The 268,026-nt window shown below is 38.2% G+C and overlaps 3 protein-coding genes and 1 non-coding gene across 5 annotated transcripts; 2 read left to right on the top strand and 2 right to left on the bottom strand.

Annotated features, from left to right (window-relative positions):
- Positions 1 to 7,005: 7,005 nt before the first annotated feature.
- LOC122735442 (RING finger protein 151-like) lies at positions 7,006 to 53,134 on the bottom strand. 2 transcript variants are annotated; one of them, XM_043976989.1, is made up of 8 exons: positions 53,013 to 53,134; positions 48,083 to 48,340; positions 36,470 to 36,695; positions 28,234 to 28,373; positions 24,869 to 25,031; positions 22,271 to 22,388; positions 17,846 to 18,089; positions 7,006 to 7,541 (listed from the first exon to the last, which is right to left on the bottom strand). In XM_043976989.1, the coding sequence occupies exons 3-7, from the start codon at positions 36,673 to 36,675 to the stop codon at positions 17,862 to 17,864; spliced, it is 855 nt and encodes a 284-aa protein (XP_043832924.1). In that variant the 5' UTR covers positions 36,676 to 36,695; positions 48,083 to 48,340; positions 53,013 to 53,134; the 3' UTR covers positions 7,006 to 7,541; positions 17,846 to 17,861. The 2 variants fall into 2 exon arrangements, with proteins under 2 accessions (XP_043832924.1, XP_043832925.1); XM_043976990.1 differs by lacking the exon at positions 48,083 to 48,340 and having other exon boundaries at positions 53,013 to 53,120.
- LOC122737568 lies at positions 50,151 to 50,262 on the bottom strand. The gene has a single exon (XR_006354394.1). It is a non-coding gene; the product is annotated as a U6 spliceosomal RNA (small nuclear RNA).
- Positions 53,135 to 65,341: 12,207 nt separating the features above from the next.
- On the top strand, positions 65,342 to 163,140 carry RAD54B (RAD54 homolog B). The gene is made up of 14 exons (XM_043995406.1): positions 65,342 to 65,486; positions 70,641 to 70,794; positions 120,482 to 120,676; positions 126,352 to 126,630; positions 131,199 to 131,361; positions 134,997 to 135,222; positions 143,367 to 143,574; positions 151,784 to 151,923; positions 152,952 to 153,242; positions 156,541 to 156,716; positions 158,074 to 158,335; positions 159,314 to 159,380; positions 159,606 to 159,806; positions 162,758 to 163,140. Exons 1-14 carry the CDS (start codon positions 65,349 to 65,351, stop codon positions 162,973 to 162,975), a joined length of 2,718 nt encoding a protein of 905 aa, XP_043851341.1. The 5' UTR covers positions 65,342 to 65,348; the 3' UTR covers positions 162,976 to 163,140.
- Positions 94,110 to 102,365, top strand: LOC122749078 (fibrinogen silencer binding protein). Its single transcript, XM_043995290.1, has 2 exons — positions 94,110 to 94,547; positions 100,957 to 102,365. The coding sequence occupies exons 1-2, from the start codon at positions 94,174 to 94,176 to the stop codon at positions 101,477 to 101,479; spliced, it is 897 nt and encodes a 298-aa protein (XP_043851225.1). The 5' UTR covers positions 94,110 to 94,173; the 3' UTR covers positions 101,480 to 102,365.
- Positions 163,141 to 268,026: the final 104,886 nt, after the last annotated feature.

Raw genomic sequence — 268,026 nt, forward strand, 5'->3', positions numbered from 1 at the left:
TCAGCAGTACCTGAGTTCAAATCCGGCCTCAGACACTTAACACTTACTGGCTGTGTGACCCTGGGCAAGTCACTTAACCCCAATTGCCTCACAAAAAAAACAAAAAAATAAAATAAAATAAACAAAGTACATAAATTTCAGTACAATAGCTACATTTTCCCCAAGGAGAGTTGTGTCACACTGAATATTTCCATTAATACTGTGGAGTATTGTTATCACAAATGCAGTATATCTTTCTTTGTCAGCTTAATACTTTAAATTTTTATATTGTTTATTTGTGACGTGATGGATGGAAGGAAAGGTTCTATTTGATAAGAAAATGACTGAAGGAAACAATATCACACCTTTTAGTTGTTACTGAGTTAGATGTCTTTCATGTTACAAAAAGGTGAGTGGAAAAATGTTAACACTTAGAATCCAAACTACCATACATAATGCTTAACATAAATTAATCTTGTTTGTATGAGGTGCAATACTGTGCAGTGTTAAAGATTGGATTTTGTGGTTTACAATTCTATGTAACATAGCACATGTCTCTTAAGTAGTTGTATTTCTTATGAGATTATCAGATGAGACAAAAGAATCTGAGAAAGGGCTAAGAAGGAAGTTAACATGAGATTCAGTAGAATGAGATACAGAATCACTGATTTGTCTTTTGGCCACGAGTCCTTCTGTTATGTGACCACTGAGTAATACTATGCTGTAATTGTATCCATAGCTATTTCAGTTTTATAATTAAATGTGCTTTCAGCTATTATGAAGACATCATAGATAATAAATTGTTAATGTAGAAGTTGCTCTTAAAATGCAGTAAGTCATTAAGGGAAATTGAAGAGTAACTTGTTGGCTGACAGTTTTGACTGGAGAGAGAAAGTCCAATTGAGTGGGTAGTAAGGGAATGTAGGGCACTAGAAAGATACATAGTGTGGTCATTTAGGACATGATTATAGGGGTACTTGAAGGTCTACAGAAAGAACCTCTTAATTCTGTTTTCACTCATTGAATCCCATTGACATATCTGGAGGAGGCCTCTTTTAAGTTCATTCCTTGTCCATGTAGGATGTTAATCTATTCCAAAGGTAGATTTTGTCTTTGGCAAAAGTACTCTGAATAGGAAGGCAGCCATTTACAAGGATTCTTTTATGTATTTAAAGGACTAGAATATTTCTGGAATAGGTCACCTTTTAGAAATTAGTGAGTAATATGAAGCAATGCCAGGTGTTAATGAAGATATGAAAGAGGAATAGGTAGATTTTTGAAAATTTGGTTTTGCTGATTATAAAAAACTATTTGATTTGGTAGAGCAAAATGCTATCTTAAAGGTTCTTTAACAAATAGGTCTTTTTTGTTTTTGTGTTTTGTCTGTTGTTTTTTTTGCAGGCCAGTGAGAATTAAGTAACTTGCCCAGGGTCACACAGCTAGTAAGTGTCAAGTGTCTGAGGCTGGATCTGAAATCAGGTACTCCTGAATCCAGGGCCAGTGCTTTATCTACTGCACTACCTAGCTGCGTTTAACAAATGTATCTTAAGAGTACATTAAAATTGAGTCTTGGAAAATAGAACAGAGATAATTGCGTTCTGTCCTCTGAGTGATTATAAATAGAAAACAAGGTATAAAACAAAGATCTGGGCTCACCAAAGATGGTTGCCATGCCATCTTTGTAAATGATAAGGATGTCCAGCATAGGGTCCAAGTGGAGGGGGGGTGGGGCTTGGTTATAGATGGTGAGGCACTCCATATGTTCCCTGTTTGCAGATGGCATTGTAATGATTGTATCCAGCTCCGTAATATTTTTGAGCCTCCTAATCACTTAAGAGACTTTGGTCTGTCCACATAGGAAGAAATCAAGAAAATGAATAATGCCTATTGTCTAGACTATTATATTAAACTGGAGAGAAGGGCCATAAAACAGGCTCATCAGTACATACATCTTGGACAGATACTGCAGGCTAACAATGAATTGTGCCTAGAATGGAATAGAAGGAAGTGAGTAAGCTGGGTTACCTATAGAAAACTCTACTGTTACTGGAATGGTATCCAGTTTTATCCTGAAACAAAGATCTGTCTTTTAAACGCCAATATTGTTCTATTGATACTGTTTTTAAAGCATCAAAGTGCCACTGTCACTGAGAAATTAAAGTTTTAGGTCCCTCAAAGCACAATGGAAAGATATTTGGTGGCTCTAAAAGGTGGTAATATACTACCAGTGTAACGATCAGAAAAGAAGCCACAGGCCAGGATCATAGAAAACTGAGGGGATAGTCCATGTTGAGGGGTTCTTGTTCTTTCCTCACACTGAGCTCTAGAGGAAGGCCCTTACTCAGCAAGGATAAGAATTGTGTATGGGTTGAAATCTTCTCCATTGGAAGAAGTATCCACATTAATGAGATCACAGATCATCAAAGTAAGTAATAAAAAATGCGTCAAACACTTTCTGGAAACACTTATGCTTTTGTTAGACTTGTAGCTAAAGTTGAGGCTCATTTAATCTCTTAAGAATATGGCAGGGGCAGCTAGGTGGAGCAGTGGATAAAGCACTGGCCCTGGAGTCAGGAGGACCTGAGTTCAAATCTGGCCTCAGACACTTAACACTTACTAGCTGTGTGACCCTGGGCAAGTCACTTAACCCCAATTGCCTCACTTAAAAAAAAAAAAAAGAAGAATATAGCAGCTCTGAAACTGTCATACCAGAAAGTGCTACTTGCTAATCACTGTATTTATGTCCTGTGTCAGATGATTTCTTGTTTTTAGTCAGTAGCCTTTGCCAAACATAGAGAATAAAGAAAAGGCAAAAGGTGCTCCATAGGGAAATATGATAAAGTTTCATATTTAAGAGTTGAGTTCCTAAGGATACAAGAACATTTAAGAAATCCATGAGGGAATCAGACTAAGTTTAGTTTTAGTTTATGAAGAAGTTAATTCAAAAGGAGGGATGAGAAATTTTGGATGTTGCTGTATTAAACAGTAGCTTATTTCTTTTGGATTTACTTGGTTTAAAAAAAAAAAGCTAACAATTATCTTCCTAAATAAGCCTAACACAGTTGTAGACTAAAGTGAAGTGGAAAGCCCTCCTTTGAAAGAGCCCTGCAAATACAGGTTTCTTATGGCAAGGAGAGTTTGGTATTTTCTCAGTGAGCATATTTTGTCAATGGAGTTTCCTTTTATAAAGATCATATATGAAGAAGGCTAAGATTCTAGCTGGTTTGATTTAGTTAATCTGTCACTTATTTCAGAACTTCATTTTTGTGGGTATTCCCTACAATAACAGGTCACAACCCACTCTAGCCCTTAGTAATCATTTTTTGGGGGGAGCAGGGCAATGGGGGTTGACTTGCCCAGGGTCACACAGCTAGTAAGTGTCAAGTGTCTGAGGCCGGATTTGAACTCAGGTCCTCCTGAATTCAAGGCCGGTGCTTTATCCACTGCACCACCTAGCTGCCCCAGTAATCATTTTTAATGAAGTATCCCCTAGAACAGGGGTTCTTAACCTTTATGGTGTTCCTCTTCCTGGATTCCTCTGGCAGTCTGGTGAATCCTACAGAACACTCCAAATAATGCTTTTAAATGCATAACTTAGATACGTGGGAATATAAAAGAAGCAGTTATACTGAAATTGTTATCAAATATAAAAACAAACAAGTTCATAGATTCAGGGTTAAAAAACTGACCTAGCAGATAGCCTTTTTATGCTGACCATCTTCAGTTCTAACTAAGCTGGTCAGCATAGCAGATTGGCAATTAAACTTTCCAGCTTGATTGATAGGACTGCTCTAGCCTGCAAAATCCAGGGTTACCTTTTGACATCATGTTGAGGCACCAGAGGTAGGATCTATATCAACACAGTAAAGTTTTCAGAAATTTTATTTTTAAAATTTGAAATTAAATTAAAAACCTTTTATTTTAAAAATCCAGATGAAGAGATTAAGGCCTACCTGAGAAATAAATTGAGTCTGCTCAGGTTTAGCCAAATGCTATATGAGGACTAGTGGAAGGGTCTGGGGATGCTAAATCTGGAAAAGATAAGACTTAGGAGAAATACTACATATGTGCTAAAATATTTGGATATTATCATATGGAGGGAGGTATTAGATTTATCTTGTTTGGCACCAAAGGGTAAAACAGAATGAACAGTAGAAGTTGTAGAGTCAGATTTTTGCTCAATACAGGGAAAACCTTCTGAATGACAATAGATTCTCTCTTTACTGGAATTCTAAAAGCAATACATCCTTGGGTGTACTGTAAAGGTTATTATTTTTAAGATAAAAGTTACACTAGATAGTCTCTGAGGTGCCTTCCAATAATGAGATTCTATAAAGCAATTAGTCATGAATCTAGTCTTAACAATTTTGTAATTTTTTGCCAAGTGATTTTCAGGGGAATCTTCATTTTTTAAAAATTATTTGTTCATGGTTATATACCTATGACTGTAAATGAGAGCAGTTCCTTTTCGGTCTGGATCAGGTGAAATGTTAGCATTTTTGTAAGATTTTCACCTGTATATTGTACTTTCAAGTTTTTGCTCCATATGGAATATGGATTATTGCTTTACAATATAAAAGTCTTAGCAGAAGACTGACTAGAAGACCAATTTTTGATAACAAAGCTTTAGGTATGATAGGTTTCTTTAATTTCTGTACATAAAATATTTTTGATTTGTGTTTTTATTCCATTTGCAGCAATGGGAAGAATGTTTTTGTTTTGTGGGGAGTGATGGGGTGGGTGGGTTGTGGGAAGACCTCTGTGTCTTAAGGTTTCTAAAGTGGAGTTTTAGTCAGTCAAGAGGCATTTATTATGTGCCAGGCACTGCTTTGAGTTTGCTTTTGATGGCTATATTCAAGCTATGACTGGTATTTCATGTTTTGTAGGAGCTTAGCTGTTGTGATTCATGTTAACATGGTGTTCTGGAAGTGTTATTTCTGTTTACTCTGCTTGTGGTTACTCTAGCTCACCATACGAAAACATATATATATATAAACTTTTAGGTGTTGAACTGAAAAGTATTTTCCTTCTAAGACAGAAAGACTGAGGTTGGTAAAACTGAATTAGGTGAGAGTAAGAGGGCCATTTCTTTTTTGTATGATTTAAAAAGTTTATAAGTAGTTATTGAATTAATAGACTGTATTTGCCAAGTATTAAGTGGCTTCCTTGCTTTTCCTTATGTACTGAAAAGAAGCTTTGGGAGTTGTCAGGGTATAGCTTTCTATTAAGATAGATATAGGGCACTTATTTCATTCTGGGGTTTGGCAAGATACTAGGAAGCCTAATTACTCTAGGGTTCATTTCTAGGATCTACCCCAACAATTTAAAAAATGATCTTGGGGCAAACTTATGACAGAATTATATTCTCTGAGTCCTTTCTAAAGCAGGGTGAACTTAGATGGGAAAAAATATTATTTCAGCATAATAGGTTTCTTTTATAATCCTATATACTTTATGCATTTAAAAATATTCTGAGAAGGGTCTGTGTGACAGAAAAGGTTAAGAATAACCCCTTTTCTAGAGTAAATCTTTAGAACCATGATCCCCCTTAGGATGCGTAAGCAAGGATTCACTAACAAGAAGCTACTGTAAGCCATAATCTTTTATAAATAATTCATAAATTCTGAAGGTTTTAATGCATTTTGGAATTAATGATCTTATTTTTAAAAATTCAATTAGATTAAAAAAAGAACCTTTTGTGAATTAACTAAGCATGCAGAAAAAGTAAGACAATAATGAAACTTGTTCCAATGCTTATTGACATTCATAACTTGGCATTCATAAAAAGAACTGATTATGATTTGTGCCTGTATTTTGAAATTAAAGATACATAAAGACCACTGAAATAATCAGTTTAGATTATATGCCCATTCTCTGTACACTGGAGCCTGAGAAGTTCTTTGTTACCAGTATAGATGAAAAGAGATCATTCTGGTATTTTAAAAAAACCCCTATTTTAGGTGAAGTCCAGAGTGACCCTACCTTAGAGCAAATTCCGTGTGTTAACTAGAGTTAGGCTGTGTTGCTGTTAACGAGGCCAAGACAGTTTGCCAACAGATGTATTACTTCAGTACTGGTGTGTTTTTTTAGACATGGAATTATGGGATCAGATTTAGAGACATTAGAGGCCATCTAGTCCAAGTGATCTGACTTGCTCAAGGTTATTCAGGTAGTAAGTAGCCAAGTTGGGATTTGAATCCAGGTCCTCTGACTCCAAATCTGTTTTCTTTCCACTGTACCATGCTGCCTCCTGATTGATTGTTAATGTATTTTAAATACATAATGTGACTTGAGTGTAAACGATTTCATATAATTTCATATGATCTTTTGTAACTAGTTATGATGCTATTAAAGACATCAAATGTTAATTCTCTGACTCTAGTTACTGTATGAAAGGAAGTGTCATCTGGGTGTGCTGGCACATGCCTGTAATCCCAGGCCCTGGGGAGGCAGGCAGAGGCTCCGGAGTTCTGAACCACACTGGACAAAGACAACTGGGTGTCTGCACTTAACCCAGCATCAAGGTGGTGAGCCTGTGGGATTTAAGGAGCATGGACCAATCAGTCCAAGGTAGAAGTGGAGCAGGTGAAAGATCCTGTGCTGATGAGGGTGGAATGAAGCTAGGGAAGAGTCCAGCCTCTGAGCTTCCGGCATGGGAACTGCAGTAAGTCCGTGAGTAAAGTTTGACACTTAAAAGTAAAAAGGTAAGTGTGTATGTCTGATTTCTTTAATAGTAAGAAACAGTTGTGAGTTATTATTTTTATTTTTTATGGAAAAAATGAAAATCATTAGTTCACTTTTCCCCACATACCTTCCCCCCCAAATAAGTCCCTAGCTTTCAATAACTACAAAATTTAACTGATAACCTTGAATCTAAGTTTTTTCTTAGATAAAATATTCCAAATTAATATTTTCTATCTCTAGCTTTCACTTTTACAGAGGCCTATTTCTTCCATTTTATCATAAGTTTTTTCTCAATGTAGAATAAACTTTTTGAAAAAGGAAAAAATGATTTTAGACAATTAATTTATAAAGAAAGATTTATTTGGAAGACTATTATAAAGGCAAATTAATCATAGCAATGCAGCATATTCAAAGATGATAAGTATCATTAGTTTCATAAAGCCCTATTTTGTTAATCAAATAGTGAATATTTTCCTATTAAGTTTACCTAGTTAAGTGTAACTGATTATGCAAGTGATATAGAAACTTGCCTGACAAATCCATATGTTAAAAGGCACATATTCTATGGCATAGTACATGTCTTTAAAACAGTGATGTAGACAGTTTTTTAAATATAATTTCCATTTGGGATAAAAGTACTTAAAATGTAAATCTAAACATGAAAATATAGAGAATAATTTAATGCAGTAAAGTGTCTGAAGTAACTCTATTTCTAAGTAGCAGCACAGTTCAAAAATTTTTAGAGTTAATGACTCAATATAGCATAGCAATTACGATTAAGTGCTACATTTAGAAGCAAATGATTACAAAGTCCATATGACTGCAATAAGGTGACAGATCCATTATGGATGTTCCTAGGTTGAAGAATTGTGCAGCACCTGTCCAGAAACAAAATATAAAAGTATGGGGTAACTGTATAGATAGAAGCAGATTTTATTTTTGCCCAGAAGATTCAGAATAGTTTAAAAAAAAATCTATACTAAGGCTGAGTTCAGAATGGATCTATTCTAACGTAAAACAGCCAAGTACACAGTGAGCTTGTGTAGCATTCCAGGAGGTGATAATTTGCTCTAAAAGTTTTAACCAGGTATTTAATAAAGAGGAGTAAACACCCACAAGTAGTTAAAAAAAGAATGCTGCAAATATAGATCTTTATGAAGAGATGGGAAAATTGTACAGTTACTGAGTATGAATGTCTATTTCTGCAATAGTTAGTGGACTATCTGTGTTTTATGTGTAGACCAATTTCTTTCCTGGAGAAAAAAGATCTCGAAGAATGCTTCTTTAAGCTCTAGGTAGTCAGAGGATGATGAAATGTTCTAAAGGAAATAGAAGCAAGCTTTTGTGAGGGAAAAAGTGGTCTGAAGTAGGAAACGGGAAACTTGACCCTTGTCAGGATTGTGGAAAAGGAAGGAGTGTGACACAAAGGGAAGGATAAAGAGAGCTGTACTATATAGAGATGGACATATTCAAGGTTGTTGCTGAAGAGGACAGAGCTAGATGCTGCTCATTTTCCCAAAGATGTAGTAGAGCCATAGAAGCTATCAGGGTGAACTCATCCAGTAAGGGTTAGTAGAAGAATCAAAGAGGAGTTAGTGTACTCCTTGCACAAGGGTATTGAAACAGACTGTTGTCAACCTGATAACTAAAATAGGGAAGTCACAGGTGTTTTGCAGCCTTGTGTCCGAGACACAAGAGAAAACTTCCTAAGACATATAGAAAGAGATGACAACTATTTCTGATGCATTTAAGTGGACAGAAATGACACTGCAAGAAGTAACCTAAAAAAACTATTGCCAATGATTATGAAGTCTTAAGCAAGTCAACTTTAGACTACTGGGACACAAGGAATACAGAAAACACAAGTTGATCTGGGAAGTGAACAGCTGCTTAAGAAGATAAATGTGGAGCAGCTAGGTGATGCAGTGGATAAAGCACTGGCCCTGGATTCAGGAGGACCTGAGTTCAAATCTGGCCTCAGTCACTTGACACTTACTAGCTGTGTGACTGGGCAAGTTACTTAACCCCATATTGCCTCACCAAAAAAAAGAAAGAAAGAAAGAAGAAAGAAAAAGAAGATAAGTGTTAGAGAATGAGACTTGGATTTCCACATCTTGGCTTAAAGTATAGAGGACACATTCCTGACCAGAGATGGACTGCATCTAATAAGTGGTGATAAGAATGTATTTACTGATTGTTTTGCAAATTTAATCAAAAAGGCTTTAAATTATAAGAACTGGGGAAAACGATTCTATTCCCCATCCCTATTCTCCAAGCAGATATCCTAAAGAATATCTACAGTCAAAGAGGAATAGCATGTGAGGCATCTAGAAGCAAATAGGGGACAAAACTCAAGGATTCACCTCTCCTCAAAACTCCCTTAGCATTCCCCTCCTCCCTCAGGTGAAAACCTTATCTTATTTCACTGAAAAAAAATTGAGGCCATTTGCTCAGAGCTTTCTCTTCTTTTTTTTTTGGTGAGGTAATTGGGGTTAAGTGACTTGCCCAGGGTCACACAACTAGTAAGTGTCAAGTGTCTGAGGCTGGATTTGAACTCAGGTACTCCTGATTTCAGGCCCGGTGCTCTATCCACTGTGCCACCTAGCTGCCCCCAAGAGCTTCCTCTTCTTATGAACACTCCATCTCACATCAGTCAGATGTTTTTGACCATTATCTCCTTTTTCATCTGTCTCATAAAAAGATGTCCCTTTTCCTTGCTAAGGCAAACCTCTCTACATGGACAAGTGACCCCATTCCACCCCATCTTCTCCAGCACATTACCCTATCATCTCCACTTCTTCAATCTCATTCTTCCTACTGTCTTGCAATCATGTCCATGTCTCCACCATCAAAAAACTTCATCAGTCCATCCATCCCCGCTAGCTATTGTTCCATATCTCTTATCCCTTTTGTGGATAAACTTGAGAAATCCACTTACAATTAATGTCTCTACTTCCTTTCCTCTTTCCTTGTAACTCTTCAGTCTGTGTTCTGATCTCATTCAAAGTTATTAATGACTTCTTAATGGCCTTTTCTCAGTCCTTATTCTTGATTTCTCTGCAGTCTCTTTCCGTGATACTTTGTCTAGGGTTTTGTGACATTACTTTATCCTGATTCTTTTCCGTCTGCCCAGCTCTCAGCTGCTAACTGTGGATGTCCTCCAGGGCTCTGTCCTGGACTGTTTTGTCCTCTCTCTTCCCTTTATAATATTCCATTTGGTAATCAACAGGTCTTATCCTTTTATCATTTCCATGCTAGTGATTCTCAAATCTATTTGTCTTATCTTTAATTTCTTTTCTTTATCTCTGATTTAACATCTTCAACTGTCTATTGGACAGCTCTAACTGAAAATCTTATAGACATCTTGGACTCAACATATCCAAAGTTGAACTCATCTCCCCCTCCTCCCCTTCCCCAACCTTCTCTCTTCTTAACTTTCCTATTACTTTTAAGGGAGCCAACATCCAGTCACCCAGCCTTGCAATTTAGGTGAACTCCCTCACAACTCACTTTCTTACCCCTCCTCCATTATATTGCCAAGGCCTGTCAGTTTTACCATCAAAACACCTCTCTCATATTCTCTCTTCTTTCCTCTCACACTGCCACCACACTGTTAAAAGGCCCTCATCAATTTATGTCCGCACTATGGCAATTGCCTGCTGGTTGGTCGGCCTGCCATAAGTCTCTTCCCCAGTACAATTCATCCTCCATTCTTACTAGCTGTCTCTATTACCTGGAAGTCTCTCCCTTCTCGTCTTTACCTCCAGGCTTCTTTCAAGTCCCAGTTAAAACCCCCTCTAATCCAAGAAACCTGTTCTGATCCCCTTCAATGCTAGTGCCTTCCCTCTATTGACTACCTCCACTTGATCCTGTTATATAGCTTATCTGTACATAGCTGTTTGTATACTGTCTCTCCCACTATGCCATGAGCTCCCTTACAGCAGGAATCTTCTTTTGCCTTTCTTTGTAAACCCAGAGTTTAGAAGAGTGCCTGCACATAATAGGTGTTTAATGCTTATTGACTAATTGACTATACATACAAGTACTGTCAGTTTAGATAACAAGAACTAGAGGTTCTCATACAAAAAGGCAAATTTAATCTCAGAAATCACTGAGACTTATTGGGATAAAAACTATGACTAAAATGTCTTTGGATGGGTACACTTCATTCAAAGAAAATACAAAAGGCAATATTAAAGAGGTACAAATAAATGAGGAAATCCTGGAATTAGAAGAAAAAAGTATGGAACCTTTTAAGTGAAGATGAGTGAAGGAATAAAGAAGAGATTTTATCAGTGGAGTGTAGATCACCAGAGAGGAAACAGATGAGCCTGGGAAGCAGATCACAAGCCACACACAAAGGCATGATAAAGTAGAAGCGAGAGATATCAATTATCCAGACATTTGCTGGATTAAAATTCTATAGTAGATATTATCTCAAGAGAAACAGTAGTGTTTCAAGAAATTCTGAAAACACAAAGAAATATATCCAGATAAAAAAAACTTGTCTGAAGAGTCTGATGGGCTCCCATTTACAAATTTAGTTTAAAAAATAATTATACAGAAGATGCAAGCAAGGCTATATAACTGCAGGTGGATATAAGAAAAGCATGGCATGGTCCTGTAAAAACAAGAATGTTAAAGCTCAGAGTGAGCTGGTGCTGGCAAGAGGAACTGAGGACAATGCAAAGGATTTGGGTATAGTGGGAGAAAAGGAAGACTAAAGAAGAGATTGGGTTTGAGTCAAAAGCGGGGGGCGGGGGGGGTGATAACTAACAAATGAGCTTCGTTTGCTTTTTGACAGGATTACTAAAAGAGCAGATGATGGGAATAATGTGGATTTAGCTTAACCTAGGTTTTTTGATGAAATATCTACCATTTTTGTGGAGAAAAGAGAGAAATGTAGGCCAGGCAGTAACAATAATTAGTGGATTCAGAACTGGTTGGATAGCCAAATTCAAGGAGTAGCTGTTAATGGTTCAATGTTCACATGACAGTAAGTTGCTATTGCAGTACCTCCAAAATCTGTGCTTAGCGTTGAAGTATTTTTATCAATAACTTCAATAAAAGCAAAGATGTATTTACTTGGAGCCCTACAAATCATACTAAAAGGACTTTAAACTGAAAAAGAAGGAAGATGGGTAAAATATGCCTAAATATATCCACCAACTTAGAAACAGCATTACCACCACATCAGGATCTTGAGACCTTTTCATGGGATCCTCAACATCAGAACTATTTTTCATAATAATGTTCAGACATCTTAATAACTAATATAGTAAATATCAAGATATAATTAATTTTGCTTAACCCCAATTGCCTCACCAAAAAAAAAAAGGATATAATTCATATAAAAAAAGCTTTTTGGAGGGATCCTAAATAATTTTTAAGAGTATAAAGAGGTTCTGAGATCAAAAAGTTTGAGAAGCATGAATAGGAAGAAAAATATCAGTAGAGCTATCCAGAAATTCGTAGGAAATGAAATCAAAGGGAAAAAAAATCTAGTCTTGGATTTCTACATAGAAAATTACAAAATAATGGGTAACATATTTTGAATGAATTAGAGATCCTAATGGAAGAAAGCAAATTTCACATCACAAGTATCACTGAAACTTGGTGGGGGGGGACCCATGACTGTAATGTGATTCTGAAAGGGTATACTTTATATTAAAAAACAGGACAAGTAAAATTTTTCTTGGGGGCAGGGGAAGAGGGAAGAGGTAAAAGGGAGGAGAGTAGAAGAGCCTACTGCAAAAACAGACTCATTGAATAAATCCAGGAGCCAAAGAGGGAAGGATGGTGGAGATCAGTAAAGAGAGACAGTATTTTCACCGTAGCACACTACAGACCATGTGAACATATGCACAGAACCACAGAAATAACCATGGAAAACATCAAAATCCTGGCAAAGAAGTATGATTTAGATGATAGTGCTGCTCAACTCTTAATTTCCTTCTGTTTTCTCTGGGAAGGAAAATGATCTTTGAATTGAAAAACAGAGAACAAAAATGGCTAACAGGGATCCCAATATCATTAGTGATCTGTCCTAAAAAGAGCTGTCTTTGGTAAGATCAAATCACCAGGTTCAGATCAACAACTCAGGTCAACAGACAACCTGGTGGATGTGATTGCTGTACCACTCCCAATGAACACTGCAAGGTCATGGTAAACAGGAAAGATGCCTCAGGCCTAGAAAAGTAAAAATGTTCTGATTTTCAGAAAATGGAGAAGAGGATACCTTCAAAGTAGAATTCAAAAAGCTTGACTTGGATTCCTGGAAATATTTTACAACATATTATTAAAAGGATAGTTAACTAAGGACAACTAAGAAAGGAAAAAGTGATCGCAAAGTGCCTACTTCTTCAACTATAGTTAATGGCAGGTAAATTCTTCCCATTTTTGACAGTTACCAGATCAGGGGAGTGTTGTAGTTCTATTTTGGCCATATCGTGGCAAATCACTTGAACAATATGCTTTATACTATTCTTGTGGACGTGATGCCTCTAGGCTAGATGTTAGTATGATTTAGGTGGGTTTGAACCCATTAATGTGGACATCTAGGCAGTGTGCTCCAAAGGCCTGTACTCAGCCTTCCTCTGCTATTTAAACCTATTTTATCAACAATGTGCATAAAGGTACAGTTAACAATGTTATCAAATCTAATAAGTTGGATAAATGCAATCACCCTGTTTCACCAGTATGGTATGGGGTTAGGAATGGAAGTGTGTTTATAGACAGCATGTATAGACCTAATAAAGATCTGGAGGGTTTTATGGATTGCAAGCTCAATGAGGCCGCAGTATGATTAAAAAAAAAAATTTGGACCTGTGGTTTAACTGGTAGAGGTAAATCCTTGTGAGGAAATACTTGCTTTGCAACTTAAGTCTTAGATACGGTCTCATCTACTGAGAGATTAAGTAATTTGCCCAGGATCATAAAGCCAGCATGGGCTGTAGGTGGAAGTTTAACTCAGATATTCCTGATTCCCAGGCCAGCTCTCTATTCACTATAACATATGGAGTCTTCAACAATTTGATATGACAGCCAGAATAACTGAATCCTATTTTTACTGAAGGGTCACAATCTGGAATTTCATCAATGTGTGGAATTCCTAGTGTAGAAATTCCCACCAATGCAGATAAAAGCTTTTTAGGCTTATAGTGAACTGGTAGTTAACAGCTAACATTAATGTAATACTCTGAAGATTGCAAAAATATTTACATATATTTAATCTTATTCTAATTCTCACTACAATTCTGGGAGGTAGTAGGTGTTGTTATTATGCTATCCAACATGACACTTGGGTGCTTCTAGGTGCAAGCTCAGGTTTGTGGTCACACACAGCCAGTATATGCTGGAGACGTACTATGTCTTAGACTACAATAATGAAAACTAGTGTCCAGTATAATGACTCCGCCTTGGTCTGACCACATCGTTTTCAGGTCTAGGCATCAAATTTATGAAGGACAGTAAGTAGCTATAGAGTATCTGGAGAGGTGCAACCAAAATGTTGATGGACCTCTAACCTATAGCACATATAGAGAAAGTAAAGGAACTGGGGCTGTTTAATTTGGAAAAGAAAAGACAGGGTAGACAGTTTGCTTGTTTTCAAGTATCTTAAGTACTATCATGTGGAGGATGGATTAGACTTGCTTTGTTTGTTTGGGTGGGGTTTTTTTGTTTTGTTTTTTTTTGGCAGGGCAATGGGGGGTTAAGTGACTAGCCCAGGGTCACACAGCTAGTAAGTGTCAAGTGTCTGAGGCTGGCTTTGAACTCAAGTCCTTCTGAATCCAGGGCCAGTGCTTTATCCACTGCACCACCTAGCTGCCCCTGACTTGCTTTGTTTGGACCTAAAGGATAAAACTATGAGCAAAAGCAGAGGGAGATCATAGGCTTGATATACAGTGGAGAACTTCGTATTAATCAGAGCTATCCCAAAGGGGATGGGCTGCTCTAAATGCAAGTGGGTTCCTCTTCACTAGAAAGCAATCAATGGCCGAGTACTTCCTTGTCAGGTGGACTGTGGAGAAAATTCTTACCTAGGTCTGTTAGGCTACATGTACCCTGAGTTTCTGTGTTTCTATGATTCAAAATGAACGGCCATCAAACTGAAATAATATCTATTTCCTATTTTACCTTTTCCCTAGTTTCATTACATAGAATACCCAGGGAACAGAGGAATTCTTTGTAATCTCTCCATTTCATTGTGTCCTGCAATAAGAATTAAAAAATAAACAACAAAAACAAAAGTAACCCTGCAAAATTTAATATGCTATGAGTACAGTTAAATCTCCCCCCCCCCCAACAAAATCAGACCTGTGAATATGTTTTAGACAGCATGCTCTCTATACAGGCATCCCTCTACTAGTTGTATTAGATGATCTATAAAGGCCACTCCTATTCTCAAATCCAACAATTTTTTAGTGGATCCTTGTTTTTGACAGCATAACGACATATAAGAAGTTAAGTAAAGTTCAGTTTATTTCTAAACATACAAATGAGAGGCCATTAAATGGCACTTTACTTTGGGTACATTTGATTGGCTAGATTTAAAATATATTCTTCACTAGCAAATGCTTCTTAAGTTCAAAATATACTTATGTGTATTTTACACACATAATACTTCACACATCTATAATACTGTTGGCAGGGGCACTCCCTTCACTGATACAAACTACAGATCTAGGTGGCAGAAGCTTTTGGAGTTGCTATAGTCACCATTTTTAACATACTGTGGCAACCCTGGCCATGAGCCTTTCCCAATTTAGCTCCCCTATACTCAAAGCCTTTTCAGACTGGCAGGACCTGACAGGCCTTGTCCTTCCTTAGTGCACTCTCTAAGAATTCAGTGAAACCTTCATACCAAGAATCAATGATTTAAATTTCCCACCTGTAATGATAACAAAAGAGGAAAATAAAAACTTTTGTAAAAGTTTCAAATTATCTTAACAAATCTCTATTAAGTGCCTAATGTGTACAAGGCCCTAGCCTTGTATTAATGAAGACTAAAATCAAAGAGTCCCTGTCCTCTAAGAAGCTTACATTCTATGAACAGCATATGCCTTGTACACAAATAATTAAATATAAGGACTACAAAATAATTTAATTTTAAAAGGGAGAGAATAGTAATAAATGATGGGATGATTAAAGGCCTCCTGTAGGAGGACCACCTCAGCTGGGCTTTAAGGGAATCCAGGGGTTTTAGGAAGTAGAGGTGAGAAAAGAGTATTCTAGACATGATAAAGGCCACCTGCACAAAAGAAGAGAGATGGAAGATGGAAGATGGAAGGTTGTGTATAGGAAAGAACTAACAGGCTAATTTGCCTAATATGGAGTTTATGAAGGAGATATGAAATAAAGCTGGAAAGGATGATGGGAACCAGCGTGTGGAAGGCTTTAGATGACAAATTAAGAATATTGTGTTTTATCCTATAGGCAACAGGAAATTTTCAGTAAAACTTTTCAGGAGGGGATGCTATGGTCAGATTTTTATTTTATTTTAGTAATATCTATTTGATAGCTGTGTAAAGGAAGGATGGAAGAAGGGTGAGAGAGGCAGGGATGGGCTTAGGGGAAAGTATGAATTCCATTTTGTTTATGTTGAATTTGAAATGCTTATTAGACATTTAGGTAGAGATGTCCAACAGGTAGTTATAGTAAGTAGCATGAGAACTGGAGTTCATCAGAGAGGTTAGGGTTTGAAATAGAAATGTGGGAGACATCAGCATTGGAGATGATAATTAAAGCCACTGGATCTGATGAGATCATCAATAGAGGGTATCTAGAGAAGAGAAGATGGCACAGGCTAGAACCTGGATATACTTAGGGGGTGGGAGCATGATGATAATCTAGCAAAGGTTACTGAAGAATGGTCAGAGGTAAAGAGACCTAAGAGAAATCATGGAAGCAAAGAGAAAGAAAGTAAACAGGTGGTTGACAATGTCAAAAGCTACTAAGAGGCCTAGAAGACGGGGGATTGATAAAAGGGCAATGGAATCAGGATTGAGAGATCACTGCTAACTTAGGAAAGAAAAAATAGTCAAGTAGAGGGGACAATAGAATAACATGGATTAAGAACTAAATGAGAAATAAGTAAAGGCACTGAGTATAGGCAATATTTTTTAGGGGTTCATGAAAGGAAAAAGAGGTGTAGAATAATAACTAGAGGGAATAACAGGGTCAAATAAAGGTTTTTGAAGGATGGGAAATGCTTGGTAGGAAGGAACCAGTGGATAAAGAGAAACTGAAACTTAGAGGGGCCTAGACATGAGAAGAAAGGATGAAGAGCAAAAGTAGAAGGGTTAGCCTTGTTAAGAGAATGCCTACCTTTTTATCAGAGATTGGGGCAAGAGAGAACAGGGGATGAAGAGGAAGAATTCTTAGACATATTAAGGGAGAAGTGAGGTGCTCTGTTCAGGTAAAGGAGGATGTGGTGGTATAGGAGGTTTGCGAGAAGAGAAGGAGAAACAGCCATTGTGCTATTTGATATCCAGGGAAGAATAAAAGCATTGTTGTGTGATAGTAAAGGTCCACATGAGGTGATAGAAAACAATCATATAGTGAATCTCATAAGCATAGTTCCCCTTAATCTTTTTCAAGGGATTTTCAGTAGCATACAAATAATTGCAAAAGCAGGGTTAGAGTCTGAAAAGATAATGGGGAAAGAAATTCAAGGGTAGCTAATAGTGGATTGTCAAAAAGATCAGATATAGATGGAGGGAAAGGAGGCCAGAGTAGGAGTGATAAGCTAGAAGAACAGGGAGGGGTTGAGGGACTGGAGGTCATGGTGCAGGCCAAGCATAGGTTTAGTGCAGTGAGGCAAAGAAAATATTGAAGGTTAAGAGGTCGTGGCTGGAGAGTAGAATTTCAGACATCTGGTTCATAGAATTTAAATATTTAAAAGATGATGATCAGAAGAAAGGTCTGATCATCCTTGAATGTGGTTTACGTGAGGGCGAAGATGAATGTGATGATAGATGTGTAGCAGGCTGGGGAAACATAAACATGTATTGAGGGCAAAGATTGGGGTAGAAAGGAAGACTCTTTTTAGAAAGCAGTTTAATGTTATTTTTTCCTTATTATAGGCTAAAAAGTCTAGATTTGATATCAAGGTCTTCCACTAAATTTGAGATAGGTAAAGGGAAGGAAAATTGGAGTCAAGGCTCTAATCAAGAAGCAATACCTTCTTTAGATGATTGTCACCTCCCTGTTTTTTGTTTTTTTTTCATACTTTCCAGTCGTGTCAAAGAGTGGAAGCTGGTTGATCTCTCATTTCCATCTGCAGTTGTTAACCTACAGACCTGTAGGCTCTTCAGAAGTTCCATTAACTCCTGTCTTTTCAGCTCTGTCTGTTCTATCTCCTGACGGAGCTCTCTCTCAGTTCCTATGAGAGACTGCACACTGGACATCATTTGGGATATCTGACTCTTAATGAATAGAACAAAAAAATATCAACAGAAATCTTGGTATTAAATTTAGGGAATGGCAGATTTATATTTATAGTTACAACACACTGAATGTTAAGAATCAATTCATTTTGTCCTGACTCTAATGATACAAATAAGTCTTTCCTAACTTTAAGAGATTATTTTGATTAATCTATTTTATTGTTTAAGAAAAGCATTGTTGGGGGGCAGCTAGATGGCGCAGTGGATAGAGCACCGGCCCTGGAGTCAGGAGTACCTGAGTTCAAATCCGGCCTCAGACACTTAACACTTACTAGCTGTGTGACCCTGGGCAAGTCACTTAACCCCAATTGTCTCACTAAAAAAAACAAAAAACAAAAAGAAAAGCATTGTTGGGGGGCAGCTAGGTGGTGCAGTGGATAAAGCACCAGCCCTGGATTCAGGAGTACCTGAGTTCAAATCCGGCCTCAGACACTTAACACTTATTAGCTGTGTGACCTTGGGCAAGTCACTTAACCCTCATTGCCCCACAAAAAAAAAAAAAAAAGAAAAAAAAAAAGAAAAGCATTGTTTAATGTAATTCTCACACCAACATATATTCAGGGTCTTGGCAAAACTCCTGGATATAATTTGCTCATAGGATTCTAGCCAAACTCATTTTTAGCATTGGAAAAGGAATTTTCATACATGGATGAACCCAAACTTAACACATATCTTTAAATTTATATCATTTGCAAATAATCTGTCAACATGTTAGCTAAAACTAAACTTTCCACAAAATATAGGCAGTTAAGAGAAAAGGCACTAATTGCTAATTTTTCATAAATGAAATGTAAAATCACTTTTAGTGTTAGTAAACCTAAGGAAAAATGGAATTTAGGGGAGAAATAAAACAAATGTGAACTGATAGTTCTCAGACTCACAGAATGCTAGCTTGCTTTGCTGGTTAACTAGTCCTGCACATATTTTTACAGCTAAGACACTGGGAGAATATATTTTTTGAAGAGAATCAATCAACAAGCATTTATAAACTAGTTACTGTGGAGATATAAAGACAAAAATGAAGTCATTCTTGTTCTCAAGAGGGTTATATTTTATCTGGGGAAATACTATGAACAAATAAATGTATATACACACAAAATTTGCAAAAAAAAAAAATACAAGGTGATTTTGGGGGGGTGGGGAGGAAGGCACTAAGCAATGAGGGAGATCAAGAAAAGCTTCATGTGGGAGGTACAATCTGAGTTAAGGACAGAGAGTGAGGACAAAAGGAATACATTCCAGGTATGGAGACAGTGGGTTGTGTGTGAAGAGGAGCAGGAAGTCATCTTGGCTGGAATACACGCAGAAAGGGGAGAATTGCCTATAACAAAACCAGAAAGGCAGGCTGCTAAAGGATTAAAACACCCAACAAAGGATTCTGTATTTGATCTTATATGGATGATAGGGAAACACTGGAGATAGCTCCAGTTATCCTGTGTGTATCCTGGGTGCACATGGTTGTTTACATGCTGAAAACAGCAGGTCTCTTCCATTAGGCTGTGAGCTCCCTCAGAGCAGGGACTGTCTTCTAAGTTTCTCTTTGTACCCCTGGTGCTTACCACAGAGAAGGAAGAGCTTAAATAAATAAATGTTTCTTAATTTTAACTGAAAAGGGGAGTAACATGGTTAGACCCACACTTTAGTAAAATCACTTTGGCAGCCATGTGGACAGTGGACCGGAGAGAGGAAAGACTTGCAGGAAGATGAATTAGTTAAACCTGAGGTGATGAGTTGTGGAGAGACAACAGTCATTCAGAAAGAGTCCTATAAGAAGCTCGTGCTTGGTAGGAAACGTGAAGGTACAATTGTAGGAAGAGTTGTGGGACTCCTGCTATCACAACAGATTTTAGGATTGTCTGTCAGATTCATACTTAAAGAGTTCAAAAGGACACCAAGTGGTATCTAGTCCAATCCCTACCAAATCATAAATCTTTTCTATGCCATCACCTAAAGCATTACTACATAAAAACAAAATCCTGAACAACATTATTTGATGTTTGAATCTAATTCATTTTAAGTGTAATTTGGGGAAATTTTGCTCTATTTTTGCTGCCTTTGAATCTTTCCATGGACTATTTCCTTTAGCAGGAGGAACATAATTTGAGACCCTATGCTAGAAATGAGATAGCCATTAGGGTTCTACTAATCTCCTTGTGACAAAAGATAGAAGAGACTGGTTTATGACTTCTTCTCATTGCTGGAGCCAAGAGACAAGGTGCTTGCTCCCAGTGGAAGTTGTGAGCAGGGAATGGGACACCAGAGCAGTGGGCACTCCATGCCCAGAGCAGGCTCTGGGTCTGCAAACTACTATGAATTCTTTTACCTATCAAATTAGTGAGCAAGAGCAACACTGGCTCTCTCTGCATCTGTGGGAGAGAAAGAACAAAAGTCCTTCCCATCACAGACTATCCTTTATGGGCTTACACAGTGTGCTTGGACTTTCCTTAATGGCACAGATCAAAAAAGCAAAGAAGAATGAATGGGAGAGATAGCTATGACTCTCTCTGCATTGGAGAGAGTTTGTTTATTTTCCTTTTCATTTTAATTCTATGTACACATTAAGCTGTATTATACGTCTACATCATCAACGGGCATCTCTAGCCAGTATTACTGTGCATAATTTCTCACATCAGTTGCTTCACTGTGTAGATTTTTTTTTAAGGTTCCAAAAGATTTCACAATCCTTCATGTGTAAACAAGACAGGGGAAGGATGAGTTTTGAAAGAGTCATTCTTCAAAGGCTATTGAAATTCAATTAGGATTTCCTACTTTATATAGTACAATAAATATTCCCCATACTTTCTAGACTTGCAAGATTCTTATCATTGGTTTGATTTCAAAATAAATGGACTTCTCCCTCTCATTCTTTCTACAAACAAAGTACTTTAGGACATCTGGTTTACAGTATTATTATTATCATTATTAGAAATAAAATTTAAATAAATTCTTCAATGAATACAAAGGGAGGAGAACCGAGAGAATAAATTACTTCCAAGAGAGATTTATTCCTCTATGAAGTAGGGAGGCTATAGCTTGCTGAAAGCTCAACAATACTTATCAGTGTGTCCTACAAAGGGGGAGCTGCTCTGAATATCACCTGGTAGATAGCTCAGATATTACCCTCTGAGCTACTTTAAAACTTTTGACTGGATTTTTATAGATGAGCCAAAACAAAACAATGAAAGTGAAGCAGTTGTGATTTGTCTAGAAATACAAATTGTTTGAAACTTAAACCATAGCAGTTTTACTGTTTCAAATCAAACCTTCCATATACTAAAAAAACAGTAGCAGAGAACTCAATCTCTGGATGAATTGCAGTATTATGTCTCAAATATGGACCAGAAATTCAGTTTTTTAATTTCATTGTAATGTAGAAGGCTATGAGGTATTATGGCTCAGACAAAATCAGCTAACTAAATTCAGTAAGACAAATGAAAGACAATTTAATGCTTAATGCTACCTCTCCTTACCCTCTGTCCTCCTCAAGCTATAAGTTATTAATAAAGCACAAAGACATACTACCACCTTGTTGATCAGGTTTTTCTTGAGTGGACTAGAAGGGGGAAGGCCACTGGCTGGAGGACTGGCTATGCCTCTGGTGGCTCTTAAAAGACTGAGCCTACCAGCTCTGGGATAAGTATATGTGGGGAACAGGTTGGTAGAGGAGACCTTTGCACCTAACCCAGAGGAAGGGAGAATCGAGGAAGGAAAGGTCCCCCAGCCCCAACTTCCTTCAGACATGGCCCTTTGTATCAGAGTCTGTATCCAACAGGGAGCCAACTCTCATTCTGTAGACAGACATGGACACAAAGAGGCAGTGACTAGGCACTGGAAACAGAAACATACACTTTTCAGAGAAACACACAGAGAGGCAGCAAGGAAGCAGTTTCAAGGAACTGACCAAGAACAAAAAGGAGTGCTAGTCCGGGCATCTGAAAGTAGAGCACTGCCAAGCAGTGTGCTCAGCAGAGGCAGGACATTCAGGAGCGGCTGTGATTGGGTGTAGGGAGGGAAAGAAAAGGATGAGAGGGAGAGAGAGGGAAAAAAAATGTATATGTGTGTGCGCACGTGTGCACACACACACACAGAGGTATGCATTTGGCACTGATTGTGGCACATGAGAGGGGCTTAATGAATTCTGGAGTAGGGATGGCAGTTACCTTTAGTTCTCCAATTTCATTTTTCAGAAGACTTTCTTTTTGTACCATGTGCTGCCTCTGTGAATCCAATCTAGACTCCATCTCGTGCTTTGCCTCTTCCGCACTGTATATCTCTGATCTAAAAAAGTTACTCATTTTAATAGTGTTATTTTCCACTTACAACACAATATATTAGATGTGCTCTTACTTTACATACAGATTGCCCATATTCATCTTTTATGAAAAGAAAAAACAATATGTATACAATGAAAAATAACAGCAGTCTGGGTGAGTGGGGGTAGAAGGGAAATAATGCTTATATTCAGGCAAACAATGAACATTTCCATTTAGAGAAATTAAGTTCAGATAAGTGGTCTCAAATTAGGCAGACCACTATAGCATCCTTTTAATTTATAAACAACGGCTAACATGTCTCTGCAAACAAGGACAAGTCTTCTATAAGCTGATCTTGATAAAATGGTTAATTTGTATCATCAATCTGCTATATTTGTTAATGTTATACTTGTGCCTATAAGTCTGCTCTTTTTAGGGTATAAAACCTAAGAAAATCAAATCTTAAGTGCTTTTGTTTCATCAGAGCTAACTATTATTTTTGGGGGGACCATGAGACTATGGCTTCAAAAATAGAGGTAACAATGAGCTATAGCTGGTGACAAATAAAAAGAGCTAAATTGATAACGACAAAAAAGGACAATTGCATGAGATAGAAAGACATTACCATTGTTGAGCTGTTAAATACATTTAGAACTAAAACTTATTATTTACTTTCTTTTTTGGAAGGGCAATTATTATTTACTTTTTGATGATTCTTTGAAGGAGAGTGAAAATAGATGGTGTAGTAGCATCAGAAGGCAAGTTAACTCACCTCTTGCTGTATTTACTAGGGTTTAGCTTTGATTCCCAATTGAATAGAAGAGGGAGCAGGTTTGCTTAAGAGAGTCTGCACCACCACTTACGGGAAAAGGGAAGGGAGTAGTAAAGAAAGTAAATGGGAAACAAATCCAATGGTGAAAAGTCAGGTTTGGTGGAAGAGACTAAGTTAAATATGGTTTGGAGAGCAAGACCCTTGTCAGGTTAGGAAAATTTCATCTGGGAAGGATGTGATTCCTAAATTTAAAAAAAGAAGCAGGTATCAGATGGAGAAATGACTGAGAAAAGACATTCAATTACTTAGAATAGATTAAGTATGGGAAAGAGCATCTTATGGACAAAACAGGGAAAATAACTATGACATGTCTATGGGCTTTCCTCCTCAAACACAAACAAAACAATCAGGGATACATGAAGAAAAAGAAAAAAGGTACATTCTTACTAAATATAAAAAAGCATGACTCACTGGCTGACCAAAACTGGAAACTCAGAAGGCTAGAAGTTTTAAACACTATTTTGTTATCAACATTGTGTGGCATTAGACAGCTAATGTAACATCCTGGGGATATAATCTTCAAAAATGTAGCAGTAGAAATACCACAATGCTCTACAGGGTTGCTTTTCAGATTGAGGAAAAAATGATTTAAATGCATTTTGCAAATGACTCTTTTTTATGTAGTGCCTTAACATTGGAGCTTACATTCTTATATGAGTGGGTAGGGAGTGGGGAACAGAACATGCAAACATGTATAAACAAGACAAATAGGATATAACTAGGAGGCAATCTTAGAAGGCATTAATAGGGACCAGGAAAGGCTTCTTGCAGAAGGCAGGATTGAGCTGACACTTGAACAGAAAACTGGGGTTCCCTCACCCAGAACAGATTTGTTAAGTAGGGATTCTAGGTATTATCCCCATTTTACAGATGAGGAAATTGAGGATCAGAGAGGCGAATGGTCAAACCACTAGTAAGTGTCAGAGGTAGAATTTGAACCTTGGCCTACTACAATACTTTGCTACAGAAATGCTTGATAGGTTCCTATGTTGTTGAAGTCTGAGAACAGTTACAAATTTTAGATACATATTAATTTCTTCCAGTGGTTCTTTTCCACATCAAATGAATATATAGTTTGCAATTTTAAAAGTAAAACCAAGGGTTTGTCTCTTGGACTGGAAGCTGTGAAAATAATTTCTACAAAACATAAGTCTTTGCAGCAGAGACAAATTTGCTATTGTCAGAATCAGCAAACTAGAAATAAAAGGAAAGCAGTTGGAAAGAAGCTTGAAAATAAATTTCTTGATATACTTTTAATAGCCTGAAAATCCCAATTCACAAGTGTTGGGACTACCCTGGAAAAAATGATGAATTCTTGGCTCAGCTAAAGTTGATGAGATAGTGCCAATGTTGACTAGCAGGCTTGTAGGGTGGTTCTATTCTTTCTTTACCTGAATTAAGGCATCTTGGAGAGGGGAAAGATGGGTACTGTGCTCTTAAAAACTGACATCTGTCTTGGTAGTTTTATCAAAGCAGTATTTATTATTCAAGGCAAACAGTGCATAAGAATTTTTTTCAAATGTATGATGTTTTACATTTTTGACCCTGTAGCAGCTTAAATAATATCAAGACTATGTAACATGAATCACAAGGGATTTCAGTATTTAGGCCCTGAAAAATACAAAAATACAAAAATTAATATTTCAGAATTATGTTTAAAACAAATATCTTACCTAAGCAGCTCTACTTCTGATCTCAGCTCCGCTATGCAGTTATGCTGCATGTCTTCTAAGTTGAAGACAGTGTAACCACAGCCTTTGGGACATTCCTGGCTTCGGTATTCACATGCTACTAAATGACCATTTAAGTTATGCCGTTCAACTTGAACTGGACAACCTGATTGGAGAATAACCTGAAAGTCACTAACTCCACAATTACTATATTCCCATGTTAGGAAAGAGAAACCAAAACCCCAAATGCATAGTGAATACAAGTAAAATGAATGAATATTCTGTCTCCAGACATTTCTCACCTTTGACCCTTCCTCTCTACTTCCATAGGTACCACCTCAGTTTAGGCCTTCATTGCTTCTTTTCCAGATTATTAAAATGGCTTCTTTGTGCCAGTCCACTCACACAGCTGACAAAGTGATTTTCCTTCAGCAGATCTGCTCATGCTGCCCCCCTAATTCAATAAACTCCAGTAACTTTGTACTGCTTCCAGGATTATAATAGAAGCTTCTCCATTGAGCTCTTAAAACCCTTTACTGGCTGTCCCCAACCAATCTTTCCAGTATCACTGTGCATTATTCTTCCTTCTCCACTCTGCCAAACTGTCCTTCCCTCTCTATTCCTCACAAGGGCACCTCTTTCTCCCCTATCTGTGCCTCTGTGCTGGTCATCCCCTCCACCTAGAATGTACTCCCTGCTCAGCTCAGTCTCAGAGATTCCATCTCTCCCTTCAAGATTCAGCTTAAGCATCCTCTTCTCCATGAAGCCTTAACCCTCACAAATACTAGAAACTACCTTGTATTAATTTGTATCTCTTCTCTAAATACAATGGAGAGCATCTAGAATGTACTTCCCCTGGGTCTTCTGCTCTGAATTCACCCAGAAAAGGCAGATATACACTGTTATTATCTCCTTATTTATCTTGGGTGTCAATTACTTATTGACCATTTTTTCTGTTCTTTCTAGTCCAATGTTAGTTTTCCTTGTTAGAGAAAACAGAAACTCAGTAAAAGTCCAGCCTCCTTGTGCCTCAATGCCCCTGATGCCCCTCATGTCAAACTGGCCTTCTTTCTGTTTCTCACACATGATGTGGATCTTTGGTTTTTCATTTTACCTATATTTCTACCTACATTCCTTCTACCCCTTCCCAGAAAGGCATCCCTAATAATAAAGAAGGAAAGAAAAAAACTTGCACAAAACTGAACAACTAGAAAAATGGTCTGACATTTCTGGAAAAAAAGGATAACTTCTCATCTTTTGATTTGCTTTTTCCCCACAGTGATTTGGAGCAGTTTATCATATTGTTATTAATAATTACAGTTCTTCTTTTGAGAAATTTTTCTTCATAATCATGGGCTAAATATAAATATCTATTAGTAAATGGCTTTTGGCCATATTTTTCTGTTAGTTTTTCATATATCATGGATATTAAACCATTATCAGAGACAAAGGATAAAAAAAAAGTTTTTCCAATTTTTTCTTATCCTAGTTGCATTTTATTCATGCCAAAGCATTTCAATTTCACGTAATGAAAATGATAAATTCAATCTTTTATAACTGCCTGTCCCTTTTTTGGTTAAGAATTCACTCTCCCTTCCCACTCCCAACCTCAGGTGTGAAGGCATATGAACTGCTTTTTTTCTTATTTTTTATGGTATGATCTAATAATCAAATGACCCTTGCCCAGGGTCACAAAGCCACTATATGTCTGAAAGGGGATTTGAACACATCTTCCTGACTCTGGGTCCAGCACTTTTGCTCACTGAGTTACCCAAGCTCCATCAAATGCAGGTATCAATTCAAAGATGACATAAAGCTAGGATAGCCAGCATATCAGATGAAAGATTTATGATCTAAAAGATCTCAACAGGCTAGAACTTGGGGTCAAATTTAATAAGATTAAATTTAATAGGGATAAACGTAGTCTCATGTACTTGTATTAAAAAATTATTTCACAAGCACGAGTTGGCAGAGGCCTACCTACACAGCTCATCTGGAAAAGATCTTTTGGGGGCTTTTCATGGAGTCAACAGTGCCCTCAAAATTTAAGTGATTTTGGATTGTATTAAGAGAGATATGGTGTCCAGTACCAGGGAGGTGACAATTCCATTGTATTCTACTCTTTTCAGAGTACATCTGGAGTACTGTGTTCAGTACTATGAAACACATTTTAGGAAGGACTTAGATATAAACTGGAGAGCATCTGGAGAAGTGCGGACAGAACTGGAAGCAAAGGCTCCTTATTTGTAAAGAGCAAATTTAGGATCAAGACAAGGAAACATCTGATATTGATTAAAGCTATCCCAAATTGGGACAGACTACCCTTGGAAGCTGTTGGATTTCTTCTCGCTAGGTCTTCAAACCTAGGTTGGATGAATACTTGTCTGGTTTGTTGTAAAGGGGATTCTTCTTTAGGTATTGGTTGGACTTGATGGTCTCTGAACTACTTTCCGTCTCTAAGGTTCTATGATACTGCTCATGAAGCAGGATACCACCTGGGTGGGGCCTGCCTCCCAAGGCTTAATGAATGACCAGCAGACTACTACTTGTTCCTGTGATTCTTGTCAGTAGCATAGCATTCCTGAGAATTCCCAGGTTAGACATGATGGGCCCTGGTCCAGCAGTTCTACTCCTAAATGTCCTTAGGCATATTGGTTTTAGATGAATGGTTCTGATTTTAAGTAGATGATAAAGGGGGGAAAAGATCCATGATGTTTCAAGTTTTGAATCCTATTATGGAGCAATAGTATATCTTGGCTTGATTCACAAGTCCTAGTTTTCATTTGTGTGTCCTGATGTAAGTTTTTATAAGAATCCATTTGCTCATGTCATTAAGAGCTATGAAATATTAGCATTGCTTGCTTTCCCAAAAGTAGTATTTTCATTTCTAAAATGTTTTCATCACACCAATCCTGATATCTGTTTGAATTCTAAAAACTCACAATGCTTTCTAAATTCCTTGAGGACAGTTTTATATATCAAGTCTCAGCCTTTCCTAGAGCAGGACTTAAACTTTTTCTACTTGTGACCCCATTTCGCCCAAGAAACTTTTACAGAGCTCTGAGTATATAGGTATATAAAATAGGTATACATAACCTTTTACTGCTGCCAAACCATCCCCACCCCCATTTAGTTAGGCAACTCCACGTGGGGACACACAGTTTAGGAAGCTTTGCCCTAGACTGCTTTAACAAATAGTATTGCACAGAATTGATAACAACCATTATTTACTGAATGAACAGATCTTAACTTAACAGAACTTAACTTAAATAAAAGACAAATAGCCCGAGTCTAGTAATAAATTGTGTGGCAGTAACTTGATTTTCTAAAAAGTTAGGGGATGTTAATTTTATTTGGCCTATATTTACCTGTATTTGTGCAGGATATCCAACCATATTCACATTCCCTTTCATGCCGCTCCACTAATTCTAATGAACAGACCATTTCACAGCCACGTTCTCCATTTCTGCAGTGAAGCTGGAGTCGATTTAGATCATTTCGCATATATCTGTAGTATATTCACAAATAAATTACCACTTTGGTTCTAAATGACATTTCACTGTGAACCTAAATATATAAAGTACACATAAGTATTAAAGTTTCCTTTATGGTGAGCAAATGGCCATGAAATTCAACTTGCTTAAAAAAAAATCATTTGGAAATACTGTAATCATGAAGTGTTAAGATTCTGAATTAATCTAAAAATATTGAGGTGATTCTCTTTTAGTCAACTACAAAGCTTCTTCTAACTCTAAATCTATAATCCTAAATTTTATTTGGAAATACTATGATCAGAGAATAATAAGATGCTGAATTTACCCAAAAAGTGTAGAGATGTTTCTTTTTTAGGTTAACACAAGATCCTTTCCACTCTAATTCTGTGATTAAATGGATAAATAAGCTCTCCTAAAAGTTAACTAGCAGAGATGGCATAAATAAATGGTGATTATTAATGCAAGTTTCTGCTTTTGACCACATGGGAATTAGTGCCTAAAAAACCCCAACAAAATCATGTTTGCTGTATTTTGCCTAAGACTGATTCATGTTTCCTTACTAAGCACTCCTATGCTTATGGGAAAAAGACACTGAGGAGTGTCTAGGGCACAGAAACACATGTAGAGAAGCATAGAACCAAAGATGGGTCAGAGAGGTACATATAAGGACACATAGGATACTTTCTTTATCAACAATATACAACATATTACCAAACACCTGCTGAGTGTAGGATACTGTGTTTTGTTTCCTCAAAATCAGGATAGTCTCATGAGTTGTGAATCAACATATATGTGGGGAGTGCAACAAAGTTGTTTTGGCAAGGAAATAGGACAAAGATCATTTGCCCATCCTAGTTCCTTTCAGATTTTCTCTAGGTGTGAGATCTGAATGGATTACAATTAGCATGATTGGGAGTGGAAGGAAATCGAAGTGTTTTGAATGTTTTAAATATATATTCAGTTTTTTAGTCCTTTCCTTTTCTATTTTATTAATGAATGTTTCTAGGGTCATAATTTTCCCCTAAGGCCCATGTTAGCTGTATCTCAGAGGTTTTGTTATGTTATTTCAAAATTATCACTGTATTTCACATAAACAATTCATTATTTCTAAGATTTTTTGGATGTACTCATTCAGGATTTCATTATAAAATCTCTATTTGGGGCTGTGTTGTTTTTGTTCATGTTCTCTGTATTATTTACTGTTTTTGTTGCATTATGATCTGTGAAGGATATTTACCTTTCTGCCTTCTTATATTTATTGGCAGTATCTTTAGGCCCACGGCCAGTTTTTGTGAAAGTTCCATTTGGTGCTAAAAATATGTATATTCCTAAGCAATCCTATTTTGAAAATGCTGCAAGTCTTTAGCTCTAGTTTCTCCAGCAATTTGTACAATTCTATATTTTTCCTTCTGTTTTCCTTTATGTAGATTCATCTAAATATGAAGATGACTTTTTTTTTTCTTTCTTTCTTTTTTGTGCAGGGCAATGAGGGTTGTGACTTGCCCAGGGTTACACAGCTAATAAGTGTCAAGTGTATTTGAGGCTGTATTTGAACTCAGTTCCTCCTGAATCAAGGGCTGGTGCTTTATCCACTTTACCACCTACCGGCCCGATGACCCTTGAAGGTAATTAAACACACAATAATGTGCCTACCATTGGTTACCATGAAATAGTAAGGTTGTGTGATGGAAAACCAGAGAAACAACAGCTGCTAAGACTTCATTTGCCACAGGATCTTCTGGCAGCTCTCTTCATTAATGTACCAGATTCTTGTTCCAGTTCTATAAGAGGGCTTTAATTGGGAGGTGAGTATTGTGATGGGCACCATCACACCAGAATGCTATTTTGACTCCTGGGGCTGGTATTGTTTATAATGTTCTTTGTAGTTACTACTTTTCCTTTGCTATGGCAAGCAGGTGTGTTATACTCTTCTACTCTTTGTGATTCTGGACTGCCATTGGCTGCAGCAAAAATCTCTGCTCCTCCCATTACTCTCATCTCTATTTCTCCATGGTCTCTAGCATTTTCTGCCCAAGTTCCATTTTGTCCACTGGAACCGTCAATCTATTGTTAATCTAGCTTTTAATAACTCACCAACAAGCTTCTACTAAGTCTGCTATGGGCCAGGCATTGAGAATACTCCCTAAATATCATCCTTACATTATTTATATAAATTGGTACCCAAAGAAATCTGGTTCTATACCCAAGTTCTTATCATCCTATGCAGTATTGGCCACTTCTTTTATGCCTTCCAATAAATAGGGCCATACTCTATAATCCCTATTGCCATGGTCCAGACGTTCTGTCTTCCCACCATTACTCCACCTAGTGCCTCTGTATAGTAGTTTGAATCTGGAAAAATACTTTCCTCACAATTATGTTGGGAGGTGAATAGTGCAAATACCATTATCTATACTTTACATAAGAGATGGATCATCAACTACTTCCCACCAAGAAACATTGGTGCTCCTCCTAGGTGATGTAGTTTATAGAGCACTGGGCCTGGAGTCAGGAAGACTAGAATTCAAATTTGGCCTCAGATACTAACTAGTTGTGTGGGGGTAAATCACTTAACCTTTGTCTGCCTTAGTTTAAAAAATGAGAATAATAATAGCACTTGCTCCCAAAAACTGTTGTATGAGACTTAAGATAATATTTTATTATATTTATATTTTATATTGCTCCCAAAAACTGTTTTGGGTCCCCCATTCTCTTCTCTACTTTCTCCTTCATGGTGATTTCATCTACTCTCATGAGTCTTATTATCACTTTTACATAAATGAGACCCAAACCTATATTTATTTAGCTTTAATTTCTCTTTGGAATTCTAGTCCTACATCTCCATCTGCCTTCTGGATATCTTTACCTAGGTGTTTCACAGTGACCCCAAATTTCCAAAATATAACTCATCATCTTTATCCCTAAATCTTCCTCTAAACTTTCCTCTTTCTGTTGATGGCATCCTCATCCTCCAATTCATCTATCATGAGTTCTCTTTTTTTTTCCTTCTTTTCTCAACATTCATTTTCATAAGATTTAGAGTTCCAAATTTTTCTCCCTCCCTGCCTCCCTTTCCTCCCCCCTCCACAGGAGCACAACCAGGTTATATATGTACAATCCACAAGTGTTCTTTTTATCAGTTCTTTCTATGGGGGTGGATAGTAAGCTTCCTCATTAGTTTCTTGGGATTGTCTTGGATCATTGCACTGCTGAGAGTAGTTAAGTCATTCACAATTGCTCATTGAACAATACTGCTGTCACTATGCACAATGTCCTCCCAGCTCTGCTCACTTCACTATACATCCATGTTCATTAGTCTTTCCAGGTTTTTCTGGGATCATCCTGTTTGTCATTTCCTGTGGCACAAGACCATTCCACTACAATCATATAACACAGCTTCTTCCATCATTCCTCAATTGATGGACATTCCCTTGATTCTCAATTCTTAGCCTCCACCAAGAGTTGCTATAAATATTTTTTGTACAATTTTCCCCCTTTTCTCTTTTTCATGATTACTATCGTTAACTATTTCCCTTCCATCCTATTCCCTTCCCCATGATATTTATTCTATTATCCATCTTCTTTCATCCTATCACTCTTCAAAAGGGATTTGCTTCTGTCTGTCCCCTCCCCTACTCTGCCCTTCCTTTTTTTTCTTTTTAAGTGAGGCAATTGGGGTTAAGTGACTTGCCCAGGGTCACACAGCTAGTAAGTGTTAAGTGTCTGAGGCCAGATTTAAACTCAAGTACTCCTGACTCCAGGGCCAGTGCTCTATCCACTGTGCCACCTAGCTGCCCCTCTGCCCTTTCTTCTTTTGCCCCTCTCTATCTCCCTCCCCTCCTATTTTCCTGCAGGGTTAGAGAGATTACTCCACCTAATTGAGTGTGTACATTATTCCCTCCTTGAGCCAATTCTGATGAGTGTTAGGCTCATTTACTGCCCAGATTACATTCCCCTCACCCTTCAATTTAACCCTAAGGATGTCATCAGGGGGCAGCTAAGTGACACAGTGGATGAAGCATCACCCCTGGACCCAGGAAGATCCCAGCCAAAACCCGGGCTCAGACACAAGACAGTCACTCACTGTATGACCCCAGGTATGTCCCCCAACTCTAATTTTTTATAGTTCTCTAGGGTCTTGTATTTGAAAGTCAAATTTGCCATTCAGTTCAGGTCTTTTCACCATGAATACCTGAAAATCCTCTTTTTCATTAAAGTCCCATTTTTTCCTCTGAAAGATTATGATGAGTTTTGCTGGGTAGGTTATTCTTGGCTATAATCTCAATTTCTCTGCCCTCTGGAATATTATATTCCATGCTCCCTGGTCCTTTAATGTACAAACTGCTAGATCTTGTGCTATCCTGACTGGGGCTCCACAGGACTTGAATTCTTTCTTTTTGGCAGCTTGCAATATTTTCTCCTTGACCTAAATGCTCTGGAATTTGGCTATAATATTCCTAGGAGTTTTCCTTTTGGGATCTCTTTCTGGAGGTGATCTGTGAATTCTTTCCATTTCTATTTTAGCTTCTGCTTCTAGAATTTCAGGGCAATTTTCCCTGATAACATCTTGGAAGATGATATCTAAGCTCTTTCCTTGATCATGGTTTTCAGGTAGACCAATCATTTTCAAATCATCTCTCCTGGACCTATTTTCCAGGTCCATTTTTTCCCAGAAGATATTTCACATTGCCCTCTATTTCTTATTCATTTGGATTTGCTTTATTGTGTCTTGGTTTCTCATAAAGTCACTAGCTTCCATTTGTTCAATCCTAATTCTTAGGCTATTATTTTCATCAGAGAGCTTTTCCATTTGGCTTTTCAAGCTGTTGACTTTTCTCTCATGTCTTTCCTGCATTACCCTCATTTCTCTTTCCATTTTTTTCCTCTACCTCTCTAACTTTATCTTCAAAGTCCTTTTTGAGCACCTCTATGGCCTGAGACCAATTCATATTTTTCTTGGAAGCTTTAGATATAGGGGCCCTGATGTTGACATCTTCCTCTGAGGGTGCCCCATGGTCTTCCTTGTTACTGAAGAAACTTTCTATGGTACTCACCTTTCTCTGTCTGCTCATCTTGCCTTTCTTTTACTTGACTTTTAGCTCCTTAAAGTGGGGCACTGTTTCCAGGCTGTAGTATCCCAAGCTTAAGAAGTCCCAGTTGGTATGATTTAAGGAGGATCAGATTCTTCCCTCGCCCAGCCTGTTTTATGGTCCTAGATGACCCCAGACCAACTTGCTAATCAACCAGCTTTGTGTGTTGTGGTTGTTAGGTCCAATGAGCCTGTGCCCCTCCCCCACCTGGGCCACTGCTACTCGAGCCTGCCTCCTGGTTCCCAGCAGGGGTGAAAAACCCAAGTTCTGCCTCAGCACCAGCATATACCCCTGTAGTCTCCCCCCTGCCCAGGGCTCAGCCCACTCACCAGACTGAGCTTAGTTCCAGACAACACTGGTGCTTCAGCTGATTCAGAGGCTCTGGGGGTCTCCTTCTCTGGTGAGGCCTTCCTGGGACTGGATCTGTGTCAGGGTGACTGTGGGGTTGGGCTCCACTCCTGTATCAGCACAGCAGCTCCCTCCTTCTGACCTTCCAAGCTGTTCTTGGTTAGATGATTTCAGCACATTCTTCTGTGAGTTTTGCTGCTCTGGGCATTTTCCTGTGGCATTATTTGGATGTTTTTTGGAGAGATTGTGTCATGAGTCGAGAGCTCACTGTCTCTCCTCTGCCATCTTGGCTCCACCCGGAAGTCTCAATCATGCGTTATTCTTGACTTTTCCCTTGTCTCACCTGCTATATCAAATCAATTCCAAGTAGTTTTGGTTCTACTTTCATGACATCTATGACCTTCTCTTCACTCACACAACATCCTGCAGTTCCTCATTACTTTTCCCCTAATTACGGTAACAGTCTTCTAGATAGTCTCCATACTGTTCAGCTTTTCTTTTTTCCAATATACACTTGAACAGCTAGGCCCACTGTACTCTTTCTCAATATTAACATGCCAGCTCCTGCCTCCATGCATTTGTACAGGATATTCTGCTATTCCTGAAATGCACCCCTGACTTAACTCTACCTTTCAGAACACTTATTTTCCTTTGAGAGTCAATTCATTTTCCACATTCTTCATGTAGTATTCCTGATTCCACAGTTCTGTACCTCCTCAAATATTTCCAGAGTACTTTTGTCAGGCTCTCTGTTTTGCCCCCATAATTTCTAATTTTATATTTTGCTTATTTGTGTACTTGTTACATTTTATCCCCTTTACCTTTTCCTATCCATTAGTAAAGTCAAATCTTTGAAAGTAGGCACAGTGTCTTATATACAGTAGGTGCTTAATATAACTTGGCTCCATTGCCGATCTTTAACCCAGTGGGCTTATTAGACAATATACTAAGAATGCATGTGGGCTAGATTTGCTATTTTGATCTCATTCCCAACGTTGTAATAAATTATGATGAAGATACAATTAGGTAAAAATACCTGTATCTTTTTGTGATTTTCAGTTTTGCTGGGTACGTGATTCTTGGCTATAGTCCCAGTTCTTTTGCCCTCTGGAATATCATATTCCATGCCCTCTGGTCCTTTAATGTAGATGCTGCTAGATCTTGTTTTATCCTCATTGGAGCTGTATAGTATTTGAATTCCTTTTTTCTAGCTGCTTGCACTATTTTCTCCTTGACCTGGGAGCTCTGGAATTTGGCTATAATATTCCTGGAAGTTTTCCTTTTGGCATCTCTTTCTGGAGGTGATCGGTGGATTCTTTCAATGTCTATTTTGCCTTCTGCTTCTAGAATCTCAGGGCAATTTTCCCATACAATTTCTTGGAAGATGATGTGTAGGCTCTTATTTTGGTCCTGGTTTTCAGGTAGTCCAATGATTTTCAAATGATCTCTCCTGGATTTATTTTCCAGGTCAGCTGTTTCTCCAAGGAGATATTTCACATTGCCCTCTATTTTTTCATTCAATTGGATTTGCTTTACTGTGTCTTGGTTTCTCATAAGTCACTAGCTTCCATTTGTTCAATCCTAATTCTTAGGCAATTATTTTCTTCAGACAGCTTTTTTATCTCCTTTTCCATTTGACTTTTCAAACTGTTGACTTTTTTCTTATGACTCTCCTGCATTGCTCTCATTTCTCTTTCCATTCTTTCCTCCCTCTCTCTAAATCTTCCTTCTATCTCTCCTACTTTCTCTTCAAAGTCCCTTTTGAGCGCTTCCATGGCCTGAGACCATTTCATATTTTTCTTGGAAGCTTTGGATGTAGGGGCCCTGAGGTTGTTATCCTCTTCTGAGGGTGCACCTTGATCTTCCTTGTCAATGAAGGAACTTTCTGTAGTTCTCAACTTTCTTTGCTTGCTCATCTTGCAGTCTTTTACTTGACTTTTAACTCCCCCCTGGGGCTACACTGTCTCAAGCTTCATAGAGTCCCAGGTATTTCGGTTTAAAGGAGGGCAGGTTTTTCTTTTGCCTGGCCTGTTCTCTGGTCCAAAGATAACCTCAAGCCAACTTACTAATTAAACAAACAGCAAAGCTTTCTATGCTGTGATTTTTAGCCTCCCCTACCTGGGCCTCCCGTTGCTTTGAATTTCTTCCTGCTTCCCTACTGGGGTGGGACAGCCGAATTCCTTCCTAGGTCCCACTGACACCCCTGTACTTCCCCTCCCCCTACCCCCCTCTAGGCGTTCAGCCCTCTCACCCAACAGCAAGCTCAGTTTCAGAAGTTGCTGGTACTGCAGCTGATTCAGAGGCTTGAGGGTAAATTCCTCTAGTGTGGCATGCCTGGGGTCTCTGTCAGCACGATCGCAGGGTTGGACTTCACTGGCAGCCCAGCATGGCCCCCTTTAATCTGTCTATGGCTGGAAAATCTCAGCCCATATTTTTGTGGGGTTTTCTGCTCCAGGGGTTCTTTTATTGCTGTTTTTGGGGTAATTCTGGTAGGAGCTCTGTGCATTTAATGTCTTTCCTCAGCCATCTTGGCTCTGCCCCCTCTTTTTGTGATTTTCATTGCCACTTAAATCAACAGTTGAACAATTCATTAACAATAAATACTCTTACTTTTACAACTGTAAAAAAACATACATTAGAGCAAATGTTATTTTTATAAACTCATCAATTACCTGTAAAGAGGTCCAAGCATTGACATATGAAGTGCTTGCCTATCTTCAGGGCAGTTGCTGTGATGCACTAACCATCCATGAATACAGGAAGCACAGAAAGCATGTTCACAAGGAGCTTGTAAAGGGTCTTCCAAAACATCTTGGCAGATGCAGCACAACAGTCCTTTGTTGACGTACCCAACAAAACGCTCAATGTCATAACCCATTTTTCTTATTATGTTTCAACCTATTAAGATAAAACCAAACTAAGTAGTAGAAACTAAATACCACTGACAACAATGTGCATGGAGAGCATTCATAAAAAGTTCTGAATATTAATACTTATCGTTATTAAAGTCCTCATTATGCCATTTTTTTTTCTCCTCAAGGCCTTGAGAGGCAGTATAATCTTATGGAAAAAGCATTGGACTATGGTGTTAGAATGAAGTATGGTTAAATCCCAGTTCAGACATTTAAACAATATAAATGACCTTTAGTAAGCATATCTCTGAACTCCATTTTCCTCACCTGTAAATGGGGATGTATTATACTAGAAATGCTAGCTATAGAATAAAACAAATAAAATAAAAAACTGAAGGAATTAGTAACAGGCGGTGAGCAAAGAAAACCCACTCTTTGCAGATAATATGGTGGTATACTTACAAAATCTTAGAAAATCAACTGAAAAACTAGTTGGAAACAACTTTAGCAAAGTTGTAGGATGTAAAATAAATCCACATAAATCATCAGCATTTCTATAGATGACCAACAAAATCCAGCAAGGAGATTATAGAAAGAGAAATTCCATTTAAAATAACTGCATACATTATAACCTACCAAGATAAACCCAAGAACAATATGAATACAATTACAAAATACACGGTATCTATAAATTTTTGCCAGGTATCAGTCTTGCTAGCACAGGACTCCATTGCCTTTAACAATGTTTCCCTTGCTTCCTGCAGCTTATCAAAATGCTCAGGGATATTGGGGTCCTAGTTAGGGTCTACTAAAGGCCATCGAAGAGTAACTTTTCCTGATGTTTCTAAAGAGTTCACAGCAGCAATTAGATCAGCTCTTTTCCCTGGGGATAAATATTGTTTCCATGAGATCAGTTAACATCACTCCAAGTGGGCTGATATCCTCTGAAAACTGCCCTAAACTGGCTGATAACTGCTGTGGGATCCTCATCAAATTTAGGAATATTTCATTTCCATAAACTCAGATCTTTGGCCCCAAAGGGTGTGTATTGTCTGAGCCTTACTATGGCACCCTTCCAAACATGGGTGAGGATCTCTTGAAGGGCAAGAATTTTGGGCTTTTCTCTCTCCTTTAAAGGTGAATTTTCTTTTACTGTTGGCATAGGAGAAATAGAGGGAGAGGGGATAGGAGTTGGGTCTTTTGGCGTTTTAGCCTGAGAAACAGGCTAAACAGATTCAAACTTGGGCTTGGATCCCTCTTCTCTTGTATCCCCTTGTGTCAGTTCCTTGTTTGCTTTGCTCCAGACTTTCCAATAAAGTAAATATCTGGGTGGCCAGTGGCATAGGATTGTTTACAAATGCCTCAGTGTTTGGGGATCAAATGACCCATGTTCTGGGCCATTCTTCCTCCAATATGCTATGCCACATAAAACACAATTCAGTAAGCTTTCCCCTGGTCATGTTTGATTTTACTGTAAATTTCCCTCATCCCAATCCATAAGTAGCTTTCCTAATGGATAGTCCTGGGGAATATTGCAGGGTATGCTATTTCTAATTCCCTCCTTGTATTATTTACATACTGCATGTGCCCACGTAACTGCAGCTTTGGATGCAGACAAGGACTTGACATTGAGGGATTTCTGGAAGTCCTGTAATATTTATCATGCAAATATGGAATATTTCTAAGGGATAGGAAGGGGTAATCGAAAAACGTATGAAGAGAGTATGGAAAAAAAGTATGCCTGTAGTTCCTGATTTTTGTGGATTTGGCAAAGATGAAATGTCAGAAGAATTAACAAGAATGTAAAATCAGCACAAGGATTTTAGTTAGATGTGGATGAGAATGATGTGGAGGAGTTGACAGTATCTCTTGGAGAAGAATTGTAGAAAGGATCTGATGGAGCTGCTAGCTATAAAAAACTGTCAAAGAAGAAAGGGAAGCTTTGTAACCTGAAGGTGAACCAAAAAGGTTTACAAGGAAACAGTTGGCAGAAGCATTTCATCATTTGAGTCAATTTTTTTTCTTCTATCAAAAAGATGGATCCAAATACTTCAAGATTTTTAAATGTTCAAAGACTAAGCTGAGGACAGTATTTCTTGCTATCTAAAGATACACGAAGAGAAAAAAGAAAAGAGCCATGGTTTAAACATCTCTCAAAACCTTCATAAAAAAAAAAAATTACCCAGTCAGCCACCAGTGTTAAAGGCTAGATACAATGGGTGGGAAGGGGGAACACACCTATGTTAATTTTATTGTGTGCATATCTTTAAGTTTACTTTTCATTTCATAATTCTGTTTATTATCATGGTAAAGTATTTAATGTCTGAAGGGGAACAATATAAAGGTGGTTGGGGGGTAGAGGTGGAAACGGAATAGACTAGGTGACTGCCCTCTTCTCTCCCACCCTGCCCAGTGGCAACTACAGGGAGGAAAAGAAACAGTAGATAAACGTACAATGGGAGGTGTGCGGCTGGGAATAACCTGAGTGTAATGTTAATAAAATCCACATGATAAAGGGTAAAGTAAAACGGAATTCATGCTTCTGTCACTTTCAAACTAGCCACTGTCAATCCTTCCTATTTTATTCTTATGCCTTTGTAGGTGCTAACAACTCTATGGCTTTCTTTTAGGCTTTAGACACGTGGGAGTATTGCCTGTTTGCAATATAATGCTTCGTCTTATTTTTCTTATTTTCACTAATATTTTGTATATTTAGGCAACCCTGGTTTATAAAAGGTTTTACTCAAATACTGTATTGTGTATGCAAAGTGATAAATGTGAAGTGAGTTACTGCTCAGAGTTCTGTGCCAATTGAATGAATTTAATGCTAGACCTCAGGGAGATATTAGACTTGTGAGATTTAAAATTGGATATATGAGCATTAAACTCCCCCTTTGACTTTTCCCTTATATATCTCCCAGACCACTAAGAAAAAGAAGCCTCTGAGCTTTAATCAGCTTTTATTGTTTGGGAATTAATTAGACAACAAACAGGTGATACCGATTAGGGAAATAGGAAAGTAGAAATACAAATGAATAATCTTAGATCTAGGCTTAGTCTATATTCTTTTACAAAATTCACCAAATTCCAAACTGCCTGCCAGGCCGAGAACCAGAGCCAATCACCAAAGCGTGTGCTGTCACCACTAAGCTAAGAAGCCAGAGTCAGCGAGACAGAGAGCCAACTTCCGTTCCACTCTCAGTTTTAAGTTGGCGTCCTGGAAGTATGGCGAGCTTGGTCACGCTCTCCAGGCAGCAGCAGGTGCACCACTGTTTGTGGCGGTCTCCTCCCCAAAAGGGTGGTCCTTCAAAAGCCACTTCAGTAGCATGCGCTCAACTCTCAAATGATTAAGCTAAAACTTCCATTTTTTACCACATTCTCCCCTTTGTTTCATTTGAAAAAACGAATGAGTTTGCTCAATGAAACAGCCAAAAATAATATCCTATGCTAGCTAATAATATGTTAATATCAATGTAGAAAAGGAGAGAGAAAAGTTTTGTCTAGAGGGGGGAGTCCTTCATGAACGTGACGCCTTGACATTGGCCTTGCAGAGGGAGTGCCTCTGCAGAGAGTACATGTTACAGATGGTATATAATAACAGAAGGAGATAACAAAAAATAACAAAACAACAAAACTGTTCATATAAAGTCTCTGAGTTCTCTTGTCTTCTTGAAATGGTAAGATGTCATCAGGATGAAGCTGCATTCTGGTCTGGAAAAACTGGGCTCTGGACTCTGATCTGGAAAACTGGATTCTGGACTCTGGTCTGGAAAGCTGGATTCTCTTCTTTAACTGTCTGAATTGCTGGATTTTTACTAAATCTTAGCACAGCATTGTCAATGATCAAATTAATAAATTCCATTACATTCCCTCCTTTATATTATAGAAGGTTGAGATAGTTATGCAATCTATAACACTTCTTACCACCATGTGTCTGGATCAAAGCCAAATTTAGTATGTGTTTATGACACCTGAAAAATGTTATTATGGAAAGATTATCATACCATATCTCATGGTTTCGAGACAGCCAGTGATTGTGCTAGGCCACAGGTGATTAGACTGAGACAAAAAGAAAACATATTCAGTTAAGTTAGGTTATATTAGGAGGGAGAGAGGACGAAACTGGACTGTGTCAAGCAATTTTGCTCTACATAGTTGCCATCATAAGCAAACCATGGACTTACGTATACCTGTCTCTCCTTTTGTTGCACATATATTCTCTCCAGGGCCTGCATTAAAGTTCACAGTAAGTTAGTCTCTGAAATGATAAGTTTCCATAATTCCTAAATCTCATATCAATTTCACCAAAGACAGTATGATGGTAAAAATGTGTGCTATGCTGCATAACTGAGGATATACTAGTGACATATACAATAATTCCAAACCATACCCAGAGTATAATGACATATAAATGATAAATGAATGTAAATAATTGATTATATTAGACATTATTACATAATCTTCTTTTAGCAAGTAAACCACATCATCTTATACATGAATTCTCTAGTATAACAGTAGCAGATACTTAAAGTGGTGATCAATTTATCAAAAAGGAATAAAGCTGGGGGCGGCTAGGTGGTGCAGTGGATAAAGCACCAGCCCTGGATTCAGGAGTACCTGAGTTTAAATCCAGCCTCAGACACTTGACACTTACTAGCTGTGTGACCCTGGGCAAGTTACTTAACCCCCATTGCCCCGCAAAAACAAAAACAAAAGGAATAAGGCTTCAATCAGCAAGATTCAATATTCAATATGTTCATCGATAGATCAAGCAAGAGGGTTCAATAACACTGTTTTTTAAACAGAATTCCATAAAAGAGAAAAAAACTCGTTAGAACTCATGGTTCTCTCAAAAAAAAAAGAGAAAAAAAGAATTCTGGTAGCTTCTGAGGCCCAATGGCCCCACCCACATCACATACTTAAAATGTCTTTGAAAAGTCACTTAGTTTACAAAATTGAGTTAAAAAAAAAACAAAACAAATGAAACAAAAGTCAAAAAACAAAGAAAAGCCAAAACCAAAACCAAAAAGCAAAAGATTTGCTAAGCACTCTTTTGTGCTAAAGCCAAAACAAAAAAAACAAAAAGGATTAAAGGATAGGTACAGGTAGGGGAAAGGGTTGGGGAGATTGAGGTGGGCCAGAAAACCAGGCCATGTGTTTCAGTGGTTTGCCTGTAGAAGGAAATGCTTGTTAAATTTTAAGGTATTTAAGCTGCTAGAATTTGGGGTATGCCACATTGTTTTAACTGGTTCCCCAATTCTCTGCATGCCAAAGTGGCAGGGGTTTCTGAATTGTCACTGATCTTTCTAATGCTGTCATAATGTTCTTTATGGTAGAAAATGTGGAGTTCTCTAGTATCAGCTTTGTCTGTGCCACTGATTTTCAATAGGGGCCGATTCAACTGATGAACTATAACATTCAGCTGATACTGTCTAGCAAACGCTACAATCATATTTCCTCCCCACTTTCTAAGTTTCTTTAATTCATCAACATATTCTTCAAAGGGGGAGTCATTTATTCCAAAAGACTCAAACTCAGTTCTATGGTTAATCATATAAGAAACAGATTCTTGTCTGTGTCTGAGATGATTCCTACAGTGACCTTCTAGCTGATCTGCTAAGGCCCTAAAGAGGCAATTTTCATCTCCCAATACTTTATGAAGACTGAGTCCCAAAGCATGTAACTGATCAGTGAGACTATCAGATGGGAACTGCCTATTGCCCCTGGGCTCTCTTTGCTCTTTAACAGTTGCTATCATTAGGGTTTTTTGCTCTTTAGCATCTACTTGAGTTTTATCTGAAATCTCTTTACCTATGAATGGTGCAGGCTTTACATGAGAGCAATGAATCCAAGAGTCTTTTTCACCAATCTTAATGGCAGTGTTGTCAATAATACCTGAAAAGGTCCCTCCCAAGCAGGCTCGGTTCCACTGGTTCTCTGAAAATTCTTTACATATATTTTATCTCCTGGATTTAAGTTATGCAATGAAAAGTCTAAGGGTCCTGCCTGGACCACAGTTCCTGCCTTATGGAGTTCACGTAGCCTAGTTTGTAATTCCTCTATATAGGAGGCAATAGAAGCATCACCTCCCACCAGTGATGTATAAACTGGGGAAAAAATTTTAGCTTGACTAGGAGGGTGACCAAAAAGCATTTCATAAGGAGATATAAAGTTCTCCTTTTGGTCTACTGCGTAGATAGAATAATGCCAATGGTAGAACATCAGGCCATTTCAAATGGGTTTCAGTACATAATTTGCAAATCATACTCTTAAGCTCTTTATTCATCCGTTCAACCTGGCTTGAACTTTGTGGGTGGTAGGGTGTGTGGAATTTTGGAGTTACTCCCAAGAGTAGATTTGGGATAAAATCGAATCAGTAAAATGTGTGCCTTTGTCAGAATCAGTGCAGGCTGGTGGGCCAAAGCGAGGAACAATCTCTTTAAGAAGAATTTTGGCAACAAAGGCAGCTGTGGCTCCGGGACTGGGAAATGCCTCCACCCACTGAGTGAGTTAATCAACTATAACAAGGCAAAATTTATTATGTTCTGCTTTTGGCATTGTAATATAGTCAATATGCAAGTGCTCAAAGGGTGTATATGCTAGAGGACGCCCTCCATAAGCTTTGGCCTTGGAAGCATGCTGATTATAAGATTGACATGTGGAGCAACCCGAGCAGATTCGAGATGCTGTTGGTCACACCTGGTGCTATCCAGGTTCTCTTAATAGAGTCTACAATGCCTTGTGTACCAAAATGGCCTTTTCTGTGAACAGAGAGGCATACCTGGTGGTAGAATTTCTGGGGAAGAAGTGGCTTACCTTCCGGAGACACCCAGACACCATTGATCTGTTTCACCTTAAATCTCTTTTTCCACTTTTCTACTTCAGAATCATTACAGGTTAGGTTGGAAGGAATATCCTCAGAAGGTGAAAGGTTAAATACATGTTCAGGAGCTTCTAATGCAGCAAGCTTGGCTGCAGAATCAGTTCGTGCATTCCCCTTTGAAACAGGATCACTATTCTCCGTGTGGGCAGGGCAATGTACAACGGCTAGGGCAGAAGGCAGTTTTAGGGCATCTAGGAGGTCCTTAATAAAGTCCCCATTAGCAATAACCTTGCCCGAGGATGTTTTTTTTTTGTTTTTTGGCAGGGCAATGGGGCTTAAGTGACTTGCCCAAGGTCACATAGCTAGTAAGTGTCAAGTGTCTGAGCCCGGATTTGAACTCAGGAACTCCTGAATCCAGGGCCGGTGCTTTATCCACTGCGCCACCTAGCTGCCCCTCCCGAGGATGTTAAAAAGCCTCGTTGTAACCAAAGCATGCCAATTGAGTGACATATACTGAAGCCATATTTCGAGTCAGTAAAAATGGTGGCACTCTTCCCTTTAGCTATATTACAGGCTTGTGTAAGAGCCACAAGTTCAGCAGCCTGCGCACTAAAATGGGAAGGCAGAGAAGCTGCCCAGACAGTGTCATAATCAGAAACTACAGCAGCTCCAGTGAAACGGGTCCCCTCTCTCATAAATGAAGAACCATCTGTATAGAGGACAAGATAGGGTTTTCTAAAGGTGTATCAAAAAGATTATCACAGGGTTTCTCAGCCATATCAACTAAAGAAGCACAGTCATGCAATGGTTGCCCTGAGAGTGGTAAGTTAGGGAGTAGTGTTGCTGGGTTAAGGACTGTGCAATGTTTTAGAGTGATATTCTTGTTGCCTAACAGGGTTATTTCATACTTAGCCAGCCTTTGATCTGAAAAGGCTTGTGTCCTGTGATGTAGTAAGAGAGCCTCTACTTCATGAGGGCATTGCACAGTTAGAGGATTACCTAGGACCAAATCAGAGGCTTTTTCTACCAAAAGGGCTGTGGTCGCCACTGCCCTAAGGCAAGGTGGCGCTCCAGACTCTACAGGGTCCAGCTGGGTTGAATAGTAGGCTATGGGGCATTGGTTTGGCCCCAGTGATTAAGTCATAACTCCAGAAACCACCCCCCTTTGTTCATGCACAAAGAGAGCGAAGGGCTTACTATAATTTGGGAGTCCTAGGGCAGGTGCTGATAACAAGGCCTGTTTTAATTCTGTTATGGCTGAGAGATGCTGGGGATCCAACTATAAAGTGTCTGGGACAGAATTTTTTGTTAGAGCTATGAGAGGTTTAGTAATTTCACCAAAAGAGGGTATCCATTGTCTGCAGTACCCAGCTGCTCCCAGAATGGCTCTTAGCTGCCTCTTCGTAGTGGTAGCAGAGAGTTGTTGACTGGCCTGGACTCGCTTAGAAGAGACAGAGCAAGTTCCAGCAGCCAGAATAAATCCTAAGTATTCTACCTGGGGCAAACACCATTGTACTTTTGACTAGGATACCTTGTGGCCTCTCTTGTGCAGCTCTAGTAGTAAGTGACGGCTATCTTCCTGACAAACTTCAGCATTAGGGGAGGCCAAAAGTAAGTCATCAACATATTGTACTAGCATGGAGGCTTTAAAGGTAATGGAGGCCAGATCCTGCTGTAAAATTTGGGAAAATAATGTGGGACCGTCTACAAATCCCTGTGGGAGTCTAGTCCAGGTCCACTGTGTATTTTTCCAGGTGAAAGCAAATAAATATTAAAAGTCCTCACGTACTGGTATGGAGAAAAAGGCAGAGCAGAGGTCTACCACTGTGAAGTATGTCGCCTCACACGGAATGGAAGACACTATTGTGGCCGGATTTAGGACTATAGAGTGTCTAGGAATAACATGATTGTTAATATCTCTAAGATCTTGCACAAAACGATAAACAGGTTTACCATTTGGCCCAGGCTTGGGTTTTTTTAACTGGCAAAATGGGAGTATTGCATGGAGAGTGATGACACGGAATAATAATACACTGGCTTTTCAAAGCCTCAATTATAGGGGTGATCCCTTCTATTGCTTCCCTAGACAATGGATACTGTGGAATGGAGGGGGGTGGTCCCCCCTTAACTTTAAAGGTAACAGGCATAGCAGACTTTAGGAGCCCCACCTCATTAGGGGATGAGGCCCATTAAGACTCAGGAATGTCCGAGGGAATTTTGGATACCTCCCCTACTGTTCCTTGAGCTTCTGTAAGTAAAATTGGTAATAAATGAACAGTATCCTCTGGCAATTGTAGGGAGACAGCCCCATCTGGAACACAAGATATGGTTACTCTAAGCTTGCAAAGGAGATCACGACCTAATAAATTTACAGGGGCATCAGGCATGAGTAAGAATGAATGTTCCACTGTTAAGAGCCCCATAGATACCATGCGAGGGTTCAATTTTGCCACTCTCTGGGTTTCTTCCTGAGACTCCTACTACATTAAAAAATCCTACAGGTCTACACCCAGGTTCTGGTTTGCTTACTAATACTGATTTAGAAGCTCCCGTGTCTAGCAGACAATCGTAATAAGTCTTCCCCACTTTTAGGGTGACATGTGGTTCTTTACTCTGGGGAGGTGAATGGACTGGTACAAGGGCATTAAAAAAATCTGGATCTGGGAATATATGGCTTTCATTATCTATGTTCCATTCCTCCCCAAGACCCCATCATTCCTGTGCCCTCCTCTGAGGGGGACCTTGGTTACCATTATTCTAGTACTGCCTTTCTGTATTCCTCTGATAGGGTCTATTACTGGTATTCTGATACTCTCCCTCTGTATTCCTCCGAAAAGATCTATTTTTATTTTGATTTCGCTTGTAATTTAAATTTCTTCTCCAAGTCCTACATTCCCTCAATGTATGCCCCTCCTTATGACAGTAACAACACACCTTAGTGTCCTTGTTCCAGTGTTCACATGGCTGACAGGAACAACACACCTTAGTGCCCTTATTCCAGTGTTCAGATGGCTGACTAGGAACTGCAGGTGCCAGAATGCTCTGTTTAGGGCCATCTGGACTTTCCTCACGTGAGTCAAAGACATAATTCGCAAGGTCCTTAATCCTATCAGCTGTGAGGGTCCTCCAATCTGGGCATTGCATCAGAAAATATTTGTGTATTTCTGGCAGTGAATTATAAATAAACATGCTGAGAACAATATAAGAATCCCTTAAATCAAATGGATCCAATCTGGTATATTGCCTGGCGGCCTCACAAAGCCTATCGTAAAATCTGCTTGGTCTTTCGTTAGCCTCCTGAAATACGCTTATAAATTTCATCCAGTTTTCGGGTTTTCTAGAGTAAGATTCCATTCCCTTCAGAAGTGTTTCCCTAGCGTCTTTTAATTCTTGGAATTGCCTGTCATTATTATAATTCCACTCCGGATCCTTTAGAGGCCATGCCATAACGGCCTGACCCTTTGCAACAAGAGCATTTCCTGCTGAGATAATATCTGTAATCTCAGTTGGGGATAGTAAAGTTTCCATAAGGCAAGTAACATCAGCCCAAGTGGGTTGATATGTATTAAATATAGTCCTAAACTGTGAAATTACAATGTTTGGATATTTCTCAAAACTAGGGAAGATTGTTTTCCATGCGCTCAAGTCACTTGGTTTAAAGGGGCTATATTTTCTAACTTGAATTGGCACTCCTTTTTTACTATGTTCTATAGCTTCCTGCCGGGGGAGTAGTTTCTGCTGATCTGATTCTAAAGACTGGTCAATATCTGTTTCTGAAGTTGGGTTATCTCCAGCAGAGGGAGCTATCTTAGTGTCTCTCTCACCACGTGGCATCCCTTTAATCTCTTTACATATTATAACAATAATAATAGCGATAATGAGAAGTGTAGTTATTTGAACTATCATGAGTATGGTATTAGAATTTATTTCAACTGCAGACATAAAATTTCTACTAATATTAAACACATTCTCAGTGGAGATGGTCACACCCATGCCATTATACCAAAAATTGTTTGCTATGTGAATGAGGAGGAAACCGATAACACAATGAAGGAATATTAAGTAAGTTAGATGTTTAAGTTGGGACATTATGCTACCCCAATACGTTCCAATGAAAAAAAATCAAAGGGAAAACAAAATATTCGAGCACGAGCACATTGCCCTTTAAACTGGACCGGCTTTTTTTCCTCTTTAAAGCAAGGCTTCTAGAAGCTTAAAGGCTTTAAGGGAGATTAGGCAAATGGGGGAAAGTCAGTGTGGGGGGGGGGGGTGGTGGGGAGGTAGTTTGGTAAATCCACCAAATTAGCTGGCTTGTGGCCAAACTAGGGAGCGTGGGAGGGTCCTTAAAATCCCTTTGTGGTTGCCAAAACTGTGAGGTTTAAAACTGGATATACGAGCATTAAACTCCCCCTTTGACTTTTCCCTTATACATCTCCCAGACCACTAAGAAAAAGAAGCCTCTGAGCTTTAATCAGTGAGGGATTAGCTTTTATTGTTTGGGAATTAATTAGACAACAAACAGGTGATACTGATTAGGGAAATAGGAAAGTAGAAATACAAATGAATAATCTTAGATCTAAGCTTAGTCTATATTCTTTTATAAAACTCACCAAATCCCAAACTGCCTGCCAGGCCGAGAACCAGAGCCAATCACCAAAGCCTGCGCCGTCACCACTAAACTAAGAAGCCAGAGTCAGCGAGACAGAGAGCCAACTTCTGTTCCCACTCTGTTTGTGGTGGTCTCCTCCCCAAAAGGGTGGTCCTTCAAAAGCCACTTCAGTAGCATGCGCTCAACTCTCAAATGATTAAGCTAAAACTTCCGTTTTTTACCACAGACTTCAGGGTATTATAAGGCAGGACATTGGTATCTGTCAAAAAGAAGAGAATAGGATTGCTGTAAGTAGTTCAGAAAAATTACTTGGACTCACCTAAAGGGTTTAAAATAGTATCATTATAGGCTATATAGCTAAGCCCTGGACAAATTTCAGGAGTGTGAGAATGGAAGAGATTGGGAGTTGCCTGGGGAAGAAACCCCTGAAGCAGGGAAGGTTTCTTTCTCTCAAATACTGGCCACAAAGTTAATGGGTAGCTCCACTTTGAAGGGAGCTACTGGACCAAGAAGAGAAATTGCATGTTATCAGGGAACACTGGGGCAGCTAGGTGACACAGTGGATAGAGTGCTGGGCCTGAAGTCAGGAAAACTTCTTCCTGAGTTCAACTCTGGCCTCAGACACTTACTAGCTACTGTGTGACCCCTGGGAAAGTCACTTAACCCCATCTGCCTCAGTTTTCTCACCTGTAAAATATCAAACCACTCCAGTCTCTTTGTCAAGAAAACAAAGGGAAAAAACCCACATTGAACCACAAAAGGGAACCCCAATACACACTCCAAATCGACATGTATACACAAAGATAATCACCCACAGGTGGAGGTAATTCAAGGATTATGGTTCTTGGAAGCAGAGGGGAGACAAGACCCTAGTAATCTAGCTGAACAAACAGCCTAGTACAGTTATTAAACCCAAGGGGATCTTCCTGAGGGACTCTGTGAAGAAAGGCTTCCAGGCCCTGTAGTATCAGGAACTGTTAGTGGCCTTTGCCACAGCTGTACCCTATATATGTGCCTCACTGCTCCAGGAGTTGAAATCTGAGCCCATTTGGACAATGTGAGCACTTGTGGTAGAGTGCTCCAGTTATAGGGGGACTGTTGGTAACTACTGTTCTTTCTGTGCCATCTTAATAAATGCCCTTACTAAGGGTTAATTGTGTCTACTGGATATTCATTAGCAAGAAGCACAAAGGGGGGGGGGGGTTGTAATGGTAGAAGTATTTGTTCCCCCCACTATCCCCTATTGCAAGCCAAGAACCCAAGGTAGTGGATGCTTTCTGACACCCAATCTGTGAACATAAGTGCAAACTGGAGGAATGAACAAAATGAATATTAACAGATGGCATTTTATGACATTAATATCAGTACTGGAACATGGGTGAACAATCCCACTCAGCCATAATTCTTCACATTTCTACAGTGTTTTAAGGTTTATAAAACTTTCCCCATGTTAAGGGCTAAAATTCTAGCTAGTCTGTCTAAAATATCTAATGAGTGGTCGCCAATAAATTATAAGCTTTAGCAAGAGTTAGACTTTTAAGCATTTATTAAGGAGAATAAGAATTTGGTAAAGAGAGAGAAAAAGGCCTAGATTCCTATCTATTAAAGGGAGAGCACATTTCTAGCTCCCTTCTCCGCCAGAGTCCAGAGGCAAGAGAGCGAGACTGAGCGCCAGTCTCTTCCTTCCTCCTCCCACTAGTCCGCGTCACTTCCTGACTCCTGAAGAAAAGACTCCTGGTCTTGCCCTCAAAGACCTTCCCTTCATGGGCAGAACTCTTCTACAGTAAGTATCCAGCAGGTGGCATTATTCCAATCGTTACACCCACAACAATCCTAAGAAACAGGTAGTATAACTATCCACTTAACAGATAAAGAAATTGAGCTTCACAGAAATTAAGTTGTTTGCCCATGGTCACACACCTAGGTGAGATCTGAACTCAGGACTTCCAACACCAAGCTTTCTACTATACAATAGTTGCCCCATTTCCCACATGAAATCTATCATTAAACATTTCAAAGGAGGAACATCAAATTTTAAAAATGTTTTAAAGTTAATGATTATATTTCAAAAAAAATTCTGATTATAATCTTCACGAATTTGCGCGTCATCCTTGTGCAGGGGCCATGCCAATCTTCTCTGTATCATTCCAATTTTAGTATATGTGCTGCTGAAGTAAGCATTCTGATTATAATCAAATAATGGTTTCAAATAATTAATAGAAGAAAATAAGAACATAGATTAAAATAGATTTTTGTTTTTAGTCTCAAACACTGGAGTTGTAGGTATACAAAGTGCTAGGCACTGGGGATTTGACAGAACATAAAACATGGTCTCTTCTTTTGAGGAGATTACTACTAGTCAGAGGTTATGGTAAAAGGACAAATTCATAAAGATACAGATAACATTATTTGACAGCATTGTGTCAAAGAGCCCAGGCAGATTAAATAACTTTCTTGCTCGAATAAGTGCCCAAGTCAGGATCTGAACCCAGGTTCTCTGGCTCTAAAGTCAAGGCTCTTTCAGAATCCTTCAATTCTACAAGTCCCTGCCCTCAAGGATTATACAGTTTAACAGTGAGACTATGACAAGTAAACAAATAAGTTTATGGGGGGGGGGGGGGAACTTCAGGGACCAGGGAGGATTTTATTGAAGAGACAAAAATCTGGAAAGAGGCGTTCTGGATTATGAGGAAAATTCTCTGTGGAAAGTCAAGTCATTTAATAAACATTTATTAAGTGCCTACTCTGTGCCAGGCACTGTGCTAAGGACTGGGTATACAAAGAAAGATAAAAGACAGGCCTATCTTAAGGAGTTCATATTCTAATTGGGGAAGACATGCAAACAACTATGTTCAAATAAGTCATGTATAGAGTAAACTGAGTTAAGGAGGAATCAAGAAAGGCTTCCTCTAAGTTCAGGGAATAGCTAATAGACCAATTTGTCTAGAATATAGAATATGTGAAGGGAAATAGAATGACAGTGTCCTGGAAAGGGAGTTAGTAGTCTGATTATGAAAGGTTTTAAGGGCCATAAGGAGTTTGTACTTAGTACAGTGTGATCTCTAAATAAATGCTTTATTTTATCTTATCTTATCTAATCTACTTTAATCCTAAAGGCAACAGGGTCCCAAGGGACATAGTAGATCTCAAAAAACTGACTTCTGAGTCAGGGAGACCTGGGTTCAAATTCCACCTTTGTTATGAACTAGCTGTGTGGCTCTGGGCCACTCTGCTCCAAGTAAAGCTCTAAAACTATAATTTACAGATTGGTTTATTTCTCAACCTGGCTGCACTTCTAACTTCTCCACCAGGGCCCAACAAGGAACCTTATAATCCTGAAAAATGACACAAGCCCCGGAAGTCACACATCTCCCGTATTCTTACTATGCTCCCTAGGCCCCTTTGATTTAAAAAGAGCTCCTTTTGAAAAGAGTAATGATACATGGGTCAGTGGATAAAGAACCAGGTCAGGAGTCAGGAAGACTCATCTTCTTGAGTTCAAATCCAGTCTCAGACACTTACTAGTTGTATGACCCAGGGCAAGTCACTTAGCTCTCTTTGCCTCAGTTTCCTCATCTGGGGCAAACCACTACAAGTATCTTCACCAAGAAAACCCCAAATGCGGTCACAAAGAGTTGGACATGACTGAACAACAACAACAACAAATGGTCAGATCAGGCTACATAGAACTGATATGGTTTGGCATCTTACTGGAAGCTATCATGGTGGGTCTCACTTAATGAAATTTCTCCAGCTGATTCAGAAAAAGTAACAGAGACAGGAAAGACTGGCAACTGGGAACAACAGTTTCAATATGGTTCCAAGTTCTTCCTGTCAGAACCCTCCCTCCCATTCACATTTTGAAAACTTGATTCACTTTCACAAGGTGTCTATTCATTCTGAATTAAAATGAATGCCAACCTTAGGTTCCACTTTACAGAGCAAGAACATAAACTGTATATGAATTTTAGCACGAACAAAATAAATAGCTTTGAATTTGATTTCCCCCAACCCTGTCAGATTCCAGCATGAATTAATATGAAATTAAAATACCACGAGAAGAACAAATGGGGAAACCTACGGGAAGTGGTGAAGTTAAAGAATAGTATACAGATCCTGGAAAAAAGGCCGGCTTATAAACCGAATAGATGAACCGATTAAAAAAAAAAAAAGGAAAAAAAGCAAGTGCTGGGGCAGCTAGATGGCGCAGTGGATAAAGCACCGGCCCTGGATTCAGGAGTACCTGAGTTCAAATCCGGCCTCAGACACTTACTAGCTGTGTGACCCTGGGTAAATCACTTAACTCCCATTGCCCTGCTAAAATTAAAAAAAAAAAAGCAAATGCTAAAAGTTAGACTTAGGGATAAGGCAAAAGAGCTACGAAGATAGGATTTTGGGGAGATTGGTGGGGGGAAAGGAGAAAGGAAAGCACAGCACCAGAAAAAAGGTAGACATCTTGGAATGGAAACGCTGGTCTCAGGCAAAGTGTTCCAGGCGAAAAAAAGTCTTAGGATTGGGAGGGGAGGGACGTGAACTTGACCTAGCACCTTCCTCATCTGGAAGCCTACTCAGCGCCGCCAAGGCTGGATATTAAACAACTTCGAGGGCAATCCGGCCATCGAGGCCTTCCTGAACGCCCCCACCCCTATTAGACTGTAAGCTCCTCGAGGGTAGGAACTCCTGCCTCTGGGTGAATTTCCATTACTTAGCACAGTGCCTGGCACATAGTGGGCGCTTAATAACGACTGATAGATTCCCCCTCCTCTTCCCGCCCCTTACCCTGAACCTGCCCAGTTATCCTCCCTCTCTCACCCCAAGGGTCCGGAAAGGAGTTCGCCCCCCAATCCAGAGACAGACAGACAGAGACAGGGGAGGGAGAGAGAGGCTGATTTCGCCATCGCTCTCCCTTGTAAGCATGACGCGTCACTTACCTCGTTCCTTCCCACACCTGCGCCCAGACGCTCCCTCTGGAAGAGGAAAAAGCTACTTCTCTGCAGGCGCATCCGCCGAGAAGCGCACTGACGCGGGCCGAATTGGTTTCAGGCTATTGTCGCAAAACGGCCACATCGGTTCTCCCGCGTTGGCCGTTTTGCGACAGTCCTTGACGACAGCTCCTACAGCCCCGCCCCACTCCTTCTCAGTCATTTCTCCTGGTTCAGGGCTCATTCAACACCTTCCACGCTATCCACCCCCCCCTACTCCCCCCCCCCCCGCCCCCCGCAAGTCCCCTGCATCAACTACTTGGGAGGTTGCGTCGTTGCCAATCGAGCCTGAATGCGAGATGGAGACAGTCTTAGGTAGAGGTTGCCAAGTAGCCCCTTCTTAGGATGATGCTTTTCAATGCATAAAATACTTAGCATTACAAAGAAAACCAATTATATATTGAAATACAATTGGCAAGATATTTGTTAAAACTCTAGGAAAGCGGGGCAGCTAGGTGGCGCAGTGGATAGAGCACCGGTCCCGGAGTCAGGAGGACCTGAGTTCAAATACGGCCTCAGACACTTAACACTTCTTAGCTGTGTGACCCTGGGCAAGTCACTTAACCCCCAATTGCCTCACTAAAAAAAAAAAAAACAAACAAACCTCTAGGAAAGCCCCTAGAGTTTAAGTGACTGTAGAGTTTAAAATGAGGAAAGGAAGTTTCTTTCTTTCTTTAATAATTTTTTTTTTTGCGGGGCAATGGGGGTTAAGTGACTTGCCCAGGGTCACACAGCTAGTAAGTGTCAAGTGTCTGAGTCTGAATTTGAACTCAGGTCTTCCCGACTCCAGGGCCGGCGCTTTATCCACTGCGCCAGCTAGCTGCCCCAGGAAGTTTCTTAAAAAGAGAACAACATGAAATAAAACCCCTTTCTCCCCTCCTCCTCTCCACCCCTCCTTCTCCCCGTCCCCCTCCTCTCCTCCTCCAAGTGACTCTCGTATGCGCAGTAAACATGCCAGAGCCAAGCAGTAGAAAATGAAAACAGAACACCCTTCAGATGCTACCCAAGGCGCATGCGCCACAGGCTGGCCGTCTCTTCTACCGGGAGGTAGCATTACACATGCGTAATACGAGTCTGGTCAGTGATTGGCTGAGAGCTGAGCGTGCGGCCTTGTCGGCGGGACACTTGAGCCTCCGCAGGGCTGAGGGGAGGGTATGCTGCCTTCGCTGTTTCTGTTTGACTACTCCCTGGTGGGTTCCTAATGCGTGAGGGTGGTGGGAAGGCCCCGGAGGCCTAGATGGAGGGATAGAGGAACGCCAGGTTTGGAATTCTACGGAAGAAAGGGAAGACGGTAGGGTTGGGGGCGGGGGGGGGGGCGGGTAGGGGTGGGCAGGTCCAGCCTACGGAGTTTGAGCCTTGGCTCCCCCTCACAGCCGGGTGCCTTTGGGGCAAGTCTGCAGCACACTTATATTTGTATCCCTCTGGCCGCCTGAGCCGGTCCGCTGTCTGGTTGTCTCCATCTATTCATTCATCTCTATCCATTTATCTGTTCATGGTTATACATCCTATTTATCTTTCTATTTGTATCTATCCACGTGTCTGTCTATTCATCTATTTCCATATCTATCCATTCTTTATCCATCCATTTATCTATATCCATTTGTCTGTCAATCTACCTACTCATTCTTCTTTCCATTCATATCTATTTATATCCATTTATCTACCTATCCACTCCTATCTGTCCTTCCATTCAGCTGTCTAGTTATTTGTCCATACATTCATTCATCTATCCATTCATATCTGTTCATGTGTCTGTCCATCCGTTTGTCTCTCTATTCATATCTATCTCTCCATTCATTTATCTATTTTTCCACATCTACTTATCTGTCTGCCTATCTAGTATGATTATTTTTATGTTGTCTCCATTATATCATAAGCTTTTTGAGGGCAGGGACTGTGTTTGCCATTTTTTTTGTATCCTTAATGCTTAGCACAGTATGAGGGACATGATGAATGCTTAATAAATAGGTGGAGGGACCTTTGAAGTTGGAGGCACTGAGTTCAATTCCTTACTAGCCTAGTGACAATATACAAGTAAATTAAACTGTTTTAGGCTCAATTCCCTCATTTTTACAATAAGGATAATAATAGCACCTACCTCACAGAGTTTTGAGGATCAAATGAGATAATACATATAAAGCAGTTTGCAAACCTTAAAAAGATATAGCTGTTGTTATAAGGCTTGTGGACTGATGGTTCTGCCCATCACTAAAATCACTGAACCATCATGGTGAGGTATAGAAAGAAGAGTGACTTTGTCCTTTTATTTTATTAGTACAGGGAACTCCCAGATAAGAATTCTCACCGTAACAGTGTAGGTCTGTGCCTAAACTAGAGCAGTGTCTAGAGTAGTGGTGTCAAAGTCAAATAGAAATGGCAGGCTGCATATTGATTTAGAAAATCACAAATTAACGTGTTGTATTTTTATTTTGTTAAATATTTTTCAATTACATTTTAATGTAGTTGAGGAGGAGTTTGGCAGGCAGAGAATTTGATACCTCTGGCCTAGAGTATTGAGAAGTTAAGTGACTTACCCAGGGTTGCACAGTCACTGTGTCAGAACCAGCACTTGAACTTAGGTCTTCCTGGCTCCTAGTCAAGTCAAAAGGCATTTATTAAATGCCTACTATGTCAATTAATAAACATTTTAAAAGCATCTACTTAGAGCCAGGTGCTTTGCTAAGTGCTCTTGGCTCATTTCTTATTATGCCACTGTAGTGAAAAGAGCATTACATTTGTAGTCAGGTCATAGTTGGAATCTTAGCCATGCAATTTACTAATCTTGTAACTGGGCAAATTTCTTAACAACATGTGCTGAGTAAATGCAATAAAGGTAGACTGAGGTACAGAATCCAAGCTAAATCAGTTTATTAACAGTGATGGACATAACTATTAACAACAATGGGTTATTTTGGGAACCCCAACAAAGCCAGCAACCCCCAGAGAAGGTGAGGATCCTTTTTATTAACACAACAAAGAAGGGGTCCTGCTTCATGTGGAGAAAAGGTTGTGGGATTGGGGCAGGAACATTATGTTTGGTTATACTAAGAAAGGTGGGCTGGCATTTAGGTAAGAATAATTACACCCTTCTCTAACAATTAAAGAATGTAATTTCTAGAGCACCATGCCTTCAGTTAGGAGACCCTGAGTTCAAATTTAGCCGTAGACACTTATTAGTTGTGTGATGCTGGGCAAGTCACAACCCTGTTTGCCTGTTTCCTCATCTATAAAATGAGCTGGAGTGGAGATTCTCCAGTGTTTTTGCTAAGAAAACCCCATAGATAGTATTGGCATCCTGTGGTCCATGGAGTCATGAAGAGTCAGACACGACTGAACAACAGTCATTTTATGGGGCCCATATGTATCATGTAATCTTTTGCTAGGGGGTCACAACTAACAGACTTGCCATCTCCCTCATAGAGATAAAAACTCCCTTAACTACACAAAAACAACAAAGAACAGATGACACATCCTTTGGGAATGGTAATTTTTTGGGGTCTAAATAAATGGAAATCCATAGAGTATCCTAGGGAATACCAGCATGAGAGATGACAGCCTTTCTTTTAAACTAAACTAACTTTAAGCTAGCTCATATGGATTCCTGAGCTCAACTTAAGCCAGGTGGATTCAGATCCAGTTATAAAATTAATACAGTATAAATTCAGTTGCATTATAGAATCAATACAGAAGAAATCAGAAGTAATAATAATTTTGATCTTTTCAAAAATAAACAAGCACTTACTAAGTACCAGGTAATGTGCTAGGCAAAAATGAAATGATCTGTACTCTCAAGGAGCTAATAATTAATTGGGAATGACATGATGTATACAAAAAGGTGTATACAAAATTTATACTGAACAAATAGAAGCTAATTTTGTGAGGGAACTGGGGCTAATCAGGAAAGGACTGATTTAGAGGTTTGGGATTGGTGAGTCTAGTTCTTAAATATTCCTCAGTAAAGAATTATATTCTCACACATAGTCCAATCAGAATTGAAGCAAACATTATTTGGTGCTAGGGGATGTTAACCTGGAAATTAAGGAAACAATCAATATAGGAGAAATAAGGTCTTTAATTAGGGCACAAGCTGTAGTTCCTTTGCCCCAATTAAAGGCCTTATTTCTCTTATATTGATTGCTTCCTTCCTGAGGAATATTTAAGAACCAGACTCACCATCCACCCATGTCATGCTGAGATCTTTAATGCTTAATGCTTCCTTATGTATAGAATAAAGTAAAGTAAAGTAGGTTTGGCTGGATTAAGATTTACCATCTTGAGAAGTATCCCATCATACCATGGGATCACGTTTTTCCAGGTATTTCTTTAAGGATTGCAAAATTTTCATTTTATTTAAATACTTTTTTAAAACTTAAACACAAAAAGCCCCCAAATCATGAGCATGTGCATGTGTGCGTGTGCGTGCACACATACACACACACACACACACACACACACACACACATACATACATATACACATGCAAAGTAGAACACAAGAGGATTGTGTATGGAACCATGAATCTCTATATTCTTTACCTCTTTTAAAAGAGTATATAATAAATTCAACCCATTATTTTAAAAATAATCCTGCTTGTCAGTACTTCTTTCTAAAGTACTTTCTGTACTCATTTGCGCACTTTTAAAATGTTGTAGTGTCTCTCTTATTTTTTGTTTTGCCTCACTGTTGCTATCCCTTTGCCATTCTCCCCCAATTAAAAACAGAAAAAAATACTGAAATCCAACCCTTTAAACAAATAAGCACTGTTAAAACATATCTACATATTTATGCAGTGGCCATTTCCAAAAATGTATGTCTCCTTTGTATCTTGAATCCATTACCCTTCTGTTAGGAAGTGGATAATATGTGTCTAGAGATGTGGTTGGTTGTAGCTTTGATCAGTGTTCTTAAGCCTTTTGAAGAAATTTTTTTATAACTATGTTATAGTAATTGTATAAATTGTTTCTAAGCTTAGGGAGGCTTACCTTGCTTTATCAGTTACTATTTTCCAGTAGTCTTTTAAATTGTCATTTTAGTAATTTCTTATGCGTTTTATTGCATTCATCTTGTTAAGCTATTAACCAATTAATGGACACCCCCTTGGTTTCTAGTACTTGTCTTTCTTTTTTTCCTTACCTTTTTTTTTTTTTTGTGGGGCAGTGGGGGTTAAGTGACTTGTCCAGGGTCACACAGCTAGTAAGTGCCAAGTGTCTGAGGCCGGATTTGAACTCAGGTACTCCTGAATCCAGGGCTGGTGCTTTATCCACTGCGCCACCTAGCTGCCCCCTCTCCTTACCTTTTTTTTTAACATATCTGCTTCAACATTAAGAAGTTTGTTTTGCTTGCAACTCTTTTTTTTTTTTTGCAGGGCAATGAGGGTTAAGTGACTTGCCTAGGGTCACACAGCTAGTAAGTGCCAAAGTGTCTGAGGCCAGATTTGAACTCAGGTCCTCCTGAATCCAGGGCCGGTGCTTTATCCACTGTGCCACCTAGCTGCCCCCATTTGCAACTCTTTTATTTATTTGTTTGTTTTATTTATATGTATTTTTTATAATAAAGTATTTTATTTTTTTCCTGTTACATGTAAAGATAGTTCTCAACTTTTGTTTATACAAGCTTTCCAATTTCAGATTTTTCTCCCTCCCTCCCCCCTCCCCTAGACAGCAGGCAATCTGATATAGGTTATATATATATACATACACACATAATAACATTAAACGTATTTCTGCATTAGTCACGTTATAAGAGAAAAATCAGAGCAATGACGAAAAACCTCAAAATAGAAAAACAGCAGCACCAAAAACAAAAGAAATAGTATGGTTCATTCAGCATCTATACTCCACAGTTCTTTTTTTTTTTTTTCCTGGATTTGGAGATCCTCTTCTATCGTGAGTTCCCTGGAACTCTTCTGTACCATTGCATTGGTGAGAAGAATATAGTCCATCATAGTAGATCAACACACAATGTTGATGATACTATGTACAATGTTCTGGTTCTGCTGTTATCACTCATCATCAGCCCATGCAATACCCTCCAGGTTTCTCTGAACTCCTCCTGCTCATCATTTCTTACAGCACAATAGTATTCCATTGCATTCATATACCACAACTTGTCCAGCCATTCCCCAATTGATGGGCATCCCCATAACTTCCAATAACTTGCCACCACGTACAGAGCAACTATAAATATTTTTGTACATTTGGGTCCCTCTCCCCTTTCCATGATCTCTTTGGGGAAAAGACCCAAAAGTGGTATTGCTGGGTCAAAGGGTATGCACAGCTTTATAGCCCTTTGGGCATAATTCCAAATTGTTCTCCGGAATGGTTGGATCAGTTTACAGCTCCACCAACAATGCATTAGTGTTCCAATTTTTCCACAGCTTCTCCAACATTTATTATTTTCCTTTTTTGTCATTTTAGTCAATCTGATAGGTGTCAGGTGGTACCTCAGAGTTGTTTTAATTTGCATCTCTCTAATCATTAGAGATTTAGAGCATTTTTTCATATGGGAATAGATAGCTTTGGTTTCTTCATCAGAAAACTGCCTGTTCATATCCTTTGACCATTTCTCAATTGGGGAATGACTTGGATTCTTATAAATTTGATTTCATTCCCTATATATTTTAGAAATGAGGCCTTTATCAGAAGTACTGGCCATAAAAATTGTTTCCCAGCTTCCTGCCTCCCTTCTAATTTTGGATGCATTGCTTCTGTTTGTACAAAAATTTTTTAATTTAATGTAATCAAAATTGTCCATTTTGCATTTTATAATATTCTCTATCTCTTGTTTGGTCATAAACTGTTTTCCTTTCCAAAGATCTGGAAGGTAGACTATTCCTTTCTCTCCTAATTTACCTATGGTATTGTCTCTTATGTCTAAATCATGTATCCATTTTGACCTTATTTTAGTATAAGGTATAAGATGTTGGTCTGTGCCTAATTTCTGCCATACTATCTTCCAATTTTCCCAGCAGTTTTTGTCAAATACTGAGTTCCTATCCCAGAAGCTGGAGTCTTTGGGTTTATCAAATACTACATTACTAGTGTCATTTACTACTGTGTTTTCTGTGCCTAGCCTATTTCATTGATCCTCCACTCTATTTCTTAGCCAGTACCAGATAGTTTTGATGACTGCTGCTTTATAGTAAAGCGCCAGATTTGGTACAGCTAACCCACCTTCCTGTGCATTTTTTTTCATTATTTCCCTGGATATTCTTGATTTTTTGTTTTTCCAGATGAATTTTTTTATTATTTTTTCTAGCTCTATAAAGTAATCTTTAGGTAGTCTGATTGGTATGGCACTGAATAAGTAAATTAATTTAGGTAGTATTGTCATTTTTACTATATTAGCTCTGCCTATCCATGAGCAATTGATATCTTTCAAATTATTTAGATCTGATTTGATTTGTGTGAAGAATGTTTGGTAGTTGTGTTCATAGAGTTCCTGGATTTGTCTTGGCAAGTAGACTCCCAAGTATTTTATATTATCTACCGTTACTTTAAATGGAATTTCTCTTTCTATCTCTTGCTGCTGGACTTTGTTGGTCATGTATAGAAACGCTGATGATTTATGTGGATTTATTTTATATCCTGCTACTTTGCTAAAGTTGTTAATTGTTTCAAGTAATTTTTGAGTTGATTCTCTAGGATTCTTTAAGTAAACCATCATATCATCTGCAGAGTGATAGTTTTGTTTCCTCCTTGCCTCTTCTAATTCCTTTAATTCCCTTTTCTTCTCTGATTGCTAAAGCTAACATTTGTAGTACAATATTAAATAATGGGGTGATAATGGACATTCCTGTTTCACCCCTGATCTTATTGGGAAGGCCTTTAATTTATCTCCATTGCATATAATGCTTGCTGATGGTTTTAGGTAGATACTGTTTATTATTTTAAGGAAAGCTCCCCCTATTCCTAAACTCTCTAGTGTTTTTATTAGGAATGGGTGCTGTATTTTGTCAAAAGCTTTCTCTGCATCTATTGAGATAATCATATGATTTTGGTTAGTTTTCTTATTGATGTGGTTGATTATGTTAATAGTTTTCCTAATGTTGAACCAGCCCTGCATTCCTGGTATAAATCCCACCTGGTCATAGTCCTGGTGATCACTTGCTGTAATCTCCTTGCTAATATCTTATTTAAGATTTTAGCATCAATATTCATTAGGGAAATTGGTCTATAATTTTCTTTCTCTGTTTTTGCTTTGCTTGGTTTTGGTATCACCACCATATTTGTGTCATAAAACGAATTTGGTAGAACTCCTTCACCTATTTTTCCAAATAATTTGTATAATATTGGAATTAATTGTTCTTTAAATGTTTGGTAAAATTCACCTGTAAACTCATCTGACCCTGGGGATTTTTTCTTAGGGAGTTCATTAATGGCTTGTTCAATTTCTTTTTCTAATATGGGTTTATTTAAGGATTTTATTTCCTCTTCAGTTAACCTGGGCAGTTTGTATTTTTGTAAATATTCATCCATTTCATTTAGATTGTCAAACTTATTGGCATACAGTTGGGCAAAATAATTCCTAATTATTGATTTAATTTCCACTTCATTGGTGGTAACATCACCCTTTTCATTTTTGATACTGGTAATTTGATTTTCTTCTTTCTTTTTTTTAATCAAATTAACCAATATTTTATTGGTTTTTTCATAAAACCAGCTCTTAGTTTTATTTATTAATTCTATAGTTTTTTGTTTGCAACTCTTTTAACAACATTATCCTTTCTTCTTAAGTTTGATGTACTTTTATACCAAATGCTGTGTGTGTGTGTGTGTGGGGGGTATTCAGCCCTCCTTGTCTGGTTCAGATAAGAGATTCTTTGATGTTCTCCACTCCTGACATCCCTGTCCCCATTTCCCCACCCAACCCTTCCTGCATGCTTGTGTACTGTTCTCATGTACTCCAGTTAGAAGTAGTAAATTCTACCCCATATTCCCTTTTTTCTATACTAGAGAATTTCTACACTACTGAATCCTTTTATATTACCTTCTCTTTCCCCTCTTTCTTTATTTTCTTTTTTTTTTTTTTGTGCGTGTGGGGCAGTGGGGGTTAAGTGACTTGCCCTTGGTCACACAGCTATTGTGTCAAGTGTCTGAGGTCAGATTTGAACTCAGGTCCTCCTGAATCCAGGGCCAGTGCTTTTACCCACTTCGCCACCTAGCTGCCCCTCTTTCCCCTCTTAATAGAAACCATCTACCCCCAGGATCTCTGCTTTCTGGTCTAACTTCCTCAATATCCATTAGGGATAGCTATGTGGTACAGTGGATAAAACACTGGCCCTGAAGTTGGGAGGACCTAAGTTCAGATCTCACCTCAGACACTTATTAGCTCTGTCACCCTGGGCAAGTCACTTAACCCCAATTGCCTTGAAAACATCTGGGGCCATCTCCACTCATCCTGATGTATATCTTGCCACTGGACCCAGATGGCTCTGGAGGAGAGAATGAGGTTGATGGCCTTACATACCCCTCCTTCACTTAACTCCAATTCCCTGCCAGTCAGGACATCACCCCAATGTCATGGTCCTCTTCAAGAACTAAGGACAACCAATAACAACCCTCAATATTCTTTAAAAACATTAAGGTTCTGAAGGGGCACTTATTTCTTCACCCTCACTGAGCTGTTAGCCCTTTATCAGACAGCCTCTTCCAATAGTTCAAAATAAATTTACTTTTCTAGGTTTCTTTTGACTCATATTTTCATTTCAGAGTTCTTACTGAACTTCTAGTCTCTTCATTAGGAATACTTGAAAGTCTTGTATTCCACAAACAGTCCATTTCCCCCTTGTAGGATTTATATGCAGCTTTTAAGGGTAACTTATTTTTGGTGGTAAATCCTTTTTTTTCTTTTTGAACTATTACGTTCTAAACTCTCTTCTGGCTAATACAAGATGTCAGGTTTTATGTAATCCTAATTTTGGTTCCTTGGTACTTGGTACCAAGGCCTTGCTACTCCTTTTGTTTCTTCATGCTTGAAATTTTTTTTTCATTGATGTGGAAATTCTGGGTTTTGGTGCTGGCATTTCTGGGACTTTTCCTTTTGGGGTTTCTTTTAGGAAGTGATTGGTAAATTTTTTTCTCTTTTCATTTTGCTTTCTGGTTCTGATAGATCTGAACAGTTTTAATTTATGATTTCTTGAAGTATAGTGTCCAAGCTTTTTTTAAAAAGTAATGGTTTTCAGGGAGTTTGATTTTTACCTGAACTCTTTCTTTGACCTGACTTCCAAGTCACTTTTTCTTGTTTGTTTGTTTTTGGGGTGGGGCAGTGAGGGTTAAGTGACTTGCCCAGGGTCACACAGCTAGTAAGTGTCAAGTGTCTGAGGTTGGATTTGAACTCAGGTCCTCCTGAATCCAGGGCTCTGGTGCCTCATCCACTGTGCTACCTAGCTGCCTCTGAAGAAGCACTTATTAAACACTTAGTATGTACCTTGGCACTGGGAATATAAGTACAAAAACCTAGACAGTCCCTGCCCTCAAGAAATTTAAATTCAAATTGGAGAAGACCACACATATTGGGAAATGCTGTTCCAGGAGGTAGGTTTTGGTCTGGGAAATCAAGAGGATGGTGAGTAGAGAATGATAGTCTTGATTTTTTGATTATAATTCCCAGAATAAAGACAATGAGAGAGGGTTGGGAGGGGAATAGAATGCAGAAGCATAGCAGGACTAGGGCCAGAGAATGTCCAGGGAAAGTAATTATAAAAGATAAGGCGGGTGGATGGTGAGGAGGAGCTGGCATTGGAGCCAAAAGGGGCCTAGGGAGTTTGGGAACTAGTATCAACTGAATGAAGTGGGACGGTAAATGTGAGGAAATTGATGGAAGAGGAATAAAACTCCACATGGGATTAGGTGTGAGGAAATTCGGAGGTAGAAGTTGGGGAAGGAAGTCAGGGTAGCACCAGTTAGCCACTGGATTTACCTGCCCTTGACAATGGACTTTTTATATATAGTTATTCTTGCTGAAGACTCTTTAGTGGGGGCCATTAGCTCTGATGGATTTCTACTTCACAGAATATGATACCCCTTGATCCCCCCCCCTCAACTTTTCCTGGCTCCTTTTGTGTGTTGGGGCTCTCCACCCCCCACCTCCCTTCCCCATTATATTGTAAGCTCCTAGAGGACAGGGACTATCTTTCCTTTTATTATTTATGTGCCCAGTGCTTAGTACAGTGTCTTGCACATAGTATTTGTTACTGAATGTTTATTGGATTGGTGTTGGCAGTTGGGTGGTGCCATGTATAGAGAGTCCTGAGCCTTGAGTCAATAATACCTGAGTTAAAATTCAGCCACCTGTACTAACTGTGTGACCTTAAGCAAATCACTTAACCTCTGCCTCAGTTTCCTCAACTGTAAAAAAATTGGAGATATTAATAACATCTACTTCCTAGAGATGTTATGAGGGTCAAATGACATAATATATGTAAAGTGCTTAATACAGTGCCTGATAATTACTAGGCACTTAACAAGTACTTGTTTCCTTCCTTCCTTTTTTTTTTTTTCAGGGCAATGGGGGTTAAGTGACTTGCCCAGGCTCACACAGCTAGTAAGTGTCAAGTGTCCGAGGCCAGATTTGAACTCAGGTACTCCTGAATCCAGGGCCGGTGCTTTATCTACTGTGCCACCTAGCTGCCCTTTCCTTCTTTACTTTAATAGTGACATTGGCCTCAGAATGAAGAATTGTGTTTAAGTTCTGCTTTTGATGGAACTAGATACCTGACTATGAGCATTTAACCTCCTATTTCTGTAGTTTAGTGGTATCAAATTGAAATACAAACAAAGGCCACTAAACTATAATTTAAAGGGATAAGGATCTCTGTGGGCTGCATATTAATGTAGAATAAACCATATATTAATATTAGCTGTGTTTTATTGCATTTTTATTTATCATATTAAATACTTCCCAGTTACATTTTTTGGGGGTGGGGCAGTGAAGGTTAAGTGACTTGCCCAAGGTCACACAGCCAGTAAGTGCCAAGTGTCTGAGGCCAGATTTGTACTCGGGTCCTCCTGAATCCAGGGCCGGTGCTTTGTCCACTGTGCCACCTAGCCGCCCCACCCAGTTACATTTTAATGTAGTTCAGGCTATATTCAAGAATGTTGTGGGCTGAATGAAGCTATGGGGCCATGTTTTTGACACCTCTGTTATAGGCAACTCTCTTAAGTCTAGAGCTACATATTGACAATCCTTTTTTCACGTGGAAAAAATAAGAGGTCTGGATCAAAAAGAAAAAAAGACTCATGTATAATTTCTTAATTTGCTTTCCTCTACAGATCATTATTGAATATGAGAAGATCTGCAGCACCAAGTCAATTACAGGGGAGTCTAGCAAAAAAACCAAGATTTAGACCTCCAGGAAATATTAACACATCAAATCTGAATGAGAAGGTTAATAAGTTGGATCCAAATGTTACATTTACTGAGGTAAAGGAAAAGTGAAGAAAGCATATTATATGTACTATATATATATTTGATTGTATTTTAAGATAAAAAATGTTATTTTTAGATTAACAGTAGTTTGCTGAAACATTTCAAAATCCCCATTGAAATATTTTCCAACAAACATTTTTGGAAGTTAAGATTTAGGAATTTAATTCTAATACTTTTTCAAAATTTTGGGAAAGAATTAAAAGAACTCCCTTTCTTAAAACTTAGCATCTTTATTCCTTCCTTCTTGTCATTTTATTAAAGCCAATCATTCTCCCTGTGCCCTTGAACCCATTCTCTTCCCTCCTTTATGACTGTGCTTTAGCCATCATTCCATCTTTCTCATGCTAAGGATCTCTCTCTTTCCACTGGTTCTTCATCTGTCTTCAGGACCTTTAAAAAAAAAAAATCTTCCTTTGATCTTTATACCCTGTTTAGTTACTGTGCTCTTTTTCCAAGATCATCTGGACTTGAGGCCATCATTTCCTCATTACTTTTTCTCCTCGGCCTCTTGCAATTTGGACTCTATTTCCATTATTGTTTTAAAACTTCTCTCTCTTTTTTTTTGGGAGGGGGGGTGAAGCAATGAGGGTTAAGTGACTTGTCCCAAGGTCACACTGCTAGTGAGTGTCAAATGTCTGAGGCTGGATTTGAACTCAGGTCTTCCTGAATCCAGAGCTGCCCTTAATAAGTTCATTCTTTTTTTTGTTTTGTTTTTTTGTTTGTTTGTGGCGCAACAAGGGTTAAGTGACTTGCCCAGGGTCACACAGCTAGTAAGTGTTAAGCGTCTGAGGCCGGATTTGAACTCAGCTACCCCTGACTACAGGGCCGGTGCTCTATCCACTGTGCCACCTAGCTGTCCCTCTGAGGTCAGATTTGAACTCAGGTCCTCCTGAATCCAGGGCAGTGCTTTATCCACTGTGCCACCTAGCTGTCCCAGGAAACACTTTTAGTGCAAAAAGATATGACTAGGTTACAGTTGAGTGATGGGTTCAAAATATACACCTGAAAGTTTAAGAAAATCAAGGATTATAGAAATGATAGTTGATAAATTAGAGAAAAGAGCCAAAGCTGCTGCTAAAGTAAAAAAGGCAGGGGTAGCTATCATGATCCCAGATAAAGCAAAAGCAAAAATAGACTTAATTAAAAGAGATAATCAGGGAAACTATAGTTTACTAAAAGGTACCATAAACAATGATGTAATGTTAAAATATTTATAATAGTAAGTTTCTCATAAAGGCCTCAATTCTCAAATATATACTGAGTCTAGAAATGAGGAATTACAGTAGTAAGAGTCAACCCCCAATCACTCTCCCCAGTGGAGAGGCTTTTTACAGGCAGTTTTCAGAAGAAATAGAAGCTATCAATAGTCATGAAAAATGCTCTAAATCACTATTGATTAGAAAAATGCAAATTAAAACAACTCTGAGCTACTACCATACACCTGTTAGAAATGACAAATGCTGGAAGGGAGGAGGGGAACATAGATACATTTACAAATGAATTGTTGGGTAAGTAGAAGAAAAACCATTCTGGTCCAACCATTCTGGAAAACAGTTTGGAACTGTACTCAAAGAACTATAAAATTGTGCATAGCCTTTGACCATACCACTACTAGATCTATATCCCAAAGAGATTAAATAAAAGGAAAAGGACCTATACGTACAAAAATATTTATAGCAACTCTTTTTTGTGGTGTCAAAGAATTAGAAATTGAGGGGATGCTCATCATTTGGGAAATGGCTGAACAAGTTGTGGCATATAATTCTGATGGAGTACTATTGTGCTATAAGAGATGACAAGGGGGGGTGGTTTAAAAAAAACATGACGATGGGGGCAGCTAGGTGGCGCAGTGTATAGAGCACCAGCCCTGGATTCAGGAGGACCTGAGTTCAAATCCGGCCTCAGACATTTGACATTAGCTGTGTGACCCTGGGCAAGTCACTTAATCCCAATTGCCTCACTCCCAAATAAGAGAAAAAGCTAAAAAAACCAAAGACATATGAACTCATGCAAAGTGAAGTGAAAAGAACTGGGAGATCATTGTGCATAGTAATAGCATCTTGTAATGATGATCAACTGTGGAAGACTTTACTACTCTGATCAATAGAATGATTCAAGACAATTCCAAAGGACTCTTGATGAAAAAAATGCTCTCCACCTCTAGAGAGAGAACTGATAAACTTTGAGTGCAAATTGAAGTATAATTTTCTCACTTTTTCTTTTTTGAAATATGGTTAATATGGAAAAATGCTTTGCATGATTTTATATATATAATTGACATGTTGCTTTGCCTTCTTAGAGGGAGGGACAGAATTTGAAATTCTAAAAAGGAAAATGCTAAAAAAAAATTTAAAAGAAATTAAATGTAAAGAGTTGCTAAGCAAATTTAGTTGATTGTATTGATATTCAATACTGAATTTTATACAAAATATTTAAGGAAAAATATCAGAGGTATAAAATAGTGTTCTGTGAGGTTACAAAGAAAACCTTGGAGGAGGTGGAATTTGAGCATATATACATATACACACATATATGTGTATATATATATGTGTGTGGTGTGTGTGTGTGTGTGTATACATACACACACACACACAATTACTTCAAACACAACATGCTTAAAATAGAACTTCTCATCTTTCTGGTAAAGCCCTGTTTCTTCTAACTTCCCTATTTTTGCTATTGGCACTACCACTCATTTGCCCATGTCATAGTCTTTGATCCTTCCCTTTCTCTCCCTTCACATCTGATCATTTATCACTTCCTTTCATATCTGCCTCCTTAGTCTCTCTCATCACTCTTGTACTCTCTATTGCCTCTTTCTTAGTACTGGCTTTCATTATCACCCACTTGGACAATTGGAGTTGTTTCCTACTGGGTTTTCCCATCTCTGCTTTCCCCCTTCCAGTTTATACTTTCATCATTCCTGTTCAAAATCCTGATAAGTCCTTATTGTCTAGACCCTAGTTTTGTAAACTGTGGGTCACGATGGAGCTATATAACTGAATGTGGGGGTTGTGAAAAATTTGGCAACAGTAAAAGATTATTTATACCTATTTTATATACCATATGCCCAGGGTTACATAAAAATTTCTCAGGTGAAAAGGAGTCACAAGTGGAAAAAGTTTAAGAAGTCCTGCTCTAGAGAATTAAGCTCCTTATTCTGGCTTTTAAGTCCTTTTACTTTTCTGCCTTTCCAGTCTTCTCATTCTACTTCCCATCTACAGTGTATTCTCTATTCAGAAAATAGACAGTAGTCTGCTGTCAAAATGTACTACTAAATCTTCTCCCATTCCCCAGCTTTTCTTCAGGTGTTTGCTCACATCTGGCGTGTTCCTTTTACCTAAAATGTCCTTCTCTTTCCCCTGCCCCCCAAAATGACATATATTATTACCATTGCCTCCTGAATTCCAATCTATCCTTTGAAGTTTAACTTAAATTCTATTGGCCTAATTAATTTTTAATTGAATATGTTAAATAATTATGTTGCTCAGATAAAATTTAATATGCCTTTGTTTTATTTTAAAAAAAACAATGGAAACTGGTGCTTCTGAGGGAAGAGATTAATAGTAATTAGTATTTAAAGTAATAGTAATCAGTATTTAAAGATATGAAAAATTTTCTTTTTGCCAAAATTTTTTAAACTGCTAGAATTATAGAGCAAGATGAATTTTACTTAAAATATGATTCATGTAACTTTGTCAATTTAAAATCTTACTTCCCATAAAAAATACTGATACAATCATAATACATATTGTTAATTAAGCAATATAGAAGGTAAACACTGCCCATAAGCCTTCCTTTTTCACTACCTCTTATTTTAATCATCTGTAAATATGACAGTGCTTACAAAATACTGATCTTGTCATTTTTTGTTCATCTGCTCATTTTTCAGCTCTTTTTTTTTTTTTAGTGAGGCAATGAGGGGTTAAATGACTTACCCAGGGTCACATAGCTAGTAAGTATAAGTGTCTGAGGCCGGATTTGAACTCAGGTACTCCTGATTCCAGGGCCGGTGCTCTATCCACTGCGCCACCTAGCTGCCCCTCATTTTTCAGTTCTACACCAGAGTAAGCAATTTGCACAGATACTAAGTAGATTTTGTTAGTACATTGTATAAACTACACAGTATATACTTTGTATAACACATAAATGTCATTGGGTAACTAGATTATATGGTATATAGCAAAAAGAAAATTTCCCCTACTACTCTCTGATGTAGTTTCTAGAATAATCATATTATAGGAAAAATATATATTAACCAGAATACATTTGAAAGAGGTGATTTATTTAGATATATTTTAAATGTCATAGTTATATCAGGAAACTGGTTATTTTACTCATCAAACCTAACAATCATTATTTAAAATTGTTTTAATTTTATAATAGTAATTTTAATATTATATTTAAAATATTTTAAAAATATTAAAATATTATGCTATGTAATTAATTCAGCCTTTCCTTTTGTGTATTAATTTATAGACTTGAAAAAAAAAGTTTTACATTCCTAATTGGGAATAAATTACTGCTCTTAAAGATGACTGTTTTGTTTGAAACATATGTATATATGTGTGTTGAGAGAGGGATGGGGGAGGGAGAGAAAGAAAGGAATGATGTTCATAAATTTGGGGGTGCAGTTTTGCCTCTTCAGCAACACTTTCCCCTGTCCTCTCCTCCCAAACAAACCTTGAATGACTCATCCTTAGCTTTGAAATTTATTATAATTGGTATTATGGGGGTATGACGTTGGATGCTCATGTCATAATCAGATTTTTTTTTTAAAGCAATTGAGCTGTCTCAAGAATTTGGTATTGAGAAATCAGGTAAGGATTTGATCTGCCGATAGTACTTGACCTGTTATTGTAACCTGTTTACAAACTTGTCTTTGTATCTTAAACTATAGTTAGGGTTATAATCCTGATTCTGTGGTTAAATTTGAAAATATCTGATAAAAATGTAATTATTTTAGAATATTTTAACTAAAAGTTTTGGTTCTAAAAATTCTCAATTTTTATCTCCTACTTTATGGATTAGATGTACATAAAAGTGGCAGTATCCATATTTTACATCACAAAATATGTGTAATAGTGAAACAATACAATTTGAGAAGTTAAAAATAATATTTATATTGAGATACATTTTTATTTTTAGGCCAGTACAACTAAAAATCCCCTGCTACATTTGCAAACGGAGTCTAGAATTTGTAATTCACTTTTAAGTGCTGCGACTTCTGAGGATTCTGCTAGAGAAATAAATGATGTGGGTAAGGCAACTGGAAAGGTGTCAGTGGCTACAACTAATACAGGTAAGGTAGTCTATGTATTTTATATAATGACTATGTGTATACTAGGCCTGTAAGACCATATTGGCCTTTGGAGTAATTTTTTGTTTTTTTTAAAAAAAGAGTTTTGATAATTTTGTTGGTAGTTTATTATTGATATCTCAATTTAATTTCTAGTGATTGGATTAACAGCCATGCAGTTTCCCTTATAATAAACTAGAGTGTTCTCTATGAAGTAAAAAAGGTCAAACAATATTCATGACTGAATATTTAAAGGTTTGATATCCTCCTTATTTATTCAGTTTTTGTGGAAAGTATGTTAATTGGACTTGTTTCCCAGCAAACATTGTTTTTGTCTTTTTGGCAATAGGGAGTTACTGAGGGTTTCTGAATTTATAGCTGTGTATTTGGGATATTATTTTGATAGCTCCGTGATGGATGAATTGGTGAGAGGAGTGATTTGGGCCAAGAAGTCCAGTTAAGAGGTGACTGCAATAGAATAGATGGAAAGAACAAAAGTCATGATTGAGAGTAGTTGCAGTGGGAATTAAAAGGATAGTATGGAGGCAAATCAATAAGATTTGCCATCTTGTTGGAGTTAGAGAATTATGGAGACACGAGTCATGATTTTGATGTTTCAGTTCAGGGATACTGGAAGGGGTTAGTATTGCTATTTGCTGAAATAGAGAAATTTACGTGGGCAAGTTTGGGGGGGCAGTTCTAGACATTTGTAGTTTGAAGCACACGCATGCCATCTAGGTATAGTTTTCCAGCTTGTTTGGAAATGTGGAGGTTAGGCCAAGAGTTCAGGATTGGCTATGTAGATTTGGGTGTCATAATAATGATAACCCATATTTTTATAGCATTCTAAAATCTGCAAGGTTTCTGTATAACTGTATGACTTATAAGTAGTATAATCATTATCCTAATTTTACAGATGAGGAAACTGAAGATCTGATTGGTTAAATGCTCAGGGCCTTTCAGCTGGAAGTGTTTTGAGACAGAATATAACCACTGCTGGGTTTTTATCCCAAAGACATCTCCCAAGAGAGAAAAAGACCTATTTGTATAAAAATATTTATAGCAGCTATTTTTGTGGTGGCTAAGAATTGTAAATCAGAGGAATGTCCATCAGTTGGGGAATGTCTAAACAAGCTGTAGTATGTGATGGTGATGAAATATTATTGTGCTATAAGAAATGACAAACAGGATGATTTCAGAAAGGCCTGGAAAGACTTAGATGAACTGATATATAGTGAAGTGAGCAGAACCAGTAGAGCGTTGTTCACAGTGACAACAATGTTGTTTGATGAATAATTGAAAATAATTTAACTACTCTCAGCAATACAATGATCCAAGACAATGCCAAAGAACTATTGATGAAGCATACTATCCACCTCCAAAGAAAGAACTGATATTGATTGAATACAGACTGAAGCATGCTATTTTTCATTTTTTCTTTTATTCAAGTTTTCTTATACAAAATGACTAATATGGTAATGTTGTGCATAATTGCACATGTATAACCTATATCTGATTGTTTACCACCTCAGGTAAGGGGGAGCAGAGAGAGAAGAAAGGAGGGATTGAATTTAGAACTCAAAACTTTAAATAAAAATGTTTATTATTATTTAAAAAAAGAAACAGAATACAGGCATACTTGTTTTGAGTTTCAAGCCTGGAACTTCTGATTCTGAAATTTTGCTATTTGAAGTTGAGCACTATCAAAGGAAGAATTGTGATTTGTTTTGTGATAGAAAAGATTAACAAAATTACCGTATCATCTTTTGTGTGTATGTGTGTGTGTGTGGGCAATGAAGGTTAAGTGACTTGCCCAGGGTCACACAGCCAGTAAGTGTCAAGTGTCTGAGGCTGGATTTGAACTCAGGTCCTCCTGAATCCAGTGCTGGTGCTTTATCCACTGAACCGCCTAGCTGCCCCACCTTATTATCTTTTGACAAGTAATTAGATTAGTTTAAGATGTTTGGAGTTTGTGATGTATTTAATAAATAAAACAAAGCTTTCTCAAATTAAATAATTCAAAATTATATCTTATCCTTTTGGTTGCATAAATAGATATAATTTAAAAATCTACCTAGACTGGATAGATATTGGCTAGGGAATATAGTTCCTGAGATGTAGATACACATGAATATAGCTTGAAAATTTCCTCAAATTACTTCATTTGGTATTTTTTTGAAGTCTTTTAGTACGTTAGAGTATTGTGGGAGCATACAGTCTGAATTCAACAATGAAATCTTTATTATCTTTATTATCTCATAAGCTATCAGAATCCTTCCTTACTATGTATACTGCTCTGGGTTCCTAGTCTAGAGGTGTGCTGAAACCAGTTCATACTGCCTTGCTAGAGCTGTTTGTTAAATTTTTGGTATTTATACCTTTCAGCATTTATATCTTGGAAATCTGCAAATGTTACAAATTAAGGTTTAATTTGTTGATTGTCTAGATTTAAGAAGGTAAAGAAGATGTTAATGATGCAGATTCAAGTTAAATGTATGTTATGTGGCTATATATCCCTTCCCCCCACTGGGAAGCTGGCTGATAAACATTTATCAGAACATTTTGCTAGTAACTACAATCACAGGATTTAAAAGATTTAAGTTTAGAATTTCCGTGATATTTACTATTTCCTTTTTCCTAATATGTGGATACCTTTTATTCCCCAAACCCAACTCCCTAAAATGTAGATTAATCTCCACTAATGTAATTTTATTTTATAAAATTGCAGTTTATTTTTTTGTCCATTTTGTGTTTCAGCCATGTTCTATTTTTGGTTCTACCCATTTTCCTTTCTTTGGTCTCAAAAAGAGTTGTTAATTTTTTTTTTTTTGGGTGAGGTAGTTGGGGTTAAGTGACTTGCCCAGGGTCACACAGGTAGTAAGTGTCAAGTGTCTGAGATCGGATTTGAACTCAGGTCCTCTTGACTCCAGGGCTGGTGCTTTATGCACTGCACCACCTAGTTGCCCCCCAATCCCCTTTTTTTCTTTTCTTTTTTTTTTTTGGTGAGGCAATTGGGGTTAAGTGACTTGCCCAAGGTCACACAGCTAGTAAGTGTTAAGTGTCTGAGGCCGGATTTGAACTCAGGTACTCCTGACTCCAGGGCCGGTGCTCTATCCACTGTGCCATCTAGCTTCCCCCACCTTTTTTTCTTAATAGGTGCTTCTCCTGCTCCCACCCAGTAAGCCATCCATTGTCATAAAGGATAAAAAAGGAAAAGAAAATAGTTTAACAAAACTAACCAACCCATTAACCAAGTCTAACAATTTACACGTCAAATTTACAGTGTTATATATCCATAGTTCTCCCCTCCTCTAATGTAGGAAGGGAGGTGAATTTTCTTATTTCTTTTTTGAAGAGGAGCTTGGTCATTATTACTTAGCACCTTTCTTTTGTCTTTTATCTCCTTGGAGTATATGCCTAGCACTGACATTTTAATCACTATATGTCATGTAATTCTAAATTACTTTTCAGAAAAATGCTATCTACATCTAGAGAGAGAACTGATGAACTCTGAGTGTAGATTGAAGCATACTTTTTTCACTTCCTTTATTTTTTTTAACATGGCTAATTTGGAATAATAATTTGGAAATATGTTTTGCATGACTTCACAAGTATAATTAATATATTGTTTGCCTTCTCAATGAGTGGTGGGGGGAGCTGGAGGACGGGAGAGAATTGGGAACTCAAAAATTTTTTAAAAAGAATGCTGGGGCAGCTAGGTGGCACAGTGGATAGAGCACCAGCCCTGGAATCAGGAGGACCTGAATTCAAATGCGGCCTCAGACACTTGACACGTACTAGCTGTGTGACCCTGGGCAAGTCACTTAACCCTTATTGCCCTGGCCAAAAAAAAAAAAAGAAAAGAATACTAAAAATAAAATATAATTAAAATTTTTTTCAAAATGGTGGTGCTAATTCCCATCTCCAACAATATATTAATGTGCTTTCAACAATTATGATACAGACCCACTATTACCACTAGGAAGCTATCCTATTTGGGAAAGAAAGTAGAGGGTAGATGATGGGTTGACTAAGTCTGAAAGACATTAAAGTCAAATAAATTTTTTTTTTTTTTTAGTGAGGCAATTGGGGTTAAGTGACTTGCCCAGGGTCACACAGCTAGTAAGTGTTAAGTGTCTGAGGCCGGATTTGAACTCAGGTATTCCTGACTCCAGGGCCGGTGCTCTATCCACTGTGCCATCTAGCTGCCCCTAAAGTCAAATAAATTGTAGGACCTATCCACAGAACACCTTGGAAGAGTCTTTGTATTAAAAACAAACAAACAAACAAGCCTTTATTAGATTCTACCATCCCCTTAAGCTATCATTTTATATATCTTTTCCTTTTCTCAGCCCAAGGCCTTAAAAAAACTTTCTTCCCTTGTTGCCTCTATTTGCTCTCCTTTTATTCCTTAACCTTTTGCATCTTGGCTGCTACTTTTTCAACTCAATTGAAACTTCCATAGTTGCTATGGTCTCTTTAAAAATTTTTGAGTTGATATATTTTGGTTTTATATCACCCACATTTCCTTCACTTGTTTTCTTCTCTCTTCATGCTCTCTTGGTAACCTTATTAGTTCTTTTGGACTTAGCCATCATTTTTATGCAGAAGTTCACATATATAGATAGAGAGAAAGTGGAACTCCTTCCCCAAGGATTGTACTCTCACATTCTCTTCATATATACACTTTTACACATGCACACACACACACATCTATCTCAAAGTTTAAAACAGAACTAGGACCCTGTAAACATGCAAGTACACAGGCATACATGTAACACACATGTACACATGCAAACATGTAGGAACACATGTAGACGTAGACCTATGTCTGTATACATAACATAACCAGTCCCAGTCTCTACCCTGAGTTTCAATCTATCACTACAGAATGATTTCAGATATTTGCATGATTTTACTAGTAACCTCATTTTCACTTTTGCCTTGGCAAAAATATGAGATATGGGCTTGGACTGAGGCTAGTATTCAGCCTGAGGCATGTGCTTTTCACAGAGAACAGTTCAATCATGGAGCCAAAAGGGAGATTAAGAGGGCAGGTTACTCCTTTCCCTTTTTTACCTTGGAGTTATTCTGATATCACCACACCTCTTCCTCCTTGTCCAGTCCAGCTTTTCATCTCCTCTTCCTTGTGTTTTATGGATTTGTGTTATAAAAAGTGCATATTATCAAAATTAATGTTTTGTTATAAAGAATTATATGCAGAAAAGTATTTTCAGAAATTTCTAGTGAAATATTCGTTTTTGGTGGTTGTAGGAACCTAACCTCCTATTTCCCATAGGTTCATGTATGAAAGATTAATGTTTTTTACTTTTGTGTTGTTTTCTAGGAATGTTACCTCAAGAATTAACTGTATAATACTAGATTGCTTTTCGTTATATATAGTTGAATTTATTTACAGCTCCACCAACAGTGTATTCGTGTGCTTGTCTTTCTACAACCATTTCATGTTGTTTATTTCCATCCTTTTTCATCTTTGTTAACTTGCTGGTATGAAGCGAAAACTCAGAGTTATTTTTACAATTCTCTAGTGATCTGGAGCAATCTTGTACATGGCTGTTAATACTTTGACATTCTTCCTTTGAGAACTGTTGCTGTTCTTTAACCATTATTGGGGAATTTTGCTTGGTCTTATGTGTTTGTCTTAGATCTTTATATCTTTTGGATATCAGATATTTATATCAAATATTAGATATTTGATATAAAGCATTTTTAAATTGACATCTCCCTTTTTTATATGCTAGTTGCATTGATTTTGATTTTGCAAAAGCTCTTCAATATTATAATTCAGACAACACATTTTCATGAGTTCACTTTCAACTCTTGATTGAAATACTGTATAATAGTTGTTACTTCTAGAGTTTTTTAAATGTGTGATTTCTGTGGGTAGTTTAGAAAATTTAGTAAGTCTCATTTTTGCTTAAATTCAACTTTTATGTTTTAAATCAGTGATTTTTTTTAATAAGTGAGATCTTTTAGTTGATTTTTAATGGTACATCAGTCATGACAATAGTTAATGTTTACAGACAATTAAAAAGTTGAGTGATGGGGAATCATATGGTATTGAATGTCATTTTGTATTCTTGTTTCATGGGTTGCTATCATAAAGTAATTTATTATTGAGTTATCAGTCAACTGGTAATGAGCATTTTTCAACTTAGCTAGTTTGGTCTTTAGAAAGAAGATGCAGTGGATAAAGCACCGGCCCTGGATTCAGGAGGACCTGAGTTCAAATCCGGTCTCAGACACTTGACACTTACTAGCTGTGTGACCCTGGGCAAGTCACTTGGCCCCCATTGCCCCGCAAAAAAGAAAAAGAAGAAGAAGAGTAGACTCTGCCATGCTCTTTAAAAAAAAAGAAGATGCATTATGTCACTGATAGAACTGTCCCAGGGCATATGTTCCACTAACAATAGCTTTGGACCATCTGCAATTACCTCTATACCATGATGAGCCATTGTTTTTGTATACCTACTTTGTGTGTATTCTTATTCTGTATATATATATATATATATACTTGTGTATGTATATATGTGTTTAATCTCTTTGCTCTTTCCTCCATTAGAATATACGCTCTGTGTGAATGAGGATTGTTTCATTCATTATCTTTTTATGCCCAGTGCCTTGGACAGTGTCTGGCACATAGTAGGAGTTTACTAAATACTTGTTGATTGATTCATTTTGTTCTTGATATTGTCTTTATCTGAAGTTCTGCCTGATTGTGCAGATACCTGATTTCTCTGGCTTCCTGTCAGGTTGTAGAGAGTTTCTGTAAACTAAATGATACCTTTGATGCTAGTTTGTCTGATGCTCTGTTTGACTCATTTCAAGAATTCCCAAGTATCTGAACCTAATCAATCTTCTGGTGACATAAGATATGTCAGCAAATCTTAAAGTACCATAATCTCCAAGGATTCAAGTTGCTTTTCACCCAAAGAACAATTAAAAGACTCATTAGACATAAATAGGCTATGAATATTACAAATGATAAATTACATATATAAAGTGGCATAAACATAATCAAAGAACTATATGATTAGAAAAGGATGTGAGCTGGTTATGTAATGAGAATGAGGAATAATGGATAGCTAACCTTATTGCATTGATACCCATGTAATGTCAAGAGGTCAAGAATAATACCCCTATCATTGGGTACAAAGCCTATGAAAGCCTGTGAATTTATGGGGATAACTAGAATTACCCAGCATAGGAAGGAATGGATGGGTTGCAATCTGTACCATTAGTGGGTTGTGAAACTTTTTGATATATTCTTTCATACTGTTGAAATCATTTTTTGAGGTATAAGTATATTAGTCATGCTCCAGTATTTCTGAGCTAAATATATTCTTGAGTTATAAAACTGGTGCAACTGGTTATTAATAAGTTGTAGCAGTGTTGCATGAGATGAGCAACATAAATAGGCATTATTTTGAATTATTATTTCATTTAAAGTAGGCAAAGTGATACAGTGAATAGAGAGCTGGCCTTAGAATAAGGAATACATGGGTTGAAGTATCCCCTGGCAAGGATACTGACTGTGAAACTCTGGGCAAGTCACTTAATCTCATAGTGCCCAGGCCATTTCTAAGACTACAAGTTGCAGAACATGTTGATCTGAATTGGTATTGAGAGTTTCCTCACTGACAGTTCACTACCAGTGAAATTCATTCATTGACCAAAAAAATTCATTTAATGAATGTCTTTGTAATTTTTAGAAAAAAAATGTTGTTTTGTTAACTTTTTCTTAAATTTTAGCATGACCTGTTCTAATAATCAAGGTTTATTTAAAGTACTTGATAAAAATAAAAATGGATTGAAGGACAAAATTAGTGACAACGTCTTTGCAGATTACTCTTAAGCAAATTGGGGCTGCACTGGTTTTTAATTATTGTGTACAATTCTTTCCTAAAATAAGCTCTTTTACAGAACCGTAGGAAGAATTTAAAGGATTTTCAAAATTAGGGAAATGTATTAATCAAAGTAAAAGTACTACAGACATTTATACTGCTCCTTTGTGCTGTTCTCCTAAAAACAATAATCAACAACAAAAAAATACAAATACTTGTTCCATAAAAACAAAGCTGAAGGGGGCAGCTAGGTGGCGCAGTGGATGGAGCACCGGCCCTGGATTCAGGAGTACCTGAGTTCAAATCCAGCCCCAGACACTTGACACTTACTAGCTGTGTGACCCTGGGCAAGTCACTTAACCCCCATTGTCCTGGAAAAACAAAAAACAAAAAACCAAAGCTGAAGTAGGAAGGTACTATTCTGGAAGGAAGATCTAAATATATAAAGACTTAATCTCCATTGGAAATGTTTGGAAGATTGCTTCCTTTGGAAAGAGATAGTTTTGTTTTTTAAAAAATAATTTTTATTATTTAAAATTTTTAGCATCACTCATATTTCCCACTGTATCTACTCCCTTCCAGAGAGCCATCTCTTATAATAAAGGAAGAAAGAAAATTGAGTTCTTAAAAATTGGACAATATATCAAAAACGTTTGATGTTCAGCATCTCTTACTCTTGGTCTCCTGCTTCCATAAAAGAGTGGGAAATGGTGGCATCTCTTCTGTAAGGCTTAGCTTGGTCATTATAATTCTGCAGCATTCAGTTTCAGTTCTTTTCATTTACATTGTCATTTCATTACATTTCATTTACATTTACATAACTTTGTATCAGTTTGAATAAGTCCATACTTATCTATATTTATCATGTTCATTATTTCTAATAATGATCACTGTAATAATAATCGCTATAATGTAGTGATCTTAAATTTTTGTACTTCCTTGTTGAGCACTTCTCAGTTGATGAGTATCAACTTTGTTTCCAGTTCTTTGCTACCACAAGAAGTGCTGCTGAATTTTGGAGTATATGAGGCTTGTGGGAGGCAATTTTTCAACAGCATATTTCAATAATAAATCATCAACATCATCTACTAATTTATTCTTCATGTGTTGATTGATTTTCTACCTCTTTTTAGGGTTAGTCATAAGGGGCAGCGAGGTGGTGCAGTGGATAGAGTTCAGCTCTTTGTTGACCCCATTTGGGGTTTTCGTGGCAAAGATAATGAAAGTGTACACAAAATACTTTTAAAGGCACTACTACTGATTGTCATAGCAGAACAAATCTAAGTGTGATATATAAGGAAGTGTTAATTCTGGTTGGATCAGGAAAAGCATCTTAATAAAGGTGACATTTAAGTAAAAAAATATTTTTGAACTCCCAAACAAAATTAGTTTCTCCATATATAGCAGAACAGAAAAAGGGGATTGCTCTTGAAACTATGAATAAGAAGTGAAATTTAGGGGGCAGCTAGGTGGTGCAGTGGATAGAGCATCGGCCCTGGATTTAGGAGTACCTGAGTTTAAATCCGGCCTCAGACACTTGACACTTACTAGCTGTGTGACCCTGGGCAAGTCACTTAACCCCCATTGCCCCACCAAAAAAAAAAAATTAAATGTATCAAACCCAGCCTCAGACACTTGACACTTACTAGCTGTGTGACCCTGGGCAAGTCATTTAACCCTCATTGCCCTGCCAAAAAAAAAAAAAAGAAGTGAAATTTGAAATAAGCTACATTTCTGTATTTCCTTAAGGAGATTTCATATTGTTTTAATGTTACTTATGTTATCTTGAATAGATAATTTATCATGTAATTTATGAAGGTAGAAGTATATATTAATAAATGGGACTTTAGTTTGTTATAAGATTACACTGGTTATTAAAATTTTGAATTAAATTGAGACATGGTAATATAAAAATTCATGCTAGCTTTTATATTTTTTATAAAAGAAAACTTAGGTATGTCAAACTGCTTAGCATATTCTTTTGAAAAACCAAGAAAACCTCTTTTCTAACGAACAGAAATGCTATTAATATGCAAAGCTTTCATGTGAATTCTGAATATGTTATAGAACTATGAAATCCTAGCTATTAAAAAATTTTTAGTATCAGAGATTGAGACTATTGCAAGTAATTTAAAATTTTCCACTATCTAGCTATTGAAGCAAAAACATGGTTAGTGTTTGCAAATGAAAGATAGTAGAAGAGGTATTTGTGTGGTTTCTTAGTTTATCATGAATAGTTTGAGATCTTATTTTGCATTTTGAATATTTATGTGCACATAAATACTAGCAGATGCAAAAGATGTAGCCATAAGGATTGGATAGAGTAGGTTAGTCAAGCCTAAAAGAGGAGAGTGTATATTGGAGGGAGATGGCTTTCAAGTGTAAAATGCAATAGGGAAGTTGAGAAGGATTGGTGTCTCTGGAGAGTAGTTTGACTTGAGGGGTTGAAAGCCAAATTGCAATGAGTTGAAAAATGAGAGAAAAGGAAGTAGAAGTAATAAGGGTAGGCAGATTTTATTTTAGGAGTTTGTGAAAGGGAGGAGAGAGATTGGATGATAGCTCAAGGTCAGGAGGAATGGTAGTGTTAAGTGAGGATTTTTTAAGGATGAGTGAAATTGGAGTACTTAGGTGGTGAAGTAGATAGAGCCCTGGACTTGGAATCAGAAAGACTTGAGTTCAAATGTAGCATCAGACACTGTATGACCTTATACAAGTCACTTAATCTCCATTTGCCTCATTTTTTTTCAGCTGTAAAATGGGATAATAATAGCACTTACCTCCCAGGGTTATACTATTTATACTATTTGTGAAACACTGTATACTGCCTGGCATATAGTGCTATGTAAATGCTAATTGTTTTTAAATATTTATTTTTCTCAGGCATGTTTATAGGTGGCAGGAAATAAATAGATGGCGAGAGACTGAGGATAAGAAAAAGAGGACACACAGAAAGGAATGGAGAGTGTGATTGTAGGGGCTATCTGCTGTAAGAGATAGGTTCAAGAATCCATGTAGAGGCTTTGGCCTTGGAGCAGACTACTTCTTCATCAGAGAGTGGAGCAAAGAAGGAGAGAATGGGACCATTGAGTGCTATTCCTTTCCTAACTTCTTTTGGATCCTTGTGTTTGTTCATATCTCTAGTTCAGTGGTTCTTGAAGTGTGGTCTGGGGATTACCGGGTGTCTGAGACTCTTTTTTAGGGTCCTAGATATCATAATTGCTTTCATAATAATACTAGACAATTAAAATTTTGAATATGGTAAATGTCAATATGTATAGCCCAAATACATAAACTCTTGGAAACCTAAATAATTTTTTTTTTTGTGGGACAATGAGGGTTAAGTGACTTGCCCAGGGTCACACACCTAGTAAGTGTCAAGTGTCTGAGGCTGGATTTGAAGTCAGGTCCTCCTGAATCCAGGGCTGGTGCTTTATCCACTGCACTATCTAGCTGCCCCCAACCTAAATAATTTTTAAGATTGTAAAGGGCTTCTGAACAAAAAATTTGAGATTTGCCACTCTACTAATAGTCAACTCACCAGTAATGGTTTTTAGAATACAGTTGGTTTACTGGTCACATAGCCTACCACCAAGAACTTCTCTCCATCAAAGGACATAGTCTCCTTATGACATTACTCAATCCTTTGATCTGGATCCTGGCTTGCAATCCTTTGGGTGTCAATGGTGGGTGGTTTTCTTTGCTCAGAATAGACCTATTTGTTATGGTGGCTGAATTCCAGTCATGCTTAGATCATCAGGGACTATTGAGATTAGTCACCTAAGGAGCATTAGACAACCAGCACTGGGGTACCATTTAGTTTACAGAGTTTCTGTGTAATGTTGACAGAGAACCAGGAGGTCAGTCAGCCTACTGCTAGAGGCAGCACTTCATGTAAGCACAATATCATGGACAAATTCAGTCAATCACCAAATTTTGTTAGTCACCTACAATGTGTCAGGCATTCTTTAGGGCACTAGGAATTCAAAGACAATGAATAAAACAGTCTTTGCTTTCTAGGCACTTAAATTTTAATGAGAGAGGCAGCAAGTATATATAAGTATACATATATATGTATAGATATATGCAGTATAGATTTAGAGAATAAATAAAAAGTTAAATACTATATAGTTTAAAATCGAGAGTAACAGCAGTTGAGGGGATTAGGAAGGATTAATGTAGGGTTTTTTTTTTTTTGGCAAGGCAATGAGGGTTAAGTGACTTGCTCAGGGTCACACAGATAGTGTCAAGTGTCTGAGGTCAGATTTGAACTCAGGTCCTCCTGAATCCAGGGCAAGTGCTCTATCCACTGCGCCACCTAGCTGCCCCCAGTGTAGGTGGTTTTTGAGCAGTGTCATAAAGGAAAAGAAATTCTTTGTGGTGGAGATGAAAAGGGAATTAATTCTAGGTGTGGGAAACTGTGATGATTAAAAAGGTTGAAGAGACATAATTTCTGGGTGATCTAAGCATTTTATCAAGGCCAGCAAGTTTATTAATAAAAGGATGGTCATTTGGATGTCTCTCTTAGATCAAAGACTCTTGTGGTGGTAGGTTCACAGTTTATATGTCCTTCAAAGAGTAGGTGTTCCTGAGAGGTGGCAATCAACTCTGATTGGTTAACAATTGATGAGAAAATGAATATTACAATGAGAGGCTGGGTATATTACAATGAGTATCTTGTGGTATGTGGCTTGGATCATCCAAATCTTGGGCACAATTTCCATATCATCTGTCTGACTAAAGGGAGAATCAACACTTCCCCAGACCTGTCTGAGCAAACACAATGAGCAGGAATGCACCTATTAGCCCAAATTTAGGATTTCTTTTACTGTCTGATTAGATTTTGGCCTGGGTAAAACTCTGCATAAGATTTCCCACATTGGTTGATTTTTGGATGAGGAAGTAGAAAAGGGGGAAAATCTTGGTCCTAATACAATAATTAGACAGGAGAAATTTCTCACATTTCTCACACAGCCAAATGGCAGCTGGAAGTAGGGGGTTCTTAGTGATTAACACAAAAAGAAGGCCAGTTTGACTGGATCATAAAGTGTGAAGTGGAAGCAATATCCAGTGAGATTGGAAAGACAAGGTTGTGAAGGGTTTTACAAACTAAAGAGAGGAGTTTATATTTAATGTTAGAGGCAATTGGAAGCCCTTGGAGTGACGTAGAAAAATCTGTGCTTGAGGAAAATCATATTGGCAGTATTGCAGAGGATGGACCGTAATAGTGAGACACTTAAGGCTGGGAGACCACTTAGGAGATGAGGACCTGAACTAAGGTAGTAGCTGTGTGAGTAAAGAGTAGGGAATCTCATAGGAACATTGTTAAATATAGTTAAAAATGCAAATGTTGGCAATTGATTGCATATTTAGGTAATTCCTGATCTGGGTGAGGGGGAGTGAAGATGAAAAGTTGAGGATAACTCCAAGGATATGAACCTCAAAACTAGAAGGATTTTGGTACCTTTGATAGAATTAGGGCTGTTGGGAAGAGAAGTAGTTTTGGGGAAAGATAATGAATGTTCCTTTGGACATGTTAAGATTGTGATGTCTTTGGTGCATTCTGTTTGAAATGTCCAATTAACATTTGTGATGTGGAATTGAAGATCAGCGTAGAGACTGACACTGGCTGTGTGTGTTTTTACATATATATATGTTAAAAAGATAATGTGTGTATGTGTGTGTGTTAAAAGGAGAACCATTTCCGTGGTAAACAGAGTTAGCTGCAACCAAAGTGAAACACAGTTCGTTAAACTGTGCTCAAGGTACCAGAGTGAGAGTGCAGTTTGATAAAACTGTAGCCCTTCTCCGCCCCCCCCCCCCCCCAAGTAAGGGACACTGAAAAAACTATTCCTTATGAAAAGAGAGAGAGTATATCTCCCATGAAAAGAGTGAGGCACAGTTCAGTAACCCATTTTATTATTAATTCTGCTTAGCAAATTTGGTACACATGCATGCATGGGGGCCTCTCAAGAGACAGAGACAGAGACAGAGACAGAGACAGAGACCCACTAACTTGGAGAAAGAGAGTATTTAATCAGTTGAAAGGGAGTTTTGCAGACCCTGGACAGTTAATTTTGATGCCTTTATTGAGGTCAGTCAGATCTGACTTGATTAACTCCCTGCTTCCTGGTTTGCAACAGGATGTTCTTTCTTCCAATTGCAAAACACAAATCAGCCTGACAGTTCAAACCTTGAAAGCAAATAATGTGATGAGGGTATATGAAACAGGGGGTCTTTGCAGATAAAGGTAAAACCCCAGATGATGAAGTGAGGTAAGAATGTCTCTGGAAGAACCATAAATTTCCAAATGGCTCAAGGTTTGCTTCAAGGCTGATATGTCTTTATTGTCCTTAGGGTTTTTACTATGTGCATATCCTGCTAGGTCCACTCTATCACCACAAAAGATTTTTGATAATGTTAGGCCAGGTTTTCATAAAGCTCCTGTGGAAAATAAGGGAGTTCTAACAAAATCTTAATTATATCTTTGGTACATGAATTTTATAATTTTGTTCTCTCTCTCTCACTCTCTCTCTCACTCTCACTCTCTCATTCATTGGCATAGAAATCATAGTTTCAGCCCCTGAGAGCTGATGAGTTTATGGCTAATGTGTAGGGGGAGTTGGAAAAAAGGGCCTAGAGCAGTTCCTTGGGGAACTCCCTCAATTAGGGAATAATATGGATAATGAACTAGCAGAAGAGACTGAAAAGAACAGTTAGATAGGCAGGATGAGAACTAGGGTAGAGTACTGCCATGAATACCATGAGAGGAGAGAATAAAAGGACTGGAGTAGTCAACAGTGTCCAGTGTATTACATAGGTCCAAAAGAGTGAAGACTGGAAGAACAGATTCCGCAATTAAAAGTTTATTGGTGGGGCAGCTAGTTGGTGCAGTGGATAGAGCACTGGCCCTGGATGCAGGAGGACCTGAGTTCAAATTCGGCCTCAGGTACCTGACACTTACTAGTTGTGTGACCCTGGGCAAGTCACTTAACCCCTATTGCCTCACTGAAGAAAAAAAAAAGAAAGAAAAAAGTTCATTGGTAACTTTGGAGACAGTAGTTTCAGTTTAGTTATAAAGTTGGAAGCCAGACTGCAGAAAATTAAGGAGAGAGTGAGAGGAAAAGAAGTAGAGGTAGTGAAGTCTTAATTGAGTCTGAAATGTTTTATCCCTTTTCTTCCCTGGGAAGGGAGGAGAGTTAGTCTTTTCTCATGAGAAATCTAGTTCAGTCACTGAAGAGCCTTTGGAGGTGTTGGGAATTTGCTCTGTGAGGTCTTTGAGTGTTGAAATTGAAAGGGCTCGGGTCCCAGCTAGGTGGCACTGTGGATAAAGCACTGGCCCTGGATTCAGGAGGACCTGAGTTTAAATCCAGCCTCAGATACTTGACACTTATTAGCTGTGTGACCCTGGGCAAGTTACTTAACCCCCATTGCCCCGCAAAAAACCCAAACAAACAAATTAACAAAAATAAAAGAAGTTGAAAGGACTCAGGCAGGACACAGGCTGAATGAAAATAAAGTTTAAACTAGCTAGATACTAGATAAAGTTTGAATTTCAATTATTTAGGTAAATATTAGTTACATGAACTAAATTTCATATAAGTCTATATTTTAGGTCTAGAGTTTATATACTTCTAATCCCTGCCTCCTCCCAAGAATTACCTTGTATTCATTTGATATATAATTTATTTCACATTCTTTGTCCCAATAAAAATATATGCTCCTTGAGGGCAGGGGGTATTTTATTTTAAATTGTTGAATATTCAGTGCCTGGGCTAACCAGTGGTAAGTTTGTCTCTCCTGTGTACCTTCAAGAAAGGTAGCATGGTACAGAGGTGAACTTATGAGATGCTGGGAAGCTCACAACCTCCCAGTGCTTTTAGTCAATGGCTTCAAACTTGATTAGAAACAGATGTCAGGGGCAGCTAGATGATGCAGTGGATAAAGCACCGGCCCTGGATTCAGGAGGACCTGAGTTCAAATTCGACCTCAGACACTTGACACTTACTAGCTGTGTGACCCTGGGCAAGTCACTTAACCCTCATTGCCCTGCAAAAAAAAGAAAAAAAAAAGAAACAGATGCCACACTATGCTAAGTACCGAGGATACAGATATTATAAAAAGACAGTCCCTGCACCTTACGATCTAAAGGGGGAAAACAAAACCCAAAGGGAAGATGAAAAGCTTGGTTGGTAGGAGAAGATATAGACAGGTTAGAGCAATCAGACTGAGAAATCCTAGAGTAGTATAGCCAAGTGAGAAGGGAATGTTGGAGCTGAGCTCTCCCCTTTAATGGAGGTTTGGAGTTCATGGCTCCACCCTCCAATCAGAAAGGCAGAGAATAGTGATGGAAGTGCAGTACCAAAGCTGATGAGACAGTGAGCATCCCTAGGACATGGTGAAGAAGTCCCAAAACAGTGCCTAACTCCAGGCCCAGGATTCTGTCCATTCCTGAGAAGTAATAACTAAGCTTAAACCATTAAATATTCTATTGAAAAACACTAAAGATTTGAGGGAAATTGATATAGGAGTCAACAATAGAGAGTGGCTTAAAGAAACATAGGGATAGGAGTAATTAATCAGTCAGTTTAGTCTAGGTAGTTTAAGCTAAAGTTTACACACAGCACGCAGGCTTTATTTCCTCAAATTTATGAGGTGGGAGACCAATTTAGGGAAGGTCAGAATCAATCAAAATTAGAGATGGAGTACATAGAATGCTGAAATTGGAGTTAAAATTTGGTTTCTAAACCTGCCTCAAACCTTTATTATACTTTAAGACCATGGGCAAGTCCCTTAATCTCTTTCAGTCTCAGTTTCCTCATTTGTAAAATGGGAACAATTATAGCACTTACCTCTCAAGGTTGTATAAATAAGTTAATGTGTAAAGTGCTATATAAATTCCAGCAGTCATCATTGTCATCATCTGTCAAAAAGCATTTAGTTAAAAAAACAAAGACCAAACATTTAGTAAAGGACACATTTATGCTAAACCCTTTGTTAGGTACCAAGGAGACCAAGGTAAAAATGAAACTTTATTAATTCTCAGGAAGCCTTCATTTCATTGGAGTAGACAACATGTGTGTGCACATGCATATACATATAAGTGTACATATACAAATATAATAAAGCAATGGTAATTTTGGGGGGAAGTCACTGACAATGAACTGTTGCACAAGATGAATTGCAATAGGGGATAAAATGTTAAGTCTTGAAACTAGTTTCAAAAATAAACTGTGCAAATAAAAGATAAGAGCTAGATTAACTAATGTGAAAAGTGGCTAGGAGTTTTGGTAACTGCAAGCTTACTATGAGTCAGAATTGTTATGTGGGTGTCAAAAAAGCTGATGCAGATTTAAACTACAATACTAGCTTTACAAGAACCAGAACAAGGGAAACCATAGTCCCACTGTACTTTGCTTAAGCCACATATTTTTAGTTCTGGGCACAATATTTTAAGAAGAACATTGACAAATGGAAGACAACCATGATTGTGAGGGACACAGACCTTTCTTAGGGAATAACTGTAGGAAGTGGGGTTGTTTATATTGTAGATGAAAGGAGTTAGAAGCTTGTCAAAAGTTGAACTTATTCTCTTCAATCTTATTAGAGGTTAGAACCAGAATCATTGTATGGAATTGAAAGGGAAGCAAATTTTGGTTCATTATAGGGTAAAAATGTAATGAACTTCTGGAACACCCTGTATAATGTTTGATAGTTTATAAAGTGTTTCCCCCCTCACAATTATTCTAGGAAGCAGTCAACAGCCAATAAGCATTTATCAAATGCTTACTGTGTTCCAGATTCTTTGCTAAATGCTAACAACAGTATAGATATTATTTCTACTTAAAAAAAAAGGCAAATAAACTGAGTCCAGAGAGATTAAATACTGGCCCTGGCTGACTAGGCTAGTAATGGCCTAGAAAGTACTCAACCTTAGTTCTTTTAGTTTTCAGGTTCAGTGCCTTTTCAATGATAACAAGTTGTCTTTCATTCATGCATGTATTGGACTAAATGATCTTTAAGAGCTTCTCCTATTAAGTCTGTGATTCTGTAATAGGATTTTCAAAGAGAGCTAAAATTTCCAAATATCAACTAATAGAACATATGCCACAAACTTTTATTCTCATAGCTGTTGAGAGTTTTGGTTTCTAAACTGTAGTATGTGTAACTGCAGTGTGGGGGAGAGAGAAGGAAAAGGAACAAACCTTTATTAAGTACCTGCTGTGTGCCAGTACAATGTCCTAAGTGCTTTACAAATACTGTCTTATTTGATTTTCACAGAAACCCTGTGAAGTAGGTGCTAATCTCAATTTTTATAATTGAAGAAATAAGCAGAAAAAGGTTCGGTGATTTGCCTCTGGTCACACAGCTATTATATGTCTGAATTCATATTTGAACTCAGGCCTTCCTAACTCCAGGCCCAGTACTCTGTCCACTCCTGAGAAGTAATCACTAAATTTAAACCAATGAAAGTTGAATATTCTAAGGAAAAACTTAAAGGATTTGAGAGGCATTGATGTAGAAGAAGTCAGCAGCAAAGAGTGATTTAAAGATAAATAGGGGTAGGAATAACGAATCAGTTCGTCAGTAAGCACTTATTAAGAACTTTGTTTCACGTATCAAGCTAGTGACTGGACTTGTGATTTCATTGGCATAAAGAATTGCCAAGTGAGGAAAACTCCTACCAGTGCAAATTGGCTCCTTCTTAGCAATTTACAGTCTTAGAAAGTTGCCTAGGGTAGAGGTGGCCCATTACTGCAAATCTCCAAAGTGTGGTCTAAACCAGATTAAAATGTAATTGGGAAATGCTTAACAAAATAAATAAAAATACAATACAATGTAGGTAATAATGTTAGATAATTAATTTCTCACCTGTCTGTACTACTTTGAGACTTCTCTGATTGACTCATTACTGGGTTAATCATCCAGTCATCCAGTAAGATCTCATTAGCTTTGGTACTGCACCTCCATCACTCTCCTCTGCCTTTCTGATTGGAGGGTAGGACCATGAACTCCAAACCTCCATTGAAAGAGAGAGCTCAGCTCCAACATTTCCTTATTCCTTGGTTGGCTACACTACTCTGGAATTTTTCAGTGTCTATATCTTCTCCTCCCAACCAGGCTTTTCATCTTCCCTTGGGGCTTCGTCTTCCCCTATTAGATTGTAAAGTCCTTGAGGGCATTTTTTCAATATTTGTATCCCTAGGGCTTAGCACAGTGCTTAGCCCAAAAGAGATGCTTAATGTGGTTTTCTAAGTTAATATCTGGCCTGAAGGTACATTAGGAGAGACAAACTTGGCATCCTTAGCCTAAGCATTGAATATTCAACCATTTATAAGAAAACACCCCCTGTCCTACAGGAGTATACATTTTTTTTAATCAGGAGAAACAATATGAAATTAAAACAAGTAAATTATAAATAAAGTAAATACAAAGTAATTTTTGAGAAGATGCTGGGATTTGAAGAGGCTTTATGCAGGAGGTTTTCTTGGTGTTAATTGTTAGACCAAAATTAGCACAAGCAGCAGAGAATCCATACTCAGAGGCTGCATTGAGTGCACAATTATCTGTGAACAACAAAATCATGCACCAACTCTTCCTCCACTTTAGTCCTGGCTCGTAGCTTTTTCAAGTTAAATATTTTATCGTCAGTTCGGTAATTGGCCTTGATTCATTCTAGTTTCGGGCTTTTTACAACATTGCTGAAAACATCATGCTAAAAAACATGGGAGCAGGTGTATTAGCTTCATTCCGTTGTTGGCTGGGAAAGCATGAGAGTATCATCCATTATTTTGCCCATATTTTTGGGGGGGCATAACAATTAACACAGAGGTTCTCTACCAGCTAGCACCACACCATCCATGTGTGGAACCATTGGTTACAGCAAAGGTAGAAATTCTGAATGCTGTTGATAAATTCACTTACCTCGGCTGTATAGGTGATGAGGTTGATGCACACGTTGATAGAACTGGCTCAGTGTTTGGGAGGCTCTGAAGGAAAGTGTGGGAGAGAAACGTCATTCTGCCTACCATACTGAACATCTACAGAGCTGTTGTACTGACCTCATTGTTTTATGCCTGTGAAACCCAGACAGTATACCAGTGCCATGAATAGCTTTCATTTGAATTGTCTTAGGAAGATTCTGAAGATCACCTGGCAGGACCAGACACTGAAGTCCTTTCTCGAGCTGAGTGCCAAGCATTCAAATTCTGCTGCAGAGAGTACAGCTCCAAGGTGCTAGCCATATTGTTTGAATGCCAAATGTATGCTTGCCTAAAAGACTATTTTATGGAAAACTCACAAGGCAAGTGCTCTCACAGAGGTCAGAAGACAAGGACACTTTTAAGGTTTCTCTAAAGAACTCTGGAATTGATTGTGTGACTCGGGAGACACTGGCAAAGGATGGCTTAGCAGGGCTTTCTGAAGGTGCTGTGCTCTATCAGAGAAGCAGAATTGTAGTAGTTCAAAAGGAAAGTGGGTACATTTAGTGACCTCTCCACTCCAAAGGTTCACGTGCCTGATGTGTGGTAGAGCCTTTGGAGCTTGTATGATCTGATCAGCCCAGTCTCTTCATGGTATTTCCATTATACAACATCACAGCTCTCTCACTATTGGGCTCCTCAGCTTCGCTACACAGGGAGAAGCCTTCCCGGGTGCTCCACACATGCACCAGACCCATTACACCTCTAACATTGACTGTTACCATCAAAAGTGTAGATAAATGTAAGTTATTGTTATTGCTGTTTCTGTTGAGTGGTAGGCTTGAGCAGTCATTCATTGTTCACTAAAAGCTATAAAAAACTATTGTAACTATTTGAAAGGTACTTCTTTATCTATTTAAAATACTTATAACTAACTTCATTCACCATATAATGGTACCTCCTACTGAAATCCATTTAACTACATAAGCCCTAGTTTAATCTATTCCTTCTTTACTCCTTGTATCATTTTGCTTTCCTCTCTGAATGAAAATGTTGCTTCTTGTTGGAAATACCCCTTTCTCAATGCTGTCAAGAGGGATCCTGAGAAGTTGTAGCATTCCTAAAACAATTCTTTATAGATTCTAACATCTTCCAAGCTACTTTATTGCTCTCATCCTTTTTCTTTTCATTCACATTAAAACAGTAAGTTCCTTGATCTCTGCTTTCCTAAATTGTCTAAGAAGTTGAAATTCTCCAATATTCAGGAAAGGACTTTTGTATTATTTATTATTCAAGGAAGACAAGACTATAAAATATTATTTCCTTAGCTCTTTATTCTCTGGTTTTCCATCTTTTCCTTTATATAGTCTTAACTATAAGTTTCTTTTCTTTCTTTTTTTTTAAATCAGACTAAGCTTTGTAGCATACCTGTTGCTGCAGTATATTCTCTCTCCCCCTTTTCCCACTTAGGATGTAAGCTCCTTGAGGGCAGGGAATGTTTTACCTTTGCCATTGTATCCCCAATATTTGTCACAATAGAAGGTATTTAATAAATGCTTGTTGATATATTAATTGAATATGACTAATGTGATAATAGATGCTATGAGTTTCTTCAATGTGTCTAGTCCTCAAAAGAATTAATAAGATTGTTGTGGGGGGTGGGCTTAATTGATCAGAATGATTGTGAGGCTTCCCAAAGAATTTCAAGATTCAGTGACTCAGTTTCCCAAGTTTTATTGCAATACTGTGAGTGACCACAGGGAGAAGCACCAGGGAAGTGTCTCTTGAATAGGTGGATGAAAATGGTTACATATTTATAATCAGAAAATAATTGATCATTTCTTCATTATCATAATCTCCACTTTAGGGAGGTACAGGGGAGGGTTTATCCTAATTTGGAGTTCCTGGGGGCTTAAGCCAACCCCTGAGGCAGGTACCTTTTTCCCTAGAGGTGTGTTTTTGGGGTTTACATGTCATAAGGTGAACCTAAGGACACATTTGATCCTTTCTTCACATGTTCCTAAAAACATACCTCAACTTGCCAAGGTCAGAGTGTCTCTGTGTTTTTGATTTCTTTTTTCTTAGGCCTGATTTCTGGGTATTAACATTTATCAGTTAGGGTCTCTGTGACCTGTCTCTTTGTGTTTTTGTTATGGGTGGTGATTAATGGGGGGTAATTAATAGGAGCCAGACCTCCAGGTAACAATTAACTAGAACCTGGGCCCTGACTTTAATGAGGGTCCAAATCTTAAGTTATTTATTAATCCCTTTCAGAACTGGGGTCTGTTAGTTATCCCTTCTCTTGGAGCTCAGATCTAAATTAGAGCTCGGGTCTTAGGTTTGTCTGTTAACCCCTTTTAGGTACTATTGATAGCTACTATTGATAGGTTATCTATCTGTTAACCCTTTTAGCCTCCTCCATCAAGACCAGTTGGGAAATTATGACAGTTGTGGTGAATTTGCCTAGATGTATTATAGTTCATTTACTTATGTGCAAATCTCTAATCCTAAAGAAAATAAGTTTGATTTACTATGCTTTGTTCAAACTGGAATTCAAATGGACAAACCAATGTGACAAACTGATGCTATTGCTCTATTTCCTTTTGTGATCTAAACTCTGTGTGTGTGTGTGTGTATGTATGCTTACTCATGAACAGCTAAAGTAATATTTGTTTCTGTTGTAACACTAAATGCATTTTTTATTGCTTGCAGTTTTCAAGCTTGATTTTGCCAGGTCTCAGAGTGAGTGGTGATTTTACATATGATAAAGCATATTAGCATATATTTAAGAGTTTTATTGTTGTGAGTATAATTTATTCCTCAAACAAAAGGAAAATCTTACTTACCACCTTCAATTAGATTGTATTTCCAACCAAACCTTTTACATTTTAAGAAAAACTGTACAAGGGGACATGGTAGCCTGGAAAATGGAGGGGAAGCTTAGCTTTGCTGTGGAGTCTGAGTCTGGGTGTAACCTAACTAGCTAGAGGATATGCAATTCATGATTGACAGCGGGACTAGCATTATGCAAATACTGTAAGAGAGAACAGCAGCTCAGGAACAGTGATCAGGGGCTCTGTTAGGGATCTTTCTACACACGCCACTCTCTCTAGTTTTTCATTCTTCTGCTTCCTGTGTTTGTAAATAAATAGCACAAAACAGTTTTTACTTCGTTTGTCTTCACTAAAGCAAAGCTACAATGCAGTTTCAGTTTATCAGCTAAATATACATGTGTGAGAAACTGATCTTCTCATTAAATTAGGTAATTTTTAGAAGGGCACCATGCTTATCTCTGGACCTTTGTGTATTAAATCCTGTTTAGGGCTGTTCTCTTTACACACAAGTGTGTTTTGCTTGTGCCTTCCTGTCTTCTTCAGTGAAAAGCCTTATGTAGGTCAGGCTTGGCTTAAGCAGATTTCCTGAACCTGCGTCAGCTTAAGCTGGAGGAATTTTAATAAACCCTCCCCTGTAGGCGTGGGCCTAAATGAGGCTAGCCTAGTTAAGCCTGATCTTTTTTTTTCTGTTTGTGAAAAAGAGCTGAGCAGAGCCAGAGACTGCATGGTGGTTTCAGAAACTGCCTACTTAATTCGGAAATAACAATGGTTGGAAAGGCTAGATCTTCTAATTTTACATTATCTGAAAAGCTTGATTTGCTAAAGCTGGTGAAGCCATATGTTAAAATTCTTGAAGAGCACACTAATAAACATTCAGTAATAGTGGAAAAGAACAAATGCTGGGATATCATAGCAGATAAATATAATGCTATTGGAGTAGATCGCCCTCCTCGTACAGCACAAGGCCTGCGTACCCTCTATAAAAGGCTCAAAGAATACGCCAAACAGGAGCTCTTGCAGCAAAAGGAGATTCTGTTAGATCATAGGAGCAGTATTTCTGAGCCAACCAAGAAAGTTGTGGAAATGATTCCCCAGATTTCCAGTGTATTCCTAGGAAGAGACAAGAACAATATACAAAGGTAAGATTTATTTTACTTTTTTTTTTACTGGAAAATTATGGCGCCTCCTATCTTTTGAGCTTTGCTTTGCTGTGATACTGGGATACAGATGTGCATAGTAAGCTTCACTACAGATGGGGAAATGGTGCCTTGTTTTGCTTTGTTAAATGCGAAAAAGTCAACTAGTAACTTTCTCTGCATTAAATTTCTTTTCATGTTTTTATATTTACTTTTGTCCAGTTTCCAGGTAGTGAGATATTGGAGAAAATGAATGGGATGAAATTTGTGATTGCAATCTATATACTTTTACCTCATTTAACTGTGAACTACTTACTTAGAAGTTCAAAAAAAGTCATCCCTCTACCTCCACTGCTCATTTGGGGCAAACTGCTCATGGGCGCTATATTTTGCATATAACTTTCAATAAAATTTTCAATTTGGTATTAGGGAAGATAAACTGATCTCTTAATACCTCGAAATGTTATTAATAAATTATCATTGTCTCTAGATATTTAATATGCTTCTAATTGAAAATAACTTAAATACAACCCTAAATGAGTAATGAAAACATTCTCTTACATGTTAAGCAAAAGTTTAAGTCATTTTTACCAGCTTATTCTACATATAGAACACTTATTTTTAAGTAGGAGTTTTTGATTTTTTGAGTTTTTCTGCATGAAGATTAATTTCTCTTTGTTATGTTTCAGCATTCATTAAGTGGATTAGTTTTGATCTGTCACAGGTTAAAAAGGAAGTGTGAAAGCTTTCTCTTATAACTTATAACTTTCTAACTATGCTAAACTATGTAATAACATCTCTACAAGCAGTTTTTTTTTCCTTAGGTTGAGTAGACAGTTATGTTCAATTTTGGTTAAATTTGTACACTTAGGCACTCAACTGAGAATCATCAAGGGCATTAACTTAATTCCAAGTTTAAATGGTATGAAAGCTAAAAAGGTCAACTTTATTATCAGTCTGCTCTGATTAGATAACTTTCATTTGCATTTATTGTAAACTTCTTTTAAGGAGTGTGACTTTTCATTCATTCAGCAGCCATTGTCCTCCACATAGAACTTCCTGAGCTCTTCCTCTTTGGATAGACTTTATAATTCTAGAATTGTTATTAGCAGTGAAATGCTTTTTAAGTTAGGAAAGAGGCAAGAAGAAAAAATTATCACCCAAATGTGATTATCAGTTTGTTTTTGTACTTAGCTGAGAGAATCTAAAGAAAAACAAATTTCACTTGTCCAATTAGGTAAGGCTTATAATTAGTTGATAATACAGGACAAATAAAACGTTAAGGGAACCTAGAATGAGGTGTGCAGTGATCTAATCCATGGTGCTATTGGCTATAGAAGGATTACAGATTATTCTATTTTAACATGATTTGTACTTTCAAAATTAACATACAATAACGGGAAATTTATAAATTTTACAAAAAATTTTTAAAGAGCTTTCCACTTTATAGTCATCAGAAAATGATTTCTTCTATAATTGTAGGGAAAATGTACAATGTCTTAGTACAGGTTTGTTTGCAACCTTATTACAAGGAAAATATACACAAAGCTTGAATTTTGGATGATTATATATTTTTCAAAGTGCAGTGACTGAGAATGAGCTGTAAATTGATGTGACTGCTCACCTTTTGAATTGTCAAAAAATTATACTTTAATTATTAAATAAAGGTTCCTGTACAGTGAGTCATTTGATCCCTTTACTAACCCTAGGAGGCAAATAGTTTATTATTATTTCCATTTTATAGATGTAGGAACTTGGGCTCATAGAGTTTAAGTGACTTGTTCAAGGTCATTTAGCTAATCAGTAATAGAGCTATATAGTAAAACACCAGCTCTTCTTATTCCAAGTCTAGTACTTTTTCCACCTCACTATGTTACCTGTCACAATGATTTCTAGAGATGAGTATATTAAAGAGACTAGTTAGTTGATGTGCTTTCTCTCTTATGAAAATTCAAATATGCAAATTTCCCTAGGTTGAATGGATAATGGAGCATGCCTTTAAAAGATTTTATACTTTGTTACTTTGTACAATGTATATATTGTACTTTTTGTTATCTTCTGCATTTCATTTTTCTCTTTCCCACCTGTCTTCACTTTTCTGCTCCTCTCGTTAAGGGTGACTTCGTTTAGCTTCCTGGGTAATATTAATAACACTTAAGAAGTTTCCTTTTTGATATTGTAGATACTTATTATACAATTTAAGCAACTTAAAATGTTGCCAATTAATCTCAAAATGCCCTAAAATAATTTTATAAATATTTTTCATTTTTGTTTGTTTAAAACACCAGCCTCCAATTTGAGTGACCTGGGCTCTAGTTCCAGCTCTGCCATTAAACGCTTTGTGGCATTGGTCAAGTCACTTAACATCTCTACTTCTGAGTTTTCTCATCTACAAAATAAGGATATTGGATTAAATCTTGAAAGTCTTTTCCAGGTCTTAACTGTTAATGATTCACTTATACTATAGAATAGCTTGTCTATTGATTTCATTAAGTGCCCTGTTCATTCTTCAGAAGGAAAAACGTCACTCTGAATAAGAATGTCTGATTGTGCTACTTCTGTACAATTTGTTTTGTATATTCTTTGGTTTTTAAGTTCCTTTTGCACAATTTGCTCTGTATATTTGTTGGTTCTTAAGTTCCTTTTTTCTAAAATTAACATTTCTCTTTTTTAATCATGTATTAATACTAATGGATTTATACTTTTATTATATTTTACATCCCAGAAAATTTTTTTTGAATATCAGAAATCTATCCCATAACGTTTTAAATGACCTTCTCTACAATATTTTTGTCCTCATTTTGATTTTTTGCTATGCTCTGACCAAAATGGAACATAGGATTATGTTTATGACATTACTAATTTACGTGAGATTACAATGCTTATTCTTTTTTTCATTCATTCATTCATTCATTCATTCATTCATTCATTCATTCATTCATTCATTCATTCATTCATTCATTCATTCATGTGGGGCAGTGAGGGTTAAGTGACTGGCCCAGGGTCACACAGCTAGTAAGTATAACGTGTCTGAGGCCGAATTTGAACTCAGGTCCTCCTGAGTCCAGGGCTGGTGCTTTATCCACTGGGCCACCTAGCTGCCCCCTACAATGTTTATTCTTAATGAATGCTAATACACCCAGTTATCCATACTAATTGGGAACAAGGGTAACAAGGGTTAAAAAATCCAGAGTAATACTAAAAACTCATTTTTAGTCATTTAAATCTTTCCCCTATACAAATTTTTGATCATAGCATCTAATATAGATTTAAACTTACTTATTATTGATGTGAATTATATCTTTATTCCCTTATCTTGATTTTGGAGAAGTTGATGTTTAAAGTAAAATGTTAAAAAGTCAGTCAGGAAAGAAGTGTTTGAAGATGCTCCTTCAGTCCATAGACTGTATTATAAATAATTTAGTGCTTTACAGTTGGTAAAACACTTTCCTTACAACTTGTGAGGTAGCAAGTACAAGTAATCATAATAGTAGCTGATAATTGTGCAGTATTTTTATGTACATTATCTCATTTGAACCTCTTAACAGTACTCTCAGCTAGAAACTTCAAATAATAATATCTTCATTTTATATGTGAGAAAACTGAGGCTTTTAGATGTTAAGTGATTTATCCCTGGTCACTCAACTAGTAAGTATCAGAAGCAGGATCCAAACCCAGGTGTTCTTAACTCTAAGTACAGTGCTTCATCTACTGTTATACAAAGGAGAAATCAAGCTGAGAAAGGTTAATTGATTAGCCCATAGTCACGCAGCTAGTAAATAATGACTGAACTCCTGAAAAAAAAAAGCACTGGTGGTTCCAAGAGATGAAAACTTTTTGTGGAGAGTCATAAGATTTTCATTTTAAAAAATGTATTGGGTCAGCCCTCCCTTAAAGTCCCAGTCAGGTCTCAGTGTTCTACCAAGCTGGAAAGGATTTTATGCCCCAGCTGTCTGTTGTGGCCCAGCATTATACTGTAAGTCTGTTTTCTGGGAACCAGCCTAGGAAAGTTCCATCTTTAACAGAAAAAGATTGGCCATCAGATGCTGACTTTTTCTCCCCCTCAGCTACTCACAAAATTGTGAACTGGGGTGAGGAAGGGTTTAGTTTGCATCTGTGTAGGAAGTACTCATGGATGAAATTAGTTGGCCAATATTGAGCTCTCAAATTTAATAGTTTTTTCCCTTAATACTGTATATTTCATATTCTTTATTTTATTTGTATCTCTTAAGAAATAACTTAGCTCCCCGCTCCCAAATCCCTGACATTGGTAAACTTGAATTTTTAATTTTTTTAAGTTCTTTCCTAAGGTTTTTACACTTATACTTTTTAGTTTTAAAAGGAAATGAGGGGTGGCTAGGTGGCACATTGGATAAAGCACCGGCCCTGGATTCAGTAGTACCTGAGTTCAAATCCAACCTCAGACACTTAACACTTACTAGCTGTGTGACCCTGGGCAAGTCACTTAATCCCAATTGCCTCACCAAAAAAAAAAAAAAAAAAAAAAAGGAAATGAGACAGGGGAGTAATTCATCAGGAAAACAGAACAATGGAAGAACCAGGATATTTCACCCCTTCATTCAACAAACATTTTTTTAAAGCATCTGCAGTCTTTAGGTACAGAGATAAGAAGGGAGATAAAAGATTTAGATGAGAAATAGTTGATCTTCTTGGAGCTTTCAGTCAGCGTCTTAGTGATAAGAATTATTGAACTGCTATATGTTTGGTGTCCCAAAAGTCCAGTGTACTTTTTTTTTTTTGGTGAGGCAGTTGGGGTTAAGTGACTTGCCCAGGGTCACACAACTAGCAAGTGTCAAGTGTCTGAGGCCAGATTTGAACTTAGGTCCTCCTGAATCTAGGGCTGGTGCTCTATCCACTGCACCTCCTAGCTGCCCCAGTCCAGTGCACTTTTAAACATTAATAACTTAAAATTAAAATTTTGGGAAACTTTTTATACATAGTTAGGAATCATTAACAGATGCCATCCTTTTCACAAAAAATAACACTTCAGTAGTTATATTTCCTCAGGAATGCTTGCTTTGTGATGTAATCTATATTTTAAAATTTTTATTATAACACTGTTCTGTAATATTACCTCTTTCCCATCCCTCCAATTAAGTTTCATTTTATTTTGCAAGTTGCTAGTCACTTAATAGCATTAAATTAATGGGTGAAAAAATAGGATGGCTGAGGAACTACTATTGCTTCATGGTTTGTTGGGGAGAGCAGTGGGTTTGGTATCAGATGACCCATGTTCAAATGTTGGCTCCTCTAGTTATTATATCCTTGTTCAAGAGATTTGTATTCTCTGTGTGTCATTATTCTCATCTGTTTATTGAGGAGTTTGGACAAGATGATCTTTTGTAATTCAAAAAACCTATGAGCTGCCTTAATTTTTCTCAGTCAGATAGAGCAAATATTGCCAATCTATTGTGCATGCCCCCAAATCGGGCATACTACGGACTCCCTTGCTCTTTCCTAGCAGAGTTCATGTTTGCCCTAGTACAATTTAGGCCATTGTGTATAAATGGTCTAATTCTGACTCAGAGCAGAGTTCAATGGAATAAGGAAGAGGGACTTGAGGGTTTAAGGTGAAATAGAAAAAACAACAACATCCAAAGACCTAGAAAGCATTAAACTGCCATGTATTTTGGACCTTGTGACCTTCCACTGAGTAGGAGCCATGGTGCATTTGGATAAAAACATATGTGCTATTTTAAAAGGTAATTGAATTATTTTATTATTAAGGCCAGTGCGTTTCTTAATGAAAAGATGGTCATTTGGCTGTCTTTGTTAGACCAGAGACCCCTCATGGTGGTGGGTTCACAGTTTATATGCCCTTGGAAAAGCAGGTATTCCTTTCAATCAACACTAATTGGTTATCACTTAATGAGAGAATGAATATTACAATGAAATGGTGGGCAATATTACAACTAAGGTCTTGGGGTAGGTGACTTGGGTCACCCAAATCTTGGTCAAAGGGCCGTACCAATTTCCATATCACCTGTCTGACAAAAGGGAGAATCAACTCTTCCCAGACCTGTCTGGGCAAACACCATAAGTAGGAATACACTCATTAGCCCAAACTGTCTGATTACTGTCTGATTAATTCTTGGACTGGGTAAATCTTTTAAGAGAGATTTCCCACACTGGTTGATTTCTGGATGAGGAAGGAGAAAGGGGAAAAAAACCTTGGTCCTAATACAATAATTGGTTATTAAATACAAGAAAGAAATAATCATTTCTTATATATACATTATATAATTCTGAGATTCAAATTTTAAAATGATTGTTTATTAGTATTTTAATTGAAATATCTTTAAATGTTAAGAATTTACAGGATTTAGGAAAATATATACTCTAAATATACTTTTGTTTCATTTCATTTGGTGTGTATGTTTGTGTGCTTTAGTGCAAACGTGGATAAGGAACCGCATGCAGGTACCAGTTTGCCACAGGTGATGTTGGATCACCATCCTGTTGCTATTACAGTGCAGTTGGACCAAGAAGAAGATATTAAACCACCTCCTTCACTAATTGTAGATTCTCAACAGAATGAGACATTAGAGCAAAGAGAAGAACATGAATTGGTCCGTATTGTGGAGACAGCCTCACCTTCACTTTCCTCTGTTAATACAAGAATGACATTATCGCCATCTTCTCTTCCAAGAAGAGATGACTTTTTTAGACATGAAAGTGGAGAACATTTTAGACCATTATTTGGATATGATCCACAAACATTGCAAATGATGAAGGAGGAGCATCAGATAATTTTAGAAAATCAAAGAAAATTTGGACTGTATGTTCAAGAAAAGAGGGATGGATTAAAGAGAAGGCAGCAGCTTGAGGAAGAGCTTCTAAAAGCAAAAATCAAAGTGGAGAGGCTGAGAGCAATACGCCTAAGACGTGATCTTCCTGAATACAACAGTCTATAAATATTTATCTTTTTTGTCCTATAATCTGAAATTTTCACCTGTGATTTATTTAATTAAATGGTTTTGAGAAAGTCAATTCCATAAGGCAATGTGCTGGATCAGAATACATATTCTTAAAATACTAGTTTCCCACTATTATAAGAAAACTCTTAAAAATTTTCTTATTTCACATCTTTTGATTGTTTCATATGTCTGTAATACATATTTTAAAATTTCCTCCTAAATTTTATTTGTGAGGAGTTTTAATAGCTGGTCTTTAAGGTGTTTTTACTTTTTTTCAGTAAAGTTAGTAAAAATTTCAGAAGAAACTTGCACTTCTGGCGTAGAAATACTCAAGTTAATCTTTAGAAGAGGGAAAATGTCAATTAGAGATTTTCTAATAATCTTATTATTATGTTGTGATAATCTAATCAGAATTAGTTGCTCTAATCAGGTCCAACTGATTTTCATACCTTATTCTCTTTTCAAAAATAAAATTTTTTGATGCCTTTTTACATTAGTCATTTCTGGAACTACGGACCTTCTCTGCCCCACAGTTGAATCCTCTCTTGTAACAAAGGTTAAGCAAAAACACCAAATACAAGTGACCTTAACTGACAACGTATACAATATTCTGCCCTAATATAGTCTACTACCCCTTTGCTGAGAAAGAGGTCACACCTTAATTTTTTTAAAGACTAAAGTGTAGAACCATAGAATTTTAGAGCTGGAAGGGACCTTGTTAGAGATCAAAGCCTCTCATTTTATAGAGGAGGAAATTAAGTGGCTTAGCAAAAGTCAAAAACTAGTTATTGACGGATCTGGGATTAGAACCCATTTCTGATTTATAGTCCAGTCATCTTTTTTATCATGCCACAAATCCCACCAGTTACTTTAAATATTCCTAATGATGGCTATCAGCTTATCAATATATATATATATATATTATATATATTATATATATGTATATGTATGTGTGTATGCACACACATTTATATATGTGTGTATATATACACATACAAAGCTGTTTCATTGAATAATTCATTTCAAAGTGATATAAACTAGTGGTGGCAAGGGGATTTTGTAAATTATTTTCAGTTAGCATAAAATGAGGAGAACTTATCCAGTGTTTATGTATTTGATTTATAACCTTAAAATTTGCCTTAATTTAATACTTCTCAATATTCAGTAGTATTTCAATAAAAATCAGTATTGAAAAACTAAGCGAGTAGTGTGCCACATCTATCAAAATAAAGTAGAATATCCATATATATTTCTAATCTATGATTTGATCTGAGGCCCTACTAAGTTTTTTTTCAAAACTTTTTCCACTATTTGTAGATTTTGAAAATAGAAACACTTGATTTCTAAAAATAAATTTCAAATTATGTCATCTTATTATTGAATAAAAAAGCAATGAAGGAAACTATCATTATATCTGTGTAACACGAACAAATGTTTTAAAAGATGAAATTGCCGTCATCATCCAGATATTTCTGATAATCTGCATAATCTGGGTATTTTGAATGTTTATTAAAATGTGTAGATGATTGAATTTTTTTGCTTTTTTATCCAGAAGAGGTTTTTATAGACATAACCTATATTTCATTGCAACTTGATGTTTAATGATAGCTAACAGAAACATTCCAGTTGAATTATAGAAACACATACTTAAAGTTATGAAGTATTTAAATATTAATTTTTTTCTAGGCTCATCAGCTTTATTTCTACTTCTTGCCAATTTACTTCATAATGTTAATTAGAAATGTACTTCTGAGAAAATTCTTCTTTTTGTATGTTGATTGCTTGCTTAGGTCTCTTGGTTGAATAGAACAAAAATAGAAATCCTTGAGAAAAGAATTAATTTTTAGAAAAAATCTAGATGTGCATTCTTTTGATTTTAATATTTTCTAGTACCTTAAATTCTAAACATAGTTCATTTTCTTTTCACTTTTCATTTTTTATTTGTATTCTGAATTCTCTGTCAGATATATTACAGATTTAGGAGTTTACTTTCTAAAGTTTTCCATTTTTTGCTTAGGGTGAGTTTCATTGAAGGTTCTGAGGAGAATATAGGCTAACTCTTTTGGAGTAATAGAAGAGTTTTATGGAATTTTTTTTCTCTTCATTTCAGTAAGCACCTATCCAGCAGGCCAGGCACCGTTGATACCAAACCAAAAGCAGCTTCTATTCTGAGAGGAGAAAGGGGAAAGAAGGTGAGAGAGTAGATAGGACAGTGTGCACACAGATAAGTACAAAAGATGTACAAAGCAAAAATAAAATACTTTAGTTTTTGGTGTAGGGGCACTGTGCTCACAACTGGAGGGTTCAAGAAGAGTCTTGTGTAGGGAGGTAGCACTTAAGCAGATCCTTGAATAAAGCCAGGGATTGCAAGAGGTGAAGTTATGATGAGAGAGAGAGTTACAGGCAGGGAATCATTGGATGCAATTGAGCTTGATTACTGTGAGGAACAGTAAATATCCTGAGAATTACTGACAAAAATCTATCGCTAGTGAGGCACACAATCCACAGTGATGCTAGCCTGCTTTGGGATGGCAAAGTACTCTTTTCTTGAATGTTTATTTTTACTGTACTGTTCTTCGTATATTCACATATATTTGAACCATCATTTTGTATATTTGTTAAATTGTTTATGGAGCATTTCTTGATGTAGAATTGTACTAACACACACAGGGTGCATTAAATGGCTAATTGATTAGAAAATGGATAGGATTTTTTCTACTGCACACACCCTATTCTCCCACCCTTTAGCTATTCTTTAAATTCTGTTCAGTGACTTGGTGGAAGTGACAAATATTTCCTACAGGTGGACAGCTTAGGTTAAACAAGAATTTGGCTGTTTGAGGGTTTCCTCTTTATCTTTAAGGTATGGACCTACTAAAGGTCATCTTGAATTCTGTACATATAGTTTGCCCAGATTTAAGCAAAATATAGAGTAAAGAATTTTACCGTATTCTTGTAGAGAAGATGGAGAGATCAGCACCACATGCTAATAGTTAGATTCAATCTAATGAATGGCTGGACTCATAGTCTGGTCATTATGATTCAATGTCAACATGGCAAGAAATCTCCAGTGAAGTGCCACAATTTTTATCAACTACTTGGATAAAAGTGTATATAGTATGCTCGTCAGATTTCCTGATGACATTAACTGGAAAAGAAATCTCTAAAATGCTTGATGACAGAGTTGGAATCCAAAAAGATCTTGACTTGTTAGAGCGTTGGGCTGCATCCAAGATGAAATTGAAGGGGGACAAAACTAAGGTCTTACAATTAGACTGAAAAAAATAGCTTCATATGTACATAATGAAGGAGCCATGGTCAGACAGTAGGTGGTTTGCAAAAGATCATGGTGTTCTAGTTGACTGCAAATTAAGTATGAGCTGGCAGTCTGATGTGGCAGCCAAAAAAGCTAATGTATTCTTGGGCTTCCTTAAGAGAGGCATAACTTCTAGGAATAAGGATGTGATAGTTCTTTTGCATGCTGTCCTAGATAGAGCTCATCAGGAATATTATATTTAGTTCTGGGTGCCACAATTTTAAGAAAATCATCTGGACAGTATCTACAAAAGGGCAAACAGAATACTAAAAGGCCTTAATTCCATGTAAGGACTGGCTGAAGGAATTGAGGGTGCTTGACCTAGAGAAAGAAGAGAAGATTCAGAAGGGACATGAAAGGGTAACTTCAATTATCGGAAAGGTTGTTCTGTCTGCTTCCAGAGGACAAAACCAGGAGTGATGAGTATATATTACAAAGAGGCAGATTTAGACTTGATGTTAAAAAAACAACTGTCTAACAATTAGAACTTTCCAAAAGTGAAATGGGTTGCTTTTATAGGCCTTGGATTGTCCCTCTTTGGAAGGCTTCAAGCAGAGACTGGATAACCACTTGTCAAATATGTTACAGTGAAGATTCCCTTCATATATGGTTGTTGAGGTCCCTTTCAGTTCTCAAATTTTGTGATTCTATGTAAGATGGTAGGTGACTTTTTCTTTTTTTTAGTTGGAGTTAAGTGACTTGCCCAGGGTCACACAGCTAGTAAGTGTTAAGTGTCTGAGGCTGGATTTGAACTCAGGTACTCCTGACTCCAGGGCTGGTGCTTCTATCCACTGTGCCACCCTGCTGCCCCCAAGATGGTAGGTGACATTTTAAAAGAAGAGTTAACCTTTCTCCAGAAAGTTATTTACAGTTGATTTTCTGAAGCATGTATGACTACAAAGCATACGTGAGTTTTGGTTAGATTCAACTAGTTATACAGTTAACTTAGCTTTGTGCATATGTATATATATAACAAGCACCTAAAATCAATTTAAACAGGATCTTGGATTTATAGTTAAAAAGGATCTAAGAGACTGTCTAGTTCAGCCTCCTTGTTTTGTAGATGAGGGAACTGAAGGTGTGGAGATTAACAGATCCTAAGTAAAAAGTGTTATTTTCCTGTAGGTCTTCTGAATCTTGAGGCAGGAATCTTTCTATTATTCTTTGCTGCCTCCTGTTTTAATTCTATTTAAAATGAAAGCACCATTTAGGCTTTTTACAAAATTAATTTACAGTGTGCTTAGATTTTTCATAAAGCAATGAACTTTAGTCTATGTCAGGTAAATGGTATATGTATATATTTAAGCCTGTTTAGCTAATGATTCCAATTCTTTAGATTTAAGTGATGGCTGTTAGAAAATATTGCATATACATAGTAAATTCTTATGGGCAAATTAAACATGAATTCTGAGAAAAACAGTAAAGTCCTCTCTAGCAGGCCACTAGTTTTCTTGAAATACTGTACTTGCATCAAATAAATCCCTTTTTTGTTTCATGAGAAATCAGCTTTGTATAGTTTGATTTTTGAATGACTTAACTTCTTCCCTCCTCAGCCATTTCTTTAAGTGATCATTCCTGTGTTTTTAGGTGAATATGTTTAAAATATGTATCATCTTCCATGTGCCTTCTTTAGAGTAATCTCATAAATTTTAAATAGTCATGTTTAAATAATGTAGACAATGGATTGGAATAAATTGTGTTTAACTATAGAGGATGCATGAACCTATTTGAAAATATTTTGTTAACAGTGTTCTTTTAAAATATAAAATAAAATCTTTGTTACTTGTTGATGTTGTTTAAGTTCTATTTAAAGAAGAGAATAGAATACTATAATGGAAAAATGTCCGGAATGAATGAAACAAATTCAAAAGGTTATGCTAAAATGCATACACCTATGTTAAAGTTCTTATAAACCTATATGTTCAAGCTTTCAGGAATAAAGAAAGACTTTTCAAATTGGTAATTATTTCTAAATCTAAATTATACAACTTGAAGAAAGTAATAACTTGAAATATAGTTTTAATGCCCAGAGTGTACTAAAATATAATTTCTAACTTATATACTTGATACTAGCATTAAAGGAGTCAGTTTAAAAATTACTACATACCATTTAAAAAATTGGCATGGTATATTACTTATACAGGGTGTCCCAAAAGCCTTAGTGCAGTCATAATAGAATAGTGTAGTTTTAAAGCCTCAAAAGTCTTACTGTAGACTTTTTGTGATACTCTTTATATATACTTTAATAATGACTGTTGAACATCACATTTTGGATTCAGTCATGCCATACATTATTGATTGTTAGTCCTTGTATGTATGTAAATAGTAGAAACTTAAAAATACATAAATTAATCAAATGATGTTTATACAATAAGTATACTAAATTATCATCTTAAATATATGTATTGCAATTAGTACAACTGGTTACTATGCTTAGTTTTTCTAATTGAATGTAATTTATAATTGAAAGAAAATGAATTGTAGTTAGTCAGATTTCCATTTCTAGTGAACTGAAGACCACAGTGTTTAAAATTGATAAAAACGTTTCAAGCAATTAAATGACTTAAGCGTTTCATGCATATAAATTGGATTACTACATAATCTGATTCTTAAGATAATTATAATTTATAAATTTCTATTTGCATTTGTTATATATTGCCTCAAATTTACTGTTAAATTGACTTGCTAAAGGAATATGGTAAAATACATATTTCATATAATGTCAATGAGATATTAATTTGAAAGTGATCTTTTGATACATTCCAATTTTTAAATTCATAATGATATTTTTATGTCTTGTATATAATGGGCAACCAATAATTATAACCAATAACCAATTTACTAACCACTAAAGGAAAATAATATAGAAGTTTGAAGATGCTAAGGGTTTTTGTGTATTTGTTTTTAGATAATTTGTATTTCAATAAACTCAGAGAGAAGTGTTTTAAACTTTAATTTATAATACGGTATACATTTGTGTCAGGTATAGAATGGTTAAATTTTAGTATTTTTATTTTTTAACTTTTGGCATTAAAATGCCAGTTTTTAAAAGGTAAGTCTCTAAACAGTTCTGAGTCCCATTAAAAATAACTTTTTAAAGATTCTTCAAATTTTTTTGCTTTACCTCTATAGATAGCAGAATGACTCTTTAGATTTCCATATTAAAAGAAGGGTATGTATAAAAGTATGGTTTATGTCAGAGGTGTCAGACAGTGGGCTGAACAAGATTTATATGTAATCGAGAACTACTTAACAAAAATAAATAAAAATAGGGTAGGTGATTTTGTTACTCAGTCAGTGTTAGACTCTTATCAGCCAATTTTGGAGTTTTCTTAGAAAATATCCCAGAGTGGTTTGCCATTTCCTTCTCCAGCTCGTTTTCCAGATGAGGAAACTGAGGTAAACAGGGTTTAAGTGTCTTGTCCAGGGTCACACAGCCAGTAAGTGTTTGAGTCCAGAGTAGAACTCAGGAAGATGAGTCTTTCTGACTCCAGACCTAGCACCCTATCCACTTCAACACCAAGTGGGCCTTAGACACTTAGTAGCTGTGTGACCCTGGGCAAGTAACTTAACTCTGTTCCAGTTTCTCATCTGGAAAATGAGCTGGAGAAGGAGATGACAAACCACTCCGGTATCTTTGCCAAGAAAACCCCAAATAGGGTCAGGATGAGTCAGAAACACTGAAAGAACTGAACAACAAAAATACAGTCGACCATAATGTTCATAAACATATAAATTCTAGCTATTATTACATCATTAGCTTTAAAGGCAGTTCATCCAAATGCATTTTGAAATATAGGCAAAAGAAATTATTCTTCCTCTTAGGCTTTCCTGTGTGAATAGACAGGCCAAATTCCTTTGATGGCAGTTCTTTTTGAGGAAGCTCTACCCTGTTCTTGTGTTTGGTAACATTTAGCACAATATATTTTCAGGACCTTAGCATCCATAAAAAATACCCTTTTACTTGACCCTTTATCTCTTCTATCTCCCAGTTTTATGCCTTTATTGTTATTCACTCATTTCAGCCACGTACAACTCTTCATGACCTCATTTGGGATTTTCTTGGCAAAGATATGGAGTGGTTTGCCATTTCCTTCTCCAGGTCATTTTATAGATGAGGAAACTGAGGCAAACAAGGATAAGTGACTTGCTCAGGATCACATAGCTAGTAAGCTTCTGAGATTGGATTTAAATTCAGATCTTCCTGACTCCAGGCATTATCTGCTGCCCTATCTAGCTCCCCATAGTTTTGTGCCTTACCTGATGTATATTATCAGTGTTGTTTAACAAGTCTATTTCTTTTATATCCTTGAGAAGATCTTGAATGATTTTGATTGATGAATGGGAAAAAACCATGTAAAAGAGCCTACCTGTATGGCAACGTTTTCTTCTACCAAATCAAATGCTTTTTTTGTCACTAGCAAATCAACAAAAAGTAAGAACAATGAGATGTGAAAATCTCTTCCATAATCAGTTACTTGTGAAATAGAAAAGATGTAGTGCATTGTTGAATACCTGTTTTGTTCCCTGCTAAATGCCTTCACTGATGAGGATGCCCTTGATTCATGTCTGGATTTCTCTCATAAATATTTTATATAGATGAGAGTTGTTATGTGTATGTGTGTATCATAAAGTCTGAGATTTTTTCCATGCCTTTGGTGTCTTACACTTTTTCAGATACTTAGTAAGATCCCTCAGTATCCTCATAGTTATTTCTTCCAGCATGAACATTTCATATATGTATATATACATACACACATATACACATATGTGTGTGTATATATATATATTTATGATTCAACCCAACTCTTTCACATCTTTGTCTTTTTTCAGTGCCATTTCTTCTTCTATAATGATATTTAACAGTGTTATTAGGATCCAGTTATGGTGATTCTACTCTCCTTATAATTAAGAAAATTGTTTGTTATAAAGATTTTTGCAAATTCTTTTCATCTTCTTGTAGACCTTAGATTTTCATTCTTAATGTCCTCAGGATGACTTAGGCTATTTGGATATCTTGCCGAGTTTTCTTTAAACTAGTTTTATACACCACTTCTCTCTGCTTTATGAGATGATACTATTCATAGCTAGCCATTATCCTTCTGCATGAGATTGTACAAATGAGTTTATATTCTTACCTGATGTTATCTTGGCTGTCACCAAGTCAGATGTTTGCTAAGGTGCTTTCTGGGATCTTTTGGTCTCCTTTTATGATGATTTTCACTGGTTCCATGTAACATAGGGCTTCCATTATGATATTTAAAAAATAATCTCTAAGTTTCTTGGGGGTTATTAACCTTTAAAATTTGACTCAATTCTTTTTTCTTAATTGGCAAGTGTGGCAGGTCTGCTTTATCATCTTGACCTACCCTAAGAGAGGCCCTAGATTCTTAAACTTGTGTGAATAGGCTTGTCTATAAATGCTAATTTAACCTGAGCTAATAGGCTTCTCTTTTTGAACTCTAAGTGAACCTGAGCAAATGGGCTTATGTGCTTGATCTAGTAAATAGGTTTTTGTATTTAAACTTTGGCTTGACCTGGCATATAAACTTGTGTAATTTCTAGTTTAAACTCTAATCTAACAGCCTCTAGTTGGAATTTATTTTGGTCTAGCATGTATGCCAGTTCCACCCACACTCTTGTGTGGGCAAACTTCCCTATCCCATATAAGTTTGGAATTAGGCTGAGGAACTCCCCTTGCCTCATTGACCCAATAATAGTGTGTAACTTAAGATTCTAAATGTGGATTCTAATCTGTTCCCCCAGTTTTGGGGGAAACTGACTAAAATCACTGATAAAACGAGTTTAAGTTTTTAAGGGTTTATTGGAAAATAGAAAGAAAAAGATTGAGAACAGAATTCCAACAGCCTGGCATTCCTATCTTTCCTCAAATTTCCTGTGAAGTCCTCTGCTGCCACCACCATCCAGTCAGGAACCCAAAAAGCCCCAGAGCTCTCTGCGCAGGCTCTTTTTCCTCCTTCCTGTCTCCTCCCAGACCTTAGGAGGCTCCTCAAGTTGATTGGCTGGTAGCCTTGATAGACAGCACCCGTGAGCAAACGTCATTTCCTGACGCCAAGGAAAAGCCACAATGCCTCTGAGGCATTTTCCTCATGGTGGAGCTTTCCCACAGCAAGTCTCCAGTAGGTGGCATCATTCCACTCATTACAATAACCACCTTTGTCTATGATAGGGAAGTGTGAAGGGGGGGTGCTAGCTCTTAGGTCCCTAGAAACTAGAGGCAATACTGGTCAGAATTTTAAGAATTACGAACTGGCACCTTTTAAAAGATGTTTACTCTTTGGGGAACTCAGAAGCCTTTTCACCTACAGTTACGAAGTCCTCCAGTCCTCCCCTTACCTTATTGTTAGGAAGACATCTAGGTAGATAGACATACAGGGGAAATATGAAAAAGGCATTTGTTAACTATAACACATCTCTGTTAAAATTATGGAAGTGACTTTGAGACCAAAGGGTTTCTTTTTTTTTTTCTTTTTTGCGGGGCAGTGGGGGTTAAATGACTTGCCCAGGGTCACACAGCTAGTAAGTGTCAAGTGTCTGAGGCCGGATTTGAACTCAGGTACTCCTGAATCCAGGGCCAGTGCTTTATTCACTATGCCACCTAGCTGCCCCGAGACCAAAGGGTTTCTAAATATTAGATTGATAGAGGAAGCCAACATTTCACTTGCTATAAGCCCCCCAGTAAAAACAATATACTCTGACTTCTGTAACTTCATACCTCTAGGAAGAAGGCATCTGCAGTGGAAACCAGATTTCAAAAATGAGTAGCTGACTTCTTTAAAGCAAGACTCTCAATAAGGGGGGGGGGGGGGGGGGGAGGGGGGGGAGGAGGAGTGAACCAAAGAGCTAGGCTGGGCCCAAGAAGAAACTTTTGCTTACTTAGTGGTCACTTCACTTCTGAAGTCTCTACAACCCAAAATGAAGTAATTTTTTTTCTGCTATAGTACTATATGGGGTACTCCTGGATGACTTTACTCTGGGGGGTGGGGGTGTGAGGGATATTTCACTTTTGGACATGTCAAGATCATAGTCAATCATTAAGTATTTGTTAAGTGCCTACTGTGTCCCAGACACTGTGTTAAGCTCTAGGGATACAAAGAAAGGGAAAAGAGAGTCCCTGCCCACAAGGTGCTTCCAATCCAGTGAGGGAGATAACATGCAAACAATTATGTACACAAGCTATGACAAATAGGAAATCAGTAGGGAAGGCACAAGAATTGAGAGGGATTAGAAAAGGCTTCTTGTAGAAGGGGGATTTTAGCTGGAACTTGGAGGCCAGGAGGCATAAACGAGGATATTCCAGGCATGGGGGACAACCAAAGGGTGTGTGTGAGGGTGATAATGGGAGGGGCAAGAAGACTGGGAGGGTATGAACTAATGTACAGTGAAGTGAGCAGAACCAAGAGGATGTTGTGCACAGAGACAGCCAAAGTGTTCAATGAAGTGACCTTAACTCTTCTCATGACACTCCCAAAGGACTGATGATGAAGCAGACTGTCCACCCTCAAAGAAAGAACAGATGTTGATGGAATGCAGACAACGGAAGCAGGCTGTTTTTTACTTTTATTTTTATCTTTTATTCAAGTTTTCTTGTACAAAATTACAATATGGTCATGTTTTACATAATTGTACATGTATAATCTATATCTGATTGCTTACTACCTCAGGGAAGGGAGAGGGGAGGGAGGGAGGGAGGGAAGGAGGGATAGAATATGGAACTCAAAACCTTAAATAAAAATATTTATTATTTTTTAAAAAAGAAGACTGGCAGGGGCAGCTAGGTGGCACAGTGGATAGAGCACTGGTTCTGGATTCAGGAGGACCTGAGTTCAAATCTGGCCTCAGATACTTGACACTTACTAGCTGTGTGACCCTGGGCAAGTCACTCAACCCTCATTGCCCATCAAAAAACAACAACAACAACAACAGCGACTCAGGTTCAAATTCTGCCTCAGATACCTATGTATAAGCTGTGTGACCCTAGACTAGTTATTTAATCTCTCTGGGCCTCCAGGGTCCCTTACAGCTCTAAATCTGTGATTTTAACACCATCTCCAACCAACTATAACAACCAGAGAGCAGGGACAGTTAGCAATAATAGTCAAAGTCAAGGAAACTACCACTCCTTCCCTACCCCCACTTAAAGGGAGAGTAGGGGGTAATAATGACTGACCCAAACTTGTGACCTCTTCCTTTAGGAAAGGAACTAGAAAAAGATCAAGTTGTAGTTCAGGGGTCAGGAATTAGAATAAGTGACAGTCACCAGAGACTCCCATTATCCATTAAGGACAAAGGAAAATCTCAAAAGGAGATTTTAATGGAAAAAGTGCTCTTGGCCCGGTTAGGAACAGGAGCACTATTAATAATAATAGCATTATTTATTCTGTTCATTGGTTGCAAAAGGCAACTACTATTAATAATGAGGAAACTGAGGCTGAGAGAAGTTAAATGATTTGGCCAGTGTCACACAGCTATTAATTTTCTGAAGTAGAATTTGAACTTGGATCTTCCTGACTTCCTAAGTACAGCTGTGTCACTTAGCTGCCTCTAACTTTACTTTCCTCCTTTGAGATCAAGGCTCCTGCAGTATAATTAGTCCTAAGGCTTTATAAGAGCATACAAAAAGGTCTTTAGGGAAGCAAATCTAATACATGAAATTATGATCTCAGCAGAATGGGTTTGGTTTCATTTCTAGATGTGATACTTATTTTTTTCTACTGAAAACATTTTTAGAAGCTTAAATAGGTCAGTTTCAAGATCTTCAGAGAAGAATAACAAATATACATATACACACACAAATATATACATATACATATATATATATATATATATATATATATATATATATAGAGAGAGAGAGAGAGAGAGAGAGAGAGAGAGGGGCAGGCATTAATTCAGGAGAAACTTATAGGAATGACTAGAATAGGGGTTCTTTTTTTAAATAAAATTTTATTTTATTTTCAGTTCCAAATTTTCTCTCTCTTTTTTGCCTAGTGAGAAGGCAAGAAAATTGTTGCCCTAAAAATCTCCGGTAAAGAAAAACTGAGGTACAGAGTCCTGAGCATGATCAATTTATTAGCAAGTCTTATATTTACTAATAAAAGGGACCTAAGTCTCCTCTGTAGCAAAGGACAAACTTAGAGGTTTACAGAGAGCATTGGGGGGGGGCAGGGCAATGAGGGTTAAATGACTTGCCCAGGGTCACACAGCTAGTAAGTATCAAGTGTTTGAGACTGGATTTGAACTCAGGTCCTCCTGAATCCAGGGCTGGTGCTTTATCCACTGCACCACCTAGCTGCCCCCCCAGAGAGCATTTTTATAGTCAATATTGAATAACATATTTTGACAGATTTCTGATTGGTTAAGGGTTGACAGAGATTGGAATGGGAAACGGGTAATTTGTAGTATTGGGCTAGTAGGCATGTTGGGAGCATGTGGGGCATGTTGAGTATGTAGCAATTATCATACTGTCTATCTGATTGGCTACAGCAATATATCAATTACAATATTAAGCTAGCTGAATGGTGTCACTTGAAGTAAGCATGGTTGAGAGTGTTAACTTAGACTACCATAAAGGGAAACTTCTTAGACCACCACAAAATGAGGAACTGGCCATGCCAATTCAGCTTTGCAGGAATTTACTCTCTTACTACAGTGAGTATATATTTCATAATCTAAAAGATATCTGAAATAGACCTTACAAGTTAAAATAAACCAACAGGATAATCAGTACTAACTTAATTATGAGTGGTTTCTTAAAAAACCCCAACTAATTTAAAAAATATATATGGTCATGCAAAACAAATTCCCATATTAGTCATGTCAAAAAAAATGAAGAAAAAGAAAGAAAAGAAAGTTTGCTTTAATTTCTATTGAGTCTATCAGTTCTCATTCTGAAGGTGGCTAGCATGTTTCATTATCAGTTTTTTAGAATTGTGTCTGGTCATTGTGTTAATCAGAGTTACTAAGTTTTTCAAGGTTCATTATCTTTACAGTATTGATGTATAAATTGTTCTCTTGTTTCTACTCACTTCAATTTGATTCACTTCACCAGGTTTTTCTGAAACTATCCCATTCATAATTTCTATAGCACAATAGTTCCTTCATATTCATGTACTATGACTTGTTCAGCCATTCTCCAATTGATGGGCATCTCCCCAGTTTCTAATTCTTTGCCACTACATAAAGAGCTACCATAAATATTTTTGTACAACTGGGTCCTTTTCCTCTTTCTTTGATCTCTTTTTGGTATAGACAATAGTAGGGGTATTGCTGGGTCAGAAAGTAATCACAGTTTAATAGATTTTTCAGACATAGTTAAAATTACTTTCCTGAATGGATAAACTAGTTTATAGCTCCTCCCACACTGCATTTGTATACCTATCTTCTTATAGTTCCTATAGCATTTTTCATTTTCCTTTTTTATCATTTTAGCCAATCTGAGGGAAGTGAGATAGTATCTCAGAGTTGTTTTAATTTGCGTTTCTATAATTATTAGTTATTTAGAGCAATTTTTCATATGGTTATTTGGCCAAAAGCATAGATTTCTTCCTTTGAAAATAGAGCAGGGAAGGGGTAGCTAGGTGGCGCAGTGGATAGAGCACTGGCCCTAAATTCAGGAGGAACTGAGTTCAAATGTGGCCTCAGACCCTTGACACTTACTAGCTGTGTGACCCTGGGCAAGTCACTTAACCCCAATTGCCTCACCAAAAAAAATAAAAAAAAAGAAGGAAAGTAAGAAAGAAAAAGAAAATAGAGCAGGGCTTCTTAACTTGGGTCTGTGAACTCCGGTTTAAAAAAACCACAACTGTCTTAGTAGAATTGTTTTCTTTTGTAATTCTATACATTTTACTTGATGCCTTTAAAAATACTATTCTGAGAAGAGTTCCATATGCTTCACCAGATTGTCCAAGAGGTCTAAGACACAAAGAAAGTTAAGAGCCCTTGGATTAGAGTTATGCTTAGAGTTTTCTAAAGGCCTGAATATCTGGAGTAATCAACAATAATCAATACTAAAAAATGCTTCTTTATATACTACAGAAAATGTAATTTGGCATTTTAATTAAAATCAAACAACCTAAGACAAATGTTAATTTGTTAAAAATGTTAAATGTATGTTAAGCTCTTGTAGAAATTGCCCATAGAATCTGAGGTGAAAGGGATTTTGGAAGTGAACTGGTCTATCTTCTTCCTTGAATTATGAATTCTTTTTACAATTTCCCAACGAGGAACCCTGCAACAGTTCCTCACATGCCTCCAGCATGAGGGAATTCACTTTGTTTTAGAGGAAGTCCCATTCCATTTGGGGACAGTTCTGATTTTTAGAAAGTTTTCCCTTGAGCTGTGTGAGATTTAAAATTGGATATAAGAGCATTAAACTCCCCCTTTAACTTTTCCCTTATATATCTCCCAGACCACTAAGAAAAAGAAGCCTCTGAGCTTTAAGCAGTGAGGGATTAGCTTTTATTGTTTGGGAATTAATTAGACAACAAAAAGGTGATACCCTTTAGGGAAATAGGAAAGTAGAAATACAAATGAATAATCTTAGATCTAAGTTTAGTCTATATTCCATTATAAAACTCACTGAATCCCAAAACTGCCTGCCAGGCTGAGAACCAGAGCTGACTACCAAATGCTAAGCTGCAAAGTCAGAGAGACCCCCACTTCCGTTCCTTCTCCGTTTTTAAACTGCTGTCCCGGAAGTTGGTGGTGCCCTCGCTGTGTGCTTGGCCAGCTCTCCGGGCAGCAGCAGGTGCATGGCTGTTCCTTGAGGTCTTCTCCCCAAAAGGACGGTCCTTCAAAAGCTGCTTTAGTAGCATGCGCTTAACTCTCAAATGATTAAGCTAAAACTTCTGTTTTTTTTTTTTTAACCATAGCTGAAAGTCTGCTTCTCCCTATCTTGCAGGATTGGATCACACATCTAATACTGATCTTTGGGCTTTGTTCTTCCCATACAGACTAAAAAAGAATGGCTAACACTTACTAAATTCAAGAATCTCAATTTTTTTGTATTTATGCCCCAGTTTTAATTTTCAATTATTGTAATAGCTCACATTTATAGAGAACTTTAAGTTTTGCTTAGTGCTTCACAAATATCTCATTTTATCCTCACAACAGCCCTGGGTGGTAGGTGTTATTATTATCTCCATTTTACAGATAAAGAAACTAAGTGACTTGCATAGAATTACATAGCTTGCAAATGTCTGAGGTCAGATTTGAACTCAGATTTTCCTGACTCCAGGTGTGGTGCTCTATCCATTGTTCCACCTAGTTGGGACTGGTTAGTAGGTGGTCTTTGAGAGTTGCTGTGGCTGAATAGTTTAAATTTGGTGCCCTACTATGAACCTCATGATGATACTCTCTGAAATGAGGTAGACTGCTCCTAGGAAAATAGATAAGTAGTATTTCTATCCTAAGTACTCTACAGAATAATTATCCTCAGATCTTTTAACTGATCTTCGTTTGACTATTTGATGTTCCCCAATGTTATTGGTCTTCATCTTCCTGTACTGTAGTTTGATTAAATATGTTTTTTATTTTCAAACCCAAAGGCTTCTTTAAGTCCTCTGTGAGATACTTGCAGAATTAGAAATGGGAAAAACCATCTGCAGAAGGCTTTAGTTCCACTCACACACTTCTTGCCCTTATAGATGCTAAATATTTCTGTTTATCCTTGTTAATTATGCCCTACATACAAGCATGATACAAAATTACCTTCTAACTGGACTCTTCTTTTGTCTCTAACTCAGGGAGTATGCACTGCCATTCATTCATTTGTTCATTCATTCAGCGAATATTTATCAAGCACTTACCTTATGCAAGTATCATGCAAGATACTGAGAATACAAAGATGAAAAACAAGTTTCAGCCTGCAAGCAGCTTTTAATCTAGCAATTTGAATAAGACATAAACACAAGCACGGGGCAAGGCATACTAACATATGTGGAAAGTAGAGGTCTAAAGTTCTAAATTTAAGGAAGAAAATAATTTTCAGTCACTTAAAACTTCAACTTTTGCCTATTGATTATATTATTTATATGGCTATCTAGCTGTCTATGTATAGTTACTGGGAAATGAATGATAGAAGAGGGGCTAATAGATTGTGTCTGGAAAACAGCAGCATTTTCAGTGATCCCTTTGAATATAGATGGATAGGTAGATACATAGATAAATATAGATGAATATCTGTATATATACACAAGAATATGTATGGACTGGAGGCCACTAGGTGGTGCAGTAGATAAAGAACCCACCCTTGATTTAGGAGGACCTGAGTTCAAATCCGACCTTACTAAGCTGTGTGACCCTGGGCAAGTCACTTAACCCTCATTGCCCCCCCCCCAAAAAAAAAGAAAGAATATGTATGGACTAATTCAGTGGACTCCCCAACCAGATCCCCATCCATAATTTGAGGATTATGTTTTGTTCCCATTCATTTGTTTTTTCCTGTGTGTGTTGTTAGACCAGTCTCTCTTGAGTGGAATGTATACCACCTAAGAGGCTTTTGTATCATTCTAGGGCTTAATGAAATCAGCACAATGTCACTAAAAAACAGGGATGTCTGGGGGCCCTGGTCATTAGGGCATTTGTGGTGAAGTAGAAAGAGTGCTAGATTTGGAGTTAAAAAACCTGAATTTAATACCTGATGCTGTTATTTACTACATAGGCATTTTTTTTTCCAGTTACCTAACTTCTCTAGGTCTCAGTTTCTTCATCTTCAAAATGAGAAAGGGTAGGGGAAGGATGCACTAGATGATTTCTGGGTTTAAGTTCTCTAGCTCTCAATCTCTAAGACCTTATTTGTGTTAAGGAAATCCTTCTTTTATTTGGACTGTGCCCAGGATATCTTCCATGACAGACTAAAACATCTTCTGTAAGCATACATACTCTTTTTTATGCCTTGTTTCATACTGATAATCAGAGGATTATTGAACCAAGTCATCTCTGCTGTTGCTTGACTCCAGTTCTTACATAGGAGAGCCTTTTAAGGCTGTACTTTTTGAATCAAGCACTTAAAAATCAATAAACCGTAAACACACCATGTTATTGTATTCTCTGTGCCTTTTAGTTACTTTTATGATTGTGGAGATGTGGTCAGCTGTAGAAAAATAATGGTTCTTTTTATACATAGGTTATTTCTCTTTAAAACTTACAATACTTAATGTAAGAATTTATGTTTTCAACTGAACTGACAATTTGTAAGGATGAGCTGGTCTTTTTTTTTTTTTAAGCTACCTTGGTTAGCTGTTTTGTTCCTAAGGTATGAAAAGGTTTTCAATGCAAGGGCAGGTTTTTCTAAGACTAAGTTTTTTTTTTTTAATTCCATGCTATCCATGTTGTGATGAGTTGCAATCTGCATTATTGGAGGGTATTTTCAAATAAATGAAGAGGGGCAAGGAGAGAAAGGAATAAACATTTATTGCTTACTATGTGCAAAGTGCTTTGCTAATTGCTTTACAAATACTGCCTTGGTTGATCCTCACCACCGCCTTGTGAGGTGGGTGTTATTATTATCCCCACTTTATATTCAAGGAAACTCAGGTAGAAAGAGGTTAAGTTACTTGCCCAGAGTTTTACACAGCTAGTAATTAAGTACCTGAGGTCATATTTGAACTCTTGTCTTCTGACTGCCGCTCCAGCTCTACCCACTATGCCACAGTTCTATCTGACTGAGATTTTTATTTCTGTGTCACATGTTCCTGCTACTCAAATGGTCCAGAGGACCAGTTTGATTATTTCTTAGGTATCAGGCAAGGATATTTTAATAAAAATTGAACTGCTTCCTTGTTTACTTTGAGTGGTAGCATGATGTAATGGGAAAGGGACCAGGACTGAAGAAAACCTGACTCAGTTCACCATTTACTGGTCAGCTGACATTGTTAATTATAACCTCTCAGCCTCAGTTTCCCCATTTGTAAGTGGGGATGTCAATAATTTTGCTCCCTGCTTTATAGAATTATCATGAGTATAAAGTGTAACTTTTAAAGTACCATGTCAGTGGGATGTTGTACTGTTAATTTATACTTCTGTTATACTGGTAGGGGTGAAAGAGATTTTCCTCTCAGATAGCATCGCTTATTTTGCTTTTCTTTAACTTATTTAGAGTATATAATACTAGTAGTTTCTTTAATACTATAGTTAAGATTTTTCAGTATTATCTTGAATTTCTAGCCTTTAAAATTCTCACTGATGATTATATTAATATAACATTAGGTTATTGAACCTCAGCTGAATTTATATGACAGAAAGAACATTCCATTTATCATGCTCTCTTTTAAAAAAATTATCTATTTTTACAAGCAATTATTATTTCTCTTTTCCACTGCCCACCCCCTTGAACAGTGAAAAACAAACAAATAAACAAACCTCACGGTAAACTCACAGTAGTCCTGAAGAGAAAATTTCTACATTGGCATGTTGTACTCTCTTGATACAAGAATATACTCTAGTTCTTAAAACTATTCCAAGCATAATCCCAAGATATATTTCATCATGCACATATTGCCAAATTCTTTTTCATACTCAATATCCCATAACATATTATTTACTTAAAAGCTTTATGATTTCCTTTTTGATGTTTTGATGTCTTCTAAAAATCATTACATTTAGATGTTAAACTGTTTGCCTTTGGCACCATTAATCTTTTACCATTTTTGTGGTTCTAGTACTTGTGGCAGCGCCAGAAGTAGCCAAGTTAGAGGAAAAAGAAGCAGTACCTGATCATGTGACAAAGTATTTCAGTATTGTTTGGCGTAAAGTTTCAAAGAAGAAGCATAAAAAGTGGGAAGGTGATGCTGTCCTTATTGTGAACGGAAAGTCATTCACCCTAAAGGACCTGGAGGGCAGAGACATTGGAAGAGGTAACTTCATACTGCGGGGAGCTATTGTGAGTGTGACATCCATTAGTATATGTTGCTACCAAGATGAAAGCTTGATGTTGATTTCAGTGCTGCTACCAGGCACCAGTTAGATGGTTTGGAATCCATTCTTCTTGCCCAGTGGCTCAGGGGATTCAATTGTTAACAATTTTTAGTGTGAGCATTTACACCTTGGAAACAGGCAAATCTTAAAATTTAAGGCTTAGTTTACTATTTTATTGATTATCTAGACTTTAAAAAGTGATGGAAAAATGTTAATAATGCAAATTGAACTTGTATTTTTGGAGAGTCAGTTGTTAAACATTTACTAGCACATCTCTGCATATATCTAAGCAGATCAATGTAGAAACAGTGACTCAAAGCATAAAATGTTCATGGCAGGACACTATGTTTAATACCACAGTTTTATTCCTTTTAGTTGAAGGGCCTTGCTTCACTGGTGTTATTATCAGCTCCCTGTTTCATCTTTATGTTTTTGGCATCACAACTGGTTGAGAGAATCTCAAGGAGGCACTTACAACCTTGCTTTGCCAATGTAGAGAAAAAATGTATAGTCTGCTTATATGGACTTTTCAGGGCTCCTTATCTTATATTCACATATAACTCTACAGTATAATTGCCTTGTATGGTCTTTTAGAAAGTATAGGTCTTCTAAAAAAATCTGGGATATAATAAGCAAAAATGTCATGATATATTCTACCTAATAATATTAAAATATGTTCATTTTTCCTTAAGGTTTCATGTATACTTCTTACATTAAGATCACAGATGATCAAAATGTGTAATTGAATTCACCAGTATCTGGTCTATAATTTTTGTTCTGCGTATCTGAGACTGGTAAACATAAGGCATTCATCTTTCATTTGGGATGACAATCTCAAGACTCAAGTAGCCTTTGTCTGTTGTTTATTTTTATTCCCAAAAGGAATATGGAAGCAAGTAGGCATATCTGTTGGCATTTGTATGAGATTTACAACATTTATTTTGTTGGCTTTTTTGGAGATTCATTTGGGTACTAATTTATTTCATTCACATTAAGCCACAGTACTGTTAAGGAACAGGAGGAGGATGATAGAAGAGCATATTTTTGATGGAAAATATTTTCTCTTTTCATAAAGAAAGATTATCTTGTAAAAATGAGCTAGGAAATGGTGGTTATTGCTAATATTCATGTCTTTCCTATGGAATTCAATGTTTAATTCTTCCTAAATATAAATCATTTAGGTCAGAAATCAATCCAATGGAACATTTCTAAAGTGCCTGTTATGTATCTTGTGATTCCTATATACACACCAGAAATATTATGAGTGAAGTATCTGAAGCTTAAAGTTCTTCAAATGGTTAATATACAACAGGAATTAGCAACTTTAAAAGTTACATAGGGGGCAGGTAGGTGGCACAGTGGATAGAGCACCAGCCCTGGAGTCAGGAGGACATGAGTTCAAGTCCAGCCTCAGACATTTGACACTAGTTGTGTGATCTTGGCGAAGTCACTTAAGCCCAATTGCATTGCCCCCCAATTTTTTTTTTACTTAGGGATGGGGGACTTCAATAACAACAAGCAGCAGCATTTATATAGCACCTCCTATGTGCCAGGAATTGTACTAAATGATTTACAAATAGTATTATATTTAAAAAACAAAAAACATAGTATTATATTTGAACCTCACAACAACCCTGTAAGATTGGTGTTATTGTCAAACCTGTTATACATTTGAAGAAACTGAGGCAAAAAGGTTATGTGACTTGTTCAAGGTCACACTGCTAGGAATTGTCTGAGGTGGGATTTAAATTCAAGTCTTTCTGACTCTGAGCCCAGGCATCCATCCACTATGCCACCTAGCTACCTTTCAATTATCCAGATTTTCAATTCAATTTTACGTTTATTAATTGATTGGCTTATATGTACAATGTACTTTTCTGCATATTGCGGACAACAAAAAAGATGATTGTCATAGTCTTTGCAACAGATTTAAATATTTTTTTAATGACCTTTTACCCATATTGTGACTATATTGGCAAGAATAAGACATCCAGCACTGAGTAAAAATGACAGCTTTATGCTCTGATGAAACCAAATGTAGCTAGCTTCAGCTTATTGGGAGCTTCAAGTTGGGGGGAAAGATGAGAGGATAAACTTTATCCACACCATTAATAAAGATGTGGACTAGTATAGTATGAAGGGCAGATCCATAGGGTGCTGCTACACAAGAGAAATCCCTCTAAGTTGACATCAAAAATTAATGACTACACTTAGGATCCAGTCATTCAAATAGTTCTAAATTTGCCTGTCTTATCATCACATCTCTACATATTGCCTTTAAGGATACCTTGAGGAATTATGTTAAATACTTTGTTGAAATATAAGTATTTCCCTCATCTCCCTTCTCATGCAGGTAAGATATCAACAAATATGAACATTTCCTTCTACAAAGAACAGAAAAAAGTATTATATATGAAGCTGTGAACTTTTATTACATAGATTTTTTTTAAAAGCCTATGTTAAATTTCACTGAACCGTAGCTTTCATTCTTAAAAAGGAATATTTAATTTTCCCTTCTAACCTAGAGAAAGGAAATAACATTCTTCCAGCCTTCTCTTTCTGGACAAAGGCCAACTTGTATGTTGTGTATACACAGATGTTACTTAATACTGACAGAAACACAAACTTAGTAAATTTTCTGTAAATGACTGCCGAATTCTTCTTATTCATTATACTTTCATGAAAGCAAGATTTGGTATCCTTTTTTTCTTGGATAACTCTTGTACTTAATTGTTATGATAAATTGTCCATTTACTTTGCGTCTTTGCTAAGCTCGGGAGTCAACTGGTTACTGGTTGTCCCTAAGCATGGCTTATCAGGTAGTAGGATGATATATTCTACTTGGCTGCTTTTGACTCACATTTAGCACATGTTCCCATACTCTTGTCTCACTTTGTCATTGATTTCAAATATCTCTGTTTTGTTTTTGTTTTTTTTGGCTGCCAGGTTCTTCTTGTAGGGCAGTAATGAGAGATAAGGCTGGAATGATAGATGTATCCACATTAGAGGGCCCTTTAAGCTAGGCTGAGGATTTTTTGATAGGCAGTTGAAAGTTTGAAGCAGAGGATGATATGATAGTAACTGCATTAGGAAGGTTAATTGGGTAGTGATGTGTAGGATAGATTGTTTAGTGTGGGGAAAATATTAGGGGAGGCCATTGCAAATGGTTTAGTCAAGAAGAAATGAAAGCAAGAGGAAACAAAAGGGAGGTGTCAATGGTGAGAATAGAAAGGAAGGAATGGGATAGATTGAATATAAAATTTATTGGACTTGGGGACTGAATATCTGGGTTAGTGGAGAAAGAGAAATAAAAGATCTTTAAAGTATCAAGAACAAGTGTTTAAGAGAATAGTGATATTAAGCCTGGGCAAGTCATTTAAGCCTAATTGCCCCCACCCCACTTCCCAATAAATAAAAAATGATAATGTTCTTAGGGATTACATGTATCATCTTCCCATATGGGAATGTAAATAGTTTAACATTGTTAAATCCTATATGATTTCTCACTCATATTTACTTTTTATCCCCATTCAGTAATCTCTAGAGTTTTGTCTTATCTAACTTTTCTTGAATTCTATTCAGGAACTTTGTTTCTTTTTTGTCTATTTTTTGTTTAGATTTTCTAAATCTGAGAGGAATAATTTGAGGTCCTCCACTGTTGTATTTTTGTTGTCTGTTTCTCCCTGTAACTAACTCATTTAGCTTTTCCTTTAAGTATGTAGGAACTACTCCATTTGATGTATATATGTTTAAAATTGTTATTTATTCATTGTCTGTGGTACCTTTCAGCAACAATGTAGTTTTCCTATTTATATCTTTTTACAGTTTCTTTGTCTGAGACATTTGTAGTTATGATTGTTTATTGTGTATTTTCCTCCAACCTATTCTCTTATACTTTTAATTTTCCCCTGTCTCTTTTCTCTTTCTTTCTATTATTGTAAGATATATTTCAAGAAATCATAAAAGAAAACTGTCCAGATCTCTTAGAACCAGAGGCATCATGAAAAGAGAAAGAACCCACTGGTCATCTCCAGAAAGAAATTCCAAAATAAAAATTCCTAGGAACATTATAGCCCAAATCCAGAATTTATAGAGCAAAGAAAAAATGCAGACAGATAGAAGGAAAGAATTAAAGTATTGAAGAGCTTCAGTGAGAATTACACAAGATTAGGAGCCACTGATACAAAGAAATCAAGCACTTAGAATGCAAAATTGCAGAAGGCAAAAGATACAGGCTTACTACCAAAAGTAACTTGTCCAGCAAAACTAAGTATAATCCTACAGGAGAAAAAAATAGATTCTTAATGAAATAGAGACTGGCTAAGCATTCCTGATGAAAATAAGAACTGTATAGAAACTTGAAAATATAAGCACAGGATGTAGAAATATAAAATGACAAGTGTAAGCAAGTAATCATAAGGGAAGAAACAATCACAACCTGTTTACAGTATAATATGGGGAGATAATACATGTCTTTTGTCAGAACCATATCATCCTTATGTCGTAGAGAAAGTCTAATAAGACAGAAAGCCTGTAAGTGCTTCTGTTATGTTTTGGATGATCTTAAAAGGTGAATGAAAAAAGGAGTGGAAGAGAAATATACCAAGTGGGAAAGGAGGGATGGGGTGAGAATTCTTTCTCACATTTGAGGTAATCAAGTAGAAGTCTATAAAAAGGAGGAAGTCATCTATCTCCTGCATCTGTGCCTTTCCATTGGCTATTCCTCATGCCTGGAAGACATCTTATCTCTGCCTCTGCAAATCCTTTCCAGGTTTAGCTCTAGTGCTGCCTTTCTGGTTCTCTTTAGCTGCTAATATCTCTTCTACCCTCAAGGTGGTTTGCTGTTGTGCTGTCACAATGACATCTGGAGGGCGACGTCTTGACTTGCAAATGAATTTAAGTGAGGCAAAGTCCTCAGCTTCTCTCTCTCCTCCAGAGTCTGTGGCAAAGTACACATCAGAAGGACTGGAGATGACCCAGGATGCAGTGGGAGACCGTGGCCTTTTTGAGCTCTTGTGTGTTTTATATGTCTCTTCTGTTACAACACAAGCTCCTTGAGAGCAGAGACTTTTTCCTTTTGTCTTTTTATCTTTAGCGCTTAGCACAGTGCTTGGCTTCTTTTATATCATTTAGGCTGGTACAAAACTTTGTCCTGGTAACAGTTACTGTCACTGATTGTTTTCTGTATCATTATTGTACTCTACCCTTCTGCTTCAGGTTCTTCTTTAGTAGATGGCTGGTTGCTTTCATGGTGGTGGTTCACCAGTTGCTCCACTGGAAATCAATGGCTGTTACAGATTTTCCCTGTCACATGTTTTTCACTCAACATTTATCTTCCATGCTTAGTTCCTAGGAAAGAACAATTCTATAGTCAGTGGTTTGAGCCAGTTCTGGTTAAGGGTTTTTTCCCACCTAAATAAAGTTTACTTAATTTTATCCTGTAGGTTTTTAATCAAAAGGACAGATCTTATGTACTTCTTGTTAGTCATGAAAGTTTATTCAAATTCAAAATAGTTGTTTTCATTACCAGTTGTTGAATGCTGAGTGATTGGTCACTAATTAAATTGTTCCACTGCTCATTGTCCCTAAATCCCTTTTTCTTTTTTCTTTATAGGCACTGGATACAAATTGAACAATTTGGACACTTTAAGTGAGGGTGAAACAACAGTGATTGGTGGAAAAGAAATAGAGGTCATGAGTATAATCTCTTCAGATGATTACAACAGTGGCCGTTGTTTTCAGTCTAGCATAGGGAGCCCATGTCCCACAACTTCACAAATTACCCGGAAGCCTTTCTCTAATCCAGTCAAAAGTATCTGCAAATCCAGCACAAAGGAAAAGATTGTAGATGATTTCCCAAGTTTCAAACCTCGTCATGACCCACATGCACAAAGTAAGGGATTTAAAAGATAATTTGTTTTGTGTTTAAATCTCATGCTTTTATTTGTAAACATTCTGTGTGTATTTGAGATTTTGAAAAGTTCAAAGAGAAATAATACCAAATAAAGAGAATGTAATTTGTACAAAGATGCTTGTTTGTAGCGTATTATTATAATTGGAAACCTGGAAAAAGATCCAATAACGAGGGAATGCCCAAGTATGACACAGTAGAATGCTATTTAACCTTGAGTGGTGTCAAGTGTCTGACATGGAAATGTATAGTTAAGTAATAATTAAGTAATATCAAATGGGAAAAAGGAAGAATTCATAACATGGGTACATACTGATTACAACAATGCTAAAGCATATTAAAGGCTGGAGAGATATTTGGAGCCATGTAAATTTTCAAAATTTAATTTTAATTTGATTCTTTTCATTGTAAAGTTGTGTTCTCAATTAAAAAAAATGAAAGTGTCCTAAGCATTATCTAAGGTTTTATAGTATTTTGGGGAAATCATAATCAAATAAGGAGTCCCATATTATACATATATGTCTATGTAGATATGTATATGCACGCATGTATATATTTATATTGGAATATATATGTATATTATGTATCTGGGTATATGTATACACATATATGTATAGATATGTGTGTGTGTGTGTGTATATATATATATATATATATATATATATATATATATATATATATACACATGTATATGTATTTGAAACATAGACTTATGAATTTGGTAGAGACTTATACATAAACCAGAAATGTATACATGGGCTCCAGTGTAAGTAGACCTGAACAGCAGCTGTTGTATTTACTAGGGAAGAAAATGTGTAAGTCAGGAGGCAGTGTGTTACAGTGAAAAGAGCCCTGGCTTTGTAGTCAGAGGACCTGGGTTCAAATGCTACCTCTTATACTACCTTTGTAACCTTGAACATATCACAATCTCCCAGGGCCTCAGTTTCCTCATCTTAAAAATGAGGGGTTTGGACTAGATAGTTACTGACATCCCTTCAGCTCTAGGCCTATAACTTTATGACCCTGGATAAGTCACTTCACCCTGTTTGCCTCAGTTCTTTCATCTGTAAAATCAGCTGGAGAAGGAAATGGCAGACCATTCTAATACCTGTCAAGAAAACCCTAGATGGTGTCTTAAAGAATCAGACATGACTGAAGAATGACATCATAATTCATACTTCTGTTGTGAAACCCTATGCCTTTATTAGAAGAAAATATTTTTTGTTTAGACCTGTGATTTCATTGGTTTAGTAAACTGCATTCAGAAAAATCCCCCTACCAATGTGGATCAGCAGCTCTTCTGAAACTTATAGCTTTAGTGAGTGGTGTGGGGCACTGAGAGATCAAGCAGTTTGCCCAGGAGTCATGGAGCTAGGATGTATCTGACTACAATTCTTACTCTCTGTCCACTGGGCCTTACTGCTTTTCAATTCCAAGTACAAGTACATGGAACTGTTTACTAGTTTTTGATTCCTGATGAGAGACAAGAATGTGAACTTCAAATATATTTAGAATTTCAAACATACTTCATTACTTATTCTAAGGCACTAGTAAACTTAATGAAGGCAGCACATATATTAAGCAATTAGATCATTTGTCTTGACAATAGAAGTGAAAAGAACCCAGGTTTTCCTGTTTCTTTTTTCCTATCGCAAGTACAAAATCATAGAATTTTTAGAACTAAGAAGGCCCTGGGATCATGTAATCTGACTTCTTCATTTTATAAATAAGAAAATTTAGGAACAAAGAAGTTATGTTACCCAAGAATATATAGCTAATCGTCAGTGGCATGACTGGGACTAGAACCCCAAGTACTACATGGGAAGAACTGGGCAATATTTATCAGGCATTTTATAGGTTGGCTTATTTGGTTCTCAACAACAAGAATCAGTCATCATAAATAGGATTTATAAGCAAAAGAGCTTATAGGTGCTGCTCTATCTGTACCTCATTTCTGCCACTAGTATCTGTCTTCTGATAAGTCACGGGTCATGTGTCACACCAGGCCCAGAAAACAGATGCACCTGCCTGGCTTTACTGTGTTGCTCACCTGGGAAGTGGTTCCTGCCAAACCTCCCAGTGTACCTATAAAAGCATCTCTTCCAGAGCCATCTGGCATTGGTTATTTTAGCTGCATTTCTGCAGGACAGTCATTTTTTCCCCCCTGACCAGTACAGCTGCTGCAGTAGTCACTTCCTATTTAATGGTCTTGAAAGACTGATTGTGAAAGTTGCCTCATCTTCTTAGTATATTTCACTGATAATCTGCTTTATAGGCACAGTGGTCAAAAGATTGTTATCTAAAGAGGAAGAGATATGATGTATGCCAGAGAACACTGGTTTAATGTTACTGTAGTCATTTCCCTTTGAAATTTTGTTAGTATTTTGTTTCTTTTGGGTATCCATAGTTGTATGTTACCATATTTTCTAGGATGCTGTACACATATATACACACACATGTATACATATATACATATACAACCCATATACACATACATATACACATGCATATATTTGTATATAAACATGCACACATATGTTGGTCTAAAAAAACCCCCACCAAAATAGTTGCAAAGGGAAGGGAACAAGCAGTGTCAGGTACATTGCTAAGAGCTTTACAAATATCTCATTTGATCTTCACAACAACCTTGTAAGGGAGGTGCTATTATTACTCCCATTTTAGAGTTGAGGAAACAGAGTCAGGCAGAGGTTAACACAACTAATAAGTGTCTGAGCCTGAATTTAAACTCGTCTTCCTAACTTCAAGCCCAGTTCTCTATCTAATGAGCCACATAGTTGCCTATTTATATGGATTGTCATTGAAAGCCCACTATTTCCTTATTATTTGATATGTGATACAACAGAACCCCAGCTTATGCAGAGGCACTGCTGATGACTTATCTAATCTAAGATACAATGATTTTTTTCCTCCTGTTTTTATGTTAGACAACATAGTCCTGGATTTGTAAAAATCCCTTGATGTAATCGAGGCGTCACTCACTGAAGTTTACATCACATTGAATTCTGATTCTTCCTGTTTTATTCTTCCCTTTCTCCTTTTTCTTTAATTCTCAGTCTTTACCTGACACCTGTGATACATACAATACATATACACAGTAAAATCTTGATTCATTAGGCATTTATTAGGTTCCTTTTTGAGGGTACAGTTTACAGTTTTGTTGTTTGCCTCTCTCCCCCATGTTTAGCATAATGCCTTGCACACAGTAGACACTTAGTAAAGATATATTAAATTGAAATTGCCTTTATTATCTGCAGTATAGCTGAACTATCTAATCTTGATTTCAAACCTTCACTGAATTTAATACCTGGGTAAAATTTCTTTCTGGAGCTCAGTGAATTTTTCATATTACTGAAAATTATATTTTTGTCACATATTGTTACCTCTTGCTGCTGCCAACCTTATGGTGATAAACCTCTCCAAATTTAGCTATGTTTGGCCTTTGGACAGCTGTTTGTTGCTAGATGTATGCATACTTGAAGTCTTGCTAATTAGGCAGGACCTGTTCATTGAGAGATGCCTTTAAGTGTATAGGGTCACTGCTATACTGAAATGAGACATTTGAGCAAGACTCGTATGGAGGATAAATATGCATCAATTTTTTTTCTTTTTTTTAAACTTTGTTCTCTAACAGCACCACTGATAATGTTTAGCGTAATTCTTCTGGTAATAGATAATAGCAGAAAGGTGGGATTTTTTTTTGTTTTTTGGTTCTGGTAGTAATATAGCTAGCTAGCATAGTGATAATTGAGTGCTAGACTTGGAATCCAAAAGACTTGAATTCAAATATGGCCTTAGACACTTATTCACTGTGAGACTGTGGGCAAGTCAGTCACTTAATTATGGTCAGCCTCAAGTTTCCTGATCTGTAAAATGGGGATAATAATAGAACCTACTTCACAGAGTTGAGGACAAAATGAAATAATATTTTAAAAATGCCTTGTAAACCTTGAAGTTTAAATGTCAAAATTTAATATAAGTGGCAGCTAGGTGGCACAGTGGATAAAGCACCAGCCATGGATTCAGGAGAACCCAAGTTCAAATCCGGCCTCAGACACTTGACACTTACTAGTTGTGTGACCCTGGGCAAGTCACTTAACCCTCATTGCCCCATCCCCCCCACAAAAGTTTAATAGAGACAGCCAGGTGGCATAGTGAATAGAGCATTAGACCTATAGTCAGGAAGGTCTGAGTTCAAATTTGGACTCAGACACATACTAGCTATGTGACTCTGGGCAAGTCACTTAACCCTATTTACGTCAGTTCCTCATCTATAAAATGGGGATACACTAGAGAAGAAACTGGCAAACCACTCCAGTATTTTTGCCAAGAAAACCTGGACTTTGTAGGATCATGTAGGGTTAGACATGACTGAATGACTATGGCGCCAAAAAATGTTTAATAATAACATTAGCTATTTATTACTAGTAATAGTAAATTTATGATGGTGCAGCTGATGTCAAATGTAATTGCTTATAATTAAAACGAAAAAACAATACATTTATTGCTATGTTTTAACAATTCCTTTTAAGATTCCCTTGTTATGCCACGACCAGATAAGAGTCATCAGTGGATATTCAATAAGAACTGTTTACCACTTGTGGATGTGGTTGTAGATCCCTACCTCGTACATCATCTTCGACCACACCAAAAAGAAGGAATTGTGTTTCTCTATGAATGTGTGATGGGAATGAGGTAGGAAAATAAGGGTTTTTTTTGTTTCATCAAGACTATTATTTGTTTTACTTGTAATATTATAAGAGGCATTCTAGATGTGTAGAGGAAAACCTTGTATTTTAGTGGGAAAAGGAATGAATTATTTCATCTTTTCCTGAAGAGAGTGTGATGAGCTATTTATTAACAGTCCTACTTATAAACATTTTGTTCATGCTTCATAGGCTGTCGGAATGGTTCTCAAACTTTTTGGTTTTAGAATCCCTTTTACACCCTTAAAAATGAGTGCTTCCCTATACCTTCCAAAGCATTTGTTCATATGGGCTCTATCTTTTGATATTTACCAGATTAGAAATGAAAACATCTTAGTATTATTTTGATCATACCTTTGACCTCCCAGACACCCTGAAACGGATTTCCAGACCACACTTGAGAACCACTAGGCTGTTGTAATGATGGCAGCTTTCCAGTGAGCTACAGCAGTAATAGCATATGCCTCCTTCCAGTTCTCACCGTGGTCTGCTAGGCCATGGTAGAGCCATAATTCCTTCCTGCTTTCTTAGAGGAAGCCTGCAAATTAAAAGCCTTGTAATTATATGGATAGCTCAACCTTATGTTTGCCAGGATTTCGCTTAGAAGATGGAGGGGGAATATAGACTTCCCTAAGTCAGTGGACCTCCCAAATGACCTGTGTAGCAGGAGTAAATTAGCATGACAAAAAAGATGACCACTTCTGTTACTACTTGAAAAGAAGAGACCATGGAACAGTTGAGATAAGTTTAGGCCAAAACCCATCAAAGCAAAAATGTGCAGCTAATGATTTTTCATGTTTATGAAACTCTTTACATTTGCAAGGGCCTTAACTAAGTTTTATTTAATTTACCCAACATATTTCCAAGCTACAGTAAATAACCCATTTGTTTACAACAGTATTCCAAGTTGTGTAGTATTGACTTCAAAGTTGTAGTGACTTGGTTTTTTTTGCCTTTTATAGGCAAAAAACTTTATTATTTTTATGGTTCATAATCATAATGCTTCTGAAACATCCTGACGTTGAAATACCCACACATTATTCAAGTTAGTTTTATAGTCATCCAAAATTAGTAGACTGTTAAATAGTAATTTAATAATATGTCCCCAAGAATTAGAATATTATATCTAAATGCAAATTAACCTTTTGGTCATTTCTTTAAATCTTTAATTAGTATTTTGGATAATTCCTAGAAATTCTTGATACCATATATGTGAAAGGACTTTTAAAAGTACAAGTTTCCATACACTTGTATCGTTCGGCAGTCAGTCAGTAAACATTTATTAAGCATTTACTATGTGCCAGGCACTGTGTTGAGTGCTTGGGAAAACCAAAAAAAGAAAAGAAAAAGAATGATAGTGCCCGACCTCATGAAGCTTACAATCTAATGGGGGAAGGCAACACACAAAAAGATGCTGAAAAGGCAGTGGGGAGAAAGCACCTGACATGGGGGCATAATGGGAAAAGTCTAGAGGATTCTGGAGGTGTGCACCCAGTTGGGCAATGAAGGTAATGGTAATAATATTGCTATTGGATATTTAGATTTGACCTCTACAAGCCTGGGCCATTTTTCAGTTTCTTGCTCATGCATGGTTTGGCCCATATGATGTCCTAGCATGTTAGAGTGATTTGTAATATAATGGGCTTTTACTCTATTGGAGTAGTTGTGGGAGATCAGGTATTCTTTATTCTATAACCATCTTACTTTTACTCTAGAGCTCAGAATGAGTTCTTGTGTTGGGCTCCGGTTACCTCTGACAAGTCTTAATGAACCACTAATTTTCTTTTGATGTCTGATCTATAAATTGCTAAAACTTATACACTAATAAAGCAGATAGTTAAAGTACTTAAAAACTCTCAGCAAAATTAGAATTAACTGATGATTTCAATTAAAAAACATAAAATGTTAACATTTAAATTCAAATCTGTGATTTCAGATTATAGTATTGCTTTAGCTGTAGATCTGTAATGAATGTGATCAGATAGAAGATATTCTAGAAAATTATGTAATTTGAGTAGGTGAAAATTAAAGTCTGTGTAGGAAACTCTTATGTAATCAAAGAAAAATGTTAGTGCCTGTTTTCTGCCAATTGATGATGGTAAATTATCATCACTACTAGAAAAACAATTCAGTATATTCCCTACCAAACATGGTTTGTTAGTATTATTTTCCTATGTGAAGCATAGTGCTATGTCTGAGATTTTAACAAAAGGTCAAACAGAGGCAGATCTTTGAGTAAGATGATATTTATTAGCAGGGGCATGCTACCTGTTAGTCAATAAATGAGTCAATGACTTGTTTCCATTTTTGCCAAAGACCCCGAACAAAAGGACATTTCCCTTTATATAGATTTTGGGGAATATAGAACAGAGAACAAAGCAGGGTACATGACAACATGGAATTAAGGGAAACCTGACTGGTTATAGAGCTGAGGTGCAGGGAAGAATATGATTGGTTGGAAGTTTGACCATGGGGGCTAGCAACAACCCCCATTCTCTCTAAGAAGTGCTCATTGTTTGAGTCCAGTGGTGAGATAGTGGCCCAGACATTTGGACAGCAAACTAGACATCCTTGAAGGATAGCTTAGTGGAGGGAGTAAAGATATCAGGCCCAACCTCCTGTTCTGTTCACACATATTCCCCAAAGTTGGCAAAATTCCTTGAGGCAAGAATGTTTGGGTTTTTAAACTTAACCCAGCAGAACTCTCAACTAAGTTCAGAGACAGAACCGTGACTTAAGCAGTTATAAGACATAATCAATTAATTGTAAATAGGATCAATAAGAAAATGATACAGGATCAATCAATCTTCTCAATAGCATTTTGATCTATTCATTCTCTTCATTGTCCTATTCAATTAGTCCTTGTCTTTTTACTCAGGGAAACTATTCCCTTAGATTCTGTCCTCGACTCTCTTTTCTTTCTCTTTCTGCGTTTTCTCTTTGGCAAGTTCGTGTATTTCTGTGCTTTCAACTCTCACCTCTGTGCAGATGATTCCCAAGTCTCTACCCCGAGTCCTGGCCTCTCTTGCAAGTTCCAGACCTGCTTTTCCTACTGCTTTTAGACATGTCTGTCTAGATATTCCCTTAGCATCTCAAAGTCAACATGTCCAAAACTGAACTTCTTTTTGAACCTGTGCCTCCTTCTTACTTTAGTATTTCTATCAGTAGTTAAGACCATTCACCCACATTCCCATGTTTAAAACTTCAGTGATATCTTTTACCATTCTCTGCCATCTTTCATGTCTCCTTTAATATTTACTTCTGAAACATTTCTCCCTTCTTTTGTTACCTTCATTTCCACTGTCTGCTCTCCTCACATAGTCCCTCATTACCATCCACATGAACTATTGCAACGACTTCCTAACAATTCTTCCTTTTTCCATTTCTTCCTCACTCTAAACAATTTTTTACAACATGGTAAGAGTTATTTTCCCTATACATAAGGTGTACTCATGTTCCTTCTCTTTTCAGAGTTCTTCAAATGTTCCTTGAATTAAATAGTTCATTTTTGTAGGATAGGGAAAAGAAATCACTTATGTTTGCTTTTTTATTGTATAAAGTGTTTGCATCTTTAGTGTTATCTGATTTTTTCTTACCAAGAATAAAGGGAGTTTTATCTTACAGAATGAATGGCAGATTTGGTGCTATTCTTGCTGATGAAATGGGTTTGGGGAAAACCCTGCAATGTATTTCACTCATCTGGACACTCCTGCGTCAGGGAGTCTATGGAGGCAAGCCAATAATAAAAAAGACACTTATTGTTACCCCTGGAAGCTTGGTAATTAATTGGAGGAAAGAATTTCAAAAATGGTTAGGAAGTGAAAGGATTAAAGTGTTCACTGTTGATCAGGTAAGACAAATTTTTTCTTTTGGAGGCAATTGGGGTTAAGTGACTTGCCCAGGGTCACACAGCTAGTAAGGGTCAAGTGTCTGAGGCCGGATTTGAGCTCAGGTTCTCCTGAATTGAGGGCTAATTCTTTATCCACTGTGCCACCTAGCTGCCCCCAGGTAAGACACATTTTAATCTAGCCTGGGAAATAATTTTGAATCATTAAGTTTATAGAAATTCTATTTTTTTTAAGAATTTTCATTAAGCTAGTCTTCATTGTCCACTATTCCTAGGACCTGAGTTTGAATTCTGACTGCTGTTTACTTACCAATGTGACTTTTGTTTAGTCATTTAAGCTCTTTGGGCTCCAGTTTCTGAATCTGTATAATGAGGGGGTTGTCTTAAATGACCTCTAAGTTCCCTTTCAACTCTAGATCAATGATCTTATGAAACATTTAAGTAACATTGCATGTTTTTATCTGCCTAAATTTTCATTTAATAGATATTCCATGTTGTATTTCTTTTGATTGTTAGCTTAAGGTTTCACTGTGTCAATCAACAAGCATTTATTCAACTTTGTATGTTGTACGTTTTGCTGTGCATTGAGGATGCAGAGAAAAACCAAAAATGGCCCTTGTCCCCCCAAAACTTACTTTCTAACATAAGTGATAAGATAAATAGATCAAGATAAATATAGAGAGAAGACCACTTTAAAGAGTCCTAGAGGAGATACTTTAGTTGACTTGTGAAGGAAGCCAAGGATTCTAGGAGTCAGAAGCAAGTAGGGTGAGAGTTCTAGGAAGAGGACTGGAGATGGGAGATGGATTCCACTATGGCTGGAGCGCAAAATATATTCAGAGACTAGAAAGATTAAAAAGAAGCCAGATTGTGAAGAGCTTTAAATGCCAAACAAGAGAATTTCTTTTTGGTCCCTGAAGTAATTACTGGGTAGTAGGAGTCTGTATTAAGGTATTTGTGTGTTAGAGTGCTTCTGTACACCCTACGTAATTCCCTTTAGCCTTAGTTAATTTCTGGCAGGACTATTTTAATACAAAATGAAAAGTGATGGTGATATCTATCTTCAAAATTGGGTGTGATGTTTAAATTGTTATTTGTATCTTTTGAGATGCTTATTATAGGATTGTAAGAATTAGAATTATGTTTTTAAATGCATAAAATGAAACAAAGGAAATTAATCATATCTAAATGCAATTGTTTAAAAAACAGCAATTTCTTTCTTTCGTTTTTTTAAAGCAATTTCACAGACCCCAGTCAGTTAGTTAATAAACATTTATTAAGTGCCTATTATGTTCCAGGCACTATGCTACCACTGGGGATTCAAAAAAAAATAAAAGACAAAAATATAGTTCTTGCTCTCAAAAGCTCACATTCTAAAAGGAGAAAAATATACATACAAGCTATACACACAATAAATTGAAGATAAATCAACAAAGGGAAGGCACTCGCACTAAGGGAAAGTGGGAAAAACTCCCTGTAAAGTTTAGAATTTCAGTTAAACTTGGTCCAAGACAGGGAAAGCTGGCAGCAGAGATAAGGAGGGAGAATATTTCTGGCATGGGGTGAGTTAAAATGCCAGGAGTCTGAAGATGAATTGTCTTGTTTGAGGAACAGCAAGGAGGCCAGTGTCCCTAGATTGGAGGGGATGGAGGGAGTGTTAGGTGTCAGAAGACTAGAAAGGGGAGAGAAGGGAGGAGGCAGGTCTTTGAATGCCAGACACCTGGGTCTATGCCTGCAGATGACAAATAAGTGCTTTGTTATAACCCAGGTTAATAAATAGCTGCCTTGGCGACAAACAGTGCAGCAGGAGTCTCCAACACTGCTAATCTCTCTTTCATCTGACCATTCTTTAGATAACTTTTTTTCTAATGGTACCTGTTAACACAAAAAACTACTTCCCTCTGGGCAGAACCAACTCCCTTTAATTTAAAAGTCCAAACTTCTTAGGGAAATAAGGTCTAGCTCAGTGATTTATATTAGTATAGGAATCTCTTTGGTGGGGAAACTCCCTCCACTCACTCAGCAGCTTCTCTGAAATTTAGTCTTTATAGAGTTGCCTATGTCACTAACCCATCAAGTGACTTGCCCAGAATCACAAAGCCAATAGATGTCAGAGGTAGGGCTTTAAACTAGGCCTTTCAGGGTTTAAGGCCAGATTTTTTATCTGACATTTTATCAAATGCAGAGATCAAGGAAGATGAGGATGAAGAAAAGGCCACTGGATTTGCCACATAGAATGCCATTGACTCCATGTAATAGGGCAATTTCAGTAGGTTGGTGAATGTGGGAGCCAGAATACAAGGGGTTAGGAGGAAATTGGTGATTAGGAATTGATGCTGTTGGGTGTAGTTTGCTTTTCTCCTTGGGAGAGGGGAAGCTGACAGCGTTATGCGACAGTGTATGCCTCTGGGATCTTTGTCCTGCACTCGATAGCATTGAACTTGACACTATTGAATGTGTTCCAACATCCCTGAAGGCAGCTGAAGCAGGTGTTGTGGAGTGCTTTGAGCTTGGTCAGACATCAAAGACGCCAGAGTCACCCACTACATCCTGGGCCATCACCAGTTGTCTTGATTTTTGTCTTGCCCCTGGACTTTGATGACTGGAGGAGTGAGGCTGATGACTTTGTGCAACTCTGCTTCACTTAAATCCAGTTTACATGCAAGTCATTACCCCTGTGATGTCATTGGTCCTCTTCAAAAATGAAGGACAAATCCCAACAGTATAGTCCCCTCATTTAGGGTTTCTTGGTCCAGTTTTTATTGTCCTGAGTTTGGGGGGAGGGAGAGGGAAGAGGCAGAGTTTGCTTAACTAAGGTGTCACAGGAGCCAAACTTTCATAGCTGTGGTGCAGACAGGAAGGAGCTGGAGACTTATCCAAGGTAATGGCTTCCTCAGTTCCTTAGTGTGTCTTGCTATTCAAAGTGGCGTGCTCATTATACCTTATCTTGTCTTTTCGGGATCTCTTTGGGCTAGTCTGATTTCTTGAGGTATAGTCCTGTCCCCAGCCTCAATTCTTCCCTTACACACAGAGCCCTCTATTCATTTTTAAGCCCTTCACTTAGTGGGGGAAAGCCTTACCTTTCACACCATTCTCGGGTCTAACACCATCTACTGCTGTCTCTTTTTCAGTACCATGTAATAAATACCAGCAATGTGATTCAACAAACATTAATTAGGCACTTAAGATACAAAGTTAAAATTAAAATTGGATCTTTCTAGTAAAAGTCTACCAGAGGGATATAGCATATAAAGAGTTAAGAAAATGCCAAATAATTTAAAGAGAAAGTCCTCAAAACTAGGAAGTTCAGGAAAGGCTTCTTACAGAAAGAGAGCTGAGCCAGATGGGACAAACCCAGAATGTATTCAGGGAAGTAAATAATCTGCTGACTGCTTTACAGGCTCTCCGAGAGGCTATCAAGTTGAAAAAAAAATCAAACAAATATGAGATGGATAAGGAAATACATGTATGGTAATGATCTATGATCTACTTCTTGCAGTTTTATCATTGATTTTTAATAAAAGGAAATTTCATTTATTTTTTCCCTGAAAATTGAAGCAATAGAAAAATATAATTAATATCTCTGTATCATGAACTAATAAATAGTACTTACTGTTGTCCCCTCCAGAACTGAAATGTTTTCTAGGTAGAAACAGGGCACTAAATAGTGGAATATTGTCTCTGTTAATGCCACCTAGTGGTTGACTACAGTAGCCTTTTCTTAATCATTGCAGTGCATCTACCAGAATTTGGAAGGGGGGGATGGGGAAGAAAAAAAGTTAATGTAAGTAAAACATTAATATAAATAGTCATTTGATTTAGGCCCTTGATGTAAAAGAAGTCAAGCGAATGATTAAAATGTCAGCTATAAGTCAATAGTCATTATTTGTGCAAGAAACTGAGTTTTGTAAGCTATCAACAAGTCATGAAATCTCTTTGGATGTACCTCCTCACCCTTAAACTAGATGGTTTAGACAGTCTCTTCAAGTTTTAGTCTATTATTGCCTATGATGTTTAATGTCACTTTAGCTATCAAATTAAAACTCATACAATAAGTACTTATTAAGTTCCTGTAGTGTCAACACTATGGGGAGCATTGAGGGTTCCAAAGACAAAAATGGAACAGGTCCTGTTCTCAGGGGAGGAGACGACACGGATCTATATACACAATAAATACAAGGTAATTTCTTGGGGGAATTACTAGCACCTTTGGAAGGATCAGAAAAGATTTCCTGTAATACATGTCACCTGAACTGCAGGAAATTAGGAGTCTAAGAGGTCTACATTAGAAGCATAGAAAATAGCTTCTTCATAGGCATGGAGATGGGAGAGTGTTATTTTTAAGAAAAACAAGGCAAATTTGGCTCTGCCAAAGGATGTTTGAAGGGGAATACTGTATACAAGATCAGAAAGGTAAGTTGGAGTCAGCCAGTGAAGGGCTTAAATGCCTGACAGAGGTATTTGATCCTAGAGGCAGTAGGGAAGTACTACTGAAAACAAGCTGTTTTGAAAATGGTTTTCTTAAAGCACAGGTCTGAGAGACATGATTATTAATAACCAATAATTTGGCTCCTCCCCTTCTTCTAAAGTCCTGATTTTTAAAAATTTAGTCTCTTGAAGGACATTGCTGATAATGAGATTGGACTAACTTTCTTGTTCAAGACCCCATCCTGGTGGAGTAGCCATTGTCTCCTGCTCAGGCTTGGGTAGGGCATAGATTCTTTGAATAGATGGCCCAAAGCTGAGGGTAGTCAGGGCATAGAAATAGTTTCTCAGTCCAAGGGTGACATGATGTCCCTCTCAGCCCCTCTTTAATATTGCCCACCTCCTATTGTGTTAACCAGTTGGAGTTGATTGCCACTCCTCTTCCAAAAGAACATGTAAGCTCTGAGCCTCCACCAGGATTGTCTTTTGGTCTAAGAGAGAAGGTCAAATGACCATCCGTTTATTGATAATGTTCTGGCCTTGTTAATAAAATGATTAAATTACCCAGAAATTATGTTTCTTGAACCTTTTTAATTGTCACAGGTTTAACCATGTCACTGTCCTGCCCAATAAATTCCAGTGGCTTCCTGTTGACTCTAAGATCTAATATTTCATTCTTTGTTCATCCTTTTTAAATTTCTGTTTTTTGTGCTAGATATAATTTTTCATACAGTAATACATGCATGCCATTTATACATAAGCAAGTATGCATACCATGCTCAGACATCTTTGCCGATTGGGATGCACAATGAAAACAATTTCGAAACTGCTGCTCTAGTCCACGGCTTCTTTTTCCACTCATTACCCTTTTTTGCCCAAGACATTTTTATACAACCCCAGGTATGTAGGTATATAAAATAGGTATACAAATCAGACATTTACTTCCAAATTTTTTGCCATCCCCACATTTAGTTATACAACCCCATATAGCATAATGACTCACAGTTTAAGAAGCTTTGCTCTAGTCCATTGTTATTTGTTTGAGGCTTTGGCCTGTCATTATACCAGTTACTAAGTCGGATACAAAATAAGTACAAACCATCTCTGTGCTGATAATTTTCAAATCTGCCTATCCTATCCCAACCTCTCTGCTGACTACTAGCCTCACATCTCCAAATGCCTTTCAGACATCTTAAACTGGATGTTCAGTAAACAAATTTAACTTGTCCAAAGCTGAGCTCATCTTTTCTCCTACACCCTCCTTCCCTCCTACCTTCCCTATTACTGTAGAAGACAACACCATTCTTCAAGTCCCTCAGGTTCACAACCTAGGAGTCATCCTGGATTCCTCACTATCTTTTACCCCTGTATCCAATCTGTTGCCAGGGCCTGTTTATTTAACTTTTGCCATATCTCTTATATATATCTCCTTTTCTCCTTAGACTCTACCCTCATCTTAAGGAGTTACTCAGGCCCTCCTCATCTCGTGCCTCGACTATTACAGTAGCCTGTTGGTGGGTCTGCCTCTTGCCTCAGTTGTCATCCCACTTTAGTCCATTCAGCTCCTAAAGAAATTTTGCTAAAATGCAGGTCTGAACATCTCACCCTTTTCTTTACTCAGCAAATTCCAGTTATTCTGTATCGCCTCCAGGATCAAATACAAAATACTCCGTTTGGCGTTCAAATCCCATTATAACCTCGCCCCCTCCTGCTTTTCCAATCCTTGTTTCCTGAAGGAGACACTACAGACACTCTGTCTCTGCTCTGAGAATTCTCTCTGGCTGTTCCTAGGCCTGCAATGCTCTCCCTCTTCATCTCTAACTACTCCCTTTCCTGATGTCTTTCAAGTCACAACTAAAATCACATCTTCTACAGGAAACTTTTCCCAGACATTCTTAATTCTAGTGCTTTCTCTCTCTTAATTATTTCTTATTTATCCTGTCTGTAGCTTGGTTGTATGTATTTACTTGTTGTCATCCCTATTAGAATGTGAGCTTCTTGAGGACAGGTTGTATCTTCAGTGCTTTGTACAGTGTACAGCACATTTTTCTTGTTGCTGTTCAGTCATTTTTGGTTTGTATCTATCTGATGCTTCGTGACCCTATTTGGGGTTTTCTGGACAAAGATACTGGAGTAGTTTGCCATTTCTTTCTCTAACTTATTTTACTGATAAAGAAACTGAGACAAACAGGGTCACACAGCTAGTAAGAGTCTATGGCTGGATTTGAATTCAGGAAGATGAGTCTTCCTAAATCCTGGGCTGGCACTCTATACACTGCTCCGCCAAACTGCCTGTCTAACACATAGTAAGCGCTTAATAAATGTTTATTGATGGATAAATCATGGTCCCTGTCCCTAGAAAACTTATAGTTTGGCTGGGGAGACAATGGATGAAACAGTTAAGTAACACTGAAAATCAAGGCTGATTTCCATTATATTTTGTTTGTTTGTTTCATGAGTTGCTGTGGTTTCAAAATTTCATCACCTGGTGACCCACTTTTTTTTTTTTTTTTTTTTTTTGGTGAGGCAATTAGTGACTTGCCCAGGGTCACACAGCTAGTAAGTGTCAAGGGTCTGAGGCTGGATTTGAACTCAGGTCCTCCTGAATCCAGGGCTGGTGCCTTATCCACTGCACCACCTAGCTGCCCCCGGGAGAAAGTAATTAAAGCCAGAGAGTGGTCAGCTGTATCACATGCTGAAAAAATGTCTAGAAGAATGAGGACTGAGCAAAGGCCTTTGGATCCGGTGATTAGATTATCACCTGTTACCTCTGAGAGTAAAGTTTAGTAAGGTAGAGAAGGTGGAAGGCAAATTTTGGAGGCTAAATAAGAAGTAGGTCGTGAAGATATGGGATCAATATGTGTAGAACACTCAGATTCTAGAGGTGACAATGTAAAGAAAACAAATTTTTTTCCCAAGATGGGAGGAAGGAAAGATGTGTATATTTGAAGATGGTGAAGAAAGAATTACTGGAGAGAAAAAAAGAATGAAAATGATTCTGAGGGTAGAGTTGTGTGTGGGATCAAGATCTCTCAGGAATCAGAAAGGGATAGAATAGAATTGTTAAATTTTAGAGGAAAGGACACTTCTTTCATTTGCTACAATAAAGAATGAAAGGATGAGTTTAGTGATAGAGATTTATGAAAATGTAGATAAGAGTTAAGCAATAGAGTTCAGGCAGATATTCTCCATCTTCACAGTAAAATTGTTAGGGGGTTGGACAAAAATGATTTGAAATAGTTTACGGAGGGAGAGAATTGATAACAATAAGAGAATTTCTGAGCATTGGAGAGGGACCAGTTTGCAGAAAGCATTTTTACTAGGCCAAGTCTGCATAGTTTTGATTGATTTTGTTAAGCTCTACAAATAGAAACGCAGCTGCAAATTAAGAAGGGTAATCTTGGTTTGCCTGTGGAAAAAGCTGTTACTGATATCAGTCATTCCAACCCCATTGACAATCATGGATGGATACCAATTAGCATTAATAACACCATCGTGGAATATTAAAGTCACATTTCAACAGTATTCTGTCCCTCATCAAATGAATACCCCTGTCCAGCCCCTACAGCTCAAAATTAAGTTTGTTTTTTTCTTACATGATTTTTATCTTTGAAGCATAAAGTATTATAATACCTAACAGGTGGCTGCATGAAATTTGCTCTTCAGCTTTATTGATATAGTTCCTATACATGTTTTAATAAAATCACGTAATTTATTTTCAGGATCACAAAATAGAAGATTTCATCAACTCCCCACTGTATTCAGTTCTTATCATCAGTTATGAGATGCTGCTTCGGTGCCTTGATCAAATTAGAAATATAAAATTTGATCTTTTAATCTGTGATGAAGGACATCGCTTGAAGAACAGTTCCATTAAGACAACTACGGCCCTTGTTAGCCTGTCTTGTGAGAAGAGAGTAATTCTTACTGGTTAGTGTTCTATGAACTCACTTAATAATCTTTTAGCATGGTAAAATTTTAACCAGGAACATGCTCTTATTAGATTTATATGATGCTTGATGATATTAAATGGATATCATACTCACTCATACCCCCTGTCCAGCTCAGATCATTACAACAGTTGGAACCATGGAGAGAATAAAAATACCTCTGGACAAATTCTTATATCCTTTCACAAACCTGTCATGGAAGGAAAGAAGGAAGTAAAAAAACAAAGGCAGGAAATAAACAGTTATTTATTTATATGCACTTACTATGTGCCAGGCACTCTGAGAGTTGGAATGAGTGTTATTAAAATAATTTCTCTTTACTATTTTAAATACTCTCCAAGACAAGATCTTTTTTTAAGTGATATTGAAAAGTGCCAACTTTAAAGTGGCCATTTTGGGTAAAATTTTAATCACTGTCATATAATGTAGATGAAATAATAGATATTTATTGTTTCATGTATATGTCTTATCTACCCAAATAGTGAGTTTCTAAAACCTGGGATTATGCATATATTCTTGTATTTAATACATACTCAATAAATCTATTTTTTCAGTACCATGTAATGGAAAGAAAAGATAATACTTGTAAAAAAATGTTTAAAACGTTTAAGACATAACCTTTTACAAAAAAGAAAATGCTTATTGTACCCATTTCAACACCTTAGTATTTATCAATCCATACGAATTTATTAAATGTTGTAGAAAAATAAGGTACCCTAAATTACTTGAGCCCCAATTAACTGGTGTCATTTTTTTGTCCTTCATTCTCAGAGAGGACCATGACATCGGGGTGATGTCATGACTTGCAGTGAAGTAGATTTAAGTGAGGCAGGGCTGTGCAAAGTCACCAACCTCACTTTCTCCTCCAGAGCCATCTGGTTCCAGTGACAAGATATACATCAGGACAACTGGAGATGAGCCCGAATGTTTAAGGCAATTGGGGTTAGGTGACCTGCCCAGGGTCACATACCTAATAAGTGTCAAATATCTTCCTGACTCCAGGGCCAGTGCTTCATCCACTGTGCCACTTACCTAGGGTGCTAGTGGATAGTGTTCTGGGCCTGAAGTCTGGTAAACTCATCTTCCTGAGTTCAAATCTACTCTCAGGCACTAGCGGTGTGACCCTGGATAGATCACTTCACCCTGTTTGTCTCAGTTGTCCAGGTAACCAGCAGACTGAATAAGAACAGGTCAATGATCGATTGGGGTAGCCAGAAACTGACTCTCTGAAGAAGCTTTAGTTCATATCAACTTATCTACAGAGACTCTCCCCTTGCCTTTGTCTTTTAAAATTTTTTTTTTTTGTGAGGCAATTGGGGTTAAGTGACTTGTGCAGGGTCACACAGCTAGTATCAAGTGTCTGAGGCTAGATTTGAACTCAGGTCTTCCTGAATCCAGGGCCAGTGCTCTATCTACTGCACCACCTAGCTGCCCCCACCCTGCCTTGCCTTTGTCTTGCTGTTGAAGAGGTTTGAACAGATTGGGAATGGAACAAGGAACCCAAGTGTTTGTACAGACATTTCACTTTCCAGGAACAAACAAGGCCATAAATCTTAACTATACTCTCTAAAACCTTCACTCTGCTGTTTAAATATCCCCTTCCTCCAGTAATGCTGGCGGTCTCTTTCTTTCTTTCTTGAGTTTGCATGAGACATGCATGCATGTCTGTCTTGCTGGGGAGAAATAAAATGAGTACTTGTCTAGATAACTGTCCTTCATTCTGATTTCTAATTTTCTCGGGAACAGGTTTCTTTTCTTTTCTTTTCTTTTCTTTTCTTTTCTTTTCTTTTCTTTTCTTTTCTTTTCTTTTCTTTTCTTTTCTTTTCTTTTCTTTTCTTTTCTTTTCTTTTCTTTCCTTCCTTCCTTCCTTCCTTCCTTCCTTCCTTCCTTCCTTCCTTCCTTCCTTCCTTCCTTCCTTCCTTCCTTCCTTTCCTTCCTTTCCTTCCTTTCCTTCTGTTAAATTTCCTTCCTTTCCTTCCTTTCCTTCCTTCCTTCCTTCCTTCCTTCCTTCCTTCCTTCCTTCCTTCCTTCCTTCCTTCCTTCCTTCCTTCCTTCCTTCCTTCCTTCCTTCCTTCCTTCCTTCCTTCCTTCCTTCCTTCCTTCCTTCCGTGGTAAAATATGAAAGTTTTTTAACAGTCGGTTAGGATAACTGAAAGATGCCAGTTTTTCAAGGACCACCCTTTTGGGGAGGAGATGAACAGTCTGCCTGCTGCGCATGTCAGACTGCCTGCCGGGTACAGTCCGCCTGCTGCGCATGTCAGACTGCCTGCCGGGTTTTTTGACTTCCGGGGTGGAGAGAAGCAGAGGAGGCCTTTTTTGCCTGCTTGGCGGGACTCCTGGCGGCGCAGCACAGACGGTCTCCCTCACTCCAAAGGTGGCCTTTTTTGGTTTGGTGAGTTTTTATAAGAAATATAGACTAAGCCTAGATTTAAGACGATTTCTACTGTATTTCTACTTTCCTATCCTTCTAATCAACAACACCTTATATACAATAAAGGCTCTATCTAGAAAACCAGAAGCTTCTTCCATTTACTAGTCTGGGAGATAAATTAAGGGAAAAGTTAAGTAGGGGAGATTTATGATCTAATATCCAATTTTAAATTTCACAGTTTGGCGACCCCGAAGGGACCTTAAGGACCCTCCCACCCTCCCTAGTTTGGCCATAAGCCGGCTAATTCGGTGGATTTTCCGAATACCCCCCCCCCCCCCACGGACTTTCCCTTTGTCTAATCTCCCTTAAAGACTTTAAGCCTCTAAAAGTCTTGCTTTAAACAGAAAAGCCAGCCCAGTTTAAAGGGCAAGATGCTCGAATATTCTACTATCCCTTTGATTTTTCTCATCGGAATGTATTGGGACAGCATAACGTCCCGACTTAGAGGAATAGTTTACTCAATGGTCCTTCAAAACATTATTGGTTTTTTCCTCATTCAGGCAGCAAAAAGTTTTTTGTATAATAGTATAAGTGAGAATCTTTGGGAAAATACGTTTAATATAAGTAGAAATTTTATGCCTGCAATTGAAATACCTTTTAATACCACATCCATAGTTCATACGACTAAGGATTTTATTTTTTTGGGGTTTTTTTTGTCTTGTTTTGTTTTTGTTATTATCATTGTTATGATATGGGGGAAATTCTCACATATGGAGAGAGTCCTCAAAATGAAATACTCACATATGGAGAGAGACCTCAAAATGAAATTCTCACATATGGAGAGAGACCTCGAAATGAAATTCTCACATATGGAGAGAGACCTCAAAATGGCTGTTTCTACTAGAGATGATCCAAGTTTAGAATCAGATCAACAGAAACTACTCCCTCTGCAGGAAGCTATAGAACATAGTAAAAAGGGAGTGCCAATTCAAGTCAGAAAATATAGCCCCTTTAGACCAAGTGACTTGAGCGCATGGAAATCAATCATCCCTAGTTTTGAGAAAAATCCAAACACTGTAATTTCACAGTTAAGGACTATATTTAATGCATATCAACCCAGTTGGGCTGATGTTACTTGCCTTTTGGAAACTTTACTGTCCCCAACTGAGATTACAGATATTATCTCAGCAGGAAATGCCCTTGTTGCGAAAGGTAAGGCCGATGTGGAATGGCCTCTAAAGGATCCAGAGTGGAATTATAATGATGATAGGGATTTCCAAAGATTAAAAGATGCTAGAGAAACACTTCTGAAGGGAATGGAATCTTGCTCTAGAAAACCGGAAAACTGGCAGAAATTTTTAAGCCTACCTCAGGAGGCTAATGAAAGACCAAACAGATTTTATGATAGACTTTGTGAGGCCGCTAGACAGTACACCAGATTGGATCCAGTAGATTTAAGAGATTCCTGTATCATTCTCAACACATTTGTTTATAATTCACTGCCAGAAATACGCAGATACTTTCTGAAACAATGTCCAGACTGGAGAAATCTCTCAGTAGATAGAATTAAGGAACTTGCAAATTATGTCTTTGACTCACGTGAGGAAGATCCAGATCACCCTAAACAGAGCATTCTGGCACCAGCGATTCCTAGTCAGCCATGTGGACACCGGAACAAGGACACTAAGGTGTGTTGTTACTGTCGTAAGGAGGGGCATGAATTGAGAGAATGTAGGACTTGGAGAAGAAATTCTAATTCTAATTACAGGCGAAATCAAAATAGAAATAGATCTTTTCGGAGGAATACAGAAAGGCAGTACCAGAATAATGGTAACCAAGGTCCCCCTCAGAAGAGGACACAGGAATGACGGTGTCTTGGGGAGGAATGGAACATAGATAATGAAAGCCATATATTCCCAGATCCGGATTTTTTGAATGCACTTGTGCCAGTCCATTCACCTCCCCAGAGTAATGAACCACATGTCACCTTAAAAGTGGGGGAGACTTATTATGATTGTCTGCTAGACACAGGAGCCTCTAAATCAGTATTAGTAAGCAAACCAGATGCTGGGTGTAGACCTGTAGGATATTTGAATGTAGTGGGAGTCTCAGGAAAGAGCCAGAGAGTGGCAAAATTGAATCCTCGCATGGTATCTATGGGGCCCTTAACAGTAGAACATTCATTTATTATTTATATGTCATTATACTCTGGGTATGGTTTGGAATTATTGTATATATCACTAATATATTCTCAGTTATGCAGCATAGCACACATTTTTACCATCATATTGTCTTTGGTGAAATTAATGAGATTTCAGAAATATGGAAACTTATCATTTCAGAGACTAACTTGCTGTGAACTCTGATGCAGGCCCTGGAGAGAATATATGTGCAACAAAAGGAGAGACAGGTATACATAAGTCCATGGTTTGCTTATGATGGTGACTATGTAGAGCACAATTACTAGGCACAGTCCAGTATTCATCCTCTCTCCCTCCTAATTTAACCTAATTTAACTGAACTTACTTATCTTTTTATCTCACTCAGTTGAATTCACCTGTGGCCTAGCACAATCACTGGCTGTCTCGGAACCATGAGATATGGTATGATAACCTTTCCATAACATTTTCAGGTGTCATGAACACATACTAAATTTGACTTTGATCCAGACACATGGTGGTAAAAAGTGTTACTGATTGCAAAATGCTATGCTAAGGTTTAGTAAAAAAAAAAAAATACAGCAATTCAAACAGTTAAAGAAGAAATCCAGCTTTCCAGACCAGAGTCCAGAGTCCAGAATCCAGACCAGAGTCCAGAATCCAGTTTTCCAGACCAGAATCCAGTTTCCTCCTGATGACATCTTACCACTTCAAGAAGACAAGAGAACTCAGAGACTTTATATGAACTGTTTTGCTTTATTAGCTTTTACTATCTCCTTTCTGTTATATACTATCTGTAACATGTACTCTCTGCAGAGGCTCTCCCTTTGCAAGACTAATGTCAAAGCGTCGGTTCATAAGGAAAGAAAAAAAAAAAAAAACTTTCCTCTCTTCTTTTTCTGTATTGTTGTTCGCATATTATTAGTCAGCAAAAGTTATTATATTCTTTTTACTGTTCCATCAAGGAAACATTCCATTTCTTGAGGAAGCAAAGGGGGGAAATGTGGTAAAATATGAAAGTTTTTTAACAGTCGGTTAGGATAACTGAAAGATGCCAGTTTTTCAAGGACCACCCTTTTGGGGAGGAGATGAACAGTCTGCCTGCTGCGCATGTCAGACTGCCTGCCGGGTACAGTCCGCCTGCTGCGCATGTCAGACTGCCTGCCGGGTACAGTCCGCCTGCTGCGCATGTCAGACTGCCTGCCGGGTACAGTCCGCCTGCTGCGCATGTCAGACTGCCTGCCGGGTTTTTTGACTTCCGGGGTGGAGAGAAGCAGAGGAGGCCTTTTTTGCCTGCTTGGCGGGACTCCTGGCGGCGCAGCACAGACGGTCTCCCTCACTCCAAAGGTGGCCTTTTTTGGTTTGGTGAGTTTTTATAAGAAATATAGACTAAGCCTAGATTTAAGACGATTTCTACTGTATTTCTACTTTCCTATCCTTCTAATCAACAACACCTTATATACAATAAAGGCTCTATCTAGAAAACCAGAAGCTTCTTCCATTTACTAGTCTGGGAGATAAATTAAGGGAAAAGTTAAGTAGGGGAGATTTATGATCTAATATCCAATTTTAAATTTCACACTTCCTTCCTTCCTTCCTTCCTTCCTTCCTTCCTTCCTTCCTTCCTTCCTTCCTTCCTTCCTTCCTTCCTTCTCTTTTCTTTTCTTTTCTTTTCTTTTCAACAATGTCTACTCTGTGCTGTATACTTGCTAAACACTGGGGAAATAAAGACAAAATTTAAAAGTCCCTGTCCCTAATGATTTTAGATTCCATCATTGAAGACATATAACAAATACAGATATAAGAAATGAGATTCTGAGAGGTATAGATGAGGAATGGGTGCATTGCAGACAATCAGTGCAAATGATGAGAAATGTTTTGCCTTGTATGAAGAACAATAAAAAGGATGCTTTGAATTGTAAACTATGTGAAGGGGAACAAAGTATAATCAATCTAGAAAGGGAGACTGAGACCATGTTGTAAGGGGCTTTAAATGGCTAACAAGTGAGATTTTAATTGATCTAGAGATAACAGGTAAACAATGGGGTTTCTTGAGTAGGGGAGTGACATGGTCAGACCTGTGCTTTATGAAACTGACTTTGGAGGCAGGGAGACCAATTAGAATGCTCTTGCATGATGTCCTTCATGATTTCCTGTGACCAAAAGAAAGCATTTTCTTGTGTATTGGGCTTCCTGAGCTTAGCTATATCATCTCAAAATGTACTAATTTCATTTTATTTCTTTTACTGAATTAGAAATATCTGATTTACTAGAATTTCAAATGGAATTTGCCTATTTTTAGAGTACAAAATTAATAGGCCTTAATGTTTGGAATTCTTATTCATAAAAGATCAACAGTGTGGATAGATGGAGAGAGTTTCTTCATCCCAGGCAATGAGAGGCAGAAAAGCAGAAAGGTTAGAAATAGATAGTTGGGCTCAGAGTTGAGAAGACCTGGGTTCAAGTTCTGCTTCTGACATATACTGGCTGTGCGGCCTTGGGCAAATCACTTAAATTCTCATTTCCCCAGGCAAATATATGAAACTTTAAGTTATAGAGAAGGTCTGGATCTAGATTGATAATGAAAGTTCCTTACTAGGTGCTCCCTAAACTGATGAAATAACAGGTCCAGGAAAACCAAACCAAACCAAACCCACACCAAAAATTCAAACCAGACTGATGCTTTGAAGATGTTTCCTAGGGCTTGGTAGTCTGATGCCCTGGGTCCTATGCTCAACTCTTTATATGACCTCAGGCATGACATTTCTCCTGAGCTTCTGTTTCTTCAGCTGTAGAATGCAATACTATTCATGCTATTTATGGCATGGGTTGGTTGTGAGCAAAGCCCTGGTAAATTATAAAGAGGTGCATAAATACAAGCTGCCATTATTATATTATGAGTGACTCCCAGAACAATGAGAGTCTCTGCCATGTGTTAAATTGAAGGGGTGACTTCATTGGCTTTCAAAGCATTCATGACCTGTCCTCTTCTACCTTTCTAGCTTTTTACACTTTACTCCCTTCCACAGTACTCTATAATCCCCCAACACTGGCCACCCTGCTGTTCCTTGCACACACCACTTCCATTGCTTGACTTCTTGCCTTTTCTCTGACTGTTCCCCTAGGCTTGGAATACTCTTCCCTTTTCTTCCCCTCTGCTTCCTGGCTTCCTTCATGGCTCACCGTAGATCACACCTTCTGCAGGGGCCCTTTCCTTTTCCCCTCCTCTCCTCACTACTAGTGCCTTTTTGCTGAGATTAGCTTCTATTTATACTGTATATGTCATCTCATGTACAACTTTCTTTTTGCATATTGTCTTCCCCATTAGAATCTTGAGCTCCTTCAAGGCAGGGTGTATGTCTTTCTTTTATATCCCCAGTGCTTAGCACAATGCCCGACACATAGGAAACACTTAATCAATGCTTATTGACTGACTGACTTTAAGAATTAAAAGATATATAGGCCTGGAATATATTAGTAATACTGTTAAAACCAATTAATATTTTGTACTGATGGGTTAACATTTTTCTCATGAAGTGCTGCTACCTGACTTGGATGCCTATCATGAGATGTGGGAAGGTTGAATTATTATTTATTAGGTTTTCAAAAGAGTGCTTAAGAACTTGAACATTTAACAATTTTTTTTTCTGTTCTTTGAGGTACTCCAGTCCAAAATGATTTACAGGAATTTTATGCATTAATTGAGTTTGTGAATCCAGGAATACTAGGCTCTTTGTCTTCATATAGAAAAATATATGAAGAACCCATTATTGCATCCCGAGAACCTTCCGCTACTCAGGTATGTTTTTTAATAAATGGTTCTTTTTATAGATCAGAGGGAGATCCTAATCAGTATGTCCTAGGAGATTTATTGTAAGGCTAATATTCTAGTTCAGAAGAAAATCACTATAACTCCTTTTTAATAAAAAGTACATTTTTGGCAGTACCTCTACATTTATAGTGTTATGGTTGGGGGTAGGGGTGAGGGAAGAAGGGGGAACATCTTTGAAGTTTCTTGGATATAATTAAATTTGTCTTAAAACAGCTTAGTATTCAGAGGCTGACTTCTCTTAATTTTGTTGAACTTTATGAATTCTGGGGCTTATGATAAAATATCCCCTCTATCCTTTTTTTCCCCCTTGCTAGAGAGCACTTTTTATGATTTAAAATTAAGGATTAAACATAGATTTTCTAGCCTTTCACATGAGATTAGATTTTTCTTAACCTATAACATATTAGAATATTGTAATTTTTGACATTTTGTTTGGATGGTATGTTTTAATTTTGAAAAAAAATAGTACTATTTACTGAAGGCCCTATAATGACTCCAAAAGAGCTGTTAGTCAGCTCCTGTCTGCTGGCAGGTTTGGATCCCTAACTTGACAAATTGTGCTGGCTCCAAAGAACTTAGTGTAATCCATTCCTTCTCTGTGGGTGATATTGACAATCTATATTCTATTATAGTCTGTCAAAGGAAGGCTTATTTCTTGAATAATTTAGTTTATGGATTATAGGTTTATGATGGTCCCTACACAATGCTAACAGCTAACCAAATGAATTTTAAAACTATGTCTTTCCATAATTTAAGGATCAAGCCAAACATTTAAAGAGATCTGTGCCCATTCTTTCCCTTTGCTTCCCTCCTTCTCCCCTCAGCCACAACCCCTCCCCCCATTTGTATTTCATTTTCCTATAATAACAAAACAATCAAAATTAAGAGCTGGTTGTAACCAGGTAGTCACAAGAATTTTTTTCACATTACAGACTTTTTTTTTCTGAATACTTTGTTTCAGAATACTTTCAATGCTTCCCCTTTTTTATCATTAGGAAGAAAAACAATTGGGAGAGAGAAGAGCAGCTGAACTCGCTCGCCTTACTGGACTCTTTATTCTTAGAAGAACTCAAGAAGTGATCAATAAATATCTTCCACCTAAAATAGAGAGTGTAGTCTTCTGCCGACCAGGAATACTACAGATTGAACTTTATCGGAAACTGTTGGATTCCCAAGCTGTTAGGTTTTGCCTGCAGGGGGTACTAGAAAATAGTCCTCATCTGATTTGTATAGGAGCTCTTAAAAAACTCTGCAACCACCCCTGCCTTCTCTTCAAATCTTTAAAGGTATGTTGCACATGAACTGGAACTCTGGGGTGCTCTTTAGAAACAGGAGGGGGTCCGGGAGGCATGAAACTGATGAATTTAGGATGTCTGTATGGTATGTGGACAGTCCTAGAAGTTGGAGCTGTGGCTAATCCATGGGATTAAGTCTGGGACCTCCCTGTTATGAGTTGGTTGTACTTTGAGAAAATGAAATGAATTGTCCATTTTGATTGTGCTACTAGTTCCTCCACCAATGAAGAATACAACCCATCTACAATTTATAGTCTTAGAGAGTTGCCAGAGGCTTTGAGAGGTTCAATTACAGATCTTCACAGGACTCCAGAGTGTCAAAGGCAGGGTTTGGACGAAGGTCTTCCTGACTCAGAGACCAGGACTGTATCTAATATACCATGCTGCCTTTCAATGCTTATTTAATAATTTTAAGACAAAGATAGGTAAATTACTAGAGTTGAATATTTTTATTTAAATAGTATAATCTTAATATGCAAATGTGAACTCTGACTACATTTTTCTATAATATTATGAATTGGAAGAATTTCCTTCACTATATAAGTTTCATAGAAATTCTGCAGGTTTATGCTACAGTTTTATGTTTACTCAGTTTACTCAACTTTAATAACTATTTAGCAGCAGCCTCTTTAGAAGCAAACTTTTTACATAGTAATAAACAAAAATTAAACCAATTGGGCCCAATACCCAAAGAAATAGACATGTTAATTAATATAAATATTGTGTGAGCCAGAAAAAATAGAAACCAAAAAATATTCTATAAAAGGAGGATTTTCAGATGGTTTAAAATGTACTGATTTACTTAGAATAACCTTGTGCTTTACTTCGATGGGCTTTCCATAGGAGGGAGATTCTTGACCCCTATATTATGAATATCCTTGATGTAGAAATCATAGTGAGGCTTTACTGCATCTCCTGAACAAAGTCAAGAAACTACTTTGTCCAAATATTCTTCCATTTTATAGGAAGTCAGTTGAGGAGCTATTCCCTTCAACAGATTAAGTGCGGTGCAGGGGAGATAGGTGGAGCAGTGGATAGAGTGCCAGACCTGGAGTCAAGAAGACCTAAGTTCAAATGCTGCTTCAGACACTTACCAGCTGTATGACCCTGAGCAAATCACTTAACCCTGTTTTTGCTTTAGTTTCTCATCTGTAAAATGAGCTGAAGAAGGAAATGGCAAACCACTCCAGTATCTTTGCCAAGATAACCCCAGATGGAGTCACGAAGAGTTAGACATGACTAAACAACAACTGTGGGCCCACTCCTGTACCAGCTTATGCAACACTTATGAAATAGTCTCAACCCTTAAAGTGTTTGGGATATGAAATATTTTTTAAAAATAGTATTATTTACCAAACAGGCTATAATGACTCAGAAAGAGCCATTAGTTTGTTATATCTGAGACTTCTTGCAGGTGTGGTCTAAAGATCGAAGATCTAAGATCACTAATGCATTTGTCAAATGTCATGCTATAGATAGTAAGTGCCATGGACAATCAGGAAGATGAGTGATCATTACAATCACTCAGGAAAGACTTCCTAGAAGAGGCAGGAGTTAAGAAGGTGGAAAGAATGAAAGCTTCCTATCTTGAGCAAAGATGGGAAGGTGAGAATCAGTAGGACAAATGTGGGGGGCTAGTGACCTGTCAGGCTTAGTCTCACCAATTAAAAGTCATACTTTAGATGATTTGTTCACAGCGCTGAAGGGTGTTACAAGTATTGATCTCCATTGCACAAATGAGGAAAATGAGAATTTAAGTGACTTTTCCAGGGTCCCAGAGCCAGGAGGTATCAGAGCTACATCTGAAGCCAAAGCAATGTCAGCCTGTAGGCGGCAGGTAGTACAGAGGAGTCAGCAAGGCCTTAGTTCCAATCCTTCCTGTTTGATCCTTATAAATCCTGCCTTTCTGTGTGGCCCTGGGCAAGTCTCTTAACTTCTCTTAGCCTCAGTTTGCTCATCTGTAAAATGAAGATAATATAACCTACCTCACAGGGTTGTTTTGAAGATCAAATGAAATAATGCATGTAGAGTGCTTTTGCAAGCCTTATGTTAGTCATTTTTTTTTCCATGTGTACTCCAGTCTTTCCAGCAATTCCAGGGATATTTATAACCTTTGTTATAAAATTGGCTTTTATACTGAGGGCAAAGACAATTCAGTTATATTCAAAAGCAGTAATACTTTCTATATGCTTATTGAGGTAATCCTGATCTTTCTAGAAGAAGGAATTGTAATGAGTGTGGTTAACCACTTATTGATAAGCCAATGAAGTTTGCTTCATCAGAAGAGATGTGCTCTGTGAAGGCCTAGAAGTCAAGAGCTAAAAGCAGTGGCAAAAGAAGGGAGAGGGCATTGAAATGCTTGGATTATGGAGAATAATGCAGTAGAAGCACATGTCCCACATGCTATTGCTCCTGCCTTGGTTCTCCTCTCCTCATTCCTATCCATCCTTATTCCTGACCAGTCTTTTGGGACTAATTAAATAGGATGCATGTCATTTTCTCCAAAACATGTCCCATTATGAACTATAGTCATAGGTAGATTGCTTTTTAAAAAATTTACCAGTTTATTTTTATACATATTTTAGTTAATGTGACTTAGTGAAAAGAGCACCAGACTTGGAATTCAGAACTTTAACTAGATTCCTGGTTTTAGTACTTAATCACTAGCTGTGTAACCACAAGTCTTTTAGCTTTATAGTGCCTCAGTTTTAATGCAAGATTTTTGAAGACAGGAACGATTTAATTTTTTAAAATATTATTGATATATTTGGTTTTACATTACCTTCATTTCCAAGTATATGCTTCCCTTTTTCTCTACCCAACAAGCTATCCCTTGTCACAAAGAATAAAAAAGAACGAGGGAGAAAAAAAGCAGCTTAACAAAACTAACCAATATGTCCTTTGAGTCTGACAGTATATGCAATGATCCACACCTATAGTTCCCCACCTTTGCAAAGGAGGGAGAGAGAGAGAGAGAGAGAGAGAGAGAGAGAGAGAGAGAGAGAGAGAGAGGTATATTTTCTCATTTCTTCTCCAAGGCCGAGCTTAGTCATCATGTTAATACAGCATGAAATTTTGTTTTTTTACATTGTTGTAATGAAGTGTTTTTCCTCATTGAACTGTTTCATTTTTGCCTTTTTATTCTCAGCATTTAGAACACATTGATGCCTGATAAATGTTTCTTGAATGGAATTATAAGATGAGGAATAAATTATCTCTAATCTCCCTTTCAACTCTTTTTTTTTCTTTCCATGTTGAACTAATCAGTGTTAAAAACTGTTTTGAATAGGAGAAAGAATGTAACTCGTCTTCTGATGCATATGAAGAATATAACTTTTCTGAAGGCTTGATAGATGCCTATCCTGTGGATTACAACCCAGTCACATTTTCCGAGACAGATTCAGGAAAACTACAGGTCTTGACAAAGCTATTAGCAGTTATCCATGAACTCAGTCCTTCTGAAAAGTAAGATGAATTTTGTAAGCCACTTTTCAGTGCTTATGAGATTTAGGTTTCCCTAATGTGATTTCCTTAGAAAAAAATTAAAATAAGATGGAATAGCTACTCAGTTTTGGGTAATGATATCTTTCAACAACCTCCTTTGGTATAAAATCACAAAAAGAAGTCTTTGAGTTTTGAATTAGGGGACAGTGCAATGCATAATACATGTTTTAAAGACATCTTTTGGCTTTTCTTTGGGCCTAAGTCCATCAGAAGAAACTTAATAAATATTTGCTGAATTGAATTTCAGCAACAAAATATAGCACTATAAACACCAGCTAATTAGTCATGAAATATATGAAATTATTGATTTATCAGCTATTGTGGGTATTATCATAGGGTTCATTGTTCATTTTTCTCTCCAATTTGCTGAATAATTTGACGTGTCTGAATTTGCAGTTTCCTTTTCTATAATATGACAATGAATAATATTCTGTAAAAACAAAGTTTGAATGCTAAAACAAAAAAGAAACTTGTCACTCTAGCCCTGGGGTCTTTGCTATATTAATTTATGGTTGCCTCAGTCCTATATTATATTTAGGCTCCAGCCAGGCTACACTTCACATTCTCTGCTTCAGGCATTCTCCAGTTCTAGACCCATAATCAAATCATTTATGTGACTACTCCTGGAAAAGGGGGGCTGGACCCACTTATTTCTCTATAGTTCCATTCATTGCCTTCATAATTCTCTTTTTTTGTAGTTGTTATTTAAAATATATTTTTTTATTTTGAATTTAACATTTGACATCTCCTGCTAATGTACAAATAACTGCATTAACTGTGACTGTTAAAAATTACTATTTCAGTTGAATGAGAAAATATCTATTTGTTCCTACTCTATGTAAGTTATTCAACTAAGCACTGAAGTTTCAAAGATAAAAACAAGATTGTTCTTGCCCCCCAAGGAATTTATGTTCTACCGGGGGTATCTTGTAAGTCTTGATAATATGATAAATGAGATAAATGTTTCTTAGTCTTCTCTCTACTTGTCCAGTTCAAGCTATTATACTGCAATGTACTAGTACATGCTAGTATATTACTATAATGTACTATATTGTATATTGTATATTACTATAATGTACTATATTAGCTCTTAGTTCTATAATACTATGTTAATGGTAACATAGTATTATACAAGCATATACTGATTATAAAAATAATCTCAGTGATACATTTTATAAATCTTATTGAGATTACATTTTTTTATTTGTAAATGTACCACGCTCATTATTACTTGTTCTGTCAATAATGACTGATATGGTAGTATCACATTATAGTAAAAGAAGTCAAGATGTAAGAGACCATTCTCTCTGTTTGACAGGGTGGTGCTGGTATCTAATTATACACAAACCCTAAATATTTTACAAGAGGTCTGCAAGCGTCATGGATATAATTGTTCAAGGCTTGATGGACAAACCCCAGTTGCACAGAGGCAGCAAATTGTTGACGGATTCAATAGCAAACACTCATCAGATTTTGTATTCTTATTAAGTTCAAAGGCTGGTGGTGTGGGACTGAACCTTATTGGAGGGTCTCATTTAATTTTGTATGACATTGATTGGAATCCAGCCACTGATATCCAGGTAGGAAAGCTTTGTATGTATAAATCCCTTCTTTTTATTATGTACTTTAGGGTTTGGGACATAGAGCTTGTATTCTGAAATGATTATTTTCTAGGAATATGTGTGGACAATCATACTACCATTAGTGCCTTCTCTAGATATGAAAAAAATATCTGCTTGTAGTCTGGGCTGACTGCAGATGCCCGAGGCAGTACTGGTTGGGCCAATTCTGAGTCACCCCCCACCCCTGAAGATTCCCTAGAGAAACCCACTCCCCATAGGAGGTTGTCTGAAGCTACTTGGACTGGGAGTAGACCTGTCACAGCAGCTGTGGATCCCTGAAGGTCTCTCTGAAGATCCACATCCTCATGCTTTGGTGCAAATAGGGTAGTTGCTTCTGTACCATATAGAGCCAGCACAGAGCAAACAGCGCACTGTAGAGGATGCTCATATAATATCCATACTCTGATTTCTTTGTAAAGAGAAACCACAGTGTGACCCTGGAACCCTTGGGAAGATATCCGGTCATCAGGAGGCAGCTAGGTGTAGTGGACAGAATACTGAGCTTGGAGTCAGCAAAGCTCGAGTTTAAATATGGCCTCAGACACTTGATAGCTCTGTGACCCTAAGCAAGTCACTTAACCTCTATGACGGATCAAAAGTTCAAGAGTCATAGTCTCTGGATCATTAATCATGCTTGTTAATATAACAAATAATCATTTCTTTCACCTCTCTTGGTGTCAGTTTTCTCAGATCTAAAATGGGATGATAACAATAGCACCTACCTCACAGGCTTGTTAAAATCAAATGAGAGAATATTTGTAAAGTGCTTACCCCCAGTGCCTGACACATAGTAGGTGCTATTTCGATACTTATTGCCTTCCCACTTTCCTTCCCTTTCCCAATCACTGGGTTTGATGTCTGCCAATATAATTCAGGATTCCTAGATTAATGTGCCAGTCTGTAAGTTACATTCGTTTTTGATATTGTTTTTGATAGGCAATGGCTAGAGTGTGGCGAGATGGCCAGAAACATGCTGTGCATATCTACAGACTGCTCACGACAGGTATGCATTTAATCCTAATTCTAACTCATGTGGCTCTTTTGATCTAGTCTCTTGGGTTATCAGAAATATTATATTGGTTTTAGATAATAAAAATAACTTACTTTTGTTTTATTTGTGATATTTTTAATGTCAAGAATTCTTTTAAACTAGCATGCTAATAACCTGTACATTATTTTTGTTAAATATCACCATTTGAAGTCATTATAATGAATATTTTTTATTCAGGCACAATTGAAGAAAAGATTTATCAGAGACAGATCAGTAAGCAAGGTCTTTCTGGGGCGGTTGTAGACATGACCAAGACATCTGAACATATCCAGTTTTCAGTGGAAGAACTTAAAAACTTGTTTACTTTACATGAAGATTCAGATTGTGTGACTCATGATCTACTAGATTGTGAGTGTATGGGAAGGAAAGACCATCAAGGTTAGTTTTATTTCTATAACTAACGTAAAATTAATTAATCTGTTTTTCAGTGGTAGAAAAATCTTACACTAAGCATCAAGAAACCTAACTCTTTCAGGTGTTGTCTTGTGATTTTTCTCATTTTATTAGACACTATCAAAAGGTGGAACTGAGAAAAATTTAATTCTTTGAACCTCAGTAATTACCTAAATTAATATAATTTTATCTTTGAATTGATTATGGAAACATAAACAAAATGGCTTAGGAAAAAGGTTTTAAATCCTGTTGTAATAGCTGTATTCAAAAATAAAGTGTGTAGTCTTATTTGTAGTCCCACTGAATCAGTAGGAACCTTTAATGTGGTACACAATGAAGGTATGGTTTCAATAGCTACACATTTCATTCTTTTAATTTTTTTGAATCCAAGGCCAGTGTTTTATCCACTGAACCACCTAGCCGCCCCAATAGCTACACATTTCAACTAGTTCAATGTAGCTTATGCATAAAGGGTACTTTTATCCAAGGTCAGATCATAGGATCTATCTTCTTGTTATCTTTCATATTTAGTTTGAGTTCATATAATTTTTAATATTATTGTTTGACTTAATTATTGTTGAAATTTCTGAGTTCTTTTAATTTTCTCACTATGGTTATGTAGAATGTTAATGAAAATTTTAAATTAATGATGACATAGAGAATCTTGATTACAAGGATGGGACTGTCTCCTTCTTTAATGAGATCATTGCTGGCTCATATTTTTTCTCTCCTCTTCAGCACCTGTCCTCATACTAGGGGACTTCAACATGCATATTGATGCTTTGGGAAACATCTTAAACTCACATTTCCCTAACTTACTCATTTCCCATGACCTACACAGACATTGTCATATCCTTGATCTTGCCATCACCTACAAGTATTCCACATCACTATTCATGAACTCTGAAATTTGTTTATCTGATCATAATCTGTCATTCTACTTCTTCTGCCTTGCAACTGTAAACAGTTATTTTTCTGTTCTTTATTTTCACAGTGACCTCCAGTCCCTCCACCCCTCAGTTCTTTCTCAAGACATCACCCCTACATTGACTACACTTTCTTCTTTTCCCTATCCTGACCACTTAGTGAATCAGTTCAGTTCTACATTGTCTTCTTCTTTTGAGTCTCTTACCCATTTATCCTTTCAAAGATCCACCTTGGATTATTTCCACCATTCCCTGCCTTTGCTCCTACTCACATGCTACTGAATAGAACTCGTGGAAATCACAAAACCATTCTGACCAGTTCCACTACAAACTTGTGATACATAATCTGATATGGGCCCTCACTGCAGCAAAGCAATCCTTTTATTGCTGTTATTTATTTATTTACTCTGAATCAGTTCACTGTTCCATTCACCACAATGGCTTTTCCAAACCTTTTCGATCCTCCTCCTATAGTTCTCTTCCCTCTATCCTCTCAGCTGAGAATCCTGCCTCATATTTCACTGAAAAAATTGAAGCCATTTGCCAAGAGCTCCTTTTCCCCTTCTCATCTCATATCACTCAAATACCTTCTGCACTTACCTTCTCTTTTACCACTGCTACCACTGCTGTCTCACATGAAAATGTGACCATCCTCCTTGCTAAGGCAAATCCTTCTACATGCACAAGTGATGCCAGTCTATCTTATCTTTGCCAGCAGATTGGCCCTTTATCTCTTCCATCTTCCAGTTTTATGCCTTTGCTGTTGTTCAGTCATTTTAGTCGTGTCTGACTCTTTGTGACCCTATTTAGGGTTTTGTTGGCAAAGATACTGGAGTGTTTTGCCATTTCCTTATCACTTCACACCTGGAGTATTGTGATAGCTTTCCAGTTAGTGTGCTTGCTTCAAGTTTCTTCCCACACTAGACCATCCTCTACTCAGCTTCAAATTGATCTTCAAGTGAAGGTCTGACCATATCTCCTCTATTCAGTAAGCCATGGTGGTTCCTTATTGCCTCCAAGATCAAATATAAAATCCTCTGTTTGGTTTATAAAGCCTTTCACAACCTGACCCCTTCCTACCTTTCAAGTCTTTTTTATACCTGACCTCCATATGTTCTGTAATCCAGTGATAACTGGCCTCCTTGCTGTTCCTCCAAGATACCCATCTTCAACTGGCATTTGCCTGGAAAGTTCTCTCTTCTCATCTCTATCTTCTGGCTTTTCCTGGTTTCTTTCAAGTCTCATTTCAAGTCCCTCCTTCTATAAGAAGCTTTTCCCAGTCCTTCTCAATCTTAGTACATTCATGTGGGCATTTTCCCCAATTTATCTTCTGTATAGCCTATTTGTACATATTTATATGTTTGTTGTCTCTTCTGTTAGACTGTGAGCTTCTTGAGAGCAAGGACTATTGGTTGTTTTGTTTTGTTTTTGTCTTTCATTGTATCTTCAGTGCTTAGCATAGTGCCTGCCACATAGTAGGTACTTCATAAATGATTGTTGACTGACTGATAAAAAATGACTGTTATAAATGTTATGGAAATTATTATGCTGTAAGAAATGAGGAAGGAGACAGTTTCATAGAAACCTGAAAAGACCTGTATGAACTGATGGAGAGTGAGGTGAGCAGAACTAGAACAATTTATACAGGAACACCACTGTTGTAAAAACAAACAACCTTGAATGACTTGGGAGCTCTGATCAATGCAATGACCAACCACAATTCCAGGGGACTCATGATGAAGCATGTTGATTACTTGCTGATTGAATGGAATTCTGAATTCCATTCAGAGTGTAGACTGAGCCATTTTGGGGAGCTTGGCCAATGTGGGAATTTGTTTTGTTTGCTTTTTATGTGTTAATAACAGGGATTTTATTTTTCTTGCTTTCTCATTGGAGGGGTTGGAGAAGGTGAGAGAACAAGGATCTTCATTTGAAAAGAAAATAAGATTTAATTAGAAAACAGCATATTAATATAAACTGAAACTTTTCTGACTCTTTTACTCATTTCAGCTGAATCTTTGGAAGACGCCCAAACATACAGAAATTGTCAGCGTGGCCCAAATCACCATAAGCCTGACTCCAAAAAACCTCTTTCCATGTCACAATTGAAACAATGGAAACACTTCTCTGGGAAACATCAGAATATTAATGATCCTTTTCTTGAAAAAATTAAAGGAAATATTTCATTCATTTTTCAAAATGTAACCAATCAAGCTGCTCTCACATAAAGAAGTTATTTACATTAAAGACAAAGACTATGTACTATCTTGTATAATTCTATAAGACTAAAATGTGTTTTTTAAAAAAAAATAGAAAAATGGTAAGATTTAAATAAAATTAATGTATATTTTTGTACAATTTTGTCACAATAGTCATTCTATTAAAATGTTTAACAGCTTATCATATATTCTTATCAAATGTTCTAACCTTTAAAAACTGAAGACTTAAAGGCTTTTGATTTCATGTATTTATTGATTCATTCCATATTCAATAAATGTTTTGTCAGATGCATACTAAGTACTGTGTTGAATACCAAAGTAGTACATGTGTGAAACAATTTGAAAATATGATCAATTCATTTAAGTAGTTAATTATATAGTTAAGCTCTATAGCACAAATTATGTGTATACAGGCTAAAGAAGGACAAAATAAGGGAGAGAATCCATAAAATGTAAGACTGGAAAAACATACAATTCTCTGCCCTCCACTTATAAACTGAAAATAGAAGTGTTTCTAATTAAATATTGTTAATATGTTTAGCGGAATAGATTTTGTATTTTTAAAAAGCATCATTAAATCTCTTCAATAGTAGGTTGTATGTTTATATGTAATTGGAAAGAATGTGTGACTACCTACGCTGCATTATGTTGACTTGTGAGGTTACTGCCAATATCATATTCACTACCTACTTTTGATTATTCCATCTTCCTATATAAATTGGAGTATTACTCTCTTACTTCTCCCATTCTCTGACTTATTCAAACTCTCCTTCTTTGAAGCATGCACACATCTTCACTATCAAAAAAACAAAACAAAACAAAACAAGAAAATCATAACAGAACCTACCTTTTCTTACCTCTTTCTAGCTTCTCTTTATTTCTTTTTGCTGCCAAATTTTTCAGTGAGTAATTTCCATTTTTTTTTGCTACCATCCTTACCTTCTGTTCTCACCACTTTTCTGATGTTGCACTTTCATAGGTTATTATTAATACCACTGTCAAGTTCAGTGTCCATTTCTGTTCTTCATTCTATTATCTCCTCCTTGTTAAAAGGAGATAAGGTTGAAACCACTCCTCAATTTCCTTTGGTGTATCCTCATTTATATTGGGGTATTCCCCAGGGTTCTGTCTTAGGTCCTCTCTTCCCTTACTACTTCACTTGGGGATCTCATCACTCCTGTGGATATACATATTACCTCTACACTGACAATTCTCAAATCTACCTTTCCTGTCCCAACTTTTTTACTGATATTCAATCTTGTATCCTCAATTGTCTATGCAGAGGTTTCTCCTTCTGACCTCAGTAGCATATGTAACTTCAGGGTGGGCCAGGTGTGGTCCCTCCCAAATGAGTCAGCTAAACTCCAGTAATTTTTACCACACTTTATGGTATCTTGAACTGGATATTCAATAGACATCTTATACTCAAATGTCCCAAATGGAACTCATCTTTTCCTACTATCCACTTTTCTTCTCACTCACCTACCTTCCCTATTACTATACAGGGCAATACCATCCCCACAGTTACTCAGGCTCATCCTGGATTCCTCACTCTCTCTTACCCATCATATCCAAGCTGTTGTCAAGGCCTGTCAATTTCACTTTCCCCACATCTCTCCAATATGTCTTCTTCTTTCCTCTGACACTGTCACCTCTCTGGTGCAGGCCCTTGTCATCTCATACCTGAACCATTAGAAAGCCTGCTGAAGGGGCAGCTAGGTGGCACAGTGGATAGAGCACTGGCCCTGGATTCAGGAGTACCTGAGTTCAAATCGGGCCTCAGACACTTAACACTTACTAGCTGTGTGACCCTGGGCAAGTCACTTAACCCCAATTGCCTCACTTAAAAAAAAAAAAAGCCTGCTGATGTGTCTGCCTAACTCAAGTCTCTCCTCTCCCCACACCACCCTCTATTCAGCCACCAAGAGTATTTTTCCTAAAGCACAGGACTTGAGTCAGGCAGATACATCAGCAGCTCCCCCCACCCCCCATATCCATTTTCTTGCTAAGTTTCTATTTCACTTTTCCAACATCTCTTGAATACACTCCCTTCCCCTCTCTGACGCAACTGTTGACCATCACTGTGGTACAGATCCTGATCACCTATGCCTAGACTAATGCAAAAGCCTGTTGGGGTGTCTGACTATCTCAAATCTCTCCCCGCACCAATCCATCCTTCATTCAAGCACCACAGTGATTTAGGAAAAAGTGCAGGTTCAACCATGGCACCTCCCTCATCACTAAACTCCAGTGGATCCCTATCAAAGGATTAAATACAAAATCCTCTTTATAACCTAGCCACAAATGCCCATCCCCCACTCCTGAGAAAATTTCCAGTCTTCTTACATCTTCCTTCTGCCTCATATTCTTTGATCCAGCGATACTGGCCTCTCCATTGTTCCTCAAATAAGACACTGTCTCCAGACTCAAGGAATTTTCTGTGGTTATCCCCCATGCCTAGAATGTTCTCCCCCCTCATCTCGGCTTCCTGACTTCCTTTGCTTCCTTCAAGTCACAACTAAATTCCTATCTTCTACTGGAAGCCTTTCCCACCGCCTTTTAATTCTAGTGCCTTCCCTCTGTTAATTATTTCCTATTTTTCTTGTATATAGCTTGTTCTTATATATTTATTTCATTGTAGCCTTCATCATTAGACTGAGTTCCTTGAAAGCAAGAACTGTCTTTTGCTTCTTTCTTTACCCTTAGCACTTAGCACAATGCCTGACATATAATAGGTACTTGATAAATGCTGATTGATTGATTACTCAATCTGAATCTTAAATCCTCTATTTTTAACTATTCCAAGGCTATTTCAGTACTTTGCTGGATCCATGATCTCATTAGAACATGATTCTTAGCATCTTCTCTCTGCTTTTCCCTTACTGTGCCATTATAATTCGAAAACTGGGAGAGAAGAACTTCATGGGTTTTTTTTTTTTTAAATGAACAAAGAAATTTTTGTTCATTTTTTTGTACCTAGCTTGTGGAAAGCAGGCACAGTATATCCTTCAACTGTAATAGATGCATAGATACTAAGGGTGTTTAATCGGCTACTATTGTGATTATAAAGAAAAATGGCACTCTAGTAGATAAAAATATGTTTTCATTAAATTAGCTAGGTTGATTAGCTAGAATTGACAGCAGAAATCTGGGGCTTATGGTCTAGAGGCAATTTTTTTATATTTTGGTAACTACTTCATCATTCCTTGACAGATTTTTTTTTTAGTCAGATAAGAGTTGTGGTACTTGTGGTAACTTTATACTCAAAAAAAATGAATACAAGATAATTGCTTTAGAAAAATGATGGCTTCTGTCAGTATCAGTGTTTCAGCAAAGGTCATTCATTAAATCTAGATTATTGCTATTTTTTACTATCAGAAATATACTCTGCTTTAAAAGGGATATCTAATCAGTGGTTTCTACAATAATTAAAAGAATTGTGGCAACCGTAACTCTGGAGGCTTCCCTGGTAGTAACTTGCTCTAAAGGAAGACTTCATTCTCTAAAAAACAAGCAACCAGATGCATTTTTCTTCTTTGTTATATTGATTTGCTAACCATCTTGTCTGACTTTTTCCTCCCTCTAGAAGAGGGGAATTGGAGAAGATAGAAAAATACTTTGACTGGGGGCAGCTAGGTGGTGTAGTGGATAAAGCACTGGCCCTGGATTCAGGAGGACTTGAGTTCAAATCCAGCTTCAGAGACTTGACACATACCAGCTGTGTGACCCTGGGCAAGTCACTTAACCCCCATCGCCCCGCAAAAAAAGAAAAAGAAAAATACTTTGACTGATTAGCCAAAATTTTAACACCAGAATCTGACATACTAGAATCAATGCTAGCTAGAGTGAGACTCCCAAGATTTGAGTTTTTAATCCTAGCTCTAAGTACTTACTATGTAAAGATTGGCAAGCCATTGACCTTGAGTCTTTCCTCAACCATAAATTAGCTACTTAAGGCCAGGGACTATTCTTATGTTTTTGTATGCCCAGTGCCTGTCACACTTCCTGGCACACGGTAGGTGTTTAATGAGTGCTTTGTCATTGATTTATAACATGTATTTCTTACCATTCAGAAGTTCATAATCCTTGAAGAACTACATAAATGTGATTCCCTATGATATGGTATAAAATAGTAAATGTACTGGTAGCATTAATAAGATGAGTTGTTAACATGAAAGAGTAAACTTTTCTCTGTACACTAGACCAATCTGCCCCCTTCCTCAGGGGAGAAACATTTTACATTTTACTAAATCTGTTCTGTAAACAAGCCTTTCTCAGTGAACACTACTGGCTGGTTTACTTCTCAGTGGCATTCTACATTAATAATACCATAGGTAAGGCACTGTTTAGTCTTCAAAGACCTTAGTTCCCGGTTTCCTTCTTCCCCACCCCGATTTTTTTGACTTACTGACAGTTATTTCCTCTGAGCCAAAGAACTTGAAACAAAACCCACATTCAGTTGATGTTGTTTGATAGGCCTTGTGCACAGGACCCAGTCTCATGTTGTCAGAAATGTTTATTAAACATTTCTCTGTGCATGGTACTATGCTTTTCTTTGTGTGTTCATTTCATTTCATTTTATTTTTACTTTATTTAGTATGCTATTTTCCCCCAATAACATGAAAAAAACAATTTTTAACATCTATTTTTAAGACTTTGAGTTCCAGATTCTCTCCCTTCCTCCCCCTGCCCAATGAGAAGCAATTTTATATAGGTTATACATGTGTAGTCATATAAAACGTCTCTATATTAGTCAGGTTGTGAAAGAAAACAGACAAAAAACCTGAAGAAAAATAAAGTTGAAAAAGGTTACATTTCAATCTTGTATTCAGACTTCATCAGTTCTTTCTCTGGGGATGGATAGCATTTTTCATCATAAGTCCTTCAGAGACGTCTTGGATAATTGTTTTGCTGAGAATAGCCAAGTCATTCACAGCTTACAATATCTTACAATATTGCTATTACTTTATACACAGTACATTTCACTTTGCATCAATCAGCTCATGTAAATCTTTCCATGTTTTTCTGAGAGCATCCTGCTCATAATTTCTTATAGCACAATAGTATTTCATCATAATCACACACCATAATTTGTTCAGCCGTTCCCCAGTTGATGGGCATACCCTCAATTTCCAATATTTTGCCACCAGAAAAGAACTGCTATAAATATTTTTGTACTTATAGGCTTTTTTCCTTTTTGTTTTTTCTCTTTTTGGATATAGACCTAGTAGTGGTATTGCTAAGTCAAAGAATGTACTTGGTTTTATAGCTCTTTGGGCACAATTCCAAATTGTTCTACAGGTCTAATGAGTTCACAACACTACCAACAGTTCATTAATGTCTATCATTTTTCCCACGTCCCCTCCAATATTTATTATTTTCTTCTTCTGTTCTATTAGCCAATCTAATAGATATGAGGTAGTACCGTAGAATTGTTTTGATTTGCATCTCCCAAATTAATAGTGAGTTAAGAGCATTTTTTCATATGACTATAGACAGCTTTGTTTACTTCATCTAAAACTTGTTCATATCTTTTGATCATTTATCAATTGGGGAATGGCTCTTATTTTTTATAAATCTCACTCAGTTTTCTTTATATTTGAGAAATGAATCCTTTATCAGAGAAACTTGCTTCAGAATTTTTGTTTACAATTACTATTGCTGACTGTATTTCCCTCTATCCTATTCCCTTCCCCCCATTCATTCTATTCTCCTTTCCTACTATTACTCCTCAAAAGTGTTTTTCTTCTCACTACCCCCTCCCCTAATGTGTCTGCCTTTTTATCACCTACCCCACTCACTCTTATCTCCTTCTCTTCCTGAAGGGTAAGATAGATTTCTATACCAAATTGAATTGTATGTTAATCCCTCTATGAGCCAATTCCTATGCAAGTAAGGTTCACTCACTCCCCCATCTTTCTTTTCACTGCATAAGCTTTTCTTCTTTAATATGAGGTAATTTACTCCATTCCATCTTTCCCTTTTCCTTCCTCCCAGTGCATTCCTCTCTTATCTCTTAATTTTATTTTTTAATATATCATCCCTTCATACTCAACTCACACCTGTGCCCTCTGTCTTTATATAATCCTTCCAACTACCCTAATAATGAGAAAGTTTTCATGAGTTACAAGTATCATCTTCCCATGTAGGAATGTAAACAGTTTAACTTTTTAAAATCCCTTAAGATAGGGGCAGCTAGGTGGTGCAGTGGATAAAGCACTGGCCCTGGATTCAGGAGGACCTGAGTTCAAATCCAGCCTCAGACACTTGACACACTTACTAGCTGTGTGACCCTGGGCAAGTTACTTAACCCCAATTGCCTCACTAAAAAAAAACAAAAACAAAAATAAAATCCCTTAAAATTTCCTATTTATCTTTTTATACTTCTCTCGAGTTTTGTATTTGAAAGTCAGATTTTTCTTTTCAGCTCTGGTCTTTTCATTAAGAATGTCTAAAAAAATTTTTTTTAAAAAGAAGAAAAAATAAAGAATGCCTGAAAGTCCTCTTTCATTTTTTCCCTTAAAGGATTATACTTAGCTTTGCTGGATAGGTGATTCATGGTTGTAATCCCAGTTCCTTTGTCCTCCGGTATATCATATTCCAAACCGTTCTGTCCTTTAATGTAGAAGCTGCTAAATCTTGCATTATCCTGACTGTAGCTCCATGATACTTGAATTATTTCTTTCTGGCTACTTGGCAATATTTTCTCCTTGATCTGGGAACTCTGGAATTTGGCTATAATATTCCTGGGAGTTTTCATTTTAGGATCTCTTTCAGGAGTGATTGGTAGATTCTTTCAATTCCTATTTTACCCTCTGGTTCTAGAATATCAGGGCAATTTAACTTGATAATTTCTTGAAAGATGATGTCTAGGCTCTTTTTTAAAATCATGACTTTCAGAAAGACCAATAATTTAAAAATTTTCTCTTCTGGATCTATTTTCCAGGTCAATTATTTTTTCCATTGAGATATTTCACATTATCTTCTATTTTTTCCATTCTTTTTGTTTTGTTTGAATGTTTCTTGATTTCTCATAAAGTCATTAGCTTCCATTTGCTCAATTCTAATTTTTAAGGAATGGTTTTCTTCGGTGACCTTTTATATCCCCTTTTCCATTTGGCTAATTCTACTTTTTAAGGAAATTTTTTCTTCATTGTATTTTTGCCTCTTTTTCCATTTGTCCAATCCTGCTTTTCAAGGCACTTTTTTCCCCATTAGATTTTTGTAGCTTTTTCTTTTACCATTTGGCCTAGTCTGTTTTTAAGGTGTTTTTTTTTCTTCAACACTTTTTGTGTCTCTTTTACTAAGCTATTGACTTTTTTTATGATTTTCTTGCATCACTTTCATTTCTCTTCCTAATTTTTCCTCTAGCTCTCTTACTTTATTTTCAAAGTTCTTTTTGAGTTCTTTTGTGGACTGAGACCAATTCATGTTTGTCTTGGAGGCTTTGGTTTTAGGAGCTTTGACTTTGTTATCTTTTTCTGAGGGTGTATTTTGATCCTCCTTGTCACAAAAGTAACTTTCTAGGGTCAGAATTTTTTTCTGTTGTTTGCTCATTTTCCCAACCTATGTCTTAGCTCAACTCTTTGTTAAAGTATGGCTCTATTTCCAAGGTGGAGAGCGCATTATCCCAAGCTTCAGGGTTTGTGCAGCTGTCTTCAGAGATATTTCTAGGGACCTCTTAAGTTGTCAGTTCTTCTAAGGTGCATTGCAGCCACAAGCTCTGGTGTGCTAATGCTCTTCCTCACCATGGGACTCCCTTCAGAACTATGACTTGGATCCAAGTATGGGCAAAGGAACAGAATCCTGCCTCAGTGCTAGCAGAAACCCCTGTAATCTCCTTCTGACCAATTGTTTGACCCCCTTCCTCTCTGTGGGCTGAGAGTTCCAGAAGCAGTTGCTGCTCTTGGTGGTTCAGTGGCTCCCAAAGCCTGCTCCTGGTTTGCTGGGGCTGGGTCTGTGCTGTCTTGGCCTGTACTGGATTGTGCTCCACTCTCACCTCTGTACAAAAGACTTTTCCTGCTGACTTTCTAAGTTGTCTTTAGCTAGAAAATTATTTTACCCTGCCCTTTTGTGGGTTCTGCTGCTCCAGGAATTGTCTTATGGCATTATTTGCAGGTATTTGGAGGGATTTAGGGGAGAGCTCAGGTGAGTCACTGCCTTTTCTCCACCATCTTGTTTCCACCCCATGGTACTATTTTTTTCAACAAATAATCCAAAATAAATGTGTATAGTCCCTACCCCAAGGAGCTTATAGGCTTTTCTCTTTTTAACCTTAATATAATTCTTCTTCCCTTTTTTTTTTTTGTGGGGCAATGAGGGTTAAGTGACTTGCCCAGGGTCACACAGCCAGCAAGTGTCAAGTGTCTGAAGCTGGATTTGAACTCAGATCCTCCTGAATCCAGGGCCAGTGCTTTACCCACTGCACCACCTAGCTGCTCCCATTAATATAATTCTGATAGGACTGACTAGCCTGTCAGACAAAAACCTGTCTGCACAATGTGTGGCAATTTAGTGTCATGTATATAATTCATTTCAAATTATACAAACATACCAATCACATTTTTGGGAAAGTATTCTCCTCTTAAATAACAATGTGAAAAAAAACACTTTAATTGGGAATTTCATTAAGACTGATTCATTAAATGTGATTTTAAAAAGAGAGCACAGCTGATGTACAGATACCATTTTCCCATGCCAGCAAAACACCTTCCATGGACTATTTATTCATTTAAAAGTATATGTGGGGCAGCTAGGTGGCACAGTGGATATAGCACCGGCCTTGGATTCAGGAGGACCTGAGTTGAAATCCGGCCTCGGACACATAACACGTACTAGCTGTGTGACCCTGGGCAAGTCACTTAACCCTAATTGCCTCACCAAAAAAAAAAAAGTATATGTGTTGGGGGCAACTAGGTGGCACAGTGGATAAGGACCGGCCCTGGATTCAGAAGCACCTGAGTTCAAATACGTCCTCAGACACTTGACACTAACTAGCTGTGTGACCCTGGGCAAGTCACCCTCACTGCCCAGCAAAAAAAAAAAAAAGTATGTGTGTTCAAAGAACTGGTAGTCAACTGGTATTTATAAAACATTTATAGTGGGCCAGGAATTGCACTAAAAGCTGGTGAAAATCTTTATGAAATAAACATTTATTAAGTGCCTGCTGTGTACCAGGCACTGTGCTAGGTCTGGGATGCAAAGGCAAAATTTAAACAGCTCTACCCCTAAGGAGTTAATATTCTATGAGGGCAAACACCATTTCTATGTAGTAGTGGTGGGGTAGAGTGGGGACGGGGCTGTTCAGCCAGTCCTATTCCCCCCCCCCCATCTGTGTTGTTCAGGGAGGACTAGCACCTCTGGTGTGAGGGCTGCCAGACCTTTTCAGGGATGCTCATCTACCTTTGCTATCCACCTGTCATTCAACTCTTGCCTGTGGCTCCAAGAAGATGTAGCATGCACAGTAGCTATATCCTGGTAAAACTGACTCAGCAGATGGCTAAAACCTGTGATGTCATTGTACCTCTTTGAAAACAAAGGACAGATGACAAGATGCCCCCCAACCTCCCTGTGCCCCCCTGCTAATCCCCAGTGAATACTGACTCATTACCTAGATGGGTTTCCTGGTATAAATGCCCTCTCTCTGGAAAGGTGTATTAAAAAGATTTATAATGCCCTCTATTTTTAGTTCCAAGCCCCCAGTCAGAAGAAGCACTCTGACAAAACACTTGAGTGTTTTTGAACATTTCTCTCTCATTTCTCCAGGGATGCTTCCTCCTCATCTCAATTGCCTCTTCCTTACTACAGTCCCAATAAGTATACCCAGACTGAACATTATTTATGAAGTCAAAGTAAGTGTTTAAAACCAAGAAAGATAAAGACTTACCCATTGGCAGAGGAAAAGGCTTCATGTTCCCAGGAGGTAGCCCAAAGTGATGCAGGAGTAGGACTTTGGACTCTGTTGTGATGGGTGTGGTGGTCAGCAAACAGCGGAGTCTACAATAGTACTAGTGACAGACACACAGCTTCACTCCCAGAGTCTCAACCCTTCTCCTTGTGGTAGTTGCCTCTGCCTGTGTGCTTCAGCTTTCCCTGATCCATGTGGATGGGGCAGGAGGAGGGGGGATGAGGGTGGGAGGTAGCACAAGAGAGATATGACTAAGTGGTTCGTTGGAATTTCTGTCTGTTTCACTCAAGGGGCTTCTTCAAACCTCATAAAGCAATCACCCAGTGCCACATTTTTACATTTAGTTTAATAATTCTTTGTTAGGTCTTGGGTTTTCAAAGACCAACTCTCCTATACATAGAGGCAGCTAGGTGGCACAGCAGCTAGTGTGCCGAGTCTGGAGTCATGAAGACCTGAGCTCAAATCCAGTCTCAAACTAGCTTTGTGATCCTGAGCAAGTCACTTTGCCTCTGTTTGCTTCAGTTTCCACAGCTATAAAATGGGGACTTCTTATAGCTGTTGTGAGGATTAGATGAGATAATACAAGGAAAGCAATTAGTATAGTGCCTCGCACATAATAGACAATATATAAGTGTTAGCTTGGGCTATTATTATTAGCTATTATAAAATGAAATGTAAAATGTATATAAAATGATTTCCAAGCAGGGTGGGGCGGGGCTGCGCAGGGAATGCTAACACCTGGGAGGACAGGCTTCAAGCAGGTGGTAGTGCTTGAGCTGAGCTTCCTTGAAGGAAGCCAGAGACCAACTCAGCAGTGAGCTAGCAGTATGCTCCAGACATTGAGGCCAATTTATGGGACGGCAAGCAGACCACTTTGGCTGGTTCATTAGGCTATGTGAAGGAGGGTAATGTGCAATAAGCCTAAGAAAGTAGGCTGGAGCCAGATTATAAAGGATGCTAAATGCCAAGCAGAAGAGTCTGTATTTGATCCTAGAGACAAACATGAATTGCTAGGACCTCTTGATCAGAGAGGTGGCATGGACCTGTGCTTTAGGAATATCAGTTTGGCAATTATGGGAGGAGAGATTGGTGAGAGGAGAGAGAGCAGAGGCAGGGAGATCAATTAGGAAGCTATTGCATTTAGTTTTAGCCATGTGATCATGACAGTCGGATTGGATTATGTTAAATTATCCAGACAGGAAACTTAATAAACTACAGTGGCTCCCAGTCACTTCCAGGATCAAATTCTCTATTTGGCTTTTAAAAGCTTTCTCAACCTAATGCCTTTGAACCTTTCTAGTCTCTTAACCCTAATATGGGCCTTCTCACTGTTCCTCTCCACACTACACTCCATCTCCCAACCCCATGACCTTTCTTTCTTTCTTTCTTTCTTTCTTTCTTTCTTTCTTTCTTTCTTTCTTTCTTTCTTTCTTCCTTCCTTCCTTCCTTCCTTCCTTCCTTCCTTCCTTCCTTCCTTCCTTCCTTCCTTCCTTCCTTCCTTCCTTCCTTCCTTCCTTCCTTCCTTCCTTCCTTCCTTCCTTCCTTCCTTTCTTTCTTTCTTTCTTTCTTTCTTTCTTTCTTTCTTTCTTTCTTTCTTTTTTCTTTTTTGTTTTTGGTAGAGCTATGAGGGTTAAGTGACTTGCTCAGGGTCACACAGCTAGTAAGTGTCATGTGTCTGAGGCCGGATTTGAACTCAGGTCCTCCTGAATCCAGGGCCGGTGTTTTATCCACTTCGCCACCTAGCTGTCCCCAACCCCATGACTTTTCATTGATTGTACCCCATGCCTGGAATTTCTCTTCCTTCTTTCCCTCTCGTGGTTTCCAGTTTCCTTCAAGTCTTAGCTAAAATGCCACCTTCTGCAAGAGTCCTTTCCAGGTCCCCCTTAATGCTAGTGCCTTCCTTATGACCCTGTATATATATTATATGTATATAGGACAGTATAAGGGCAACTAGGTGCTTCAGAGGATAAAGGACCAGACCTGGAGTCAGGAAGACCTGAGTTTAAATCTGGCTTCAGACACTTACTAGTTGTGTGACTCTGGGCAAGTCACTTAACCCTGTTTGCCTCAGTTCCTCCATCTGTAAAATGAACTGGAGAAGGAAATGGCAAACCACTCCAGTATCTTTGCCAAGGAAACATCCAAAGGGGTCACAGAGAGTAGGACACAACTGAAAAATGACTCAGCAAGAGCACATAGGGCAAGCATGGTATTTTTACCTTAGTATCTCTAGCACTTAGTACAGTGCCGGGTACATAGTAAATGCTTTTTGACTTGATGAGCTACATAGAAAGTGATGCCAGTATTCAATAGGTGGCACTCTTTCCTTGAGTCATCACTGAATCATTGTTTCCTCTTAGGTTTCTCAGTTTGTCACTTCTTGTGTTCTGTGAAAAGTTCAACATGACCCCGTTCAATGGTACATTACGTTTTCTTCTCTTATTTTTTAATACATTTTCTGATTTGGGCTCATTTCCTGCTGAAGACTTCTGCAGCTGAGTCATGTGTCCCTCATCTTTGTGTCTCTGCCAGCCTAGGTCCCCAAGACCCACTTGTCACACATAAAACCATGAACAATTGAGAATAAAGCCTTTGTAATATGCTTTTAAAAGTTTTATTCACATCCAAACAACTCCTTAACAGGTGCGTATTTATCATTTTTTATTGGAAAACCCAAAGTGTTAAAAATGTGACTTTTTCTTTCTAAGCAGAATTTGTAAATCCTCTTTGGATAAGAGGATAATGAAAGATTCAGGAAAGTCAAACATAATATGTAATTCATTTATTTTTGGATGAAGTTTTGGCATCAGTCTATTAGCAAAAGAATTCTAAGAAAATTCTGGAAGAGATTTAAAAAAATTGTGTGAAGCTAAAAGTATGCCCTCAAATCTTTAATTTGGATTGTCCTTTAAAATTCTAAGGGGATATTCTGAATTATAATACCTCTGGAGCTGGAAGGGACCTCAGAGGCAATCTAGTTCAACTGCTTCATTTTATTTATATTTTTTCAGTAGTTAAATTATTAATTTTTAAATTAATCTCTCCTATTTTCTTCCCTGAACAGGGGTGGGGAATGGAATAACAATAGTAATAATCTTTAAACAAATGTTCATAGTCAAGTGATATAAATACCTTCAATGGCCGAATCCAAAAATTATAACTCAATATATACACTGAGTCCCTTAGCTCTCTATCAGAAGGTGGGTATCATGTTTCCTCCTGAGTCCCCTGTAATTGTAGTTGCTCATTGTGTTGATTAGAGTTCCCAAGGTTTTCAGTTGTTTGTCTTTATAGTGTTGTTATTGTTTAAGTTGTTCTGGTTCTGCTCACATCGCTCTGCACCAGTTCTTACCAGCCTTCTCTGAAACCACCGTTTCTTACTGTACATATTCCATCATCTTCATATACCATAATTTGTTCTTCCATTCTCCAATTGATGGCCACCCCCCTTAGTTTCTAGTTCTTTTCCACTACAAAAAGAATTGTTATAAATATTTTTGTACATATGTACATACATATTTCATCTCTTTTTTTTTTTTTTGGTGAGGCAATTGGGGTTAAGTGACTTGCCCAGGATCACACAGCTAGTAAGTGTTAAGTGTCTGAGTCTGGAATTGAACTCAGGTGCTCCTGAATCCAGGTTTGGTGCTCTATCTACTGCACCACCTAGCTGCTCCCTTGTATTTCATCTCTTTAGGGCATAGTGTTCAACTACTTTATTTTACAAATAGGAAAAATGAGACCCAGGCAGGTTAAATGATTTGCCCAACATCATACAAGTAATATCACAGGTGGTGATCAAATCTGGGTCCTCTGATTTCCATGCCTGCGCATTTTCCACTGTATGATATAGTCCAATACTTTCATTTTACAGGTAAGGAAACTTGAGTCCCAAAACCAATGAGAAAAAAGACTAAGTTTAACTTTCTCAATTAGCAACTTACCTATAGAAAAATGACATTTTCCTTAAATTTAAAAAACTGAAATCCATTTTTATATCAGTTCCTCCTCTTGCAGTTTGGAATATTAGCCATCAAAGTCCAAATGCAGGCATCACTAGCAAGGATTATTATCTATTCATAAGTTCAATTATGAATATTTACCATTATACCTTGATTAATTCTCTATTTTGTTATGATATGGGGTGAAGATTCCTTTTTTTTCCCTCTCTCCTTTCTCACTTCCCTCCCTTCTTCTCTCTCTCTTTTTTTTTTTTTAGTGAGGCAGTTGGGGTTAAGTGACTTGCCCAGGGCCACACAGCTAGTAAGTGTTAAGTATCTGAGGCCGAATTTGAACTCAGGTACTCCTGACTCCAGGGCCGGTGTTCTATCCACTGTGCCACCTAGCTGCCCCCCTTCTTCTCTTTCAATTTTCCGCCTTCTTTTTCCCCCTTAGCCTTGCCAGTGACACATATGGACACTGCTTAACCATGCTGATCCTCTGAGAGCTGATGAGGTTGCTGACTCCTGATTTAGCTTATCCATATAAAAACCTCAGTAGCTTATCTTCAGTTAAGATTTGCTTAATGAAGATTGTGTTTTATTTATTTATTTATTTTAGTGAGGCAATTGGGGTTAAGTGACTTGCCCAGGGTCACACAGCTAGTAAGTGTTAAGTGTCTGAGGCCGGATTTGAACCCAGGTACTCCTGATTCCAGGGCCGGTGCTCTATCCACTGTGCCACCTAGCTGCCCTGAAAGATTGTGTTTTTTAATAGAAGAATGCCAGTGAAAGGAAGGAATCATGCTCTTACAGAACTAGCCCCTTAGGCATATTTTTTCTCTAGGAAATTCTAGGTGAAGCTTGGGTTGACTAGATGCCAGCTGAGACCTCTTCCCCATCAGGTGAGGGCAGTTTTCCCATAGAGTATGAGAAATGAAATGGAGGCTTGCTTTCAGGCAAGAGAAATCGAAAAGTTCCCTATCAGGGCCCAGAGTGGCTCCTAGGTTGGAGGGTGGAAATGAGGTGGGGATGAAGACAAGAAGTGGAAGTGTGTGGTGTGGGGCTGGTGGCCAAAAAGTGGGCTTTATGTAATTATGACATTTCTCAAAACACCATGTGAATGAAAGTGGTAACTAGGAGGCAAAGAGTGTTCTTCTGTTTTCATATATGTTGACCCCCTCAATAACTGTAGAGAACTGAAGACATTTTTTATAGTAATCCATGCAAATGACTCAGAAGCTTGGTTACTGAGTTGGTATAAAACACTAGCCTGGGGGCGGCTAGGTGGCGCAGTGGATAAAGCACCAGCCCTGGATTCAGGAGGACCTGAGTTCAAATCTGGCCTCAGACACTTGACACTTACTAGCTGTGTGACCCTGGGCAAGTCACTTAACCCCCATTGCCCCACAAAAACAAAACAAAACAAAAAACAAAAACACTGGCCTGGAATCAAGAAGACCTGAGTTCAAATATGGATTCAGACACATTAGTTGTATGATCCTGGGCAAGTTGTATGATCCTGGGCAAGTTGTATGATCCTGGGCAAGTCATTTAACCCTATTTGCTTCAGTATCCTCACCTATAAAATGAGCTGGAGAAGGAAATGGAAAACTACTCCAGTATCTTTGCCAAGAAAACCTCAAGTGAGGTCACAAAGAGTTGGATGTGATTGAAATAACAACAATAATTTGTTAATACAATTGTATATTTATGTAGCATTTGATAGAGCTGCAAACAATTATAAGCCACCTAGAATCCTGCTTGCCTTGCCTTTTGTAATTCAATTCGCTCAATCAATACATTGGTTAAATGTCTACCATGTGGCAGGTACTGTGATAAGCATTGGGGATAAAGAAAGAGGCAAAAGAAAGTCCCTGCCTTCTAGGAGCTTAAAATTTAACTTCTCTTAGAAAAGAACTTAATTTAAACTGGGGGATAGGAGTACCAAATTCTTTTTCCTAGTCATGCCACTGACTTGCTGATTGAATTCAATCAAATAACTGATGCTTTCCACCATGTATTTTCTCCTATATATAGGAAGCTAATAATTATTCCTTACCCCTCTAACCCTTGGACAGCAGGAAATGTAATATGTAAACACTCATTCATCTTTTACTCTCACTTGTGATACTAAGAAATTAACCCCTCCCCCACTATTAATTGACAAAGTGTTTAAGGTTAGTAAAATGCTTTACATCCATTATTTCACTTGATTATCACAACAACCCTGGGTTGTAGACATGGATATTGCAGACATTATCATTTCCTCTTTATAGAGGAGGTAATTGGGGTCTAGAGATTTTTAGGAACTTGGTCATACTACTAATTAGTGTCAGAGATGGGATTCAACCCATATCTCTCCTAATTCTAAGTATGGTTTTCTATCATTTTATCATCTGTACTTCTGGACTGAGATTGGTCATTATGTTTACTTAGATTTCTACTTCCTTTAAACTTAAAAAACGTTTTTACGTTATTGTAGTCATTTTAGATACAGTCTTTCATGGTTTGCTTACTTCATTTTGCATCAGTCTCATAACCAGCCTGCAAGGGAAGTGCTGTTATTATTGCAATTTTATAGTTGAGGAAACTGAGGTTAAGTGACTTGCCCAGGGTCACACAGCCAACAAATGTAGGGGCAATATTTGAAATTTTGTCACTGTACCATTTAAGAAATTAAAAAACTTCAATGAAGTGGTTCAGAAGAGAGAAAGCAGAGCCAAAATAAACATATGCAAAATTCCTTCAACTACATAAACGAAGATGACTTTGAATAAAAAACTCAGCTCAAACACAACTGGATCATGTTAGTAAGACTTTTTCAATACAGTTAAAGCATAAGCCCTTTCTTTGAACAACTGTTTACTATTAAGTGTAGGGTTGCCCGAGTTTGAATGAACTCTTTTATCCTGTCTCAATGAAGTATTTGGGGGATTGTATTTTATGGCAAGATAGCTATTTGTAGGGGGTCTTATGCTGTTCTGAAACAAAATCTATCAATTAAAAAGTCCCCAAATGATTCCTTAATCTGGTTGAATGAAAAACTACTCCTGCTTCTATGTCCTGGAGTAGCTGATCCTCACAGTAGCCAGACGAAGTATAGTCCAAGAGGAATGATTAGATTCTGATTATACAGTTAACACTGCTGGAGAGGTTCTAGGAGCCATAAATCCTTTCTCTCTCTCTCTCTCTCTCTCTTTGGTGAGGCAATTGGGGTTAAGTGACTTGCCCAGGGTCACACAACCAGTAAGTGTTAAGTGTCTGGGGCCAGATTTAACTCCCTAGAATGAAAATAGAACAACCATTTGAAAAAAAAAATCAAAATCAAAAGAGACAAAAAAGAAATCTACTATTTGACAACATATACAAAATACAACAATTTTTAACATTATAAAGCACTGGGAGATGATTTAAGAAGAATACCTTTTCAAGTGGAAAGGAGGTCTTTGGTCCATGTTTCTTCCTCTTAGACTAGTCATTTCTCTTAGAGAACTACTATGGTGCATGGGGGAAAGGACTGGTTTTGGCCTCAGTTTTGTCACTGAATTTGTGTGACCTTGGGCAAGTCAAGTCTCTTTATGTTTCCTGGAAAATGAAGGTGTTAGACTATTTGAATTCCCTTTTAGCTCTAAATCTTAGACCCTATGATCTTCATTCTAACTTGTCTAATTTCACATACTACTTTTATTTTTTGCTTTTCCTAAACCTAACAAAATGACCTGATCATTGAGAAGACCATCGATAATTCTGGGCGGAATCTTTCTCCAAACTCATTTTTGCCATCTGATACTCTTTGTGTGTGTGTGTGTGTGTGTGTGTGTGTGTGTGTGTGTAAGGCAATTGGGGTTAAGTGATTTGCCCAGGGTCACACAGCTAGTAAGTGTCAAGTGTCTGAGGCTGGATTTGAACTCAGGTCCTTCTGAATCCAGGGCCGGTGCTCTATCCACCGTGCCACCCAGCTGCCCCACCATCTGATACTCTTAAAGTATGGCCTAACCTATCTTAGGAAGTCAACTTAAATTGTTGTCTTTAAGCATGGTGTGAAAGGCAACCTGAATAGCTGCACAAAACTTCCATTCTCTATCAAGATCTTGGGAGACAAGAAGCCTGGAAGACCTGGCCCAGACTGGCTTATATGACTAGGCAAATCATTTAAACTCTCAGGGCTCTGGTAAGTTCTATAAGACTATATATTAAAGAGAAGATACTGCTCTGTGCCATTAGAATGACTTTCATTACTTGGAATTTACCTACACAAATGAAATCACAGATTTAGTCCCTATCCATTATCCCTTACCGGGAAAAAAAATAATTTCGCAAAAGAAGGAATCTGATTTGTGAGGGTAACCAGATGAGGGCAGCAACAGCTCATAGCAAATGTCCCTCCCTTCATTGGGAATTCCAGACACATCCCAGAGCACACAACTTCCTGTTTCTCTATGATTTCAAATCATGTCCTGCCATTATGAGGACTGTAAACATTGGGAAGCCATTCTGGCTATCATTATGACTGACGGGATTATTTCCCATGGCATTTCATTTTGCTAGTGTTTTTACAATCAGTTTTTATTGTTTGGGGTGGTGTAAAATTAAGATAATGACTCCCTAGAATGAAAATAGAACGACCATTTGAAAAAAAAAATAAAAATCAAACGAGATAAAAAAGACAGCAATACCTTAATTCTAACAGATTCACACAACAAAATAGCATTTCTTGAGCTGTATTTTTGTACAGTTTGACAAGTTAATCATCTTACTATGGAATTGTTATGAGGAGCTAACCAGGCACCCATGACAATGTAATGCACAGACTTTTTGTTTTGATGTATTGATCGCTTTTGCTGTTTTTATTTCTTTCCCACCTCTTTTTCTTTTTGTTATTTGTTATGGAGGATGCTTCTCAGAGAAAGGAGCTAGGGAGGAATAAAGGGGATAATGATGATGATAAGGCAACTAGGTGGCACAGTGAATAGAGCACTGTGCCTGGAGAAGACATCTTTCTGATTTCAAATCTGGCTTCAGATGGTTAGTAGCTATGTGACCCTGGGCAAGTCACTTAACCCTGTCTGCCTCAGTTTCCTCATATGTAAAATGAACTGGAGAAGGAAATAGCAAATCATTCCAGCATCTCTGTCAAGAAAACCCTAAATGGGTGTCATAGAGAGTCAGACACAACTAAAAAGCAACAACAACTTATCAATAATAGCATGAATAGAAAGCTTCATGATTTGCAAAGAGTTTTTCATGTTATCTCATTGATCCTCACAACAATCCTGTATGGGGGTAAAATTCTAGCTATACTGTCTAAAATATTTAATGAGTGGTCGCCAATAAATTATAAGCTTTAGCAAGAGTTTAGACTTTCAAGCATTTATTAAGGAGAATAAGAATTTGGTGAAGAGAGAGAAAGAGGCCTAGATTTAGCTATCTCAGGGAGCCAATGTCTCCAGCTCCTCTCCCCCCTGAGGTCCTCCAGAAAGAGAGTGAGAGAGCAAGCCTCATCCCTTCTTCATCTCACAAGCCTCCTATGAAACTGGGAACATCCCATCCACATGCACACACAGCTCCAAGCTAATTAGCTGGTAGCTTTGATAGACAGTACCCATGAGCAAACGTCACTTCCTGACGCCAAAGAAAAGCCACATGGCTTGCCCTCAGATGCCTTCTCCTCATGGAGGAGCTTTCCTACAGTAACTCTCCAGCAGGTGTTGTCACTCCAATCGTTACAATCCTATGAGGTATGTGCTGGTTTTAAGCCCATTTTATTTTATTTTATTTTATTTTTTTGTGGGGCAATGGGGGTTAAGTGACTTGCCCAGGGTCACACAGCTTGTAAGTGTTAAGTGTCTAAGGCCGGATTTGAACTCAGGTACTCCTGAATCCAGGACCGGTGCTTTATCCATTGTGCCACCTAGCTGCCTTTTTACATTTTTTTTTGTTTTTTTTTTAAGCCCATTTTATATTTAAGAACTCTGAGATAATCACCCAGCTAATAACTATCTGAGGGAGGATTTGAATTCAGATCTTCCCAACTACAAGTTAAGCATTTTGTCCACTGTTATAATCTCTCTGCCTCAAATCTAGGCAATGAGAAAGGAAATATAAATAAGGATATATATATATATATATTTTTTTAAAGAGTAATAAGTACTAGATCTGGAGAACCTCAGAGTTGGTCAATGGCCTTCCTAAAACATGGCACCCAGTACTAAACTCTATTCTAGATGTCATCCAGGACAGAGTACATTGGCATCTTATATAAATAGTGATGTATAATGTATCTCTAACATGGAAAAGAGAGGCAACATAGCACTGTGGTCAGAGGACTGACTTATGAGTCTGCCTTTTACACATATTAGCTATGTGACCCTGGGCGAGTCAATCCCTCAGATAATTCTTCATGAATATAAATTGCAGGGGAACTGTAGTTGATAAAGGGAGTTTCTACACTGGGAGTTTCCACATGATCTAACAAAATCACAGATACCACCTCCCACTCCACCCCAATGATTTTATATATATATATATATATATATATATATACACACACACACACACACACACTCATATATATAATAAAGACATTGCCCTTATCCTATATAATGCCAATGTTATAACAAGATTGTCCTAAAGTACATTATAAACAATTTGCAAAGCATTGAACATGCAACTTAATTGTACATTTTCCCCAAACAGGCTCAGCTAGGTTGAGGGTAAACCAAAGGCCTCAAACCCATCATTGAGTTACAGGGGTGTCTACTTCAAGCATGTGAAGACTTCCCCTGGTAGAATTAACAGATAAGAACATTTTTTTTCCCCAATGGGTGGCTGAAGTAGGATCTATGGAGCACATCAAAAATGCTAAGGTCATCTTCTTGACTTTTGTCTTGCCATTGGATTTCAATGACTCAGGAAGAGAGTGAAGTTAATGACTGTGCAACTTGCCTCACTTAAATCCAATTCATGCACAAGTCAAGATATCCTCTCCTTGATGTCATTATTCCTCTTAGAAAATGAAGGACAACATTTTCCCCAAATTACCCAGGACATGTGACTCTTTTCCCCACTTCAGATCAGACTTTCCATAAAACATTGTTCATTTGAAACTACAGAAATGCAATACTCAGAGATTCACAGAAGATCAGAATAAATAAATGACTTCATATGGTTATCTGTTTAGACCTGGAAGGTCATCAAGTACACCCCCCTTATTTTGCAGACGAGGATGCTGAGAACAAGAGAGATTGATTGATTTGTATAGGGTCACACAGTGAGGCAAGATTCAAATTCAGGTCTTCCTGACTCAAAGTCCAGCACTCTGTCTTCCTTCACCATGCTGCCTTACCCCAGACCAAACCAGCAGAAGATTCAGAATTTTAACATTGGGCTTCAAGTCTAAATACCATATGTTGTTTTGGGAAAACCCAGTTTTTTATTGTACAGATCCTATGCTTTGAGCTAAAATCTAGAAGCACCTTGCTTGTCATCTTTGGGGTTTTTTTGTTTTTTTTTTTTTTGTGGAGCAATGAGAGTTAAGTGACTTGCCCAGAGTCACATAGCTAGTAAGTGTCAAGTGTCTGAGGCTGGATTTGAACTCAGGTCCTCCTGAATCCAGGGCTGGTGCTTTATCCACTGCACCACCAGCTGCCCCCACTTGTCACCCTTGTTAAAGCTTGTTTCTGATACTGATCATGTGGTATGTTTCTTGGGTCTTCATCCCATTTGGCCAACCATGTGGTGAGTTCCCTGAGCCATGCACACACCCATAAAGCATGTATAATGAGCTTCAAAGTTCTTCCTTTAGTGTACTATCCACCTCCAGAGAAAGAGCTAATATTGATTGAATACAGACTGAAACATGCTATCTTTCACTTTCTTTTATTTTTTTATTTGAGTTTTATACAAAATGACTAATATGGAAATGTTTTACATAATTGCACATGTATAACCTATATCTCATTGTTTACCACCTCAGGGAGGGGGAGGAAAAGGAAGGATAGAATCTGAAATTCAAAACTTTAAATAAAAATGTTTTTAAAAAAAGTTCTTGCTTTAGGGTTGATTGACACGGTGATGGGTTCCAGGAATGTCTGTACAGGTCAGAGCTAGTACCTGCTACTTTAACCCTATTACGCAAAAGACCTAGTAAATCAGTGAATCAAAAATGCAATTTTTAATTGATGTCTGGAGTACATTTTATAATGTGGATAAAATCCATAGAAACCTAGAAACATAAACAGGAGCTGGCAGGAAGTTAGAAGACAATCCCCAAATCCTGTTTTTCCTTGGGATGCTCTAACTTGAATGAGATGCTCTGCCTATGAGATGAGCTTGCCTGCTAGTACTCACTGTTTCACCTGGCTATAACCAGAACTCGGTGTGCTTTGGGAATCAGATTGGCTTGGGTTCATTGCCTTTCTGGGAGGGCTTCAGTGTCTTCATGCAGCAGGTGTTAGGTGTCTTCCTCTTAAGGAAAAATAAGCATAGTCAAGCTTTTCTCCCTCTTCTGCCTCATGTTCACCTCTTTACAAGTGATTCACATTTAAACCCCTAGGTGTCCGTTTGAATATCACAGCTCTGCCTCATGGTAATTAGCTCGGAATCTTCACTGGCAAAAATTGTCTTTATGAATAGTTTATAGGTCTAGAACTATGAAAGAACCAGAGAGGTCATGTAGTTCAACCCCCTTCCTTTTACAGATGAGTGAACTGAGACCCTAGGAGCTTAGGTAAGTGGTTGACAGTGATAGAGGTGGTAAACATTAGATGTGAAATTTGAACTCAGGTTTTTTGACTGCAGGGTCAAATGTTTTTTCCATCATATCATTCAGCAACCCAGCCATTGAACAGTTACTGTAGGGTAGTGAGAGGACTGGGCTAGAAGTTAAAATTATGGGATTTGCCAACAAATTAGTGTGTGTGTGTGTGTGTGTGTGTGTGTGTGAGAGAGAGAGAGAGAGAGTCAATTCCCCTCTTTGAGAATCTGTTTCTTCATTTATAAGATGTAAAATGAAAGACGCAGAGTTAGAGGACCTGGGTTCAAATTCTGACTCTACCACTAAATGCCTGTGTTACTTTGGGTGAGTCACTTAACTTCTGACCCTCTAATTTTCTCATCTATAAAGTGTGAGGATTGCACCATGATTGTAGGTGTGTATAACAGACATTTATTTTATAATAAACATTTTTATTTAAAGTTTTGAGTTCCAAATTCTATTCCTCTTTCCCTCTCTCCCCTTCCCCCTCCCTGAGGCAATAATCAATCAGATATAGGTTATAAATGTGCATTTATGTAAAACATTACCATTTTAGTAATTTTGTACAAGAAAACTCTAGAAAAAGAAAAAATGAGCTTGTTCTGTCATTCCCCAATTGACGGGCATTCCTTTGATTTCCAATTCTTAGCCACCACAAAAAGAACTGCCATAAATATTTTTGTACAAATATGTCTTTTTCTCTTTTGGGGGATGTCTTTGGGATATAAACCTAGCAGTGGTATTGCTGGACCAAAGGGTATGCACAATTCTTTAGCCCTTTGGGCATAGTTCCAAATTGCTCTCCAGAATGGTTGGATCTGTTCACAACTCCACCAACAGTGAATTAGTGTCCCAATTTTCCCACATCCCCTCCAACATCCAATATTTTCCTTTTTTGTTATATTTGCCACTCTAATAGGTGTGAGGTGGTACCTCAGAGTTGTTTTAATTTATGTTTCTCTGATTAATAGTGATTTAGAGTGTTTTTTCATATGAGTATAGCTAGTTTTAATTTCTTTGTCTGAAAACCGTTCATATCCTTTGACCATTTATCTTTTTTTTTTTTTTTGCAGGGCAATGGGGGTTAAGTGACTTGCCCAGGGTCACACAGCTAGTTAAGTGTCAAATGTCTGAGGCTGACTTTTGAACTCAGGTCCTCCTGAATCCAAGGCCAGTGCTTTATCCACTGCACCACCTAGCTGCCCCCATCCTTTGACCATTTATCAATTGGGGAATGACTTGTATTTTTATAAATTTGACCCAGTTCTCTATATATTTGAGAAATGAGGCCTCTATCAGGGATATTTGTAAAAATTCTTACCTAGTTTTCTGCTTTCCTTATAATTTTGGTTACATTGGTTTTGTTTGTGCAAAAGTTTTTGAATTTTATAAAATACAAATGATCTATTTTGCATTTTGTATTGTTCTCTATGTCTTCTTCAGTCCTAAATTCTTCCCGTCAATAAATCTGACAGATAAATTATTCCATGCTCTCTTAATTTGCTTATGGCATCACCTTTTATGTGTATGTCATGTATCCATTTTGACTTTATCTTAGTATATGTTGTAAGATGTTGGTCTATACCAAGTTTCTGCCATACTGTTTTCCAGTTTTCCTGGCAGTTTTTTGTGTGTCAAATAATGAGTTTTTGTTTCAAAATCTTGGATCTTTGGGTTTATCATATACTAGATTACTATACTCATTTACTATAGTGTAATTCATCCCTATACAATTCCACTGATCCACCACTCTGTTTCTCAGTTAGCTCCAGATTTTTAAAAAAATAATTACCACCTTGTAATACAGTTTGAGATTTGGTACTGCTAGACCACCTTCTTTCACATTTCTTTTCATTGATTCCCTTGATATCCTTGAGCTTTTGTTCTTCAGATGAATTTTGTTATTATTTTTTTCTAGCTCTATAAAATATTTTTTGATAGTTTAATTGGTATGGCACTAAAAAATAGATTAATTTAGGCAGGATTGTTATTTTTATTATATTAACTTGACCTACCCATGAACAATTAATATTTTTCCAGTTGTTTAGATCTGAAGTGTTTTGTAGTTGTGCTCATATAGTTCCTGGGTTTGTCTTAGCAGGTAGACTTCCAAGTATTTTATGTTATCCACAGTTATTTTACTTTATTTTATTTTTTGAGGGGCAATGAGGGTTAAGCGACTTGCTCAAGATCACATCACACAGCTAGTAAGTGTTAAGTGTTTGAAACTGGATTCGAACTCAGGTTCTCCTGAATCCAGGGTTGATGCTTTATCCATTGCACTAACTACCCCCATCTACAGTTATTTTAAATGAGATTTCTCTTTCTATCTGTTGCTGCTGGACTTTGAAGGTAATATATAGAAATGCTGATGGTTTTTGTGGGTTTATTTTGTGTCCTGCAACTTTGCTAAAATTGTTGATTATTTCAAGTAGGTTTTTATTGATCCTCTAGGATTTTCTAAGTATAATATCATATATCTACAAATAGTGATAGTTTTATTTCCTCATTACCTGTTTTAATTCCTTTAATTTTTTCTTCTCTTATTGTGATAGCTAACATTTCTAGTACAATATTAAATAATAGGGGTGATAATGGGCATCCTTACTTCACCCGTGATTATATTGGGAAGACTTCTAGCTTATCCCCATTATGGATAACACTCACTGATGGTTTTAGGTAAATATTACTTACCATTTTAAGGGAAACTATTTATTCCTATGCTTGCTAGTGTTTTTAATAGGAATGGGTGCTATATTTTGTCAAAGGCTTTTTCTGCATCTACTGAGATAATCATATGATTCCTGTTGGTTTTGTTATTGATATGGTTAATTATGCTGATAGTTTTCCTAATATTGAACCAGCCCTGCATTCCTGGTATAAATCCCACCTGGTCATAGTGTATGATCCTTGTGATATATTGCTGTAATCTTTTTGCTAGTATTTTATTTAAATTTTTGCATCAATATTCATTAGGGAAATTGGTCTATAATTTTCTTTCTCTGCTTTGGCTTTTCTTGGTTTGTGTATCAGCATCATATTTGTCTCATAAAAGGAATTTGGTAGGACTCCACCTATTTCCCCAAATAATTTATATTGTATTAGGATTAATTATTCTTTAAATGTTTGGTAGAATTCACTTGTAAATAAATCCATCTGGTCCTGGGGATTTTTTCTTAGGAGGTTCATTGATGGCTTGTTCAATTTCTTTTTCTAAAATTGGGTTATTCAAGTATCTTATTTCTCTGTTAATCTGGGTAATTTATATTTTTGTAGATATTCATCCATTTAATTTAGATTGTCAAATTTATTGGCATGTAATTGGACAAAATAGTTCCTAACAATTGTCTTAATTTCCTCTTCATTGTGAAGCATGATTTTTAAAGTCCTTTATAATTCAATCCATGATCTTCTGATTGTCTAGTGAACTAGATGACCTCTAAGTCCCTTCTAGCTTTAATAATAATTCACATTTACACAGTGTTTTCTGGAGGGTTTGCAAAGAGCTTTTTCCACAACAACCTTGTGAGGTTAGTGGCATAAATATTATTCCTATTCTGGGGCAGCTAGGTGGTGCAGTGGATAGAGCACCAGCCCTGGAGTCAGGAGGACCTGAGTTCAAATCCAACCTCAGACACTTAACACTTACCTTGGGCAAGTCACTTAACCCCGATTGCCTCACCAAAAAAAAAATATGATTCCCATTTCACAGATAAGGAAACTCAGAGAAGTTTAATGATAGAAGAGAAGGGGAGGGGAGAGAAGGGGAAGGGAAGGGTTAGAGCTGAGCCTCCAACATACAGCAACATTTGTACTATATCATGGAAGTTTAGATATTCTTTTCACAGAATTATAAAACCACTGAATCTCATAGTTGGAAGTGTGATAAAATAATGGGATTTAGCAGATACTCAAACACCCACCTGGAGATTAATCTAAACTGATTGTATCAAGTGAGAGTGATTGACTGCTGATTAGTCTACTTCAAAGTTAACTAGATTGTAATCACACCTGGCTAGCCCTTGAGAAGGTATTGTTCTCAGAAGCTAGACTTTGAACTTAACTTGAAAACACCTTCAATTTCAGTGAACCAATGGATTTGAAGGACACCAACCAATCAGCTTGAAGCAGTGTGTAAGGACTGCCTCTGTTCAAGACTTATAAAAAGCTCCCACAATCAGTTTTCTAGCGAGTTAATGGTTGAAGCAGGCTGGTGATGGAGGACTTGAGGAGGAACCAGACAAGGCTGGAACTCTAGACTAGGTAGGCCTTCTTTTTCTTAACTTTCTGAACTCCATGTGAACACCTGTATACTTTTAATAAATGTTTAATGCCCAAAGACTGGTACTAAAGCTTTTTTTTATTTAAGGCAATCACACAATCTAGATTTTAAACATCACAGAAGGAACCTCAGAAACCATCCATTCCAACCTGTGTCCACTACCTCTGAAAGCGGCTCATTCTCCTTGTGTCTAGCTTAATTGTTAGATTTTCCTTATATCAAGGCTGAATCTACTTCTTTGTATCTTTCTCCCTTCCTTCCTCCTCCCCAATTGCTCCTGATTTTGTCCTTTGGAGCCAAGTAGAACAACTCTAATCCAACCAAATCAGTCAATCAACCAGTGCTTACCAGATGTCAAGCATTGTTAGTTGTTAAGGATGCAGAGGAAAAAAAATGAAACAGTTCCTGCCCTCAAGGTGTTTACATTCTACATGGGAAGGCAACATGTAGAAGGTGGTACATCAACTTGAAGGAAACTGGGGATTCTGAGAGAGGCAGAAGTCAGGAGGGAGTACATTCTAGGCATGGGATGCAGCCTGAGCAAAGAAAGGCATGGAAATGGAAGATAGAGTAGAATGGATGAGGTAAAGAAGATCAGTTTGGCTCTTGTGTGGTGGGAAGTAACTGGAAAGATGTGAAGGGATTAGATTGTGATGAATTTTAAGCACTTAACAGAGGAGTTTGTATATGATCCTCGAGGTGATAGGGAGCAAGAGGGATGCAGATTGTCACTTTAACATCAGAATGAAGGGTGAGAAGGAAAGGGGAGAGATGAGACTGGGAGAGAGCAATTAGGAAGTTATTTCAATAGTCTACATGAAAGATAAGGCCTGTACTAGAGTGGTGTTGACTCTGTGAGAGGAGAAAAGGGACAGCTATGGAGGAAGACTGGACAAGATTTGATAGCTGACTGGACATGTCAACTAATCTAGGTTAAGCACCTGAGAGCTCAGGATGATGGTGTTGTCTACCACAGAAACAGGGAAATTAAGAAGGATGGGTTTTGGGGAAAAGATAACAAATTCTATTTTGTTGAGTTTTATGTTGAGTTCTTGATGTCTATGGGACATCCAGTTAGAATGTTTAATAGGCTGTTGATGATGTTGCTCTGGAGCTTAGGAAAAAGACAAGAGCTGGATTTATTGATCTAGGAGTCATTCCATGTTAGTTCTCATGTCCCTTCCCTAATCACCCCCCTCAACCGTTCTTTTCTCCAGGGAAAATATCCCCTAGTCCTTCAACTAATGCTCTTATGACTCTGAGGTTCTTTGACATCCTGGTTACTCTTCTGTCAATGCTTTCCAGTTTAACAGTTTCTGGAGAAACATCATCCCCAGAATACTCTGGATATGGTCTCAATTGAGGAGAATCTAATGGGACTTTTACTTCTCCAGACCTGGACTCTATTATTTTCCAAATACAACCAAAGTTGGCATTCACTTTTTTGTCTGGCATATCAGTGTTGGATTCATATTGAGGTGTGGTCCTCTACAACTCCCATATATGTTTCAGACAAATTACTATCTAGTCACATCCATCTCCAATCACATTTGTAAAAGTGACTTCTTGTATACAAAGTAAGACCTTAGATTTTCTCAATTAAATTTTACCCTATTATATATGACTGAAAGCTCTAGCCTATCAAGACTTTGAATCCCAACTCTTATCTAGTATATCATCCTTTCCATTGCTATGTTATGTTTGATAAGCCTCCATCCAACTCATTGGTAAACATGTTAAAGAGTAGACCAGGTGTGGTGGAGCACACCTGTAATTCCAGTTCCTGGGAAGGTTAAAGCCGGCAGAACTCTAGTATCTGAGATCTATGTAGGGCTATACCAATTAGGTGTTTGCACTAAATTCAGCCTTAAGATGTGTGGAGGGTAGGGAAAAGGGGACACCAGGTGGCCTAAGAAAAGGTGAACTGGCCCAGGTCAGAAATGGAGCAGGTCAAAGCTTCCATGCTGATCAGTAGTGAGATCATCGCAGGAGTAGCCTCTGTACTTCCAGCCTGAGTGAGAAAAAGAAACCCTGTCTTTAAAAAAAATGTTAAAGAGCACACGGCCAAGCACAGATTCCTGAGATAATCCATTAGGAATTGCCTTCCAAGTTGACATCAAACCTCTAATGATTACTCTTTGGGTCCTGGCATTCCATCAGTTTTAAATATGCCTAACTGTGTTATCATCTTGCCCAGATTACTCCGTTTCCTTCCACATGAGATGTTTATTTGTCTAGTAAGTTTGCAGAAAAAGGAAATGAGGCTTTTCTGGCAATGAAGCCATGCTGACTTTTTTGGTAATCATTGATTCCATTTCAAGATGTTTGTTAGCCATCCCTCTAATTTCATCAGGAATCAAAATGAAGTTCACTGCTTAATAGTTTGAAAACTATACTTTCTTCCCTTTTTTGAAAACTGGGGCAACATTTGTCCTTTGTTGTTACTTGTCTCATCCTATTTCATTAAATGCCTTTGCTTAGAACTAATTGTGTCTTCGTGTTGCTATTAAAGTAAAACATATTGGTGGGGGTTTGTGAACTACAATTTCTTGGGATGCAAACCTATTAAGTACTTTGAACCTGGGATAGGTGTCTATTGGGAGATTCACCCTACAAGAGGGAGGTGCTACCCACAACTTTTCATTATAACTCAAAGGTATTATTCTCATAAAATTTCCATTCAGCAAAATTTTGTACCTCCTTTTTCCATTTGGCCAATCTGGTTTTTAAAGTGTTATTTTCTTTAGCATTATTGTGCTTCTTATAAAACGTGCTATTAATTGTCTTTTCATAATTTTCTTCCTTTGCTCTCACTTCTTCACCTAATTTTTCATCTACCATGCTTATTTGGTTTGATAATAATTTTTTTTAGCTCTTCTTGGGATTCTTTTTGGGCTTTTATTACATTTTTTTTCTTTAAGGTTTTGTTTACAGCTGTTTTAACTTCATTGTCTTTTTTCTGAGTTTGTGTCTTGATCTTCCCTGCCATCATGGTACTGCTTAGTTATTTCAAGCCCTACAAAAGTACTTCTAATTTCTTCTTATTCTATGAGGTTATTCCCTTTAATTCCCTCAGGGAAAGGTGTTTACGCTTTATGGAGGGATAAGGGCATGTTGTTCAATCATTTCAATTGTGTTTGACTCTCCTTCTCTAGCTTATTTTTACATGTTAGAAATTGAGGAAAACAGGACTAAGTGACTTTCCCAGGGTCACACAGCTAGTAAGTGTCTAAGGCCAGATTTGAACTCAGGAAGATGAGTCTTCTTGACTCAGGCCTGGCATTCTATTTACTGCACTACCTAGCAACCCTTGGGCATACTTAATGTATAGCTAGTTTAATATTTCATGATTACATTATGAGCCATTTGGGAATTGGGGAGGGGACCAGGGACCGGTATCTCATATTCTGGGGGAAGGGCATTTGCCTAAATTTCTACTATATTACTCCTAGCCCTCCTTTATTTCTCTTACCATCAGACAAAGGTCACAGTCTTTGGCACACTAAAGTTTATGCTTCTCACACAAAAGGAGAGAGGTTGAATGTGGGCAAGATACCCCCCACTCTTTCTCTGGCTTTTGTGGAAAAGATCAAGTTTTGTTGACTTCTAGTAGAAATTCTATTAAATACTAACCATTCTTCCTTCCTTGGTGCTCTCTAGTGCCTCTTGGAGGACTTGGGGGAAGATGAGGTGAACTTTTGCCTCTCCCTGCATTTCATGTTCCTTTAGGTCACTTGTGATCAATAGTGGTGCACTATATCATCTATGGGAAGTGCCATGGAGATTGGAGGAATTCAACTCTGTCTTCAAAATAGAAGACCATTTGCCTAATCCACTGGCCTGGGATCCCATTTATTTTAAACATAGAAAACCTTTTCCTCAAGGACACTGGCTGACCATATACTTTGAGACTTTGTACTTGTTTTGTCTGTTCCCCAAGATAGACTTTTAAGGAACCCAAATACCACAAGACCCCAAGTAGAACACGGCATGGCAGAGGTATATTATAAAATGTTTAATAGGCAGCTCTCTGGGAAATAAAACTGTACTCAAAACTACTTTATTTGTTTGTTTGTTTATTCATTCATTTATCTATCAACTTATTTATCTTTGGACAACACACTTTTAGGTTCATCACCTTCTTACGTACAGACAATAAACAAACCAATAAATCAATTTATTGTCTTTTCAGTGATGCCCAACTCTTCATAACCCCATTTGGAGTTTTCTTGGCAAAGATACTGGAATAATTTGCCATTTCCTTCTCCAGTTCATTTTATAGATGAAGAAACCAAAGCAAACCGGGGTCAGTGACTTGTCTAGGATCACATAGCTAGTGTCTGAGGCTGCATTTGAACTCAGGTCTTCTTGACTCCAGGCCCAGTGCTCTCTTGGGGGCCCACCTAGCTTCCCTAAAAGCCAATTTGTAGCATTTGCTAATTTCTAAGTTGTAAATGATCACACTGAAAATTTGACAATTGGCTCATGAGAGTTGGTTTGAGTTGGCTCCAGCACACCCCTTATTCATGGTCCAATTAAATAGTTAGCTAATAGAATGCTACCAGCTAGGAGCCTGGGATATAGTGGAAAGTGCTGAATTTGGAATCAGAGGATCTGGGTCAGATTCAAGCTTTGCTTCTTACCCCTTATGCTCCCTTGGGCAAAAATACTCCCTCTCCTTGGGCTTCAGTTTTCTCATCTGTAAACTGAAGAGTTTGTAATATATGACCTCCAATGTCCCTCTATTTGTAAGTCCTGTTATCTTAAAAATTGTCTTTCACAAAAAGTTTTATGTACATCTTTTGTTTTTGCAAATAGTGATTTATGAATTATGTCCCTCACCCCTTGCTACCAGGGTCATAAACAAAAGCACCCCATGCTTTTACTGCATCTGATGATGTATACAGTTGCCCATATCCACTGTCCCCTACCATTCCAACAAAAAGAAGAAAATCCATTTCTTCATCTCTTCTCTGGGGACAATACTAGTTGTTATAATTACATAGCATTTAGCTTTGCAAAAATAGACTTTCAACCTGGTCAATGTGAGCAATTATGAACTCGCTTCCTATTCTTACTGATTTAAAGATGGGAAAAATAAAATTTTTTTTCTATTTTTTTCAATTCCAGAATAATTTTCAAATTTAGAATGTAGAAGAGACTACCTCTTTTAAAGATTAGATTATTATTTCTTTAATAACACATCACGTTTCTATTCTTTGATGATTATTTCCAATTCCTCTTGAATATATGTTTTTACATAGTTACTTGCATGTTGTATTCAAAGTTATTCTAAGTGACCCAGTGTTCCCAGTACTGTTTGTCAGTCAATGTTGGGGGGAGGCATCACCCAGTCTGCAGTTTTGTATTACCTCAGAGCACATCACTTGTCTGTACCTGCAAATTATCAAGTCCTTGTTACCTTGTGGAGGAACTGAGTGAGATGCAAGGGCCCATCCCCTTTTACTGACATGTACCTATTTGAGTTGTCTTCAACTCATTATGAAAATTATCAATAAAACTTGACTGCATTTTGAAGCCATTGCAGTGATCATCCCATCAACGTGTTGCTGTGTTGATGTATTTTAATACATTTCTTTTAATTATCTTTGTCCTGAATTTTCCCTCATTAATCAGGGTGAAAACCCCAAACAAAGAATTTTCCTTTCAATAGCTGTCCTCACTCATTACACTATGAACTCCTTGAGAGAAAGGACCATCTTTTTCCTTTCTTTGCATCCCCAGTAATTACCACAGTTCTTGGCATAGAGTAGGCCAAAGTAAAATATTATTAAATAAACACTTAAATAAATAATAAATAGGTAGGCACAAAATTGTTATTGATATTCATGAAATATTTTTATAAATCAATAAATCAATCAACTAGTATTTCATAAGTGCCTACTATGCACCAGGCATTAAATGTGATAAAATTTACAAGTCACAATCTTGCATTATTGTCTTTGTTTGATAGATGAGAAAAATGGAAGACAAGGAGGCCAAGTGTTTTGTCTCTAGGCACACATAAGTAGTAAGCAGCAGAGTTCTCCTGATTCTCTGTCTATTGCTTATTCCGTCATTCCACACTGCCTCTCAGACAAATGTCAGTATCAGTGTGACTTGCAACAGTTCACTGGCATGACTTTTTTTTTTTAAGTGAGGCAATTGGGGTTAAGTGACTTGCCCAGGGTCACACAGCTGGTAAGTGTTAAGTGTCTGAGGTCGGATCTGAACTCAGGTACTCCTGACTCCAGGGTCAGTGCTCTATCTACTGTGCCAACTAGCTGCCCCACTGGCATGACTTTTTAAGATACTCTATCAGAAAGCCTATTTCCTGAATGGTAACATCTTTAGCCTGGAAATTTATTTCAATTACATAGGAATCATTGCTGGATTCTAATTCTTCGTAGTCAGCAGCTAAGGAAGGATTAAGTCTGATACAAAGTATTAAGAATATTGTCAAGAAAATGAGCTGGATATGGCGTCTGCCCTGTTGTGACCTATTTATAAAGCTGTTCCCAAAAAGATTATGTGACTGCTTTGTCTCAAAGTCTGTAAATGAGAAGTTATAATCCCTCTTCCATGCTGGTATCCTTGAACTTTAGCATGCCTTAAAATTACTTTTATATGATTCATTCATTAATTAAAAAGTATCTGTCTCCTACCATGAATAGAGTATGTGAAGTGTTAGAGCACTTGGATAAAACAAAATAGTCAGTCAGTTGGTCAATTAGCACCTACTATGTGTCAGATAAATAGGTTTACCTTTTGTCTTCCCCTATAGAATGTAAGTTTCTTGAGAGCAGGAACTGCTTCACTTCTGTCTTTGTATCTCCAGCACCTTGCCTAGTACCTGGTACGTTATTGTTGTTTTTGTTCGGTCGTTTCACTTATGTCTGACTCTTCATGACCCATTTGGAGTTTTCTTGGCAAAGATACCAGAGTGGTTTGCCATTTCCTTCTCCACCTCATTTTACAGATGAGGAAACGGAGGCAAACAGAGTTAAGTGACTTGCCCAGGGTCACACAACTAGTAAGTATCTGAGATCAGATTTGAACTCAGATCTTCCTGACTCTAGACCCAGTGCTCTATCCACAGTGCCACCTAGCTGCACCTGCTTTGTACATAGTAGGTACTTAAATATTTGTTAACTGAGTTACTAAAAGCCTACTCTTTTTCTCAGATTTTCCTAGTTCCTGTTAGTGTGACCTTTTTCTGCTTTCCTGTTCTGGACATGTTGGAAGTATCACTGACTCCTCTCTATCCTTCCCCCATGACATCAAATCAATGTCACATCTTGCTAACTCTGATTGCCTCACATGGATGCTGCACTGAAGGAGCTCAAACGAGTGAGTAGAACTAAAATCCAGCATGAAGCTGGTGTCCAATGAGCCTGTATCTTGGACAGAATCCATGAGACCACGTCATCTATGATCCTAGTTCCTCAGGTTCCAGGCCAATTCAATCCAATCTAACACATGTTTATGAAGCAGCTACTTGGCCAAGAAGAGAGGCTGAGTGCCCTGGAAGTCAGAGAAGACTGGATTCAAGGCTGGCTTCTGACACAGCTTGGATATGTGTCTCTGGGTAAGTCCCTTAGCCTCTCAGTGCCCTGGGCAATTCTCCTGTTGCAGAACAGTTGCTAAGACACCTTCCTCATTGGAAGATTCTCCATATCTATGAAATTTGAAGCTAGTGGAAAAAACGTCCAAGGTGTGGATGCAAAGACAAAGTGGAAAGCAGTAACTGTCAGCAGGGATTCTACTGATAGATACCACCACATGTAAACATGATACTTTGAGGAAAGAGAAAGCACTAAAAACTAAGGGAATTCAGAAAGCATTCCTTAAGGAGGAAGGTATCTGAGCTGAGCCTAGAAAGAAGCTTTAAGTCATCAGAAATGTAGGTGGATAAAAAATACATTCCAGACATGGAGAAGTATCTGTGCAAAGAGAATAGCTGGTAGGTGGTGCAGTGGATAGAATGGTGAATCTGGAGTTAGGAAGATCTGAGTTCAATTTTGGCCTCCTTTACTTGCTAGATGTGTGGCTCTGGGCAAGTCACTTCTGCCTGCCTCAGTTTCCCCCACTGTAAAAAAGGATAATTATAGCACCTACCTCCCAGGGTTCTTGTGAGGATAAAAACAAGATATTTGTAAAGCACTTAGCTTGATATATAATTGGCACTGTACACATGTTAGGTATTATTGTTGTTGGTGTTGCTGTTAAGAGCTAATAGTAAGGGAAAAGGACCCACATATACAAAAGTATTTATAGCAGCTCTCTTTGTGGTGGCAAAGAATTAGAAATCGAGGGAATATCCATTAATTGGGGAATGGCTGAACAAGTTGTGGTATATGAATGTAATGGAATACTATCGTGCTATAAGAAATGATGAGCAGGTAGATTTCAGAAAAACCTGGAAAGACTTACATGAACTGATGCTGAGAGAAGTGAGCAGAACCAGGAGAACATTGTACACAGTAACAGCAACATTGTGTGATGATCAACTGTGATAGACTTGGCTCTTCTCAGCAGTGCAATGATCCAAGACAATTCCAAAGAACTCATGATGGAAAATGTTTTCCACATCCAGAAAAAAGAACTGTGGCTTCTGAATGCAGATTGAACCATACTGTTTCTACTTTTCTTTTTGTTTTTTGAAGTTTTCCCCTTTTGTTCTGATTCTTCTTTCATAGCATGACTAATGCAGTAATGTTTGATGTGATTATACATATATAACTATATCAGATTGCTTTCTGTCTTGGAGAGGGGGGAGGAAAGTAAGGGAGGGAGAAAAATTTGGAACTAAAAATCTTATGAAAACAAATGTTGAAAACTATTTTTACATGTAACTGGAAAATAGTAAAATACTTTTATGGTTTTAAAAAAAAAGAGCCAAAAGTAGGCCAGTTGGACTGGAACAAAAAACTCTTGAAAGGGAGTGATAATCAGTAAGTCTAGAAAGGTAGGCTGGAGCCAGACTGAGAAGAACTTTAAATGATAAAATGAGGAATTTGTATTTTTTAGAGGTATTAGGGAGTCCCTAAAAGGTCAGATGAGGAAACTGAGACTGAGATAAGTTTAGCGACTTACCCAGGGTCACATAGCTAGTAAGTGTCTGAGGCAAGATTTGAAGGGAGAGATGTGGCCCAACTTGTGATTTATGAAGATTATTTTGCAGCAGGACAAGGGACAGTCCATCTGCCAGAGAGGTGTACCAGCATACTCTCTTGGAGTAGCTGAAGATCTCCAGGGAGAGGATGGGATGGGGAGTTCATGGGTGTAGTGGGATAGGAAGGTGTAGTTATTATCATTTGTCATCCTAGAGTGTCACAAGAATGTCCTAATATGTCACTTTCAGGTATAACAGCTCAGAGCAAGCTAAGAGAGTAGAGATGGTCATACTAGGAATGTAAAGGAGATGTGGCAGGTCTGGCAGAAGAACCTGGGAGGGGAGGGAGATGGAAGTGTGCTTTCCCCTAACCACCCATGTTAGCAGTCCTCTGGGTCAACAGCCTAGTTACTTCAACCTAGTTCCACCTTTGAGCTCTGAAACTAGCCTCAATCTCTCTTACATCTGTCTCCTCCCTTCTAGTCCTGCTGCCCTCATCTTAGTTCTGGTAGGTAGGAAGTTGTTATTTGAATTTTCTTTGTGAGAAATATAATGAAAAATGAAAAATCTCTCCTCTTGCTCCAATTTCTTATCTCCCCCACCTATTTCCATGGTCAGAGAGGCCCCTTTCAGAGTACTGAGTTCATTTCTGGACTTTAGGAATGACATTGATTAACATCTTCGGAGGGCAACCAGGATATGACGGCCTTTTAAGTCCATATCATATGAGGATTAGTTAAAGCAAATGGGGATTTTTAGCTTAGAGAAGACCCAGACAAAACAGAATAGCTATGGTCAAGTCTTTTTACAAAATTCATTTTATTTTTAATTTATGGAATAAAACAAGCATTTCCTTAACACAGCATAATAAGAAGGATGATTGCACATGAAACTGCAAATCTATTATGTACAACTTGCTCTTCCTTTTAAATATATAAAATTATCAGGTAAATTTCTTTTCTTCCTCCCTTTTTTTCTCCCCCCTCCAAGATTTTAAATATTCCAAGTATTTTAAGGGCTGTAACATGGAAGGGGGAATCTGAGGAACTAGATTCGTCTTATATGATTCCAGGCATCACTTAACCTTCCAAGGCCTCAGTTTCCTTATCTGTAAAATGAGAGGGTGGTACTAGATGACCTTTGAGGTCTCTTCCATTTCCATATTTATGATCTTACAAGAACAAGGAACAATGAATAGAAATTGAAAAGAGACAAATAGAAGCTCAGCATCAGGAAAAATGCATCAACTACAGCGATCCCAAAGGGGAATGGGCTGCCTGGAGAGGGGGTGGGTTCATCCTCATTGGAGGTCTTTAAGCAGAGAATTGATGACCCTTTGTCACCCCATAATGTTATAGTAGGACTCCTCTTTGTCTAGGGCATGGATGGTTCGATCTTCCTACTCTAAAATTCTGTGATGCTGTTTCATGGGAACTGAGGGCTGATACCTTTCCCCCCTCAAGGTTGAAACTGGGATGACAGAGAGAAAATAGAATTCTGGGTAAAAGTGCTCACTATGGTATCTCTGGGCACAGTACCTGGCACGCAGTATTATTGTTCAGTTGGGTGACTCTGTGGATCATAGCACACCTATACCGTCCATGGTGTTTTCTTGGCGAAGATACTGGAGTGGTTTGCCAATTCCTTCTCCAGTGGATGATTAAGGCAAACAGGGTTAAGTGACTTGGCCAGAGTCACACAGCTAGCATCTGAAGCCAGATGTGAACTCATTATTTTCTTGACTCCAGGCCCATCTATCCAGTGAACTACCTAGCTGTCTGACATACTGTAGGCAATCTATAAATGCTTATTCCCTTCACTTTTTGCCCTTCTTAATGGAATCACAATTTTAAAAAAGTTTTTCCTCTTTCTCATCCATCCTTCACACAGCTATCAAAAGAAAACTTCCTAAAGCATAGGCTTGATCATGCTATTCCTTTTACAAAATCTCCAGTAGCTTCCTATGACCTGTAGGTTAAAATGTAAATGTAAAACCTTGGCATTTTAAACTTTCCATAATTTGTCTCTTACTTACCTTCCATGCTTTTTTCTACATTCCAGTCAAATTAGCTTACTGACTTTTCCCTGAACTTTGCGTTGAATCTCCAACTTCCATATCTTTGCACAGGCTGTTCCACCATACCTGGAAAGTACTCCCTTCTCACTTCCATCTCTTAAAATTTTTAGCTCTTAATTTGGAACTATGCTCAAAAGACAATCAAACTGTGCCATGCCCTTTGACCCAGCAATACTGCTACTAGATCTGTATCCCAAAGAGATCATGAAAATGGGGAAAGGACTTTCATGTACAAAAATATTTACAGCAGTACTTTTTGTGGTAGCAAAGAAGTAAAAATTGCGCGAATGCCCATCAAATGGGGAATGGTTGAACGATGCAAGACAATTCTAAAAGACTCATGATGGAAAATGCTATCCATATCCAGAGAAAGAACTATGGAGTCTGAATGCAGATCAAAGCATACTATTTTCACTTTCTTTTTTCATGTTTTTTCCTTTTGTTTTGTTTCTTCTTTTACAATATGACTAATGTGGCAATATGTTTAACAATCTTATACATGTATAATCCATATCAAATTGGTTGCTGTCTTGGAAGATGAAGGGAGCGAAGGAGAAAAATTTTGAACTCAAAATCTTATAAAAATGAATGTTGAAAATTATCTTTACATGCAATTGGAAATAATAAAATGCTATTTACATTAAAATAATATTCCCAACTCCCTTAAAGGCTTAGCTTGAGTACTACTCCTATAGGAAGCCTTAGTGCTGTCACTCTTCTTAAATATTCAAGCATGGTCAAAACCACTTCAAAGTTCTTTAAAGTTCTTGGGGCCATAAGAGCCATTTTTTTTGAGTGAAGTTCAAAGTGCCAAAAAATTTTCCAAAGGGAAATAATATTAGATATTTTTGCAGGGGGCAGCTAGGTAGTGCAGTGGATAGAGTATCAGCCCTGGAGTCAGGAGTACCTGAATTCAAATCCGGCCTCAGACACTTAACACTTACTAGCCGTGTGACCCTGGGCAAGTCACTTAACCCCAATTGCCTCACTAAAAAAAAAAAATAATAATAATAAAAATAAAAAGATATTTTTGCAGGAGAATTTTAGTTACTTCTTATGTGTTTGCCGTGACAACTCCCCAGTAGGATGTTAGCTCCTGGAGGCCAAGGATAGCTTTTGATTTTTATGTTTGTACCTCCAACTCCCATCCTCACACATAATAGGTACTTCCTAAATGCTTCCTTTAAGACCCAACTAAAAGCCCATCTTTTACTGGAAGCCTTTCCCAACCCCTCTTAATTCCAGTGCTTTCCCTTTGTTAGTTATTTCCGATTTATCCTGTATGGGGCCGCTAAGTAGATAGAGCAGAACACTGGGTTTGGAATCAGGAAGATTCTTCTTCACGAGTTCAAATCTAGCCTCAGACACTTACTAGCTGTGTAACCCTGTTTGCCTCAGTTTCCTCATTTGTAAAATGAGCTGGTGAAGGAAATGGCATACTGCTCCAGTATCTTTGCCAAGAAAACCCCAAATGGAGTCATGAAGAGTTGGTTATGACCAAACAACAAGATTTATCCTGTATATAGCTTGCTTTGTATTTGTTTGCATATTGTCTCCTTCATTAGATTATAAGTTCCTTGAGGGCAGGAACTTTAAAAAAAAAACCTTCTTTTTGTAACCCCAGCATTTAGCACAGTGCCTGGCACATACTAAATACTTAATAAATGTTTATTTATTGATTTGATGATTGAATTCATCAAATTAGGTGTCTTCCTCATTTCTTCACTCTCACCTTCCATTTCCAATTAGTTTCTAAGTCATATCGGTTTTATTTTTCCAGCATCTTTCAAATACTGCCACCACCCCTTTGCTTCCCCTTCCTGCCATTCTTGGCTTACTTCAAGCTTCGGTTAAAATCCTAGCCTCTGCAAGAAGCCATTCTTGGTGCCCTTTTCATGTTAGGACCTTCCTTTAAGATGGACTTGACTTGTTGACTTGTGTCCCAGAACAGGTACAGGCCCAAGAACAGTTTTCTATTTGATTTGAGTTGGGCTCTCATCCTCACCAAGTTTCGTTTTCTTGGATGATTACATTACAGAGCCTACAACTTTTTTCTTGGTGGTTTCAGATCTTTGGTGTCTGGGGAAGGGGCAACAGACTCCAATTTTTCTTCATATGTCTGTCCTATAATAATAATATTTCGCACTTATACGGCTCTTTAGGATTTGCAAAGGCCTTTACACTTATTTTATCCTTATAAGAGTACTCTGAAGTAGGTGCTATTATTATTCCCATTTAACAGATAAGGCAATCGAGGCAAGTAGAAATCACGACTTATCTTAAGTTATATACAGCTAGCAAATGTATGAAGTCATATTTAAACTCAGGTCTTCCTGACTCTGAGCCCTCTATCCATTTTGCCATCCAGCTGTTTCTAACATGTTGGGGGGGGGCAGAAATGCAAATTAATCATGAAGAACAGCTCTGAGTATCCCATGGCTTTCCAGGATAAATGATTAAGTACATTCTAATGATGACCCTGGGTTATATAACTGACATAGAGTGAAGGTAGCACAGATTTTGGGTGTGTTTAAATCCTTCTTGCTTTTATATGTCTGAGATTTTTCTGAGGGTAGGGACAGAAAATATCCCTGGAAACAGATACATCACATCAAGTAAAGAGCACTGGGTTTGTAGATTTGATGCATTTAGAGACTTGGATCTGCCACATGCAGGGATGTGCTGATGAATATTTAATAACCATCTCTCCAAAAAGAGTATGCATGACATAATTTTATGTTTAATGTACATTATTAACATTCTCTCCATCACTTTCTTAAGTCTAGACAATCAACAAAACAATAAATCAAGCCCTGATTTGTAGAGTTTTCTGGTTTCTAAGGTGTAAATGCTCACACCAAAAACTTAACAATCAACTTTCACAGGCCAGTATGAGCTGGCTCCAGCACATCCCTGGCCACAAACTTTCTGTGTGATCATGTTGGCCGAATTGTTTCCCTATTTTGTGCTTTATCTTCATTTATAAAAAGAGTGTGTTGGACTAGAATAGGACTTTTAGCTATTTTTTTGTGCCATGGTCCCTGTTGGTGATCTGGTGAAGCCTATGGACCTCTTTGCAGAAGAATGTTTTTCAACGCGCGCGTGCACGCGCGCACACACACACACACACAACAAAGGACAAAGGAGATCAATTGTATTAAAATAAATAGGTAATTTTTTTCCTATACAAGTTCATGAACTCTATGAAATACATTAAGTGACTCCTGAGTGACTTATAGACCTCCCCCCCCCCTTCTGCCCCAGGTTAAGGATACCTGGACCAGATAATCTCTAAGTTTCCCATACACACACACACACACACACACACACACACACACACACACACACTTTTTTCATTCTGTGACTCAGTAGTGCAGTGAGTTGAGCACTAGACTTGGAGTCAGGAAGGCCTAAATTTGAATCTTGTTCTAGACACTTAATAGCTGTGTGGCTCTGAGAAAGTCACTTAACTTCTTTCAAGCCTCAGTTTGCTCATCCATAAAATGAGTATAATAGCATTTACTTCTTAGGATCATTGTGTGAATCAGGTGAGATCATATATGTAAAGTGACTGGCAAACTTTTGAATTATATAAAAATGTTAGCATTTAATATTATTGCTAAGAAGACACTAGGCAACCTGTGCTGATGGGTGGATAGATAAAAGGAAGAAAATGTTTGATTAATTAGGATAGAATAGTACGATGGAAAAAGATGTAGCTTAGAAAGTCAGAGGACTGGGGTTCAAATCATACTTCTGTGGGCAATTTAGCAAGTCCCTTAACCTTCTGGGGTCTTAGTTTATTCATATGTAAAATAAGAGGAATAGCCTCTGTAACATAGTGGACAGAATTTGAGGCTTGAATCAGGAAGACCTAAGTTCAAACATGGCCTTAGACACTTACTAACTGTGTGGCCATGGACAAATAGTCCCTCAACTTACGTCCCCCTCAGTTTCCTCATATATAAAATGAGGATCCTAATAGTATTTACGTCCCTGGGTTGTTCTGAGGCTCAAATGAGGCAATAATTGTAAAGTGCTTAGGAGAGTGACTGGCATGTAGTAAAGAGGTGCTACATAAATGTTATTATTATTACCATCGTCATCTGAGGTTCCTGTAGGCTCGAGATCCTATGACTCACTGTTTAACTTAAATGATTTCAGAACAGCATTCAGTGTTTATGAATCACTCAGATTTGCAAAATCACTGAAGCAGAGGTCTTTACTGAGGGGGTAAAATGTCCTTGGAACAGCCTGAGTCAGGGAATGACAGAAGATGAGGGTCAGTCTTGAAGGAAGTCTGTCATGCTTTAGTGCTTATTTGAGAGAGTGAATGCACAGGATGTTGCCTACACGCCAACAGCAGCGACAGTAGCAGCAGCGACAGCAGCAGCAGCAAGTGGAGACAATTATATTGCCAATACCCTGGAAAAATCAAATTCTGAGCCTTGGGGGGAGGTCAGGAAAATGATAGGGAGCTAGGAGGGTGGCATAGGGAACATCTGAAGCAAGGTCAAGTTGAGATTGGAGTCCTGTCTGGAGGAAATTACATGGTTTTCCATGAAGTCCTTTCTACTGCCGGTACTAGTGCTTTGTTCCATGTTATCTCATACAAACACAGGGGAAATAACCAGAGCTACAACTAGGAGTTCTGCTAGTATCCTCTCCCAAGATACTTTATATTTAACTACCTTAGATTTATTTGTATTTATTTTCTTTGTATTATACATATATACATGTATTGGTATCATTTGTCTATTTGTCTCTGTCCATCTATCCATCTATTCTTCCATCCATCCATTTATCCATGCATCTATCCATCAATCCATCCATCTCTCTCTTTCTCTGTCTTTCTCTCTCTCTACCACCATTTGTAGTTTCCCTCATTAAAATGTAAGCTTTTTTAGAACAGTGTTTCATTCTTTGTATTTATATCCCTAGAGGCCACAGTGCTTGGCTCTTAATAAATGCTTGTTAATTGACTAGGAGAGGAGCTTGATGGATATTGGGGCTTGGGTGAGTTGGGGTGGTAGCTCAAGGCAGGGAGAGGGGTCAGGTCAGTTGGGTGACTGGTGCTTTGCCTCGGGGTGAAGGGTAGGAAGCAAGTTTTTTATGCTGACCTTTGGTCAGCTCTTTCAGCCAATGATTATGAAACTCTTCCCTTCAGCCAGGCTGCTCACAGAAGCAACTCTCTTGAGCTACCTTGTCCTTGACCATCTTCTATGACAGGATTGGGGTTCTTTATGGAAAGTCTCCTAGTGTTCTACATTTATCTCACTTATCATCAGAAACATTTTATGATAACATTTTATAAACACTTATAATTCATGTTATATTTATAAATATTACTACTATCATTATATACATTTTTGTTTTTCCAATATAGTTATAGTGAATTATTTTCTGGACATATTTCTATAGACTCTTTGTGAGAAATTTATTTAAAATTTTTGTATCAGTATTATTCGTTAGTGAGATTGGTCCATAGTTCTCTTTCTCTCTTTTGGGTATCAGTACAATGTTAGTTATGAAAGTAGTTCTCTCTGCTCTGTCCTAAAGAATAATTTTTGTAGTATTTGTAAGGGAATGGGAGGATGGTGGTGTCATCTATAGATTATGTTTAAAAGGAAAGGTAATGATAATATTTTATCCACCCAGACTGAGGCAAATATTACTAGGGCTTAATTTCATCAAATGGAAAAGGAGTGAAATTGTGCCCAGGAGGCAGTCTTAGAATTCTTCAGCATGTTCCTATGTTGTTCTATGCAAATGGCAGGACTAGACTGCTTGTTCCTGGTGGTCCTTTGTTTTTGAAGAAGACCAACGACATCAAGATATGAGTGAGGTCTTGACTCATGCCTGAATTGGACTTCAGTGAGGCAGAGTTGCACAAGATTGCCAGCCTCACTCTCTCTTCCAGAGTCATCGAAATCCAATGGGAAAACAAGAGTCAGGGTGACTGGTGACGGCCTGGGATGCAGAGGATGACCTTAATGTCTTCAATATCTGACTAAGCTCTACGTGCTCCAGAGTGCCTGCTTCAGTCACCTTCATGGCCATTGGAACAAATCGTTCTTACCAGCCCACTCTGCCAGGAGAAGTCTTCACATGCGTGGGTAGATACCCCTTAGATCACCAATGGGTTTAAAGCTCGATGGCTACCCTTAACCTTGTTTAGCCCATCTGCTGAGATAGTTTTACCTGGCTGGGGCCTCTGAGCATGCTGCAGCTTCTTGAAGCCACAGTTTAGAGTTGGATGACAGATGGACACCAAAGGCGAATGAACAGCCCTAAAAAGGGCTTGACTGAAGAGACTAAGTGACCTTTGTCCCACTTCTCTGCCCTTTCCTCCAAGCAACAATTCACAGGATGGTAGAGAGTACCTTGAAGGTTCTGTGATTTCATTGGTGTATTTTGCTCTCTCCCATTCCCCTACCAGTGATATGGATCACAAAACCTCTTCTTTCTTTTCTGATACCCAGCCTACCAGTGGGTAGCCCAATGATCAAGACCAGTATCAATACTGGCTGTCCATGGTGTAGGTCCAGGGACCTTTTCTCCTTCCCCAGTCCAATTCCCATTGGTCCTTTGCCCAGTCCCCACCAGATGCTGGACAAGACACTCTTAGCTAGATCCTGAAATTATTCCTCCCCTCCCCCCTCTGCCAGAGGTATCCCAGAGCTCCTCAGTACTTTCACCTTTCAGTCCCACTATATTCTTGATCTGGAATTATCTGCCTTGCTCTTGCTTCCCAATGTTTTTGAGGCTTTGCCACCTGCCCTGCTCCATTTGCCTGCCAAAAAGAATCATCTCCTTGGACATGAAATGAAACTTTCCTTTATGTGTTAACTCATCCAATTAGAATGTGAGCTCCATGAGAACAGTGATTTAGGGTTGTTTTTTTTTGGTGAGGCAATTGGGGTTAAATGACTTGCCTAGGGTCACACAGCTAGTAAGTGTTAAGTGTCTGAGGCCAGATTTGAACTCAGGTACTCCTGACTCCAGGGCTGGTGCTCTATCCACTGTAGCTGCCCCTGACTTAGTTAAAAATTAAAAAAAAAAAAGTAAAAAAATTTTAAAATTTATTATTTTTTGAGAACAGTGACTTAGAATAGAACATGTTCAAAGCTTTTATAGGCCAAGCCCCTGTTCATGCTCAGAAGGTGTTGGAAGGGAGGAGAGAGAAGGAGAGAAAAGGTTCAGAAACAATTAGGCTTCTGCCTGTGAGGAGACAGATAGCAGATAACATGAACTGACCACACATTTTCTTTTGTTTGTTTGTTTTGTTTTTTAGTGAGGCAATTGGGGTTAAGTGACTTGCCCAGGGTCACACAACTAGTAAGTGTTAAGTGTCTGAGGCCAGATTTGAACTCAGGTCCTCCTGACTCCAGGGCCAGTGCTCTATCCACTGTGCCACCTAGCTGCCCCCTACACATTTTCTTTTTAAGTTTTACCAATATCTTTTTTTTGTTACCCACGTTCAAGGACATGATGGAGCTTGTACAAGCTTCTGAGAGCTGATTCTGAGTTTTCTGTGTGAGCATTTACCTTTTGGAAACTGTCAAATGCTATAAATCAAGACTTCATTTATTCTTTTGTTGATTGTCTACACTGAAGAAAGTCAAGGAACAAATGAATATTAACTGAACTTAAAAGTGTGTTGACTCTCTGTGTGTATATCTCTCTCTCTCTCTCTCTCTCTCTCTCTCTCTCTCTCTCTCTCTCTCTCTCTCTCTCTCTCTCTTTCTGGTGAGCTGGTTGTTAAACATTTCTTAACACATTCCTGCACATTTTCTAGTATATCCCTCTCCCTTCCTCAGAGTGCCATTCTTTATAAAAAAGAATAAAAAAGAAGGGAAAATGTTCAGCGAAATTAACCAATACATTTGAAAAAAAAATATGTCATTATATGCACTGTTTCCATACCTCTAAAAAGAATGAAAAGAAGGCAAGGAAATCTCTTCTCATATTTCTTCTTTAAGACCAAACCTGGTCACAATAATATGGCATCATTAATTTCAAATAACTAACACATAGTGGGAACTTAACAAATGCTTGTTTCCTTCCTTCCTTCTTTTGTTATCATAATTCTTTCTATTTATGTTATTGTAGTTGTGTATATTGTTTCCTTGGTTCTTCTTCATTTAAATTCAGTTCATATAAATCTTCTCATGACTCTCTGTATTAATCATATTAATTGTATCTTATAACTCTGTACTATTCCATTTTATTTATGAACCACAATTTGTTTAGCCATTTCCCATACACTTTCATGCAGGGCATTTTGCCCTCACCTATTATTATTATTATTATTATTATTATTTTTACATATAAGGTATTTTATTTTTTCCATTACATGTAAAGATAGTTCTCAACTTTTGTTTATACAAGCTTTACAATTTCAGATTTTTCTCCCTCCCTCCGCTCCCTCCCCCCTCCCCTAGACAGCAGGTAATCTGATATAGGTTATATCTATATATCTATATAGATATAGATATAGATATACACACATATATATATATACACACATAATAACATTAATCCTATTTCTGCATTAGTCCTGTTATAAGAGAAAAAATCAGAGCAATGATGGAAAAACCTCAAAATAGAAAAAAACAACAGCACCAAAACCAAAAGAAATAGTATGGTTCATTCAGCATCTATACTCCTCAGTTTTTTTTTTTTTTTTGGATTTGGAGATTCTCTTCTATCATGAGTTCCCTGGAACTCTTCTGTACCATTGCATTGGTGAGAAGAATCTAGTCCATCACAGTAGATCAACACTCAATGTTGATGATACTGTGTACAATGTTCTTCTGGTTCTGCTCATCTCACTCATCATCAGCTCACGCAAGACCCTCCAGGTTTCTCTGAACTCCTCCTGCTCATCATTTCTTACAGCACAATAGTATTCCATTGTATTCATATACCACAACTTGTCCAGCCATTCCCCAATTGATGGGCACCCCCTCAACTTCCAATTCCTTGCTACCACGTAAAGAGCAGCTATAAATATTTTTGTACATGTGGGTCCCTTTCCCCTTTCCATGATTTCTTTGGGAAAAAGACCTAAAAGGCCCTCACCTATTATTGAAGCCTGTTGTTTCCATCCATGTTAATTCTATTTCTTTAAGCATTTTGTCATCTCATGTGAGATTCTAATGTTTCTTTCATTCCAATATATGTAAGAAGCCACATAGATAAATTGCCTTTTTTTTTTTACACCTCCCTGATCTCATAAAAATGGAAGAGTGACTCCATTCCAGTCTCCCATGATTCAGTTCTGCTCAAGTGTGTTAAAACTGAGCATGAGTCACACAAACAGCCCAGGGTTGCTAAGCAATCTAATACATATTTCATTAGCTGAAGCTGTGGAGTCTTCTGCTTGCTGTCAGGGGCTGTGATGTAGGGGGAATTCCACCTTAACATCCCTCTGCCAGCGTTGTAGTGAAACTTGAAGGGATTCATATGCATGTTCCGGTCTCAAACCCAAAGGATCATGGTTCTTAGAACTAGAGCTGGAAGCCATAGACTCTGTCCCCTCATTTCATGGTTAGTCAGTAAGCATTTGTTTATTGCTTTTAAGCACCTACATTGTGCCAGGAGGCATGAAAAGCACTATGGATACAAAGAAAGGTAAAAACACAGTGTCTGCTCTCAAGGAGTTCGCATCCTAATGGGGGGAGACAACATGAAAATGACTAGGCAGATGGTAGATATATACAGAAGTGAAAAAGATAATCTGAAAAGGGAAGACATCATCAACTGAGAGGATCAGGAAAGGCTTCCTGCAGGAAATGGGATTTGTTCTGAGCTTTGAAGAAAGCCAGGCAGAGGTGGCAGAGGGTGAGGGGGCAGACCATGGATTGTCCTATTTGAGGAACTCCAAGCCAGCCAGTGTAGCTGAACTATAGAGTGCATGGGGAACATTAAGGTATAAGAAGGCTAGAAAGGCAGGAAGGGGGTGGCCAGGTTACAATGACCTTTAACTGTCCAACAAAGGACTTCATATTTGGTCTTAGAGGTAATAGGGAGCCACAAGGGTTCATTGAGCAGGAGGTGACATAGTTGGACTTTGTTTTAGAAAACCCACTAGCAGCTGGGTCAAGGATGGATTGGTGAAGGGGAGAGATTTGAGGCTGGGAGATTTGTTAGGAAGGACTATTGCAGTAGTCCAAATGTGAAGTGTTAAGATGAATGAGAACTATGACTGTGTGAGTGGAGAGGAGACATTTATGAGAGATATTGTGAAGGTAGAAACAACAAGACTTGGATATATGAGATGAGTGTAAGGAGTCGAGAATAAAACCAAGATTGTAAGCCTGAATGACTGGTAGGTACCCTTGAGAATAAGAGGGGAAGTTGGGAAGAGAGAGGGCTGGGGGAGGGAAAGATGATGAGTTCTTTTTAGACATGATTAGTGCCTGTAGGGCATTCAGTTTAAGATGTTCAAGAGGAAGTTGGAAATACATGACTATAGCTCAACAAAGAGGTTGGGGTTGGATAAGGAGATTTGGTAATAATCTGAATAGAAGTGATAATTGAATCCATGTGAGATGATGAGATCACCAAGTGATGTAGCATAGAGTAGAAAATAGAAGGGGCCCAGGACAGAACCTTGGAGGACTCTATGGATAGAGGGAATGGCACAGATAAAGAACCAGCAAAGGAGATTGATTAGGAATGGTTAAACAGGTAGGAGGAGAACTAGAAGAGAGGAATGTCAGGAAAACCTAGAGAAGAGACAGTATCAAGAAGGAAATGATGATCTCTAGACTAAATGACTTCAGAGAGGTCAAGGAGGATCCATATTGAGAAAAGGCCATTAGATGGTGTAATTTTAAGAGAGCATTGCTAACTTTGGAGAAGATGGTTTCAGTTGAATGATGAGGTTGGAAGTCAGATGACAGGGAGGTTTAGAAAAAAGTTAGAAGAGAGGAAGTGTGGGGGCAGCTAGGTGGTGCAGTGAATAAAGCACCGGCCCGGGATTCAGGAGGACCTGAGTTCAAATCCGGCCTCAGACACTTGACACTTACTAGCTGTGTGACCCTGGGCAAGTCACTTAACCCTCATTGCCCTGCAAAAATATAAATAAAAAATAAATAAAAGAAGAGAGGAAGTGAAGGCACTTTACTTAGTCACCTTACTCTATGAGTTTAGCCACCAAAGGGAGGAGAGATGCAGAGACTGGGATTAAGTGAAGCTTTTTTTTTTTTTTAAAGATAGAGGAAGGATGGGCATGTTTATAGACAGTAAGGAAGGAGACAGTAGATTGGGAAAGATTAATGAAGAGAGAATGGGGATGATGAGAGTAGAGGCAACTTGCTGGAAAGGTCAGAAGGGAATGGGATCTTGGCAATCACATGCAGAGATCTTGGCAAGGAGGAAGATCACCTCTTCATTTGAGAATGAAGAGGAGGAGATAATGCAGGTATATGTCTGAGTGATATGGGATAAAGAGGAAAGGAGAAGGGGGAGCTCTTGGTCTCATTTTTTCTCCAGCAAAATAATAAATGATATCCTTAGCTAGGGGAGGGAGGAGTGCCTTGGGAGACTTGGGTAGAGATGAGGTTTATAATAGTCACTGTTGAGAGTGGGACAGTGAATCAGTTAGGTGGGAATCAATTTGGGAGGAATGTTTGCCTAGCTATTGCGAGGATGCAGTTGAGATTATATAATGTTAATTTGTAGTGTAACTAGTCTGTGTGTTTTCATTATTTCCTTCACCTCATTCAGAGACAAAGGAGGCAGACAATAGGAATAATTCAGGGTTGGGGCTTGGCAAGACATGATTTGTAGTAGCAAAAAAGGCACAAAGGAATTTAGGGTGGAGGATAGTGGGGAGTTGACTTGGTTCGCTAAAGGTTGATTTAGGAAAGGGCAGGATGATCTGGGGAAGAACTGAAGGATGGTAGAAATGGAGTTTACAATGAAGATGATGATGATAAAGAAAAAAGTTGGGGTCATAAGGCATAGGGAAAGATGGAATAATAAAAGATGATGAATAGCGAAGGGTATTTCAGAATTCATGAACATGGAAGTTGAACAATAGTGGCTGATGGCAAGGTCAAGGCTGTGACTATCTCTGTGTGTAACTGAGGTCTGAGGTGAATAGACCTAAGGGAACAGAGAGATAAGGCTAGAGAATGGAATTTTCTTTCTTTTTTCTTTTTTTAGTTTTTTTTTTTTTAAGTGAGGCAATGGGGGTTAAGCAACTTGCCCAGGGTCACACAGCTAGTAAGTGTTAAGTGTCTGAGGCCGGATTTGAACTCAGGATTTGTACTCCTGAATCCAGGGCCAATGCTTTAACCACTATGCCATCTAGCTGCCCCTGGAGAATGGAATTTAAACATTGATTGCTCAGGGCTCAGGATTACTAGGATGGAGTGAATAGAAGGGGTTAAAATATTTTTTAACCAATTCCAATCATTACGCAAATGAGAAAACAAGCAGAAAAGTTGTAATTTGTCTAGGGTCACACAGGTGTTGTGTCAGAGGGGTATATGGGGTGTTCAGGAGGACCAGCACCTCTGGTGTGAGGGCTTGCTGAACCCTTTTCAGAGCTGCTTATCCATTTTTGGTATCTACCTGATTCACCCAATTGTCACCTGTGGCTCCAAGAAGCTGTAGCCACACTCCACTAAACTGTCTTGGCAGATGGCTAACTTTGTTGAGGGTAACTGAGAGACCTCAGACCTGTCAGTGAGTTAGGGGATATCTACCCCAAGCATATGAAGATGCCCCTCTGTGGATTGAGTGGATGAGAACAATCTGTTCCAATGGCCATGAAGTAGGCTAACACAGGTGCTTGGAGCTTGGCTAGACATCGAAGATACCAAGGTCATACACTGCACCCTGAGCCATCACCAGTCATCTTGACTTTTGTCTAGCCATTGGACTTTGATGAATCAGGAAAAAAGAGTGATACTGACAGCTTTGTGCAGCTCTGCCTCACTTAAATCCAATTCATACGCAAGTCAAGATATTACCCACGATGCCATTGGTTCTCTTAAAAAACGAAGGACAAACAAGTGTCAGAGGTGAGATCTAAAACTTCAAAGGCTCATAGGTTTGGAGCTAGAAGAAAATTTAGGAGTCATCTAGTTTAATCCCTTTTCGTTCATTCATTCATTCAATTTTCTGAGGAGGTCGGCAAATTTAATATGAATTTAGGTAAAAACAGTAGGATGAGCTCCAGAGGGCGTAGAAGGTTCACAAAAACTTTACCAGTCCAATTCCCTTTGGTTTTTAGATGAAGAAACTGAAGCCCGGGTTGCTTGAGTGACTTGCCCCTTGTCATATAGGTGGTAAACATCAGAAGTAGGATTTGAACTAAGGTCTTCTTACTCAAAAGCAAGTGTACTTTCCATTGTACCTTGCTGCCTCCATATTCTCCCACTTTCTCTCTACTTGGTCTTTCTTGTCTAGGTTCCATTATAAATTAAGATCACATGCTCTGTAGCCTGAGCTCCAATCTGAAATTTGGGAGTGGAAACAAGAGACAGTGATTAACCTGCTATATAACTGGACAAATGGTGGGAGAAGTGTTATATAGTAGAAAACCCACTGTCCTTGAATCAGAAGATCTGGGCTCTGGTCTTAGATCTTCGACTTACTTGCTTTGTGATCTCAGACAAATCACTTCCTCTCTCTGGAACCCAGTCTTCTCACCTGTAAGATGAACTGGTTGGTTATTCTATGATCATATCAATATTCCTTAAGTACTAATCCATGGGTCTATACCTATTGATGTTAAATTTTTGCCAGTCTCTAATACTTTTACCACCAAAGTTACTGACTTCTTAAATACTTTTAAAAATCTGGCTCTTCAATACAAAATGTAAGTAGATAATTTTGATTATATAAAAATAAGTTTTTGCACAAACAAAACTAATGTAACCAAGATTATAAGGGAAGCAAAAAACTGGGAAAGAATTTTTGTAACAAGTATCTCAAATATATAGAGAACTAAGTCAAATGTATAACAATACAAGTCATTCCTCAATTGATAAATGGTCAAAGGATATGAATAGGCAGTTTTCAGACAAAGAAATCAAAGCTATATGTAGTCATATAAAAATGCTCTAAATCACTATTGATTAGAGAAATGCAAATTAAAACAACTTTTGTGGTGTCACCTCACACCTATCAGAGCGACAAATATTACAAAAAAGGAAAATATCAGATATTGGAGGGAATGTGAGAAAACTGGTACACTAATCCACTGTTGGTGGTTATGAACAGATCCAACCATTCTGGAGAGCAATTTGGAACTATTCCCAAAGGACTATAAAACCATGCATACCCTTTGTTTTTGTTTGTTTGTTTTTGTTTTTGGTGAGGCAATTGGGGTTAAGTGACTTGCCCAGGGCCAAACAGCCAGTAAGTGTTAAGTGTCTGAGGTCAGATTTGAACTCAGTTCCTCCTGACTGCAGGGCTGGTGCTCTATCCACTACACCACCTAGCTGCCCCTGTGCATACCTTTTGATCCAGCAATGCCACTGCTAGGGTTAAATCCTGAAGACATCCCCAAAAAGAGAAAAAGACCTATTTGTACAGCTCTTTTTGTGGTGGCTATGAATTGGAAATCAAAGGAATGCTCATCAATTGGGGAATGATTAAACAAGCTGTGGTATATGATTGTGATGGAATATCATTGTGCTATAAGAAATGACAAGCAGATGATTTCAGAAAGTCCTGGAAAGACTTGTATGAACTGATGTATAGTGGAATGAGCAGAACCAGGAGAACATTATGTACAGTGACAGCAATATTATTTGAGAAAGAACTGTGAATGACTTAACTATTCTTAGGACCAATGATGAAGAATACTATCCATTTCCAAAGAAACTGATTGAACACAGACTGAAGCATGCTATTTTTCATTTTGTTCATTTTCCCCCTTTTATTCAAGTTTTCTTATACAAAATGACTAATATGGTAATATTTTATGTAAGTTCACATCTATAACCTACATCTGATTGCATATTGCCTGAGGTAGGGGGAAAGGGAGTGAGGAAAGGAGGGATAGAATTTGGAACTTAAAACTTTAAGTAAAAATGTTTATTATTTTTTTTTTAAATCTGGCTCTTCCCCTCTCCCTCTGCTCCCTTTACCTCATTCTTTCAACCTACATTTCTATCCTTAATACCTTCCCCTAATTCCAGCCCCTCTAGCCAAAGGTTGTTGTTGTTTGTCCTTTTTTCTTGAAGAGGACCAATAACATCATGAGGGTGATGTCTTGACTTGTGTGTGAATTAAGGACTGGAGTCTTCAAGAAGTTAGAATAACTTGCCATAACAAATTTAGATATTTTGCTGGTGCTCAATAGAACTTGGGTTGGTAAATAGTGATCTAACTTGTCTGACTTCAGTTTTCCCTACCTGTTAAATCATGTAACTTTTCAAACTCATGAGGATGTCAAATTCAAAATGCAATCATTTATGAATTTTTCATTGATTAAAAAAATTAAACATTGACCAAACTTTTCCCATCTCAAGAGATGTGTAAAAAAAAAAAACAGCATCTGTTTTGGTTTTTTTTGGGTGGGAGTAGGGATGGAATGGGGGGGAAGGTCAAGGTTTCTTGTTATAATGTATATGTTGTTATCAGAAACAGTTATTTGTTCAATATTTAGTGTTATTGGCAAAACTTCTGCTGATTTCTCATTATTATTATATATTATTCTATTATTATACATTATAATAATCTTATTATTATTGGATTTCCAAACTTCTTAGATTGGCATTCAAGGCTATCTACAATTTGGCAGGGCTCTACCTATCTAATTTTACCTCCTACAACTTTCCAAAATGAACCTTCTGCCTTAGCCAACCCTTTTCTCCTCCTGTTCTGCAAATATGCCATGCTCATGTCTGACTCCAAATTTATGCAGTTTCCTCCATAGAGCTCTTTTAGCCTACTCATACATTTCAGAGCCCACATAAAATTTTAGCCCCTCTAAAATCCACTTCCTAAATCTTTTGGGTCCCAATTTTCCTCCTTTTCTTAACTGTAAACATAGATGAATAAGAACAGGTTCAGAGCAAGGTGATTAGGGAGATCACATCTTACAATGATTATTTAAACAAAATGAGATTGTTTTGTTTGCCTAGAGAAGACTTGTAGGGATGGGGAGGCAAGGCTTGGAGGGAGGAATGATATTTGTTTTCCAGTATTTGAAGGACTGTCACGTGGAAGAGGGAGTAGATTTCTGTTTAGCCCCAGAGAGCAAGACTAGGAAAAATTTCCTAACAATTAGAGCAACATATTTAGAAGTAGGATTGACTGCTCAGGGAGATAGTAAATTTCACATTACTTTTAAGCAAAGACAGTATGATTACTTATTGTGTATATTATGGAGGGGTCTAGGTGTCCTCTAAAGACCCTTCTAGCCCTGAGACTGCAATTCTGTGACCTTATAACAATATATAGTGAGGGCAAATTGAGAGATTACTTCCCTACTCCACCCCCTTCTCTTTGCCCTCTGGAACTAAACATAACAAACAACTCTAATCCCTCTTTGATGTGACAGTCATTCAAATGCTTGGAGATAACTCTCAGGTTCCTCAAAGTATTAGAGGCTAAACATCCTAGTTCCTTCAGATGAACATGGCTTTTAACATCAAACAAATGTTTATTCAGTACGTAGATATGAAGTAAAATCAAATCAGTGGCTTCCCTCAAGGAACTTACATTCCACATTCTCCTTGTCATCCTACAGACACTCTTTAGCTTATTTGTGTACTCTCTAAAATATGATACAAAGAGCCAATCACTGGTGTTTGGACTGGAGTTGGGAGCCCTCTCCATAATAATTATTACGTCTTTTAGTGGCTATGAGATTAGCAAGGCAGAAAATGTAGAGAGAAATAAAGAGAGATTGAAAGACAAAACTTTTTGGAACATCCAATTTGGGATCTGGGAGGATGATGTATCAATAAAAGCACTGAAAGCAACTAAGAAGAAATTATGAGACACGTAGATGGAAAGCAGGGAGAGAGAGCAATATGTCATGGAAGAAGAGTGAAATGGGCCATTAGACATGGCAATTAAAAGGTCATGAGCGACCTTGGTGAGAGCAGTGTTGAGAGTGTAATAGGTTCAGATGTTATATAGCAGAGGGTTCAGGTGTGAATGGATGGTAAGGAAGTGGAGGCATGGAGTACAGATTACCTATTCTCTTTTATCAGTGAAAGTGAGGAGAGATACTGGATGATATTTTGAGGGAAAGTTTTGCTTTAGTGCCAGGGAGACCTGAGTATTTTTGCAGATACCAGAGAGTGAACCAGTAGATAGGAATCGAATATGGAAAGGGGAAAAGTAAATAAGAGGAGAAAGAAAGGGGGAGGGAAGTAGGAAGAAGGATGGAGGGAGGGGGAGAGAGAGACAGAAAGGCAGAGAAACAGACAGAGAGATGTTGACAGAGCAGCTAGGTGGCGCAGTGGATAAAGCACTGGCCTTGGATTCAGGAGGACCTGAGTTCAAATCTGGCCTCAGACACTTGACACTTACTAGCTGTGTGACCCTGGGCAAGTCACTTAACCCTTATTGCCCCACCCAAAAAAAAAAAAGAGATGCTGACAGAGATGAAGAGACAGAGACATAGAGAGACAGATGGACAGAAAGGGAGAAGAAGGGAGAGAGAGTACTAGAGGAGACTGGAATGACAGTCTTTTGAACAAGGAAGGAGTGCATGTAATTTGGAAAGACTTATTTTTGGTGAGGTTTGCAAAGTTGATCAAAAGGTACAGTATGGTATAAATATCAGTGTCACTGGGGTCTAAGGAAATGCCTCTGATTATTTTTGCTTATGTGGTTCTGGGCAAAGCACTTAACCTCCCTAGGTATCATTTAGCTTCCTCATTGGGAAAATAAGGGTATTGGTCTAGATGGTCTCTGGGGTCCTTTTCAATTCTAGAACTGAAGCCACGTCATGATTCTGAAGGGCTTTAAGCTGAAAATGGAGACAAAAGGAGGAAACTGTGCACCTATATCTATCAAGCCAGATTTCCAAGTGAGTAGCAGGTAGAACACAGACGAGCAAAAGAAATGGTGAATAATTGAAAAGAGAGGATATACCAGAAGAGAGACAGCAATCAAATACATGGCCTCATATAAACAGACAATTGCAGAAAGTAGAGTTAAAAATACAGTAAACTAGGGCTCCTCATACAATGAGTAAATTTTGACCTCATCAATGTTAATGTGATTTGGATGGGATGGGATTCATGGCTAGAATTTTGACCTGGAAAGTTATATCTTTTTTGTTTGTTTGTTTGTTTTTTGTTTTTTGCAGGGCAATGAGGGTTAAGTGACTTGCCCAGGGTCACACAGCTAGTAAGTCTCAAATGTCTGAGGTCATATTTGAAGTCAGGTCCTCCTGAATCCAGGGCCAGTGCTTTATCCACTGTGCCACCTAGCTGCCCCTGGAAAGTTATATCATATTGAAAAGGAACAGTGGATAAAGCATCCATCGTGGATTCAGGAGGACCTGAGTTCAAATCCAGTCTCAGACACTTGACACTTACTAGCTGTGTGACCCTGGGAAAATCACTTAACTCTTATTGCCCTTCAAAAAAAAAAAAGAAAGAAAAGAAAAGGAACAAAATAGATGAAAGTGGAAAAGGCAGTAGAATTTTATGTTAAGAAAATATAAGATAGATAATGTGAGGAAATTCAGGAACCTGAAAGGTAAAAGCATGATGGATGAGTGTCTGGATAAAGATCAATGGAGAGGATAAGAAAAGAGATTTAGTCATGGAAATATAACACAGATACTGAGTTCATGGAACAGAACTTAAACATGGCATGATATTATAGAGATAGGGAACTTTATCTGATCATTGGCTAGTACTCTCTGTCCAGCAAAATCAGAGCAGCTGGTAAATTTTTGACTTGCCCTAATAATAACTTCATTCTCTGAAAGGGGAGAAAGCAGCAAAGGGATGATAGGTTGGGATGGGGCTATTATCCTGGACTTGATTCTGATTAACAAGAAGCTATTGGTTGCTGAAATAGAGATAATGGGAACCTAAAGGACAAGTAAGTGTTTTGTCTAAGAGTTTATGATAAAGAGGGAGAGAAAAAGCAGGCATAGTCTGGTACCCTGCCTAGGTTCTGGTAGGACATATTTTGAAGGGTTCAGAGAAAGTGTCCTAATGTCCTAAAATGGTACAGGGGAAGTAGGACCAAGAGGAATGAAAAATTCTCAATAATGAAATTCTGTACACAAAAATGGAAAGTATTTTGATCAAGAGGAAAGGGGAGAGTTATTTAAATAGATCACTGGGGCTCTGCAGGAGCTCATTAGTCAACTAAGATTTAAACAAGATTTATGCAGAAATAAAAGAAAGGGCATGTCAGGAAGAATGCATGCAGATGAGCAGCAGATCCTGTACAAACAGTGTCAGGGGGTAGTCAAGTCCAGAATGAGCTAAACCTCAGTATAAGTACTGAGAACAACAAAATAGTTTTTTAAAGCCATGTTGGGGGCAAGAAGAAGATTATTGTTCTAGATTGATGGGATGATGATAATGGACGATGGTAAAAGGGCAGAAGTGCTCAACTTATATTTTCTTCTTTTTCTCCTTGTTTCAAGGAGAATGATCTTTGGACTGAGAAGGAGAAAACAATTGTTAGCAGATAGTTGAAACCCACGATTAAAGAAGAGATGGTTAAGAGATAACCTGCCTTCCCTCAGTGGGTTCAAGTCCCTAGATCTGGCCCAATAACATTCCTTCCAAACCAGGCTACTCAATGTTCCTCATGCAAGACCTCCCATTTCCTACCTTTGTATCTTTGTCCCCCATGTCCTGAATGTTCTCCCTCCTCACCTCCAATATTTTCAAGGGTTGTAGAAGAGATTCTTAGTCAGGTATGGATTTGAAATAGGTGTTCTATGAGATGCCCTCCAACTTTGAAATCCTGTAATTGTATGAAAGAAAAGGACCACCTCGTCATATGAGATTGAAGGAAAGGAGTAAAGGACGAGTGGAAAAATTAAGTAGTTTTAAGGTATGGTGCATTGGAGTTTATGTAAATTGTCACAATAAAATAGAAATGAGTCCATTTGCTGAGAAATATGGGTATGGGCAGAGTGCGAAGGAGTAGTAAAAGAACAAGGGGCAAGAGAATCAAGTGTCTTGTTTAAATAGCTAACTTTAGAGTCAAGACTGAAAGAAGGAAAATGAAGTCAGAATAGAGGTTATCAGTTGGAAGAAGAGAGAAAGATTAAGTGACTGAAGATGGAGATGAGGCCAAGGAGCAAATTCAAGAGGATTGAGTCAGTGAATGAATTAGAAGAGGAAGATATTATGATTAGAGGGGAGAATTTCAAGCATCATGATTCATCCCTAAGACTTCAAGGTTCTTTCCTGTGACTACCATCCATAGACATGAGAGTGCCACTTAGCACACTGGCATGGAATTATACATCTTAGATATCCTTATTGTTTGTACTCCTACTGATTCAAGTGACTTACATAGCAATGGATAAAAAAAAAATCATAGAATAATATTGACTTAGAGCAGTAAGTGACTTTAGAGGTCATCTAGTCCAATCTAGAGAGGTTGTGACTTATTTTGGCTAATGTTCTTAGCCTGAAAGAACAATGAACAGCTTTATAAACCATCCTTCTCTTTATACTCTAATTGTTGGATGTTCCTTTAGTTTCTGTTTCATTGCTACAGCAAAGTGCAGTTATTAGCATTTTTGTACAGATGGACCCTTTCCCTCTTTTTTGTATCTTTAGGTGTAGACGTAGTAATAGAATTCCTGGGTCAAAATTTATGAACACTTCAGCAACTTTTGGGGAATAATTTCACATTGTTTCCAGGAATGATTTGGGGGCAGCTAGGTGGCTCAGTGGATAGAGCACCAGCCCTGGAGCCAGGAGGACCTGCATTCAAATCTGACCTCAGACACTTATTAACTAGCTGTGTGACCCTGGGCGAGTCACTTAACCCCAATTGTCTTGAAAAAAAAAAGAATGATTTGATTAATTTATAAATGAAGCAACATTAGTGTACCTTTCTTCCCACAGACCCTCTATTGTTATTTTACTTTTTTTCTGTTCTTTGCAAATATGATTTGTATGAGACAGAACCTTAGAGTTGCTTTAATTTGCATTTTTCTAATTATTAATGATTTGGAATATTTTTAGTTAGTGATTTAGAATACATGCTTGCTGATAGCTTGCCCTTTTCTTTTGATAACTACCTGTTCATAACCTTTGACCATTAATCTTTTGGGAATGGTTTTGTTCTTATTTGAACCAATTCCTTATGTATCTTGGATCTCAGACCTTTATCATAGAAATTTCTGGCAAGAACTTTTTTTTTTTTTGGGTGGGGCAATTGGGGTTAAGTGACTTGCCAAGGGTCACACAGCTAGTAAGTGTTAAGTGTCTGAGGTTGGATTTGAGCTCAGGTCCTCCTGAATCCAGGGCTGGTGCTCTATCCACTGCGCCACCTAGCTGCCCCAAGAACTTTTTTTTTTTTTTTTACAGTTAATTGTTCTTGCAGAAATTTTTTCAATTTATGTGGTCAAAATCTGATGTTTTACTCTTTCCCTTGTTTGTTTAAGAATTTTACCTCTATTCACAGGAGTGAAAGTGTCTCTCTCTATGTTGTTCTAATTTGTTTTTGATATGGCCTTTTATATCCAGGCCTTACATACATTAGGAGTTTATTGTGTTATATGGTAAGAGGTATTTGTTTAAACCTCATTTCAAAAAGTTTTGTTGAATGGTGAGGTCTTACCCTAGTGGTTGGAATAATTGACTTTAATGAATAGTATGCTATTATGTTTGATTGCTTCTGGGTTTTATGTACCTAATCTCTTCCAGATTAACTTTTCTATTTTTAAACTAATACCAAATGTTTTTAATTAGTGCTTCCTAGTATACTTTAAAATCTGATATTTCTGGCACCCTTCCTTCCCATTTCCCCCCCATTATTTCCCTTGAGATTTTGATTTTTTGTTCCTCCCAATCAGCTTAACTATTATTGTTCTATTTATATGAAATAACTAACACATGATAATGTGATTGATATAGCATTTATTTCTAAGTCTGCTTGTCTGGAGGGGTTGTCATCTTCACCAGTGAAAGGAATACCTACACTAATGAGATCACAGATTCATTTAGCTCACTACCAAAGTGATTTGGTTAAGAAAAAGTCTTTTGGGGCAGCTAGGTGGCACAGTGGATAGAGCACTGGCCCTGGATTTGGGAGGACTTGAGTTCAAATCTGGCCTCAGACACTTAACACTTACTAGCTGTGTGACCCTGGGCAAGTCACTTAACCCCAATTGCCTCACACCAAAAAAAAAAAAAAAAAAAAAAGGAAGGAAGGAAGGAAGAAAGAAAAAGTATTTTGCCTAGCTTATCACTGTTATTTAATGAACTCATGTTTGCCTTTTGGAAATCATATTTAAATTTTATAAACACGGCTTTTTAAACCAGGAAGCTGGAGTCAGCAAATTTCATGAGCTCAAAGTTCCTATCAAGCCCATTATTTTCTGCTGTGGGCATTAGTGGCATTTGACTTTTGTGACATCTCTCTTTTGATTCTGCTAAATCCATCATGTCCTTTTCCCAAACCTCCATTCATAATCAGCACCTGCTCACCCTTGGTAGAATTCATTTTCTCTCTTGGTTGCATTGGCATTTAATACAGCATCTCCCTTTTTAAAAAAATGCAATATCTTAAGCACTTGAACACTCTTCAGGGACACTTAGAGGAGACCCTCTAGGAGCTGCCAAATGACACCACATATTGCCAAGTACAGCTGCCTGTTCCCCTCCTCTACATTATGTCTGATTAAAGTATATTATTCTAGCTCTGTCTAGAATGGTCTGTCTGATCTGCTGAACTTCATCTGTCCTGAGGCCAAGCTGGAAGGACCCTAGCCCATCTCTGACCTTTGCCTCACCCATATAGCACTGTCAATAACTCAGCTTGCCACCTCATCTCTTCTGTGGGCATCCTGCACAGACTTTTTCAACATGGCAGAATTAGGTTAGCCATGAAAGATGTCTCCCCACAAATGATCTTTCCTTCTGCACTGCATCAGTTATCTTTCCTAGCTTGCCAAGACAGCAGTAGGCAAATAATTTGTCTTCTTGAAGAGTCCCGTGTCTCATTTTTCATATACAGATACAAGACATTGACTAGTCACCAAGTAGAATGTATATAGTGGTGAGAGTGGTTGACTTGGCCTGAGGAGACCTGAATTTGAATCCATCTCCCTTGTTTACTAACTATGAGTATGACCTGTTGCAACCCAGTTTCAGTCTATATAAACGGGTTTAATAATCTTTGTCCTATCTAGAAAAGGGAGTAATACTATTTGTGCTATTTCCCAATTTCCCTTGGGAGGATTAAGTGAGATAATGCATGCTAAGCTGCTCTATGCTCATAAAGCACTATCATAACAACAATAGCTGACATGTATATACATGAAAATGGTGCTAAAGTGGTAGGCATCAGCTGAGATAGGATATTAAGCAGACCCTCTTTCTTAATGGTATGATTATTTTTTTTTTTTTTTGAGGGAGGTAAATGCCAATTGGATTGTGTGCAGAAGTTATGCAAAGAAAGGGGGAAACTGGCTTTTTGGAAACGAAGGCAACTTAAGCAAAAATGTTATCTGATAAACAACCTAGGAGTTATTTACCTTGTTTTTCTTTTCTTTTCTTTTTTTTTTTTTTTTCAGGGCAATGGGGGCTAAGTGACTTGCCCAGGGTTACACAGCTAGTAAGTGTCAAGTGTCTGAGGCTGGATTTGAACTCAGGTACTCCTGAATCCAGGGCCAGTGCTTTATCCACTGTGCCACCTAGCTGCCCCCTACCTTGTTTTTCAATGCAAATATATAAGGCATTCCATATTTTTTGCCTGGCTCATAATTCACCACAGTTATATAGCCAGCCAGCTTACCCCCTTGCCCTTGAAGAAGCATAGCATTTTATTTTATTTTAATTTTATTTTTTTTAGGGAGGAAATTGGGGTCAAGTGACTTGCCCAGGGTCACACAGCTACCAAGTGTTAAGTATCTGAGGCCAGATTTGAACTCAGGTCCTCCTGAATCCAGGGCCAGTGCTCTATCCACTGTGCCACCTAGCTGCCCCATTTTATTTTCTTTTTAAATTAAATTTTTTTTTTCAGATTAAGATCTGCCTTCTCTCCTTCGCACTTTCCCCAACTCCAATTAAGAATTTAAGAAAAACAAAACCTCTGTCACAAAGGTGTATAGTCAAGTAAAGTAAATTCCTGCACTGGCCATGTCTAAAAAGAATGTCTCAATTTTTCTCTGTCACTTCTCTTTCAGGAAATGAATAACTTGTTTCATCTTCAGTACTCTGGAATCACAGTTGTTCATTATGATGAGCAGTGTTTCTAAGTCTTTCAAGATTGATTGTCTTTATAATATTGTTATTATTGTATAAATCAATCTTCTGGTTCTGTTCAATTCACTCCACATCGGTTCATACAAGTCAGTCAGCTAACATTTTAAAGTGTCTACTATGTGCCTGTCACTTTGCTAAATGCTAGGGATAAAAAGAAAGGTAAAACTATGTACAAACAAGTTATATATAGGATAAATTTGAATTAACAGAGAAAAGGCACTAAAATTAAGGAGGCTGAGGAAAGGCTTCCTCTGAGACCAACTCTTTCATAATTTCTTACAACAAAATAATATCCCATATCATAAATTGTCCAGTATTTTCCAATTGATGAGCATCTCATCAATTTTCAATATTTTAGTTCAGTCATTTCAGTTGTGTCTGACTCTTCATGACCCTATTTGGGCTTTTCTTGGCAAAGATATTAGAGTGGTTTGCCATTCTCTTCTCCAGCTCATTTTACAGATTAGGAAACTGTGGCAAACAGGGTTAAGCAACGTGTCTAGGGTCACAAAGCTAGTAAGTGTCCAAGTCTGGATTTGAACTTAGGTCTTCCTGACTTCAGGCCTGGCACTCAATCCACTGTTCCATAAAGGACTGCTATAAATATTTTTATACAATGGGTCTTTTTCCTTTTTCTTTCATTTCTTTGGAGGTATAGACCTAATAGCGGTACCACTGCATCAAAGAGTATGCTTAGGTTTTTTTTTTTTTTTTTCTGGAGCAATGGGGGTTAAGTGACTTGCCCAGAGTCACACAGCTAGTAAGTGTCAAGTGTCTGAGGCCAGATTTGAACTCAGGTACTCCTGAATCCAGGGCTGGTCCTTTATCCACTGCGCCACCTAGCTGCCCCCCTTTTTTTCAAGAGTTAGATTTTTAATAGATATAAAAGAGTACTAAAATATCTGTGTGGTTCTGCTGGGTTATTTGCCCTAAAGGAAGCAGGGAGGAGAAAGGGACGGAAGTCTGGACAGTCTGAGAGACTGAGCCCATGGTTGACAGCTCGGGGGCTCCACCAGCTGCCTCCTTCCTATTCCCTTTGCCTTGTCCCAGCCCCCAAAGAGTATGCTTAGTTTAATAGAGTTTGGGCATAGTTCCAAATTGCTTTCTAGAATGCTAGACTAGTTCACAGCTTCACTGACAGTACATTAATGTATCTGTTTTCCTATAGTCCCAGCAACATTTGTCTCTTTTTGGTATCTTAGCCAATCTGATGGGTGTGAGATGGTATTTCAGGGTTATTTTAATGGCCATTTCTGTAATTATTAGTGGTTTGGCACATTTCTTTTTGGTGAGGCAATTGGGGTTAAGTGACTTGCCCAGGGTCACACAGCTAGTAAGTGTTAAGTGTCTGAGGCTTAATTTGAGTTCAGGTCCTTCTGACTCCAGGGCCAGTGCTCTATCCACTGTGCAACTTAGCTGCCCCTGGTTTGGCACATTTTTAAAGTATGGCTGTTAATAGTTTTTTTTTCTTTTGGGAATTGCTCTTATTCTCATATATTTAAATCAATTGTCTTTATTTCTTAGAAAGAAAATCTTTATCAGAGACATTTGCTACAAAGGTTTTTCCCCTGCCCCCCATTTACCTGCTTTTCTTTTCATTTTAGTTGCATTAATTTTGTTTGTGCAAAAAACCTTCTTCTTGGTGTTGTTTAGTCATTTCTCAGTCATATCCAACTCTTCATGATCCTATTTGGGATTTTTTTGTCAAGGATACTGGAGTGGTTTGACCTTTCCTTCTTCATCTCATTTTACAGATGAGGAAACTGAGGCAAACAGGGTTAAGTGACTTACCCATATGCACACAGTTAATAAACTGTCTGAGACCATATTTGAACTCAGGTCTTTCTGACTTCAGGCCTAGAACTCTCTCCACTGTGCCACCTGGTTGCCCCAAAACATTTTATTTTTATGTAGTTGATGTCCATTTTACCCTTCCTTGACCATATCTATCTCTTGTTTGTCCTCCATCCATGTATTCAACAGGTAATTTCTTCCTTATTCCTCTGATTTGTTTATGATGTCACTCTTTATGTGTAAGTCATGCACCCACTTGGAGAGAAGCATGGCATTTAAAAAAGGGACACATTTTGGTCCTTGTCTCCCAGAGTAACAAGGGAAGAGCAGAATGAATTTGACTTCTAAGCCCTTTCTTTTTTTCATCCTTTGAAAGACGAGCAAATAAACAATTAGAAGACTGAAAGGGACAAGATTTTGGTGTTAAAGAGAAAACTCAGGTTCTAGCCCAGGCTCTTCTCTTACTTTGATACTAGAACTCAAGTAAATTGCTTCTTTTCTCTGGGTCTCACTTTCCTGGTCTGTGAACTGAAGGGGGCTAGATGAGATGACTTTCAAGGTACCTTCTAGCTCCAACAGTCTATAACTCTGAGATACACAGGAGAGCGGGAGGGTAGGCCTTTCTAAACTAGAAGCAGTTTCAACCCCCTGCTAACCTGTGGAAGATGTCATTTTTTTTCCTAACTAGGAATTTGTATCACAAACATATAGTTGTACACAACACACATACATATACATATGTGTATATATACACACACATATGTTGTACACTATATATTATATTATACACACAATATACACACGAAGACATATGCATGCATATTTAATGACATGCATACAAAGACATATATACATATACATACACATACACATACATATGTGGAGAGAGAGAGAGAGAGAGAGAGAGAGAGAGAGAGCACACTGGAACTTTATATTATGTCACCTGATCCTTGAAACAAGCCTGTTAGGTTGATGTTATTATTAACTCCATTTTACGTATGAAGAAACTGAGTCTCAGAGAGATTAAGTGATTTGCCCAACATCACAAAGCTAGTAGATACCAGGGGCAGGATTCAAATGCAGAGCTTCCAACCCAAACAAAGTCTGAAAGTGCTCCATGCTTTATGCTATGGTACCTTTGGCAGAGTTTTTGAGTTGTTTTCATTTAATGTGACTATAAAAAATGACAACACAAGGGGAATTTTTTCCCCCTGCCGCTTCGTAAAATTAAGACGCATGGGGAAATTTTTGGTTGTGTCAATATCTGGGGCCAAATTTTCAAGTCCCATATTCCTTTTTCGTGTGTGATGGAAATGAATGAGTATTAAAGGAAATGCCCCCAAGTGTGGCACCCCATTCCAAATTCTTGCCTACACTACATACTAGGGGGAGACCAGGCTGGAAATGTGTCCCTAATATGTCACTCCCTGCAGTATTAAAAGGATCTGAGTGCTGCTCGTGCTGAGAGTTGTTTTCCAATGCCCAATGCCAGCCATCTGATGTTTACAATAAATGGGATTACTGAAATAAACATCAGTGGGAGCAATGCTCCAAGTGACAGACTGGGGAGGCTGCCTGTTGTAAATTGGAATCTGGATCCTCCAACAGTCTTACCAAAAGGGAAGTGATTTGCTACAACAATAATACCTGGTTCCCTGGATGTTTATGGTGTCTCTTTGGATTGAAGCCTCTTCTAAAAATTTTCTTTCAGCCAGAGCTCTGGGGCACAAGGTAGGCATTCCGTTAATGTAAGGATTATGTGTTGAGAGCTAGAGGGAATTGTAGAGGTCATCTATTCCAACTCCCTCATTTTACAGATGAGGAAAATGAGGCCAAGAGAGGAAATGATTTCTTCAAGGTCATTCAGTGACTAAGCAGCAGAGCTGGGATTCAAATTCATGTTGCTGTTCAGTTGTTTCAGTCGATTCTAACCCCATTTGGGGTTTTCTTGGCAAAGATACTGGAGTGGTTTGCCATGTCCTTTTCCAGTTCATTTTAGACATAAGGAAACTGAAGCAAAGAGGATTAAGTGACTTGCCCAGGGTCACACAGCTAGGAAGTATCTGAGGCTGGATTTGAACTCAGGAAGATGAGTGTTCCTGACTCCAGGCCTGGTATTCTATCCACTCTGCCACCTAGCTGCCCCCAAACTCATGTACTCTGACTCCAAATCCAGGGCTTTTTTCATTCAGCTTTGTACTTTACTGACTGATATTACATACATTCATAGTGCCATTCACCATTAAAAATGCATCACATAAATATAACATGTAGCCATCCATACACTCATGGAATGTCAGAACTAGAAGGGAGGTCACCTGGTCTAGGGCTTCTTTTTGTTTTTTGTTTTTTTTTTGCAGGGCAGTGGGAGGTTAAGTGACGTGCCCACGGTCACACAGCTAGTAAGTGTCAAGTGTCTGAGGCTGGATTTGAACTCAGGTACTCCTGAATCCAGGGCTGGTGCTTTATCTACTGCGCCACCTAGCTGTTCCCCCCCCTTTTTTCTTTTTAGGCAATCAGGGTTAAATAATTTGCCTGGGGTCATACAGCCAGTAAATATCTGAGGCCAGATTGAAGTCAGGTCCTCCTGACTTCAGGGCCAGTGCTCTATCCACTGTCATTCAGCTTCCTCTACAGGGGTTCTTAACTTAAGGGTCCATTTTACCCTTTAGGGTCCCATGGATAGATTTCAGGGGGTGCAGGCCTGTTAACTTGAATGAGAAAATTATATTTTTACTTGAGTATAATTGATTTTCTTTGTAATCCCATGTATTTTATTTTGTGGATTTAAAAACTACTCTAAGAAGAGGTCCATAGCATTCACCACAGTGCGAAGGGGGTCCATGACCAAAAAAAGACTAAGAATACCAAATCTAATTATCATTATTTTATGGATGAAGGAACTGAGAGCTTGGGATATGAAGTAACTCACCCAATGCCTCAAAGATTGCTTTTTTGAAGGAAATTTCTTTCTTCTATTACATGATTTCAATGAAACCCTACTGAAAAAGTGTTCTTCCCATCATCAAAGTTTTAGATTTATAGAAAAATAGAATAATGGAAAAGAAAAAGATCTTGGGAGGCCTTAGGAGGGACCTTAAGAGGTCCCTATCTTTCTGTAAAAAATGATGAATGTCCCTGTGCTGACTTTAAACAAAAGCTGTTTTCAAAGTGCTAGAGTTGGTTTGGTTTTCTGGACAGTCTGGTGTGTAAAACCTAGGCGGGGGAATCAGTAGACCTGGGTCCTGCTCTTGATTCCAACTCTTTGATCATGAGCAAATCCCTTCAAGTTCTTTCACTTCTCTGGGCCTCAGTTTCTTCATTCATAAAATGGGCAGAATGTCAATGGACATTTATTGAGCACTTCCTTTGTGTATAGGGGCTGGGCATACAAGATGAACAACCACACAATCCCTGCTTGTATTCTACTTGGGGATAATACTTGCATCATCTGACTAACTCCCAGATCAGTGAGGATCAAATTGGATACTGGATGAGGAAGCATGATTGGTAACCATACAGTTCTATATTATTGAAAGCTATTCTTATTAAAGCTCCGCGCACATAGGACCACAGATTGGGGGCAGCTAGGTGGCACAGTGGATAGAGCACCAGCCCTGGATTCAGGAGGACCTGAATTCAAATTCATCCTCAGACACTTGTCACTTACTAGCTGTGTGACACTGGGCAAGTAACTTAACCCCAATTGCCTCACCAAACAAACAAACAAACAAACAAAAACAAACAAACAAACAAAAGAATAGAATGGGAGCTTTGAGATTGTCTGGTCCATTCTCCTTTTATTGTTGAGGAAACTGAGGCACAAAAAAGCTAAAGGTTCTGTTCAGTCAGTGACTGGGTCAATATTAGAACCCTGACTTCAAAGCTGATACTTTTCCCCACAGCACCAATCTTCTTTGGATGCTGACTGACATATAGTGCTTTGGTTTTTTTATTTGTTTGTTTTTGTTTGTTTTGAAATGTAAGCCATGAGATGCTTGCCTAGTTCCTTCAGACCTACTATGTGATCTGTTGCCAAGGCCTGTCAATTTCATCCTTGTACCATCTCTCACTTCTGTCCCCTCTTCCCCTCTGATGTTCCCACCACTCTGGTACATGACCTCTTCACCCAGAATATTTATTGCAGTAGCCTGCAGGCAGGTCTGCCCGATTCATGTTATCTCTCCCCACTCCAACCCATCCTCCATTAAGCTCCATTCAATCATCCTCCATTCAAAGTGATTTTCCTAAAACAAAGGTTCACCATGTTACCTCTAATAATATCCATCTCCTGACTCCAGGTATTTTCTCTGACTATCCCCCCTGCCTGGAATATTCTCCATCCTCACCTCTACTTCCTGGCTTCCTTTAAGTCCCAGCTCACATCCTACCTTCCACAGGAAGCCTTTCCTAAGCCTCCTTAATTCCCTCTGTTGATTATCCTGTATATGGATCAATTACACCTAGTTGTTTCCATTTTGCCTCCTTCATTGGACTGAACACCTTGACAGCAGGGACTGTCTTTTACCTTTTTTTGAATCCCCAGGGCTTAGCACAGTGACTGCTGTATGGTAGGTGCTTACTAAATGTTTATTGACTGACACTGGTTACAGCTCTTATCCTAATAGGGCTTTTCCAGGGCCCAGTATCCTATTTTCTGTTTTCAATGGAGATGATGAGAATTGCCAAAACCATATTAGCTCAATTATATGGGAAGCCTAGATGTGTGGTAAGAAACAAGTCTGGGAAAACAAAGAAAGAAAATGTCTGGGAAACCCACAGACCAGAATGATGCCAGATCCCTTGTTTTCCTGCCCCTCCCCCCTCAAAGAGATTGAAACTCAATTTAGCTCACTACTTACTCAGACTGTCTCCTATAAAATTATCATCTGAATTTCAGGAATGTTGAGAAATGAGGCACTGTACTAACTATATTGGACTATACTAATTCTCCACAGGGGAATGTAAACTCTTTAAAGACAAGGGTTATTTCATTTTTGTCTTTGCAGCCTTAAAATTTAGCTCAGTGCCTGGCAGACAGTAGGTGCTTAATAAATGTTCATTTAATTAAAATTATGCAAGGCAGAGGTTTAGATAGTATTAGAGAAAATAATATTCTAGATAAACATATAGATTTAGATAGCATTAGAGAAAATAACATTCTAGATAAACATATACTTTAGAAGGGACATTAAGAAATTGGAATGTGTTCTTTGGAGGATGGGTAGACTGGAAGGGGAACTTCAAGCAAGTTGGCTAAGGGTTGGTTAAATCACTCCCCTAACCAATAAAGAAGAAACTAGGGATTTTGAGAGGGGACATGACCACCATCTTAAAACATTTGAAGGATTGTAATGTGGTAGGCAAGGCAATACACATTTATTCTGTTCTTACTCTATGCCAGATACTGGGCTAAGCATTGGGGATAAAAATATAAGTAAAAAAGAAACAGTCTGTGGTCTCAATAAGCTTACATCCCAAAGTCAGAGGGTAATACACAGAAGGAAGTCAAAGAGTTGGGGCCAGTGAGGGTGACATGAAGGTATCAGGGAGAGGGACATGATGTTGAAGTCTGCAGAGTTGGAAGAACAAGTGGGTGGGGAATGAAGGTTGGCTGGCCTGGGTCCCTCCCCAGCATGGAGATGCTGGGAAGATCTCATCAAAGACAGAAGAGGGCTGGTGTGGTGGAGGCATATTCCAGGGTGAGGAGACCCCAGGTTTCTAAGCAGGTTGTCACTGAAGCATGAGGTTGAACTTCAAATAGTCAGAAGCACAGCTGGGAGGGGAATATGGAGAAGGATTGGACGTTTTCTTCTTGACCCCAGAGAGCAGAGCTCAAAGCAATGGGAGGAAGTTGTCAAGGTATGATATATTTAGGTTTGATGTAAGAGAATACTTCCTAACAATTGGTGTGGCCCCAAAGTAGAATGGAATGCCTTAGGAGGAGATGAGACATCACTAGAGTTTGAATGACCACTTGTCTGTTTTGTAGAGGTGATTCCCCTCCGTCAGCCCCCCACCCCATGGAGTAGTTGGCCTCTGAAGAACTTTCCTGTTGGAAAGAGTCTATGATTCTCTACATTCTCAACTTCTGGATTCAAGCGCTACTGAAAACTAAAGTAGTTAAAAAATTAGGTAGCAAAACAAATGAATTATGCTCTTGGTTGCAACCTTGTGTTCAATAAGCAACTGGAATTTGGGATGAGCCTGATGGATAGATAGATGGTGAGAGCCCTGAATTTAGACGGCCTGAGAGTATGCTGGAAGACCTAGGAATCTATATATTTGAATGGTGGTCGTGGGGAAGGGGATTGGACATGCTCTGAGGACCATTGAGTAATAGTTATAATCAGGCAGGTTTCAGCTTAATACAAAGGGAAAACTCCCTGGTGTTTAAACCTGTCCAACAATGGAATAAACTGCCTGCAGGTAGTGGTTTTTCCGTCACTGGAAATCATCAAGGAGGGGAAGGATGACCACTTGCTAGGGATGTCATAGATAGGAGTCATGTTTCTGGTCCAAATTCTCCCTGCACCTCTCTGAACACCTTCTCCCCCAACTCCCCTACAAAATCCCAAACCTAAAGGGAAAGAGAGAGGTGGTGAATGTGACGTTGCTTTGAGGTTCTGCGTCTGATTCACTTCCTGCCTTGCTTTCTTTTAGTTTCTGGCAATATGGTTAAATACATGTTTTGATAGCTACCCGATGTAGTATGCTCTAATAGCTATGGGGTAACTTTATGAGCTCTTTCTGAATTAAGCCTTCAGTTGAAATCACAGAATCATAGAATGTTAGATATCATTTAACCTAATCCCTTCATTTAAAAATTACATACATTTATAATTTGTCCTTCCCAATAACCCCTCTCCTCAAAAAAGAACCGACCAAAGAAACCCAAAAGCAACACCCTGAACATAAACATACATAGTCTAGCAAAACAAATTCCCACATTGTTCATCCCTGAAAATGTGTCTCTCTGTATTTTAAATCCATCTCCTCACTTTCCAGAGGTGAGTGGAACATCTCATCTTCAGAGTTCTGGACTCCTATTTTATCATTGCAGGAATCAGAGTTCTAAAGTCATTCAAAGTTGTTTTTCAACAATGTTGTTGTCATATAAATTTTTCTCCTAATTCTCCTCCCTTCATACTACATCAGCTCATAGAAGTCTTGCCAGTTTCCTCTGAAACTGTTCATTTCATCATTTCTTACATACAAAAAAATATTCCATTCCACTCATTTATCATAATTTATTTAGCCGCTCGTTAATGGGACAGCCCCTTCATTTCTAATTTTTGGATCCCACAAAAAGAGTGGCTATTAATATTTTTGTATATATGGGTTCTCTTTCTTTTTCTTTGATTTCTTTGGGCTAGAGACTCAGTAGTGGTCTAGATGGGTCAAAGGATATGAACAATCTAGTAACTTGGAATATACTTCCAAATTCCAAGTCCTTAATTTTACAGCTGAGTACACTGAAGCCCAGAGCACTAACATTCTAGATCATGCAATTAATTTCTGGCAGAAAGGAGACAAGGAGGTAAGACCACAAGATCATAGATCTAGAGCCCAAAGGGGCATTTTAAACTATCTAGTCTAACTCTTTCATTTAAAAATTGAAGAAACTGGGGCAGCTAGGTGGAACAGTGGATAGAACACTGGCCCTGGAGTCAGGAGGACCTGAGTTCAAATCCAGCCTCAGACACTTGACACTTACTGGCTGTGTGACCCTGGGAAAGTCACTTAACCCCAATTGCCTCACTAAAAAAAAATGAAATCGAAGAAACCGAGGACCAAGGGCACAGAGGTACTGTGAGAAAATAATGGGATTTGGAAGATACTCAAAGGTTCACCTGGAGATTAATCTAAACTGATTGAATTAAGTGAGAGTGATTGACTTTGCTGATTAGCCTACTTCAAGATAATTAGATTGTATCCACACCTGGCTGGCCCTTAAGAAGGTATTCTTCTCAGAAGCTAAGGACTTTGAACTCAACTCAACCACCTTCAAGTCCAGTGAACCAATGGATTTGAATGACACTTATCAATCAGCTTGAAGCAGTGTGTAAGGACCACCTCTGCTCCAGACCTATAAAAAGCTTCCACACTCAGTTTGAGAGGGGTTCGTGGTTGAAGCAGGCTCGTGGCAGAGGACTTGAGGAAGAACCAGAGCAGGCTGGAACTCTAGGCTACATAGGCCTTTTCTTAACTCTACATGTTCTCTTTTTTTCTAATACCTAGTATGCTTTAATAAATGCTTAATGCCCGAATACTGGTGCTAAAGCTTCTAATTTAAGGCGACCACACATAAGATTTTTTAGACAACATTGCTAGAATTTTAAACATCACAGTACTAAATGACACAGTCAGGACCTGAATTCAAGTCTTCTGATGCCAAAGCCAGTGCTCTTTCCATTGTACCCTACTGCCTCTAGTCCTTTCTACCTCAGATTCTGAGTCTTAGAGGATGGAAGTTTCCTGCTTCTTACTCCAGGGGGCTTCTGGGTCCAGTGTGCCCAGAGGGCTTATAATCGCATAAAGTTAGAAATGAAGTTAGAGCCTGGAGGTTAACCCATCTTTCAAAGGTTTGCTTCCCAAACCTTCCAGAAGTGGTAACAAAGCAGGGATGGAGAAAAAGAAGAGGTTGACTAGAGGCATAAGAATGCCCAAGTACAAGGAATGAATCCCAAGTCAAGGACAGTTAAGACAGGAGCTTCCCCAGGGCACAGCATTGACCCAAACAAATGATTCCTTCAAAAGTCTTGCTCTTTGAATATTGACAAATAGATAGCCGAGACTTGTGGGGCTCTCGACCTACTGACCACTCCCAATAACAGATGGGAGGGGGCTCTGAAGATCCAGAGTGATGGGCATTTTCAGACCTTTGGTCAGACTGTGAGCCCAAATCCCACCCTACTTGGTGTGAGGCAGAGCAGGTGCTGGGATCCAACAGTCTTCCTTCTTCAGGCTCTGCTGGGACTACAGGGTCATGCTGCCCTTCATCACTTGATTACCCTGCCTCTTTAGCTGAAGCTTTTACTCTTTTTGGTTCAGTTCCAGAAGATTTTCTCTTCTTTCCATTTTTTTTTTAAAGGCCAGTGACAGGTGAAGATTAGTTAGGGGCTGAACTCACTGAGCCAACACTTCTCAGAAACGCTCCTGGCTACAGCAAGCAAGTCCTGGCTGTAACTCGATTTTATGTGAGCCCTGTGCCCTTGTGACGCAGATGCCTGAGTTGCCACTCCAGGCTGTGTGGCAGTTTGGGAGTAACAACAGAGGGAGCATGGCTGGAGGAGTTTGTTTGTTCTCTGGTCAGAGCCTGTTGCAGGCCATGCCTGGATTTAATCAGCTGCTGGGCAGCTCTTAAATGCCAAAATGCCCACAAAAACTGTCTTTTGTTTGCCAGCATAGAGTAAGTTAGAGATGCATGTATTCTATCACCCAGGGGAATGGCATTGGAAAAAAGAAGGGATTGATTTTTATTGTTGTTGCTGTTAGATTTGACTCCAAGTTATCTTTCCAGGAGGAAAAAAGGTGTTTTTAACGTGGAAACTATTGGTTAATTTAAATTAAGGAGTTCCGTGTGTCGGGTATTTCTGCTTCTTTGTTGTCACTAGATCAGGTCCCCAACAAGGCCACTTGCTGTGTGAGTGGTGGGGGATTGGGTATCTCCATTACTACACTCTTTGTGTGGTCTCACCAGCAGCTTCCATGACACATTCTCCCTGCTTGAAATGTGCCTTCATCATGTTCTTCCCAGACCAGTTTCTTTCGGGAAGTTGACCATCACCCAAGCTAACCCACTCTTAACTATGTCATCCCATTAAGACAAGCCCTCTCTGATAAAGAGCCATAGGCTAGAACATTGGGCCCAAGCTAGTAAGATAAAGCCCAATAGGGGTATATGTAAAATTTGACATTTGGGTTGAAACAATCAACTTCATAGATAGGGGGATATGGCTAAACGGTAGTAGTAGATCTGGGAGTTTTAGTGGACTCTAAGCTTGACACAAGACAACAGTATGATATGACTAACAAGAAATCTGAGATCTTAGGTTGCATTAACAGAGGCACAGTTCATGAGGAGGGAAGGCATAAGATTACTGTATTCTCCCCTGGGAGCATTACATCTCTAGCATTGTATTCAGTTCTTGGTGCCACATTTTTGGAAGGACATTGATAATCTGAAAAACATCCAGAGGTGGGCAACCAGGATGGTAACTGGTTTTAAGATTATTCCATATGAGAATCAGCTGAAGTAACTGGGGATATTGGAAGAAGAGAAGGCTTGTTAGGGGGTCAGGGTAGATGGTGGGACATGGTAGCTTTCTTTAATTTTTTAAAAAGATGTCACATGGAAAAGGGATTAAACTTGTTCTTTTCGACCCTCGAGGGCAGAATTAGGAACAATTTGTGCAAGTTGCAAAGAGGCGACTTTTAGCTCAAAAGTAATGAAAAACTTTGTAATGATTAGAACTATACAAAAGCAGAATGAGCTGTCTTATTGGTGGTCTTTAAGAAGAGGCTGGATGACCATTCATTAAGTATGTTGAAAAAAGAATTTGTTCGTTAAATTAGTTGTTCAAAACTCAGGATCTTTTTTCCCATAGGAACCATGTTATCCATAAAGGCTCAGTTTCCAGGTAAATCCTCAAAACCTTATTTAACTAATTATATGCCTGAAATATAGTTCAGTCTTAAGAGTATGATATATTCCAATGAATTAGGATTTACTTTACTCTGGGAAGTAAGATTTCTGTGGGAAAAGTCAATGGGAGTTTCAGTATACCAGGAACACATGTTCCTCCTACTGTAGCCTTGGTGGCAGGATTAGAGATTTCTCATTTTCTTTCTTTCCCCACTTCTGGGTAGTAAAACTTGAGGGTGGGATGGAAATTTTCCCTGCTTCTGTGGTGGGTTCTGTGGCAGAGAATCCAAGTGGGTGAAGGCTGGGAGGGATAGAGAAGCAGGGATGACAGCCTAGTGTGTCTCACCTTCCTTGCCCCACTGAGCAACATTATGTAGTCTCTTATATTCTCCCTGTACAACTTTCCTAAGGGTTCAACATTTTATTTTGTTGGTTCCAACAATAGAAATGTGTTTCTTCTCATGCAATATCATTCCTCGCTGCTTCCTTCATCTCTTATTTGATTTGTATTCATTAGGGAAAGACAAAATCCCATGTAGCTGATAATGGTAGGTCTTTGGGCAATCAAAAAACTAAAGAAAGACTACTCGCCTACATTTTAGCCACTCATTGGATGTGTGAGAAAATGGGCTGGGAATGCTGGGGTGAAAGCATCACCAAGGTAATAGTAATGAGGGAGAAGGAGGAGTCCTCATGAGGATCAGATAAGATAACGGTATTAGGATCAATGGGTAGAAGTTACAGAGAGGCAGATTTCATTTAATCATATAGAAAAAATATCTTAACAACTAGAGCTGGGGCAGCTAGGTGGCACAGTGGATAAAGCACCGGCCCTGGATTCAGGAAGACCTGAGTTCAAATCTGGCCTCAGACACTTGACACTTACTAGCTGTGTGATCCTGGGCAAATCACTTAACCCTTAATGCCCCACAAACAAATAAACAATAGGAGCTGTCATAATGGAATGGACTGCCTTGTGAGATGAGATCTCTTTTTTAAAATTTTATTTGTTTTGTGGGGCAATGAGGGTTAAGTGACTTGCCCAGGGTCACACAGCTAGTAAGTATCAAGTGTCTGAGGGCGCATTTGAACTCAGGTCCTCCTGAATCCAGGGCCGGTGCTTTATCACTGTGCCACCTAGTCGCCTCCCCCGCCCCCCCCCCCCAGCTCTCTCTAATAAGAGGAGTTTAAGTAAATACTGGAGGAGTGTTTTGTGGAAAGTAGTCATTCTTTTTATAAGGGTTGGACTAGATGACGGCTGAAGTCCTTTCCAAATCCTATCAATGGTAATGTAATCTGTAGCCTAGAACTATGGCTCTTGGTTACAAAGACTGCATTCAATTTTGAGGACTTTTCAATATAGATCTTTTTGTTTGTTTGTTTGTTTATGTCTTCACTCTGGGTTTCCTCTGAGCACATCAGAATTTGGCTCATATGTGGGTTTTTATAGAAAAGTTAAAGGGATCTCATGCAAGGATGCTTCTTAGAAAACAATAGAACATAGGTCAGGCTTTATTTAACTTCACAACAACAAAATGGAAAACACAAAGGACTTATAAAAACTGAACCCATTAAAAAGCCAAACCAACTCTTTTCTTCTCTAATGGGCCTCCATTTCCCCCTCGGACTTCCATTGTTCTTTCTACTTATAGTGCTAGCCTGGAGTTGAGGTTCAGTTGAAAGAGGAAGGCACTGTATTTTGTTAGAGTCAAACTCCACCCCCTAACCATGCAAAATCCATAGAACTCACAGCACAGATGAAAGGTTGGGTTTGGGTTTGCTCTCCTACATTATGTTCTGGATCACCTTCCCAGTTTGGGCTTCCATTCAGTCTAGGAGCTCTTCTACATGGTCCTGAAGCTTGGCATTTTCCAAGAATTCCTCCTTTGGGTCTATTTGCTTTTAGCTCACTGGGACCATGTGTTTCCCCAAAGGGGCCACACAAAAACATAGCCTTCTCTCTTTGGAACTGGGTCTGCCCTCTAGAAATGGCTTCTTTCATATTAGAATTTTTCTAACTCTAGTGGTCTTCTGCTCGACCAGGCTGAGTGAATGATCTGTTCTGTATTTCTTCTCAGCTGGGTCTTGGTAGCTGGCATGAAGATATGCTGAGACCTCTGAGGTACACACATTTTCCTTGCTGGTTTGAGGGTCATAAGGATTTTGCCAGAACTGCTAGTTTGGGGTGCTGCATGTCAGACTCACCCAGCATTTAGGGCAGTGCCTGGAACATAGTAGGTGTTTCAAAAATGTTTGTTGACTGACTAATTTACATTCTCTCTTTTCTTCTCATTCCAATCTTTTTTTTAAAATTAAATTAAATTTAATTTATTTTAGGCAATGGGGGTTAAGTGACTTGCCCAGGGTCACACAGCTTGTAAATGTCAAGTGTCTGAGGCCGGATTTGAACTCAGGTACTCCTGAATCCAGAGCCGGTGCTTTAACCACTGCACCATCTAGCTGCCCCTACCTCATTCCAATCTTAAGCCTGGCTGTGTTCTCTTTGCCCCTGCCCTTCAGTGTGATTCCTCTTTAAACTTTCTCATGATTCATTGTCCCAGACTTAAGATACTACTATTCCATGTTCAGCCATATAACCTCCTGGAAAATGGAAATTAGCAGATATCTTTTAATGAGACATGCTGTGCAGGTCCTCAGCATCATGAATAATGAAATCCTAGAACATTTTCTCCTTGGCTATGTCCATGGTAGTAAACTTTGGGGGCAAAAATAGTGTTGGATTGGAATAATCCATTAAATTATCTCCCTTTAGTTCATGTACTGATCACAAGGTAAATGTGGACCTAGAGAACAGCTAGGTGTCACAACGTCTTACTCATTGTCTGGGGGGGGCGTGTCTTCTTATATTAAATACTTGAAAATGAGAGAAATTCTGGGATTCAGAAGTTAATTGGAGCTAAAACCTATCTACATGTAGTATTTTAGGGTAAGGAGGGATTCAATCCCAGACTAGGATCAGGAGTTCATGGGACAGCTCTTGGGTCCTGATTGGCTCATGACAGGGAGCATAAAAGTAATAGGCTTAGACTTGGGAAATTTAGAGCTACCCAGTGACTGACTTGAAAGATAATTTTCAACAGTTTGATTTCCCTTGTACTCCATGCTCATATGGTAAACTACTCATAGGTAGCACAGTGGATAGAGCACCAGATTCAGGAAGATCTGAGTTGAAATATGGACTCAGACACTTAGTAGTGGTGTGACCCTGGATAAGTCATTGAACCTCTGATGGAGTATTTTGTCATCATTGTCGTTGTCATCATCATCATCATCATCATTTCTTTTGTTCTGCTAAGGAATGAATGAGCTTAGAGTCCTTTCTTCTTCTTGTTCTGAGTAAGAGTAACATGGCTTCCAGGCTACTTTTCATGGGCAGGTCTCATGTCACTCCCCTAATCAAAATCCTTGAGTTGATCTCCATTGCTTACTGAATAAAATGCAAACTCCATGGACTGTTGGGCCTTCCACAATCTAAGGGCACACTGGACCTCTCCAATCTTATTTTCCACTCCTCTGCTTTGCATACTTTATGGTCCAGTCTAACCACAATACTTGCCTGATCTCTTCCTTTCTCCATTTATTCCTTTCCTCTCTTGAATTTGTACTAGTCATCTCTCAGTCCTGGAATGGACTTCTTCCATGTCTCTGACTATTAAAATCCTCTTCCTTCAAACCTCTGTCTGGGGACCATCTCTTGTACATAGGAGTCTTCTTTTATGTTCCTTGCCCCTCTCCTCCCCTCCCCCCCAAAGTCTCTTGTGCTACTTTCTTTTGGTCTAGAGGGACTTAGGAGGTATAGGGAAGCTAAGTAGTGCCATAGTGGATGGAGTGCTGGCCCAGAGTAAGGAAGACTCATCTTCCTGAGTTCAAATCTGGCCTCTGACACTTCCTAGCTGTGTGACCATGGGCAAGTCAACTTAACCCTGTTTGCCTCAGTTTCCTTATCTGCGAAATGAGCTAGAGAAGAAGACAGCAATCCATTCCAGTATCTTTGTCAAGAAAATCCCAAATGGAGTCACAAAGAGTCTGAACAACAACAATAATAAAAAGGTGGTATATTGGAGTCAAGAAGACCCGAGTTCAAATCTTGCTCAAAGTACCCTCAGCCCCTGTAGCCCTCCCTATGAATGTCTCTTCCCAGAACCTCAATTCAAAATGGGCACCCAGGCCAATCTTCCCTTCATTCCTCACGAGGCTACAATCCAGACTCCTCCAACATGTCCCCCAGAATGATGGTACCTTTTTCCCTTTTCAGTTTCCTTTTATATGTTGTCTTCTTTCATTAGAATGTAAACTCCTCAAGGGCAGGGACCTTCTTTCTGTTTGTATTTGTATTCCCAACACGCAGCATAGAAACTGGCACATACACTTAATAAACACTATTAACTGACTGACCTTATTAATAACAAAAGTTCCTGGCCATCATTCTGTGATCTCAAGCAGAAAATCAAATCTGGTTCTTTGGCACTATCTATATGTCCAGGGTTTACTTCCACATGTTCTTCTCTCTCTTCCAAGGTCCCAGGGTTTGAACCACTATGCACGAAATTCAGGTTCCTTCTAGCCAAGTCTTTCATTCTCAAATGAATGAACAGAAGAGAGCAACATTTGGGGAGGTGATCCATGGAGCTAGACTCTCAGCTACATGTCAGATAAATGCTCCAGGAAGACAGCATATTTCTCAATTAATCGCATCAGCTCTCCACATGCCCTTCTCTCCTTCCCTCAGAAATGACTTACCAAGCATCATGACATAGCTCCTTTTCCTGGAACCTGGAGCAACAGATTTCCTAGTAGCTAATAGTACCTGTGAATCTTCTGTATAATTCTTTGGAGCATAGAGTGTTTCTTCATAAAGGCTGGACTCACTCTCATTTTGGTTCTTTGGAAAGAGTACTGTATTGGATGCCTGAAAACCCCTGTTCTGATGCCTCTTCTGTCATTAGCTGGCTATGTAACCTTGGCAATTAACACCCCCTTACGTGGGTATCAGTTTACTCACCTTTAAAATGAGAATGGTGGATTAGATGATCTCTAGAGCTCCTGCCAACTCTAATATGTCCTGACTGATTGTATAGAAAGAGCCTCAAATCTATTAGATAGCTCCTGTGGTTTATAGGTTTGTTTCTTTCCCTTTCCATTGGTTTTATTCTTTTACTTGACACTGATATCAGTTCACCTCAACCTCCTAGGAATCTTTTTTCTTCTTGTCTTCACTGATGAATTATTTCTTCTCTTCTGTGTAAGGACTATTCATACCTGTATGGGCCCCATCATCAGCTCAGGTATAGATTTGGAGAGCACAGATGGATGGAGAGCCCTGCTTATGCAGAACAGTAGCCTCGGGTCACCCAAACCCTGGGCATGAAAATGCAATCTATTAGATGTGATAGCTCCTGCATCCAACTTCTCAACTATTGCTAATTCCTCTTTGGCTTCGATTCCCCCTTATTGATTCCTGGATCTCTCTAGTTGGAAAAACCCTATATTCAGTCATTTCCCTCTGGATGAATCTCCTTAGTGTGACTTGGCCTCTGTAATTACACTTCTCCCATGTGAATGGTTGGTACTTGCCAACCTGCCCTTTGGTGGCCAGCAACAGGCCTGGCCCAGTGTGTTTACAATAGCTTTTCTGTCTCCCACAGACTGTGGTCCTCATGTCCCCTACTGAATGGTTTACAAAGGAGCCTTGGGATTGACTGTCCTCCCAGGGCTCTCTAGCCATGAGATGTAGGACTCCAGTCTCAGCTGCAGCAACTCCTTATGGAAGCCACAGGGTTCCAGGCTCAATTGGCCCAGGCTCAGGCATAGGGAGAAAAAGATTGGCTCCAGATGAAAATAGGATGCACTTCCTGGCATCAGGCCAGACGCTTCTGACTACCAGAAAGATTTCCTGGCCAAATAGATGAGCTGTCTGCTTTCCTAGCCCAGATCAAATTATGCCTCAACTCCACCCCCAACAAATTGCTTAGTGACCAAACCAATATTGCTTTGGTCGTTTCCCCCTTATCTACACTCACCCTAAAGTGAGTCTGTTGATGATAGAAGAGAGCTCTGTGTTGGGTGAGTGTGCAAATCTTGCTCGTGACCCACAGGAATCTTTGGAGACTCAAGTCAGGCCAGATTGTTAACAGATAGAGCCAGGATCTTTGTTAGGGGATGGGGTTTGGTTTTTAAGGATTTCTGTGCTTTCTAGATATTGAGTTAATGATTAGCTTTAAATGAAGCTTCTTTAGTGAGCAGCTTATGGACTCAATTAAGGACAAACTTGAAAGGGGATATGGTCCTATCCCTGCTTTTCCTGATTAAGTGGAATCTCTCTATAGATAGCAGGCTTTTCATCACTACGAGAAGACCTGTCCTACTAAGTCCTTATCTCCCAATTCTTATGTCCCTCCCCGCCCCTCCCCCCAACACTGCATTAATAATCCAGAGAAGCTTCTGGAACTAGGTGTTAAGGGCTAAAATTCTAGCTAAACTGTCTAAAATATCTAATGAGTGGTCGCCAATAAATTAAAAGCTTTAGCAAGAGTTAGACTTTTAAGCATTTATTAAGGAGAATAAGAATTTGGTAAAGAGAGAGAGAAAGGCCTAGATTTCTATCTATTAAAGGGAGAGCACATTTCTAGCTCCGCTCTCCACCAGAGTCCAGAGGAAAAAGCCCCAGAGTCAGCGCCAGTCTCTTCCTTCCTCCTCCCACTAGTCTGCGCCACTTCCTCCCGCCAAAGAAAAGACTCCTGGTCTTGCCCTCAAAGACCTTCGCTTCATGGGCAGAACTCTTCTACAGTAAGTATCCAGCAGGTGGCATCATTCCAATCGTTACATAGGTGAGGTTGGCTCCTACTTTGCCCTTTTTGAATGGGACAAGTGGCTGTATTTTATTGGTAGACATAGCACTACTAGGCCAGCTGCCTCACGTGGGAGATGGGGAAATCATAAGAAAATGACTAGCCAGGGCCCATACTGATGGATCTATCTCAGTTCCATTGCTCTCTTCTAGAGATTTGGCCACCTGAGCATCTATTTTGGCCAGTGTCTCTCAAGCTTCTAGATTACTGAATTCCTCTTGATAATTAAATAACTTGGGAAAAATAAGCAAGATTTTAGATTGGGGTATGATCCAACATGAGGTAGTTCCTAGTGAACCCTATATCTATTTTAGAGCAATGTAAATCAAAGGTGTCAAACTCAAATAGAAATGGATCCCTGTAGGCCTCATACTGATTTAGAAAATGACAAATTGACAACTAAATTTTACTATATTTTTATTTATTTTGTTAAACATCTTCTAATTGAATTTTAAAAAAATTTTTTTTAATGTATGAGGTTTCTAATTGAATTTTAATATGGTCTGGTCCAATATGGTTTAATATGGTTTTGCAGGACGCATGGGGTAGGGAGTTTGGCACATCTCATATAAATGATTAATGGGTACCATTTCCATTCAGACCATTTACTTAGGGATCCCACCTAAAGCACTGGTTACTAGGAAACCCTAATTCTGTACCACATTGGCTCAGCCCAAATCAGCTCTAGGGGTACTGGAGAGGAGAGGAGGGGCCCAGTGGTGGTAACCCGGAATGCCAGAAGGTTACCTTTACTTTGGATTACTATGATTTAAGCCTGGGCAAGCTAGGTGGTATAGTAGATAGGGTCTTGAGTTCAAATCTAGCTTCAGGAAGACTCATCTTCCTGAGTTCAAATCTAGCTTCAGACACTTACTAGCTATGTGCCCCATGGCAAGTCACTTAGTCCTGTTTGCTTCAGGTTCCTTATCTATAAAATTAGCTGGAGAAACCACTCCAGTATCTTTGCTAAGAAAACCTCAAACGGGATCAGACACTACTGAAAAATGACTTGACAAAAACAACAACAAAAACAAGTATAGAATTGGGGAGATGTGACCAGATTCCCATGAATAAAGTCTAGGGGATTCAGTGGACAGCAGGCTTAATATAAGTAGCAGCCACAAAAGCTAACATCTTCTTAGGCTGCATGATTAGAAATGCAGGATCCAGAATGAGGACGGTCATAATCCTGCTTGAAATTCTGCCCTGATCAGACCCCATCATGAGTAAAGGGGCCATTTCTGGAAAGCACATTTTGTAGGTGTATATCCTAGCAGGTATCCAAAGAAGGATGACCGGGACAGTAAAATACCTTGAAATCATTCCATGTAAAGTTCAGTAAGAAATCAGGATGTTTGGTGTACAGAAGAGAAGAAATAGTGGCAATCTGGCTGCAGATTTCAAATACCTAAAGAGATGTTATTAGACAAAGTTTGGACATGTGTGTGTGTGTGTGTGTGTGTGTGTGTGTGTGTGTGTGTGTGTGTGTGTGTGTGAGAGAGAGAGAGAGAGAGAGAGAGAGAGAGAGAGAGAGAGAGACAGGGAGGGAGGGAGGGAGAATTGAGGTTAAGTGATTTGCCCAGGGTCAAACAGCAAGTAAATGTCAAGTGTATGAGGCTGGATTTGAATTCAGGTCCTCCTGACTCCAGGGTCTATCCAATGTACCACCTAGCTACCCATGGACTTATTTTCCTTAACCCTTGAGGATGAAATTAGAATCACTGGGAGGAAGTTACAGTGAGAAAAATTGTGGCTGAACATAAGGAAAAATTTCCAAGGGTTAGAGAGATCCAAAAATAAAATAAACTGCCTTGGGAAGTAGAGGGAGAAGGAGAAAGACAGACATACATACAGAAACAGGGACAAAGAGAGAGACAGAAAGAGGGAGAGAGAGGGAGAAAGAGAAAGAGAAGAGAGAGAAAGAGAGAGAGAGAGAGAGAGAGAGAGAGAGAGAGAGAGAGAGAGAGAGAGAGAGCACCATTATAGGAGGTCTCATAGAATGACAGAATCTTAGAGTTGGAAAGGATGCAAGAGACCATCTGGTCTAATCTGTATCTGAATAAAAATCCTTTTTATTACATGCTTGACCATGATCGGCTAAGCCTTTGCTTGGAAACTACTCCTGAGGGAGGATTTCACTGTTTACAAAGGCATTCCATTCCACTTTTGAATGAATGTGATGGTTAGAACACTTTTAAAAACATTTATTTTAAAGCTTTAAGATTTAGGAAGATCAATTTGAAAGCTGATGGAAAGGTGGACTAGAGTAGAGAGAGAATTGAGGCAAGGAGACGAAGGTGTGGTCTAATCAAGGCAGAGAGTGGTGCTTCTAACATATCCCTGATTTTGGACCCTATTTCATATGGCTTGATCCTGAGGGCACCAAAGGTGACCCCCCATTTTAAGATCCCCTAGAAACACGCCAAGTTCATATTTTTTTTGTCCTCCGTATTACCAGGATCATCCACTGAAGTGTCTGAAAGGAGCCCCTACCCTTTCTTAGGAAATAAGCCACCATGGAAGTAATAAGATCATGAACACTTCCTGTGCCTTTATTAATCAATCAAACAGTAAACATTTACTAAACACCTACTGTGTGCCAGGCACTGGGCTAAACACCAGGGGTACAAAAAAGGCAAAGAAAAGTCCCTGCCCTCAAGAAGCTTACAATCTAATGGGGGAGACAAGATCCATGTGCCCTTCTTCATGCTATCTATCCCTTTTACCTGGGATGCCCCGCTGTCCCATTTACTGGTTGAAATCCCACCCACTCTTCACAGCACAGCTCAAAGGCTTGCATGTGAAACTGTCTACAATTCCCCTAGATGGTTGTGATGGCTCCCTCATCAGAACTCAGAATCCACATCTTGTACTTATGACTTTCTCATTTATATTATTGTTATCTGTGTACTTCCCATCTTTTTCATTCATTTGCAAGCTCTTTGAAGACATTGACTTGTAAATCCCTTACTTGGATTGTAATCCAAGGGATCAGAAGAGATTATATGCCTTATTTAATTTTGTTTCTTTTCCATCAAGGAGCTCAGTGCCTTATATGTAATTTGCCCTTTTGGCAGCCAGTGCCACAGTGCTGAGCCTGGAGTCAGGGAGACCTTAGTTCAAATCCAGCCTCAGACACTTACTTGTGGTGTGTCCCTGGGCAAGTCACTTAATTTTTATTTACTTCAGTTTCTTCAACAATATAATCTGGATAATGATAACACCTACCTCACAGGGTTGTAGTAAAGATCAAATGAGATAATATATGTCAAAAGCACTTAGCACAGTGCCTGGAACATAGCAGATGCTATATAAATGCTTATTCCCTTCCCTCTTAATCAGTATTTGTTGAATGAATAACATTACCTCCTCAAATGTAGTGGAATGTTCAATTGCCATAATTTTTAAACAAGAGGCAGCCCATGGCATAGTAGAATGAAAGCTGGCCTTGGAGGTAGAGAGCTGGCATATGCATCAGGAAGTCCTGTATTCAAGATTCACCTTTCTTATAAACAGAATATGTGACCCTATGTAAGTCTTAACATAGGCAACTCTTAAGAATGCTGAATTTCAGAGTAAGTGCCAATTAGTATGGGAAGAAGTTTCCTCTCTGGGAGTTCATGATACCAATAAAAGCACAGAGCCAGACCCTCAGTTTTTGATTAATTTGTATTAAAGCATTTGTAACCATGCAACATTATACAATGGAAAGTCCATTGGTCCTGGAATCAGAGACTCAGGGTTTGAATCCTGCCTCTTGCATGTCATCTGTCTGATCTCAAGCAAACCATATAACCTCTCAGTGTATCTGTTTTTTTCATCTATTAAAATGAAGAGGTTGAACTAGAGTGGAATCCACTGTCCTTTCCAGCCCTAGATCTGTCATTCTAGGATGCTAGTTTTACTCCTGAGGTTAGCCTTTAAAATGTCCTCACATTTGTAGAGTTCTTATAACTTCTTTTCAAAGTTTGTTCTTTCTTATTGCCTCATTTTCCTCCTATAATGATCTTGTGTTGTGGTTTCTCCTTCATTCCTTTTTTTTTAGTTATTCCAAATATTTTAATAAGAGTTCTTTGTCAGGCATTTAAAACACCAGTTTGTGAGGATAGACTCCAACGCAGGTAGCCATGGAGCTGAGGAATCTTCTTGATTTGGGGCAGGATCTGAGAGTTCACTGCTTTCTGGTCAGCCTTGCACTGCTTTGTAATCTTGTATTTCTCTTTTTCTGTTTCAAAAATCTCTCCTTCTTGGTGTCTAGGTTTACAGAGCCACTTCTTGAAGTAAGCATCAGTAAGATCATTTGGAATTTTCACACCTGAAAGGTTAACCCCAGGAGAGGTGGCAATGACAAATTTCTGATGGGTTCTTCGCAGAGGAGCACGGTTGATGGTCAAAGGTCTAGTCACCAGTAGCAAGCCACTAGCCAGCTGCTTCAGGAAAACCACTCACTTGCCACTGTAGCGGCCAGTGAGCACAATCAGAACCGTGCCCAGGGTGATGCTAGATCAGAGTCTCCTCACATGCCGGCTTTTTGCCGTGACTTAGCTGCTTTCTCGTCACATGCTCAGTAGGGTAATACCTAGGCATTTTGCGAATCTTCACCACTCGGGTTTCTCCCTTCTTATCACCACCAACTGACTTTGAGATGGCAGCAGACACCTTCTCTTTCTTTTTCCTTTCAATATAGGAATACTATGTGACCCTGGGTAAGTTCTTAACTTCTTTGCTCTGTTCAGCCCGCTAAGACTATGAATTGCAGAGAAGGTGTGGACCTGCCTTGGTAAAGGGAATTCCTTCACCTGATATTTCCCTGTACCAATAAAATCATAGGTCTAGTACCTATACCCATTTTCATTGAATCAAAAAACACAGAATCTGTGAGTTAGATGGAAAATTAGGAGCCATCTCCTTCAATTTGTCCACAAAGATCCATATTCAGCGTACTCTGATAAAGGATATTTTTTTTTTGCCTGAACACATCTAGTGAGGAAAGAACCCCTCATCTCCTGAATCAGCCTTCTGAATCAGTGTCTAATGTATTCCTGCTTTGGGGGTGGTTCTAATTGTTAGGACATTTCCCTCTCCATAAGCTTTAATCTACTTCTCTATACTTTGCATCCAGTACTCTTAGTTCTACCCAGTGGGGTCAACCAGAACACATTCTATCTTTTTGCCATGGGATAATCCTTCATGAACTTGAAGATAGCGGTTGTGTCTCCCCTAAGTCTTCTTTTCTCCAGAATGAACATCCCTGGTCTCTTCTCATATGTTCTCATGTAGACTGGACTCAAGGCCCCCCATCATCCTGGTTTCTCTGGACAGTCTCCAGCTCATCAACATCTTTCCTACAAGATGGCTTCTAGAATTGAACATAGAACTCCAGACATATTCTGATCAGGGCCAAGTACAGAGGGACTATCTTTTCCCTAGTCCGGAATGCTATGCTCTTAATGCAATCTAAAAGTGCCTTAGCTTTTGGGGTTGCAATATCATGCTGTTGACTTACATTGAACCCAGATCTTCTTCAGACACCTACAATTTTACATTTATTAAAGTAAGTTCATTTTATTTGATTTTGCTCAGTGTTCTGGCCTAGGAATTGTAGAACTATGGTCCAAAGGCCAAATCTGGCCCTCTCCCTGTTTTTATATTGCTAGAAAGCTTTGAATGATTTTTATGTTTTAAAATATAACACTTTATTTTAAATTGTAAAAATGGTTATTTAAATACAATAAAACTTTATTTAAACATGTTAAAACCATTCTTAGTTTGGGCCTTTACAAAAAAGAGGCAGCAGGCTGGATTTTTTTTTCCCCCATAGGCCAAGGTTTGCTGACCGCTATTCAATATCTTTTTGAATTCTGCCTTTCTCAATCACCTTATTAGCTGTCTTTCCCATCTTTGCATCTTTTATTTAAAAATTCAGCAAGCATGCCTTTATTGAAGTCACTGACAAAAATGCTGACCAGTACAGGGCCAATTAGAGATCACTGAACTATTTCGCTATAGATATACCTCCTTTTTGGGTTAATTTTGAGACATTAATAACTTACCTCTGGCTCCAGACATTGAACCATATGAATCTAATTGTACTACTGTGAGCCAGCAGCTTTATATAGTAGATAAAGTGCTGAGCATAGAGTCGGAAAAGACCTGAGTTCAAACTCCTATTCTAATATTTACTAGTTATGTGACTATGGGCAAGTTGCTTAATCTTTCTGAACTTCAGTTTCCTCATCTGTAAAATAAAAGTGAAGCTCAAATAAAGTAATGGGTAAAGCATTTTGCAAATCTTTAAAGTGCTATATAAAAATTAGTTATGGTCTTCTAAGGAACAAGATGGAAGATCAGATATGTTCTCTGTTCCCCACAAGCTCTCAAACCTCTCCAAAATAGAAATTATATGCCAAAGATAAAGCAACTTCAGTTGTCTCCATGGTCTAGGACCAGAATATAAAAGAAGATAAAAAAAAATGCCCTGAACCTGTGAACTGATGCTCACTGATCCTGAACTCACTCGGCACCTCTCCCCTACTTCCCTACTAGTGAAGTGAGACTATACTAGCAGACACAGTGACCTAAAACAGACTTGCATCAATCAATCAATCAATCAATATTTATTAAGTGTCTATTATGTGCCAGACATTATGTTAAACTTTGGGTATACAAAAAGAGGCAATAAACAGTCTTTGCCTTTGGGGAAACTTATAATATAATGGAATAGTAAAACCCACCCCCTCCATCTTTCCAGTGCAGTGGAGACCCTGGCTCCAAGCTGTAGAATTTTTCCAGAGCCACAACAGCCAGCCAGCATAGCCACAGCCCTTCAGGAGCAAAAGCTTTCTGGGGGCTTCAACCCTAAAGTACCAGTGCTGCAAAGTTCTGAACTTCCAGTTTTGGGTCAGAGAACTAAGGGACAAAGGAAGCAGGATAGGCTACTCTGTGAGTGGATGGGGAAGCAGTATAGTATTCCACTAAGCCTAAGGGAAAGAGCCCAGCATCTAGCTGGGGCCAGTTTTGACCACTCAAAAATCAGTTGAGACAGAGGTGTAGGCTGACTAACTGTAAATTTCTCAGTGTGGGATGAAGCTAAGACACTGAGATTCAGCCCCTAAGGAAACCACCATTAGAGGGGACAGAGTCAGAAATGAATAAGGGAAAGTCAGAAGGAAAAAAAAATACCGAAATGACCAAATTCCTTAGAAAGAAGGAAACTCAAAAATCCTGAACATAAGCAGATAAAAGCAACAGGGAAAACATTAACAACAGAAGGAAATGTGGCTATCTGTCTAGTTTACAATTACAGAAGATAAAATAGATAACTTTGATTACTTGAAAATGTAAAGCTTCTGTGCAGACACCTAGGATAAGAAAAGAAGTAGTTAAATGGGAAAAAAATCTTTGTATCAAATTTCTCTGATAAAGGTTTGGTATCCAAGAGATATAAACAATATATGTATTAATGGCCATTCCTCAAAAAAGGACTGGTCAAAGAATATAAACAAAGTTCTCAAAAGAAGGATTGCAAAGTATTCACAACCATATGAAAAAATACTTAAAATCACTAATAATAAGAGAAATGCAAATCAAAACAATTGTGAGGTTTCATCTCACACCCTGAAAATTTGCAAAAATGACAAAAAATGGCAATAGTCAATGGTGGAGGAGTTGTGGAATAATAGGCAGGCTAATACATTGTTGGTGGAGCTGTGAGATGGTACAATAATTTTGGAAAGCAATTTGGAATGATGCAAATAAAGTGTCTAAAATGTCTATATCATTTGAACAGATACTCCTTTACTGGGCTTATGCACCAAGGAAATGCTCAAGTGTCAATATACTCCAAATATTTGTAGCAGCACTTTTTGTGATAGCTAAGAATTGGAAACAAAGTAGATACCCAACTATTAGGGAATAGTTAAACAAATTACGGTACATTAGTGTAATGGAATATTACTGTGTTGTAAGGAATGATGGGTGCGATGAATACAGAGAAGCATGGAAAAATCTCTATGCAGTGATGCAGAATGAAGCAAGTATAACCAAGAAAACAAAGATACAATAACTGCAGTGATGTAAATGGAAAGACCAACTGTGCACCAAAAATTAAATATAACAAATTTATAAAGATAAAACAGGACTCATAAAGTCACCTTTAACTCACCCCTTCTTAGAAATGGGAGGTCCACAAGTCTTACAAACCACACATGTTTTCAGACTTTTTTCAATGTAGTGATACTTGTGCTGATTTTTTTTTCTCTTTAAAATTACTCTTTGTTATATGGGATGTATCTCTAGATGGGGGAGAGAAACTTGGGATAATTATGATGATATAAGAAATGGAAGATTTTAATAAAAAACTAAATAATATAATCAGTTAATATTTTATTGTCTATAAAATAGTATGAGATATTTTATCAGATGTATTGCTAAAATCTAGGTTAACTATAGGGATAGCATGCCTCAATCTGCATGTCTAGAAACTCTCTGAAAAAAGAAAATTAGGTTAGTAGGGCATGACCTGTTCTTGATGAAGCTATATTTTATCATTTTATCACTATTTTCTTTTCTAAGCATTTAATAATACATTCCAAATTTTACCAGTAAAGTCAAGTTCACTGGCTTATAGATGTCAGAACTTCATTCTTTTTCTCTTTTCAAGAACCTGGACATTTGACCTTTTCCAACGTTTTGATAATTGTCTCTTTTTCCCCATGGTTTTTTAAGGTTAGTTGATTCTGACTCATTCATCTGTCAATTCTTTCTATATTCTTTGTTGTTCAGTCATTCAGTTATAACTGACTCTTTATAAACTCGTATGGAGTTTTCTTTCTTTCTTTTTTTTCTTTTCTTTTTGAGGAACTTGGGGTTAAGTGACTTGCCCAGGGTCACACAGCTAGTAAGTGTCAAGTGTCTGAGGCTGTATTTGAACTCAGGTCCTCCTGAATCCAGGGCCAGTGCTCTATCCACTGTGCCACCTAGCTGCCCCCCGTATGGAGTTTTCTTGACAAAAATACTGGAGTAGTTTGCCATTTCTTTCTCTAATGGATTAGGCGAATAGTGGATGAGTGACTTATCCAGAGTCACACAATTAATGAGTGTCTGAGGCTGGATTTGAACTCAGGTCTTCCTAACTCCAGGACCAACACTCTATTCATTGTGCCATCTAGCTCCCTCCTTTCTGTATCCTAGGATAAAGTTTTCTGGGTCAGATATCTTGTCCTCAATCAGGGCCACTAGGTTTTCTATTTCTCTTTACAATTTCTCTCATTTCAGAAATTATAATAGCATCTATAGAGTATTTTAAGGTTTCAAGAGTACTTTACAGATGTTAACTTATTTGACTCAAAATAGCCCTATGAAGGAGATGGAATTGTCTTTTTTTTTTTTTTTTGGTGAGGCATTTGGGGTTAAGAGACTTGCCCAGGGTCATACAGCTAGTAAGTGTCAAGTGTCTGAGGCCTGATTTGAACTCTGGTCCTCCTGACTCCAGGGCTGGTGCTCTATCTACCGTACCACCTAGCTGCCCCAGTAGATGCTATTGTCATCCCTATTTTACAGATGAGAAAAATAAGATACTAAGTAGTTAAGTGATTTGCCCAGAGTCACTCAACTACTGATTGGAAGCTGGACTATGCCACTTAGCTAATTATTTTAGCCAAATCTGTGATTTTATTTTTATAAGGGACTCCTGATGAGAAAATTCCTTTACCAATGCACATTGGCATTTATTCTGCTCCTTCTGCTAATAGAGAATGGCCTGGGGTACTGAAAACTTAAGTTACTTGCTCAGGTTGATGCAGCCAGTATGTTCCAAATGCACCAGGTCTTCCAGCTCCCAAACCTCTATGCCGTGGTGCTTCTCATTATTATTTCAAGATAATTTCTTAATTATCTTGGCTATTAACTCTCTATCACCCATTTCCCCCCCTTTCCTTTCCAATCCTAAGATATTTCCTCTTAGCAAAGAGAATGAACCAAAATAACAACAGGTGGGCGGTTCACCTTTCCTCGTTGTTGGTTATCATTGCCCCATTCACATTGATCAGCTGAAGGAAGAGTCCTCTTAGTCCTTTCTTTAATATATATCGACCCCCCCCCACTCTTTCAGCTTTCTTCATTAACCTCAATTCATTTGAAGCTTTTATATTTCTTAGACTATATTTCTAGGGCTGTGCTCCATTTTGTAGTCACATCCCATTTTTATTCTGCCTGCTTTCCTTGATTTTTGTAGTTGTTCCTTCTTGTACAATAGCAACAGTTGATTTAATCTGATTAAGTATTGATTATATGTCAAGTGGGGTATATGAAGAAGTAGAAGAGATGTATTCTCTGCCCCTTGAAGAGCTTACAGTCTCTGGACAAAGGAGAGACAAGGCATGCATGTGTAGTTTGTGTCTAGACTCCTATATTCTTGCTTAAGGGCCTGGGAACTTCTCTTAATTACATTGTGTTTGTTCTCATCTAGAAGTTATTTATCAATTGATCAGTAAATATTTATTAAGCACCTACTGTATGCCAGGTACTCTGTAAAGTTCTGGGAATACATAAAGAGGTAAAGGACAGTTTCTGGCCCCAAGAGGCTCAGAATCTAATGCAGGAGACAACAAACAAATATATAACAACTATAGAGTGGATAAATAAGAAATAATTAACAGAGAGAAGACTAGAATTAAGAGAGATTGGGAAAGCCTTTCTGTAGAAGATAGGATCTTAGTTGGGACTTAAAGGGAGAGGAGGTAGAGATGAGGAAGGACAGCATTCCAGGCATGAGGGATAGATAAAGAAAGTGACCTGAACTGAGAAATGGAGTGTCTTGTTCATGGGACAGCAGGGAGGCCAATGTTATAGAATCAAAGAAAGAGTACATGTAAGAACTCTGGAAAGGTAGGAGGGGAATAGATTATGAAGACGCTGGTGCTGTAGCTGATTCAGAGTCTCCAGGATAAATTCCTCTGGTGGCATGGATGGGGTCTCTGTTGGCACAATTGTGGGGTTGGAGTTTACTTGTAGCCTAGCACGCCCCCCTGTAAACTATCTGTAGCTGGAGAATAATCTCAGCCTGTATTTTTGTGTGTTTTTCTGCTCCAGGGGTTCTTTTTTTGCTGTTTTGGGGGTAATTGTATCAGGAGCTCTGTGCGTTTAATGTCTTTCCTCCACCATCTTGGCTCTGCCCTCAGGGGAATAGATAATGAAGGACTTTGAATACCAAGTAGAGCCTTGAACACTAAGGAGAGAATTTTGTATTCAATCTTGGATGCAATAGGGAACCACTGGAGTTTTTTGATTAAGAGTGTACGTCGTTAGACCTGTGAATTAGCAAAGAACTTTACTGGCCAAATGGAAAATGGATTAGAGTGGGGAGATATGAATGAGGAAGACCCACCAGGGGTCTATAGTCCAGTACAAGGTGAGAAGGGCTTTCACCAGGATGGTAGCAGTATCAGAGGAGAGAAGGGGATGTATAAGAGAGATATTGCAAAAGGTGAAATCGGCAGGCCTTGGCAACAGATTGGGTTTGGGCGATGGTGTGAGAGGCAGTGAGTAATTGAGAATGACAGCTAGTTTGACAGTCCGAGAAACTGGGAGGATGACGATGCCCTCTACAGTAATAAGGAAGGTGGTGATGGGGAAGGAGGGTTTAGGGAGAAAGATAATGAGTTCTATTTTGGACAAGTTGAGTTCAAGATGTTTACTGGACATTCAGTTTGAGATGTCTGAAAGGCCATTGGAGATGAGAGATTGGAGGTCAGCGGAGAGTTTGGGGCAGGATAGGTGAATTTGAGAATCATCAACATAGAAATGGTAATTAAATCCGTGGGAGCTCATGAGATTACTAAGTAAAGTAGTATAGCGGGAGAAGAGAAGGACAGAACCCTGAGAGATGTGCAGTTAGGGGGCATGAATCAGATGAGGGAGAACAAGAAGGATTGATCAGGTAGGTAGGAGGAGAACTAGGAGAGAGTGGCGACCTAAAAGCCTAGAAAAAGAGAACATCAAGGAGGAGAGGGTGATCAACAGTGTCCAAAGCTGCTGAGAAGTCGAGGACAATGAGGATTGAAAAAGGCCCATGGGATTAGGCAGGCGATCCTTGATAACTTTGGAGAGAGCCTGGGGCAGCTAGGTGGCGCAGTGGATAGAGCACTGGCCCTGGAGTCAGGAGTACCTGAGTTCAAATCTGACCTCAGACACTTAACACACTTACTAGCTGTGTGACCCTGGGCAAGTCACTTAACCCCAATTGCCTCACTAAAAAAAAAAACAAAAACCAAAAAACTTTGGAGAGAGCCCTTTTGAGCCTTTGGAGAGAGCCTGTAAAAGGTTAGGAAGAGGGTGAGAAAAGAAAGGTATTGGGGCGGGGGGCAGCTAAGTGGAGCAATGGATAAAGCACCGGCCCTGGATTCAGGAGGACCTGAGTTCAAATCTAACCTCAGACACTTGACACTTACTAGCTGTGTGACCCTGGGCAAGTCACTTAACTCTCATTGCCCTGCAAAAAAAGAAAAGAAAAGAAATATATTGTAGATGGGCACAAAGGGCAGAAGAGATTTCGTGTAGTCTCTCAATTTGGTTCATGTCTAGTTGTCTCCCAAGGGCATTCATTTCACCTTGTAATGATTGGAATGATGCCACCTACTGGAGACTTACTATAGGAAAGCTCCGCCATGAGGAGAATGCCTCAGAGGGCAAGGTCATGCTGCTTTTCCTTGGCGTTAGGAAGTAACGTTTGTACATGGGTACTGTCCATCAAGGCTACCAGCCAATCAACTTGAGGAGCCTCCCATTTTCTGGGAGGGGACAGGAAGGAGGAAGGAGGGCCTGCGCGGAGAGGTCTGTCTCTTTTTGGTTCCGGACTTCATGGTGGTGGTGGTGGTGGCAGAGGACTTCACAGGAAAATTGAGGAAAGATAGGATTGCCATGCTGTTGGAATTCTGTTCTCAATCTTTCTCTTTCTATCTTTCAATAAACCCTTAAAAACCTTAACTCGTTTTACCAGTGATTTTAGTCAGTTTCCCCCAAAACTGGGGGAACAGATTAGAACCCAGATTTAGAATCTTAAATTACATAACCTTCAAGAAACCGTTATTACTGATAACATTTGAACATAGAACATATTTATTACAAAGCAAATACAAAAACAAATGGGCCCTGAATCTGAGCTCAGTTAGAGCAAGGGATTTTTTTTTTCTATCTAGCTCTTTTTAGTATGTCCCCCACCCCGCCACTCCCCTTGCCTTTGCTTGCTAGAAGTTAGATAAGAAACAAGGACAAGAAGCCCCAGCAGAGTTGAACTTTTTGCCTTGGGTAAGTGAGGGAATAATTTGAATGATAGGATTTAATGTTGGTTTTAAGCTTTTCCCCTTGTTATTTTCAGCCAACACCCTATAGATCTAAGTGAAAAGCATTAAACATTCCAGATGTCCTAGAAAAGCTAAGGGGGCTGAACTAAAAACTTCCAGGCACCTCTTTTAGTTTATAATATTGCCTTGCACATAATATTTCCCTTAATACTCATACTTTTAATAGAAAAATAATATCCTTTTTTCCCCCTTCTTATTCTGGGGATATGGTAAGTGGGGAACCAAATTAGGATTTATTTACTTTTCAAACATTTAGACTTACTGGGAATTTTTTTGTTTTGGCCGAATAGAGTCTCTCCACATATCTAATGGACATCATGCTGATTTTGTGTTGTAGGAACCCACAATGAAATTGCAGAGCCATGTTTTTTCCCTCCAGTTTGAGTTTTCCTTTGAATTAAAAAAACAAAACAAAAAACAAACCTTAAATATGTTTTTATCAATATCTTTTTACACTATCTAAATTTTTCCTTCTATCCTTCTTTTCCCCACTTCCTTATAATCCTATTGTTATAATAAAGACTTCAAAAAGAAAAAAAAGAGGAAGAAGAAAAAATATCAGTAAAACCAATCAATACATTTTAAAAAAAAACTGACCTATGAAATGTTTCACACTTATGTACTCACTTCTACAAAGGAGGTGAGCAGAGGTGTCTCTTCTTTGGAACTAACCTTGTGCTTGATAATTTTACATTTATTTTTGATTGTTTTATGGTTGTTGCTACTTCCATTTATATAGTCTTGTTCATTAGGTATAATGTTTTCTTACCTCTGTTTACTTCACTTTATATCAGTTCATGTAAGCCTTTTACATTTAAAAAAAATTAATAGATTTCATTGACATTTTTCATGTTTTACTACATCAGAATTTCTCCCAGTAGATATTTATAAACATTTTACTATAGAGTGTTCAAAGAATCCTTTTCTATCTTTGATGAAAAAAAGAAGAGGAAGAAGAAAAAAAAATCAGAAAAACCAATTAGTACATTGAAAGAGTCTAAAAATATATGCAATGTTCCACACTCATAGACCTCCTGTGGAGGCTGTATTTTCAAATTTCTTATTTGTTATCTTATTTGATCCTCACAATAAAAAAAAAATCAGAAAAATCAATTAATACATTGAAAAAGTCTAAAAATATATGCAATGTTCCACATTTGTGGGCCTCCTATAGAAGCTGTATTCTCATATTTTTTTGTTGTTATCTTATTTGATATTCACAATAACCTTGTGGGGCAACACCATTTTACAGGTGAGGAAACAGACTGAATCAAGGCTAAGTGACTTACCAAGGGTTCACTCATTTGTTTTTGTGTTTGTATTCCCAGTATTGAGCAAAGTGCCTTGCACATAGTAGATGCTCAATAAATTCTACTCTAGTGCCTCATCATGGCCCAGAAATGATCCATGGTTCTTAAAAGGTCTGCCATTTCATCCTAAACTCTGGCAGGTTTTGCCAATAGTCTATGTATAGTCTGTGTTGTATGGGGTGTTCTGGAGGACTAGAACCAATTAGTAAGGGCTTGCTGGGCCCTTTTCTGGGCTGCTCATCAACCTTTGGTGTCTATTTGATTCACCCAACTCTCACCTATGGCTCTAAGAAGCTGAAGCATGCTCAGTGGCTACACTCCAGCAAACTGTCTTGGCAGATGGGTTCAATCAGATTGAGGGTAACCTACAGGCCCCAAACTTGTTGGTGAGTTAGGGGGATGTCTACCCCAAGCATGTGACATCTCTCTTGATGTCCTAGGCTCAAAGAGTCAGTCCCCATGGCAGGAGGCCATGATTGCAAATTCCTGTGAATAAAGCAACAATGGGGCAGCTAGGTGGTGCAGTGGACAGAGCAACAGGCCTGGAGGCAGGAAGACCAGAGTTTAAATCTGGCCTCAGACATTATACTAACTGTGTGACCCTGTGGGCAAGTCACTTAACCTTTATTTGCCTGAATCCACAGGAGAAGGAAATGGTAAACCTCTCTAGTATCTTTACCAAGAAAACCCCTTAAATACTGTTTCACAGGGTGAGAAAGAGTTGACAGTACTGAACCACAACAAATCTAATCTCTTCACCATGCTGCTAACCCAAACCTGGATTGACATCACCTTCTTCAGCTTCCTCTCCTTACTTTTTGAAGAGTGGGAGAGTGGAGTACCAAATTCTTCCCAATGCTTTTCTTTAAAGAGGGAGGGCAGAAACTTGACTTTTTGGCTTACTCAACTGTGTATCTGTTGGTCTGCCTGGTTTCAACTCCATGAACCAAGATGTTCCCTCCTTGGTACTCCCTGGTATATTCTTCCCCCTTTCCTGCCTCCTTTTGTGTATTGTCTATCCCCATCAGACTGTAAGTTCCCTGAGGGCAGAGACTGTCTTTTGCCTCTTTGTATCCTCAGAGCTTAGCACAGCATCTGGCACATGGTAGATAATAAATATTTATTGGAAATTGAAGCATGAGGACTGAAAAAAAGCTATTTAATCTGGTAAGTAGGAAGTCACTAGAGGTCTTTCATCTGCTGTTTTACCTGGTTCCAACTCCAAGGAACAAGATACCCCTCCCAGGATAAGCTCATCACTTCTATTCTCATCTAGCAGCTAGATGGCACAGTGGATCGAAGATAGATTCATCTTCCTGAGTTCAAATCTGCCCACAGATAGACTCTGTGATCCTGGGTGAGTCACTTAACACTGTTTGCCTCAGTTCCTCATTTTGTAGAATGATTTGGAGAAGGAAATGGCAAACCACTCCAGTATCTTTGCCAAGAAAACCCCAAATGGACTCACAAAGCATCAGACATGACTGAACAATAACATAGACCCTAAAGATTTTCAAAAGGATAGAAACCAGGGATTAGGGAAACCATTTTTCTAAAGTTCTTCACATATAATTCATAGTAAAACCTTAGGGAAGAGAGTAGATGGTGTGGAAGTAGAGGTATTGAGTATAGCCAACTTTCAAAGAAGTCTGAAGGAAAGAAAAGATATGGGAGTGGATCCTTTGAAGGTTGGGGGAGACCTTTAGGAATGGGGAGACAAGGGTATATCCATTGACACATGGGCAAGAGCCAGTGGGAAGGGAAAGGCTAGAGATGATAAAAACAGAAAGGATAATGGCTGGAGCAAATTTGTTTTCTTTTGTGAGTAAGAAGATTCACAAAATGCTGGAAGTCCTTTTAAGTAGTGATGCTATATGGCCACTGACTATACTTATCTTTTAGGACAGAAGTGAAGCAAAAGCTGAGCTTGTAACTAGGAGATCAAAATATTTAGTGTCCTTTGAATAATGGCCTGTCTCTTTTTAATATGCCCATTGGTTCACAGTGATACATTTGTTCCTTTCTCTTTATTCTTGTGTGGTAGGCTTCACCATAATTTATGAGAAACTAGCTGAATTGTAGCATTTAAGAATAATTAGGTCATATTTCTACAGCTCATGGAATGAGGAGTGGGTAGATACTTACATACTGTCTGTCTTTAATTGTTTAAATAGGCAGGTTACAAATGGCACTATGTGAAAGTCTGGAGAAGCTGAATGATGAAATAAAATCCTTTAGTCATTAAGAAGCTATGTTGTGGTCATGAGGACAATTTTGTGCTGCTGTATGTTTGTTGTTGTTATTGAATTTCCATTCTCAAATTTATCAATTACTTGTCTTATTATTCAATAGAGCTTTTAGAACTAGAAGTTTGGGTGGAAGCTAGGTGGTACAGTGGATAAAGCATGGCCCCTGGATTTAGGAGGACCTGAGTTCAAATCTGAACTCAGACACTTGACACTTACTAGTTGTGTAACCCTGGGCAAGTCACTTAACCCTCATTGCCCTGCAATAAACCAAAAAACAAAACAAAAAATAAAAACTAGAAGTTTGAGGAGACTAAAGCTTTGTAAAACATTGTAGAACATTTTGTAAGAACTTTAAGAAAACTTTAAGTCAAGCCAAGTCATCGACCATTCATTAAATTCTATGTGCCAGGAACAATGCTGAGTGCTGGGAATACAAATATAAGCAGAAAGAAAGATGGTCCCTGCCCTTGAGGAGCATACATTCTAATGGGAAAAGACAGTATATCAAAGGAAGCTAAAAAGGGGGGTGGGAAGGGAGGAGGGACATGGTTGGCCTGAGCAACCTCTTTCAAATGGAAGTTTTGATAAGTTTAATGTGATTGTACATATATAACCTATATCAGATCGCTTGCTATCTTGGGGAGCAAGGAGGAAAGGGAGGGAGGGAGAAAAATTTGGAACTAGAAATCTTATAAAAACAGATGTGGAAAACCATGTAACTGGAAAATAATAAAATACTTTTATGATTAAAATAAAAAAAAATAAAATGGAAATTCTGATAAAAACTAGCCAATCAGAGGGAGAAGCTACAGGGATGGAGTGAACTTCCAAGGTGAAGTTTTTGTAGCATAATAGAAAAAATCCAGATCCAGGAGTACAATCTGCCAAAGAATGTACTATTATTATGCTCACTGATAATAAAATTAGAGAAAGCATTTATTAAGCACAGTGTCAAGTGTTAGGGACTCAAATACAAGCAAACAAGAGAGCTCCCACCCTTAAAGAGCTTCTATTCTATTTTTTTTTGTGTGTGGGGCAATTGGGGTTAAGTGACTAGCCCAGGGTCACACAGCTAGTAAGTGTTAAGTGTCTGAGGCCGGATTTGAACTCAGGTACTCCTGAATCCAGGGCCAGTGCTCTATCCACTGTGCCATCTAGCTACCCCCGAGCTTATATTCTATTAAAGAAAGACAACAGATGTGGGAGTGCTGGAAAGTGGGAGACAGGGGTGGAGAGGCAGGGTACTAAGGAGAAGGAGGTGGAATCTGGAAAGAATTTAGACAAGAGTTATGTGAAACATGGCTGGGGTCCTTCTCCAAATGGTGGTCCCAGGGACAGAATCATCACTGGAGAGGGCCCCAGGGCAGAGGGTCCCCAAGGTAGCAATATAGCAGGTAAGGAAAAGGGGATGGAAACCCAGAGAGAATCAAGGCACGAGGGAGTAAATGTACTTGGCACAGTGAATTATTGATTCTATGACACCATCACTGTCCAGGGCCCTTGTAGTTTAACAAAGAGGGGGCAAAACAAAGATCTCACTAACTTCAAAAAAATGGTATCTTGTTTCAAGAAGCTGAGTGAGGCAAGATGCTATTTTAGGTGAGTACTTCCTGACTTTGTGTGGCTAGTCAGCAATGAATCTGAAAAAAGATCTGGGTTTTTTTGGGGACTGTAACCTCAATATGAGCCAACAATATGATGTTGTAACCAAGAAGCTAGAAATCTGAGGCTAAATTGAAAGGAGTGTCAATAGTTAGGTCATAGTATAGATGTATTCTATTATAGTCAGATCAATGATTATAGTTAGTTACTCCCAACATCTTGGGCAGCCCACTTAACCTTGTTTGCCTCAGTTTCCTCATCTGTAAAATGAGCTGGAGAAGGAAATGGCAAACCACTCCAGTATCTCTGCCAAGAAAACTCCAAGTGGGGTCAAGAAGAGTCAGACACAACTGAAAATTGAGTTAACAACAACATTCCCAACATCTGGAATGTTGCATTCAATTCTTAGTGCCATGTATTAGAAGTGACACTGACAGCCTGGAGAAGTTGGAAAGTGAAAAACCTTGAATCTAGAACATTGAAGAATCTAGGGGCACATGACAGCTGCCTTTAAGTATTTGAAGAACTGTCACCTGAACGAGGGATTGGATTGATTCTGCTTGGACCCAGGGGTTGAATTATAAGGAATGTGCATAACTTGCAGAGAGGCAAATTTAGGTTTGATGTTGGGAACAACTTCCTAACAATCAGAGCCATTAAAATATGATGGACTTCCTCAAGAAGTAAGGGATTTGGGGGCAGCTAGGTGGCGCAGTGGATAGAGCACCGGCCCTGGAGTCAGGAGTACCTGAGTTCAAATTCGGCCTCAGACACTTAACACTTACTAGCTGTGTGACCCTGGGCAAGTCACTTAACCCCAACTGCCTCACTAAAAAAAAAAAAGTAAGGGATTTCTCTTCAATAGAAGTCTCTGAGTGATCACTTGTGAGCTATGTAGTTAGAGGGGCTTCCCAATTAGGGTCTAGATGGTCTCTGAGGTTCCCTTCAATTTTGAAATTCTGTGGGTCTCCTAGTGCTCAGAGGTGCATAGTATAAAGTCAGAGGATTAGTAGAGTGACCAGAGAGTCTGCAGGTGCTTAATAAATGTTTATTGAATAAATGAAGGAAATGATTTCACATGACAGTTTTGTAGTTGCAAAAACAAGGCTTGGAAGTGACCATGTGAATTTGAGAAGTCTAGAGGTCTTGGATCCTACTGGGTGAGAGCCGACTGCCATCAAGAGAACAAATTCCTGGAAACTACCCCAGAATTCTTGGAGAAGATGACAGCCCCAAGAAGATTTGCTGAGACTGGCTTATTTTTTACCAGAAGTTATGGACAGTGCCGAGCTGAGGTGCAATGTAAAAAGTATAATTAACAATCTTGAAAACTGCTTTATGTTCTGATTAGGCTTAAATATCAGCTTCCTGAGAATATGAAAGTAGTTGTAAATTAAATCACTAAATCTTGTTTTTAGTTGTTCTATCAGAGTGACCTGTGAATTTTGGGGGTCTTTTAGATTTTCTTTTGTGTGTAGGACATGAACACCTGTCCCATAACTAATTTACATTGTACAGTGATACCTTTCAACTCTCCCATTATGGTGGCCTCCACATAGGTCAAACCTCTGTCTTAAATACTGTGTCTCCAAAGTGCCAGTCAAACAGCATGTCAGTAAATTGGAGCTAAGGAGTGTGAGAAAGAGAAACCCAACTTCTCTCCTTAGAGACCAGGCTCCAAAAGACTCAACCTGGTATGTACCCTCTGCTCTGGACCATGCTGATGGTCTGGTCTGTGCTGGGTTCAGTCCTGGTTTCTAAACCCGGACACCTTAAAAACACTGTTCTATTACCTACAGGAAAAGAGACAAAAAGTAGAAACTTATCATTTGACTGCTGTATTCTTCTCGTGTTGTGGCTGCTACTTTGGTCTAGTATGTCAAATACATGAAATCAGTTTTCTGCCTCCCTTTCCAATTTAAAGCCCTTTTGGTTAGATCAGGCAAATCTATTTTTACTGTCTTTTCTCAGGTGTACTCTACCCTTGGCTAAAAACTTATTATTATTTTTTTGTTGTTTTAAGCTGTGGTCCAGAAATCTAAATCCCACTCTCAGAAATCATCTTCTTAGCAAGCCGTTCATTTCCCATGTCCTTCTTTTCTCTATCAGAACCCCTAACTTTAGAAGAAAAAAGTGATGAAAACATGACATTCTGGGTCTTCAGTCTTATGTCCAGATCTTTGGAATCCCTAACTCTGCTTTCTAGATTTTTTAGGGTCCTTTCATGAATCACCAGGAAAGGGGGTGTGATCATTGTAATTGACAATTATGGGAGGCTCTCCGTTGTGTCCTTGACACATATTGTGGGTAGATCACCTATTTATTAGCAGGGGGTCAACAACCATCAGGACTCTGATCTTTTTTTGATTATTCCTATTGCCGGATGCTCTTTCTCTGGGTGACACTTGCATTATTCCTTAAAACATAACAAACTGCTTTATCTTCTGAAGGTTTTCTGGCTGGCAAGTCTCATACCTATTGCAGGTAGGTCCCAATGAATGTGAACAATGAATTCTATGAAGTGGTCATATGTATTTCAATTCATACTATTCAAAGTTATAATTATGTAAAATATTATCATTGATCCCAACCCAACAGAAATGGGCAGTGTGAATTTGAATAATGCAATTATTTGGTGAAGTAGTTAGAGCTCCTGTCCTGGAGTCAGGAAGACCTGAGTTCAAATATGGCCTCAGACGCTATCTGTGTGACCCTGGGGAAGTCACTAAATCCAGTTTGTCTCGATTTTCTCATTCATATTGATGAAATCATGGATTTTTGGAGTTTTGGTGTACATATTTATTGTTGTTGTTGTACTCTTAGAGAAGGAAATGGCAAACCGTTCCAGTATCTTTGCCAAGAAAACCCCAAACAGGTCATGAAGAGTTGGACATGACTGGATAACAACTAAACAACAACAATAAACAAAACTCCTTCATGGGGTTCATTCATCATTTGTACTAATTAGGAGCTAGCTCCAAATAAAAATCACTTATCTTCGTATGTTCTGTGGTCCTTTTTCTCTTCTTTTGTTTAATTGTTCTACCCTCCATTTTCCTGACACAATTCATTGAGCTTTTCAGATTCCTTTTCATCTTTATTTCCTTCCTGAAACACATATCTTATTCTTTCAAGGACTCCTTTATTCCCCACATAATATACACACACACACACACACACACACACACACACACACACACACACACACACACACACAGAATAATGCAGTATCCTTTCAGTTTTTTCACCTTCTCACATAGCAGAGAAATCAAATTATAATTTGTGTGTAGATAGTCATTCCCTGCCATTGGTAGAAATACAGACTCAGCACTACAGAATTCCTCTTATCCTCTATAGGGAAAGGGATAGAAACTAGACCTGTGATCTCACCTGTATAGAGAATTTTCTCTACCGATGTAGATTCAAAGCTTTTTTAAAAAATAGAATTGCCTAGAACCACTGAGAGGTTAAGTCATGTGCCCAGGATCACACTAGTATGTTTCTGAGGTGAGGCTGGAAAACTCAGGTCTTCCTGGTTTCTAGGCTGGGCCACATTCCACTCTACCCTACCTTTCATCCTCCTCCATATTTCCTGGAAAGAAGATGCTCAGCTTTCCATCATTCTTTTTCATTGATCTTGTGGCTATTTTTTTTTTCACCATGTTCGCTACCTTGGAGGCTCTGTTGTTGAGGCCCCCAGATGGAGGGTTTTGTTTATTTATAGAAGATTATTTGCTTTTTCTTAGGACAGTAACATAGTCTACTTTTTTGACTGCAATTCCTACGTGCCTGCAAAAGTCGCAATGCAAATAGAATTCTCCCTCAGCTTTTGTCTTCTAGAGAGCTTCTAGTCAAATACAATTTGTTGAGTCTTTTCAGATTCTTTGTGACCCATTTGGGGTTTTCTTGGCAGAGATATTGGAGTGGTTTGCTATTTTTTTCTCCAGCTCATTTTACAGATGAGAAAACTGAGGCAAACAGGATTAAGTGACTCACATAGCTAGTGAGTATCTGACTCAAGATTTGAACTCAAGAAGAGTATTCCTGACTCCCGGTCCAGCACTCTATCCACTGTGCCACATAGCTACCCCAGAAATACACTGACTGGCTTATTAACATCATTCATACTTTTGTTCTCTTCTCTTAGATCTTCTCTCTGGAATTCATAACTCAATTCAAGGCACAGCTCAAGTGCTACCAACCACATGAAGTCTTTCATGACCTACCCCCACCCCCACCCCATCCCATCCAATTGTTACCATTCTCCCCCTAAATTATGTTGTCTTTATTTTGTATATCTTTTGTGCTTACTTATCTGGGTGTATTTGTTCCTCCTCCTTCCTCCTCCTTCCCCACCCCCTGGGCAGGGGCAGTTTTGTTTTTTCTTTATATCCCTATCACCAAGCTTAGTGCCTAGTACACAGTCTATGTGCTTAACATGCTTGCTGAATGGAATAAAATTTTATTTGTCTCTTTGAAGTTTTAAGTTTAAAGTTAAAGTATCCCCATTTTATAGATGAAAAAGCTAACCTTCAAGAGCAAAATGTTTTGCTTATTCACACAAAGCTCTGTAGGCCTCTTGAGTCAGGCTTCTTGACTCTTATTTTAGCGCTCTATGCACTACTTTTGTGCCTGTCTTCTGAGGACTTTCCTAGTTGAGTTTGGAGAGGTTCAGAACAGGGAGGCTGGCTACCAGGTGGTTGTTGTTATTGTTGTTGTTGTTGTCATTATTAATTACCT

Source organism: Dromiciops gliroides, chromosome 1, assembly GCF_019393635.1.
Source record: "Dromiciops gliroides isolate mDroGli1 chromosome 1, mDroGli1.pri, whole genome shotgun sequence".
NCBI lineage: Eukaryota > Metazoa > Chordata > Mammalia > Microbiotheria > Microbiotheriidae > Dromiciops > Dromiciops gliroides.

Bases quoted from the DNA above. Each gene is read 5' to 3' on its own strand.
- RAD54B (XM_043995406.1), top strand. From the start codon at position 65,349: ATGAGAAGATCTGCAGCACCAAGTCAATTACAGGGGAGTCTAGCAAAA. The intron at 126,631-131,198 runs GTAAGGGATTTA...ATTCCTTTTAAG, and splicing joins TCATGACCCACATGCACAAA to ATTCCCTTGTTATGCCACGA. The intron at 131,362-134,996 runs GTAGGAAAATAA...TTTATCTTACAG, and splicing joins GAATGTGTGATGGGAATGAG to AATGAATGGCAGATTTGGTG.
- LOC122749078 (XM_043995290.1), top strand. From the start codon at position 94,174: ATGGTTGGAAAGGCTAGATCTTCTAATTTTACATTATCTGAAAAGCTT. The intron at 94,548-100,956 runs GTAAGATTTATT...TGTGTGCTTTAG, and splicing joins GACAAGAACAATATACAAAG to TGCAAACGTGGATAAGGAAC.
- LOC122735442 (XM_043976989.1), bottom strand. From the start codon at position 36,675: ATGGGTTATGACATTGAGCGTTTTGTTGGGTACGTCAACAAAGGACTG. The intron at 22,389-24,868 runs GTAAGATATTTG...TAACTTTTTTAG, and splicing joins TCAGAAGTAGAGCTGCTTAG to ATCAGAGATATACAGTGCGG. The intron at 18,090-22,270 runs GTAACTGCCATC...CTATTCATTAAG, and splicing joins ATGAAATTGGAGAACTAAAG to AGTCAGATATCCCAAATGAT.